This window comes from Meriones unguiculatus, chromosome 7 (genome assembly GCF_030254825.1).
Source record: "Meriones unguiculatus strain TT.TT164.6M chromosome 7, Bangor_MerUng_6.1, whole genome shotgun sequence".
Taxonomy (NCBI): Eukaryota; Metazoa; Chordata; class Mammalia; order Rodentia; family Muridae; genus Meriones; species Meriones unguiculatus.
The window spans coordinates 84,163,830-84,452,187 of NC_083355.1; the positions used below are offsets into that span (position 1 = coordinate 84,163,830).

Sequence of the window (288,358 nt, forward strand, 5' to 3'; positions counted from 1 at the left end):
AACATTATCATAAGAGAAATCTCTTCCCACTCAGCAAGAAATGAGCAGTTAACTTAAAACAAATTACAGGCCAAGCTTTAAGGTGCCGTTAATCAGCAATGGTACCTGTGAAGCCAGGTGATTAGGTGGCGGAAGTTGGGTAGAAGAGGCCTAAGTCTTTTATTCTTATCTCATCTGCCAACATCAGCAGGGACAACTTAATAGTAGCAACTTGGGAGGACTCTAACATGTTTCCTGACACATGGAAAACCCTATTCTTGGCCCGTTTGTTCCCCCTCCCCCACTACCATTTTTGTTCAGCTATCAACCACAACTTCCGCCTCTTTATGAGAATGACTTGAAATTCTCGGATTTCAACGTAAAGCTTGTCTTATACCCCTTTCTTGATCTCGAACGTTTCGCCTTATGTGCGCGTGAGGGATGTGTGTGCCGGCGTATCTATGGGGGCTCACGTGTCTCTGCGGGTGCATGCAGAGACCTGGGGTGAACGTTAAACTCCGCGTGGATGGCTTTCTACCTTATATCACGCGGCAGAGCCTCACGCTGAACCCAGAGCTTGCGGGTTTGATTAGTCTGGCTAGCCAGCTTGCCCCTGGGGTCCCCTCTCTCCGCTTCCGCAGTCCGGGATGCCATCTTTGTGCTGTCCGTTCAGTTCCCTTACCCAAAGTCAACGGACACCTTAAACTCAAAGTCACACAAAACATTCTTTTAACCCTCTACTTTTCCTAAGTTACTGTTTTTTTTTTTTTGTTTGTTTGTCTGTTTTGCTTTGTTTTGTTTTTCCCTCCCCAAAACAGTCTACATTCCTTCCCTCCACTTCCTTGTCTGCAAGGCAACCCCATCCCAACCTGGTCCAGCAGCCTGTTGACCAGTTCCGGTGGCCTCCCTGCACTCCTCTCCCATTGCCCCACGTGAATTGGTTGCCGCTCCCTGGACAACTGCATTCTCGCGTGGGTTTTACCGCTGCCTGCCACTCTATCCCCGGTGCTGCTCATAGTCTTCCCGGTTCATCACCTACGCGGGGGTCCTCCCGCGTCCACGCTGAGCTCTTTTGCTTTGCTCTAGATTAGTCCTCCCCTCGGGTGCATCTAAGAATCACCAGGGAGCTCTTTAAAAACCCAAACCCAGATTATATCCCATTAAATCTGATTAGATGTGCACCCTTCAAATCCGATTTCAGGCTTCACAGAGAAATCGGATTTAATTGATCTGGGGTTGGACTCTGGCATCTTTTTTTTTTTTTTTTTTTTTTTAAATCACCTCTCAGGTGATTCTCAAGTACCGATAGGATTCACAACTCTAGGTGTTTATTTCACTTATTTATTGACTGATGGGCACTGGGGAGTGAGCATTTGCATGCCAAGCAGGTTGCTCTGTTATTAAACTGTGTCTCTGCCCCCTACCCCCCCCCTCCTTCTTTCTTTTATCTTGAGGCGGCGTCTTGTTAAGTTACGCAGACTGTATCCCAAGACATTCCTACCTCACTTGTGCAGTGGCTGGGAATACAGGACTACTTCACCAAGCTCAGCCTTGTCTAGTTTTACTTTCAGTGTTAAAGCCTCATCCCGGATACACAGGACCACGTCTGTCTCTGTGGGAACATCTGAGCTGAAGTGGCAACACCTCACTTCTTCTGTGCGGTCTAAACCAAACATACCATCTTCTCAACGCAAGGACTCCCTAATGTCTTTGTACGCTACAGTTTTTTCATGCCGTCATGCTGGATACCAGGAAATATCCCTAAACATCCCTATCCTGGTTATTATGGCGCATGCCTGTAATCCCAGTACTCAGGAATTTGGGGCTGGGGACTGCAAGTTCAAGGCCAGCCTGGGATACCTGATGAGAGATGGGGGGGGGGGGGTGTCTTGGAATGTTATTGTTGACTCATTCCAAATTTATTATTCCGACCACAATCAATACCTCATTTTAGGACCCAATTAAATACCTTCTTTCCTGGCCACCCTGCCCCACGCCTCTTTCCTCTTTATTCTATTTTCCCTTTGCTGTTTTTTTTTTTTCTCAGAGCCCTTTTTGAAACATATTTGATGGCACCCTCCCAATATCTACATAGGTCTCTCTTACTTGAAAATACTATCCAAATTCCCTTTTGAGGCTCCCACAATTTCCCTCTAGTTCTTTGGTTAATTGTTAGTCTTCTGTACCCCAGACTCCTGTCTCTCTCCTGTTATATTTCCCCCCCAAATGCACATCTCTGCTCATGTTGTTCCTTGGTATTGTCTTCCTTTCTTTTTTCTTTTTCTTTTTTTTTCTTTTCTTTTTTTTTTTTTTTTTTTTGCTTGCACTATTCTCTGAGATAGAATTCAACTCATGTAGTTTAAATGAAAGATCTATTTACAGAAATATGGCCAAGATAAAGGGGAATCACAAGGGCGGTGGATGTACCCAGAGATCAACGCAGTGGGATGCACTTACTTTCCTCCACCCAGAGCAGCAAGGGGATGGAGTACCATCTTCATAGCTCACTGAGAGATGGAGCCATGGGAAAGGGGACCATTAGATGGAGTCTCTGAGACAGGGGTGCAGTCATTGCCAGAAGCGCTGTAGAGGTGTGGGTGAAGAGCCTCCAACTTCTTTCTTGGTGCCTGCTGATCTCCAGCCTGTTTCTTTATTTGGTCCAACTCAAGAAGAAGTCAGCCAAGCAGCATGGATGTCTATTGGCTACTAAGCAAGCCAGAGACAGACAGAGAAAAAATGGCAATGAGAGGCATGAAGAACTTACACTGATAATAGCCACGTTATCCTCTTTTACGGATGGTAAAATCCTGTTTTTTGTTTAGGGTACACCTTTTCTGTGAAACTTCCCCGTTTCCTTACCCCAGGATCCAGTTATTACTGCTTTCCTTCTTCCTCTTTTAGCTGAGGTGATGTCTTCATTATGGCAGCTGTTGGTCTGACTTATGAAACAATTATTTATGTATCAGCCTCCATCTCTTACATCGCACTTTTGCTTTCCAAGAAAGGGATAGTGCTTCATTTGGTGCAGCATTTTGCAGGTAACAGGCACTCAGTACCCACTGGATGAGTTTCATTGCATCCTCATGTTATCATTTCTCAGCCCTAACCAAGGAGATTCATGTGTTTTTATAAACCATAGTGTATAAACTAGTTTTCGTAAGTTTCCCTTTTGTCCTGCTTCCATTTCTTGCTTCATCATCCCCCCTACTCTTTACTCACATTTCTTGGGCTAGACTCCTAAGTGCAGCTCACCAACAAATTGTTGGGAATGTTGCTATAACCAGTCCTGGTAATGATTTAAAACTTGCTAGCTTTATTCCATAATCTGAGTGGTGCATATAAAAAATCTTGATTTAATTTATGCATGCACTAAGCTTAAAAATGAAGTCAAAGAACTCAATGTTTCATTCTCCATTGGACTTAAACTCGTCTTCAAATGGAAGTTATGCTTGGCTTAATATGCTTTGCATATAGAAAAGCCGGTGTGCTGCTGCTATCTTTTATAAATGCCAATAGCAATTGCAGCTCGCATATTTTTACCATGCATACACTGTTCTATATTGCTGGTTTGGATTCACAAATTTTATGTGGCTTTGGAGTTTTTATATTAAAAGGACTATTTTTAACCCCCCCCCCCCAGAATATCATTTTATATACTCATGGTGTTCATAATGACAGAAAAATGGGAAAATTATAATTCTCATAGCAGTTTTGAGTCTTCATATTAAACATTGTGGTCTATCATCTGAAGTTCAACCTGGGTCTTTTAAAGCATTCGCCCCCACCTCTACTCACTACACTTGCGCTTTCCTTATTTTCTCTCACATATATTGAGCACAGTTACAATTACTCAGTACCTTTGCCTAGTAGTTTCGTTATCAGAGGCTTTATCTGTGTCTGTTTACTTTGCTGTGTTTTCTTACTCACTATGGATGGCCGTTCCCTGCTTTTCACATACCAGGTAAAATTTTTTTATCTCATTTCATGTACAGTACATTTCATATTTTTGGAAGCTGTTTTTGTTTACTTTTTTTTTGTTTGCCTTTTGAAATTTCCTCTAGTCATTATTTATTTATTTATCATGTGGCTAGGTGTGTGTGTCATTGCACATATTATGGAGGTCAGAGGACAGCCCACAGGAATCTGTCCTCTTTTTCCACCATGTAGATCAGGCGATCATCGAACTCTTGCTGTTAGGCTTGGTGGCAGGCACCGTTTCCCTTGGGTCTTCTCCGCAGCCTCCCTTTAAATGTTTTTGAGTCATGTTCTAGGATAAAAGGAAAGGGTTGGATCATTTCAAGGCTTGCACTTGAACTCTGATAGAAGCAGAGCAATTAGTGCGGGACTAATTTGGTCTCATGAGGCAATAGCTTACTGAGCATGCAGTCCAAAGTTTTACTGTATCATGAGGTTTTTCCATGCAGGCTGTTGGGAATAAAAACTGCTTTGCTGTGGTACTGCCAGGGATTTCTCCTCTTGGGTGACTTTCTTCTGGGTCTCAGATAGTTTCCTAACACATGCGTGTGACTAGTAGGTAGCTGAAGGCCCTGCAAATATGTAGAACTCTCCTTTGCTTTCTCCAAATTCAACCTGCCTCAGCCTCTTTGTATTCTCAACCCCTTGTTTTAGGAGACAGTTATTCCTCCAGCTGTCATCTTTAAGAGAATGACTTTTAGACGTAGCCTGTGGTCCTGTGAATGTCTGACATACCTCAGTGAAACTGAGCCAAGTATTCTCTGAAAGACAGGAGAGAGAGAGGAGAGAGATTTCGAAGCATATGTGTGCGGCCAAAATTATAAAGCCATGGCTCATTATGCAAGTCAGAAAAAAGTGCTAGGATTTGCTATTATGCATGCCCAAGGCATTTTCTTCTGAAGCTTTTATCTGCTTTAAAATTTCTGGTGCTGTTGCTGATTTTGAATTCCTGAAATGTCAATGTAGCAAATGGGTAGTCAGTACATGAAAGATGCCTCCGAGACGCAGTCAGCCAGCGAAAGAATACGAAGAATAAGATCCCCGACTTCAAGAGGCTTATTTTGTCATATGAGAGGTTTACTGTGTAGAAACCACTATGACACATGAAAACAGGAAGGGAAACATTGCTGATGGGGGGGGGGCAGGGTGCTTTCTCAAATGGCGGTGTATGGGGCAGATTATCTGTGGGTCTCCCCTCTGCCCTAGTGTGAGCCATAAATACAAGACACAATAAGGAAGAGGCCACTTCTTGAGTGTTCAGACGCAGCAAACAAAAAGGCAGGACACCTAGTTATAGATGATTTTCCCAAAGCAACAAATAACTTTTTAGCTTAGGTTATATCCCACGAAATATTTGTGACATACAAAATCAACAAATAAAAACCAAGCAACCAAATAAACAGAAAAACAATTCACCGTTTCCTCGACAGTCAGGTTTAATTGGACGTATTTTACCTGGCAGTCCTGACCGCCACGCAGAGTAGAGGTGGACAGGTAATATGTGGTTGTCTTTCCCTCATCATTTGGTTCCTTCAAGCATCCAACATGGTGATGGGTGAGAACATCACTGAATTCTCTGTAATGCAGAGCCGGAATCAAGGTGTCTGCTGACGTGAACAAAGCAAGATTCCCCCATTCTTACATCGGATGGGAATTTGGCTTTTTAATTGGGATGTAAAAGAAAGGATTGCTCAGAAAAGGTGGGAGGGTTTGAGGAGAATCTGAGCTGTGGAAATTATAGAATAAACGACAAGCTAGGTCCAGATGCAGCAGAGAGCACAGGGGTGCGGGGACAGAGACTGATTGTGCTGCTGCCGAATGAGTTTCGTAGAGAGGCTGGGAGGCTTTTGTGCAGGCCTGAAGCCCTGAAGGCATTTCCTGGTGAGAGCTGTGCATTTCTGATACTAGCCTGTAGACCCTTTAGATGTTACAAAGGAGAAACAGAATGGAGACGGGGTGTTCAAATGAGAGGGCCGCCGCTGGCCTGCTGCTAGTTCACATGGATGTGTTTAGATAAGAAAACACATTCTCTGTGAGCGTGCAGATGGGGCACATGGCTTATTTGATTATTCCAGAGACTGAAATAATTTGCTCCCCGTTAATTCTTTGTCCCATCTTAGTAGGTATTAAACACTAGTGACTTAGTACCATATGCATTTATTTCTTGCCACTGTCACAGTTAGGCATATAGAGTGACTCTCTTTTTTTCTAGCAGACACTTAGAGATCCAGGCCACCTCTTTGTTCTGGCAGGACCATCTAGAATATGTCACTTTCAAGGTCATCAGATCAGGGCAAGGCAAGGTTGGAGGTTTTCGCAGTTGATCTCTGACCAGGCTAGGAAATAATTCACATCACATCTGCCCTCTATCCCTTTGGGCAGATTTTAGTTTCAACATGACTACCAGGGAACGTGCGGAATTATGAAGCACAGTGACTTGTACTGCGCTGTGGCAAGAAAGTACTAAATTGATGGTTCTCAACCTCCCTAATGCTGCAACCCTTTAGTGAGGTTCCTTATGTTGTGGTGACACCCAGTCATAAAATTATTTTCACTTCTACTTCATAACTGCAACTTTTGCTGCTATTGAGAATTTTAATGTAAATGTCTGACATGCAGAATACCTGATATATGACTCCTGTGAAAGCGTCTGTTGGCCCCCACAGGTTGAGAACCATTGTACCAGAAGCTGATTCTAGCAGTTGGAAAAGTATGCAGAAAACTTTGAAGAAATACTACACTAAATCCAATGTTTACTTTGACTGTAAGGAAAGCTCAGTGTCCATCCATTATCTCATATGAAGTTCTGTAGAGATTTAGTCAATACCTATTTCTAACAGTTTGGAAAATTATCTATCATAATAGGAGAGATTTCCGATCAACCAATTTCTCAGGCTTGTCTATCAAACCACAGTGACTCTGTAGAGAGCCACTTAAAAGTATGCAGATGTCCAAGGTAGCATTCTCCTATACAAATTATCCAAACGTATCATCAAGTGACATGTGATGATTATACAGTATATCCTAGGTCTTTTGCTGGGAAAAAGCAGTAAGTGGTGATTGGGAGACAGTGAAGAAAAAATAAAACAAAATCCACCCTACTACAAAATCATAAGCACTTGGGTGCAATCCTTTCTGCGAAGGTTCCATTAGCCACTCTGTTAATAGCCAGCTCTTCATTAATTACTTTCGTTACTGCTAAGACAAAATACCAGCATCAACATAAGGGACTCTTGATTTTGGCTCACAGGTTGAGGATACAGGCCCTGTGGAGGGGAAGTCAGAAGTATTAGGTCATTGTTGACAGTCAGGAGGAAGAGTAATGAAAGAAAGCTTGCTTTCTCCTTCAGGCCAGCCCAGGACCCGAGCCCATGTATGGTGCTGCCCACAAGCAGGGGCCTTCCCATCCCAGTTAACCCAACCTAGAAACTCTCTTACAGACATACCCAGAAGTTTGCCTCCTTTGTGATTCTGCATCCTGTCAGTTTGACAATGTTAACTATTAAATGATCACCAGACATGAAGGCATTCTTTGAATACTCAAAATAACACTGTATGAACTCAGGCAGCTGGCTGATGGGAATCTTGCCATATTGGTAGTTTGATATAAGGACAAGGACACTTTAAGTAGGATATAAGGTCATGAGGAACCATAACCACACAGACTTTAAATAAACATTCTAGAGTCATCTTTTAAGTGTTCATCTGTCCTAGGCTCTTCAGGAAAATTGATGTTATAAATATTATATTTGGTTGTTAGATCATCCCCCTTTGATGAAGAAAGGTCAATACAGCCACGTCTGCATGAAAGAGCTGGCAAATATATTCATTGCAAGTTATGGAGAAAATCTATCTAATCAAGCACTTTTTTCCTCCTTAGAGGCACATGAAATATTAAAAATGAAAGGACTGCACAGATTATTTTATTAGGTACTTATTCTTAAAATGAGGAATATTCTATAAAAGGAAAGACAGTTAATTGGCTTTCTTCTTTTATTTAGGAATGTGGGCATAAGTATATATAATGTTCTCTATGATGTTTAAAAATAACCATTAACAGCTATTAGGACTTCCTTGGAAACCACTTTCAGGATTTAGCATGTCAAGATTTCTTTTTCTTATTTAAATCATTTCTGTTGCAATAAAATCCACGTTGTTTATTCAGTCATTCAATAGCCTGTAAGTATCTCCCAAGGCCAACAGTATTCTAGACCCTAGGGATTCAATAGTGAAACTACCTGATCATGAGTGTTTGCTATGATACTTTTCTTTTTGGTAAATGAAATGTATTAGAAGATTCCTTATGTCCATGACCATAGCTGCTGCTGAAAGGGCAGCTGCCAGTGCCTTGAAGTAGTTTGGGCAGAGGCCAGGGGACCTACAATGTAGCTTAGCAGAAAGAAATGTGCAAGCCCAAGATTTCTTTCTATGGAGAATTTGAACCTAGAAACTATCCCAGTTTTCAAATTAACATGTGTCTGTTGTTAGGAGGAAGATAAAATTATAAAGAACCTGAAATAAGCAAAAAGGTTCTAAAAGGCAGAATAAAGAATACAAATGACTGGGCCGACAAAATGGCTCATGAGTAGAGAGAGCTTACAGTGTGAGCCTGAATATGTGAGTTCGGATCCCAGGACCCACACAAAATGTTGAGCATTCTTGTTTATGTCTGTAGTTTCAGTTCTGAGAGGCAGAGAGACAGGGGGATCCTGAGGGCTCATTGGTTAGACAGTCTAGCTCATTTGGTGACCTTTGGGTTCAGGCAACCCTGTCTCAAAGGTTGAAAAGAGAATTTGAGGAAGACAGCCACAGTTAACTCTGAGACACACACAAACACACACACACACACACACACACATGCACACACATGAGCCAGCCAAGCACACATGCTTACACTTGAAAAAAAAAAAAAAAAAAAAAAGGATGAGTCCTATCTTGGCACATATCTCTAAACATAGCAGTTGGGAAGCTAAGGTAGGAGGACCATGAGTCTCAGGTTATCCTGGGCTACATAGCAAAATACTGTCTCAAGAAAATAAAACACCATAATATAAACCAAAGCAGCATAGCGAATAAAAGGAATGGAAATGAGTCGGCATGGCGAGGAGAGGAAAAACAGAAATAACATGGATCACAGGAGAAACAGACGTATCTGAGGCAAGTCGTGGATTGCCTTAGTATCTGATTGAGTTTCAGTCTCAAGTAGATGGTGTTTTCGTTGTACTTTTAAGGTCCTCACACCCTACCCCTTTGAAATAAGCATCTCTTAGTTCCTTGCATTTAAAGAGATCAAGTTAACTGTATGCTTTTCTTAGCCATTTAACATGAGGTACAAGAGACAAAATACAAAATGTAGGGTTTAAATTTTTTTTTTTGTTTGTTTGATGTTGTTCTAGGAATTGAACATAAAGCTAGGGTCTGTATACTAAGCATGTATTCAGTCACTGAGCTATGTCCCCACCCGAGGAGTGGACTTTAAACTAAATGATCAGCTTTGAAATGAATAAAAGTTAGTCCCACTTGACCTCTATTTGTATGGATTTACAAGTTTGCCTGTAAGTCATACCAGCAGCTTACAGGCTGTTGTTTTGGGGACCTTTACTCCTTGTTTTAAATATCAACAATTGTGTTTGAACATTACCCCAGAACTGAAATGACATTCAGCCTTTGATCTAGGAAAGCTTGTCAGTCACTTATTTCTTTCGCTTTTTTAGATTGTTTTTGTGTTATCTTGATTTTGGAGTTTAGATCAGATAGCAACCATGTCCACAAAGGCTTGCCGTGGCTTAGTGTTTTGCAGAGCTATGAATGGTCAACATTTATCGTGCACCGCTTCTGTGAGTAAGAGCCTTGAATTAGTAGCTCTAATAGTCACAAAAACTCTTTGAGGTAGATAGTGTAATTACTCCCATTTTACAGAGATGGAAACACAAAATAGAGAGGGTAAAAAAAATTGTTTTAATAGAGTTATAGCTATTAAATGATGAAGCCAAGATCCAAATATAATCAGATCTACATTCTGAATTATGACTTTATACGGGCTTGTTTCCATGGAAACCATACAAGATCCTGACTAACCAGAGGTTATATTCTTGTTCCTGCTGGAAGTTATACTGCAATGGAAATGAACTCCTTCACTAAATATGCTATGTATGATCAAGACAAGCAGACAGCATCTTTGCCTTCAAGAGGGCCTTCTAGCTTTTCAGTCTTCCAGCAATTTGGTCAGAGTTAGAATTTTTCCTTAGAATCTAATATTCCTTCAGATGAGCTCAAAAGATTTCTGTTTTCAAATAGAAATTTACTTAGTGCCTTTTTTTATTTTTCAAAAGTCACAACTTTGTTACACATAAAGTGTTGGGTTTCATCACAGCATTTTCCTGTGTGTTTGTCATTATACTTCTCCTGATTCACTTTCCTCTCCCACCACCCTTGTCCAAGTGGCTTGATCGCCTCTTGCTTGAGAATTTGTAAGAGGTAAAGCTGAACAAACACTGGAATGTTGGTGACACCAGAGAGGTTTATTCCTGCTGGGGCAAGTATTGTGGTCAATTCTTAATTTTGGCTGGAACCTATTAATTTTTACCTTGAACCTATTCTATCCTTCTGAGTCCATGTCCTTATTTTTGGGTTTTTAATCCTTAAATGTAATAGAATGTGACGGTCTTCATTGCATTTCTTTCAAGACTTTTTCTGACTTGCTTTCATTTTTGTAATATGCTAATGATCCAGCTTAATATAATTTATCAAATCACAATGACACTGCACCAATTGTATCAGGATGAGGTTCATTGCAATGTAACAGTAAAACCTGTATGATAGGGGCTTAGGTAGAGTCACATTTATTTCTTTTTCACATTAAATAATAGGGTGAACAGTCCAAGATTGGCACAGAGGGTCCACAAAGTTGTTGGGGATCCTATTCCTCTTAACTCACTATTACTCTCTGTGTAGACAATGACTCTCTCCCACCTATACCACAGGCCGAAAAGGTTCCTGACACCATATCTTGGCCTAGGTAAGAGGATGAAGAAAAGGGACAGACTGGTTTCTCTCTTCCTTTTTAAGAAAATTTAAAAATATAGGTCCCATACATCATACCTGGCTAGATTTCAATAGACAGAATTTGATTTGATGGCCATTTTTTCTGCAAAGGAAACCGAGAAGTAAGATTTTAGTTGTTTTAACAGGAACATGTAGAAATGAAGGTTTGTAACGTGAGATGATAAATATAGAGAGATAATTTGAAGTCTCTGCTACAGGTACCTTACATGTGTTTCATGATCTATAAAAAATTCATCAGTGGTATTCATTGGATAGTGTCATTAATGAACATAAAACCAAATGAGGATTTTTTTCTGTTTTTTTTTTAAATTTCACTTTATAGTACTATATTGTTGTGCCTAAAATAAACATATGTGGAAACATCTTAGGCAAAAATGGAGAACATACTGGAGGGTGCAAAAACACTCTAGGAAGAGACAAATGTACACAGACATGCAGAAATTTAACCGGTGCTCACAAAGCCTGGAAATGAGGATTTGAGTGTAAAACCCTGCAAGTTAGCTGTCTCTTTTGCTTCTCTCTTTTCACTGACTTTATTCTGTTGGTGCAGAACAGTTTTATTCACTTGGTAAACAGCACATTCAGTAACATCTCTTAGCTTTGATATCTAGTGAGGCCCAAGACCTCTCTTCCAAGTCCAAAACTCCTGAAGGAAAAGCTTCATTGGGTCTCTTTGGATAGGTGCCCGCCTCTTGCCCAGTGAACTATGGCCAAGGACAATCAGCAGTAACTTGGATGCCTTGATGTTGCCATGAAGAAATATGGGGGGGGGGGAAGTCAGCTTTTTTTTTTTTTTTTTTTTTTGGTGGCTATTGGCTACAAATCACACATAATAATTAAAAAGTGACTACATATATGATGTAAGAATATAGGTTGGTGGTCCAAGTTAAATGGTTAATGAGGATGTAGACAAAATTAGTCACCAATAAACTTGTTTAACAAGGCTGTATTGTAAATAATGCTTACTGTTTGTTAGCTTGATGCTTGATGCTTTTTAATATATTGAGTCATTGCCTCTTCTGTAGCTCTATAAACTTGTTATTATCCTTTTTCACAGGTGGAAAATCTGAACTTAGGATTAAATTCAGGCTATGTATATTATTTATAGTTGGGCTTTGTGTGTGTGTGTGTGTGTGTGTGTGATGGGGTGATAGATCCATGTGCTTGTGCTCGTGTACAGTCATGCAGAATCTAGAGGAAGATGTTGGATGTCTTCCTCCATTCCTTTCTGTGCTTCCCTAGAGACAGGGTCTCCTCCCTGAATCTGAGTTTGATGTTTCATAAGGTGGGGGGCCATCTTGCTTGTCTTGGTTCTCTTTATTGGGGTTATAGACATGGGTTGCCATGTCTGACCCTCCGTTTTAAAATATAGGCCCTGGCGAATGAACTCTGGTTCTAATGCTTGCACAATATATTCTCTTAGCCACCAAGCCAGCTTTCCTGATCAAACTATACTTGTTTTAAGCCCAGCTGCTGCTGTTGTTGCTGGTGGCAGTAGTGGTGGTGGTGTGTGTTTGTGTGTAAGCCAGGAGTCAGAATTGGGTGTCTTCCTCAGTTGCTTCCCACTTTATTTTCTCTCAATAAATCTTGACCTATTTTCAGCTACCAAGTACCAGGGGTCTTCTAGTCTCTGCTTCCCAAGTGCGTGGATCACAAGTGCACGCAACCATGGGTATGGGAGATCTGAACTCACACTTGCATAGCCAGCGGTTTACCAAATGAGCGTCTCCACAGCCCAAGTTTTCAACTACCAGGACAGTATACTGCCTCCGAACAGTTCTCTATCTTGAGTTAGAAACTATGGTAATTTTTCTCTGTTTGCTTTTCTTTCTTCTTTCTTTCTTTCTTTCTTTCTTTCTTTCTTTCTTTCTTTCTTTCCTTTCTTTCTTTTTCCTTCCTTCCTTCCTTCCTTCCTTGTTTCTTTCTTTCTTTCTTTCTTTCTTTCTTTCTTTTCTCTCTTTCTTCTGTGGTATCAGGGTCTTTTATACAGGCCATTGAGTTGAAGTTGGCCTTGAGTGTGTGATCTTGACCAAGACTCAGCAGTGCTGCTGGAGATTCAACCCTGTCCCTTGCACATGCTAAAAAACCGCTTTGAGCAATATTCTAGTTACTTTTTCATTTAAAAGTTTTGAGAATATCTATCTATCGATCTATCTATATCTATCTATCTATCTATCTATCTATCTATCTATCTATCTATCTATCTATCTATATCTATTCCTAAATATAAGCCATTGAGTTTGTATAATGTTATTTGCATATACGTTTTCAGGACTAATTGTTTGGCACTGGACAACCAAGTGGTACGCTCTACTCTGGGGAATAAATCCACCTCTCTCACCCACAGATTTCCTCAGTTGCCTGTAGTTCTTTGTGTAAGGGCTGAAGTCTCACGGGCCTTTCCCCTGTCTACTTTGGCATGCCCTTTGTTGTCATCCTTGTTCAGTTCCCATTTGGTGTAGTTTCTGATGTTGTTAAAGACACAATCTCACAGCAACCCCCCTGATCCTTTGGCTCTTACAGTCTTTCCAGTCCCTTTTCCACAATGTTCCTTGAGCCTTAGATATGGGACTGTTGGATAGATGTATACATCGGGACTGGATTCGACAACTTTGCATAGTGATTGGTTGTGGTATTCTGTAGTAGTATCCATCTGTTTCGAACAGAAGTTTCCTTGGTGATAAGTGAAGGCTACAATTATCTGTGGGTACACAATCAAATGTTTATAGGGTGTGACTATGGATTATGCTAGCCTAGTAAATTAGTGGTTATAGACTCTCCTCCAATAACCATGACTTCATTAGCCTTGGGCAGTTGGCTAGGCTTCCACTAGCGGGCATGTTTTTCCTCTTGTTGAGTGGGTGGTAAAGTACAATTAGAGAGCTGTTGGTTACCACCAAATTATTCATGCCACTACTGCCCCCTTATTGTGCCATGCTGGTCACTGACCTGGTTTACAGGCATCAATAGTTGAGTATGACTGTTGCTTTCCTCCCTCCTTTGGAAGCTTGCATGCCTACTGGTAACTCAAAAGCTAATCCTCACAGAGGAGTCATTCAAGTCAGTTCCACCTCAGGGGCCTCTGGCCCATTTCTCAGGCATACGGTGTTTTAAGCAAGAGCAACCTACCTTCCACCTCTGCTCCCAGGCAACCAAGGACAACAGCAATAGGCTCTATGCTTGGGGAGTCTCACGGACAGCCCTTACCGACAACTCAAGAGGCCTTCTTATGTCCAGCATTGGGATTTTTGTTACGTGGTATTTGACTCTTAGAGAAAGCACCATTAGCTTAGACAGTCCTTTTTTTTTTTTTTTTTTCTCTTTTTTGTTCTGAGACAGGGTTTCTCTGTGTAGCCCTGGTTGTCCTGTAACATCTGGCCTTGAACTCAGAGACCCATCTGCTTCTGCCTCCTGAGTGCTGAGATTAAAGGTGTGTATCACCACCACCTGACCTGACAGTCCAATTTTCTAATGAAAGCTATCAGTTGTTCTTTTTCAACCCTCACATCTGCCATAATGAAGCTGGGTGAATTTGATACATCTTGTAATCTCCGGTCTTACTCTCTTCATCTAAAATGACTGGATTAAATTACTTTCTTCCATTTATCAATTGAGATATTTCAGAAGGCAGTAATGAAAGCTAATGTTTTAAAATTTTCCAGTGCATACTATATTTCTGAAAAGTACTTTTGAACTAATAATCCTTTGTTGAAAACAATGATGAAGTTAAATACATACAAAATGAAGTTTCTACCTGCAGAGTTATAGGGGAACAAATAAATGGCATTATCATTTTGCAGAATCAAGAGTTCAGAAACAACAGCCTTCCCAAGTGGTATGACCATCAGCTCAATTGTATTTTCCAGAGTTTTCCTGTCTCGCTGTCATCTTTATTGTGTTCATTTTACAGCCAGTTCATCTTGCACACTGATGTCTGCAGCACTTTGGTTTATAGGCTGACTTATTCACACCTAGGGGAAGGAGAATCCTCTCTCCGAAGCATAGACTGGAAGTCGACCTTTTGGTCGGATGGGGCTGGTTTACTCAAGTAGTGTAACGATATTGAGGAGATTAATTATAATACTTTGCGACCACCCTGATTCTAGTACAATCTACCTAACATAACTTAGATTCTAGGTCACACTGCAGTAAAACAAAACAAACAAACAAACAAGAAAAACAGCCAAATCTCAGTGGCTTTAACATCAAAGGTAGGTAGATCATTTGCTCAAATTGTGTGAAGGAGGTGGATGGGTTGCTTCCTGGGGTCGTTGTTCGCGAGCCTGAGGCAAATGCTTCACCCTCTTCAGTAATCCCAGTCTCACTGCATGAGGAGGTGCATGCCTCCCAGTGCTTGGCAAGGCTAATATGGGCAACTTGGCAAAGTCTTGTCTTAAGGTAGGATTTGCTGGCGGTACCTGAAACAAACAAACAACAACAACAACAAAACACCCCACTGGGCCAGTGAGATGGTTCAGTAGGTAAAGGCACCAGCCTGATGATCTGAGTTTGATCCCAGGGACCTACCTGATAAAAGGAAAGAGGAAAGAACTGATCTTCCATACACAGGAGTGCTGCTGTGACATGCTGCCACTCAGTACACCACACACACAGACACAGACACACACACACAGACATAGACAGACAGACAGACACACACACACACACAAACACAAATGTAATAATTTTAAAAACCACCAACTCAGAGACTAAATGATAGTAAATACATTAAGGACTAATACTGATAAATAGATATGCCCAGAAATGACATCATTTCTATTGACCAATAGTGATAGACCCTTGTCTCATGATTTGGCCTAGCGACAAACGGGAGGGATGCTGAGGGCAGGTGTAACATTTTTAATGTCTGAAAGGAGAAGGTAAACTGTGGTTCTCTGCTCTTTTGGGAATAGCAGAGTCAGGCTGAGGTATTCTTCTGCAGTGGTTATCTAAAAAGCTAGTGAATTAAAACAAAACCAAACCCACGAAACTCTGACTAATAAGAAGGAAACTGGAGTGGACGGTGAATGAATCTACAGTATGAAGTGTATGCGGTTGACACTTGAGGAAGACAGGAATTCAGCTGCAGAGGTGAGTCATAAGAAGAGAAAGTCGGCTTAGTTTCATCAGCCTTGAAATCAGTCACCTCATCTACCCTCCTGAGGTGGTGATTAGCTCTAGCTTTTTAATGAGGACTTGGCTCAAAAGTGAATTACGCCACTCACTGGATTTGAAGATACTGACTACTTTTTTCATATTTCATTTTTGTAGTACCTGTTAATGTATCAAATTCAGTTTTAGAACTAGTGATTAACAACCTTTCTAGTATCATTTTAAAAAAAAATTATTTACAGATGAGAAAACAGGAGGCATCCAATGAATAAATATCATTACTCAAGGGCCCACCTTCTTGTCCGTAGCAGTAACAGTATTATCCTTTGCGTGATTTCCCGAAAAATATGTAGGTGAAATGGCAGATGGCAACCACTGTAAAACAAAACAAAAAAAAAATTAAGTTATCAACAATGTTTCCAGAGCAATGTTAGCTGTTATACATTGGTAGAGATGCAAAAGTTTCTTTCCTTTTTTTTTTTGAGACCGGGTTTTTCTGTGTTGCCTTGGCTGTCCTGGACTTGCTTTTGTAGACTAGGCTGGCCTGGAACTCACAGAGATCCACCTGCCTCTGCCTCCTTGAGTGCTGGGCTTACAGGCGTGCACTCTGCACCCGGTGGCAAAAGTTTCTACATTACTTGATAAGCAGCTGTTTCTCTATCTCCCGAGAGCCTCATGTACTCCTGAGACCCTATTGACTTCCCCACTGCAGTCACAGAAGGAGGCACCTCAAAGGTTTGATTTGAGAATTAAATGATGGAAGAAAAGAGTTTAGCATGGGGCCTTGTTCTCGGCAATGTTACACCTTCACTGTTATTTTTATTGTAGGCATAATGAAATGGCAGTAAATTTCAAACTGGTTTCTACATGAATGTTCACAACTCAGGAAATGTGATAGCCTTCAAGTTCATTAACTTTGATCTAGCTAATCTCTCGATAAAATGGACACTCATGCACTTCACTTTCATTGTCATATTTCTCATTATCTAGGAGTTGACTCCTTTCTTGCCTCGCATCCTAGTCTCTGCAGTTCTAGCTGATGACTAAGAACCGACCCAGGCTGAACCACAGAAAAAAAATAATGAGCTGCCAGGGCCCCGAGAGTTCTTAGTACAACGGGTGAAGGAGAATGTTCTGAACATTTTTTTTTCTTTCTCTAATGTCTTTTCTGTGATTTTGAGGGTAGGTAAAGACAGGTTCACAACTTCATTTGGTAAGGGAGCGGTGGGGCTGAGGTGGCGCTAATGCAAATCGGAAACCAGGGATTAGAGTCAAAAGTGAGCAGCTGGAGTGAGAAGAGAGAGAGTGAGGAGTTTCAGCCGCAGAGTGGGAGGCCGTAGACTGTGGAGAAAATGCCCTCCGAAGGTGCTTTCTGTGAGTGACATGTAGAGCTGTTCAGGGACGCTCTCTCAGAAACTTAACATGGCGAGAGGAAGATCTGAGTCACGTAATTCAAATCTTTGGAGAGAATAGAAATGTAATAACAATTTTTTTTTTATAGTGTGGAAATGGAATCTAGGTCTTGTAGTGAGTTAGGCAAGCACTCTCTATAACTAAGCCTCCCTCTGCATTTTTATGTTTGAATCAATTAATCACTATTATTATTAGTGACAGGGTTTTGCTATGTATCCAAGGATGGCACTGGGCTCACGAGATACTCTAGGCTAGACCATAACTCACAATACTCCTCTTGCCTCAGACTTCCCTCCTCACTGCTGGGATTATAGGCATGTACCACAGTGATTGATTGGTTTAAGACTATATAGTTTTTAAAAGCTGAGACTGTTGTCTGCATTGAAAGAGGCCCGTAAGCATTCCTATTTGAAGTGCATTTTTCAGGAATTCATTACCGGTATGGAACTGAATGTACAGATTTGATTCTACATGTCAGTTGCTCAGCTTGAAACTTCCAGTTCTGGGATGGTAGCTACATCTGAGGCATAGCCTATGGAGGGCTTTGAGAACAGGATTCTGTCACACTGAGCAGAGCTCAGAATTGCTGAAGAACTATTTTCTGACTGTATTCCAGACTGTATTCAGTTTGGTGCTTTCTTACATACTACGCTATTCCTACAAAAATGTACCAAGTTCTTGACCAATATCTCTAGTTTTTTTTTTTTTTTTTTTTTGATAGGAAGTAGGTGAAGATAAATGCTTATTCCTAGATTTTTAATGTTTCTTAGGGGAAAATTAAAGGCCAGATGAAAGGACAAAAGAGTTTCAGGTGAACACAAAGCTTTGAATGTGGAGATTTTCAATCACTGTAAACCATGAAGTGTTAACTAGAAATGGTTCCTCTTTTTCCCTTCAAAGAACATTTAAGTCACACATAATTGTTAAGATATTTTTTAAATACTGTGTTTAAGCCTCAAAGTAAACATTCCACCTCTAACTCCTAAAAATGTTCTTGGCTGTGGGTGTAGCCCAGGGGAAAACACATCCTTACCGTACACAAAAAGGAAAATACTTCAGATTTTTGACCGTTGAAACGTTGGCCCTTAATCCATCTAAGTACAGTATAAGCCTAAATTTTGTTTATTTGCAACAACAAAAGAAGGTGACTCATACAGCAGAACTCCAAGTCTCACGGAAGATACTGAGCATCTAATAAATGACTACTGATTTGTCGAATGATGACACCCAAGCTCTCTGGCTAGACCATAATTCTTATTTCACCAGAGCGGTTTCGTGTGACCTTCGATAAATCAGTGTTTCTCCAAGATAATTCAGAGTGCTTTATTTTCTTATTTTATTTCGAAGACTGACATTAACCCAGTCACAGGTCGGGAAAAGCTTCTCTCGGGTGTGGAGCTGCTGAAGGCACAGGTTCGTCCCCTCCCCCCTCCTCCAGAAAGCAGTGTCCCTCTTTTTCATTTCAGAAACACAGTTCCCGGTCTAGACTAAATACTGGCAATTTATGAGCGCTATTAGGCAGATTGCATTCTTGGCAGGCAACGACCTCCTTAATGTCTTCTCTGTCTTCCGATACTTAAGCATCTAAAAGGCCTGTCCTGTTTACTCAGGGATGTGCACCCAAAGTATACACTAAAATATATCTGTTTGTAGGGCAGCTTTTCCATCCAGCCACCCCCGCCCGCGCCCTCAGGCTTGGGATCTGGGCCCCCAGGCTACAACAGGGAAGAGTTCGGCCCGCGAAGCTACCTTCCGGGCCTCTGATTGGCCAGTTCGCACTCCACTCACTGGGCTCCTGGCTCTGATTGGCCCCGGCGGCACCCCTCGGCCCGTGACTACTTTGTGTGCCCGGGCGGCGGGGCCGGGTCCTCCGTCTCAGCTTGCTCGCACCCTGAGCCGGGCTGGGTAGCCCTCCGGCCCGCGGCTCGGCCTCGCGGGCGCCAGGATCTCCCAGTGCGAGCGGGTAGGAAGCACCCCAGGGAAAAGCCTCTCCCCGTCTACTCCCCTACTCAATAAACTTCCGCCTCCGAGGGGCGGAGAGGCCGGGCTTCGAACTCCGGCCCCGCAGGGGGGTCTTTCCCTGCGCCCAGAGGTGGACACAGAACCCGCGGGCCGGCCCGATCGCCCGGGGCCGCGGAGGCAGCGGTCCCACGGCGTGCTCGCGCCGCAGCGGAAGAGCAGCAGCAGCACAGTACCCCGAAAGTAGCGCGGGGCCCGACCGAGCCCCAGGGCGCGGGAAGCGTCCTCCCGCCTCCGGCCCTCGGGTGGCGGAGGGAGGCCTGAGCCTGTGCAGACCGGAGTCCCGGCCGCGCCTGGAACCCGGGTGCCGCCGCGGCCCGGGGATGCTGCAGCTCCGCGGCGCGCCCGCACAGAGGAAGGGGACGGGGCGGAGCCTGTGCACATGCCGGGGTCGCCGGAGGAGGCCCCGGCCGGCGCATGCGCGCCCTCCCCCAGAAGGCCGGGACGCCGAGGGGCGCGCGCCCCTGGCCGCGCGCGTGCGCGCGCCCGCCCGCCCGCTCGCTCCCGCCGGCCCGAGGCTCCCCCCCCGCCCGCGCTCCGGGTCGGAGCCGCTCCGGCGCGTGCGCGCGTGGTCTCGGGCCGAGCCGAGTGGCCCGGTCCCCCCCCAGCCCCCCGGCTCCGGGCTCCCGCCGCCCCCTCCGGGCTCCCGGCCAACCCGTCCCTCCCTCTCCTCCCGGAATGGGGCCGGCGCGGCCCGGGGTCGCGCGCCCTGGCCCCGGCCCGCGCTCGGTCTCGCGCTGTCAGCCGCTGCTCGGCTCGCGCCGCCTTGCGCTTTCCCTCAGTCAGTGGCGCCGGAGGGAGCTCCGTTAAGCGGCGGCCGCGGTTCCTGTTTCCGTTTCTTCCTCTCCCTTCAGTCGGGAGTAGCATCCTCCACCCCTCCGCCCCTCCCGCTCTCCCCGGCGCGGCCAGCTGCAGCCGAAGGCAGCGGCCGTGGCGACGGGGGACGGCGCCGGCCGCCTCGGGTAAGGGGGCGTTAGGGAGCCGGGCCCCGCGCGCCGCGGGCTCCGGGACGGGGCGGGCGCGGGCTCCGCGGGAGCCTGGACTCGGGGCGCTCCTCCTTCCTCCCGCCGATCCCGGGCCTGTTGCTGCTGCAAACTGCTGCTGCTGCTGCTGCTGCTGCCGCCGCCGCTGCTGCTCTTCCAGCGGCCCCGGGAAAAGTGGGGAGGGAGCCTCCGGGACGCCCCGGCGGGGCCTCGCCGCGGGCAGGGGTGAGGGGCGCCGCCGCCGCGTTGCGCACCTTAGCCCGGGCCGGGGTCTGGAGCCGGGGACCCGGGGGATGGGGGCGGGGTGGGGGTGTCCCTCAGCGCATCTCTGCACCTACCGCTCCTTGTCCCCCGCAGCGGGGTCCGGTCCCCGTGGCCAGACCGTGGGAAGGCGGGTTCCTCTGCCTTGCGGGGTTTCTGTGTGGGTTTCTGGGGCTGGAAACCGGAGTGAACCCGCACGGAGATCCGTCCCGGAGAGCGGCGGAGGCTGGGCAGTGAATGGCCTGGGTGCCTCGGTCTCCCCCTCCCTTAGATCGGCGACTGACAAGCCGGCGGCTGTGGAGGGTCTCAACTTCTAGGGGAAGGTTAAATGAGTCACAGCGGTCCAGCGGAGGTCTGTCCTGCTGGAGTCGAGGGGGTATGTCGGTGGCGGCACCTGTTCTCTGGACGTGGGCTTTGCAATCCCCGGAGACGTATTTCTTAAGTTAAATGGCATTGTCATGGTTAGGGTTCAGCACCCTGGTGAGCTTTGAGCGTTTTGCCTTAAACGCTGAGGCCTTGGAGAACAGCAAGGGGAGTGGTGTTTTTCCTTCTTGTGTCTAATTTTGCACAGTTACTTTTAAGAAAACGCAAGGAGGTGAATTCAGGAAAGCCATACCCTCTCGTAGATCACTCCGAACTTAAATGGTTCAGGGAACAAATGCCACGCGAGTTTTATCAGCCTAAGAGTTAAATTTATCACAAGTCACTGACTTAACTTTGCATTTGCTCCGTGGAAACTCTGAAGTAGATTTTACTTTAGTTTTCTTGCTCCTCCTGGGGTTAAGTGCTTATTTAGTTTCTTGATTAAAGTTCTATGTTATATGCATACTTGTTTTAAAGGGTGAATCATGTAATTTTTTTTTTTTATTTTTTTGGAGAGAAATTATATACTGAAGCAAAAGTAAGATGCTTCTTTAAGGCAACATAGGAGTCAGGCAATAATACAGTCTTGTACATTGCTGTCCCTATGAAATAAGACGTCTTCATTGTAAACATGACAGTATTTTAACACATAAGCATTTGAAATGGGAGGCCGAGTACAAGTGTAGAGAAGGAGATGAATGGGCTATCAGGAACCTACGGCGCTGGTTTGGAGGTTTGGTCTTCTGTTTGCCGGTCTATACATGGAGAGTTGTGTTTGAGTGCAACTGGAGTGAGACCTGCGTGGATTGCAGGGACCTGCAGACATGCCCGTGATCAGATAATGAGGAAATACGAAGGGTGTCTTGTGATCCAGCCAGGAGAGTGAGTCAAAACTATCTAAATATGACACACTACAGATCGCAATTTAAGGATTTTAAAAATTTAAGTGATTTGAGGTTTTTTATTTTTTTTTTTTTGTTCTTACAAATCAGCTCTACTTAAGATGTATAGAACTGAGACCAAAACAGTCATCCTAAATGTATAACTTATCTTTAAAAATGAATTCTAACCAGGTTTTTTTAAAATTTTTTTTTTAAAGAAGTAACAATGTCCTCAAAAGTGATGAATTTTGAAATTTTCTAGTGGGTTATAAAAATTTGTGTTTCTTGTTTGTTTTTTTAAATGCAGTTATTTTAGGTTGGTCTGGAGGGGGAGCTAGTGCCAAAGCAAAATGTAGCTTAATAGCTGTTTGAACTTTTGAAACATTTAAAACCAGGAGAAGGGCACATTTTTAATTACAATACCAGGGGTACTGATATTTAATTACAATACCAGGGGTACTGGACATATTAATTGTACATAGTTATTTGTGGGGTGCATATAGTGGATGATAGAGATTAGTTTTAAAAATTAGTCATCATAAATGAGAAAAGCAGGTCTGTAAGATTCTTGAATTTCTCATGTAAACTTCTGAAAATGTATGCTAAAGCTTGAGTATGTTGTGGCATTTTCTTATTCCTCTCGTGGAGTGTATTAAAAGTGAAGGTGTTTTTATGATTCCTTTGCACAATGCATGTTTTTGCTTTATAAAATATGTTCTCCCAAAAAGGTAAAACAAAAAGCTATAGAATAAAAAGCTTCAAAAGTAGAATCCTGGAGCGGTAGGTGCAGCCAACATGTAGTTAGTTTACTCTGGCAAAAACAGATAAGTTTAGTAAAGAAATGAGCCTTTTGGATTGTTGGACAGCAGAATCTCAAGGCCGTCTTGTAATCTGTAATATGCTGAATTTGTTTGACTGCAGTTATTCTGTTATCTGTGGCATTTTGTTTAATTTCTAAACTATAATGTCTTTGATTTGTGTCTGATCACTCACATGCTCCTTAAATCCACACAAAGAAATTGATAATGATGTATTTAAAAAAATCATTAAAATATTTATTTTTTTGAGTATAGTGATTGAGCCTTTTATTATTCACGTTCTTCACTTAAGTAAATAGAACCTTGCTAGTGCTAATTAAAAAATAGATTTCTTTCCATTCAGTGGTTGTTATCGATTTACTTTATAAATTGCATTTAGTAAAAGCATATTGGCTTAACCAAAATGATAGACGCAGACATTTTATAGCATGCTTATAAATCTGAAAGTATTTCATTTTACAAACACAGGACTTTAGAAAAGTTACTACTTTTTTTTTTTCTTAAAAGGAAACAGAAGTAAGATTGCAAACAACTGAAGCCAAAGGTATATGCTCTCCATTAGTTCCAAACTTGGTGCTCTTCAGATGATTATATCAGAAGTAAGGATCAGTACAGGATTCCCTTTGGTTCTCTTATTCTCTGGCTCACATTTCTCTACCACAAAGTAGAATGGATTACTGTTTAACTTTTGCTCAGTGTAATGAGACAGTCAAAGGTGCTTAAAAGTAAACACATGCTTACAACTGATTTTTAAAAATTTCTTTATTTGTCTTTATTTTATGTGCACTGGTGTTTTGCCTGCATGTATGTCAGTGGTCAGAACCAGGAGTTATAGACAGGTGTGAGCTGCCCTGTGGGTGCTGGGAACTGAACCTGGGTCCTCTGGAAGAACAGCCAGTGCTCTTGAGCACTGAGCCAGCTCTCAGCCCCTACAGCTGATTTTTAAAGAGCCTTAAAAAAATCCCCAACAGACTATAGAATTTATATGATACTGTATATTTTCCTTTTAATAGAATATGGGCTAAATAGGCCTTGTTATGGATTTAGGCCATGCTTGTCAGTTTAAGAGTTATTCATGTACACTACAGAATGCATGGTGATAAAAGGCCACTTTCATTTAAGTTGTTTGTATGTTCTCTTTTGTGAGACAGGGTCTCACTGTAGCCATTGTTGGCCTGGAAGTTACTAGATGTAGCTCAGGCTGGATTTGAACTCAGCCTGCCAAGTTGTAGGATTATAGACATGTAGCATTACACTTCCCCGCCACCCCCAACAAGCCAACAAGACTTTATTTGCCAAAACTAGTACCTCACCCTTGCATTACTATTTAAAACAGTTCTTTATAATGGTTTTTGTCAGAATATGACATTGTGAGGAGGAAATATCATTTAAACAAGATGTCAAATCGTACTAATACTTAGAACTGTAATAAATTTGTCTAGGGTATAGATAGACAGCGCAAACTAATGGTCTTGGGGAATGTAGCCTAGTTGGTAGAGTGCTTGCCTAACATGCGTGACGTGTCAGGTTTGATCTTCATCCCTAGCACTGCACAGATGGGATGTGGAGGTAACGATGGTTAGAGTTACCCTTAGACTAGCTAAGGGTGGAGACATTGTCTTAAACCAGCACACAAATAAACCCTTCCCGCAAACCAAATACAAATCATCAGACTAAACGCATGCCAGTGTTTATGAATGACTTGTTTTTGTAATTAGTTTGTGTATTTTAAATGCAATTGGTAGTAAATTTAGCGTTGATAAAGATGGAGACTATAATTAATAGCTTCTCTATTACATCCAGTGTCTGGGGCTTGGGCACAGTCATTGAGGACAGGGAGGCTAGGAGAGGCAGAGGAGGTTTGATGAGCCTGTCTTTGTGTTTTCCTTTTCTTTTTTTTTTTTTTTTTTTCTTCTTTTTATCTTATGGTGTAGCCCAGCAGGCTGGCCTCAAATTTGCTGTGATCCTTACATCAGACTAGTGCTAGGATTTACAGTCATATGCCACAGGGTTCTGCTCTAGCCTTATGTTTGTTTGCTTTTGTTTTTTTTTCCTCTTAGGTTCATAGATTTCTCAAGTAAAACTTTGGTTGGTGTGTTGCATCTATTCATCCTGTCTTTGTCTCTCTCTCTTTTGGCAGCAAAGATAGAAGACCAAAATACTAGTCTTGTAGAGTTTAATGTTGTTAAGAAAATAACTGTAACTTCATTTATAAAGGGTTATGGGATAGTGAGTATCTCAGTGGTTGAACATGTGCCTAACACCAAAAGCGGCAGAGAAAGATAGTATGGTATTACAAAGGTTGTCAGTTGCATTATTGTTCTACTTAAGATAGTCTCCTAATTTCCTGGAATGCATTCTCTTGTCTCTTAACATTATTTCTGTCTTTGTCTGTAGAGTTCCTGATTACAAGATTACAAGGAGCTGTTTTTTTTTTTTTAAGAAAATGAATTATTTATCTTTGCATACTTTGCAATAATATACTGTAAAAAGCAAAACAGAACATGGAGATTCACTGAAGAGAATTCAGTCTAAAATGAACAACAGTGTTCTCTGCCCATGGGAGTTCACAAGGAGAAAGTTTTTGGATAACTAGAGCCTTAATCATTTCGGGACAGACTGGTTCAAAGTTTCTCTGTGTGTAATGGCAAGTGCCTACAGTTTTGGTGTCATATTTTCTTTGAGTATTTCATTCACAAATCAAATGTCAAAAATTTTGACATTTGATTTGAGAAAACATACTCAGAATCAAACCCATGGTAAACATTTATTTTTACTTCTTATTTTAAATTTTTTTTCGAGGCAGGGTTTTCCTGTGTAGCCTTGGCTGTCCTGGACTCCTGAGGGTTAGGATTAGAGGTGTTTGCCAACACTGCCTGGCATAACTATGTTTTTTTGTATTGTAAGAACATTTACAAGTTCTCTCAGCAGATCTCAGGTGTGGATGATAGTGATGATAACAATAGTTACCGCACACGCATTAAATATCCGTAGATTGTATTTGTCCTGCATAAAACATGCCACCGTGGGACTTTGTACCCATCAGCTGGCATTTCCATTTCTTCTTTGCCCCGAGTTCCTGGTAACCACTGGCTGTTCTCAGTTTCTGCGAGTTTGCCTTTCTAAAATCCCCACACACAAATGAGACCATCGTGCACAGTTTGTTTTCTATACTTTGCTTGTTTCACTTTGTACACTGTTCTCCACGGTCATCTTCACAGTGCTGTAGAGGAGACAGAAATTTAGTTTCCTGAGTGTTTCTTCCCCCTCAGTCTGGGCCTGGCCATGGATTAGTGGAAGAAATACATACACATTTATTCAATGCAAGGACTCTACGCCGAATCCTCGAAAGGAATTGAAGACAGAGAGACAGAGGGGAACACTTACGTGATCAGTTGGTAGTTGGGAAAAAGGAGCTCCATTGTATGGGGCAGCTTAATAAATAGGAGACCTTTTTAGCAAACTTTGTACGCGTTCTCTTGGTTTTAACTTTCCAACTTTGATAACTTTGATAAGTATGTTGGCTTGCTGTTTTAGTACAGGGAAGGCACTTTTTTTCACATGGTTATTTCGTCTCCTGCTTTTAAGAATGGCTTTCTTGCACCTGTTTTTCAAGTGCTTTTTAACTCAAAATTATCAATATACTACTAAAAACGACCTACTTATAGATAGGGTTTCCTTCTTAAAAGTTTTTTTTTAAATTTACTTTTCTTTATTTATGTTTGTGTGTAAGAGTGTCCATAGATGCCAGAAGAAGACATTGGGTTTCCTGGAGCTAGAGTCTCAGGCAGTTTGAGCTGTTCAGTGTGGGTGTTGGGGACTAAATGGTTGTTCTCAGGAAGAGCAGCAAGTGCTTTTAGTTGTTGAAGCACCTTTCCAGACTCATCTTTTGTAACTTTAAAAGTTTGAATAATGTTCCATTTTACACATGTATGCATGCACATATGTTTGACCTCCACATGCTGAAATGTACATAGAGAACTGGGTTATAGCTCAGGTTGACTACTTTTGTCTAGCATTTCTGAGGCTTTTAGTTCCGTCTTCAATATTGCAGAAGCAAAACAATAACATCCTTTCCAACAAACTGATAATTAAAAATGTTTGAAAAAATTGGAACATGAGTAGACTTTTTCACTAAACAATGTTAACTATAAACCATTTACATTGCATTTAATATTGTAAATAATCTAGAGGTAATTTAAAGCATATAGTAGCAAAATGTAAAATAGGGTTCTGTGCATCCTACTACAGGTTATATGCAAATACTTTGTGGTTTTATATGAGGCATTTGGGCATCTGGTTTTAGTTACCATTGAGAACTAAACCCCCACAGATACTGAGAGATTGCCATATTACCTTTTCCCACTTTATCTCTCTCCTCATCTCCTTCCTTCCTTCCTTTTTTTTTTTTTTTGTGACCTTGGCTGGCCTGGAAATCTATGTAGGCCAGACTGACCTCAAGCTCCCAGAGGTCAGTCTGCCTCTGCCTCTGTCTGCCTCTGCTTCCCGAGTGCTGGGATTAAAGGCATTGGCACCAAGTCGCATTCTGTGCAGGTGACTCTCTTGTCTGTTGGTGGTTACCAGTGGATAATTGTCTAGCTTGGTTCTGGGTTTTAGCTGTTAGAGGTAATGCTTCAGTGACCGAGGGACACAGAGATCTCTTTGACACACTGATTTTATTTCCTTTGTATGTTCGCTCGGAAGTGCATATTTTGATTCTATGTTTAAGTTTTGTGAGAACCTTCGTGCGGATTTCCATAATGGCTCTACCAATTCTCAGGACCACCAGCAGTGTAAGAAGGGCTTCCTTTTCTTTGTATTCTAGTCCAGTCTTGCTATCTTGTCTGGATGTAAGAGTTGTTATTCTTATTTATATGGAATTTGCTTACTTTAACATATAGGGAGTCACTCAAAAATTACTTTTTTTTTAAATTTTTTTATTAACAGTCTCTGGCTGTGTAGTCCAGACCAGCCATAAGCTTGATTCTGTTGACTCAGCCTCCCTCTTCTGGTATCAAGGTGTGTGTGTGCCACTAGGCCTCATTTGGTAGGCACTCTTTAACAGGTGTGAAGTTGTGGCTTTGATTTGCATTTCTTCATTATGTTCTTTTTGAAAATGCTTATTTAGGTCCTTCTGCCTACTTTTTAATTAGGTTATTTGTATTCCTGATGTTGAGTTGAGTTTCTTATCTACTGTGTTTCTTCTCAGTAATTTTATTATTCATGCATTTTTTTAAAATTACATTTATTTGGAGCTCATTAAGATGAGAATCTAGGAAGCTGGGCATGGCAGTATATGCCTATCAGTACTGATAGGAGCTGAGGCAGGAGAACCAGTCAGATCCTGCCTCTGAATGAATGAATGACTGAATGTACAAACTGGGAAAATGCAGATTTAAAGCAATTTGCTTCACTGTAGCTGTCCCTCTTTCTCTTTCCTGTTTTCATTTTCCCTTCGCACTCTCCCTTTCTCCTTCCTCCTTGCTCCTTCTTTTCTCTGCTTTGTAGTTCAGGCTGCTCTTGAACTTGCAATCCTTCTATCCTGCTTTGGCTTCCTGAGCCTCTTGAGTGCTGGCCCCATTCAGTATTTTGAATGCATAAAGCTTCAAAGAAATTCAAAATAGAATTTAGTCACGTTGGCTCTGTGACTAAATGGATGAACCTGGGCAAACCTTTATCCTCTTGGGTCTCTTGTTTTTTTCTTCATGAAATGAATCATTTTACTTTTTTATGTTATCATCTGGTTTTCAATGTGAGGTAATCTCTGACCTTTTCATTGACTGCATCTTAACTCTGTAACTGTCCTTAAATATGTACTGTCCTTAAATATGGCCATATTCTGAGTAATCTTAAAAAAAAAATGAGGCTGTGCCTGCTATAGTCTTAAAGTTTGTATCCCCCTAAAATCACAGGTTGACATGTTGAAACCTGTCCCCTACCTTCATGGTAATAGGAGGTGTGGGGACTTTGCAAAGTGGTTAGGTGATAAGGCCAGAGCTCTCTAGAATAGGATCAGTGCCAAGGGAACCTAGTCCTTCTTCCCCCTAGAGAATGTGATAGGCTGGCAAGATGGCTCAGAGGGTAAAACTCTCCTGCTTCTTAAGCCCAAGTTTAAGTTGGTGGAAGGGATGGATCAACTCCTGAAAATTATTCTCTGACCTCCATGGACATGACTTGGCACACCCCTGCTTGCACTCACACAACATATTACACATCATATATGCAACAATAATAAAATAATACAAAGAAAAGGAGGTGCCATCTGTGTAACAGAACAAGCCCTCACCAGACACCAGATCTGAGCCTTGATCTTGGATTTTGTATTGCTCTGAATTGGGATCCACACTTTTCTATTCTTCATAAATTACTCAGGGTCAAGTATTTTGTTATAGCATCCTGAACAGGTTAAGACATGTACAACAGGATTCAGCAGTGACTAAATTTGGGGCTGCTTGGGATAACCATGGGAGGCAAGTAACCGTTTTCATAGATATTGTATTAGTTCATGCACATAGTTCTGAGAGCAGTTAACATTCCCCCTTCTCTCTCTCTCTCTCTCTCTCTCTCTCTCTCTCTCCCTCCCCCCTCTCCCTCTTCCTTTTTGAGATAGGGGCTCTGGCCCAGTCTGGCCAGTCCTCCTGCCTCTGCCTGCTGCGCACTGCGATTGTAGGTGTTTCCCACCATGCCTGAGAAGGGGGTTGTCTTGTGAAGATGAAAAAGACTGTGCTGCTCTATTTTTTTGCTTTGGGGCAAAAGGCAGGATAGAAGAATTTTAGCTTAAAATTGTGCCAACCTGGACTCAGAATAGGTGGGATTGGACTGCTTTAAAAAAAAAAAAAAAATATATATATATATATATATATATATATATATATATGGCTATTGCTGGGGAAACAGACCTAGAGGAAGGGCTGAGAGTTAACAATCTGGAACAAAAATGCTTATATGGGTGATTGGAGAATAGGAGTATGTCTGCATGTTCATGTATATATGTAAGTGTGTGTAAGGAAAGTAAACAGCAGACTTGAGTAGACTGGTATCAGGTATATACCATAGAGCTAATGTGCATTTTTCTGTGCAGTATGAAAAAGAGAGGACATTGAATAACAACCAGTGAAATTTAGAGATAAGAGTGTCATAATTATTTTAAGATATTTCATAATTTGACTCAGAAACCTTTAGGACTTCTGTATTATCTATAATAGTTGGGGATATGTTTATGAAATTATTGAAATTTGTTTTAACCCAACATTGTAGAATACATGATTGGTAACCCACAGAGTAGACCTCTGTGGAGGAAGGGGATATAGTTATAAATATATTTTAATGATAGTGTTATTATAGCAGCATAAGAAAAATTGTTTCATGTTTTATAGTCACTTTTTACTCAGAAGTGTTATTTCTAAATTAAGTAAACCACTTTATGATAACCAGAAATATCCCCAAATCAAAACAATATTTAATGTATGAAGATTTGTCACTTCTGACGGTATTATAAAAACTGTGTTAAGATTCTTAAGCACTTGTAAAAGTTGGACCCGGATGCTTTTAGCAGTGACAGCATTCTCGGTATAAGCGCAGTACTTCTTAAGGGAACTGTGGGTGCTCTTTTTAGTATGTGGCATGCCGTACTTATTTTAAAATGACCTACTGAAATAAATACATAAAGAGTGTCTAAGTACTCACTATGCAGTCAGAGAAACTTAAATGTAAAATTAGAGGCCCCATTTCTATACTTCTCAGGCTTTCAGAATATCAAAGACCATTGCCATAATTCCAGGCCTGTAATCCCAGCAAGTAGGAGACTAGTTCAGGGCTAACCCAGCCCACGTGAGTGAGTCCCCATCCACCTTTTCCAGATAGTGAGAGCTAAGAGGTAGGAATATCACGTGATAGATTTGTGTGACATACAAAGCCATAACTGAGTTGAATCCCCAGCACAAAAGAGAAGGACCTATCATTTTTTCCCAGGGAATTTTTGCTTTCAGTGGTAATAAATGCACGACTGTTATATGTTACAGCCATTTCTAAATTTAGAATTCCTGTTCTTGATATATTTCTATCAAATACTCATTAAAATAGATGCTATAAATTAAAAATTTTGTTTTGAGTTGGCGTGGTGGTGAACACATGTAATCCCAGCACTCTGGGAGGCAGAGGCAGGTGGATTCTGTACTGTTTTTTTTTTTTTTTTCCAACTCTACTTTATTTGGGGTGTTTAGGCCTCAACCTCCCTTCCGTCCTCCCAACCATTATGTGGGAAAGAAAAGGTTAGTGGGGAGAGAGGGTCCAGACGTTTTTACTCCTGGCTGTTTAGGGTCAGGGGTTATTTTAGGGCTCTATACCAATCTCTGTCAACCACAGACTCAGCTCTCACCACCACCGAATACCACACCTTCTCTTTCTCAGCTCATGTTTATACTCTGAGTGCTAGACCACGCGCCTCTCTAGTCTGCACTTTGAAGGCTGTTGCCAGCTGGCAAAAGCCATGTCCTGCATGCGACAGTCAAAAGGTGTGGACAAACTATAGCCCAACTAAAATCTCACACTTGGGATTAAAACAAAAACATACTTACATAACTAACTGAGTTTACAAAGAAACCAAAACTTCCATAACAGGATCGCTGTGAGTTCAAGGCAAGCCTGGTCTACAGGACAGTCAGGCTACACAGAAAAACCCTGTTTGAAAAACAGAAAAAAATTTGTTGTTTTGTTTTTGAGCCAGTATTAATACTGTATTGGTTACATAACCAATATGGCCCTCGAAACCTTCATCTTCTTGCCTCAGATTCCCACCTGCTGGGATTATAGGCATGTGGCACCATATCCAGATCTGTCAAGTTCCTCTCCCTAGCTTGTTGTTTTTGTTTATTTTGACAGGGTCTCACTACTCTGTAGCCCAGGCTGGCTTGGAATTTTCTTTGTAATCCAAGCTTTGAACTCCCAAGATCTTTCTGTTTTTGCTTCCCTAGTGCATGTGCCATCATGCTGGCATTTTCCTTCTTCTCTTAGGCTGTCCTCAGACTCATGATGTAACAGAGGATAACTTTGAGCTTCCAATCCTCCTACCTCCACCTCTGAGTGTTGAGATTACTCTTATATGCCACCAAGCTCATTTTATGACACCAAGCACAGTTTTTGTGGTCCTGGGATGGAACCAAGGGCTTTGTTTTGTTAGACAAGCACTCTACTAACTGAGATCTAACTCCTGTTAAGTATTTTTTGAGAAATTAAATAATACTTTTATGTATATACAAAACACTAAAGCAAAACTAGAATCACAGTAAATAGTTTTATAACATAACAAAAATTAGCTGGGGCGATATACAATAGAAAAGAAACAATATCATTACCTTAGGTCATATATAGAAAACTGATCTTAAAAGTGTAACAATCAGATTAAATAAACGGAAGAATTTGTGATCATGAGCTGAACAACTAATTAGAGAATATGCTGTTAGTTAGCAAAGTGGTACACATCTGTAACTTCAACTACTTGGGAGGCTGAGGCAGGAGGTTCCTGAGTTTGAGGCCAGCCTAGGCAACATGTGGTGACCCAGACATGGTTGGAGAGAGAGAGAGAGAGAGAGAGAGAGAGAGAGAGAGAGAGAGAGAGACAGAGACTGATTGTAAAATTCTAACACTGGTCTTTCCTACTTTTTATAAAAGCCTTTTCAAACCCTTTCTAATAGCTGATGGTAGGCCTTTAATCCCAAGACTTGTGAAGCAGAGACAGGGACAGATAGATTTCCAAGTTTGGCCAGCAAGCAAGCAAGCGGGGGAAAAAAACAAACAAACAAACAAACAAAAAACCACAAATTCTTTATAGTAACTGATTCTGTCACACTGTTCTTAGACATTAAAGGTTGATCTAGTTACTTATTTTGTTTTTTGAATAAAGAGGTTAAGGCCATTCTAGTTGCCCGACCAGGATGTTCCCTTTTTACCTTATGGCTACTTTTTCCCTTCCTTCCTTCCTTCCTTCCTTCCTTCCTTCCTTCCTTCCTTCCTTCCTTCCTTCCTTCCTCCTCCTCTCTTCTCTTTTCTCTCCTCCTCTCCCTTCTCCTCCCCTCCTCTTCCCTTGGTTTATCTTCGGGTTTATATGTACCACATGCACCTGTGCAGGAGCTGTCAATGGCCAGAAGAGGGCAGAGGATCCCCTAGAACTGGAGTTGTAGGTAGTTATGAGCTGTCATGTTGGTGCTAGGAACTGAACCTGGGTTTCCTGGAAGAGCAGGTAAGTGTTCTTAACTACTAAGCCACCTCTCCAGGCCTCTGTTTCTCTAATTACCTTTCTTTTCAATTGCACCTTGCTCCTTCTGCGTTAGTGAGAACATTCCTTTTCAGATGCCTTCTATACTGTTAGGCTCCTAACTTCAGTTTCCAACCTGGACACTGCTATGTGATTGTCATTCCACCAAGCTCAGCATGACTGCATTTGAATTTTCTTTGTTCTGAAATGTATTATTTCTCTTAGCTTTCCTTTCTATTATTGATTTATTCTTCCCATTTCCCAAACTTGAATTCTGAGTCATCTTTGAGTGACTCGGATCTTTTCTGAATGAATAAGAATAATAGAGAAATCAGATCCATTCTGCCGTGAAACAACTGTGTATTCTATTATTACAATGTTTCTCTACTTCATCTGCTCTTTTCTGTTTCATATTTTACTATAATGACTCAGATTCTCATTACCACTAACATAAATAGTTATAGTCTGATAATTGCTATGCTAGAAGGAGAGAGGGCAGAGCATTTTCTTTTTTATGTAATTGTGTGTGGTATATGTACTTGGTATGTAGGTATGCTTGCCATCTGTATGTACAGAATTTTGTGTGTGTGTATGTGTGTTTAGAGTCCCAAGGATGATACTGGGAGTTTTTCCTCAATAGCTTTCCACTTTATATATTGAATGAGGGTCAGTTATTGAACCCAGAGCTCTCTATTTTGATGAACCTGGCAGTCAACTTGCTCCAGGATCCCCCTGGCTATACTTTCTGTGTTCTGGGATTATAGAGGGCTGCCATGCCCACCTGGCTTTTATGAGGTTTCTGGGGATCCAACACTGGCCCTCACACTTGTGAGGTAGGAACTTGACCAACTGAGACTTTCCGATGGCCAGCCTTCCCTCCCTCCTTCTTTCCCTCCCTCCCTCCCTCCTTCCCTTCCTCTCTCTCTCTCTCTTTCTCTTTTTCTGTCTGTCTCTCTCTTCTTGCTCTCTCTCACTCACTCAGCAGATTCTCTGTAGCCTGGGCTGGTCTGAAACTGGTATTTCCCCTGCTGCAGTCTGTGTTGAGATTGTAGGTATGTGCCACCATACCTTGTTCCAGAAGTACTTTTACTAAAGTGTGGCAAGTAGGAATTGTATTAAAGGAATAACTACTTAGAAGGCTACATATGTTGCTAACTCACTAGTTAACTCAGGACTCAGTCCTACTATAGCTGTATTTCTTTTCCTGATACTGTATGTCAAACTCTTCAGGTATTGGTTAAAATCTGAATGAGTATGTAAATGCAGAGCAATACAAAGTAACATGTATCTTATTATTTATGTGCAAGTAGAGTAGCCCAATATAAGGGAGAAATAAGTGCTGCCTGCTCTTATTTCTTTAAAATTGGACTAAAACTTACACTGAAAAGCTGTTTTGAAGGTTTGACTTACTTAGAGAGTAAGTCTTCAAATGATAACTATGTTCAGTCTGTTTATGTGTGGTTTTCCCTTTTACGTCTGTCCCATTGGACATTTTTGTGATTACAGGGTTGGATGCTATCTTTATATTAATAAACATTAATACTCAAATAAAATGAAGGTGATAGCAAGAAAATAGGCAGTTTACTATTTTTGCTTCCTTAGAAAAAGAAAACATTTGGTGCTTTTAAAATAGGAAACATTAAAAACACTTTAAAACAGCCTAAACAAAAAGATAATATATATGCTACATAAATACGAAGAATAGTATTGTATTAATTCAGGAACCCAGATGAAGACATTTAGATACCTTTAGGGTGCTCTTCATTTCCTGGCTTCGTTTCTTTCTAGTTTCATTTTTGTGCTTATGTCAGAAAGCTTTGGCCATGGAAGAGATGTATAGCTTCAGATAGCTGAGCACTTAAAAGGTTTGTCCCTGGGCTCACCATTGTAGGAAATTGTCACTGGTATTATAATTAGAGCCACATACATGAGCAAGGCCCTTTCTTCCAAAGGATGGATATATGTGAAGTAGCAAAAACAATCTATGGCATTACAAATCCACATGGAGAAAGGTAAGAAATAAAGGGAAAGATAGAGACAGAGAAAGGAAAATGCTTGCATGTAGGAGAGAAGGGGGAAATACCACTTAAGAATTTACTCTGGGTCTAGAGAGGGACTGAGTGCTTAAGACTGCTTGCTGCTCTTCCACAGGACCTGAGTTCAGTTCCCAACAACCACATCAAGAGGCCCATAACTTGCTGTAACTCTAGCTGCAGGGGCTCTGATACCCTCTTCTGACCTCTTTGGGCAACTGTGATCATGTGTGCGTACTTCCACGTAGACAAACACACAGGCTTATGTATGATGAATTGTTAAATAAATAAAACTAAATTATTTTGGTAAATTATTATCTTGTTTAAGCATTTTTTAAATAGTACAGGATCTAACCTTTATCTATTATTTTGTTTGTGTGTGTATATGTGTGGCATGGCAGAGAAGGAAGATCATGAGTTAGAGGCCAGTATGGATTACTTTGCAATTATGGATTACTCAGGCCAATCTGGGCTTCTTGAAAGACACTGTTTCAAATAAAACTATGAAAAAAAAAAAAAAAAACAAACACTAATAAAAAATAGACATTGCCTGTGTGATTGACTATTTGAACAGTTATTCTATTTTCTTTTCCATTATTTTTCCTTTTTATTTTTCAGTACTCTTGTCTCTTGTTTTCTTCTTTTAATGTCTGTTTCTGAATTTTGTAATTTTTCTTTTTCTCTCTTCTTTAAAAATTTTTCTTTTTTTGATTAAAAATTATTGGCTTATAATTAATAATAATAATGGGTTCCATTTTAATTTCATACATGTACATTATATATTTTGATGATATTCATATCCCTTTTATTCTTGAGTGTCTTCTTTCCGCTCTGGCTAATCCCTCTTCTCAACTAGTTCTCTTCTACTTTTATAGCTTTTGTATTTTTGACCCAGTGTGTTTTGTTAGGGTTGTTTACAGGAGCAGGAGTACTCTAGTATTGAACAAAATGTCTCCTACCCACATCAGCCTATCACTATTTCACTTCAAAGTGAGGGCCATTGTTGTTGTTTTCCAAGACAGTTTCTCTGTGTAGCCTTGGCTGCCCTGGACTCACTTTGCAGGCCAGGCTGGCCTTGAACTGAAAGAGTGCTCGGATTACAGCTGTGCGCCACCACGCCCTGCTCTCGAGGTACCTTGGTAAGGGCCTCTCCCCTTTCTACAAAAGGGTGTTGGTTGGTCCAGATCTTATGCAGGTAATCAACTGCTGTTGAGTTTGAGTACAATAGTCAACCTATGCTTGCAAGTCATTTATATCACTCTGCTCCCTTTCCCCTAGACCTTGCATTCTTTTTGCACCTGTCATGGTGTTACGTGAGTCTTGGAGGGATGATTTAGTGACATTTATATCACCCTTTGATATAGTAGCCGAATGTTCAGCAGTCATTTATTTTCAATACTTTGACTAGTGATGAGTTTTACAGTTACTGATTCCAACTGCAGAAAGAAACTTCATTGACCAAAGAGAATATCAGCCCCGTTGGGCTTTTTGTCTCATGCGCTTCTTCCCTGCTACTGGGAGGTCTTCTGGCTTTTTATTTTTTAAACTTTTAGTTTATTATGTGATTTGTTGTTGTTACTGTTGTGGTTATTATAGGACTTCGTTAGTTTTTGCTTTATTTTTATATCTGCTCGCTGTTTATTTTTATTTTCTCTTCGTGGTGCTGGAGATTGCACCCAGGGCTAGTGAAGTCTCCCACTGAACTACATTCCCAGTCCTTATGTTTGTTTTCCTCTTTCTGTGTAGTACTGGGGATTGAGCCTGACACATCAACCATGGTGGCTGTCCTCCCTCTGAGGTGTACTTCTAGTCCAGCTAAGAGAAATAACAACTCACGTTATCCATGACCTAGCCCAGCTTGAACTTCATTGTCAATTGAAGACTTGGGGAAAGAAAAGCTCCTAGCTGAGGACCTAGCCTCAAGGAAGCATAGCTAGGTGTCCTGAATACCTACCTACTCCTAGTCACTCAGCCTCACAGTAATAATATAGGGCTATGACACAAAGTTTGTAGACACTGCACCTACTGGGGTCCTCATCATAGGTTGTTTTCTTCTTAATCAGACGGCATATTGCTGACAGGACTGGAGGGATGACCACAGAGAGTGTATCCTATTTCACATTTATAGTGCACCTGCCTGAACTACTAGAGAGATTCCATGCTTGTGAGCTCTATAGAGAAAATGAGCTCTGACTCCAGGACAAGGTTTGCTGTGTCAAAACCCACTGACCAAACCAAAGAAGCTATGAGGAAACTACACTATAAAGTTCATTTAACTCAACACTACATTTTAGGGCATGTAATCAAGAGAAAGGTGTTTCCTGAGTGAGCTCTTACAGGAAAGTAGGAAAGATATCAATATAGAAGAATAAGAAATTTGAAAAAACAAGGCAACATGATTTCTCAGAAGTACTTCACTCTAATAACTAACTGTGGGTGAAATGCCACACAAAGAATTCAAAACAATTGTTTAAAAAACATAAATTCAAAGAAAATGCAAATAAATAAAATAAATTATAGAGACAATGGAAGCAGGAAGACTTGAGCTTGGATATCCAGTACCTGTATAAATTGCTGAGTGTGGTGGTGCCAGTTACAACAACGGCGAGCCCAGGCAAAGACAAACGGATCCCTAGGCAAGCTGGCCAGCTACTTAGCTGAGACTGTTGCTGTGAGGTTGAGGGACCGTGAGCAGGTATTCAGGACACCTAGCTATGCTTCCTTGAGGCTAGGTCATCAGCTAGGAGCTTTTATTTCCCCAAATCTTCAGTGAGAGACCTTGCCTCCCAAATCAGGTACAGCCTTTGAGGAGGACATCTCTGCATCAGCCTCTGGCCTCCATATGTGCCTCTGTGCATGTGAATAAGATAGAGATCGACATCTGTCCTTCAAATGCATGTGCGCGAATATGCATGGAGCACCCTCGTACACAAGTGCATATACCCACACAAACACGTATATCACACAAACACGTATGTATGTGTATATATACATATATATGTATACATATATGTACATACATACATGCACACACAAAAATAATGTGTAATATAAAGTCCTCCGGGTCAAGATCTTTTGGCTTGTTAATATTGGCATGCTTAAGGCTTAGTATAGTTCCTAACACAAAATGTACACTCAATAAGTGCTATTTACAATTAGGTCATTTTGTGAAAAAAGATTTTGAAAAGATGAAAAGGAAGTTGAAAAGACTATTTAATTTTTTTAATTTAAGAAAAATTTATAATTTCAATTTATATAAATTGAATTTGAGTACATTTTCTACCCAGTGAATTGAAAATCTTTGCATATTCATTGCTTATGAGGCCAATTTGAAATTTTGTGTGGTAAATGATTCTGAAAAGATATCAAGAGTAGTTTAGTTTATGAAAGAATTTCATCCCATTAACAGGCAAAATGCTATAATACTAAATGTGGTCCTCTGGCAAATAGAATTAACTGTCCTATACATTTAACAAACTGAGTCTATAAACATTAACCGGTAGAAAATGCAAATTAAAATAACAAACTGCTATTACCTAGCTATTTGAATACCAAAGGGGAAGAAACAGGTAAACAAATTCTGAGGGTGGCAAGCTAGAATGAGCATGTACTGCTGATGAGAATGCAAAAATTCACAGTGGTGTTGAGAGTTCCTTACATAGTCATCATGTGAATCAGCAGTCCCATCTTGAGAATCAAAGAGAAAAGGGAGCACATGTTCACAACTGTCAAAAACCAGAAAAGTGCCAGTGTCAGTTCATGAGTGGATAAACTGTGGTAGCTCATGCAATGGAATATTTCACAATGAAAATCAACTAACAATTTGTATGTTTAACACTTGGATGACTCTCAGAGACATTATGCTTTGTGAAAGAAGCCAGTCTCATTATTGCATTTATGACATTTACAAAAAGACAAAACTGTAGCAGTACCAACAGATCATTGGCACTATAGTTTGGTTGTTTTTGTCTCCTGCAAACATTAGTGTTGAGATTATTCCCAGTGCAGCAGTGTTGAAAGGTGGGATCTAATGGGTACTGCCCCAGTGTCTTTAAGAACATGTAGATTAATAGATCTGCTGAATAACTGCCCTTCTGCAAGACTGCCATGCTGTTAACAGCGCATCCCAGCTCTCATGAGACAGAAAACCTCCTGCAACCATAGCCTGGAGCTCCGAATATAGATAGCTACACATACATTCACAACTCTCATTTCTAGATCTTCTTCCCCCTCCCTGAGACAGGGTTTCTCTCTGTAGCCCTGGCTGTCCTGAACTTGCTTTGCAGACCAGGCCAGCTGGCCTTGAACTCGCAGAGATCCACCTGCCTCTGCTTCCTGAATGCTGGGATTACAGGTGTATATCACCATACCTGGGCCCTGTTTTTTGCATTTAAAAATGTTATTTATTTGAGAATTTAATACACTCATTTAATGCAATTTGATCAAATCCTTCCTTTCCCACTCTTGAAGTTCCTTACCTAGCCTTTCCCTTCACTTTTCCAACTGGCTTCTATGTGCTTTTATAAAAAAGGAAAAAAAACAAATGGACTCACTGAGTCCATTTAGTGCTGCTTGTATGTGCATGGGTGCAGGACCGTCAGCAGGAACATTGGTAGTCTCCCAGAGTTTGCATCTCTGAAGAAATCTTTGTTTCCTTCCCCTGTCAACTGCCAGTAGCTCTTATGAGCCCCTCCCCTGTCTGTGCTGGGATTCTGGCTGGCCTGATCTTTTGCAGGTCTTGTGCAAGCAGTGACAGCTGTGAGTTCATAGGTGCAATAGTGCTGCCATGTGTGGCAAATCCTGTCACTCACTCTTGCCCTTATAATCTTTTTGTTCCTCTCTTCCAATATGATTCCTGAACCTTGTGGAGAGAAGGTGTGGTAGAGCCTATCCAGAGAGATGAGCACTCTATAGTCTCTTATTCTTTGCTAGTTGACCAGTTGTGGGTCTTTGTAGTAATTGCTCTTTATTGTAGAAAGAAATGTCTCTGATGAGGCTTGGGAGATGTAATAATCTGTTGGTATAAAGATAATAACTTAGGGAGTTTGTTACTATATCCATTTAGCAGAATAATAGTATTAAGGCCCTCTTCTAGGACCTAAGCAGCTACAGGGTTTTGGCATAGTTTGTAGTACCAGGCATGTATTTCATCTTATAGCACAGGCTTTAAATCCAGTCAGAAGGTGGTTGATTACTCCTGTAACATCCATTGGAATACCCACAGAAGGTAGAATACTAGATAGGAACCATTGCAGGCCTTGGATTTTGAGGGAAGTGGCATAGGATGCAGGTGGTATGAAGGGGAAGAGGGAATAACGGAACAGGAAGGGTTCAGTGGGGTAGTGGATGACAAGGCAGGGTAAAGGAGACCGTATAAAGAGAGATAGCCAACACTATTGATCTTTGACAAAGCCATAAAGAAACCTACAACTGCAGAAGCTTCTTAAAATATGTACATTTATATATATACAGGAGTTTAAATGGAGTTACCCTATAATGGGAGGACAGTGCTTTCTCCAGATACTATAGGTTATCTAATAGAAAGCCCAGTGGCAGGTATGTGTTGCCTCTTTGAGTTGTTGGTCAGTTAGGATCCTGTTACTCCCACATTACAGGTTATCGCCATTGCTCTTAGTTATCCTCCAGAACTCAGTGGTAAGACCCTGTTGTGGAAGACAGCACATACTTGAGTCATAGGATATGGAGAAACCAAGCTGGTCCTGACCTAGAGGCTCCGTCACTTCCTGGGCAGCTTTGGTATTGCTGGAAGGTGCCACACATGCTGGTGGGGGAGAAAAATAGTCTGATCCATCTGTGAACCCTGTGAACTATAGCCATCTGGCCTGGCAGGATTTGTCTGCTTCTGTAGCGGTGGCATGGATATTTTTGTCTTTATGACCATTTATAGTGCTATAACAAAACCATAGTTTGATTTATCTATAAAGAACAGAAATTTATTTCTTAGAGTTCTGGATTAGAAGTCCATGATCAAGGCATTTGCTATCTGGTGAGGGCCTTCCTTCTACATCCTCGCATGGTAGAAGGGACAGAGGGTGAAGGAAGGACAATGCTGTGAGATGAGAAAGAATCCATTCCTTCAAACCCTGTCATAAGAACCTTGGCCATTTCTAGGAAAGATCCGCCCTTTATGACTTACTTTTGAGTCCCTATTGATGTTACATGGGTCATTAAATTTTGGCATGTGAATTTTAAGGATGTATCTGTACTATAGTAGATATATTTCTGATATTTTCTTAAATAATTTAGAGACTGTAAACTTCAATCTGTATAAAGCTACTGGAGTAGAAAAAAGTAGTTTTGGAGTCTGATCTGAGTACAGATTCTAGCCCCACCATTTCATTTACAAACTGAATAGTCTTCCTTAGCTGTAAAACAGTAATGAAAACTATATGGTTAATGAGGTTTTAAGCGATTTAACAGTAGTCCTTGTAAGGTGCATATTTAGCTTACAAACTTGGTGAGCTTTAGGTACTCAGTAGCATACCATTAGGCTTGAATTCCTTGTGGTTCTTTCATAACTTGGTGCATAAACATAGTTTGACTTATATGTAGCATTATGTTCTAAAAGACATAATACTAAATAGATGTGATATTATATGTGGGTATCTCATTGACATTTCAAATAATAGATGACTTGTTTTAAGCTTTTCCTTTAAAAATTTAAGTTCTTCTTGATGAAGAACTTAAGTTCTTCTTGATAAAGCTCAAATAGCAAGCTAAAACAGTGACTAAGATAATATCCTACTAACACTTCAAATTATGATTGTAAGTTTGCTTTGGCAGGACTTTTATGAGGTATTGTCTCTATATTTTTCTTTTTAAAACAGTAAACTTCTGAAATGTATATATTGTATACTTTTTCACGTCTTTTAAAATTAGTTTTAAATTAGTGTATAAAACAATGGGTTTCATTGTGGCGTTTTCATACATGTCATTAAATTTTGTTCTTATTCTTTACTGCTTTCCTTCAGTTTCCCTGACTTCTCTTGTTGCTTTTCCCAATGCTATCTTACCCCTTCTGCTCTTATATATTTCATGTAACATGTAGTATTCTAATTCTTACTCCCCTTAAGATCTTTTTTCCTCTCATGGTTCCCCTTTACTTTCATGACCTACACACACGTGCACAAACACAGATTGGGAGAGAAAACATGCAGTATTTGTCCTCCTGAGTCTGGTCTAAAACACTTTTGAAATACAGGTGTAGCACCTGGAAACTCATTGAAATCGAAACAGAAACCTTAGACTATAACTGATAGTGTAAGGTTGTTTTTATATGAACACAGAGATATGAATATAGTTTAATGTGTTTACAAACTAGTTTCAAGTTAACCTAAGTGCAATTAAACAGAAAGAATAATGCTCCTAGCCTTGAATAGTGAAACTGGTTTGTGGGAGTTTGTGTCTGCTAACAAATGCTTCATTTAATCAATGCTATTTGGTTAGGCAGTAATAAATAGGTGACACCTAGAGAGAATTTGTTGATGGCTAGGAAACATACTTAAAACATGTAGCTCCTTGTGTGGAACATAGAATGAGGAAGTTACTCTTACCATGTTTCCTATGGTTTCTCTCCTGTTTCCCTTCTTCTTGCCCCGTTTTGCTTCTTTCTCCCTTGTCTTCCTGTCTTTCTCTCTCTCATTTCTTCCCTGCATGCTTTCTTTTGTTAGTCTCTACTGAGATTTTTAAATCTATAAAACATTTCAGACATACCAAAACCAGAAACACAGTAGGCCATATTGCAGACTTTATTCACTGCTGAAATTAAACAAATAGTGACTTTTTGCAGGATGTCATTTAGTTCTCTTTCTTTTTTAAAGAGCTAGCCAACAAGTAGGGATGTTGGTTTGCTGTTCATCGTATTATCCTCAGGTCTTTGGATAACATTTGACTTATAATATGTGCCCAATAAATCTTTGTTAAAAAGATCAAAAGGAAAACCATCAGAACTAATGCACAGGACAATCAAAAACAGCAAGCGTCAGGGTAGGAATGTTTGAAGGAGAGGGATCCAGTGTTAGAGGTGAGTCCTAATGAAAATGTGACACAATCTTGGAGTCGTTGATAACCTGGGAGGTCCCTGGAAACAGTTTTCCCCTTAGCACACATCACTGGAGAGTTTATATAGCCCATGTTTTTTTGTTTTGTTTTAAATTAAAACTTTATTTTTATGTGTGTGGGTGTTTTGCCTGCATGAGTGTTTGTGTATCACTGCATACTTGGGTGCCTGGGAAGGCCAGAAGAGGGCATAGGATCCTCCGGAACTGTAATTATAGATGGTTTTGAGCTGCCATGTTGATGCTGAGACTCAAACTCTGTCATTTGGAAGAGCAGCCAGTGCTCTTAACCACTGAGCCGTCTCTCTAGCCCTGAGCCTGTGCTTTTTTATTTTTATTTTTGAGACAGACTCAACTGACTAGTCTTGATTATACTGAGTAGCCTAAGCTGGCCTTGAACTCCTGCTTTTCCTCTCTCTGCTTCCCAAGTGCTGGAATTACAGCAGATTCATTTCATATTTATATATACAATAAAAGGCAAGTGATTAAAAAAATAAGAAGTGGCAGCATTTTACATTTTGTTTTTTAATGTCATTCTTAACAGAAAATATCTGGATTCTTACATCTACTTCTGGGTTCAGTATATTGCAGTGCTGTATTGGTTGCAGTATGCAGAAATACCCCTTTTGATATATACGTAAAGCTGGAAGCGGGGAGTTATTTTAATGACTTTTAAAATGATTGTAGATACCTTTTAGATACTTTAAAATGATATCAAATTTTATCAGTGAATCTTTCCATCTTTCATTGTGCTAGATACTGTAGCAATGTTATACACTTGGAGTAGTTTAATCATGTGTATGTATATATAGGTAAGTGCAGGCGCTCATGGGGTCCAGAAGAGAGTGTTGGAGCCCCTAGGGTGTAGTTACAGTCAGTTAGAAGCCATCAGAAGTGGGTTCTGGAAACTGAACTCCAGTCCTCTGCAAGAGCAGTAGGTGTCCTTAACTGCCGAGCTATCTCACTAGACTACACTTTGAATAGTTTTATGAAAGTGAGCTTGGGTCATTTGGAAAATATTTGCTCACTGAATTGCGTAGATATTACAAGTACTTATACAGTATTAAAATTATACTTGTTAGTTGCACTAATCTCATTAACATTTCATTAGAAAGGAAAGCTGTTGTGCCGATGAAATGGCTCAGTGGGTAAGAGTGCTTGCTGCTAAGCCTGAGGACCTGAGTTCAATCCCCTCTTTTGGAAGGAGAAAACCAGCTCCCACAAGTTGTTTTCTGATCATCTGTGCATGCACGCGCGCACACACGTGTGCACACACACACACACACACACACACACTCACACAGATTTTGGTGCCAGTATCTTGGTTTGTATTAACAGTTCTGTGGATCTTTGCTTATGTGTTGATATAAATGTTAACTTTCTATAACAATAACTAGTTATTGTTAACTAGTAAACAATAGCCCAGCATTATTGTAGAATAGTTTTTTTTCCCTGTGGTTCCCCAAAAGGATTTTGGGAATCCTAGTGAATCCATAAACCATAGTGAATTTGTGGATATATCTTTTAGTTATTGAATACCATAGGGTTGAATGGCTCTTTGGATCTAAGTTTAGAAAATGAAGAATAATTACATATGTTTGAAGTTTCTATCCTTCAGTCCTAAGAATTAGGTATTGGGGTTTTGAAGCTGAAAGAAGAAAGGCGGAAGGATTCAAAATCTCTGTCTCATCTACACTAAAATAAGAGCAATTCTTGTAGTTTTATTTTTTCTTCACTGGGGACCAGGTAAGATCTTAGTTGAAATGAGGGTTTAGTTTAGGAACAGCTGTTGGTTTGCTTTCATCCTGTGGATGAATCATTTGCCCACGTTTGTTAGTCTCTTGTGTGTGGCAGGAACTCATGGGTCTGTGAGTGAGTCAGAGAGAGGCGGACACATACCGACATGATCCAGCTCCTATTGTGCCATGTGATTTTGGAACTTACAGTGTAGCATAGGTTTTCTGCCCTTCAGGTGGGTCTCATCTGTGTTTCTTGTTTCAGCCCTCAGATTTTCTGTAGTGACCTTTAAAGGTGAGGGATGCTGCGATAGGTAGGGCAGGAGGGTCATGAGAGCTTCTAACGTGATTCAGTTGAGCTCTAGAACGCAGGAATGGCGAACCTGTAGATGGATGCTGTGGAGCCACATTGAACTCAGGAGCATCCTAAGGGCCATTTGTTCTGCTCTGTTTCTAGAGCATGGCACTGTTTGCCAGCCAAGGTTAGAGTAATAATAATAACAGCGGGATAAAACCCACTCAATAGCTATAAAGCATTTTTATTTTATAGGAAATATTCTCACAGATAATTCTGCTATTTTATCTTTGCATTTGCCTAGTTTGATAGGTAAGAAGGATATTGGTGTGAAGAAATATTAAATTAACATGTTTTAAGATGTTGTGCTAGAATTCACTAACGGGCTAAGATAGTGGGCTCCTTATAGTGGAGTCTTGGGGTGATGTGGTGGGAAAGCAGCAGGTTACATGGTATGGCAAATTAAAAAAGACTTAGAAATTCAGGCTGTGCCCCATGGGGAAGTTAAAGGAGTGGTGGTGGTATAAATGATGGAAATTTTGGTATTTTGCCCTCTGATTTCAGATTAACTGAGAGGATAATCACTATAAAAGGATGTTAGTTTTGAGATAATTGGTGTAATTTTCATTGTTGGTTTTTCAGAATTTGTATTTGTATTTTAGGCTATTCTAAGATTTAAACAAGTGCATGACTTAGGGATGGCAGAAATCACTTAAATTACTTAGTTATGTCAGCATAGTTTGAGGAAGGAAAAATAGAGCTGTAATGTCCTATAGAACTTACACGTTTCAGACAGATTTACTTAGGTAACATGAGTAAGCATTTAAATGGGCTCCATTAATTAGGAATATAATAGACAGACTCTAACAGGTAAAGGTGATTTAGAAATTTTTTTTTTCTTATTTTTCTTTGCTGCTGGGGGTTGAATATGGGGTCTAATGAATGGTAGGCAAGTGCCCTACCAGTGAATCACATCGCCAGCCTTTGAATTCTTTACTTTTCATTGTTGATTCAGTCCTCCTAAGTTTTCCAGGCAGAAACTTGGAATCCTTCTCCACTTGAGCCACCTGAGTAGCTGGGTATAGTCTTGGGTCCCAAGGCCTGGCTTAGTACTGCATTATTTCAACAAAGTAAATGACTTCAGAAAAGGAGGGAGAATAACGAATAAGTTTCTGGCCTCTTATTTTACTTTAAAATAACTTTGTTAGGACACTTATAGGATACCATCTACTAAGAGACATTTGGCAATCTTATAATTATGACCTCACTTTTGTTAAAATAGTATTGAGATAGACTTTTCAGATTTTTTTTTTATTCCTAATACTTTATTGTATTATTTCTTTATTTTAAAAGTTAAGACAGTATCCCAGGCTGTCCTCAAATTTGCTGTATAGCTGAGAATGACCTTAAACTTCTGATCCTCCTGCCTCTACCTCTCAAGTACTGTAATGATAGGTAGATACAGCCATGCCTCGTCTGTTTGATCCTGGAAATTGAACTTGGCCTCATTTATGCTGAGCAAGGGCTCTATGTACTCAACCCACTGTGCTGTATCTATTGCTGTATTGCCATTAGCACAAAATACTTTCTTTCCCCTTGAATATCACCTCCCTTACCTATTTTTCTTTGCAAGAAGAATGCCACTTCCATTGATGCACCAGACACACTGGAATATTAATGTTATAAGAAAAGTAGGAAGTGGAGAGGTGTGCCATCACCATCACTGTGTTCTTTAACAAGGTAGTCCATGGCTAGAGAGCACTGATGTTCTGTTTACTGCGTATTGTGTTTAAGCCAGAGCAGTGTATCTCATGTTCTATTTAGGTTAACACAGTAGGGGAATTGCATATAGTAAGCAGCTTCTTGTGGGCTGCCTCCATCAATCTGAGTAGTCTCATCCTTATAATCTGTAGATACAGTCTGATCTAATCCTCTCTGAAGTCAGACTTCTATATGCCTTAAGTAGCCCAAGGACCATTAGTTTTATAAGATTCAGCTGTGACCGAGTCACAGCTTTTTATTTTAGACATGTTTACAGCCTTTACTCCCTTTTAGAGAACTGTTTTTTTTTTTCTTCTCAAAAATGGCCAATTTTACTTCAGACAGTTTCTTTCTGTCATCTGTTAGTATGTAATTTCCCCATAAATTTAGTTTTTCTTCATTTCATATGTGGTTTTTATGTTTTCTCTTCTAGAATAGGACTTATCATTTCTTTAAAGATGAGCATCGGTGGACCAGTTGCTGTTTTGCTCTTCCCATCTAGGATTTGCTCATTGTAATTCACAGTAGTTTTTCTTCCTAAGAATATGGGGAAATGACTGACAATTCAGCATCACAGACTGAATGTAAAACCTGTGATTTATAACTTCCTTTTTTTGGCACTTCATCAAAAAAGGAAATAGTTTGTGTTTTACCTATTACAAAGATAATTTATTTAGTTTTAAAGTTTATTTTTATTTCTATTTTTGTCTCTCTTTTTTAGTATTTTTTACCTTTGGCAAGATGATTGGCAAGTCTCATAATATTGGACATGGATTCTATGCTGGTTAGTTTTTTGTCAACGCAATACAAACTAGATGATCTGGGAAGAACCTTAATTGAAGAATTGGTGCTATGGGACTGGCCCAGTCAGCATGCCTGTGAGGCATCTTCTGGATTGCTGATTGATGTGGGAGGGCCCAATCCACTATTGACAGTAGACAGTACCATCTCTAGGCAGTTGAGCCTGGGCTTTATAAGAAAGGTAGCTGAGCCAGTGAGGGAAGCAAGCCAGTAAGTAGCATTCCTCCGCGATCCTGCCTCAGTTCTAGTCTCGGCTTTTGTTGTAAGGTGAAATAAACCTTTTCTTTCTTTCCCATGTTACTTTTGGTCATAGTGTTTATCTCAGCAACAGAAAACAAACTAGAACAGTTTCCAGTGCCACTAATGATAATCAAGTGTGGTGTTTTTGAACAAGTATGAGATCCTATGTTGTGACCTTGATCATAGGTACATTTTTTTTTCCTTCTTTAGAGAAACTATTCAGCTTATGTTTTGTCTAATATGAGTTTTTCTTTATATTGTCATTTTATTATTGTTTACTGTTGAGTATTTATTTCTTGCACAATGATGGTATTTGCCTATTTTTCAAATTATAATTTTCTTTTTAAAACTTTATTATTTTTTTTTTAAATTACAGTTTATGTACTTTGTATCCCAGCTGTAGCCCCCTCCCTCGGCCCCTCCCAATCTCACCCTCCCTCCCTCATCTCCTCCCATGCCCTTCCCCAAGTCCACTGATAGGGAAGGTCCTCCTCCTCTGTGTTCAGTGGAGGTTTTCTGTGATGCTCTCTGTTTGCTGTAAAGAAGAGCTTTGATGATGAGGGGTGGTAACTCCACTTACCTGCGGGTATAAAGATAAGGTTTAGAATGTAGTTAGAAATTTGCTGGTCTAGCAGAGTGGTGGTACTAACTTCTTAAATCAGATCCATGACTTTGCTAGCCTTGGGAAGTTAGGTAGCTTTCTAGTACCCAGCATGATTCCTGAAAGACAGGTAATGAATGAGGGGAGCCTATGATTGCTGTAGCTACTGTACTGTATGACACTTCATATGTCTGTGAAGAAGCTTCATGATGTCGAGGAATAACTACCCCAAAGGAATTTAGCCAACACTATAAAATCTTGAGGTCATATAGACTGAGAATAGGACCCAACCCACCAGACAAAATAGAAAACTGTAATTATCAAGTATCTGGTAGACCATCTCTGTCATTTTTGTGCATGCCTAGATGTTCATTTGGCTCTTTTCTTCTCTGTATCTTTGCTAATATGTCTCGTCTTTCTCTTGGCTTCTAGAAGATTCAAAATGCAAATATAGTAACTTTAGTGTCTTAGTTTCCTATTTTGATCAACTATCAAGTCTAGGTTGGTTTTGATTGATTTTTCTCTCATTTAGAGAGGAAATTAGGCTCTCATTAAGCTCTCAAAATTATAATTAAAAAAAAAATTTCTTAGTAATCAGTTGATGCTTACTAAGCATTAAAAAAGAGAGTATAAATTTTACTTTCTTAAATGTTAAGTAATTTCATATTCCTGTAAATGCTCCTGAGTTTTTCTAGAATGTATTCACACTATTTGGAATTTTCTTTCTTGGGCACTGCTTAGTCTTTGTTTAGAGGGTTATCTGTTCTAAGGTTTGCTTCCTGTGGAGCCACAGCGCTTCTGAATACCGTAGCACTTGCCCATGAAGTATGTATGAGGTTTTTCCTTTTTGGCTGGTTACGGGTATTAGATTGAGGATTAGATTATCCTTCAAGGCTTTTTATAAAGAATTCCTGGGGTTATTATAGAACAGGTTTTATTTGTGGGACAGTCAACATATAATGAAAGCCTCTGTGTTTGCTTGATAGAACATTCATTGACTAAAGCCAACCCTGAGTGGTTTTTTTTTTCTCCCTTGATTTATGGACACATGCCTGTGTGTTTGTGGGTTACTATGAAGTCTGAGATACAAGTGCACCGCAGTATAGATATGTCTTTTGTCTGTCTGCAAAACTCCTTTTTTTCCAATATCTATTCTAGGAGCTCTTGCCACTTTCACTATAGTGAACTAGAATCTTTGCTTCTTAAAAGGTAGCCCAGTTTCTGTGTTCTGTCTTCAGTGGTATGTAGAACGCATGTCTATTAATTGTAAAGACAAGCTACTTATAGAGACTGTCTGGTTGTTTCAATTTTTTAAGCAATACATATCGCACTGATTTTTGTTCAAGATCTGGAAAGTGACATATATATATACATACATATATGTGTATATATAAAACTCTATCTATCTATCTGTCTATCTATCTATCATCTATCTATCTATCTATATCTTTGCGGTTGTTTACCATCAGAAGGTAAATCACCAGTTATTTAACAATGGCAATAGACATAAGTCCTACATTCTTCAATTACTGTGGAAAGTTGGCAAAAAAACTTTTAGGTGAAGTTTTAAGAAAGAATTATAGTGAATTTAGGGATATTTTAGATTTCATATTTATGTATAAATTGCACATTTATGGTCTTTTGAGAATTATTGTTTGTCCTTTTCAAATTGTTCTACCAGACGAGATAATATAAATAACAGTACACTATACAAAAGGATTCTGTGTTTAGGGCAATTTCTTGACTGTTCTTATAGCCTATTATCTCTCAGAACTTTACATTTTACTCTTGGAAATTATAATAAAAGCAATTGGGATTGTGATTGTACAGTTCTACTAGCCAGAAAATTGGTTTCAGTGGGCTTTGGTGTCACTGGAGGAAAAACCCACTTCTTACAGATAATAATGTCAATACTTCTCACAATTAATGTCATTTTAAGAATAATCACATGTCATAGCACAATAGTAGGGCAACTGAGGGAAACATATTGCCACAAAGTGTAGTGTTATTGGTTTTTTTTAATTCAGTGACTTGTACATAAATATGCAGTGACTGTGCATATGTGATATGCACATTTGATATGTGAGTAGTTATTAAAACTATTTGGCTTGTCTATGAATCATACTGATTCCTTACCATATGTCAAATATATAGTAATAGATGTTGAAGAGCCACCAACAAAGAAGTAGGTTCCCTAATTAGAAGATTAAATAAGATTATATATATGCACATACATGCTATATATGTGAAATACACATCTATGAATATGGCAGCAAATAGTCTAGCAAAAATTAATGTGGAAGAGAATTCTTAAATTGAAACTTGAGAAAGCTGACTTATATAGTTTAATTGACAAAAAGTGAAAAGAAAGCAGGTGTTCAGAAGGGTCATGGCTCAGCAGTGGAGCAAACCTTAGATCATATGACCCCTCTAAAGAAAGACTAAAAGCAGCACCCCAAAAAGAAATTTCCAAATGATGTGAATACACCTCTGAAAAACAGTATTTATAGGAGTGTGAAGTTATTTAACACTCAACAAAGTAAATTTTACAGTGTCGTCTTTTATACTCCAAGAAGGCTTATTGAATGGTGACAGCTGAGAATAATAAAATTGCTCTGTGGAAAGCAAGCAGATTAGATTAGTCTGAGTGGAAATTTGTGTAGGAGGAAGAAACAAAGATGTAGAACTAGTTGGGTTGTTGGGGATGCAGATTTTGAATTACAGACTGAAAGGAGATGTTTGTGGCTGGGAAGGAATCATTGGGGGCTGACTTGTTGTGGGATAGAATATGAAGCAAATTAAGACAATGAGTGCAACTGAGTTTGGATGTAATTTGCAAAATGAAACTCTGTTCCTTCTTAGCATTTGGAAAATTAGGGCTGTGGAATGAGATAATGCAGAATACAAACATTTACGTGTTATGACTTCCACATGAAAAAATTAATAAGTATAATGATGTTACATGAAATTTGAGGAGGGTGAATTAATTTACTTTCTCTTGTTTCAGGTTGCTGGACTGACTGACGCTATCTATGGCCCTGGTGGTATTTTTATTCAAGATAAAATCCTTTCCATCTTTATTAATTAGCTGAGAAAATTCAGGTCAGTACATTTTTTGTGGGTAGAACTTTCCTGTTTCCATTTGAATATTTTCAGACATGGATGATTTTGTTTTTAAAGCTGCATGCATATACCAATGGAGTAGAAAGGCTGCTTTAGTTCAAAGCATTAGTTGAATTGTGCGTTATTTGGGAACTATTTTTTTGCCTGCCTCCTGAGTATAGTATGTTCTTCATAAACTTATAAGCATGTTACTTTTTTAATGGCTTTGATTTTCAAGTTTTGAACTTGATAAAACAAGTGGTACTTGCACTTTTTTTTTAATTGAACCTAGGTTGTTGTATGACATAGTTGGTAATGAGAATAAACTCTTAAGAAACTTCTGGTGTTTTATTAACTCTTTTAAAGCTTGTCTACACGTGAGCATACATTAGTATCTCTTCCTTTAATGTTAATTCTTAGAGTATTGGCATATATATTTATCAGTACAATTAAAACAGTTTCACAAGCTTTCAGCTTCATTCATGTTGTTCCTTTGTAGTTATCCCTCCTGCCCACATCCTTTCACCAATGTGGATCTGTTTTCTGTCCATGTAGATTACCTTTTCCACTATGCTTAAATGGAATTATCTAGTATTCGATTTTGAAGTCTGCTCCTTTTACTTAATATGGCACATTTGTGTGCTGTTCATGTACTTGCATACATCGGTAATTGCTTTTCAGTTGTGTAGTAGTTTTCTGCTGTGTGGATTCAGCACAATTTATCTATTCACTAGTTGATGGACATTTGGATTATTCCAAGTTTGGGTGATATGTAAAGCTTCTAGAGTCATGCATTAAAAAAAATGACTTCACATTCTGTAGTAAAATAACTTTTTGTTATTAAAAGAGACCACATTGATTTAACTGTCACCTTTTTTTTGGCCCGGGTTGCGTTTCTTTCACAGATCTCTCCTGACTCCCCAATGCTAAATGTTGAGGTTAGTAGCTTGTATATGCGAGGCAAGGGCTTTGCCTAGCCCCTTTTTGTTGTTGTTGTTTTGAGACAGGTATTTGCTGTATTGACCAGACCTGCCACCTTCTAATTGGTAGGATTAGGAGCATGTACAACCATACCTGGCACTAAAAGTCATTAAAAGGAAATCAGGAAAATTTAACAGATGTTGGGTAGGGGGCGAGACCTTCAGTTTATGGTCAGTCTGTGTGTTCTTTAAGAGAAGCCACATCCAGAGAAGCAGAAGTAGACTGTAGTGGGACTTGCAGTGTTTCTTTATTTTCTTGAGCACATCAGATATAGACAGGTAGAATAAGTCGAAAGTTAACAGTTTAAAAAAGTCAAATATATTACAAACATTTTTCTGATCTTAATATTTTATTTGGAGGACAGAAATTTACTATGGAAAAGTTAATTAGAATTTTCCTGAATGAACATTTGAAATGAAAGTGAATGAAACAGGCCTACTTGGGGACATTAGTGATCCCAAAAATAGCTTGAAAAGCTATTTGACTGTTTGTAAGGATTTTTTTTTTTTTTTATAGATATAAAAAGACTTTAAAAAAGACCTTGAGAAAATGTAATGCTCTGAATCAGAGAATGCTGATGTTGCTTGGTAGAGGTCCCTGCTGTTATTCCGGGCACTGTAAGTGCCACTGAACCTTTAAACTATTGTCATTCCTGAATATTTTTAGACGAGTTTTATAACTTTGATAGAGTCTGCATAGACACATGGTATTAGTTATATTGTATTATCATAGAATGTTTCTTCTTTTTCCTTGGAGATAGTGGGTGTATGCATGTATATGTTTGTGCCATTTGTGCCACAGTGGGAGTGCAGAGGTCAGAGGACACCTTGAGGAACTGATGCTCTCGTTTTACTGTGTGGGTCCTGCAGCTTGAACTCAGCCTGTCAGACTTCGCAGCAGACACCTTTGCCCACTCAGCCATCTCGCTGGCCCATCAAGGACCACGCTTTAAATATGCAGAGTGTTTTAGCTCAGAGCACTTTAGAGATTCTTTTGATGTAGAATACAGCTTGATCATCCCCAACATGAGAATCTAAGATTCAGTATTCCAAAATCTGAAACTGTCATGAGTGCATAAGTGAAAAATTCCACATCTCACTCCATGTGACAGGTCAAATAAAAACAGACATATTAAAAATATTAATATAATTAACTTTGGGCTATGTAAAGCTCTGTATAAGACATAAATGAATTCTGCGTTTAGACTCATTTTATTTCCAAGATAGCTCATTATGTTTATGAAAAAAAATTCCAAAAACTGAAAAATTCAAAAATCTGAAACCTGAAACACTTCTGGTCCCATGCATTGTGAATAAGGGATACTCATCATTATTTATTCAATAGACAAATGCAGTACAGGGTCAGCAATAGTTTTATATTGATGTGATTTCTTCAGTATTGGGTATATACTTTTGGTGAATGTTGTGGTAATCACTTACCTAGCATAATTTGTTGGGCGGAGAAGGGCGGTCTATGATGTGTATGTGAAGGCAGGGCAGAAGAAGCTTTGTGGAATTGGTTTTCCCTTCTATCTTTTGAGGGACTCAAACTCAGGTTGCCTGGCTTAAATGGAAAGTGTCATTGTTTGCTGAGCTATCTCATTGGTCCTCATAGCAAAGCTAATACTAGAAAGGCAGGAAAACTTGTGCGTGGGAATATAGATGTTATTTGCCAAAGACTATGATATAAGTATTTGGGACAAACACATATTCCCTGAAATGTATTTTGAAATTCTTATATATATGATTGCTTGTCTTGAACTTTATTTTGGATTTTCATATTTTGTAAAGGCAGATTTTAATCAAGTATTACTATTTGTCCCTCAACCACTGGCTTCCTTGGACCTTATTAAAGCACTTGTATTTGTAGACTCTTTAAGATGCTTAGGGCAAGAAGGAGAAATCAAGTTTTCAAAAGCATGTGGAAACAATATTAACCAAATGTAGAAGCTGGTTTCTCTCATAGCATTTTATATAAAGGGACCTTACTGCCTTTTGGGTAAGTGGAAGGCTGGAGATGTAGATAGGTGGGGTGCTGTGATTTTAATTGTGCAGCTGTCTTCAAACAATGCCGTTCTCATCACTGCCCCTTCTCCTCCAGAATCACTGTTCGACTTGGGGTGAGAGAAAGTGTTAATGTTTTTCAAACTCAGTTTTAATTTATTTTCTTTCCAGCTAATTTTAAGATAAAGTAGAGTACTTAAAAATAATTTGAGATGTGATCTTATTTTGTAAAGAGATTAAAAAAGGCTGATATTGGAATATGCAGCTAGAAAAATGTAACAATTATATTTTGCTTCATAATCACAAAACATTTTATGATATTTATTTAAAGTTTATAGAATTTAATTAAAATCCTCTTCACAAATATGTTAGAAACATACCTTTAAAAGTTTTTAAAAGTTCCTTAAGATGCTGTCATTTTGGTCTTCAGAATTTAATATATAAAAATATTGATAATGGTAGGATTTAGAATTAGCAGTTTATTCGATGAGTACTAGCAAGCTTAGACAAATCTTGTTTGAGATACTATTTAAGAAGTATAAAAATAAGATTCACTCAGAGAAGTTTTTACTTCTGAATGTTTGGTATATGGGAACATTATAAAATGGTGACTAAAGTGGTTTATGCAAAAGAGATGAAATTAAACATTTTTGCTTAAATTTTTTTCTATTGCTGGAAACACCTCATTGTATAATATTAACTTAATTTGATTATCTAGAGTTTTTTTAAGGTTTTTTTTTTTTTTAGCTTTTTAGGATAATAACTATTGGAAAACATTTCTCTTGTGTCTTATGCTCTTGATGTGTTTTTACGTATCTGTTTAGCAGAGTACTGACACTACTTAAGTGGTTATTTTCCAAGGAAATCGATATAACAACTGAGAAGAGTAGAAATTGTCCCTCTGTCAGGACAGAGGGCAGGCTGCTTTGCTGTATGGTATGAAATTAAGATAATTCTTCTGTAGGAAAGTTAGGCACATCCTTATGCTATTGATAGAACAAAGCTGTGTTTGTTGCTTATTGAAGCAGGGAAGGATAGGCTAGCTTGTCTTTGTTCTCTTGTTGCTGTTTCTAGAAAAAGCAACTCAAGGGAGAAAGGGTTTATTTGGTTCCTCATTCATCATGTTGGAAATCTAGGTGGCTAGAGTTTGAAGTAGCTGGTCATATAGCATTCAAGATCAGAAGGCAGAGAGTGATGAATATGCATTTGTGCTGCCGCTCAGACCCCTTTCTCTATTTATGCAGCCTAGAATCCAGTTTAGGACATGGTCACATCCATAGTGAGAAAGTATTCCCACCTCAGTTAAGCATTTACTGTCGTCCCTCACAGACATACTCAGAGGCCTGTGTTCCTGAAGATTCCAGGTTCTGTCAGGTTGACAACAGTGACTGTCACAGGCCTTGACAGAGAGTCACTAATGTTGGAAAGGAGCAAAGTCAGGGCCAAAGTTTGGGAATCTGAAATTTGGTTTAACTCAGTTCTTTCAGTGGTAGTGACAGGGCTTGTAGGAGTGAGTACTACTGTGAGAATGTAAACAGTGAAGTGAGGGTTGAGAACTGTTGAGTGTTTAAGTAGTTGATTGGATGTGGTTTGAGTGTAGCTTGCCCAAAGGGTTCCATTTAAAGAGGAGAACCTATATTTTGGCTTATTATTGCAGAGAATTTAGTCCATATGTTTCTGACCTTATGTGCTTTGGGCAGGACATCATGGTAGCAGGAATGAATAGCAGAGAATCTACTTCTTCTCATGGTAGACAGGAAGCAGAGAGACAGGAGGGGACAGGGACAAAGTATACTTGAGAACCTTCTCTGTTGATTTAGTTTTTCTAGTTAGGCCCTATGAGAGGCCAACATTTAAACCTTACCAGGTAGTCAGGATTGGGTCATGACCCAGAAGGCTTCCGCTGATGATAGCTATGTGCCGAGTACAACTAAAGCCTTCCTTCCTTCCTTCCTTCCTTCCGTTTTACTTTTATCAACATTTATTTTATACTGAATTATGCCGTAAGTTTTTGTTTCTTCAGTTTCTTCTGAGAAATCTTTTTCTTCTGTGCAACATCATCTTCTGGCTTTAGAACAATTTGTCCCTTTTCACTGAGGATCATCTCAGTGTACAGGGGAAGTTCATGCATGGGTTAATCTGGCCATGAGCATTTTAAGTTCATTGGCGCATCTTAGGTGCCTTGTTCACCAGTATATGGTCAATGAGCAGAGGATCTACATATAAACCCTTCAGCATTACTTTTTGCATTTTTAAACATGTGCAGCAAAAGTTCAGCACTCTTTTTTGGTCACCAACTCTGAGTCCAGCCCCACTGTTTGATCTGGGTACATTTTCTGACTACCATTTACTTCTGGAATGGCACACATTGCTTCTTTAAGGTGACGTTTTTCAGATACTTGGTGGCTTTTGGATATGCATACTCTTGATGGCCTGGGCAGTTTCTTGGGTAGGCTTAAAGTGAACACGAAGATTTGAACCTTTTGATTTACATGATTTTGTAGGGTTTTCGGGGTCAAGAGAATAGCAAACTATCTTCAAGGATCACCTCTGGCCTTTTCAGGGAAAGGCACATCTTGGTTTCTAAAAGAAACAAAGAAACAAACAAACAAAACAAAATTAAAAACAAAAACAGAGGCAACCAACAGTGTGCTCATGGATAGCTCATGGCTACTTCCCTGCAAGTTTTCCTTCCCTTGATGTAGTAGTAATAGTTGTTGTTGTAGTAGTATTTGTTGTAATAGTAGTTGTAGTAGTTGTTTTTCTTCTTCTCCTCTTCATCCTTTTCCTCCTTCTCTTTCTTCTCTTCTTCCTCTGTACCCCAACTACTCTTCTCTTTCTTCTTTTCAAGATGGATTTCTCTGTGTAGCCCTGGCTGACCTGGAACTTGCTTTGTAGATCAGGCTAGCTTTGACCTCAGAGGTCCATCTGCCTCTGCCTCCCAAGTACTGGTGTTGTTTTTTAACTCTTAAGTAAGAGCCAGCTAATAGCAACCCATTCTTGGGACTCTGCCTCTCTTGGGAAGGAACTCTGGTCAGCTTGATGTGAGTCAGGGTACCTTTACAGCTGCTGGTCAGTAACTACTTTTGCTTTTGCTCTTACCTATTTCTGAATTTCCTTCATTGGGCTCAAGAGACACAACTCTGCTGTTGGAAATTTTGTTGACCATTGATAATCAGACACCATTGCACCAATACCGAGTCCTCCTGCATCTTTTGACTAATTCTGTTCCACTCCAGGAGACTATCTGTGGCTTACTACCTCTTAAATTCCCCAGAACCTTCCAAATTAGCATAATCAGTCAGGGAATAAGTACACAACTTGTGGGAAATACTTGATCTGTAAACCTTAATAGTGGTACTGAGGTAGAGCCTTTAAGTGGTACAGCCTAGTATGAGGTATTGTGGGTTCTAATAAAATCTCTGAGAAAGGTCATCAGAGAGGGTTGTAAAAAACAGAGCAAGTCTGCCCTCCCTTTTTACCTGTCTGGCCATGTGTTTGCTCCCTTTCATGGCCACTATGCCCTGCTGATATCTTCTGGCATGGGGTCCTTGCCAGAGCTGCTTCTACGCACTAATTGGACCATCAGGATTCAAAACTGTAAGCTAAACATGCCTCCTTTCTTTATAAGTACCCAGCCTTACTTATTTCATTAGGATTTAAAAGATACAGCCTGGTGGTGGTGGCACACACTTTTAGTACTCAAGCATGCATTTGGGAGGCAGAGGCAGGCAGATTGCTCTGAGTTTGAGACCAGCCTCTTCTACAGAGTAAGCTCCAGTACAGCCAAAGCAACATGAAGAAAACCTGTTTTGAAAAACCACCACCAACAAAAAAGATATATTAATATCAGTGTAACATGATGTTAAAATGTACAAAAGTGGTGTGTGTGTTTGTTGGATGTCTAGGGCTGTTGTAACAAACTGCTATAACCTGGATGGCTTAAAAAAATAGAAATTTATTTTCTCACAGTTCTCTAAATTGGTCATCTGAAATCAGAATGTTGGGAGAGCCATTCTTTCTCTGAGGGCTCTAGGGAAGAATCCTCCTTCCCCTTTCTTTTAACTATTACAGATAGTTATTAGAAATTCTTGATATTCCTTAGCTTATTATTGTGTAATTCCAACTTCTGCTTCAGTGTTCACGTAACAGTGCATGCACGCGAGTCCAAATTTCCTTTTCACAATGGCAGCAGCCATTTATTTAAGATGTGCGCTAACATAATATGATGTTCTAGTAATTTGTTTGTGTCTGTAGAGTCTGTTTCCAAACAGGGTTCTTTGAACAAGTTCTAGTGAGTCTAAGCTTTTTTGTTTGCTTGTTCCTTTGTTTTGAGACAGGGCTTCTCTGTGTAATAGAGCCCTGGTTGTCCTTGATTTGTAACGCCAGTTACAGACTGGCCTTGAACTCACAGGGATTCTCCTGCTCTGCCTCAGGGTGCTGGGATTAAAGGTGTGTCTCACTACACCAGGCTTGATTCTAAACTTTCGTGGGGGCGCGCGCGCGCGCGCGCGCACACACACACACACACACACACACACACACACACACAATTACTTTAATACAGTACAGGTGGCATGTAATTTTAGATCTCATTATTTAAGTATTGTGTAGGGTAGGTGGTTTTGGTTTTCAGTATTCATGAAACTGTAGAAGGCTGGTTTTATTAGCTTCTATGTAGTGTAAAATCTCATGCTATTTAAAATTCCTGACAACAGCATGTTGTAATTAAAAAAAAAATACCAAGTTGGATGTCAAGTGGCCTTGATTCTAGTTTCCACCCTGAATTAACTATCTTGTATAACTTTTCCTGGCAAGATATGAATAAATGGCTGTTTACCCCAGATAGGCACTATCCACAGACCAAAGTAACAGTTCCATCCAGTGTAATTTGGTGAGTATTTGCGTTACTTTTAGGCAGCTGAACCGTCCACTGTAGCACGGGTGAAGATTAACCAAAGTTGCATCCCGAGAGCTAGCTCCCTGTACAACTTGCAGACAGCTCAACTGGTGAGAGGGTCTCTTCTCCCTGGCAGCTGCTATTCTGTAGCATTAGGGCTAGGGCCTTGGAGATCTTGGAAGTTGAAGGGACTTTCTGGAACTTGTAATTGCTTACTTCTTGAGTATTTTAAGTTTTGTTTATTTCCAGAGTTTTAGTGATCTTCTCTCTAGGATGAAATGTTTCAGGAAATTGCTAAATAAGGCCATGTCCAATTAATTACTTTCCTCATGGATAAAATGGGAGGCCTGGAGGAAGAGAGAATCGAAGAAATGATCTATAAAGACTTTTCTACCTCTCAGATTCTAAAGTTCTATAATTGTGCAATGTACCATATTTAGAGTTTTGTTGGCATCACAAAAGAAAAAGTAAAGAGAGTATGCCCCAAATACCCACTGGATGGGTTATGACTTGTGAATGTGGCATCTACAGATTATTTGCTTTACTGTAGTGAAGGCCACTTGCTGGTCTTCACTGCAGTAAAGCAGTGAAGACTGCTTTACTGGTCATTTTTAACTTTTTTCAATCTGAATAACATATCAGAAAGAGGAACACTCTGATAGCCAGTTAATTCACTTAAAGCTAAAAAGCGTGTCACTGCTCTACTTTCTTTCTGAGTTCATAAAACAAAATGAATGTAAGGAAGCGTAGTTTCTCTTCTCTGTTCTTAATTCTCTGTCACATCATTCTTGTTATCAAGGGATCTTAGGAAAATTCTTATTAGAGAATGCTAATTATCTTGGGAGGTGGAGCATTATGTGAAAATTACAGCTGTGATTTATTGACTGTTGGACTTTCCTTGTGTTTTTGAATAGGTCATTGATGTATTTAGTTTGAAATCAGTCTTTCAGTCATGTGGAGAGTCACGGGTAGTACTTCGTCGAGACCCTGTCAGCACTGTGACAGAACCGTTGGGTAATCCTGTAATTCTCATGATCACAGTAGGGAGTTATATGTACGTGTTCCCATTAGTGTCCATTGGTGGTGTCAGTGTAGTGCAGGTGTAATCAATTTAGATAAATTATGAGGAAAATCAGGTCTTTTTTGTTTTACTTCATACAATTAAAATCCAAAACTATATTCTGAGGGTAGAGATAATATTTGAGTGTAGAATTTACTGTAATCTTATAGCAAAACTTGGAATAAAGTGTTTAAAAGGACAGACTATAGAAACTAAATATATATTGTAGTTATGGTAGAGTCATATTTTCTATTTCTGTTTTTTATTTTTCCGTGAAAAGAGTATGAGGATCAGCGTTCAAAGGTGCCTGCCATGCTGCTCTACTGGAGATAAGTTTAACATGTTAGGGGTCTGGAGAAATGGCAGTAGTTAAGAGCACTGGCTGCTCTTCCGGAGGATCCAGGTCCAATGCCCAGTGCTTATTTGGTGGTTTACAGCTGTCCTTCACTTTGGTTCCAGGGGGTCTGATACCTTCTGGCTTCCCTGGGCATCAGGTGCACATGTGCCAAGTTTTTGACATAAAATTTTGCTTATCACTAAATAACTTTTAAAACCTTTCTTGTAAGATAAGCCTGTTAGCTTTCATCTCTCTCAACGGTTGCTTATTTGGGAAAGTCTTCGTTACTTCTTCACTTTTGAAGTGTAATACTGTAATTCTGATTCAGATGTGTTCTCTTTTTAATGGTTGGAATGCTTCATTCTGTTCTTTTCTTGCTATGTGGTTTCTGAAGGGTTGAGCTTGATATAATCGTGACTCTCTTTCCTCTATAGGTAAGGTGACCCCTTGGTTTTTAGTATTCTCTTGCTCTCTTTGGTTTTTGGCAGTCTTCATGTCACTCGCCCACATGTAAGTATTTTGGCCTTTGTCCTGCTTGGTGCTCTCTGGACCCTGAAACATCACTGCAACAATTCTTTTCTGTTGCAGCATGTGGATTTGTGGCATTTCTTTTGTACTTTCCACCTCCTGCTGTCCTTATTCACCTGCTTTTCCATGTCATTTGCTTCTCCCAATCAGCCTCCTTAGCATGTGTAGCTCACATTTCTGGTGGTATTGCTAAAACCTCTGTCATACCACGGTGTGTTTGGCAGTTAGGCTGATACCTTCCTGCCCATCCTTGCACCTTTCTTATTATTTCGTAGGTTTTGCCCTAACAATACCTTTTCTTATCTTGTTCATAAATAGACATAACATATCCTGTAAAGGAAGCTGAGGCAGTAAAGTATGGCATGAATTTTTATGTTTATCTGCCTAAGAGGTAGGCTGTATTTGTGTAGCTTTGGTGTCAGAGGCTAAGCATTGTATTTACGTTTTTTGCCTGAGAGAATCTTTAAATGAGGTCTGAGGTTTACAGTTATTTTAGTTGTAATCTTTGGCTGTTGCACAGGAGTCATGTTGATGTGGTAAGGGGTGAGGGATGGTGATGAAGGGAAGGAGTTCTCTGGTACTTTTCTTAGATCTGTCTTTTTTGAGTTTGACTTGGCTATCTTTTCCCTATGTCAGAAGATAAAAGGGGCCTGAGTGGGTATTTCCCTTCTGGATTGGCCAGGTCCTGTAGAAACCTAGACAGAGGCTCAGTAAAAAAACCCCAGTTGCTTAAGTTTTGATAAAATACTTTCATTTTTGGAGGGAAGGCCTTTAAAGAGAACAGAGGACTGGTCACGTTTCAGAAAGTTATGTTTCTTCGTTTTATTGTTGGAAGTATAAGGGTCTTTTCTCAGAGCTTTAACAATCTGATAGAGCTCTGGTAGATAAGACTCTAGACAGTGGGGAACTTTGATAGGCTTGGTTTCTGTAGCTATTTTAAAATTTTATTTATTAAATTATTTCTTTATTTTTGCGATTCTAAGACAATGATATCCTTTTCCTTTTTTTTTCTCCCTCCAAACCTTGCTATATACCCCTCCTCATTCTCTTTCAAATTCATGCCCTCTTTTTTCAGTAATTGTTGTTACACATGTATTCCTGAATACATAAATACAACCTGCTTGTTCTGTATAATGTTGCTGGTATGTATGTCTTCACGACTCATCATTTGGTATTGGAAAAGCAAATGGTGTGTTCTTCCTGGGGAAGACTATTTCTCCTAGTATCATGATTCCTTAGTTAACTATAGTTCTTTGTGTAGGGTTGAGGATTCCTGGGTTTCTCCCACAGGTTTAAACCGTCTCAGATATATATATATATATATATATATATATATATATACACACACATGTATATGTATATATAAAATATATATAAAAGATTTATTTATTTTATATGTATAGTGTGTTGTCTGCACATATGTATCTGTGAACTGCCTTAGAAAACAGAGGAAGGTGTCAGATCCCCCAGGACTTAAGTTACAGATGGTTATGAGCCCTCGTATGGGAGCTGGGAGCTGAACCCAGGTCCTCTGGAAAAGCAAGTGCTCTTAATCACTGAGCTATCCCTCCATGCCGGCTCCAGCAGCTTTTCAACAGTACTGAAGTGTCCTTCCTGATGCTGGCTCCAGGTGAGAGCCTCTGCTCTCCACACACGGCTTTTCTGCCTTGTCCAGGGGCTAGAGTAGCTGTCTCTCTTCTGACCTCAGTTTCGTAATAGATCTAAGAAAGTGTTGATTTTCAGCCTTTTGTTCTTGTTGTGAGGATGAAAGTAATGAATCTTAGGCTCTCTACATTTTCAATCCAATTCACGTTATTTTTACTATATTTTTTAGTTTCTAATGATAAAGACTTTGTATGTTAATGTCTTTTGATTTGGCAATACTAATTAGATTTTTATTTTCTAATATGCTTACACATTTTGGGCTAACATTCTGATTTGCAAGGACTGAGGAAGTTGATCCATAGTACTGATTTTTTTAAAAAAAGTTTTTATTTTATTTGTTTTCTTATTACTATTAAAATGAGTAAGTATATTTATTATTTAGCTTGCAAATATACTTTGGGGCAAAAGCAACCTTTGTTTCCTATGTTGCAAGATAAAGATTTGTTTTTATGCTCACGGTCTGAGTGTCAGTTTGTGGCAGGTTTCACTAATCGAACCGTGGGTATTTAATGATGATGTTGGGAATGTTGATAGTTTGGATTTGTGAAACCAGTTGATTATATGAAACATTCACATTGGTTTTTTACATTTAAATTTATTTTATTAGTGTTTTGACTGCATTTGTGTATGTATACTTTGTTTATTCTTGGTGCTGTCAGAGCTTAGAAGGGGTGACAGGCCCGCTGGAAATGGATTGTGAGCTGGGGACTGAACTCTGGTCCTTTATAAGAACAGTGGGTGCTTTTAACTGCTGGCCGTCTCTCCAGCCCAGCACTGGGTTTATTACTAGTAGACTTAATAGAGTACAGGCTAAGAGGTTAGTCCTTATATTTCTGTGGTTCCTTCAGAAAAAAAACTCATGTAAATATCTTGAAGAAAAATTTATGTAAATTAAAAATATAAAATATGGTTTAAAGATTTCATTTTGAAAACCTTCACATTGAAAAAAAACCAATGTATTTTAGATGATTAGTTTTTCAATCCTTAAAAGAAGGAGTTATTCTTAATTAGACAAATTTAACATGAGATAGTATCTTGTTGTATAACCCTGGGTATCCTTGAACTTCTGTGAATACTCCTGCCTCAGAGAGGTGGAATTATAGGCACAAGCCATCTTTTGGGACCTGTTTTGCTTATTTTTTAGATAGGTCTCACTATGTAGCCCAGGCTGACCTGAAATTCACAATGCTTTTTCTGCCTCAGCCTCTTGGGTGTTTGAATTATTAAGTGTGTGTTATCATAGCCAGGAGAGAACTATTTCATATGTAGAATTTTAAAATTTAAACTTATGATTATAGTTTTGTTTTATATTTAAGCATATTTTTGGTTACTAGATTATTCCTCATGGCTTATTAAAAACAATAATATGTTTTCACTGTGTGATATACTGTTAGGTTGGTCAGTGGGACAGTTTATTGTATGTGCTGCTGGCATAAATATATTTTGTATTTAATTTTTTCTGTCTTTTGGTTTTTCTTTTCCATGATTGTCCTATGCTCTTGATTATCATTTTAGAAGTCGTCCTTTATTTATATCTTTGTCTGTTTTGTCTTTCTCTCAGAAGCATTTTATATTCTCTACCACAAGGAAAGTAAACATTTTTATAGATCTTGAAAAAAAATGAACAAGTTCTCTTTGTTCTGCTTATATGATTAGAAATCAGTGTCAAATTGAATCAAATAATTTTGTTTAAAAAAAGTTAAATTTTGTTATTATCTGTTAGAGGGGATCTAGATGGTCAAAAAATGATGTTTTAGACCTGCATAGTTAGGTTGTATATTGATATTAGTAAAGGAAATCAGTATTTTATGTCTAACATTTATGCTATTTTGCTCATAAGCGGAGTCTCTTTTTACTGATTTAATGTTTGTGGGCCTAGTTTGATATTTCATACGGAGTCTGTATTTTTGTGACTTGTGTCCCCTCTTGCATAAGGTTTATATCAAATGGTTTAGCCATTTGAGTGGATGTCAGCAGGAACAGAGCCTAATAGAAACTTCTGATGTTCCTCAAAGGGCTGAATTTGATGATTCTTATCCACCTAGTTACCTTTAAAAACCATCAAAAGCTTATTTTAAGTGTTCCAAGGCTCTATGATCCCTTCTTGATTTCTAAGTTAGAGATTTTATACAGAACTACATTTAGCTTTCCATTTTTTTCAAGCTATTTTGCCAAGAATAAAGCAAACATATCTTTCTACAAAATCAGTTAGGCTTTGATGAGCCTAAGATAAGGAAAAAGAGATTGTAAATCATTGGGTTCATTTTATTGTAAAAGTAGCAAAATTCCTCAGTTGGTATTTCGTATTTTACTGTGTGTGTGTGTGTCTCCATTCAGAGAAGACAGGCTAAAAAGTATCACTTCCCTGCTGTATGGGAATCCAAAGTCTTGTCTACAGAGATGCTTACATATTTATTATTTCTGTTCGCTTTCCCTCCTGAGTCTTGTGTTACTAGATTTTCTTCAAAAAACCATTAATTTATAACTACTGTGAGTTTGGAATGTGAAATGAAAAAAAAAAAAAAGACTCTGGAAGAAGCAGATAAATTTACCAGATGAGTTAGGTATATGCTAATTATTACAAAATAGGATACTGTTTGCAAAATTATGTTTGAAAATAAACATAATTTTATTATGTTTATTAGAGGGGTAAAGAGTGTCTGAGTGTTTGTACGGAGAGTCGTTCTGCAGGGCTAAGCTTTGGTGAGTTCTGAGGACTCAAACGCACATCCTCATGCTTCCATGCAGACATTTTACCTCTTGAAACATTTCCCCAGCCCTTGAATAACACTCCAAGCAGATAAAGTTTATTACATCAGAGAATCATTTTCTAAAACAAATACCTAGGTTTTTAATATCTTAATTATCATTGTAACTTTATTATACTCCCTTTTAACATGGCTGTGTTTTCTTTTTTTTTCCTCTTTTTTTTCCTTTATTAATTACACTTTATTCACTTTGTATCCCCCCCTGTGGTTCTCTCCCTCCTCCCAACCCCTCCCTTCCTCCACCTTCTGCATGCATGCCTCTCCCCAAGTCCATTGATAGGGGAGGAATTCTTTTCCTTCCTTCTGATCTTAGTCAATGAGGTCTCATCAGGAGTGGCTGCATTATCTTCCTCTGTGGCCTGGTAATGCTGCTTCCCCATCAGGGGGAGGTAATTAAAGACCAGGCCAATCAGTTCATGTCAGAGACAGTCCCTGTTCCCATTACTGTGAACCCATTTGGATACTGAACTGCCATGGGCTGCATCTGTGCAGGGGTCTTAGGTTATCTCCATGCATAGTCCTTGGTTGGAGTATCAGTCTCAGGAAAGACCCCTGTGCTCAGTTTTTTTGGTTCTGTTGCTCTCCTTGTGGAGTTCCTGTCCTCTCCAGATCTTGCTGTTTCCCACTTCTTTCCTAAGATTCCCTGCCCTCTGCCCAAAGGTTGCCCATAAATTGCTGTGTTTTCATATGTGCTTATGTTTGTATTTGCTACTGTTTTCACAGTAGAATTCAAGTAAAGTACAAATATATTCCCATCTTTACACTATGAGGCACATAGTGGGCAGGCAGGCAGTAACATTTGATGAATGGAAGGTTTTGTTTTTCTTCTTTTTTGGAGCAGGAGAGGTTCAGGTTTAAGTGGCATTTAAACAGATTTGGTAATTTAATTTTGTAAAGACCATGTGAGAAGGCAACACTGTAATAAGAACTCATTAATTCTCAGGCTTGGCAGTTTTCATTATTGTGTTCTGCTAAATGTGCGTCATCATGAAATTGGGAATTTAAGTTAATTTTTAAATATAAATTATAAATAAATTCTGAAGTATTACAAGTTTTATTTCATTTCAATTTAGAAGTTCCAAGAGATACTCTGAAAGCACCAGAAGTTAAAAGACCTAGGAAAATGAAGTAGAACTTTTTTCAGAGTCTGTAGGAGAAGAAGAATGCACATTTTAAATGCTAGCAGTCTAAGTGCTGTAATCCTGGGACACGTGGGATGGCCGTGGGTAAAGTTGCTTGCTGCCAATCCTGAAGTCTCTCAGGATCTACAGCGTGGGGAAGAAAACTGATTCTCAGAAGATCCTCTGATCTCTAGAAGTCTCTCTCTCTTCCTTTCCCTCCCTCCCCCCCTTCTCTCTCTGTCTGTCTTTCATACACATACACACACCCACACACACAGGGGAAACACTAACTTTTTTTTTTTTTTTTAAAGGTGTTTTAAATCAGCTTTTTGGTGAGAACCCCAGAAGTCATACCTGGAACTTAACGTTGAATTAAACTGTACTAGATACAGTGTGAAGTCTCCCAGGTCTCCTTCCATATAATAGTGTCAAAAGGAAATTATTACAGATTTAGTTTAAAGATCAAATTGGCATTTATTAAGAATTAAGGTAAACTGACTGTGCCTTAAGTAGACTTAAAGGTAGCCTGGAAGGTGGTGAACTGTCACCCACCCCTTTTTTCTGTTCTGCCTCTCACTGCAGCCCTCTCTTTGGTGGTGAGTGCTCTGGCCACTCTTAAGTGCTGAATCTGTACCTACCAGTCAGGTTGTGGCTTTGGGGCTGAGATCACCGTGACCAGCTTAGCCATGATTTTCCCTAAGTGTACAAGAGAATGAAATAGAAGGAGGCAAAAGCAGTCCTTGTGAATTTTGGAAGCTAGTAATCTCTCCATGGTAATTGCCCATTTACTTCAACTGCTATCAGTCAGTTTTCAGATTGACCCTTGGCAGTGACTCAGTAGCTATCACAGTCTGCAGAAGGTTACCTGTACTCTCTTTGCACAAACTGACCCCTGATATAAAAGCCAGGAAGATCAGGAAATCAGTACAAATAGCCAGACCTGACAGGAATTTACTTAAAACCCTCAGGGCTCCTGGATGAACAAAGGAGGGGACCCCAAAAGGCATAAGTGGTCTCTCTCCTGCAGTTTCTCAAGTTGTCAGAAATTTCTTTAGGTCCCTTTATGGCTACCAGAAGCTCTCAAAGACAAAAATTACAGGAGATTTTAAACATCTCATGAGCTTTTTACTTGTGATTTTGGACTTGGTCACTTTGTTCTATGGAGTAGAAATATTGCTCTGGGATGAGCAGAGGAGGTCAGCTCTAAAGCAGGAAAGGGCTGAAAAAAAAAAAGCAGAAACAACAAAAAGCAATGACTGTTGCAGTTACTTTCTAGGATTAAAGTAGAGGGGATCTCTTTGAAATAGTGCTTCCATTGACTGGAACCTCCTGCTGTTTTTGGAAACTGGCCCATCAAAATTAGTTTGGTTATTTAGCACTTTTGACTTTATTCTGTTTTTCTCTCATCTGCTGGAGCCCAGTGCAGGAGTCTAGTCCAAAAAAACAGTGACATTTTAGGACCTTGTTTAATAGCAGTGACTTAAGTCTGTTTTGTTCTAACTCTGCTGGCACTTACTCTCTTTGTAGAATTTTTTTTTTCCCCTTGAAAATCAGAACCAAGGTTGGACATAGAGGCACACACCCTAAATCTTAGTACTCAGATGGTGGTGGCAGAGGGGTTAGTTCAAGGACAGCCTTGGCTACATAGTGGGTTTGAGGCCAGTCTGCTTTGAGATCTTGTTTCAAAACAGCAAACAAGAAAAGAAAAATGGAATCAAATTGCTTATTAGATATAGCAACATTTTGAGTGCTGATTTCATAACACATTTAGAGTATGTCTTTTTTCCAACTGCTCTAAGTTTTTGGCTATAGCTGCTTTAGTATAATTTTATGGATATCTTTGCATTTTGTTAAGGTTGAAGCATCCTATTTTTTGCACATGGTCATAGCTCTTAATTATTTTTTTTTGTGTGTGTTGATTTTATCTAATAGATCCTTAATTTTTTTTAGTTTTGTATCTGAAAGTTGAATCTCTAATTTCACCATAGTTGTGTGTGTGTGTGTGTGTATGGTGCTGGAGTTGTATCTAGGGCTTTGAACATGCTAGGCAAATAAATGTTCTACCATTGAGTTATAACCATGACCCCTTATATTTTCATATTTTTATTGGAAGCTTTAATTTTCTTATGAGGGATATCTATAAAGATTCTTTACATAAAATGATGGTAATTGTCTTGAGATCAATACTGAGTCATCAAAGGCAGTGATTTCAAATCTTTCTTGAATTAATAACAACAAAAACTCAATGAGTCATTGCTGTACATGAAGAAACTCCTGCCTAGAATTATCATTTTTTCTTGTATCTTTATGAAAAGGTGGAAAAGTACCATCTTTCTACTGTAATAAGAAAGGAACTAATTCTAGGATTATATATATATATATGTATATATATATATAAATTTTCTCCTTTCTAATAATATATACTTCAATGTTTTGAAATTTAATGAGTATAGTTAATGCTTTAGTGTGATTTTCAATCTTTACTTAATGCTCTAGTGTGTCCCCCAAAACTTTTAAATCAGTCATGGTTCTTTTAATCTAGAATGTGACACAATATTAATAGTATAATAACTTGGCAGTTAAAATATGTTCACCAGGGAGGTGAACTTAACCAAACATTATTTACTCTATTATAAATGTCCATGCTGGCTCAGTAGTTCAGAATATGCTCTGCTCTTCCAGAGGACCCAAATTTAGCTCTCAATACCAGGGTAGATAATTCATAACTGCTTGTAACTCCAGGTGCATGGGATCTGATGCTCTTTTGGCCTATGTAGGTACCACATACACAATACATCCACTCACACAGACATGGACACATAAAAATAAAAGTAAAATCTTAAAAAACATGCCATAAGTGCTATCTCAAAATCCAGCTATACCACTTTCTGGGCATATACCCTAAAGATGATCCACCACTCAATAAGGACATTTGCTCAACTATGTTCACAGCAGCATTATTTGTAATAGCCAGAATCTGGAAACAACCTAGATGTCCCTCAACCGAGGAATGATTACAGAAATTGTGCTATAGTTACACAGTGGAATACTATTCAGCTATTAAAAACAAGGGAATCATGAAATTTGCAGGCAAATGGAACTAGAAAAGACATTCCTGAATGAGGTGCTGTAGTAAATTTAGAAATGAATGTTGGGCTGTAAAATGTTTATTATTAGCCCTAAGATTATTGTGATGTTATTATCTAACCCACTATCTCAAATAATGAGACATAGACACCCGTTAGATTTATAATTGCCTTATTTACCTTGGGTCAGGCAGATATTTTACTTATACTGTCTCAATATCCTCACCACCCATCTCCATCTCCCAGCCCCCATCCAATGCCATCCACCTTAATCTTCCTCAATTGGACTACCTTTCATTCATAAACCCATGGTACTTGCTTAGATTCTTCATTTGGGCCTTTTCATGCCATTATTGGAGTCCTTCCTCTACCTGCGTGGCATTTTCTCCAGGCTAACCCATCCTGGTGTCCTCCTCTTTCCTCTCTTCCTGTCCATCAGTCTTTCCTGTGATTCCTCCTGGGATTCTCCAAAGTCTGGGAACCTTAGCCATGCCACCCCAACCTAACCTGCCAAGGTATAGGCTGTTTAATTAGCCAATCAGGTATAATGACTTGGGCAGGTTTACACAGAGGGCCATTAATTAGCATCAGACCAACCTCCAACAGTGAGGTAACCCAGAAGCAGAAAGACACACATGATATACACTCACTTATAAATGGATATTAGCCATATATATATATATATGATAAACATATTAAAATCTATACTCCTAAAGAAGCTAAACAACAAGGAAAACCCTAGGGAAGATGCATAATCCTCATTCAGAAGGGCGAACAGGATAGACATCGGAAGTAGGAGAAGACAGAGAACAGGTCAAGAGCCTTCTACAGAGGGCCTCTGAAAGACTGTACCCAGCAGAGTATTGAAGCAGATGCTGAGATTCATAACCAAACTTTGGGCAGAGTGCAGGGAACCTTATGGTAGAAGGGGGAGATAGAAAGATCCAGAGGGGCCAGGAGCTACACAAGGAGACCAACAGAGCCAAAACGACAAAACAAAACAAAACAAAACAAAAACAAGCAAACAAACAAAATCTGGGCCCAGGGGCCCCTGCAGAGACTGATGAATCAACCAAGGACTATGCTTGAGGAGGACCTAGACCCCCTGCTCAGATGTAGTGGATAGATAGCTCACTCTCCATGTGGGTGCCCGAGTAAGGGGAGCAGGGGCTGTCTTTGTCAAGAACTTGGGTTGCCTGCTCCTTGATCTCTTCCCCCTGGCAATGTGGCCTTATGAGGCCAGAGAGGAAGAGGATCCAGGCAGTCCTGATAAGACTTGATAAGCTAGGGTCAGTTGGCAGAGGAGAACTCCCCCTTTCAGTGGACTAGGGGAAGGTGATAGGGGCAAACAGGGAGGGAGGGTGGTAATGAGAAGATGAATAAATTGTAAAAAATAAAATAATAAAATGAACCTAAAAAAATGCCATAAGTGTGTGTGTGTGTGTGTGTGTGTGTTTGTGTTTTGCTGTAAATAACAGATGAAATCTCTTTAAAAGTGAAGATAAGCTAGAGGTAAAATGTTTTGGTGGAGGATTATTGGATGACTAGAGACTGAATTCTGTAAGGAAGATTTTTGTATTTTGCATAGTATGTGGCATATAGGAGGTACTCAGCAAGTAATGATTAAATAATTGTTAGTGTATTAGCTTGGGGGTTTCACAGAAGATGGGGAAATAGAGGAACAGTCAGTAGAGGTTTGCCTGAGCTATTAATAGTGGTTAAAGGACCAGAAATCATATGGACCAATGCTGTCTAAGATGGTAACAGCTAGCCATATCATGCTATTTAAATTAAAACTAAAATTTCAATACTTTGCTCTCAGTAAAGATATTCCAAGTGTTGAGCAGTTGTCTGTGGCTAGTAGCTACCCTATTTTTATTTGTTTGAGGAACAGTGGGGAGTTTAACATGACAAAAAGGATGCTGAAAACAACCAGCTGTTTGTGTAGATCCAGAAACCAGAATTACGTATAATGGGAAGCTCATTTCAACTCAGGCTCAAGGAAACAGGCCAGAATGTAATCCTCTGGGCTGTGGTAAACCCATTCGTGGAAGCCTGGTAGTCTCTGGCCACGAGATAAGCAGTGACAGAGGAAATTCTGTCCCTGGTTAGTAAGTCTGATAAAGTCCGAGGTCCATTCCTGCTTTTTGAATGAGCTGCAGAAAATAATGAAAATATTTTAACAGCACTTTTCTTTTTCTGGAACAGAATTGAAATGAAGTCATAGAAAAGTGGGTTAAGACATCAGAAAGGTGTGATATCTCTTTAGACTGTTTCCAGGCACCTCACATTCTCAGGGACCTTTAAAGATGTCTAAAGGGCACCCTTAACGCATTAGTTCTCTGACTTGTGCGGGTTGCTTGCTCTGAAAAAAGCTTCTAGATCATCCCCAGCATCTTTCCGACCAGCTCCTGCCCCAGAAGCTAGCTCTCCTGGAGCCTGGAGGGAGGTCAGGGTTGTGACTGACCTGTGTGTGTAAAGGGGTAAGGAGGCAGGGGGAGGGAGGTACAGGCCCTAGATACAGAGCAGGCCTCATGAGGGTGCCCTGGAACTTCTAGGGGAAAGTTCTGCTGGTGATGAAGCTGGGCTCTATAGTTGCCCTAGCTACAGAACACTTGATTAGCTTGCTGCCACACTATGGTGACCTCTGCTGCAAGATCAGTTGCTCCCATAGCTTCTGTATTGGATGGTGTGAATATAACGTCTGTTATAGATGGCCAGATACCTATTTTTTTTATAGATTTTAATGATCCAGATAATTTATAATTTTAAACCAACATTTTCAGTAAGGTGGTTGTACTTTGAAACTTAATTTGATTTTGTTATAAAATCCTCATTCAACTAATTTTAACTTGATATTCTGTATTTTAAAATAATGAATATTATCCAATTTTGGAGCCTGCTAACATTTTGTAAGATTAATAGGTAATTTTGAGTTGGTTACTAAAATTATCTTTATAGTAGTATTTTTTTTTCCTCTTAGGAGGCCATTAGACCAGAATGACTTGTTTCTTAGGTTCCTATGTAAGCAAACAACCTATATTAAACAAGGAAAGTAGCAATGTTACCAGTCACAAACTACCAGCTAATGTATTTATCCATATAGTGTCAGGTTCACAAAAGTTGCTCAGTAGATTTTAATTCCCTTAATACATGTTTTCATTCCTTGAAATCATAGTTCACAAATTGATGATCATAAAAGTCCCTTAAGGAGCTTTTAAAACCTGTAGGTACCCAGACATACATATTAAGTACACAGAATGTTGTCTGTTTTTATCATTGCATTTACACATTGAGATATAATTATTGTCTTAAAAGCTTTTGGTACTTTTAGATTCATAGAAGTAGGTCACTTTCAGAAAGAAGTGTTCACATTTTCTTGAACACTGGGTATTTTTGGGTTCTTAGTATCCTCATTGACAGAAAAATAGTTCTTTATATTTCTTTGGTGTGTTGTTGTTTTGTTGGTGGTGGTGTGGGTGTGTGTATGTGTGTGATAAAAATTAGATGGAACACCCAAGGGTACATTCTATTTTTTTTTTTTTTTTTGTATCATTTGTTGAAATGGATGCCCTCTTGATTTGTTGTTTAAAGTCTATTGATGCTGGGCGTGGTTGCTGTCTCTTGGTAAATCATTTGGGAGCTAGAGTCACCAGTAATCACAGCAATTCAGAGATGGAGGCAGGAGGATTACAAGTTCGAGGCTAGTCTGGTGAATATTGAGACCTTGCCCACAAGTCTCTTTGGGTCTGTTGCTGAGTTTCTGCCCCATTGGCCTTTTGCATATCTTGATGCTTCTAATACTGGTCACTGCGGCTTTGTAAGTTACAGAATCAGGTCATCTCAACCCATCCAACTTGTTCTTCTTTTTCGTTATTATTTTGGCTATTGTACTGGTTATTGGTATTTTGTTCCCAAATGAATCTTTTTCCTTTGCTTTGTGAAAACAGATGAGATCTTTTATATATGGTTCTTTTTGTCATAGCAGTCAATGCTTAGGAAGGCTAGAGAGAATACCGAAGAGACACTGCTGATAATTTTTCCCTCCTGTATCCTGTGTTCTTGCTTGGCTAACTCCAGCAACATACTCCCTTTCCCCAGCATTAATCCTCATGGCTTCCCCAACTTTTCTGCAGACTGCTTACAAGTACCAGACTCCTGCAGTGCTCAGAGGCAGGTGTACCAGAGTAGCCTGATACTGGCTGTTTGTCTTTGGTGTGACATCAGCTCCATAAAGAATGGATCTGTCTTTTTCTAATGGTGGGTTTCTAGGAAGTTGAGGTGAGAGTTCTAGAGCAGCTGAGCCATTCAGTAGATGGCACTGTGTTTTCTTCAGCAGGATCTAGATCTCAACCCTAGGGTCCTTAGTGGTTGGAGGAAGATCTTACTGCAGTGTTCTGGCTCAGGTGTAGTGGGTATATACAGCCCTTTTTGTTTCTCATTAGCTAATTGGCTGTTTCTCCAGCCCTATTATAGTTAATGATCTCTCATACTAAACTTTCCCTTTTCAAATTCCTGGGTGTCCTCTCTCTTGTAGTTGACTTTGCATTTCCATATGAATTTTAGAAGCAGTTTGTAAAATGCCTACTGAGATTTTAATTAGAGTTACGTTGCACTTAGGCAAATTTGGAGAAAATTGACACCATAGCAATATTGAGTAATATATTCATAACAATATTCTGACCCTTGGATAAGGTATTTCTATTTAGATAATTAGTTTCTGTCAGTAATGTTTTCTGTTTTTCCATATACTAATTTCTCCCTTGTTTTGTCAGATTAATCCTTAAGTATTTTGTTTTTAGTGATTTTATAAATAGTATTTAAAAGTAAATTTCTATTTGTTCATTGCTCATATGCAATTTTTATATATTGCCATAATGTTACTAAATATATTATTTTGGTAGATTTATAGATTGTTGGATCTTCAGCGTAGACATTTTAAACATGTGTTCTGTGAATAAAGAAAGTTGTATTTTTTCCTCTAATCTGGATGCCTTTCCCTCTCCTCAGGGACAGGGTTTCTCTGTGTAGCCATTGGCTGTCCTGAAACTAGCTCTGTAGACCAGGCTGGCCCCGAACTTAGAGGTCTGCCTGCCTCTGGCTGCTTTTTGTCTCATCTTGACTTCAGCGGCTAGTACTTTTAGTGCATGTGTAGTGCTGAGTAATTAGACATCTTGTTCTTGTTTCTAATGTTAAGGGGAAAGCACCTCTGACAATTAAGATGAAAACTGTGTAATTTTCAGATCTTTTGAGATACCCTTTGTTACACTGAGAAAATTTTTTACTATTCATAGTTTGTAGAAACTTTAAAAACATGGAAATGGGGGCTGGAGAGATGGTTTAGCGGTTAAGAGCACTGACTGTTTTTCCAGAGGACCCTGATTCAGTTCCCAGCACCCACGTGACAACTGTCTGTAACCCATTTCAGGGGATCTGACAGTCTCACATAGACATACATGTAGTCAAAACACCAATGTACATAAAATAAAAATAAATTATATAAAAAAAGGAAATGGATTCCAGTATTTTGCCACATGCTTTTTTTTTTTTCATGTTTATTGAGATAACTCATGTATTTTTCCCCCTCAAATTAGTGTGGTAGTTGCCTTACTTAAATGTTAAACCAGTATTGCACTCCTAACATAAACCACTTGTTTATGAAGTGTGTTTGGCTGCTTAATACTGTCCTATGTTCACTGATGTGGCTTTTTAATTTTTTTGGTATTATATTTGTTATCTTTTCTTTGTATATGTAGTTTGTGTGGCTTTCTCTTGCCTCCAGGTTCACTAATTTTTTTCTTTACTATCTTATGTGTTAATTAAGTGTTGCGTGTTTTTCATCTTTGACACTGTAGTTTTCATCTCTATAGTTTAGATTTTTTATTTTAATATCTGCCATGTTTCTACTTAAGGTTTTGAATATGTAAGATATATTTAAAATAGCTTTTAATATCCCTGTTCCTAGTTCTAGCATCTGTTTTAGTAACTTGTTTTCTTCATTATAACTCACAGTTTCAGCTTCTTTTTGTGCCTGGTAATTCCCCATACTGCTTTTTTCCTAGACAAGCCTTCATCTCCTAGGCTAACTGATTTTTCTGCCTCAGTCTCTTGAGTGCTAGGACTTACAGGGATGTGTCACTGTGCCCAGCTCTGGTAATATCTGATTGGATGATAAATACTGTAAATTTTACCTTTATATTTTATACTAGGGATTTTTTTTTAGTTGTTTGGATTGTAGTTGTCTAGAGACAGTTTGAGACTTGTGTTTACAGTTCATCAGATGACTTTGAGCACTGTTAGAGAGGGCTAATTATTTCTCACTACTGAGGCAAGACCCTTCTGAGTACTCTACTCACTCAGTGTCCCTTGGTACTTGGGCTGGCAGGAACAGCTGTGTTCCTGACTCCATGTGATTGTTAGACATAATCTGTAATTCTTCCAGTTGTTTCTTTCTTAGCTTTCAGTGGTTGTCTTATACAGTCATGACTGTGAAAACCACTGTGTTTTTTGTCTGTTTTGTTTTTAATTGCCTTGTTTCTTTTTTACTTTCTTTTCTACTAAATGCCTAGTCTACATGGACTTTTAGGCCTTCGTTTCACTACCTCAGCTGAGTTCATCAACTTATTTTGGTCAGTTTTGGGACTGTGAAGTGTCTAGAGGTAGAGAGCTGGGGCAATGGTATGATTGGTTTGCACTACTTCCTGTCCTTCTAGAACAGAGGTTGTCAACTTGTGGGTCATGACCTCTGTGGGTGTTGAATGATCTTTTCACAGGGGTTGCCTAAGATTATATGAAAACATTGATATTTCCGTTATGGTTCACAACAGTAACTAGGTTACAGTTATGAAGTAGCAACCATAAGGAACAGTATTGGCTTAGGACTCCCAAGACCGAGTTTAAGACCAGCACAAAGGAGTTTTATTTGCCCCAGAGGGACAGAGGGCAGGGAATAAGAGACAAATAGATTGAAGGACGAGAGGGAAGCCTATATTTCTCTAGCCTCAGATGGTACCACCAAACCTGGCCATTGAGTGACATCTTCCTCTCCTTGATCAACAACCCAGCTCCCTTGAACATTTTAAATGGACATATTCAGCAGTTCTCTTAGGAGTTTGAGGATCATGTATATATTAAGTATACCTGAATTTAGGTTGATGTTGAAAACACACACAGAGAAGGCTAAATAAAGCTTATTTCTGTAAACTGTAGTAAACTTTTGTCATTACAGAATATTACAATTCTTTTCCTTCCTTCCTTCCTTCCTTCCTTCCTTCCTTCCTTCCTTCCTTCCTTCCTTCCTTCCTTCCCTCCCTCCCTCCCTCCCTCCCTCCCTCCCTCCCTCTTTCCCTCCTTTCCTCCTTCCTCTTTCTTTCTTTCTTTCTTTCTTTCTTTCTTTCTTTCTTTCTTTCCTCTCTCTCTCTTCTCTCTCTCTCTCTCTCTCTCTCTCTCTCTCTCTCTCTCTCTCTCTCTCTCTGCTGAAGCTGCTGCTCAGGTGGGCTCCACAGCAGCATGGGGTGAATGGCAGGGCAGGGTCAGTGCAACAGCTGGCCCACACAGAGTGTCTGGCAGTCAGTATTCCTGCAGTTCATAGAGGGCTATATAGGATATGGAACAGCACAAAGGCTTAGAACAACATGTAGAAAAATTCAGAGAGTGTAAGAGTTACACAGAGGGTTTGGAGATAATACAGGAGACAGCAGAGACATATTCAGGAACCAAAGCTGTTGTTGGCTGCTAAAGTGTGCTTTTTTTTTTTTTTCCCCTGGTGGACCCACCACTAATGAAGCCTGGTGACTCAAAGTCAAGAGACAGAGTGTCCTTATTATGTTTTCCTAAAGGCTGAGAACAGAGATCTTTGGGAAGGAGAGGGTTGTCACCTAGACTTCATCACCAAGAGAGATACCCTAGTGGGTCTGAGGAAGAACCCGGGACCTGTCCAAAGAGTTTGCAGAGGGAGAAGGGCTCTGGATTTCAACAGTTCAGCCACCACAACAGTTTAGCCACCAAAACTGAAAGGAAAGCTTGCCACCTACACCAAATTGAACAGAGAATGCTTTTCAGAAGTGTACGAATGTAGGGAGTTTTAGGGGAAAAACTAACCAATCAGCTGCTGTCAGATGGAGAAGGCTGACGCCTGAAGGTCCAAATGTTTGAAAACTGGGCTGTGGGGGTGGTGTTCTTCTAGGCTGATATCCAAGTCAGGGAATCAATGTAAGGAATGGTAAGATTTAAGACCCCCAAGATCAAGTCCTCAGCACCAAGGGTATTTACTTGCCCCAGAGAGACAGAGGGCAGGGAGTAAGACACAAAGACAGGGGTAGAGGAAGAAGGAGAAGGGGAAGGGAACAAGGGAAAGAGGTAGGGATATTTGTCCTGGAGTGGGAGAAAGGACTGCCTCTAGATAGAGGGGACACTGATGTGGACCTTAGGAAAATGGTTGTTTATAAAGGTATAAAGGGAAACCCTATGTTAGGATGAGGTTTAATTTTAATTGGGCATGTTAACTAGGTGAGTCAAAGGGGGCTTTTGATTGCTGGACTTCAATACTTTGATAGCCGGACCTTGGTAGTCAGCCTCAGAAGAGGAAGTGGCCACATAAGGGAATAGACCTTGGTGGCTAGCTTTAGGAATGTAATGTTGTTTTTCCTCCTGCAAGGCAGAGGAAAATGGGGAGAAGGGCAAGGCCTGCCAGAGCTATGTTAAACCTGGGCCTGCTAGAACCCTTCAGCAACAAAAATAACTATGGGTGGTGTCACCACCACAGGGGAACTGTGAAAGAGTCGCAGCCTTGGGAAGGTAGGGAACCGCTGCTCTAGAGTCGTTGTTCTTTGTTGCTTGATGCTGAGTTTCTTGAGAACTGTTGTTTTCTATAATTTTTCTGGCTTTTTATGTTTGTTTCAAGTGAAACATCTGTTTCCTGTTTGTCCATCTTGACTTCTGTCCTTTCGTTTTAAAATCCTAGTAGTTTTGGTGGTTACCATAATTCTGATTTGAGAGTTACCATTTCTTTATGCTTCATCCCTAGCTGATTGAATATTTAAAAATACTGCATACAAATTCATAACGGCAACTTTTAAAAAAATAAAGTGAAACTTTCATGAAGCCATTATTCTGCTCATATACAATGAAAGTTTAGTCTTTTTATTTCATACCAAAGATATTTCCAATGCCATTTCTGAAGAGTAAAAAAAAAAAAGACATATTGCATACTAATGGAATATAATTATTAAACTATGATGCAAAGAATAATCTACTGGGAACTGTCTAGGGAACAGATTCTTAATATTGCAACAGCCTGTTGTTCAGTAGTTTAACTGTGACATTAGATTCATCATGACTACATGAGAGGTATCTATAGAATATTTAATTATCATTTGTGAGTATATAGGGAAAGGTAGATCAGAACAAATTATATGGAAAATATATAGCATGGTGACTGAATTTCATGTTTGTTTACTTGTTTATTTATTTATTTTTAGAAACAGGGTTACACTCTGTAGCCCATTCTGGCCTGGAACTTACTATGTTGCTTAGGGAATCCTTTTGTTACCTCCCAAGTGCTAGAATTAAAGGCATGAGCTAGCAGGCTTACAGAAAGAGTAAAAAAAAAAAGTACACTTAGGAAAATAGATGCTCTAAAGAATGCAGTTGTTTCTTATAGACCAGTTGTTGGACCTACAGTAATGGAGATTATCGTTTTTACTTCGTGTCAAAAATTAACCTGGGATAATTGAGTTTAAGTATTGTGTTTGCTACTTGCTAACTGGGTAAATTTTTTAAACTGAGTTTCTGCCTTCTCATGTTTATAATGAGCATCTCAACTGGGTAAATTTTTTAAACTGTGTTTCTTCATTCTCATGTTTATAATGAGCATGAGATATCTCAGAGGAAACAGTGAGAATGAAATAAAACTGATGCAATGTAGTTTGGAGCTTGAGAGATGTTTGTCTTCATTTTTTTCCCCTCTAGTGGCCAATGAATGCTTTGCTTTTCCTACTACATGTTTTCCTAGAGTTTATATGCACTCAGAAGCAATGCTTGGACCCTAACATGACTAGCATCACTGCAGTGTTGACCTGGAACTCTCTGGAAGGAAATCAATAGCAGCATATAGTATAGGAATGTATTAGGGAATGATGGAATGAGAAGGGTCTGAGGGCACGCTCTAAACTGGAGAAAGACGATCAGATTTGTTATAGTGTTCCTCAGAATGTTGAGGTCATGAACTAGCCTCACAGAAGGGTTTTCCTTTTTTTTTTTTTTTTTTGGTTTTGGTTAGTCTCACCTTAGTCCCTATGTCTTCAATGGAAGTGCTCTTTATCTTGGTCGTGATTTTAAACTCCTCCTAACCCTTGATTTGAGATTTTAGTGCCTTTGTAAAACTTTAAGGAATTACTAGTTTAAAAACTTTGAGTGACATCTAAGTTCTTTGTCTTTATGCTCTGCTTTCTTTGGTCTGATTGTTTAGCAGAAGTAACACTGTAATAATGACTGGAAGAGAGATCTGAAGAGGGTTTTGTAGCAGCAGTTTCAGTTCACATCTTCAGCTTAAAGTTCAATTGACTTTTAAAGACAGTCCTCATCCTTCTGTGAGAAGTGTAGTAGAGGTCAAGGAAAATCAGTGTTAATAGTTGGTATTCAAGGTTGGTATATACATCCAACTGTCCAAAACCTATTTCTAGGTGCTCAGCTTGTGATCGAAAAGGATTAGGTTTTTCCTTTTGTCTGTTTCTGTCTCTGTCTCATTATACAACTCAAACCTTGAACTTGCCGTCTTCCTGCCTCTAACCAGCCTAGTTTCTCTTATATATATTTTAATGCTCTATTAATTTTTTCTAACTGCTGCTTAACAGTATTCATTTCTTTTTCTCGTTCTCCCTCTCATCCCCCTCCTGCCTTTTCTCCATTTCTCCGTCCTAGTCTCTTCCTCCCCCTTTTGAAAAATTAAGTCTTGTCTTGTTATTTATTACAGGTTATCCTCAAACTTGTGATCTGCAATTGTATGAGTCCCAATGCTTGGTTACATTGTCCATCAGTCTCAGCCCCTCCTTTCTGTCTGTCTGTCTCTGTCTCTCTGGCTCTCTTTCTCGAAGACCTTACTGTAGCCTTGACTAGCCTATACAGCCTTGACTGGTCTATACTGACTGTATAGACCAGGCTCAAAGTCACAGAGATCCAATTAAAGTCATGTGCCACCACTTCTGCTGTTTGTAGTTTTGTAAATAACTATTTTATTACATTTATTTAGTTATTATTTGTGTGGGGGTGGGTAGGTGTAGGTCAGAGGACAGCTTGAGGGAGTAAATGCTTTCTTTCCATCATTGTGGGTTCTGGAGATTGAGCTCAGGTTGTCTCAGGCTTGGTGGTAAGTATCTTTATCGACTGAGTCATCTTGCTGGCTCTGTTCTGTTCATTCTGAGCTTGGTGAATTCTTTGTTGCCATGTGAATTTTTCCTCCCATATGAGATATTTCTTGATTATAGGTGAGTCAGTCTTTTGTAAGTATAATCTACGTTTTGAAATTGAAGTATCTTTATCCCATTTGATATATATACAGCCTCTTGTTACTTACTAGTTTGCCTCTTGCTTTATGACTTCCTATGTTCCTCTTAAATTTTAGTGTTAGGCTCTGCTGTTTAGCGTTTATGGAAGACATTGACTTATTCAGATGCTATCAAAATATGAGTATTTGTTTACCATATTTAGGATTATTGGGATATTCTTCTACCTTTTCAAAATATAGGAAAAGAAGTGTGTTTCTTATTCTTTTCCAACCAAGCTAATGACAAATCTTGTACTTTTAAAATAAATTTGAACAGGAAAAAATGCAGCGAATACTATATCTACTATTTCTGCATATTTCTGGTAATAAAAAGTTGGTTTACTGTGTCTCTCAGTAAAGTGTTAGAAGTAATAAATATTTAATATTGTTGTGAATTATTTTTCTACTAAGGACAGCCTTATAATTTTTCATTGACAAAATTCATAAAAATTTTAATAATGTTGCTTTCTCCTTTTGTATTTATATATTTTTCTTTTTTGCACGTGTGTGTGTATATGTGTGTATGTATATACACTCACCATGACACACACACAGAGGTCAGAGGACACTTTACAAGCTATTCTGTACTTTCATTGTGTGGCTTCCAGGTATCAAACTCCGGTTGCTGGCTTGTCAGCAAGTGCCTTTATCCGCTGAGCCATGCTGCTGGCCTGTTTTGGATTGCCAGAGGAAGTTAAACAACAGATTTAGTTAAGACAGAATAAGTCATTGAAGAGAATCTTTGCTTTGTAAAATACTATTTTGTCTCTTAAACTTTATTCTCTTTATTCGTAATTTTTGTAACCATTTAATCAGGATGTTTGCTATCTTAGCTTTATTGTTTTATTTTTTATTTTTTGGGGGGGAGGACTTTTTATTTATACTTTATATATATATCTTAAGTCTTGAAGAACTTCAATAGGTTTTAGCCCTCTATTTCTTTTTTTCCCCCCTCTTCTCCTTTTCTTCTTCTTTTTGTGTTGTTTTGAGACAAGGTCTCACCATGTAGCCTTGGGTCACCTGGAACTTGCTATGCAACCAGGCTGGACTCAGACTTACGGAGATCCACCTGCTTCCACCTCTTGGGATTAACAGTATGTGCCACCACACCTCGCCTTTTAGTATTTTTTCCTAAGCAAATAGGTCTGTTTTTATTACACGTGCTTAAACAGAAATAGAAGCACACAGTTGAAAAGTCTTATGCCATTACAGGAGTTCTTAAGATTAACAGGAACAGCAGAGAGTGGTGGTTGCATGATGTCAGCACAGGGAAGGTGAAGGTAGGAAGATCACAAGTCAGAAGTCAGCCTGAGCTATGTGCTGAGACCATGTTTAACTAATAACAAAGTTAATAGACAGCCACTTTCAAAATTCCATAGATATATGATTTTTCCAAAAATTTATATATCCATCTTTTGTATAACTAGGAATTAGTTGAACTATTGATTACATTTAAAATATAATGCAAAATATGTTGAAAATGTATGTGAATTCTCTTGTGTTATATACTGCATTTTATAAGCAATTAGAATATATTAGGAAATATATTTGGGATGAATTAAAAGGATTCTGTGTTTATTGGTATCATACATATGTTATTCAGGTCATAGACTAGTTTTATATTTGTCTAAAATGTCTTGCATAGTAAAGGAAAAAAATGTAAGTGTCTGCATCTTTTTCTTTAAAAAACATGGAAGCTCAAGGCAGCCAAACAAGCTTCTTGCATTTAACATAACAATTTAAACTCAGTTGACGGAGCCTCCCTAAATATTAATCACATAGTAGAAAATAGCTTTTAACAATTTAAAAGTTTCATCTTATTCTTTAGTTCTTTAAGGCTCCCACTAGTTATTATTATCACTTTAAGAAAGTACTTAAGTGGTTCCAAGAAAAGCTTCAGGAACAGCTGTAATGACAGCTGCAGATGTAGTCAAAATAGGTGTTTTAAAAGGCTATTTATGCCCTTTCGCATCTCTTTCTCTTACCCCGAAGAACCCAAATAAATGTATTTGTAAAAGTTTTGGTGATGTTGGGATTCCCGAGACCTGGTTTACCATGTGCTTAGCTATGTGTAGATGTGGCGACTGCCTGTGACTTTTTGTTAACATTCTTCTAGTTACATGTGTCTCATCGTCTTTATAGATACACACCGGCTTTGATCAGGACTCAGTCACCTGCTGAAACTATTCACCGGACTAATAGTTTCAGCTTAACTTTAAGCTAATGTTGGTAGTAATTATGTTTTGATTAGAAGTAAAGGTGAAAACTCATGTGTTTTTAAAAGTATTTCTTGAAATTTAAAATTTTTCTTTAATAAGAAATTGCCTTTAATCTCATTTAAAAACAAATTTGGCAGATCTGAGTTTTTGAGTGAAATCTATTACAGTGAATCGAAAGCTAAGTCCTTACCTTTGTTGGCCATCGTCCCCTCCTTGCAGCTTTATGATCTGGTAACCAGATGCCATTCTAGGCAGTTTCTAAGTTCATCAGTCAGGAATTGGTTATTAAGGGTTATGGGAGGACCTTGGCTAAAACAGTGTTTGGTATTAATTTTCATTTCCCAATTATAGTCTCTGTAGATGCAAATTATACTGACCGTTGATCATGAGATATGATAATATAACCCCTTTCCTTACTTTGTACAGAATTATCTGCTTAGAATCTGATTCAAAATTGTAGTAACTTAATGCTGAATCATAGTTGGGGGAAGTTTGAAGTTTTCTGTTAAAGTTAACAGTTGTACGCCTTCTGTGGCAGCATGTGTAACATGCCTGTGTGCTTGTAACTCTGTGGTCAAAGTGGTAAGGGCACAGTGCTGTAGAGGACTCGGTTCTTACCTTCAAGTACAAGTAAATAAACAAAGTATACACACATATTAAAGTAATACCCACCTATGGAAGGGTAAACGTTTAAATTGTTACACTCAGGAACTCTAGATATTAATTCCAAAGATGTAGATAAACTTTATTCTTACACCCGACACCCGAAGAAACAGAGAAGGGTAGTGAATTTAAACAGGGATTTATAGTGCTTTCTAAATACAAACTCTGGAGTGACAGTGGACAGCAAGTTAACTTTCCCTATTATCTTAGATACTACAAGAATTAAACGTTAAGAATTTAAAAAGATAGAAAAATGATATGATCTTAGATTTAGCTTATTATCAAAAATTCTTTTTGACCATCTTTTCCTTCCTTTCCTGTTCACTGGAGACTATTTTTGATGTGGTATGGTGCAGTATTGTGAAATTTTTTTTTTCATCTATAAACTAGGAAGATAGTCTTCGACTAATAGATTTTTTATTAACATTTTTATTAAAAATTTTTATTAAAAGTGAAAAAAAGGGAGTTATATAGTTAGACTTCTGAGCCTCACCTACTTAGTAAAATATAAAATTATATGATTATTGTGACTATGGAATCATTTTAAGAACTGAAGAAACAGAGGGAAATATTTTTTTTATTAAAACAATAGATTCAGTCCAGCACAAATTTTTGAGCATTCAATATGTTATATGTAGCATAGATTTTATAATTCAGGAAGATACCGTTTTTGCTTTTAAGAGAAAGAAAATAATATATAATGTATATGTCTGCATCATATGGCACAATATGAAAAGTGATGAGAAGTTTAGATTTCCTGTATTTTGGTTCTAGTTAACAAGCTACCACTTGAAATCTTGAATCTGCTCTAAGACCGTCAGACTTGATTTGCCACAAGTGACAAGGTAAGCATCTGTAGCTTTCAACAAAGATGCTTTCTATACTTTGGGCTAATAAGTAATGTGCTCCTGTTTTTACTTGAGATTGCCATATGGTCAAAGTGCGTGAACTCATGTTTTCCAGGAGCTAATAGTTGGGAGCTTGTTAAAGTTTTATGTGTGCAGGCAGCAGTTAATAGCCAGGCCAGATGTCATAAAGAGTGTACCATCTTAGACCTGATGAGTACTCCTTATGGGACAGGTTTCAGAGTTTACTGTCTGAGTTGAATACTTTGGACAGGCACAGAAGATTAGAAGTGACTTCAGAAATACAGCTGTATGGGATTCCAGATGTGGATTGACTGCTTCATATAGTAAAGAACCTTTTGAATTATGTGATGTGAACCATTTTTTATGATCTCTCTGGTGGTTGGAGTTTTTTGTTGTAGCAACCCCAAATGATCTCCTTTGTTACCTGTGGTTTTGTATTCTTGACGTATTACCAGATGTGCTACAGGCTTGTCTAAGGAGGTAACGCTGATGGGACAAGCTGGAATAGAAAGGGGAATGGTAGATTCGGGAAGCAAGACAGAAAGGGAGGTGATGATGGTAATGGCAGTCTCAGATACTCTTTTGATGCTTCTGTGATCTTGTAATAACACAGAACTGATTTTAAGAGTGATCTGTACAAATTAGGAAACGGCTTTGACAGAGGCAGGGTCCATGCTTGACTCTTTGAATCTGTAGACAAAAGCCTTAACATTGCCAGAGTTTTGCCTTTCAAGATAACCTGAAGTCCTCTTTGGACTTTTTTTTTTTCTTTTTCTTTTTCCAAATATAATATTTGTTAGAGAGCAATTAGTATTTCTAGGTCAGTTATTTGAGTAGGATATGGGAGGGAATGGAGGAAGTCAAATGTTAGAGTTTATTCAAGATTTGAAGGCTAGGTGAAGATAATAGAATGGAAGGAATTTGGAAACAGGTAAGTGATTATACTTTACATTTTAGGAAATAAGGAGTTTGTGTCTGACTGTTGTCATTGCTAGATTTCATGATGCTGTTTGACCATGAAAGCATGATAGTTGGCACTGTCCAATAGAATCTGAGTATAAGCCATACATTTTAACTTTAATATGACACATTAAAAGAAATACAAACTAGTAACTAATCAATATCCTATCAGTGAGATATTGTACACCTTTAAATCCACACCAAAGTTTTGAAATCTATATGTATTTCATATTTACAGCATAATTCAATTCAGACTAGCTACAAATCATATGCTTATTGACTGTATTTGGCTTTTTTTATTAGACGGTGCATTCATATACTAGCAAAAGGGAAAAAGTTTGATTGCAGTTGTTATGCTCTTAAAAAGTTGCATTAAAAACTTCCAAAAATGCATGAAATTTTAATTCTGGATAGATACCTTATTTTCTCTCTGTATACTGGAGGGGCATTTGGTGCTGAAGTCACTATGATGAAGTTGTGTCCACTTTGTGCTGGAAAGGGGCATACTTTATCCTCGGTAAGAAGAAATAGAGCAAGATTTACCAAATATTTAGGCTTTCTGCCAGTTGAGGGTCTGTGGGTGTTAATTTAGTTAGGAGGATCTCTAAGGAGTCCAGGTATTGGTTGCTATTAGAGACATTCTGGGTCTCTCTCTCCTCCTTCCTCCTAGTGGTAGGGATGGAATCCATCACTTCCTTTTTAACTCTACCCATGACTTTGGGCAAGTTTTTGTTTTTCCGTTTAGGAAACTGAAGTAGGAAATAACTGCTTCTTAGGACTATAAGACTTAGGATTTAGATTGGATAATGGCATCTACTTTTATTAAGCATGTATTTTCGTCACTGTTACATACCATATGAATGATATAAGTGACACCCACCTTCTTATCCTGCTTCCTTCTCTCCTTCGTCTCTCCTTCTCCGTCTCTCTCTCTTTCTCTCTTTAAGACAGGACTTCTTATAGCCAGGCCTGGCTGAATTTCCTATGTATTTAAGGAGGCTCTTGAACTCTTGATTCTCCTGTTTCTTTCAAGTTCTGGGAGTGCAGGTATGTATCTTCACGCCCAGTATGCAAGCAAAAGTAATTAAATACAGTTTAATAGAGTGCGTAAAAGTTCCTGACTGTTAGTAACGCATGTATAATTGTTTTTTGTTGTTGTTAGTTTTTAATTTTAGCTCCAACCATGTAGCTTAATCAGAATTTGAGGCTAACAAGAAATGGAAGTGAGTATTCAGGTAGAACTATAGAACTACTTTGGAAATGGACAGTACTTTGCAGGTGCAGTTTTTTTTTTTTTTTTTTTTTTAAAGTGTATTCAATACTAATTTGCATAACAGTCACCATGAAGTCTTGCTAAAATCTAGTTTGGGGTTTGTCTTCAGGAACTCAGATTAGTGTCTCTGGCCATAGAGTCTAATACCAGGTTGTCTTAGTCAGTGGTCTATTGCTGTTAAGAGACATGATCATGGCAACTCTTACAAAAGAAAAAAAAACTTAGTTGTTGCTTGTTTACTGATTCAGAAGTTTAGCCTATCATCATCATGGCAAGAAGTATGGCAGCACACGGGCTGGAGAAGTAGCTGAGAGTTTTATCCAGATCTGTAGGAAGAGAGAGCCACTGGGCCTGGCTTAGGCTTTTGAAAATCTCAGAGCTCACCCCCAGTGACACACTTCCTCTAACAAGGCCACACCTCCTAATCTTTTCAAATAGTGCCACTTCCTGGTGACCAAGCGTTCAAGTCTATGAGCTTATGGGGGGCTTTCTTAATCAAACTACTGTATAGGTTTATGCAGTCTGTGGCCTACAGGCCAGTCGCAGCCAAAAATGACCGTGAATGCAGCCCAGGCATGTTTTAGCATATGACTTTATAGGTGAAAACACCATGTTATAATGTCAAAAGGCTGGACATGCCTGCTAGCCTCTATAGTATTGCAAGTTCAGTCATTCCATTCACTGTGAAACTTGAGAATCATCGTTCTAGTCTTTCTGGGGTTAAAAATGGTTCCAGACCGTGAATGTATCTCAGTCTTAGTGTGCTTGCTTACCACATGCGAGGCCCAGCATTATACACAGGCAAGCAGAAAGAAAACGATCTAGGGATGTTTAAGTTGTTATTTTTCTCTACTGCCTTACGTTTTACATTTTGTTCATAATGGAAGTGAGACTTCTTTTATTTTCCATTTAAACATTTATATATCATGGAGTCTAAAGAGATGGCTCAGCATTCCAGAGCATGTATTGTTCTTGCAGAGGACCCAAGTTCAGTGCCTAGCACCCACAGCAGGTAGCTCAAAATGATCTGACACCCTTGGCCAGCCTGGCCACGTGTGCACACATGCACACACACACACGTAAGTAAAAATAAAAATAAAAGTTCAACTTTTACATTCACGTGATAAACATGATTTTTTATGTTAAGGATAGGGATGATTCTGACTTTATCCATTCAGCTAGTATTTATCACATATCAGTCACTAAATATTAATATTTACTAAATGATTAGCAATTTTTGCTATTTAGAGTATATTTTTATGTTTTTATAAATATATTTTAGTCATTTATTCAAGTAACATAGTCTGAAATTGTAGTGGGAAAGGAAGGCAGATTGAAAAGACACTAGAAGTGTCACTGGGGTTAGAAGGTATTCTCTGGTGCCAACAGCGGGACGAAACAAGTGCTAATTTACATAACTAGTACGAATAAGAAGGGATGGAAATTTTCAGGTGTTTTGGTCAGGGTCATTTTATTAGTTGTGTTCAGAAGTGAAAGAGTCAGAGGAGGCTTGCTTTACTTCTGTGTTTTTTGACTTGCTTTGGCTGCTGAGAGCGTGCCTCCTTTGAGGTTTTCGGTGGTGCTGGTGGTGGTGGTGTCCAGAGCAGTCTTACTATGTTTTTAGAAAATAAAGTTTCATCTGTTTGGTGCCTTGCATAGACCTTACATGTTCTGGATTTTTAAAGTAAATTTTTACTCAAATTGCTTTAAATCATAACTTTAAAATTCCGTGTTTAGAAGAATACATTTTATTCTTAGCATTGGTATTGTTAGCCCCTAAATCTTTTTGACTCCAGCATCTTTAATTATTCCTATGGGTTAAGCAACTCTATTTTTAGTACTTGTAGTTCTGTTCATTCTCAAACTAGGTCACCAAAGTTTTGTCATTGTTAATGAAAAAAATCTTTGTTCACGTCTCTTCTTTTTAGGAGCATGCTCAGACTGAATGTAGCTAAAATTTCTTAGTAATAATCTGCCTTATATACAAGTTATAATTTTGCATATTTTAAATTCAACCTATTTGCTAGTACACTGTTGTTATTTATATCTCAGAACTTCAACTATTCTATCACGTTCGAGTTCACATATATTATTAAAACTTTTAGAAGGCTCTTTTTTTCTTTTTTAAATCATGAAACTCCATTTTACTTCTTTAATCTTCCTCAGTATTTTCTGAAGGACCGTTGGGTCAGATCAGAATTGAAGCTTTACCTTTCATAATTACAAATGAAAAAGAACATTTTTAGAAGTTCGGAGCGATGCAAGCGCACTCATTTATGTTACCCCTTTTATTGAGAAAAATCTTAGCTTAACTTACTTTACTTTTCCCAGGGGTTGGTGGCATAATTGTTGGTTGATAATTGTTGTGTTGTAGAAGTAATTGTAGGAATTGATTTAAGAGATAATCAGTTTTTTAATTATTTGATTATGGAGATACTCTTAAAGATAGATTTTGAAGTGGTATAAGTATAATTTATACCAAGTGGTATATTATAAGCATAAAGTATAAACACAGCAAGGGCTATATTTTATAATGTAAGCGTATAATGTACCACTTGGTGTATTTTATAAAGCACATCTTGTATCAGGCACTCATCCATAACGCTGTTAGAAACAAAAGCAGAGTGCTAACGGGGGAGAGCGTGTCCTGTGACATGGGATTTCAGTTAGTTCCCAAATACAGTTAATAATACGGTTGTTATCAGCAGTTTTCTCTGTAAGATAGTGCCATGTTCAGTAGTGGTGTGTGTATATATCAAACATTTAAAAAAATACTGGCAGTGCTGAACTCAGATTTACCCTCTGGTCTCCTTTCCTGTCTGTACTGTTTCTCTGTTGAGTGTGTGCTACAGATATAAGAGTGCTGATGTCATTCTGTCACTAGTATGACTCTTGAATTATTTTAAACTGGAGAAAAGCACATTATTTTTTCCTAAGCCAAAATTTTCTTTCCCCTTCCTGGCTTGAAAATCACTGGTTTGGCTCTGGACTTCAGTTGCATGTGGGGTTTGTATGGTTGGATATGATGTAAGAAGTTCTTACAGGTTTTTCTAACTAGGAGTGTTTTGAGCAATTTGCCACAGGGGTATAAGTGAATTTTCATTAATAGTTTGATGTTGTCCTGGAGCAGAGACATGCCTATAATGTACCGTTTTCCTGGAAGGTCTTAAAGCTTTTCAGTAATTCTGTTTAAGGGAAACTAACTAAGTATAGGGTCATATTGAAATGAATGCACCAGATAACTTTTTCTTTTTTAATTAAGGCCTCTAGTATTCTTAACTACTGACTGCTTTTGATGATAGGGCTGTCTATAGATTTCAAACACGTATATTTGGTTTGAACTTCACACTTACAGCATTTTCCTATCATTAACAGTTGCAAGTATTAAAGTTTTGAGAACATAAAGTCTTCACCCAAATAAATACAGTTTTGACTTTAGGGAGTGGGGGAGATGCTCAGCTGATAAATTGTTTGATAATAGTGCTAGAGATGTGGAGACCAGAGAATCCCTTGAGCTGATGGGTCGCTTAGCCTAGCTGAATCGATGAGTTTTATGTTCAGTGTGAGACTACGTCTCAGAAAATGAGGTAGAAAATAATTGAGGAAGATATCTCATTCCATCCTTCGATCTCCCCACTAGTGTAACTTTAAGCACAAGCACACACATATAAAAAAGAAAACTCCACATTTATGAAGTTCTTTATTGCCTTTTAATTTTACTTGTTAACAGAGTAGTGCCAAAAGCATGCCCAACTGACCATCTGAACGAAAGGTTTCTCTCCTTTCATTGCCGGCCTTCAAGGCTCTGGTGTTTCTCCTGCAGCTTTCCTTGTGCCTTTATAAACCAAAGGTTTTAGCTATTTTCCTTTTGCTGTTGATGTGTATGTGTGAGCATGACCTTAAAATTTTTAATTTGCACTATAGAGCGGTAATTTAACTGAGGGGAGTGTTACATAGGGAGTTAAGGATTCAAGGGGATTCCTACAGGAGGATAAAAAAGTGAGTTCAATTTTAGGATCCCAAGCAAAACATTTTGATTGGCTTGTAGAGACCCTTATGTTCACATAAGCATCTATATTTGAATATTTATAGAAGATAATATGTCAAAATTACTGTTATTTTAATTTGCTTAGCTTGGCTGATATTGCTGCAGTTTGTGTTAGTTGAATTCTAGACGAAGAGCTGTAAATACATTCTAGAGTGTAATTTGTTTTGTCCTTGAAACTACATGGGTCCCCCTCCCACCTCTAAACTGTGTGGCCTTTTTGCCTTTGACAACCCTTCATGCTCCTTTTAGGAAAAAATAATGAAGGATAAAAACTTTAAAGATTTGATTTTTTTTTCTCAATTTGCTCACTTTTAGTGATCAGGAATTGTATGAGTGTTTTTAACTATTTCTGTAGACTTTGCTTTCAAAAAAGCCGTCTTTTACACTCCATACTTCAAAATAAATACCTAAATTGACTGCTATAACATGAGATATGCTTCGTGTTAAGAAGCATGTTAAGATGTGCTTCGTGTTAAGAACAAAAGTATGTTTCTAGATAATTAGTATTTCTTTTTTAAATCTCATTTGAACAGCTAATCATTTTCAAGACACCGATTCAAACAATAATACCCTTCTGTGCAATATGGTGTGGTTTTCTTGAACATTTAAATTCTAAGGGAAGGAAGGTAAGTGCCATGTTCAGTTAGTATTGAAGTAACTTTGTAACTATATATATATGTATAGATATATATAATTTTAAATCAGAAACTTTCACTCAGAAAACACCATTATTTGTTGATGGGGTGCCACTGTTACTAAGGGGAGTCCACTAAGACTATGTTAGTTCAGCTGTGTAGAGGACACAGAAACTGGTCATGCACTTTTAGGAGCGGAGACTGTATTCTGTGTTCTGTTTGCTAGGCTGCCTTGTCTCTTACCTACCCACTGTTATCTAAAAGGCCGACTTTAATGCATATAACCAGTAGACATTAGAAGGTCGCTTACTTTGTCTTCGTGTGCTTTATTTCGTTATCTTATGTAAATGGACATAATTGAATCTGTTTGTGGGCCGTAGTATTTAGTCTCAGTGTTACTTAGATATTGACCTTCTTTGGGCTTTGGGGAATGTTGGGCCTCAGAAATATGTTTTATATTTTGCAAATAAAAAGTGGCATTTTTTTTTTTGAAGACAGACTTTGTTAAGAATAGAATTCTTTGGGATATTTCAAAAACGATTACTTTTTTTTTCTTAGGCTGTAAGAATCTGAATTTCCCCCTATGCTGTTATTCACTGTAAGGAACTAGTTCAGCCTCTGGAGGAAAAGACCCAGAAGTATGGGGGCAGGGGTGCTTGGAGACTGAGCTACCATGGACTACATCTGAGAAGAGGTTCTAGGTCATCTCCATGCATGGCCCTTGGTTGGACTATCGGTCTCTGCAAAAAATTACTGGAAGGCTGTAGTGGACCTGTCAGAGAGGTAAAAACTTCTGAGAGTTCCCTCCCCAACTCCCTATCCTCCTGGGTCTTTTCCTCCAGGGGTTCAGCCAGTTCTTTGGAGTGAATATTATCATAGGGGAAAAGTCAGATTCTTATAGCTTAAGAAAAAGAAGTAATCGTTTTTGAAATATCCCAGAGAATTCTGTTCTTAACAAAGTCTGTCTTCAAAAAAAAAAGAAAAAGAGCAAAACAAAAACCCCCCAAAACCACAGCCTCATTGACCTTGGGGAAGGGAAGCTCCCAGTTGTGTTCCAGCCACTGTTTTCTGTAGGAGGCAGAGGGAAGCTGAGAAGCTCCTGTGGAGCTCATTGTTGGGCACTGGTGCAGTGGGAGACTAAAGCCTGATCATAGGCTCTGCTCCCTCCTTCCACGCGCTGACAAGATACTAAAGGCCTCTTGGTTTCTTTTACTCAGTACGTCCCAAAGGACTTTGGCTAAAAATCACACAGTGCTAATAAAATGTATGTCGCTCTCCTCTACCCATCATTTAATAAAAAACAAGGATCAGAACCACACTCTCAGGGCAGTGGAACATGCTGTGAATTTAAAACGACTATGGTTAATATGCCAAAGGCTGTAATAGGAAAAATAAACATATAAGAACAGGTGGATAATGCTTTGGAGAGAGACAGGCAGCCTTGCAAAGAACAAAAAAGAAATTCTAGAGATTAAAAATCTTGTAAGCAGCTGAGCATTGGGCTCCATTCTGTAACTAGCCAGGGAGAGTGAGGATGGAGTATGGCGAGTACAAGGTCATTGGCTATGTAACCATGCTGCCACTCAGCTGCGTGAGGCTTCCCTTGCTTTACCTGAGTAGGAACTGTGGGTAGGCAGAGACTCCTTATAGACTGGTCTCAAGCAGCAGCAGCTCTTGATCCCATCAGTGTTAGGCAACCAACCATCCAACCAAACCACTCTTCTACTTCTCTTCTTTGCACCCATTTATTTGTTGTTATTCAAGATTATTTATTAGGTGGTTGCTATATTCTAGACTGAATAATAATCAGCAAACAAAAGCAGAAATTATTTGTCTGATGGAGTTTATATTCTATGTGTAGATAGAGACTTAGTATGTCAGATGGCAATAAGAGTTCCAGAGCAAAGCAGGCACACCAGGAAAGGTGTTGAAGTGTTGGAGTGTAGACTACTCTCAAGCTTACAGAAATCCATCAGCCTCTGCCTCCTGAGTGCTGAATTAAAGACATATGCCACCATCCCTGGCTAGAAAGGAATTCTTGACCATTCTTATTTCCTTAAGGGTAAAAGTAAAGGTCTCCTAACAATTTTAAAGTGGAGAACGATATTCTCAGCAAGCAATGGATCTGGCCTATTGCAAATTGAGTGCAAAATGTCATGTGAAAAAATTAATTTTAAAATGTTGCCTAAATTAAATGTATTTTAGTAACAATATTTCTGCTATTCTACATGTAGCTGTAAAGATTGTCTTAGCTGCTTTTGATCTAATATTAATTACCATTCAGTGGTTGTAATAACTTAAGGTCGGTACAATAATGGCTGATCTTGTTTTGCTTTTTCTGTGTCTCACTGACGATCACTGCCTGTGAATTGGTTTGGATCATTCTTTCTTCTTCTCTTTCTCTCTTCTCTTCTTGAATTTAATATAACAAAAACTATAACTCTTAACTTATTATGGGACCTTTTCTTTATGAAAATTGTTGAACTTTTATCATAAAACAATTTAACATTGTATTCGAAATAATTTTAAATATCTGATTAGACACAATTGTGGGAATACGCTGCATGAAATTTTTCCTATCTCTTGAGATGCTGTGAAATAGTATATATTTATTATTACTCATTATTTATTTCTATTCTCCATTAGTCATAAAGCACTGGCAGCATAAATTGAGGTGAAATAATTAACAATGTATTACTAAGCATGAGAGAAAAGGGGATGTGTTTTGGCTAAGCTGGGCAGCAGTGGTCTTTAGTCCTGGCAAGATGTGTGTTTGTATTTAAGTGTAAATAAGCCAGATTGGTGTTTGCCAATAAGAGAGAAAATTGACTGAAAAGAGAAAATAAACATATACAAAGGTACAGATTAGGAAAAAGAAATCACTTAAAAAATCACTTACCTGTGTACTTTATAAGGACCTTTTATAGCAGTAAATCATACTTAAAGTAGAAACAATTTAAGAGAGAGTTTAAAATGTCCCTGCTGTGTGAATATAATTGAAAATGCGTTTGTTGAAAATTGAGAAATTTATTAAATGCCTGAATTTTGTGATTTTATTATATTTTTATTAGCTTATAGAGAATTAGATTTCATTATTTCATTTTTCAGCCAAAATTTGTTTTTGCTATTTCTCAATTGCATTTTGTGTTTAAAGGACAGATTTTTTTTCTAATCAGTTATCTCAGTTTCCTCTTTTCCTCTTCATTTCCTCTCTATCTCCATCCTTCTCTCCATGGAATTGATTTATTTGTTTTGAGATGCTCTTGTATTACTGGCCGGCTTTATAGCCACCATATAGTTGAGCATGATCTAGATGCAGCTCTAGCTCTTTCTAGCTGCATCTCCCTCCCTATGCTAGGACAATGGGAAGACAGGATCTGACCATGTAACTAGGGTGGCCTGGAGTTTGTGGTGCTTCTGCTCCAGCCTCCCTAGTGTTGGAATTTGAAGCATGTGCATCCTATCATTCTCTTAGTGAAAAGAATTTATTCTGCAATCAATTTAAATTTAATCATTAATGTAAAATTGTATTTTTCACACATTTCAGAGACAGTTGAGTCAACTCAAATAACTAGTGCTTTAATTAGCAAATAACTGTGCCTAACTTTGCTACTATCCTAACCTTTTTCCAGAACAGATGGAATGACTGTAAACATTCATATCGTAATTCTTTGAATTAAACAAACTAGAAAGTCATTATTTCAGAATGCTTCTTTAGTTAATTCCCTGTGATGAGATGGATTGAAATTTTCAAGTGAAAAAAAAAAAAGAAATCATTAATTCAATAGTTTAGTGAAGGTTAAGTTTCCAAGGGTAACAGAGGTTCAGCTGTCATATTGCAATGGTGCTTTCCCGGTTCAGCTGACTGTTACATTGTAATGGTGTGCTTTCCCGGTTAAGAAACACTGGGAAGCATAAGTGCCTCAGTTTGGAAAAAGAAATTATAAATAAAATATTAGAGAAAAGTCGAGCATGGTTTATAAAGTACTGTTATTTAAAGAGTCCTATAGATATTAAGTCAGTTCAATTTTAGAATAACATATCCACAAATCTGTATCTCTTAAGCACATCCTCTTGAGTTCAACTATCTCTAAAATTAAGTAGTGCTACAGAATTTATGGGAATCTTCATTTCTGCTTGGTGCTTCTAAGTGAAAGGAATAGTTTAGTATTTATTAAAATAAGAAAAACAGGATGAAGCAAGCAAAAGTAGTACCATGAATTAAGATATCCCTTTAATTCTAGCTGAAACTCACTGCTTTCCATACTACGGTGAAACCAACTGGATGAAAATATGGAAGGAAGGATAGAAGAAGAGAGAGATGTTTTTGAAGTTCAGTTCTCATTGACTGCTTAGATAGTCATCACATTTTCACATTTCTTCTTTGTATTTACCCCACATAGTTACATGTGCATATTAAATTTACTAGTTATCCTTAATACATGAGTACAGAACATTTTCTTAATTCATCAAAACTTGCTAATATCTTAGAAATTATTTGGCCTAGTTATGAAGTACAAACTCATAATTATATCAATAAGATTTCTATCAGGAGTGTCTTACTTTCATAGTTATATGCAATAATATAACAGGTTGTGTTTACTGATGCAGTTAATTTATAATATTCAAATAAGTGAGAAATCTGCACTGGTCATGTGTGCCTTTGGCCTCAAATGAATGAAAACAGTTTAAAGTGGTGCTCTTATGGTTGAAGAGGTGGCTCATTGGGTCAGGTACTTGTTATGTAAGCATTAGGACCTGAGTTCAGAACCTTAGCATCCATGTAAAAACTGAGGTGTTTCTTTGGGTGGCTGGAACCCCAGCACTAGGACGTAGAGACTGGCAGTTCGCAGGGACTCTATAGTCTATAGTCTATCAAAAAATGTCAAATTCAAGGTTAGATTAGAATCCTGTCTCAAAAATTAAGACAGAGGATTGGTAGAGATTGAGGAAGATATTCTGGTCAGCCTCTGACATCCACACATAGGCAAGTGCACACATGCACATGTACACATACACATATATGTACACAAACACATACATACATACGAACATACGTAGACACACATGCACACACAGCACACTTTCACATACACAAAAAATAAGGTGGCGAGTGACTGAGGAAGACCCACATTATCAGTTGTTGGCCTCTTCACACGTGAACACAAAAACATGTAAAGTGATACAATTAATAAACTGAAGTGAGATGTGTTATATATTCACAGTTTCTCTAACTGAGGTTTATGTATACATAGACACTTGCACGCAGATATATTTGATTGGCAACATAAATGTAGTGTGAAGACCAAGCTTCTCAAATCAGTCTTGGGTTATAAAAGGCATGGGACAGCTTACCCAACTATAAAATTGGAGTGGTAGTCTGTAGACTCAGATAATTGTGAACATTATGTGATAATATGAATAAAAGTTTTTCAATACTGTAAAACATTTATAAACCCTAGTTAATATTATCTTTCCTTTGCCATTAAAAACCAAATAAATATGTTAGCCCACTGCCACTTAGACTTTGTCAAGGTTTTGCTCGTTACAGGGCTTAGCTTAGTTATGTCTCTATTGCTATGAAGAGATGCAATGACAAAAGCCACTTACAGGAGAGTTCATTAGGGCTCACTGCTTCAGAGGGTTGGTCCATGGCCATCATTGTGGGGTGCTTGGCAACAGGTGGGCATACACGGTACTGGAGCAGTAGCTGAGAATGTACATCTGATCTGCAAGCAGGAGGCAGAGAAGAGGGAGGGAGGCAGAGAGAGACACGTGGGGAGGTAACTGGGTGGCACAGGTCTTTTTGAAACCGCAAAGCCTACTCCAGTGATACATCTTCTCCAGGGCCACACTTCTTGATCCTTGTCAAAATTATTGAGTACCTCCTCTTTGCCAAGCAATATAGATAGTGCTTTACATATGATTAACCTCATTTAGGCCTTGTAACAGTTCTGCTCAAATTCCTGGTGTTATTGATACTACACTCTAGCGCTTAGTTTTAGAAAAATACTTTAGTGAAAAATTACTTTTGTTTTTATTGATCAAGAAATAAAAGTAAAAGTGACCTGGTTTTCTAAGTAGCAGAAAAAAGAAATAATTTAAATACCTCTATTCCTTTAGAAATCAGTGTTATTAATCAAATACATTGGCAGAAGGAGGCCTGTCATATTTTGATTTATTTAATAATCCATAGAAGAAGAGTATTATGAGATTCTGAATAGGAGTAAATCACAAATGTTTGGAAATGAAATAGTCCACTTTGAGAAAATTTCAGCATATTGAAACATAATGTGTTGACAACAGTAAATCCTAAAGTTTACAAATGATTTTATTTTTGATCCCTTTTGATTATAATAGTGCTCTCTGCTTTCAGATTTGCTGTCTAAAGACTGACACAAATGTAGCTGTAGCTGATGTGCTCAGTCTCTTTGTAGTCATGTAAGAGCCTTCATACATTCACTTGTTCAAAAGTTTTCTTTAGAGATTACTAAATGCCAAATACTGCTTAAAGGGCTTGGGAGACAGCAGCAAACAAAATGCCCCAAATTATGGAGTTTATATTTTGGTAGTTATGGTTCAAACATGACAAAGAAAACAACTAGACTTTCACTGTAGTTAGCAGATGGGGGAAAGTTCAGTACATACTCTTTTAAACAATGATGAGAAAAACTACATAGATAACTACTCATTTTTCAATGTGGTTTGCTTTTGTTGATTCTATTTAAAAGTATTTAAGAACTCTAAAATTCTGAAAAACTATATCTCAAAATTAGAGTTAAGATAATATTAATAATTAAGAATATGTTCATGTTTTAGGGAAGGGAAACATAGTATTGCAATTTTTTATTTATGTATTTGCATATTTGTCTAAATATCTGTGATATATAATAGCTTCAGCATGTGGTATGAAGGAAAAATTCAGTGTTATATAAGTTGTCATAGCAAAATATTATTACCTCAGATATCCATACTTCAGTTTTTAGTGACTTATTGAAATGAATCCATTGCTTAAGTTGCCAGACTTAGAATTTTATTTTAATCAGGAAGTCCTGAATGCCTGCATTATTTCTTTATATGTGGAAAAGTAGACCTCACTAACTGATCATTTACCTGTGTCAGAACACTGTCCAAGAAATGGGTCATGCAAGAGGAATTCTGAGCACTTGTGGGAAAGTGCCAAGAAAACAAGATAAGACTCTTGTGACCTAAGTTTCTTCAAAACAAAACAAAATTGGAATGTGTTTTTGTGTCCCTCCCAGGTCTAGTGGACAGGAGTGCGTTTTCTCCAGATATTCATTATAACTGGCTAGTTATTTGTTTATATTCCCTCATGGAAAACATTTTTGCCATATGCGGCTTTCTTATGCTTTTGTACACTTTCCTCATGTGACTTTTAAACTCTCAGAGTGTAAATTGACTGATGCTCTGAATAAAGTTGGCTATTGCATGAGACTTTAGTTCACTTCATTTATCAGCCCCACCACCTCTAGAGTGGTAAACAACCTGAACAATTAAACAGACTTCAATGTTTGTTTCAGTGATAGATGAGGATATCTGAGATTTAAGAGGCACAGGGTTTTGAGAAAGGGAGTAGATAAACAGTAGACTTCAACAGCAGAAAAAGTATCCTTGGTAAACTTAAAATTATTTATTAAAGTAGTAACAAAGACATTAAAATAGTTATTGGGATTAGTGCTTTTGAACTTTGCTTTCAAATAATACTGAGTATACCTTCCTCTCCCATTCTATATTTTAGCAGAAACTAGATGGCATTTCTACGACATTCTTTTTTTTCTTTCCACTTTTTATTAACTTTTATTAATTACACTTTATTCACTTTGTACTCCCCCCTAAACCCTTCCCTCCTCCCCTCCTAATCCCACCTTCTCTCCCCCTTCCTCACGCATGCCCTTTCCCAAGTCCACTGATAGGGGAGGTCCTCCTCTCCTTCCTTCTGATCTTAGTCTATCAGATCTCATCAGGAGTGGCTGCATTGTCATCTTCTGTGGCCTGGTAAGGCTGCTCCCCTCTCAGGGGGAGGTGATCAAAGAGCAGGCCAATCAGTTTATGTCAGAGGCAGTCCCTCTTCCCATTACTATGGAACCCACTTGGACACTGAACTGCCATGGGCTACATTTGTGCAGGGGTTCTAGGTTATCTCCATGCATGGTACTTGGTTGGAGTATGAGACTCTGGAAAGACTTCTGTGTTCAAATTTTCTGGTTCTGTTGTTCTCCTTGTGGAGTTCCTGTCCTCTCCAGATATTACTATTTCCCTCTTCTTTCATAAGATTCCATGCACTCTGCCCAAAAGTTGGCCATAAATCTCAGCATCTGCTTTGATAGTCTGCAGGGCAGAGCCTTTCAGAGGCTCTGTGTGGCAGGTTCCTAACTTGTTTTCTGTTTTCTTCTTCTTCTGATGTCCATCCTCTTTGCCTTTCGGGATTGGGATTGAGCATTTTAGTCAGGGTCCTCCCTCTTTATTAGTTTCTTTAGATGTACAGATTTTAGTAGGTTTATCCTATATTATATGTCTATATGAGTGAGTATATACCATGTGTGTCTTTCTGCTTACTCAAGATGATCCTTTCCAGTTCCCACCATTTACCTGAAAATTTAATGATTTCCTTGTTTTTCATTGCTGAGTAATATTTCATTGTGTAGATGTACCACAATTTCTGTATCCATTCTTCAGTTGATGGGCATCTGGGTTGTTTCCAGCTTCTGGCTATTAACAAATAAAGCTGCTACAAACATGGTTGAGCGAATGTCCTTATTGTGTACTTGAGCCTCTTTTGAATATATGCCTTGGATCTTGAGGAAGCACTATTCATAGTTGTCTGAGAAAGCGCCAGATTGATTTCCAGAGTGGTTGTACAAGTTTACATTCCCACCAGCAATGGAGGAGGGTTCCCCTTTCTCTACAACCTCTCCAGCATGTGTTGTCACTTGAGTTTTTGATCTTGGCCATTCTGATGGGTGTAAAGTAAAGTCTCAGGGTCGTTTTGATTTGCATTTCCCTGATGGCTAATGAGGCTGAGCATTTCTTTTAAGTGTTTCTCTGCCATTCGATATTCCTCTATCGAGAATTCTCTGTTTAGCTCTGTTCCCTATTTTTAAATTGGATTACTTGGTTTGTTGCTTTCAGCTTCTTTAGTTCTTTTTATATACTGGATATTAGTCCTCTGTCAGATAAAGGGTTGGTGAAGATTTTTTTCCAATCTGTAGGCATTCATTTTGTTTTGATGACGGTGTCCTTTGCTTTACAGAAGCTTTTCAGTTTCATGAGATCCCATTTATTGATTGTTGCTCTTAGAGCCTGTGCTGTTGGTGTTTTGTTCAGGAAGTTGTCTCCTGTACCAATTAGTTCTAGGGTCTTCCCAACTCTTTCTTCTCACTGATTTAATGTGTCTGGTTTTATGTTGAGGTCTTTGATCCACTTGGACTTTAGTTTTGTGCAGGGTGATAAGTATGGATCTATTTTCATTTTTCTACATGTAGACACCCAGTTAGACCAGCACCATTTGTTGCAGATGTTATCTTTTTTCCATTGTAGGGTTTTGGCATCTTTGTCAAAGATCAGGTGTCCATAATTGTGTGGGTTTATTTCTGGGTCTTCTGTTCCATTGATCCACCATTCTGTTTCTATGTCAGTACCATGCAGTTTTTATTACTGTTGCTCTATAGTACAGCTTGAGATCAGGGATGGAGATACCTCCAGAAGATCTTTTATTGTAGAGGATTGTTTTAGCAATTCTGGATTTCTTGTTATTCCATATGAAGTAGAAAATTTTTCTTTCCAGGTCTGTAAAGAATTGTGTTGGTAATTTGATGGGAATTGCATTGAATCTGTAGATTGCTTTTGGTAAGATGGCCATTTTTACTATGTTAATACTGCCAACCCATGGGCATTGGAGGTCTTTCCATCTTCTGATATCTTCTAATAATTCCACCTTCAGAGACTTGAATTTTCTTTCATACAAGTCTTTGACTTGCTTGGTTAGGGTTACACCAAGGTACTTTATGTCATTTGTGGCTATTGTGAAGGGTGTTGTTTCCCTAATTTCTTTCTCAGCACTTTTGTCTTTTGTATACAGGAGGGCTACTGATTTTTTTGAGTTAATTTTTTATCCGGTCACTTTGCTAAAGGTGTTTATTAGCTGTAGGATTTCCCTGGTAGAATTTTTGGGGTCACTCACATATACTATCATATCATCTGCAAATAGTGATAATTTGACTTCTTCCTTTCCAATTTGTATCCCCTTGATCTCCTTCAACTATCTTATTGCTCTAGCAAGGACTTCCGGCACTATGTTGAAGAGGCATGGAGAGAGTGGGCAGCCTTGCCTTGTCCCTGATTTCAGTGGGATTGCTTTAAGTTTCTCTCTGTTTAGTTTGATGTTGGCTATAGGCTTGCTGTATATCGCCTTTACTATGTTTAGATATGTGCCTTGTATCCCTGATCTCTCCAATTCTTTAAACATGAATGGATGGTGGATTTTGTCAAATGCTTTTTCAGCATCTAAGGAGATTATTATGTGGTTTTGTTCATTCAATTTGTTAATATGGTGGATCACATTGATGGATTTTCGTATATTGAACCACCCCTGCATACCTGGGATGAAGCCTGCTTGGTCATAGTGGATGATATCTTTGATGTGTTCTTGTATTTGGTTTGCAAGTATTTTGTTGAGTATTTTTGCATCAATGTTCATAAGGGAGATTGGCCTGAAATTCTCTTTCTGTGTTGGGTCTTTGTGAGGTTTAGGTACTAAGGTGACTGTGGCTTCATAGAATGAGTTTGGTAGTTCTGTTTCTATTTTGTGGAATAGTTTGAAGAGAAGTGTAGTTAGCTCTTCTTTGAATGTCTGGTAGAATTCTGTACTGAAACCATCTGGTCCTGGGCTTTTTTTGAATGGGAGACTTTCGATGACCGCTTTTATTTCCTTAGGGGAGACAGGACTATTTAATTGATTTCGGGTCTTGATTCAGCTTTGGTTAGTAGAATCGATCAGGAAAATTGTCCATTTCATTTAGATTTTCAAATTTTGTGGCATATAGAGTTTTGAAGTAAGTCCTAATTATTGTTTGAATTTCCTCAGTGTCTGTCGTTATGTCCCCCTTTTCATTTCTGATTTTGTTGATTTGGATGGTGTCTCTCTGCCTTTTAGTTAGCTTGGCTAAGGGTTTGTCTATCTTGTTGATTTTCTCAAAGAACCAGCTCTTGGTTTCATTGATTCTTTGAATTGTTTTGTTTCTAAATTATTGATTTCAGCCCTGAGTTTGATTATTTCCAGCCGCCTACTCCTTTTTGGTGTGTCAGCTTCTTCTTTTTCTAGGGTTTTTAGGTGAGCCATTAAGTTGCTTGAATGAGCTGTCTCGAATTTCTTCTTGAAGGTACTTAGTGCTATGAACTTTCCTCTTAGCACTGCTTTCACTGTGTCCCACAAGTTTGGGTATGTTGTTCCTTCATTTTCATTGAATTCTAGGAAGACGTTAATTTCTTTATTTCTTCCCTGACCCAGCTGTCATTTAGTAGCAAGTTGTTTAGTTTCCATGTGTGTGTAGGCTTTTTGCTATTTCTGTTGTTGAGGTCCAGCTTTATTCCATGGTGATCAGATAGGATACAAAGAATTATTTCAATCTTCTTGTATCTGTTGAGGCTTGCTTTGTGACCAACCATATGGTCTATTTTGGAGAAGGTTCCATGAGGTGCTGAGAAGAAGGTAAATTCTTTTGTGTTTGGGTGTAAGGTTCTGTAAATGTCTGTTAGGTCCATTTGATTCATGACCTCTGTTCGAGACATTGTTTCTTTGTTTAATTTCTGTTTTGTTGACCTGTCCTTTGTTGAGAGTGGGGTGTTGAAGTCTCCCACTATTAATGTGTGTGGATCTATGTGTGGTTTAAGTTTTATCAATGTTTCTTTTACAAATGTGGGTGCCCCTGTATTTGGGGCATAGATGTTCAGGATTGTGATGTCTTCCTGGTGGAATTTCCCCTTGATGAGTATGAAGTGTGCTTCCCCATCTCTTTTGATTAATTTTGGTCGAAAGTGTATTTTATCAGATATTAGAATGGCTACTCCTGCTTGCTTCTTGGGTCCATTTGCTTGGAAAGCCGTCTTCCAACTTTTACCCTCAGGTAATGTCGATCTTTGTGACTTAGGTGTGTTTCTTCTATGCAACAGATTGCTGGGTTTTGTTTATGCATCCATTCTGTTAGTCTGCGTCTTTTTATTGGAGAATTGAGTCCATTGATGTTGAGAGAGATTAATGACCAGTGGCTGTTAGATTCTTTGATTTTGATGTTGGCTATTGTCATAAGTTTGTGTGCTTGGTTGCTTTTTGTTTTACTGTAGTGAGATTAATTGTTTCCTATGTTTTCTTGAAAGTAGCTAGTTTTCTTGGGTTGTATTTTTCCTTCTAGTGTCTTCTGTAACACTGAATTTGTGTGTAGGTATTGTTGAAATTTGTTCTTGTCATTGAATATCTTGTTTTCTCTGTATATGAGGACTTGAGAGTTTTGCTGGGTATAGTAGCCTGGGCTGTTCTCTTAGGGCCTGTATGATATCTGTCCAGGCCCTTCTGGATTTCATAGTCTCTGTTGAGAAGTCAGGTGTGATTCTAATGGGTTTGCCAGTATATGTTACTTGGCGTTTTTCCCTTGCAGCTTTTAATATTTTTTTCTTTGTTCTGTATACTTACTGTTGTGATTATTATGTGGCAGGAGGATTTTCTTTTCTGGTCTTATTTATTGGGTGTTCTGTAGGCCTCTTGTATTCTTATTGGCCTGTCCTTTAAGTTGGGAAAATTTTCTTCAATGATTTTGTTGAAAATATTTTTTGGGCCTTGGAGGAGGGAATCTTCTTTTTCCTCTATTCCTATTATTCTTAGGTTTTGTCTTTTTACGTTGTCTTGAATTTCTTGGATGGTCTGTGTCAGGAATTTTTTAGATTTAACATTTTCTTTGACAGATACATCGATTTCTTCCATTGTATCTTCCACACCTGAGATTCTTACTTCCATCTCTTGTAGTCTATTGGTTATGCTTACCTCTGTAGTTCCTGTTTTCTTCCCTAAGTTCTTTCACTCCACAATTTCCTCCATTTGTGTTTTTTTTTTCTTTTAATTTTTCCAATTCTATCTTCAGATCTTGAGCTGTTTTGTTGATTTCCTTCACCTGTCTGACTGTATTTTCCTGTTTTTCCTTCAATTCCTTCAGCTGTTTGTTTAACAATCCTCTGTTTCTTTTATTTCTTTCAGTGATGTAAGTATGTCCTCTCTAAACGCCACAAACTCTTTGTCTGCAACTTCCTATATTCCTTTACGGATGGCCATAATCTGCTTGTTTTTATCTTCCTCTATGTCCTTACACATTTTATTTGTTTCCTCTGTTATCCTCTTCATGAGCATAGATGTTAGGTCATCTTCTTGAATTTCAGTTATGCTGGGGTGTCCAGGGCTACTTGCCCCTGTATAACTGGATTCTGGAGATGTAATTGCTGTCTTTTGTTGGTTAAGCTTTTACGCTGGCCTCTACCCATTGGGCTATCTTAGGTGTTGGGTGTTAGTTTCTGGTGGTTCCTGGAATCCTGTGGTGGAGAGATTCCCTTTGGCAGGAAGATGGTTTTTCCTGAAGGACGCCTCCTCAGCTTTTTGGGTATGGTCACTGAATGGCCGGTGTTTTTCAGGAGTTGCCACAGCTCACCTCAAGCATACAGACCTGAGTGGTAACTGTGGTCCTTGGTAGTCGAGAGGGCTCTCTTCTCACCTGGTGAAGTCTGGAGACAGCTGCCCAGCTTCTGGGTTTCTTGTTGTAAATTTAGTGAGCTCCTGCTCTAACCTGGGTGTCCCGTGGTTTGGTCAGTTTTGTTAGGGATAACTGGTTGCCCCTTGGAGCAGTATCTGGGGGTTGATCTCGCAGATCCCAGGCTTCTGTAGGTCTGAGGTTGTAGCTCTGTGCCCTAGTACCCAAGCGGTAATCTGTGGCAGGTGAGTACTGCTCTCCTAGTAGCAGCAGGCTAGCAGGTCCCTGGGTTGGGCTGGTCTGCCGGACCTTTTCCAGGGATATACTGGGTGGCCTAAGTTCATCCCCGTTTTCTTTGTTCACTGTGGGGATTTCTCCTGACCGGGACTCCAAGTCTCTGGTGCCCTGGGGCGCAGAGCTCTGTCTGTGGTGGAGAGCTGGGCACACAGCAAATCTCTGTGCTCGCAGCTGGAGCTCAGTCAAGTGCTGGTGGCTCGCACCCACCTTTCTGCAAGACCTTTTCCAGGGAAAGACTGGGTGACCCTAGGTCAGTCCCATTTCCTTCCTTCCCTGTGGGGTTTTCTCCCGACAGAGACTCCCAGTTTCTGATGCTCTGTGGCGTACAGCTCTGTGTGTGACGCAGAGGAGAGTTGGGTGGACGCTCATCAAGTCTCTGTGCTCGCAGCTGGAGCCCAATTCAGCGATGGCGGCTCTCACCCTCCTTTCTGCGAGACCTTTTCCAGGGACAGACTGGGTGACCCATGGCCAGTCCCGGTTCCTTCCTTCCCTGTGGGTTTTTCTCGCGACTGGGACTCCCAGTCTCTGGTGTGTTTGTGCCCACTGTTCAGCCTGGGAAGGTGATCAGGACACGCAGGCATGTGGCTCTGGTCCGGCGACCTAGTGCCTGCGCGACCCGGGATCTCTTCCAGGTTCTGGTTGGGTGACCTGAGAGTGGACCCGACTGATTCCCACACGTGGGGGTTTCCTCTCACCTGGGAAACACGATCACTGTTGTTTTAGGGCCCAGAGTTCAGGCTCTTGGTCACTGAACGAAAATGTTGTCCTGCTCCTTAGACACAGTGTTCTCTTGGCGCCACCTTCTTGTCCATCCCTATAAGACATTCGTTTGAGAGAATTTCTTTTCTTTGAATTTTTGGTCATTTAAACTCGTTTTAAAAAATTTGAGGTTCAGAAGTAGATAAATAAATAGACTTGTTCTTTGAGTTTTTTGGACTCTCTTCAGCTTTTCTATTTAATCTCTTGATGATTTAATCATGGTCATGTTCTTTATATACATAATCTTGTATATATAAACTTTTTTTTAAAATCACTACCCTCCCTTTATAGGAAGTATATAATTTTGTTCCTGGATATATGATTTTTCTCCCATAGCTTTAGAGTTGCCCAGTCACTTTGTTATATTTTTCATGTTCTTTGGCTGAAAATAATTTTATAAGACAATTCTAAGCACAGTGATGGAGAAATGACAAACAAAACACATAATTAAAACTGATAAAGGATGAACACTTGGAGTTTATAATTCATAATCAACTAAGGGTCTAACTGGTATTATCCTTCTTTTGTAATTTTGGAATTTTTTATTAGTTCATATTAATACAAAAATGTGTCTCATTGTGAGATATGTATTCATGTATATAATATACTTATGTCACATCCCCCAGTAATTATTAATATTTTTGAATATATTTGAAAAAATAGTGGTCTGGCTTGATCTATTTGAAACTTTGCTTTTGATGTTTGGTGTGATTGCTAACTGGTTGACAGCTATGATGTTGTTTCTCTAATGTTCAAGTCCATTTGAGAATTTATCCTAAAAGTGACAATTTGCAAGTTAAATAGTGAAATGCCGGCAAAGTATTGAGATGGAGAGATATGAGGATTTGTAGCAATGAATTTACTCATACCAAGAACTTGTTTGTTTAGATTTTTTATTTAGATAATGAACACATTAGCCTGAAATACATAGTTGAATTGATTTTTTTTATTATTCAAAGATAGAGTCTTTTAATTTCTATGTAAGACTTACTATAGAACAGTCCAATAAAGAATAGTTTTAATGGCTTTTAGACTTCCACTTGTAGTGAACTCATTTGCCTTCTTGTAGAATCATAATGTGTGTGGTTGACTTCATGTACAAATTTAAAGTTTTTATTTTACCTGTTACTGGGTAGCTAAATTGTCTTTCAGTCTCTTTGGTAAAGAATACCATGGGGTTTTTTGGACCTCCGTGAGTGTCAATTGACGTTATTCTACCTATCTTAAACAACTTAAATACTTCTCTTATTCTTTCCACAGCATGTAGAATCCATGAAGCACAGAACAGTAAAGCCTTCTACTTTCATCACCAGGAAGATCTCTTTGCAAGAGTCACCATAGGATTACCAGAGAGACTAGTTTGTCTGAAGCATCATGTGCTGAAACAACAGAAACCCATTTTCCTTTGTGGCTAACTAGAAGACAGGGTACGATGTTTCCAATTCTTTGAGCTCCAGGAAGACCGGACGGACGGAGTTGAAACTCTGAAAATGCGGCCATGGACTGGTTCCTGGCGTTGGATTATGCTCATTCTTTTTGCCTGGGGGACCTTGTTGTTTTATATAGGTGGTCATTTGGTTCGAGATAATGACCACCCTGATCACTCTAGCAGAGAACTCTCCAAGATTCTTGCAAAGCTGGAACGCTTGAAACAACAAAATGAAGACTTGAGGAGAATGGCTGAATCTCTCCGGTAGGTTTGAAATACTGAAGGCTTTGATGAAATACTGTGCTTGGCTTGTAGGTATAGGGCCTCATTCCAGGGTGGAAAAATAGCATTTCTATGAACTGTATTGCAAAAATTTAAGTATTTTAGCAGGCTTTTTAAAAGTATCATGCTACATCTATATAGTCAATGTAGATAAGGTCTCCATAGTTGCAAGTCTTATTTTGCATATGAATTAACACATAAAAGTTGTGGTATTTCTATGCTTATGTTTCATTTACAACTTAGATTTACAACTATATTTACAACTATATTGAACACAAAAAAACTTTATGTGATTTGAATTAGTTACATTAATTTTTTTATTTTATGGACTACAACAAAATAATTTTTGAAAGACTTAGTCAAAATTCTTAAGGTGAAAAGCAAAAATTTATTGTTAAATAAAACAGTGCATCTGGAATGTGGGTAATATCATTACTTCTAGTCTACTAAAAATTGTGACAGCTGTTCAAAGATATCAGTTGTTTGGAAATCCAAAGTCTCCTATTTACATGGAAAACATAAACAGTGATATCTACTTACAGATAACTGTAACTCACAAATACTGAGTTTACAGGTTGACTGACAGATTCTCTTACTTCACACCCGAGAATGACCATGTGCACAGTGCTTGTTGTCCCTTTAAAAAGCTGTGGGGCTAGAAATGAAAAGATGAAAACTTTTGTGTTAGAGGTTGTAACTAGTGCTATAAGCAAGTGGGTAATGAGAAAAAGAGCAGAAGATACTTTACTTTTTGAAGAACATAATTTATGACTGGGGAGAAGAGCATTGGAGAGGACACCTCCTGGTTTTCCCATCCTGCCATTTGCACCCAATTGCATTTCACGCTGCTTTTAGAACTCAGATGTTTCACATAGTGTATTTGGGAAAGTTTTAACTTTGTTTTCTTCATGTCCTATTGGATGTTAGCATTTTCATAAAAACAAATATAGCCACATCCTTGTCATGAGTTGTAATGGTGGTATTTGTCATGGTAATATTGTTCAGGAGGGAACTAAGTGGTCAGGGGCAAGAAATAGGATGAGGTTCGTCAGAGAAGGTTATGGAAGCAGTGATCTTTGAACAGAAGTTTATATGTAATTCATTATTCTTGATGAGATACAAAGATTGATAATTTGGACATTGCTGATAATAACTTAGGCATAGCAATCATTTATTGGGAATTTGTTGTATCCCAGGTATTGTGCCAAAAATAGATTATTTCACTGAATTTCAAGATATCTTTATGAGATTCCAGTAGTGTTTTCAATCATTTTACAGATGCAGAATCATAAGGTTGTTAAGTAATTTAATTTGTCCAAGATTATACTTTTAACAAATGGTAGAACTCTTTTTGAATTCTGTCAGTATAACCCTGCGGCCTGAACTCTTATTTTCCTAAGCTGAAAACAGAAAAAGCAGTGACCCAGAAAATCTCAATTAGAAGTCTGAGGAGAGACTTCGCTTCCAGAGAAGATTTTCTTCCTTTTACAATTTAGACTCCTGACTAATCACAGAATTTTCTTCTTCTTCTTCCATCTTTTTTTTAAATTTTATTTTTTTATATTAATTACAGTTTATTCACTTTATATCCCAGCTGTAGCCCCCTTCCCAAACCCTCCCAATCCCACCCTCCTTCCCTCTTCTTCTCCTATGCCCCTCCCCCTGTCTAATGATAGCAGAGGTCCTCCTCCCCTTCTATCTGACCCTAGTCTATCAGGTTTCATCATTATCTTCCTCTGTGGACTGGCAAGGATGCTCCCCCCTCAGGGGGAGGTGATCAAAGAGCTAGTCCATGAGTTCATGTCAGAGACAGCCCCTGTTCCCCTTACTAGGGAACCGTCTTAGACACTGAGCTGCCATGGGCTACATCTGTGCAGGGGTTCTAGGTTACTTCCATGCTTGGTCCTTTTTTGGAGTATCAGTCTCAGAAAAGACCCCTGTGCCCAGATTTTTTGGTTCTGTTATTTTCCTTGTGGAACTCCTGTCCCCTCCAGGTCTTTCTATCTTCCCCTGATTTTCCTCCTTCCATCTTTAGTACTGATATTTCTATTTTCTTTTTTCTTACTGCATAGTCTTGCTTTTGTTGTATGAAGGAAAACTTTTTATTAATACAGGTTGCTCTTCAGAAAAATAATCAGATTCCCTTTCAATATTAATTTTTATTATTTTAAAATTGTGTGCATATGTGTGTATCTCTGTTGTGGATTTGTGCTTGTGAGGACCATTACCAGAAGAGAGCATCTGATTTCCTGAGCTGGAGGTGCAGGCAGTTGTGAGCAGTCTGATGTCTTTGCTGGGAACTGAACTCAAAGGCTATATCAGTAGCTGCCCTTAAGTGCTGAGCCATCTCTTCAGCGCCTCACAGGGTCTCATAAGCCACTTTATCTTTATCTGAAATTAAACTCCTAACAACTGCATTCAAATGAGAAACAACTTTTAAGAGCTGACACATTTAATAAATGTAAATGTAATCTAGAAACAGACTAAAACAGATGAGTACATCATTTTTATAAATAGGCACATGAACTCAGTAAAATAAATATGTGGTTGTTTCCCCTCATTAGGAAGCAAGTCTCCCGGGCTCTTCTGTTGACCCTGCTGGTAGGCCTATTTGTACACAATCCATGACGATTTCATTGTAAGCTAGGTCACAAATGATAGAGGCATCTGTTAGCATGGAGACTTTTTTCCTTATTATAATTCAGTGACCATTTTGTACTTAGTTTGATGTCAATTTTTTATAATAAGACATATATTCATAAGCTAGAATATTAGCTAGAGTATTAACTCAGATAAATGTAAAAGTAGATAATATTTTTTAGATAATGGCATATAAATTGGAGTTGGAAAATAAATCAAAAGCCTGAAATGACAGTTTTAAAGATTCAGGACAATAATTTTAAAAGCAGTTAGCTAACCTTTCAACTACAGTTTCAACTACAATTTGCAGGGTTTTTTTTTTTTTTTATATTGACAAATTCAGAGGAAAATTGTGAACTGAAGGATATAAATGTACAAGCACAATGTATAGGAGTGGTGCTGTTGGGGGATAGATGTATGGCTTATTGATCAATAATTTTCTTACAGTAAAATTCATTACTTTTAGTGTACAGGTTTTGGTAAGTGGTCACAATTATGCAGTCATCACCACCAAGCTATAGCAGAGCCTGACCTCTTCCCAGAATTCTGTTGCTTCTTTTAGTTAAGTTGTTCTTTCCTCCCAACTGTGGCTCCTGTTTATCTGTTGGCTGTCCAGTATGTTTTTCGTTTCTTGAGTGCCATAAATGAAATCATGCGGTATGCAGTCTTATTTCCCCTGCTTTGCCATTGTTGGCATTTATTTATTTATTTAAATTTACTTTACCTTGGGATCAGATCTTAATCTCCTGCTGGTCCCAGCCTTCCTCCCTCTTCCCTTTTCTCCCCCTCTCCTAGTCCTCAGAAGGGGGAGCCCTCTTCCCCTAACATTTCATCAGGACTGCCTGCATCCTCATCCTTCGTGTCCTGAGAAGGCCTCCTCACCTAGGGGAAATGATTTAGAGCATGCAACAGGGTCCATGTCGGAAGACAGCGCCTGCTCCGTTTACCAGGGTACCCGCACGGAGACTGAGCTGCCCATTGGCTACATTTGGGCAGAGGTCCTAGGTCCTCTCAGAGCAAGGTACTTACTTGGTTGGTGTATCAGTTTCTGCAAGTCCCCCTGGGCCCAGAGTTGTTGGCTCTGTTGGTCTTCTTGTGGAGCTCCTGTCCCCTCTGGTCTTTTTATCCCCCCACTTTTCTAAAAGACTCCCTGTACTTTGCCCAAAGTTTGGCTGTGAGTCTGCAGTTGCTTTGATCCCCTGCTGTGTAGAGTCTTTCAGAGGACAGCATGCAGCCTTTTGGTCTGACGTCTTCTATTTGGCATAATATATTTGAGATTCATCAGTGTTTTGTGCATATTTTTATTGCCAAGTAAATGTTTTTATTTTATTTTTATTTTTTTAGTGGTGAGTTGTTAAATGTATCACAGTTTGGGGTTTTAGTTTTTGAAAAAAAAATTTTTTTTTGATCTATTGAAGGTCATTGAATAGTTACTGCCTTTTACTAATTGCAAATAAAATCAATATTAATCTTTGCCCTGTAAATTTCTGTGTGGACATCGTTTTAGGTTTTTTGTTTTGTTTTTTGTTGTTGTTTTGTTTAAATACTTGGGCATGGGATTGCTTGGTTAAGTGTGTATTTATCTTCCTAAGAAGCTGCTGCTGGTGGGGCTGGGGAGATGGTTCACTTAGGAAAGTTACGGCCTCACAGGCATGTGGACTTGAGTTTAGGCCCCCATGTAAAAGGTGGGTATAGCAGTATGAACCCAGCACTGGGGATGGAGCATAGAATCAGGTGGCTCTCTGGAGCTTATTGGCCAGCCAGCCTAGTAGAATTTAGGAGCTCTAGGTTCACTATGGTTAGAGTGATGGAAGAAGGCATCTGATACTGCCCTCTGGCCTCTACAGACACGTACACACATGAACATGTGTATTTACCATCCCTCTGACTTATTAAACAGTACTTTTCTAATTCCTCACATCCTAGGTAGTACTTGCTACTGGCAGTAATTTTTGTGTCAACATAACTGGTATGTAGAATCATCTCATTGAAGTTTCAATGTTTACTTCTGTAATGAAGGGTATTGAACATTGTTTTCTTATTTTTTTGGGGAAAGTGTGTATTTGAATCTTGCCAGTTTCCTTTTGGTGTATGTGTGTTTGAGGGGTGGGGTGGGTGCGTAGAGGGAGGTGTATGTGTGCATATGTTTGCTGTTTGAAGGGCATGTGGCTGTGGAGATGTGTCGGAGCCAGGGGAGGATCTCTTGCTCTGGGACAGGGTCCCTCATTGACTATGGAGGCCAGGCTAGAGAGTAACAGGCCCAGGGGATGTTTCTGTCTCTACCACTGGAGTTACAGGCTCCTGAGGGCCCATACCTGGCATGGCTTTTTATATGTGTGTTAGGACTTGAGCTCAGCTTTTACTGAGCCATCTATCCAGCCTTACTGCATTTTTTAAAAAAAGGTATTTATTATTGTGTTTTAAACATTGGGGTTTTAAATATACAAATATGTATAAACAAAGTTTATATATATGTATATTTCGTATAATACATGGCAACGCAATATAGTTTAACGAAGTAATATCACAGCTTAAAACAACCACTTACTCTTGATTTGTTAAAAATTAGGCTGGCCTCAGGCTATTTCTCTAATTGTGAGGTTATGGCTGCAAGCATCTCTGACTCTGGCTATGAGTCCGAAGTGATTTACATGTTTGGCCAGAATCTGCCCGTTCTGGTCCTCTCTCTCCAGGTTCAGATGCAGTTATAGAAGACTCTCAGTTGTGCATTTTTATGTTCTGTATTTTTTCTCTGTTATATAATTGCTTTCCGTTTTATTGATTTCTACTCTTATTTTGATAATTTTCTTTTTTATGTTTTCTTTGGAATTTATTTTGCTGTTCTTGGCTTTCTTAGCAAGTTTTATCAATGATTTTTAAAAGGTTATTCTTTTCTAATATAGATTGAACATCCCTTATTTGTAATGCCTGGGACCAGAATGTGTTTCAGATCTTGGACTGTATTTTTTTTTTTTTTAATTTTGGAATATTTTCATCAACTTTACCAGTTGAATCTTGATCCAAGAATATGAAACCTGAAATGCTTTGAAACCTGAAACTTTGAGAGCTCTGATAAAGCTTTAAAAAGTGTTAGCTTCTGGTGTAATTTGGATTTCACATTTTGGGTTAGAGGTGTTCAACCTGTATGTACCTAGAGAGCCTCACTTTAAATTAGTGTCCCACAATTTCTGACAATGTCGTCTTTTCACCATCATCCAACAAAAATATTTTCAAGTCTTCATTGTGCTCTGCTAGCACCGTGTCATATTTATATAGTATTTTTCTTAATTTGTACATTGGGCTGTGTTATTTATCTTTCTGAGTTTGTTTTCATTTTTGCTTATTTTCCAACCAATAAACTTATATTCTGTATTGTAGTTTGAATGTTATTTTGTGGCTTAGTAGGTGACTTTTGTTGGTGAGTGCTTAGGAAAAAGTGTGGTCTGCTGTTAATGGGCCCTCATCGTCTATAGTATGTTGCATGTTAGGTTAGTTGATTATGCTCATTAGATTTTCGGGGTTTATGCAGATGTAAAATATTTAAATGCTTGTTTTGCTGTCTTAAAAAAGGTATAGTTAACTATCTTCTTTCAGTTCTAATTTTTTCTTTCATCTGCTGTTTAATTTGTTGAGAATACTAAACCCAGGACTATCTTGTTTTCTGTGATTTAACCTCTTATCACAGGTTTCTTATTTTTAGCAAAACCTTGTCAGCTAATTTATTTAATATTAATATTTCTTATATCAGATTTCTTTTGGTTAGTGTGTGCATGTGTTTGGTTAGTGTTTTAAACCTTTACTGGTATGCCCTTATATTTAGACACAAATTTAAATATTCAAAATGTTTCTTTTAAATAGGATAGTGTTGCATCATCCCCTCCCAGATACAACCTCTATCTTACTGAACTGTTTTTAGCCATTTATATATTTAATACACTTACCAGGTTTATGTCTTCTTTTACCTTGCTAAATTTCTTCCCTGTTCATCTCATTTCCTCTTTTTGTCTTTTGGATTATATAGACTTTTATTATTCTGTTCTTTCACCATTAGTTATATCAACTTTTAAAAAGATAATTTTATGCATATGTGTGTTTTGACTACATGTATGTCTGTATACCACATGTGAGCCTGGCCTTGGCCGGAAGAAGGTGACATTATGGGTGGTTGTGAGTTGCCATAGGCTGCCAGGAATCAAACCCTAGATCCTCTGGAGAAGCAGCCACCTCCCTGAACCACTGAGCCATCTTCCCAGCCCCATTATACCAACTTTTAATGGTTATCTTAGACTTTACAAAATACATTCTTTTGAAGCTGGAGAGATGGCTTAGGTTCTTTTTGAAGAGTGTTTGCTGCGAAGCATAAGGACCTGAGTTAGAATCTCCTGCACCCGTAAATTTTTTCAAGGCTGTATGAGGTGTGTTACTTCAGAATTGTGTGACAGACAGGAGGATCACAGAAGCTCCCCGAGGAACCAGCCTAGCCAAAATAGAATGGTTTAGTGGGAGAATCTGTCTCAAGGGAATAGACACCTGGTGTCTACCCCATATATGCACCTGCTGTATCAGCTTCACACATATGTACGTCACACATATACTACAACTATGTTCTTCATTATCACTTAGCTTTAGAATTTTCGTATTGCTCTGAAGTCCTAAAAAAATAATCTTGTAATTCTCAAACTGTTTACCAGGGAGTGGTTTCTGGGTATGTTCCTCAAAGAACTGGAAACAGGAATTCCATTACATACATGGTCATAGCAGCCTATTCTAAGTAGTAAAAAGTCACTGTCCATTAATGGATGAGCAGTGCATACAATGATATTAGATTTTTAAATTTCCTATTTATTTAGTTGGTTAGGTTTTTTTTGAGACAGGGTACAGGGTTTCTCTATGTAGCCTTGGCTCTTCTGGAGCTTGCTTTGTAGACCAGGCTGGCCTTGAACTCATAGAGATCCACCTGCCTCTGCTTCCCAACTGCTGGGATTAAAGGCGTGCATCACCACTGCCCAGTTCAGAATTTTTCATTTCTTAAAGTTTTAATTTGGAAGATATTTTTTAAAAAGTATAGAAATTTGATTGGCAGTAATTTTTAATAACATTCTATATATGTGATACTTATGCAATATTGTTTTATTATTCCTTGTACAACTAGAATGTCTTATTTTCCTAAGGGCAGAGACTTCCCTGCCTGAGAACATTTTTGTGGGTTTATTTCAGTCAAGATTTCTAACATCATTACCCTCTATTGAGAATTCTTCAGTCACTACAGTGAATCTTTTCTTTGGTGGCATTTACATTTTTCTTGTTGTTTTTGATGATAATCAGTTTAGTGTGATGTGCCTACGCACACCTCGATTTGCTTTAAGTTTGCTGAACTTCTTAAATATGGGAGTTGATGTCCTTAAAGATCAATTTTAGAAATTCAAATATGGCTCCTGAGCTATTCTTTCTCATTTCTTCTTCTAGAACTGAAAGTGCATGTATTGTTAAACTTCTTTTTACAATGTTACATGCCTTTTATGCATCTTTCCTAATCTAATTTCACTTTACTGTTTTATTTTGTATATTTTCTACTGAACTGTCTTCCAGCTTGCCTTTGAATCCTGCTGTTAAAATTCTGATATAGTTGATTGATATTTTGATTCTTACAATATCAAGTTTATTTCTTTGAAAATTTCAAATATTTTTGTAGATTTTTATTTGTAAAAGTTTGTCTTTGGGGCTGGAGAGATGGGTTAGTGGGTAAGATATTGTCTCTTCTTCCAGAGGGTCAAGATTCAACATCAAGCCCCTACATGGTGGCTCGCAGACTTCTGTAACGCTAGTTTCAGGGAATCCTATGCCCTCTCATAGCCTCTCTGGACACCAGGCATACATATAGGTGGAACACTCATACACAAAATAATAACTAACAAAAATGTCCACAATTTTATAATTTCTTTCAGTAATTATCCTAGTATAATTGTGACTTTTGCTCATTTCAGTTGTTAGATCACTTTTTAATTTACTTCTGTTGACTTTTTTTTTTTTAATTAGTGAGTACCTTTTTGCACATGTCATATGTCAGACATTGCTAATAAAAATGCTGTGAAGTCTACAGACTTTCTGTTGTTGGAAGTGTGTCATTTCTGGGCTGTTTTTCCTTTGCTTTTAAAAAATAGTAATTTACTGTTTTTTTCTTCTTTTTTTTTTTTTTTTTTTTTTTTTACAATTTTGAACGTGTATGCCATACATAGTGACCCTGCACCCATATTCCTACCACTCTTGTCCACCTATCTGCATCCCCACAAATGCCACTCTCATGTTTCCGTCCATTCATAAGACTAGCCAGGGCCATCTGTGTGACCATGAGGTTTAGAATTGCCTGTTGGAGCATGTTGGGTACACAACTAAAGACAGGGATTCCCCCTTTCCAGACTCTATCAGTAAGCAATAGTTCAGAAGTAAAGGCAGGGCCCTGTGAACACTTTCCCTTTCCTGAACTGATTGTTGATATGGCCATTTTGAGGGGACCCAGTTCAGGTAACTGCAGTTGTTGTGAGTTAATGATTGCATTGGTTATGTTGAGTCTAGAGAATGCATTTTAAAGCCCTTCAGACCTCTTCTTGATCCTATTCTGCAATGTTATCTGAGCCTCACAGAGTGCTATGTAAGTGGCATGTTTAAGGCCCAGCATACAACCTTTGCTTATTCTCTGCATTCTCATGAATGCTGAATCTCTACATTCATCATCATTTACTAGGAGAGACTTCTCTGATTAAGGCTGGGAGCCGCTTTTGTCTCTGGGTATATGCATAAGTATTTAGAAGGCAGTTTGCTGCTATCAGAAATACACTTCCCAGATTTTAACAGAAATACCCTCCATGGGTCAATTGCCTCTGCAAACCAGGAATGTCAGGCAGGTTACAGTCCATTCCCTGTTGCCACCTCCCATGAGACTTACATCCTGTTAGAGGGCAGTTGATTAACTCTCTTATACTCAAGTTCCTATAGGATGTGTGAGTGTATCTTTCTTTCCATATGGTCATTTTATACTTCTTTTATCCTGATTAATCCTGTGCTAATACCCAGCTCTGCTCACTTCCCTCTTCATTGTAACCCTTTCTCCCACTGAATTCTTTCACTTTCTGTTTTCATGTTTTACTACCCCTTCAGTCCTTTTTTGTTTCCTGGATTTATAAAAATTTTATTTTATTTTTTGTACACACACACACATATATATACATATACATACATATGTATATGTATATGTATATATATATATATGTGGGGGGGCATGGATATGCCAGTGCTTTCATGTTGGTTTAAAAAAGTTTAAAAAACCTAATGCTGGGTTTAAAAAAGTGCACCACCACTGCCTGGCTCGAGCTTTTTTTTTGTTTTTTCATATCAGACTTAACTCCCAATTAATCAATAAACAAATTTAACTGAGGTGAAAGAACATTGCAAAATGTAAAGAAGTAATTATATTAAGACATACAGAGCCTTAACATGTCTGTACCTGAAAACAGTATCTGATACATGATGCAAAATATTTGAAGTAGAAGAAGTAGATGAATCTGCTGTGATAGCTGAAAACTTCATTACTCCTCTTATAGTAATAGATTAAGCAGACAGAAAATCAGTAAGATACATTTGACACGGGCAACACTACCAGTGAACTTGACCGACTTGACACTTAAGAGGATTGTATCTCACAGTAGCAAATAAGCGTTTGCCATGAGCACACTCTCACTCTAATGTATACCCCCTGTTCTTTGGATTAGCGTATATCTTAGAGGCTCCTTTAGATGGTCTTGCTATAGTAAGTCGGGAAATCTGTATTTGGAGTTATACATTGTGAAGTATGGGCTCCAGCAATTTCTATTTATTTATAGAATCAGCTGGAAGTCTCTACAGCAAAGAAAAATTCCCTTTCCTCTTTATTTCCACATTCTGTTCACTTCTTACCCCCAACAAAGATGCTTCAATAGAAATCAGCTAGGTGATTTCTATGACTGTGTTCAAGGCCGCCAACTTATTAGGAGGAAAGAGGTTGACTGTTTAAAAACCTGTTATGCTTGTTGTGTTGTGGACTGTGTGCTTCATTTGTCCATGTGGATATGATAGTTCAAGAGCAGTTTGATAAAACTTTAAATTTCAGGGAGTATTTTGAACTTGCCTTTAGTTTTATTTATTTTATATTGCATTGTTTTTGTTTTTTGTTTTTTTACACATAATCTTGTCCATCTGCCTGCCTGTGTGCCTGTCTGTCTATTTATCTAGCTTTAGTTTTTGTATGTGGGTGTTTAATAAAGACTAGTACAGAAAGCCTGGGTATAAATAGTCTTTTTTTTATGTAGTCACAAGTGGATTTTCAGTATTTGAAGCATGTATTTTGATGAATGCGTAATAATTTTGTTCAACTATAGATAAATACACAATTCCTAAACACAAATAAATGTAGCCTTTGTGTGAGTAATTAATTTTGGTTTCCTTCTCTCTAGTAATTCTTATAGTAACTGCCTTGCTAAGATAGCTTTTTTGGGATTATTTTTATTTTTTATTTTAAACTTGCTTGGTTTTAATAGGAGATGGCAAACTGGCCAGTGAGACAAATCCAGGTCCTCTATCCATTTTTGTTTTTGATGACTTCCAGGCTGAGAATGTTTTTGTTGTTGTTGTTTTATTTTGTCTTTCAGTTGTTTGAGAATTGGGAATAAAAACAAATGCATAGGATAATATTAGGTTATATAGCAATGGAACCCTAAACTATTTATGATCTGGACATTTACAGAAAAATTTGCTATCTGGAAGTTTGGGAGAATCAGATGTTCTCATTATTAGCTCTTGTCTCTTCCAGTCTTTGAATTATTATGTGTATCACATGTGGGGAGAGGCAGGCTCTGAAATGAAAAATCCAGCTGCCAATATTATTCTCGGGTCCTTGCTGACTTTGTCTCTCTCTAAGTCTTTATTAACTTACTCCATCTCTCAGATTTCTTTTGCTTTTTAATTTGTTCAAGCATTCATTGTGTTCTCTCTTCCACCCTTCTTTAGACAGCTCTTGTCCTTAGAGCTGAAATGGTGCTTAGGGGAAGCAGATCTGGTGTGTTTATAAAGAAGCCATCAGATACACAACTTTAGAGATAGTGGATCCAGGTAGATAGTTGCATTTAATAACTATAGCTATAGATATGCAGTAATTAAATATAAGTACGTGGGCTTTTTCCCCTCATAATTTGATTCTTTGAACTGAACTCTGTGACTTTAAGCTTTCGTTAAGCTGCTGTTACCTATGGGAATTGCAGTTGCTCACCCCTGAGCGTTATTTGGAGTACAGTGACTTTAGTTATTGTCACAATATATCGTGATCGCATTCACCCCAACCCTACCCCATCCCCTTCTCGCCTCCGTTTTCTTTTGTTTTGAAAACTCATTGAGTCTAATTAGTGCTGCATGCAGACTGATTATGAGGCCGTCCACGGGCAACCTACGAATGACTACACCCGCTGAAGAAAGGTGATTCCCGCTTGCTTAAAAGAGATGAACTCCAGTGGCTTCTCAGCTGTGAGTGGCATCTGGGAAGAGCACATCAGCTCCACTCTACACATACTGCAATGCTGAGTCACTTGATTTTGTGTTGGTAGCCACAGCCTCACTGAGTTCATGCTGCCACAGAAGATAGCATTTCACAGCCCTTCTCCTCCTCTAGTTCTTCCTTTCTCCCCCCCCCCCCCGCCCCTCTCTATGATGTACCCTAAGCATTGGGGTTGGGGGTTAATACATATGCAAACCCATATTTTAGGAAGCTGTCAATATAGAGCTGATGCATACGAATAGTTTGAAATCATTTTTCTAAAGCATAGTATTTTGATATTCATTCATTTTTTTTAAAGATTTAATATGTATACATTGTTCTGCCTGCATGTACAGCTTTATGCCAGAAGAGGGCCAGATCTCATTATAGATGGTTGTGAGCCACCATGTGGTTGCTGGGAATTGAACCCAGAACCTTTGGAAGAGCAGTTAGTGCTCTTAACCTCTGAGCTATCTCTCCAGCTCCCATATTAATTTATTAATTGTTGATCTTAGAGCCTGAGCTCTTGGTGTTTTGTTCAGGAAGTTGTCTCCTGTGCCAATGAGTACAAGACTCTTCCCCAATTTTCTTCTAGTAGCTTTATTGTGCCTAGCTTTATGAAGAGGTCTTTGATTTACTTGGACTTGAGTTTAGTGCAGGGTGATAAGTATGGATCTATGTGCATTTTTCTACATGCAGATATCCAGTTAGACCAGTACCATTTGTTGAAGATGCTTTCTTTTTTCCATTGCATGGTTTTGGCTCCTTCATCAAAAATCAAGTGTCCGTTGGTGTGTGGGTTTATTTCTGGGTCTTCAGTTTGATTCCATTGATCCATCAGACTGTTTCTTTGCCAGCATCATGCAGTTTTTATTACTGTTGCTCTGTAGTACAGCTTGAGATCAGGGATGGAAATCCTCCAGAAGATCTTTTATTGTACAGGATTGTTTTAGCTATTCTGGGTTTTTTTTTTTTTTTTTTTTTCCATATGAAGCTGAGGAATTTTCTATCAAGGTCTGTAAAGAATTGTGTTGCTATTTTTTATGGGGATATTCATATTACTGTGACCAAAAATTACAAACAAAAAACTGTTACCAATAATATAAGTATTTATAAATCATCACCTGCTTACACACAGGGCATCATCTGTTATGGGGAAGTGAGGTTCAGTTTGCTCAGAAGAGTTTATGCGGGTCCAAGAATGAAATGCTGTGAATAGAGTCCATGCCTAGCGTGGACAAGACTTTGGGCCAGAAGAAAACAAGTTATAAATCCAAAGTAGTTATTTGGCACTTTGAATTTTACTCATTTTGGGAGATTTCTGGTTTTATGACCTTTACCCTAACTATGCAGCCATACTTTTTCATAGCAAGAGCTATGAAAGAAAAGTATAAAATGTTGCTGTTGATGTTTGTATCAAAGAATACAAGCTGACTTTTGTAATTTTAAAATGTAATTTTAGTTTTCTTGTGCCAGCCTTGCTTTTGTTCTCTATCTATATCTCTCTCTCTCTCCTCCCTCCCTCCCTCGCTCCCTCCCTTCCTCCCTCCCTTCCTCCCTCCCCCCTTCCTTCCTTCCTTCCTCCCCCCTTCCTTCCTTCCTTCCTTCCTTCCTTCCTTCCTTCCTTCCTTCCTCCCTCCCTCCCTTCCTCCCTCCCCCCTTCCTTCCTTCCTTCCTCCCCCCTTCCTTCCTTCCTTCCTTCCTTCCTTCCTTCCTTCCTTCCTTCCTTCCTTCCTTCCTTTCTCTCTTCCTACTTTCCTACCTCTTTCCCTCCTTCCCTCTTCCCCTTCTCTCTTTTGGTTTTTCAAGACAGGGTTTCACTGTATAGTCCTGGCTGTCCTGGATCTCACTATGTAGACTTGGCTGGCCTTGAACTCAGAGATCCACCTGCCTTTTTCTGCTTTTCTAGTGCTGGGATTAAAGGTGTGCCTGCCTGGCTTTTTTAGCCTTGCTTTCTAATTAATAATTTCATTGAATCTGCTTTCATAGATCTTTAGTATATAATATGTGATATTTGGTTATTTCTAGAGATCAATTGCTTTTTCCCTTTTTATTCTATTAATGGTTTCCTTCTTTGGGTGATGCCACTGTTAGGAAATCAGCAAGAAGATATTTGTGACTTTCTCAACAGTATTTTTGTGTATAGATAAATATTCATAGCTTAACAGATTTTTATTGTCTTAGTTTGGGTAGGATACAACTTATATTGTCTACTACTAATCTGCCTGAAACTATTATCATATTGTTGCCTTAAATGTAAGACATGGTTTTGCATTTTTATTGAGGATATAGAAATAGGAGAGTATGCTTGACTATACTGTTGCATAAAGATTCACCTGGAAAAGAGCCTAAGTGTTAGCATGGTGAATTAGGCCAACATCTCTTTTTCCACTCAACTATAACTATTCATAAGGACTTAAATTTCCAGTTGTAGTTGTACATTTGTTTTATTTATGGTAATCATATACGGCTTCTTTTTTTTTTTTAAATTTATGTGGCTCTGGGAATGGAGTTGTGTTGGTACAATACTTACCTAATATGTGGAAGCCCTTGATTCAACCTCCAGCACTGAATAAACATATGATGGCACATAACTGCAATATTAACATGTTGTTGGTGGAAACAGGAAGATCAGGAGTGCAAAGCCAATCTAGTTATATAAGACCATTTTAAAAAGTCATCTGATTTTCAACTAGAAACCGTATGCTATTCTGAAACACTATGATAAAAATATCTCATTATTTTAGGTAGTTCAGTAGTATTTGCGTTTTATGTTGTTTGTTTACCTCATTGACATGTACTTTCAGTATTTCTTAGTTTGCCTTCTAAACGTCAGCCTTTAGGTTGAACAACCTGTAGTTCTCCAAAAGCAGTCTGCGCTATGTCTCTGTATCCTTGTGTATTTTTGTTGTTGTTATACTGATTATCCTTGCGCTCAGATTTTTAAAGGTATTTTCAGAATGTGTCTATGTATGTGGACGTTCACCTGTGTGTGTTCAGTAGAGATGCAAGGTTGACGTTGAGAATCTTCTTGATTTCTCTCCACCTTATTCTTTGAGGCAGGGTCTCTCACTTGATCCAGAACTCACAGGTGCCAAGTAGACTAGCTAACCAGCTAGCTCTAGGAATCTTCTGTCTCTCTGCTTTTTGATCTCTGGAACTATGTGCGGGCCATCATGCTTTACGTGATATTGACTCCCATCCTTGCACTTATTCAGCAAGCACTTGATCCACTGAGCAATCTCCCTAGCCCCTCCTCAAGTATTTTTCATAAAATACTCTAACTTTTTCCGAGAATTCTTTCTTGGTCCTATTCATCTAGATAAGGTACCACTTTCATGTATTTTCTCAGCACTTATCATTTATTCTTGCTATTATACACACTTAGACAACATGCTTGTTTTATTTATGCATTTATCTATTGAATTGAATCATAAGCCAGTGTGCTGTAGGACTGAACCATCTTACTAATTATATTGTAGAGTTCAGAACCTGAAATCTTTAATAAAATCCATGAAATGAATGAAACATGAGTAAATTAGCCCAGTTTATTAGGGGATTCTTTGTTTCTGCTTATAAATTATTCACACATTTTTAACTGATGACTATCATTTTAAGACATGCAGCTCTGTGCCTTTTATGTCTTAGTTCTTACACATTACTTAGCTCAATGGTTTGATTGTTGCATGAATAAATTAGAATTTGGGACTGTATTTTACGGTGATCTTAGTAAGCATTTGCACCTCTAGATTATTAACTGTATTATTAAGATTTAACATCCTTAGACCCCATCTTTTTGTTTGCTTTAAATTTAAGGATTTGTTAGTCTGTCTTTTCTCCATTTAGTCAAAGTACCACTAAAAGATTTCAAAGAGTAATTTTAGGATGTAAAAGAAAAGAATCCATATGCTGTGAGATATTAAGAAATGAACAAGTGGTGATGTTTCTTTTTTTATAATTTTTATTTTTTTATATTAATCACAGGTTATTTAGTTTGTATCCCAGCCATAGCCCCCTCCCTCATTCCCTCCCAGTGCCACTCTCCGTCCCTCATCTCCTCCCTGCCCCTTTCCAAGTCCACTGATAGGGGAGGTCCTCCTTCCTTGGTTGGAGATACAGTCTCATAAAATACCCCTGTGCCCAGATATATTTGGTCCTTGTGGAGCTCCTGTCCTCTCCAGGTCACACTAACTCCCCCTTCTTTCATAAGATTCTCTGCACTCTGCCAAAGGTTTGGTTGTGAGTCTCAGCATCTGCTTTGATACACTGCTAGGTAGAGTCTTTCACAGGCCCTCTGTGGTAGGCTCCTGTCCTGTTACTTGTTTTCTTCTACTTCCAATGTCCATCCCAATTGTCTTTCTAAGTGAGGATTGACCATGTTACCCTGGGTCATCTTTCTTGTTTATTTTCCTTAGGTGTACAGATTTTAGTATGTTTATGCTATCTTATAGGTCTAGTGCCCACTTATAAGTGAGTATATACTGTGTGTGTCTTTCTGCTTCTGGGATACCTCACTCAGGATGATCTTTTCTAGATCTCACCATTTGCCTTCAAATTTCATGATTTCCTTGTTTTTAATTGCTGAGTAGTATTCCATTGTGTAAAAGTACCACAATTTCTGTATCCATTCCTCCGTTGATGGACATCTGGGTTGTTTCCAGGTTCTGGCTATTATGAATAAAACTGCTACAAACATGGATTAGAAACAAATAAAACTATTCAAAGAATCAGTGAAACCAAGAGCTTGTTCTTTGAGAAAAGTCAACAAGATAGACAAACGCTTAGCCAAACTAACTAAAAGGTCGAGAGAAGCTATCCAAACCAGCAAAATCAGAAATGCAAAGGGGGACATAACTACAGACACTGAGGAAATCCGAACAATCATTAGGTCGTACTACAAAAGCCTATATGCCACAAAATTTGAAAATCTAAAAGAAATGGGCAATTTTCTTGATAGATTCCATCTACCAAAATTAAGTCAAGATCAGGTAGAAAGATTGAATAGCCCTATCCCCCAAGGAAATTGAAGCAGTCATCAACAGTCTCCCTTCCAAAAAAGGCCCTGGGCCAAATGGTTTCAGCACAGAATTCTATCAGACTTTCAAAAGAAGTGCTAACTCCAATTCTCTTCAAACTATTCCACAAAATAGAAACAGAAGGAACATTACCGAACTTATTCTATGAAGCCACAGTCACCTTCATACCTAAACCACACAAAGACACAACAACAAAAAAAGAGAACTTCAGACCTATCTCTCTTATGAACATTGATGCAAAAATACTCAATAAAATACTTGCAAATCGAATCCAAGAACACATCAAAGATATCATCCACCATGACCAAGTAGGCTTCATCCCAGACATGCAAGTGTGGTTCAATATACGGAAATCCATCAATGTGATCCACCATATTAACAAACTGGTAATCATGATAATCTCTGTAGATATGAAAAAGCATTTGACAAAGTCCAACACCCATTCATGGTTAAAGTCTTGGAGAGATCAGGGATACAAGTTATATACCTAAACATAGTAAAGGCACTATACAGCAAGCCTATAGCCAACATCAAACTCAATGGAGAGAAACTTAAATCAATCCCACGGAAATCAGGGACAAGGCAAGGCTGCCCACTGTCTCCATATTTCTTCAACATAGTACTTGAAGTCCTAGCTAGAGCAATAAGAGAAGTAAAGGAGGTCAAAGGGATACAAATCGGAAAGGAAGAGGTCAAAGTTTCACTATTCGCAGATCATATGGTTGTATACATGAATGACCCAAGAAATTCAACCAGGGAACTCCTTCAGCTGATTAAACACCTTCAGCAAAGTGGCTGGATACAAAATTAACTCAAAAAAATCAGAAGCCCTCCTGTATAACCTAGATAAAAGGGCCAAGAAAGAAATCAGGGAAACAACACCCTTTACAATAGCCACTAATACCATAAAGTACCTTGGTGTGACTCTAACCAAGAAGGTGAAAGAACTGTTTGAAAAGAACTTCAAGTTTCTGAAGAAAGAAATTGAAGATGTCAGAAGATGGAAAGCTCTCCTGTGCACATGGATCAGTAGGATTAACATAGCAAAAATAGCTATTCTGCCAAAAGCAGTCTACAGATTCAATGCAATTCCCATCAAAATACTAACACAATTCTTTACAGACCTTGAAAGAAAAATTTTCAACTTCATATAGAGACCCAGAATTCCCAAAATGATCCTGTACAACAACAGATCATCTGGAGGTTTCTCCATCCCTGATCTCAAGCTGTATTACAGAGCAATAGTAAAAAAAAAAAAAAAAAAAAAAAAAAATGCATGATATTGGCATGGAAGCAGAAAGGTGGATGAATGGAACCGAATAGAAGATCCAGATGTAAACCCACACACCTATGAATACTTGATTTTTGACAACGAAGCCAAAAGCATTCAAAGGAAAAAAGACAGCATCTTCAGCAAATGGTGCTGGTCCAACTGGATGTCTACATGCAGAAAAAGTGATTTTTCTAGTAGGATGGCAAATTGAAAAGAGGTTTGTTTGCATTCATGAAAATGATACATCATTGTTAAGAATGATAAAGTGTTTTTTTTTTAAATTATCTTATAGCATGTCTGTAAGTGATAAGGCTATGGAATATAGAACAAAGGGGAAATTATTCCATTAGCTTGTATATTGTTGCTGATTATATGTGCAATGACTGTAAGGGAAATTTGTAGAAAGAAATGTGGCTGTAGTTCTTGGAAGAAATAAAATCTGACTTTGAGACAGGCTTTCCATGGAAGAACTATATTATTTTATACAAGACTTGAAGAGAGCTAAAGGTCAATGTAAAGAAAAAAAAAAAATCCAAGTTTTAAGTGTGATTAGTAAGAATGTTTTAAATAAGTGAAAGAAATTCTGGTTCATTATCCTTTGTTTACTTTTAAAGACTAAGGAAATTTATTCTTTTATTTGTTTTGTTCTTTTCAGGGCAGGGTTTCTCTGTATAGCCTTGGCTGTCCTGGACTTGCTTTGTAGATTGGGCTATCCTTGAACTCACAGAGATCCCTCTTCCCCTGCATCTGCTGGGATTACAGACACGCAACACCACGCCCACCTGGAAATTGTTTTTTAAAATAGATTATTAGGCAAAGATGTGTTAGAGTTTTTGTTTGTTTGGGTTGCTTTGAATAGCATGTATCTTTAAAATAACTCAGACTTATATATAAATTATGGCTTTACTAAAGTTTATTAAGAAAATTAACATCAGTTGTCAAAACTGGATATTTTACAAGCAAATATTATGAAATGAATTTTTATTGATTAAGGAACATGTCATGCCTGTTTTTTTTTTTTTTTTTTTTAAATGAGGCCAGAAATATGACCTAGGACAAATATTTATTTTGTATCCATGTCACTAACCTTGAGTATTGTGAGTCTTTACTTACTGTTATTTTACTTGCTGATACAAGTAATAATTGACAGACATATGTTCACGCATAAGTATTTGTACCCGTTCAAACTGCTTTTTTTTCTGTTTTGTTCCTCTTTCATTTGAAATGTTTTTCTTTTCCTTCATCAACAAACTCTTCATCATTTTTAAGGTTGGCTCATGCAAGGCTGGCCTTCTTGAGTACTTTAGTGTCAAGGACATTATTATGTATTATGTATTTTTGGTATAGTCTACTAAACCCTCATACCAAAAATGTAATTGTTATTAATTCATAATATGTATCTGAGTTGCTGTAAACTTCTTGAAGATAGTGATTATTCCTGTGTCATATTTCTGTGATTAAGTAGATGACCTGTAATATAACTTGAGGGTTTTGTTGTTTGCTTTGTTTTGTTTTTTATAAATGAATTATAATTCTTGTCATATTGCAGTATCGATTTTACTCACTTTCCCTTCTCTGTGTTCTTAACCTTGTTGCATCTTTCATCTTCCTGTATCAATTTCTTCTTCTTTTTCTTAGGTGTTACACTTAAAATAGGCATTTTCTGAAGCGTTTTTAGGGGGAAAAAGTTATAAAATCCACTTGTGAGTACTACTTCTTTGTATAGATGGATTGATTTGTGATGTAATAGCATCTAGACAAATCATCCTAATTTCATTATAAACTTCCTGCTTATAAGTATACTAGTAGTATATTCACCTAAATGTATGTAAAAGAAATACATAGGGGCAGGAGAGATGGCTCAGAGGTTAAAAACACTAGCTGCTCTTCCAGAGGTCCCAAGTTCAATTCCCGGTAACCACATGGTGGCTCACAGCCATCTATAATGAGATCTAGTGTCTTCTTCTGGTGTGCAGGTGTACCTACAGACAGAACATTGTAAATAAATAAATAAATGGATAAAAAGAAAGAAATAGGTGATATAAATTTGAACAGAACACTCCCAATTCTGCACTTTCTAGATCTTTGCTTTGATAATTTCTTCTTTGCCAGATAGGTGTCTTGGCTAAAATGACGTAAAGTAGTTCACTTCACTCATTCAGTATGAAGCTCAGTCTTGTTTCTTTCTCTTCCTTTTAGAGTAATGAGGTTACTGTATTAATTTTTAGCATAATAAGCTATTGTAGTTTTTAAGAAGATGATACACTGTAGGATGGGATTGGGAAGGAATGAGGGAGCGGGATACAGCTGGGATACAGAGTTAATAAAATGTAACTAATAATAAAAATAAAAAATAAGAAAAGATGATACACAAAATCAAACATAGTACTCAATAATTCTTTATATATATTTATATTTATATGGTAGACAGCAAATGAGGAAAATACCCAGTGTTCACCTCTAGCCTTCACAAATGCACACATATGCATACACACAGAGTATGAAAAATGTTACTTGATAGACTTTTGAATTGGACATGTCTTTGCAAATAGTATAGTTTTAGCTTTAACACACCCAGCTCATTTGTAACAGGATAAAAACAAAGCCACAGGAAATAAGAAGAGTTTAGGCATTTGCTGAAGTCTAAGCTTCTTGATTTAACCTACAAAATTGTTTTTATCTGTGCATCTAAAAGATGAGGACCAGTGGAAAGATTCCTTGTCTGTCTCCTGCTTCAAAGTTTACCCAGCAGTGGAGAATGTTACTAATAGACAAGGTTCCTCTTCTGGGTGGCAGCAGATTGGAGCCACAGTGCCATTTGTGTGTTTTCTAAATGTGGAATAATGGGAAAATATCAGGGGGTGGAGAGCTACAGTTCTTTTGTAAAGTGCGAACACAATGAAAAGCCTGAGACTGTATAATTTTGTTTTAAATCTCCACAAATGAAATTAAAATTCTCCGTATAACTTTAGAGCTTATTATCCCAGTTCAAAATCCCACTAAGCCCTTGTTGTTGTCATCGTCTGGTGTTTGTTAGAAGTAGATTTCAGACTTTGGCTTGATATTTTCTGCCTGGGGGCAAAGGATAGTGACTCCATCTGCCTGAATAAAAATTCCCATTGGAAGGAGAGGTGTCATTATTGCTGTATTTGGGGAAATTTACATTTTTGTCATCTCAAAATATTTATTTATTAACTTTAAGAAAATATTGTGTCATTCAGCTTAGGTTCTAGCAACACTTTGCGTAAAGCACACATAAAATGTATTTGACAGGAATGGAAAGCACTTTGGAAATGAAGCCTCAGAGTTTTTGTACAAGATGTCACTATTTTCTTATTAGAGTGATTGTATGAATATTTAATGAGTACAAAGTCATTTTAATTATTTTCAATATTTTAATTTGAAAAATTGAAAATTTACTATATTCTTGAAATGATGTTATTGGGTGATAAAGTTTTCTTTGACCCATCATTACTCATCTTCCTTCTTTCTTTTCTTTTTATTCTTCTTGCATGTATTACATACATACTGCAGTTTTCCCTCATCCAGTCGCACCTTCTTCTCCCCTCTCCCTCAGATCCACGCCCTCTATGCCTCTCCTCAGAAAAGAGCAGGCCTCCCAGGGACATCAACCAAACATGGGATAAGAAGTTATACTAAGACCAGGCAAACACCATCACCTCAAGGCTGGAGTAGGCAACCCAGTAAGAGGAAAAGGGTCCCACAAGTAGGGAGAAGAGTCAGAGGCACTCCCGGACCTCAGTCCCACTGTTAGGAATCCACAAGGACACGAAGCTACTCAGCCATAACACACAGAGAGAGGATCTAGGTCAGATCCCTACAGGCTCCCTGATCTCTGAGAGTCCCCATGATTCCCGGTTGATTCTGTGAGCTGTGTTCTTATGGTGTCCCTGACCCCTCTGGTTTCCCCATCCTTCATCCACCTCCTCAGTAGGACTCCCCATTTTTGGCTGTAGGATTTTGCCTCTTCTCCCATCAGTTTCTGGATGAAGTCTCTCTGGTCTCTTTGATGATGATTCTGCTGTGCTCTGATCCCAAAGCACTCTACAGGCAAGACAAACTGTAGGTTAAATGTTTTGTGACTGGGTTGGTGTTTCAATCCCTCCACTTGAGGCCTTGCCTGGTTACAGAAGATGTCCGGTTCAGGCTCTTTACTGGGGTTAGTCTTGTAGATTCCATAGAGTTTCCATAGCATTACGTTTCTACATCATCACAAAATGCTCGCCAGTTTTAATTGTTTCTTCCCATAGTTTTTTCCCTTGCCCCAACCTGATCCCTTTACATATTTTCAATGAAAGGAATATGTTAATACTTAGATTTATTGATTCATTGCTGTTTGAGATAAGGTCTTTTTTATTTTTTACAATTTATTAATTTCATATCCCAATTGTCGCCCCCTCCCTCATCTCCTCCTGGGCCCACCCTCCCTCTCTCTAACTCCCTATGCCGTTCCACTTGTCCACTGAGAAGAGGAGACCTCCTCCCCTGCCATCTGACCCTAGCTTATCAAGCCTCATCAGGACTGCCTGGGTCTTCTGTGTTCTAGCAAGGCTACACCACCAGGGGGAAGTGACCAAAGAACAGGCAACCGAGATCATATCAGAGAAAGCCCCCTGTTCCCCTTACTCAGACCCACATAGAGACTGATCTGCCTATGGGCTACATCTGAGCAAGGGGTCTAGGTCCTCTCCATGCATGGTCCTTGGTTGGTACATCAGTCTCAGCAGGACCCCTGGGCTCAGATTTTTTGCCTTTGTTGGTCTCTTTGTGGAGCTCCTGTTCCTTCTTGGTCCTTCTATTCCTTCCTTCCATATGGTTCCCTGCACTCTGCCCAAAGTTTGGCTGTGAGTCTCTGCATCTGCTTTGATCCCCAGTTGGGTGGAGCCTTTCAGAGGGCATCTATGGTAGGCTTTGTCCTGTTCCCTCTCTTCCACTGCTTCTGGTGTCCATCCTATTTGCCATTCCAAATGAGAATGAAGCATTCTCCCTAGGGTCCCTCCTTGTTCTTCAGCTTCTTTAGGTCTGTAGATTTTAGTATGGTTATTCTATCCTATATGTATGGCTAATGAGTATGATTTTCCTTTTTTTTTTTTTAATAGCTGAGTATTCCATTGTGTAAATTGTGCCACAATTTCTGTATCCATTCTTCCAATGGTGGAGATCTAGGTTGTTTCCAGATTCTGGCTATTGTGAATAAAGCTGCTATGAACATAGTTGAGCAAATGTCCTTGCTGAATGGTGGAGCATCTTTCAGGTATATGCCCAGGAGTGGTATAGCTGGATTTTGAGGTAGCACTATTCCCAATTTTTTGAGAAAGCGCCAGATTGATTTCCAAAGTGGTTGTACAAGTTTATATTCCCACCAGCAATGAAGATGAGTTCCCCTTTCTCCACATCCTCTCCAGCATGTGTTGTCATTTGAATTTTTGATCTTAGCCATTTTGACTGGTATAAGATGGAATATCAGAGTCATTTTGATTTTCATTTCCCTGTGACTAAGGATGTTGAGCATTTCTTTTCTCTGACATTTGAGATTCCTCTGTGTAGCGCTGTAACCCATTTTTTAATTGGATTATTTGGTTTATTGGTGTTTAATTTCTTGAGTTCTTTATATATTCTGGATATTAGCCATCTGTCAGATGTAGGGTTGGGTGAAGATCTTTTCCCAGTCAGTAGGCTGTCGTTTTGTTCTGTGGACAGTGTCCTTTGCATTACAGAATCTTTTCAGTTTCATGAGTTACCATTTATTGATTGTTGATCTTAGAGCCTGTGCTGTTGGTATTCTGTTCAGGAAGTTGTCTCCTGTGCCAGTGAGTTCAAGGGTGTTCCCCATTTTTGTCTGGTTTTATGTTGAGATAAATGGCCATCCTACCAGAAGCAATCTACAGATTCAGTGCAGTTCCCATCAAAATACCAACACAATTCTTTACAGACCTTGAAAGAAAAATTCTCAGCTTCATATGGAAAAACAAACAAACAAAAAACCCAGAATAGCTAAAACAATCCTGTACAATAAAAGATCTTCTGGAGGTATCTCCATCCCTGATCTCAAGCTGTTGAGCAACAGTAACAAAAACTGAATGATACTGCCATAGAAACAGACTGATGGATCAATGGAATCAAATCAAAGACCCAGAAATAAACTCATGCACCTGCAGACACCTGATTTTTGACAAAGAAGCCAAAACCATACAATGGAAAAAAGAAAGCATCTTCAGCAAATGGTGCTGGTCTCACAGTCCACATGTAGAAAAATGCAAATAGCCTGATATCTATCTCCCTGCACAAAATTAAGGTCCAAGTGAGCTGAGGCTGGTGTCAACTTGTGATCCACTTGCCACAGCCTTGCAAGTGCTGAGTCCTTCAGGCTTAGGTGAGAGTATTTAAGAACGTGAAAGGGGTATGGCATTCTTGTGAGGGCTTAGAATAGTTATGTATTTTCTTTGGCTTCTTCTAAACATGTGTGTTATCCCACAGCCTCACAGCAGGAACACGTAAGGAAAACTCAACGTTTTTGGTAAGGGTTATTAGCTTTTTACTGAAAAATGCTCACCTCACAGGTGTTTTGTGTAACTTAATATTGGCAAATAACTTAAACTTGCTTGATGAAAAGTGCTTGATCAAAGGAAATTAGGCTATAAGGTTAAATGGTGGTGTTAAGATTTTGTAAGGTGGCAATAGGAGAAGAATATCTTTATCGTGGTTTTGATCTCTGAGGTAGTATAGCTTGGAGCTGGACTGCTTTATGAAGCAAGCCTCGTCTTTAATGTTTTAGCTAGGAAGTAGTTGTTTTGTGTCTCCTAATATGTTCTGCAAACAAAACTAGAGAAATATATGCATTAAAGCATGTTTGTATTTTACATAATCCAGCAGCCTCAGGTTTTACTGATAGGATTAGTGGTTCAGCTAGTCACAGATTATTTGTTTTGTTTGCATGAGCTAGTTGTAACTACAAAGGTATACTTTTTTTGCTTGATAACAGTTTTTAAAGCTAATAATAAATGAATGGTCATTGATTCCTTCTTGAGCTTACAGTCTTCCTCTTTGGGAAGTATCTACTTGCTTATTAACTAAGGGATTAATTGCAATGGCACTTCTGTTTGTTTGTTTGTTTGTTTGTTTTTTAAATCTGTGTATGTGTTTGCCAGCTTCATTTTAAAAACAAGTGCAAATCCCTTTGGATATCTATCAGTATTTGTCTCTCTCTCTGTCTGTCTGTCTACCCGTGAGGGTTTTCACTTTGGTTGTGAGCTGTAGTTGCTCCTTTTCTGGAAGGTAGTTTGGGAAAACATTGCTGTTTGGCTATGGAATATATAACTTCTGGATTACAGAATGACCCACAGCTGGGCATGGATAAGCACATCTTCAATCCCAGCACGTGGGAGGCAGAAGGAGGAAGATCTCTGTGAGTTTGAGGCCAGCCTTGTCTGCAAAGTAAGTCTAAAACAGCCAGGGCTGTTACAGAGAGAAACCCTGTGTCAAATAACCAAAAACAAAACTAAATCAAAGAGCAAAAACAAAAAACAAACAAACAAAAAAAATCTTTTCTGGGAAAATAAATAATATGCTAACTTGTGAAGTTTTCTTTCATTATTAAGGGCTTTTTGAAATTCCAACTTTAGGTGTAAAGCAAAAAACAAAAGCAACTCTAGTGAAGGATCTAGTAGTGGGTTTGTGTTTGAGGACTGCCATTCTTTCCGGTAAATAGACTGGTTTTGTCTGATACTTACACAGGAACTCATTTCATCTTGGAATATGATAGTTTATGCTCTATAATGTAACCTCAAGTTTGAGGCATATTCATCCATTTTTTTTTTTTTTTACTTAAAATAACCCTATAAGGAATATTTAATCACTAATCACTAGTAAACTTTTTCTCTAGTCCTCCTCCATGCCTTGCTCATTCTCTCCCTCTTTCCTTTTCTGCCCTCTCCCTAGCCTCCTTTATTTCTCTAGTTCAACTTTTTCATTGTTGATTGTGGAGAAAATAATGTTTTGTTTCCATAGGCAAATACTGAAGGCATATTTTATTTAGAAGTTAGGCAATAATGTACAAATATCTTAGTGGTCTAGAGGGAAAAATTTAAAATAAGCCTTTGAATGTAAGACTTACTTTGCCTGAGTCCAGTTTTTAACCTTACAAACAAGTAAGCAAATAATAATAATAATAATAATAATAATAATAATAATAATTCAGTCATCAGTGTTAAGGTAGTAGAAATAGGATGTGGTGTCCACTCTAGGAACAGATGTGTTGACAATACTCTGGAGGAGGTGAGCAGAGGAAAGCATCCCACACTCACTGACAATTACAATTTCCTAATGTCTTACCCCTATCTGCATTCATGGCTCTTTACCTTTATCTTAAGGCATGTCTGAAAAATCAGTAATGTTCTTTAAGGAAACAAAAGTTCCTTTTTTTAGGAATGTGTGTCTTGATTTGGTTATGAGTATTTTTGAAGATACTCTAAATCCTTACTCATACTGAGAGCCCCAGTCATGAAGAGGATTTAAGGCTTGCGCTGAAGGAAGCCTATATTTGGAAGTTCAGGGATTATTTTTGGCCACACATCCAAAGATGCTCTCTGTCTTTCAAGATTTCCCAGTCTCCTTTCAGAATTTGGTTCCGAATATTCACTTAGTGAAACACAGTTCATCATATTGTTGTCATTATTCATTACCTGTGGATGTTCGGAACATTTGCAGTGGTATGAAATGGCTGATGAGCAAGGCCATTGTGTTTTGTGAGAAAGCCATTTACTGCCTTCATTACCTGTAAGAGCTTTCTGCTAATAGTTTATCTGGCTTCCGAGTTATGTGAGTTCTGGCAAGATTCAGAATCTACTTTAAAAGCCAAGATTGCCTTTAGAGTACGTGGCAAAAACAAGGCATTATCGTCAAAGGTTATGATACAGAGAATTTCTTTAAAAACAAAAACAAACTAGATTTTTAAAGAAGGGTGATTTAATAGCAGAAACAGTATTGGATACTTTTTTAAAAATACATACTTATTTTTATTATTTTTTAAAATTATGATTTAATCACTTTGTATCCCAGCTGTAGCCCCCTCCCTTAGCCCCTCCCAATCCCAACCTCCCTCCCTTTTCTCCCATGCCCCTCTCCCAGTCCACTGATGGGGAGGTCCTCCTCCCCTTCCATCTGACCCTAGCCGATAAGGTTTCCTCAAAACTGGCTGCATTGTCTTCTTCTGTGGCCTGGTAAGGCTGCACCCCTGTCAGGGGAAAGTGATCAAAGAGCAGGCCACTGAATTCATGTCAGAGACAGTCCCTGTTCCTCTTACTAGGAAACCCACTTGGAGACTGAGTTGCCATGGGCTATGTCTGTGCAGGGGTTCTAGGTTATCTTCATGCGTGGTTGGATACGTATTTTAACCAAGTCAGCCTAGAAATAGTTGTCTGTATTCCTCACAATGACCTATATCCTTGGCTTCTCTTTTCTTTTTTTCCCCTTAAAAGTTTCATTGCTTTTCAAGAAGTTAAAAAGAAACAAATCAAGTAATCCAATTAAAAAATGGGGTACAGAGCTAAATAGAGAACTCTTAATAGAGGAATATCGAATGTCAAAGAAACACTTAAAGAAATGCTCAGCATCCTTAGTCATCAGGGAAATGCAAATCAAAACGACCCTGAGACTTTACCTTATATCCATCAGAATGGCTAAGATCAAAAGCTCAAGTGACAGCACATGCTCCAGAAGATGTGGAGAGAGGGGAATCCTCCTCTACTGCTAGTGGGAAGTAAACTTGTACAACCACTTTGGAAATAAATCTGGCTCTTTTTCAGAAAATTAGGAATAGTGCTACCTCAAGATCCATCTATACCACTCCTAGGCATATATCCACAATATGCTCAAGTACACAATAAGGACATTTGATCAGCGATGTTCGTAGCAGCATTGTTCATAATAGCCAGAATCTGGAAACAATCTAGATGTCCCTCAACTGAGGAATGGATGCAGAAATTGTGGTACATTTACACAATGGACTACTACTCAGCATTTAAAAACAAGGAAATAATGAAATTTGCCGGCAAATGGTGGGATCTAGAAAAGATCATCTTGAATGAGGCATCCCAGAAGCACAAAGACACAGATGACTCACACAAAGACTCTCTTATAAGTGGATATTAGACACATAATATAGGATAAACATACTAAAATCTGTACACCTAAAGAAGCTAAGCAAGAAGGAGGACCATGTGTAATATGATCAATCTTCATTCAGAAAGGCAAATGGAATGGGCATCGGAAGAGGGAGAAAACAGGGAACAGGACAGGAGCCTACCACAGAGGGCCTCTGAAAGACTCTACCCAGCAGGGTATCAAATCAGATGCTGAGACTCATAGCCAAACTTTGGACAGAGTGCAGGGAATCTTATGAAAGAAGGGGGAGAAAGTAAGACCTGGAGGGAAAAGGAGCTCCACAAGGAGATCAACAGAACCAAAAAATCTGGGCATTTCTGAGACTGATATTCCAACCAAGGACCGTGCATGGAGATAAGCTAGAACCTCTGCACAGATACAGCCCATTGCAGCTTAGTGTCCAAGTATGTACCCTAGTAAGGCCAACAGGGGCTGTCTCTGACATGAACTCAGTGGCCAGCTCTTTGATCACCTCCCGCTGAGGGGGGAGGGCAGCCTTACCAGGCCACAGAGAAAGACAAAGCAGCCAGTTCCAATGAAACCAGATAGTCTAGGGTCAGATGAATGGGGAGGAGGACTGCCCTTATCAGTGGACTGGGGAAGGGGCATTGGAGAAGAGAGAGGGAGAGAACAAGGGAGGGGGCTACAGCTGGGATACAAAGTGAATAAATTGTAATTAATAAAAAAATAAATTAATTTTAAAAAGAAAAAAATAGTTTCATTTCTTAATGAAAAGCCTGGGCTTGTAAATATATATGTCATTTAGAGTTTTAAAGTAGTGCTTGGATTTTTGAGTATTCGTATTTCAATTTTACAAAAGCTATATTTTTATCTCAGAGATGCTTATGTGATGCTCACATGACAGAGCTTTTTATTTTTCACATCCTTTCTTCCCAATAGCTCTGATCAATAGCCAGTTATTTGTTACAATAATTACTCAAGGAATATTCATGCAGAAACTGTTACGCATTAGAGAGCTTCTCACTGCCAGGTATAGAAAAGTGCCCTGACAGAATTTGGTATAGCTAGGAGGAAAGACAGATGGATAGCACTTAACATTGGATAAGTGCTTGTGGAAAAAATTCAACAGTCACCAGTAGGATGTAAGATTAGGATATTTCCACATCTTGTGACTATTAAAATATGTAGAACATTGTAGAAGAACTGCTTTTCCTGAGAGCTCATGAAAACTGACTTGTTAATTGTGATCTTTGACCGTGTATGTTTTTAAACAACAACTGGAGGTGTAGCTCAGTAGAGTGCTTGTCTAACATGCAAGGTGGTAGGTTTAATCTCTTAACACCACAAAAATAATAAAACAACACTGCTCGTATACTATGTTTTCAGTTAAATTCTAAATAAGAAATTAGCAGTTTGTAAAAATTAGCAGTTTGCTGACACAAGCAAAATAAAGCCCTTTCCTTTTTGTAGAAAAAACTGGAGACAAAACCTAAATTTAATTGATTTATTACTTTGATTTGTAAGTTTTCTCCAGATGTCTTCACTTAACTCCTTTGAACTGACAGTGGATAGCTATTTACATTATTTTGTTTATGGCTACTAGATGACAAAAGAGTGCTCTAGTTCATACTTGAAAAAATAAATCCAGACCAGAGATTTCCCTGGAAGTTGAATTGAGATCCATCTAATGTTGGTGTCATAGTATCTTATAGCTGAATCCAGATCCAAGTCTACTATGGGACCCCATGGTATGATAGGACTTGGCTAGACATTTTTACCTATTCTTTGTTGGAATCTGAAAACTGTATAAAAATTTGGGAATTATAAATTTAAAAGTTCAATTTTTTTCACATTAGGTGAAATAGGTAAATATAAGAAACAACTTATTTGAATAAAAAGTTATTTTTTTCTTCATAGAGTATCTGATACCTTCATGTATCACGTATGTGTGTGAGAGTGAGTGAGCGAGTGTAGGCACAAGTATCTGCAAGTAGAGGTCAAAACACAACTTTGTGGAATAAATCTTTTCCCCCCATCTCTCTTTTGAAGCAGTGTCTTTCTTGCTTCTGCCTTAACTGTGCCATGCTTCATGCTAGCTAGCCCACAAGGTTCCAGGCCATTCTCTAGTCTTTAATCTTCCAAGAAGTTTCTTCTATCTGCTTCTCACTTTAGGAGTATGGGGTTACAGAGGCAAGCCACTGTGTTCACTTTCTTTTCATGGGTTTAGGGATCTAACTCAGTTTATCAGGAGAAATTGCTTTTTCCAGCTGAACCATCTTGGTAGCACTCTGCCTTATTTTTTGACACAGCTATCTGAACCTGGAACTTGCTGATAGACTGACTGGCTATCTACTCACTAGCCTGTCTCCCTCTCCTAGTGCTGGTGATGGCTGCCACACTGTGCCCTTAGGTGGGTGCTGAAGATCCCAACTTGGCCATCTCCATCCCTTTAGTTTGTCTATGTATTTATTTTTAAATGACAAACTGGCTGTCTTAGATCTGTTGATTTTTCACTATTGCTTTTTTACAATTTCCATTTTGTTGAGTTTTTCTCTGATTTCTGTTAATTCTCTTCTTCTACTAATTAGGATTTCATTTGCCCTATTTTTCTTTGTTACTTAAGCTGTACGAGAGAGGGACGGGGAGGGAATGAGGGATCGGGACACGGCTGGGATACAGAGTTAATAAAATGTAACTGCTAAGAAAGAAATAAAATAAAAAAAATAGTATATAATTCCTCAATAAATTCCATTCATTATATTTTTCATTTTGAGCTTTTTTATCCCTGTAAATTCAACTATGGTGTGTGTGTGTGTGTGTGTGTGTGTGTGTGTGTGTGTGTGTAGTGTTTGAAATTTTATTTTACATGTGAATATTTTGTCTGCATGTATGTCTGTGCATCATGTATGTGCCTGGTGCCCTGGGAGGTGAGAAGAGGGTGTTAGATCCTCTGGACCTGGAGTTATGTACTGTTGTGAGCTGCCACATGAGAGCTGGGAACTAAACCAGTAACCTCCAAGAGCAGTGAGGCTCTTAACTGCCGAGCCATCACTCTGGTCCTTTTATTGTCCGTTTTGTAATCTTTTTTATAAGTTTCAGTCATGGGGCTCAAACGTGAGCCCCACTGACATATACTTACAACCTCAAGTCTATCTTTAGAACTATAAAATAGTCGTTAGTCATAATGACTGCTTTTTATATGTTAAGTATGTTATGTTAAGTATGTTTTGATTAATTAGCTTTTCTCATTTTCTCATTATGGGTTGTCTTGCAAATATTTTTTTTCAGTCTCCCCTACCCCTTTTTGTGGGACTGAACTGAGGACCTTGTATGTGTTAACCAATGCTTTACCACTTATATAAACTCAGCTCTCTTTTTGTCTGTCTGTCTATCTATCTGTCTGACAAAGAGTTACTCTGAGTAGACCAGGCTGTCTTTAATTTGAAGTCTCTTGTCTCAACCTCTCTCTCTCTCTCTCTCCAGTTTATTAACTTTGTATCTCAGCTGTAGCCTGCTCCCTCATTCCCTCCCAATGCCACCTCCCTTCCTCATCTCCTCCCTGCCCCTTTCCAAGTCCACTGATAGGGGAGGTACTCCTTCCCTTCCATCTGACCCTAGCTAATCAGGTATCTTCAGGACTGGCTGCAATGTCCTCCTCTGTGGCCTAGCAAGGCTGCTCCTCCCTCGGGGGTGGGGAGGGGAAGGTCAAAGAGCCATCCATTGATTTCATGTCAGAAATAGTCCCTGTTCCCCTTACTAGGGAACCCACTTGGATACTGAGCTACCATGGGCTACATCTGAGCAGGGATTCTAGGTTATATCCATACATGGCCCTTGGTTGGAGAATTAGTCTCATAAAAAAACCCTATGCCCAGATATATTTGGTCCTTGTGGAGCTCCTGTCCTCTCCAGGTCATACTAACTCCCCCTTCTTTCATAAGATTCCTTGCACTCTGCCAAAGGTTTGGTTGTGAGTCTCAGCATCTGCTTTGTTACACTGCTAGGTAGAGTCTTTCAGAGGCCCTCTGTGGTAGGCTCCTGTCCTGTTACTTACTTTCTTCTACTTCCAATGTCCATCCCATTTGTCTTTCTAAGTGAGGATTGACCATGTTACCCTGGGTCATCTTTCTTGTTTATCTTCTTTAGGTGTACAGATTTTAGTATGTTTATGCTATCTTATAGGTCTAGTACCCACTTATAAGTGAGTATATACCATCTACTTCTGGGATACCTCACTCAGGATGATCTTTTCTAGATCTCACCATTTGCCTTCAAATTTCATGATTTCCTTGTTTTTAATTGCTGAGTAGTATTCCATTGTGTAAAAGTACCACAATTTCTGTATCCATTTCTCCGTTGATGGACATCTGGGTTGTTTCCAGGTTCTGGCTATTACAAATAAAGCTGTTACAAACATGGTTGAGCAAATGTCCTTGTTGTGTACTTAAGCATCTTTTGTATATATGCCTAGGAGTAGTATAGCTGGATCTTGAGTAGCACTATTCCTAATTGTCTGAGAAAGCGCCAGATTGATTTCCAAAGTGGTTGTACAAGTTTACATTCCCACCAGCAATGGAGGAGGGTTCCCCTTTCTCCACAACCTCTCCATCATGTGTTGTCACTTGAATTTTTTATCTTAGCCATTCTCATAGCTGTAAGGTGAAATCTCAGGGTCGTTTTGATTTGCATCTCTCTGATGGCAAAGGACATTGAGCATCTCTGTGTTTCTCTGCCGTTCTATATTCTTTTACAGAGAATTCTCTATTTAGCTCCATACCCCATCTTTCAATTGGATTGCTTGATTTATTGCTTTTTAACTTCTTTGGTTCTTTATATATTCTGGATATCAGCCCTCTGTCAGATATTGGGATGGTGAGGATCCTTTCCTCTCTTGTAGTTGGGATTATGGGCTCACGCCACCAGGATCAGGTCATGTATTCTTGAGCTTTCTCTTTGGCTTTAGTTATTTGAAAATAGTTTTGGTGTCACTTATAAAAATGACTGTGTTTAGAGTACTATCCCCATGGCTGATCCCAAACCCTTCAGAGTTTTATCCCAAGCCCTATACAACCCTATATGACTGTCAGGTACTTCCATTAATGTTTTTGGAGAGTTCCCTTCGCAAGTCTTGAGTAGTTTCCTTTTTCAACACCTTCTTCCATGGGTTATTGGTACTGTGCTGAATCTCAAGTATTACTTCTGCAGGTTCTTGGGTTTTGATTAATTTCAGATAGGATAGTAAATTTGTTTTCTTTTAATATTATCATGGTAGGAAGTAGCAGTCCATGTATCTTTTGCATAGTGAAGGTGATAGGAGAACATTCCATTCCCAGGCTTAAATAAAAGAGACTGTTCATGCTGAGAGACATTTACAGATTTTTTTTTTCTCCAAAGAACAGACCATTTGCTTTCCTTTTTTTTCTTTCTTTATCTACAGTGTATTCACAGTTGGGTTATATAATTATATATAATAAGGTAATGTAAATCACTACTTCTATTCCATTTTAATTAAAATTAGATTGGCTTTAGTACTTGATAAAAATCTGCTGAGAAAAGCACATGTTATGTGTATGTATGTGTGTGTGTCTTTGTCCCTGGTATTATCCAGCAATATAGGAAGAATTGAAATAAGGAGAGCCTGGAGATAATCTTTCTGTTGTTTGAAATTTTCTATCTCTAAGTTATGTTCTGATCAAGAACATCACTGTCCATGGCATAGTGCCTCCATATAAATCTCAAGAGGCACATGTGTTTTTGTTTGTTTTGTTTCTTAAACATGATTTTCAAGAAAAGAACCATATAAATTTGAAAGAAATTAAGGGTCAGATATTAAAAACTATATATGAGTACATGCCTTGTTTATGTATTTCCATATTTAAGTGCTTATAAATTAGTCAGTTAAATATTTTCATTTTATCATTGTTCACTTTGTGAATATACAAATAAATGCTTTTTTGCTGATATTCTATAACTTCAGAAACATGTTTGGAAGATGGTTATTTTAGTGCTTCTGGTTGTTAATGCATACAATTTCATGCAGAATTCTAATTACCGTACTATATGTAAAACAATAACTTCAACACTAAACGCATCTGAAGTGTAGTGGAGGTAATTAATGTTAATTTAGCCTTATCAGTTTTATAAAATGTTTAAAAAACTGTAAAATACCTGTTTGACATTTGTATCAAAGGATTAAATTACTGTCTCAGTTTAGGTTCCACAATGTATAACTTAGAAATTAAGTTCCTACAAAGGACAATGGTGGTAAGAATAGATAAATTCTCTTGTTTATAACTAGACTTTTGAAGAATAATCAACCCATTATTTAATATTCACAATTTTTCAAAAGAATATGTGTTTGTATGTTTCTTTTGGGAGTTGAAATAAATACCAGAAAGCTGCTATCTTTAAGCAACAAGCTTCTCTCCTACTCCCACTGTGATTATTTTAGAAGTCAGAAGTGATTTCCCTTGAGTTGGAACCAAGGTGTCTAGAAGCAATTTTTCATAGGGAAGCTGCAAGAGCAAAATCTGTTTCCTTTTCCAGTTTCTAAAAAGATGCAATTTTCACTCCTAGATCCTTCCTACATCTTAAAAACAAAGCCACGTGCCCTTCTCTATTCTGGAGCAAAGTATCCCATTTCTCTCTCTTCTGTGGATACTCATGGTTTCATTCACCACTACCTACATCACACTGGCAGCCTCCCAGGCTCAGGATCCCTCATATATTCCAAGTTTCCTTTTGCCCTACAAAGTACTATTCATAAGATGCAAATATCTTTGGAAGATCACTGTTTAGTTTTATTTATATGTTTATGCCAAAATGGAGCGGAGAGTACTGATAAAAGTACATAAAAGCAAGCATGTTCAAAATAAGCCAAGTTTGGAAAGAAGTAGAGCAGATAGGTTGATGATATAAGCAAAAGATTCTAGAGTTCCTGTGTTATTTTTCAACAATTTTTATTATTGAATGGTTTTGTTTGTTTTAGACAAAAATAAAGGCAATCTTCTTTTCGTAATGTATTTCTTTTCTGCTATTATTTTCCCCTTCCCTATAAAACAGTTGCTAGTTATGGATTCACAAATTGAAGCAGTCATATAACCTGATGCTGAGATTAATACAGAATTGCTTTGGCTTTGATATTTGATGACTCTGTAGAGACCCTTTCAGATACATACTTACTCTAAGTCATTTCACCTTCTACATTTTTGTTACTTTAGCACCACTATGAAATTGACCATTTTGCCACCAGAGGTGACACCCCAAATAAGGAGAAAGTTTTTAGGGAACAACTCTAAAGATTTCTTAGTTCTCAGGAGATCATTATCTCTCCTACATAATTCATTTCTGGTCTTGTTCATTTTCATGCCAGTCCTTATGACTAATCCTGTACAGTTGAAAAGATTCAGTTTGTAATTTTTTTTTGGTATGCTCAATGACCTATAGAGATACCAATAACTATGGTTTAGCAAAGTCTATATGCATTGCATTGTACAGTATAAATGTTCACATTTTCCTCTCTGAACCACAGAATACCAGAAGGTCCCATTGACCAGGGGACAGCTGCAGGAAGAGTTCGTGTTTTAGAAGAACAGCTTGTTAAGGCCAAAGAACAGATTGAAAATTACAAGAAACAAGCCAGAAATGGTATGTGACTCTGCATGTTCTTCTCCATCTTAATATATGGACTTTAGTACAAATAACTGAAAATTCCTCTTACCAAAATGCTAGAAATACTCATACTTTTTATTATTTTTCAGGTCTGGGGAAGGATCATGAAATCTTAAGGAGGAGGATTGAAAATGGAGCTAAAGAACTCTGGTTTTTTTTACAAAGCGAGCTGAAGAAATTAAAGCATTTAGAAGGAAACGAACTCCAAAGACATGCAGATGAAATTCTTTTGGATATAGGACATCATGAAAGGTACTGTGTCCCTACATGCTTCATTTGGCCTCTCATAAAGATATAATTTGTGAACGAGACATTGAGACTTTTTCTAATTTCTGTGCAGATTAGTAAGTGGTACTGTGTTTAAGAGTGGTAGATTATCTGATATCCCAAAAGATAATTAATTGCCAAATGCAGTTAATCAGCCAAGCTATATGATATTAAAATATTATTCAAAGTGTATATCTAGGAATCATTCCTCCACATACACTGTGGCAGTTAAACAATACATGAAAGTGTCTTCCTGTCAGAGTTCTTTGTAACAACTGGTACTTGAAGTAGAGCACGTACAATCATGGTCACAATGCCCTGAAATTCACACTGATTTCCAGATACTACATATTTAAAGATAGCACCTTTAAAGGGTTTCTAATGAAAGGTTAATAGGTTTTGGATAAGGGGGCTATTATATTAATTTTTTTATTTTCTAGAGAGGTGTACCTAGGGTCTGCCTTCCTAAATTTGTTTCTCCTATTTATACATTTCTAGTGATAAACAGTTTATCATCCATAGGAAAGAACTTAGGTGCTGGTGTTCTTGCAGATAAAATATACATGAGAGTCATTCTAAATAAAGTAAAAGATCCTTTGGCTTATCATATTTAAAAGCCTATATTCTCAGTAAGATTCTCATGGGAATCACTGTCTTATTAGTAAACAATGAAAGAAAAATGATTGTGTTAGTACAGCCTACTGCTGTGAGAAGAAATGAATTACCCCATACAAACGAGAGTCACATGTATTAACATCATCAACAATATTGCAGTGATTTTGAAAGATTGCTCTCCTGTTTTAAGTAAAATTACATACAAAGTCTCAGTGTATTAGGATGATCTTTGCAGTGTTGGTTTATAGAAATATGATAGTATAGTTTTAAAAGGTTGTTGAATTACTAGGCTCCAAACTAGGCAGTCCATTTGAAGTTTTTACCCTAGCTAGCAGTAAGCTCATACTTAAGAACGTTAGGCCAAATGTTGACTAATTCTATCCTTAAAAGGCTTCTACCCTAAAGCTGATTCTGTGCTCCAAGTTTCTGTTAAATACAGGCCTTTGTGTTTGCGTGGTTTGCTTATAGCAGTTTTATAGGGGAAAAATGCAGATTTAAACAAGATTTGATACAAGTAGATTATATAGTATAAAAACAAAATTTCAGTATTGACTTCTGATGAAATGTTTATTCAAATAAATTAGTAAAATTACTTGATGAGAATTTAATTCCCAATTTTTTTCTAAATAATAATTTTAAATTGTAAATATAATTTGTGCATATGCTTTTCTAATTATATGCATAAAGAAAAAATGAGTACAGTAAGTAAGCCCATGGTAAGTTGTCTGTAAATCACCATTACATTTTTTGCTAGTTGAACTTTAAAAAAAAATAAGTTCTGGCATTGCCATTTAGTGTATATTAAATAATATAGTTCATTGAAAACATAATGCAAAGTACAAGTATACAAGTCTATTTCTTATGTTGTCTTAAATAGAGAAAATAATGACTTTAGGAGAAAACACAGGATAGTAATTTAGTTCCTGGAAGACAGATTAGAATGTAGTAATACAAATAATGAGCAAACACAGCAACACATTAGAGAAATAAACCTTTAAAGTAGTGAATATACAAAAGCAATCACTGTTTTTATTTTTCTTAGATTTAAAAAAAAATAGCATTAGATTCACAGAATATTAGAGAAAATACCACCAGTTCTTATATATACTAAAGCTGGTTTCCTCTTTTATTTACATCTTAATTTATAGTATAGGAATTACCTGCTTTATTTTTGCAGTAACCCAAATTATGGTCTAGAAGTTGTTTCTGAACTAGCAGACTTGTCTTTTCTGAAAAATCTATTAGAGTACCAACATATCAATTTCTTGTGTACCTGTTCTCTATGAAACTCTCTTACCTTTTTGTTAATAGCCAACAATAGAGGGAAAAACACTTAGGGTCTTTACTGAGGTAGAATGCTGATAAATGATGGGTTTTAGCCGTAGCTCATTGGTAGAGTGCCTCCGTAGAACTGCCAGGCCTTGGATCTGACTGCCAAAACCCAAAGTGTGAGTCTACAAGTTGTACGCTTTAAAACATGTTTAATATGCATACACAGTGTGTAATGATTACCACAGTTAAATGAGTGAACATATCCTTTACCACACTTTAATGCGTGTGTGTTGATAACATGTTCTGCCTTACAAGTGTCAAGCAAACAATCAATCATTACTTCATCATGCCAAACATCCAGAACTTAATTTCATTATTTCATAACTGAAGGTTTGCACCAATTGACAATACCTCCATATTTCTCCTACTTTCTGACCCTAGGCACACTATGCTTATATGAGGTTGACGTTTTTAGAGTCTATCTCTTAAGTAAGTACATTACAGTATTTCCTTTTCTTACTGGTTCATTTCACATAGCATAATAACCTACAGATTTATCCATGATAAAATTTTTTAACTGATTTTCTGCTGGGCACTGGTGGTGCACACCTTTAATTCCAGCACTCCAGAGGCAGAGGCAGGTAGATCTCTGAGTTTGAGGCCAGCCTGTTCTACAGAGTGAGTTCCAGGACAGCCAGGAACTCAAAGAGAAACCCTGTCTCAACAACCGAACACAGCAAAAAAATATTTTCTTTTTAAAATATTTTTTCTTTAAAAAATCATTGACAATTTCATACATCATCTATATAATGAAACATGATCGTATCTATCCCCCATTTCTCCTCTAAGTCCCCCTTACCCCTTGAATTCTCCTAACATCCTCCTCCCAACTTCATGTCTTCCTTTCCTTTCCTTTTTATGGGTTTTTATGCTGTGGTGTGTGTGTGTGTGTGTGTGTGTGTAGTCATCAGTAAACTCTTAGATTGTTGCTGAATAATTGTTGAGTGATTCAAGATACTGATTTCATGTCATTTGGATATTTACTAACAAGTGAAATTGGTTATGTGTTTTGTAGTTGTGGTTTTAAATATTTTCACCAATTTACATTCCCACAGATATTATAAGGGTTCCCTTTTCTTTATAATCTCTCCTGTACTTGTTTTTTTCTTCTTTTCTATCCCTCCCCTCCCTTCCTGCCCCCTTTCTTTTTCTCCCCCTACCCTATATCTTGTTTGTTTGTGTGCTTGCTTTTTGTTCTGTTTGCAACAGTACTTCTCTGTGTCCCTCAGATTGACCTCAAACACGTGATTCTCCTGCATTAGTTGCCCAGTCCTGGGATTATAGACATATACTACTGTCTTTATTCTCTTATCTTTTTTATAAAAACTATCCTAACAAGTGTGAGATAATACATCATAATTTTAATTTGCATTTCTCTCATAGGCAGTGATTTAAGCTCCTTTCCATGTATCTGTTGGCTGTTTATATGTTTTATTTGTAAAACTGTCTATTTTAGTTCTTTTTCTGTTTTTAGTCAGGTCACTTATTTTGCTGTGAGTACCATATATATTTTAGTTATTATCCTTTATTGGATATTTAAGTAGAAAACTATTAGAATTAGAAAATAATTATACTTATAAGAAAGTATCATACTGTTACATTTATTATCGATCCATAGTTTGGGGTCAGGAAATGTGATATCTTAGGTTTGTTCTTCTTTCCCAAGATGATATCACATGATAGGAGTTTTTCAGTTACGAAAATGATTTTGAGTGCTTTATCTGGTTCTGTGAAAAATGACATAGAAAGTTTTATAGGGATGACATTGAATCTGTGGCTTACTTTGTATAGTATGGACTTTATAGGAGTATTAATTCTTCCACTCCATGAACATAGGCTATCTTTTTCATTTTTCATCATGAAAAATGAAATTTTTTCATCGATGACTTTTATAGATCACTGCACAAGCCTACATCTTTTGAGTTATTTCGATACTATTGTAAATGGGGTTGTTTAATTTTTGCAAGGAATGGTTTGCTATTATGTACATGTGTAAATTTTTATATGTTAATTTTGTGCCCTTCAGTTTTATCACATATTTTTATTAGTACTACAAAATTTTAGTCTGCATGTATGATCATGTCGAATCTGAACACAAGCAGTCTAACTTCTGGTTTAGATTTGTTATTTCATTTTCTTGCCTGATTTTTCTGGCTGTGGTTACCAAAATGTGGAAGTGTAAAGACTGAGAGTCTTTATCTTATTTCTGATTTGCCTCTACTGACTCGCTTGATTCTTTTAATGTGAATTTGTTTTGCTCCTATTTGTTAAAGACTATTGTGTCTAAGTGCATCAGGGATGCTCTCTTATAATCTTTCCTTGTAGTGTCCTTAATAGGCTTTGGTATGGCAGTAATACCATTTCAAATGAGTTTGGAAAATCCTCACTTCTTTAATTTTATGAGAGAATTTTATAAAGATTGTCATTGATATATTTTAAAGTGCATATAAAATTCACCTATGGATATACTTGGTTTGGAGCTTTTATTTACTATGATTACTAATTACTATATGTAATTATAATCTTTGCCTGTTATTGGTTTCCTGAGAATTTTTTCACAATTCACTGTTGGGTTCCTCGCTGATCTCAGTGGTTAGCTAGGTCGCCTTGAGAAGCGGTGAGCATCAGTGTTCCTGCAGTGCTAGTGAAGCTCTGTGCTGCCCCAGCTCCACACAACACAACAGACAGGCCAGATTTGCCGCCTTCAGGTTCCTGCGCCATCCAACTAGCTGTCTGAAATGGGTAGAAAATCTTAGGAGATTTAGAAAATAAATCATTTGGTCAATGAAGTAAACACTGACACTGTATGCAGATACTGTAAGACCTCTTTGTCCTGTAGAACTGGGCTTTATAGGCAGGTCTTCAGGATACTGCAGTATTAAGAGTGTTTGAACCAGGCACTGGTGGCACTGATCTCTGTGAGGAAGGCAGATCTCTATGAGCTTGAGGCTAGCCTGGTCTACAGAGTGCGTTCCAGGACAGCCAGATCTATACAGAGAAACCCTGTCTTCAAAAAAACAAAACACAGTATTTGATCTTATTAGTCATTGGAATAAGCCATGTAGTACACACAAAAAGTGAAAAAGGGCCGGCGATGGCAAGATGACTCATCTAGTAAAATACTCTCTCTCAAGCCTGACAACCTGAGTTCAATACCTTGGACTCACATAGTGGAAGGGAATAACCAATTCCTACAAGCTATCTTCTGACTTCCACATGTGCATTGTTTTATACCACCCCAAATAAATAGGTGTAACAAAAAGAAAATTAATAAAAGGATTAAGTGAATTTGAAGTCAGGGTAATGAAACAGAAAACACTTGACAAAATTTCTGAACAAGATCAAAATGTAAACCACAATGCTCAGAGCCACATTGCAAAAGAAGGGCATGTCCATCAGAGTAAAGACATCCAACTTGGAAGAGGAGGAGAACAGACTTAATATCTTCATCTGAAAATTTGATTCTTATGTGGAAGGGCATGAACCTGACAATCCCAGAAGATCTCTTTGGTAATCTTCAAGCACTGCTGGAGTGGATGGATTCTGAAGAGGTCTTGGAAGGTGCCTTGAGAGCACATTTATCTCATTGTTCCATTCCAAAACACACAAACCTCCTAGAGAACTGTGAGAGCCTCATTCTGAAGCAAGCCCCAGGGAGGCAAGGCTCATTCCCATTTTCTTTTTTATTATCATGAATAGTATAGTGGACTTAGCAGGGAAAGAGCACCCACAAGTGCTGTGGAGGCTGGCCATTGCATCTTATAATCTGACAGAGGAATTTGTAGACTTCCTGTTTTATGAAGCCAGTGTAAAATTCTGGCTGTGAAATTTTGCACTATGATAACTGAGAAGTGGGAACTAAATATGGAGTGTTGTTATGACCAGGCTTAAAATAGGCCCAGCGAATTTTTCTCCCTAAATGAAATGTGTGGCTCTGAGATTTTAAGAGAAATATCCCTAAGCTACCAACACTCTCTCCTCTCCTTATACCCTAAGCCTATGGTTGACAAAGCAGAGTCTATTGTGTGTGTGTGTGGGGGGGTTATTTGTTACACTAAAAACAATTGGTAGAGTTGTTCCTTTTTGCATTGATTGCTTCAGTTGCTTTCAAAACTTGACAATATAACTTGTTTGTTTGTTTGTTTCCAGAACATTGAAGAAAGGGGTAAAGAACTGAAGGGTTTTTGCCATTCTCAGTGGACAGGCAAGAATGGTGCTTTTGAAATGTTAGTGGACCTACAGGCTCTTGTTTTTGTTTAGATGATAGATATGTTAGATGGAATAACTCTACTCTGGTAAAGCATTTTTACACTATAGGGCAGAGACAAATTTCAGTTTCATTGTTACTACTGCTGTTCCTTAAAAAATGTATTGACTTATATAGAGCCCTTTGGAAAAAAATCCCTAGCGGCAAACCTCTGTTATCTTTGTAGCTGGTCATGTGAATGGGTTACTACATTAGCTCTGTGAAATGGTAAATAATATTGAATCTTATATCATGAGTGCTTAGTTTGAGGAAGCCAAAAATTTGATAAATAAACTTGACTTTCTTTTTTTTTCCCTCTACCTCCATACCTTGCTCTTCCCACACCTGATTCCTATACCCTCTACATCCCCTCTCCCACTGACTTCTCTTCTGCCATCTACTTCAGATGTCTATTTTATTTCCTCTTCTGATTGCTTTTTAGGCATTCTGTCTTGGGTCCTCCTTGGCTTCTATGGGTCTGTGGATTCTAGCATGGTTATCAAGGACTTTGTGGCTATACATAAAGACCGTGTGTCTTTCTGGCTATGGGTTACCTCATTCAGGGTGATTTTTTTTTTTCTAGTTGGATTCATTTGCCTGCAAAGTGCATGAGGTCTTTGGTTTTAATGGCTAAGTAATATTTCATTGTGTAAATGTACATTTTCTTTATCCATTCTTCTGTTGAGGAACATCTAGGTTGATTCCAGTTTCTGGCAATTACAAATAAAGATTCTATGAACAAATCTGAGCACATATTGTTTTGGTATGGTTTATGGGTATATGCCCAGGAGTGATATAGCTGAGTCTTGAGGTAGAACTATTCCTAATTTTCTGAGAAAAATTTTCCAAGACAGAGCCAGATTGATTTCCACAAGTTTGCACTCCCTAAACTTGACTTTCAAGTGAAACTACTTGAGAGATTCCCTGGTGTTTAGAAGGATAACCTGGAGTCTCCATCACCTCCTAGTGTAACCACAATGACTAAACCCTAAGTGTAAACAGTAGAACACAATTCAGGAACCTAGAGTTCCTGAGTTCCTAGAGTTCTCAAAACAGCACCTCAGAGTTGACATCTGGTACCCTCAGTGATGCAAATGCTCAAACTCAGTTCTCAGAGATACAGTTGGCCAACATGAACAGAAGCCAATCCACTGAGCTTCATTGTCAGAGAACTAAATGGAAACACTGAGGGGATTATATAAGACTTCTATTCTTCACTTCTCAAGCTTTCCATCTGTCTGACATCAAGGATTTTCATTGTATCGTTTATCTCCTGCTGGAGGGTCCTGTGCAAGATAACAAGATAAATGTTGAGAACAAGTGCTGGGTGCTGGGGAGCATTGCATTACAGTTTTGTTTTGTTTTGTTTTGTTTTGTTTTAAGATAGGATCTTATTGTGTAGTTCTGGCTCCTGACTAGGAACTGGTTACGTAGACCATGTTGGTCTCAAACTCACAGAGATATACCTAAATTATAAGGTGTGACTTAAATGTAGTGGTAGAGACATCAAACTCTAGGTGCCTAAGTTACAGTGTTCCACCAATGATTCAGGAACTGTTGGAAATACCCAAAGCATAGGAGATGTTTGAGGTATTTTCTTTGTAAATGGAGGTGTTTATAACTGCCCATATATTAGCACCCCTTCTGCATCCATGCATGAGCTTGCTGTGTTTACATTTTGTTTGTCCTGAGATATGTCTTAATTTCCCTTTTATTTCTTTGACCCTTGGATTATTCAGGAAAACTTTTCTGTTTTTTATAGAGTAATGGTACCCAGTATGAGGCTGCGGGGGTATAGGCCAGTAGTAAAGCATTTGTCTAGCATAGGCAAGGCTAGACAAAAAGGTTGGAACCCCATTTCAGAAAGAAAGAGGTGGAAAGGAAAGGAAAATATGATTTTAATTTTATAATTGTTAAGCCTTATTCAAAGCATAACATATGTCCATGAGAGCACAGACCCAGTTTAGACAGGACTGCTCTAAGACCATATCTGAGAAGAACTGGGGCCTACTTATAAGTCTGCTCCTGTTTCATACTATGGAGATCAAGGTTTACGGGTTTCATCAAGGTTCTGGTGGTTAGAAAGATAGGGAATAATTTCCTTTCTCCCTACTTGATACTATTCTGTATGGTGTAGGCACCGTAGCTCTCTCTTCTAGAAAATGACTACCAGTTTATTACTCTAAATACCAGGCATTAAGCATAGCCTAGAAATCAATTCCATGTTTATGTCTGGGTTTCAGTTCACCTGAGAATTTTAGCAAAACAGTATTTATTTGATTAATCTGCTACGTATGACCTGATAACTGGTAGGATCCTGTCTGCTACCAAAATGGGTAATCACCTGATAGTAATTAGTAATAGTTTTGACTTTTAGAAGGTTTCTAAGGAAGTTAGAGGGATATAGAATAGGCTCAGTGGTTAAGGACACTAGTTGCTCTCACAGAGAGCAAACCTGGGTTTGATTCCTAGTACCCAAATGGCAGCTCACAACCAACAAAAAGGATTCAATGCCCTCTTCTGACCTTTTTGGGCACTAGGTACACATACCATGCACCTCTATATATACAGGAAAAACACTCACACATTTCAAGTAATAAAATTTAAAAATCTTAAATATAAATGAAGAACTTCGAGGAATATGCTGCCAAGTAATATATTTGCTGCTTTATGGATCTCAAGCCATAGCACCGCTGGGTCTCCAGCGGGTTCATTCTAGTCTTCTTGACACTGGGTTTCATAATAATGCAGCCAAGTAGTTTTGCCAAGTAGAGAGAGAGAGAAAGAGAGAGAGAGAGAGAGAGAGAGAGAACACGGCTTTAACTCCTTTCTTTGTAAGAGTGAAATGAAGTAAATATTTAGGAATGGTGGTTTTTGCCATTGTGGTTTTATTATCTGTATGATGCTATGAATTGAGTGTTTATATTTATACTTCAACCTTTGAGTCTGTTGTGGATTTTTGTATTATCATCCTTTAGGTTGCTGCAGAGACATATTCGGCTTAATTACTACTACTTTGATTCTTTGCTTTCTTCATCCTGCCAGATACAGTTTATGAAATAATTGCTGGAGTTTCTTCTCTCTGCTTTTAAAAGATAGGGAGGCTCACAGAGCCAAATAGACAATGATCTATTTATCAAGTTGACTAAAGCTCTTGGGCAGAGGGTGGGGGTGGGAATCTATCTGTGAAGCAGAACACTCATCTCTCTTGCTGAGTCTGTATCATCTCATTATCAGTAATATGTAATGACAGCATTGTTAATAGCAAATAATAAGTGATACTTATGGCTGAGTATCCTGATTAGAAATTGACTGATACGCAAAAGATCATTGTGGAGGCTGGGAAAGGACTTTGGAGATAACAGATACAGTTATCTGTCTAATAATGGGAAAGATTGATAGGTTAATGGCTTGCACAGTGTAAGATTAAGTTTTGATCGTAAGTGTTGTAGCCTGCTAACTTTGTTTTATCTTGTTTTCCACTATCTTTGGAAGACTCAAGAATTGATGTTTCTACTTCTGAAATGTTAAGTTTTACAGTTCTTTAGATCAGATCTTTGTGTTTTATGTCTCACACACACACACACACACACACACACACAGGATGAAGGAGCTTAATTTCTTTGAGATATGAGTTGTTTAAGATTCTTATTAGCCTACAATGTGTATAATCTTTCTCAGCTTTTGAGTCTTTTGGACAAAATGTTTTTCGGTGGACATCCAGTTGTGAAGTGATAGTGGAACATCCTGTATAGTACTTAAAAGCACAGGGAAATGTTTTCATGGCAAGTTGTTCTCCTTCTGTTTATCACCTAAAGTTTGTATCTACTAGATATTAATTTTGCATCTTCTTCAAGGAACACTCCTCCTGCTCTTAAAATAAAGTTTACATTAAGGATTTAGGTGGAAGAGTATGTTGCACCTAGTAGCCATTGTTCTGTTTTGCCTGCCTCCATTGTTATTGGGGTTAGAGGGTGTTCCCAACTGAAGAATTATTTGCATATTAAAACTAATGATATACTGTCTGTATGCCAGTCTATAATGGTAGTGTCTTTATTCATTATTAACCACATTAAACAACATTATATAACCACATTATTAGTGCAGTAGTCTGCTGAAGTAAGCAGAATTACAGTAGTCCCCTCTTATCTGTAGTTTGCTTTCTAGTCTGTTAGCAATTGTTAACCACAGTTCAAAAGTACTAAATCAGAAATTCCAGAAATAAATAATTTGCAGGTTTCAAATTCCACATCATTCCAAGTGGTACAGTGAGAGCTCATACCATCTTGCCAGGATGAGAATTATCTCTTTTTATATGTTATCCATACTGGGTATGCTAACTGCCAGTCACTTAATAGCTATCTGTGTTACCAGGTGGACTGTCACAGAGTGGTAGTGCCTGTTATCATATGGCCCTTGCTTTACTTAGTAGCAACACAAAGTGAAGAGGTAGCTGTGTTAATTTTTTACTATGTATAATCTATGTTAAACATTACCGTAGGTTTGTGTGTGTAGGAAGAAATGATACTATATATGGTTTAAAGCTTCCACTTGGTGGGGGTTCTCTAAATGTATCACCGATGGATAAGGAGGAGTTACTCTAAATCTGTGTATAGCTATTCTTAGACCTGGAGAAATGAGGTAACTGTATTAGTTACTTTCCTTGTTACTGTGATCAGCTACCTGACAAGAAACAGCTTATAGACAGAACTTTTTTTTTGATTCTCAGTTTGAAAGTACAGGAAATTCATGGCAGGAAAAACAGGGTGGTAAGAGCTTTAGGCAGCTGGTCACATTGTTTGCATTCAGGAAGCAAAGAGATGAATGCAGGTACTCCGCTTGCTTTTTCCTTTTTATTCGGTGCAGGACCCCAGCACAGAGAATGGTGCTGCCTACATCCAGCTTGAGGCTGTCGTCAAGCCTTTTCAAAAATACCCAAATTATCCGGGCATGGTGGCGCACGCCTGTAATCCCAGTACTTGGGGAGGCAGAGGCAGGTGGATCTATATGAGTTCGAGGCCAATCTAGTCTACAAAGTGAGTCCAGGGCCAAGGATATACAGAAAAAAACCCTGTCTCGAAAAACAAAACAAAAAACAAAACAAAAAAAAAAAAGAAAAAAAAAAAAGAAAAAAGAAAATACTTGAATTGACTCAATGCTTCTAAATCTAATGAAACTGACAATGGGAGTAACCATCACCAGAACTTCAGACAAATCTCAGATAATTTTTCTTGTCTATGAACCAGATTCACCCAGAGATTGGACTTTGCAGCAACCTCCCTTAGGTTTATCTTAGTCAGTGTTGAATCTGTATCATATTCCTGTATGAATTATAACTGTACTGGCCCTTGAGGGAAAATTTTATGTTTGAATCAGAAATAAATAAAAACCTTTCTTATTATAGTTTCCTTAGTGGCAAAATTGAGACAGGCTAGGCACTCTCCCTTTTCACATAAAAATTTATGACTATGAAAATAGGAAAGTGACTCTGGAAAATGCACAGACAGCTTTTGAAATGAAACTTTGACAGCCCTCTTAGCTGGCTGACTCTAAAGTCACACAATCTATTCTCATCTGTACCCTCATTTCGCTGATACCTGAGCTTGCCTTGATGTGGCCTCATATGAAGCCATCATACTCACTGCCCAACTATGAGATTTCATGATACTTTCATGATAAAAGCGAAGAAAGCAAAATTTCCAGCTTTGGCAATCTTATATAGAGTATGGCTCAGGGTGTAGAATCCCTGAAAAACCAAGGATTTCCGCAAAAAGATTTTTCAGTCACCATAATCCTCAGTAATGGGCCACAACTTTCTGATTGGATTGTATTTAGGTCTTTAACACAGAAAACTACATTTTGCAGGACTGTAACTTCCAGACATGGCTGAGTTAATGATATGAAGTTAGCTTTGTTTCCTGACTCATTTCTGTGGCCTCTGATTGGGAAAAGGGTTTGGGGATTTAAAGCTCAAACTTAGTCTTGGTGAACAAAAAGTACTGTGATGTGTTGGTGTTCTGACTGATTGTTTATATGCTTTGTTTACTTTTACAGTAGCATGTTAGTTGTGGGTATTAATGAAACTCATGTGTTGCCTCAGTATGTGTATACATTGCATAGTGATTAAATCTAGTCCTCCTGTGTATACCCTACTCCCACATTTCAGCCGCTAGCTAGGATTATTTTATATTAAAGTTGACTTTAAAAAACATCACATATGAAAGAGAAATGTGGTGCTTACCTTTCTGAAGCCTTTATATTTCACTTAACATAGTATTCCATCTTGATGAGATAGACAGACTTTCAGTCTTCCTTATGCCTCCAATTTCCTGCCCATTTTGTCTCCCTTCAAGGGACTTTGACTTGGATTCTGTTCGCCAAATAAACCCTTTCCTGTCCCAAGTTGCTTTGGTCATGGTATTTCATCACAGCAGCAGAAACCACCACTAAGACACTTGTTTATTCTCTTATTGATTCTATTTCTTAGTTATTGTAAGTAATGCAGCAGTTAACATGGACATGCAGGTATTTCATTGATGCACTGATTATATTTCCTACAGATACCAGATACATACATGGAAATGAGATAGCTGTATTATATAATTGAACTAATCTACATCCCTACCAAGTGTCTGAGAGTTACTTTTTCTTTAAATCCTTGAGAGTGACAGTGAGAGAGAGAGAGAGAGAGAGTATGAGAGAGTGTGTGAGAGTCGTATTAATTGGAGTTGTAATGGTTGCCACATTGTAGTTTTTGTTTGCATTTTCCTATGTCAGATGGTATTGAAAATAAGCAGTTTATGTTTAGTCATCTAGCCGCTAGATCATTCTGATTTCCATACAGGCTAGGATGGAATGAATTGCCAAGACTTAGTACTTATGTAAATAGATTTAAAAATAAGCAGCTTTTAAAATTTACTAATATATAAATTGGTAAATTTGTTTTCATTTTTGGTGGTACAGGACTTGCTTGATTTTCAAGGTCTGAATCCAGATCACATAGCTAGGCGTAGAGACTTGTATCCATAAGCTCAGAATTCTGGAGACTGATATAAGAAAGTCACAAGTTTGAAGACAGACTGGACCACATTGCAGGACCCTGTGTTAAGAAAAAAAAAAAGAGGCATCTAAGCCACAGCAATTTTTATAGACTTTCTTACAAATTAGGCTTAGTAGGTCCCCCCCAGTTGAAGTTATAACTGTCAATAAAACATACAGCTTTTTACATATGTCCCTGTGCATGTACATATGTGCATGTGTAGGCACATGTTTATTTTAATTTTATTTTAAAAGCTGAACATAGCATATTGAGTTTTCTTCTTTTCTCCAGTAGGCATTTGCTAATTGATTGGGTTTTTACTCCACTGTGCTTTATCTTCAGCAGTAATACTGCTATTGAACACTGAGATTTGCAGTAGGTTTTGTGACTATTACTACTTGATGAGTAGGAGGAAAGAGTTGATATTGTAAAGCCTATGAAATATAAAGAACTATGAATGTGTTGTGATAGAGGTTTATAACATGAGAAAATATTGTAAATTTCCAACTGAGCTTTACAGCACAATTATAGTTAAAGACTTCTGTGCTTCTCAGATCAAATCACAATTCCGTGTGGTCAGCATGTTAAGCGGGTTTGCATAACCACAGGGAAATAACTGGAAACAGCCAGTTTTATAGTTCCAGCAGAAGCCCTCCCAGCATCATGATAGAAATGTGTGAAAGCGCCAAACAGGTAGTCTTGAAAGAGAGGGAGAGAAGCAGGCAGACAGAGAGAGGAGAAAGAGAATGAGAATATGAATATAAATGATGTCACATAGCTTCGTTTGAGGGTACTCCTCAAGAACTTTAAGACCTCCTTCAAGACAAGGCCTTTCCAGTCTACCACCTTCCAGTGCTGCTACCCTGAAGATTAAGACGTTAATCACGATGGGCCCTTGTGGAAACTCAGAGAACATTCAAGCCATAGAGGGTGGTAACTTTAACTCAGTAGCAAAAAAGAATATTGTAGGCCACACAGTATTCCAGAAGGAGCTCAGTTTGATTATATGAAAAAAAATTACATTTGAAACTGTTCTCAGTGTATAACCTGGCAGGTTGATTTGTTAAAGGGGCCGTGAAAATTTTATTCTGTGTAATAAAAAGAAATTAATTTTTAATCTTAAATAAGAATAACAAATATAAAAGCTAATGAAACACTACAATGTTCAAAAATGCTGAAACTAGAAGTAGATAAGCTTCAGAGTGCCCTGTGAGTAAGTACTATTGATACCAATAAACATCTAAAATATTTGATTGTGACCTGTTGTTCCAAAGCATGTTCAAAGCCATTCTTCTACTAACCTAGGCGGAATATTCTGAGCTGTATCATAAGATTTTAACTGTTATATATCAATAACTTTTTCTTTTTTCAAATGTGTTGTTTTTACTGTGTAATCATTCATAGTCCAAATGTTTTTCTGTAGGTTCCAGTGTTTACTTACTAAATGTTGTAACCTTTAGTTAAGAGCCAGAAAAAAAGAGTTGCCAAGATCATTTCAACATTTGCTAAATAAGTCCTTCTGATTGATTAATTTTCTTCTTCCAGGTCTTACAGGGGACTGGATACGATAGTTTTTATGGCTAGCCTTCCTTTCCATATATTACTGTCATCCCCAATCAGTAACTTCTTCTTCCCCTAGCTGTGTAATTATTAGCGTGTGACTTTCATATTCAAGGTAAATGCTGTAGAACAACTATCTGTGAGTTTCTGTAGTTGGGATCCATGAATGGAACGAGAGAAAGGAGAAGGAGTCGGGGGGAGGGGCAGATTGGGGGAGGATGGGAGGATGCTGACTCTTTACAAGTAGATCAATCTAGGAAAGCCTTGTGAAGAGAGTGACATTTCAGCAAGTACTTGAAAGACATTTGATTGGTTTTATGGCTGAATTAAAATAAAATCAAATGATGGGCCATGGTGTATGGGGACATATAAGTCAAAAATAGTGACTTTGACTCTTGAGTGATTTGAAGGGTCAGCTCAATGTTAAGTACAAAGCAGAAGTGTTATTTGATTATTACGATGATCTGGCCACTATGAATAAAATCTAAACATAAGCAAAGCTAGAGGCCAGGAGAATTATCAGAAACCTGTTATAATAATCCTGGTGAGAGAAGATGGTAGCCTAGTTGATAGCCTTATTGGTAAAGATTCATAGTTAGAAACTGGTTGTATATTTATTTGCTGACATAGTATTATTTGGGGCTTGTTAGAGAAAGAGGGATTTTTTTCTTTTACTTTCTTAATACTAAGTGCAAACCATTGCTTTTATTTAATGTAATATACATAAAACCATCTGTACCAGTTCTAAGGTATCTCTTCATAGTTTACAGGGCATTTTAGTTTATTGCCAAGAAATCTAACTTGTTATGATTGAAATTACTGATGGCTACAAAGTGAGAAAGTATCTTAATCATTACATTAGTTTTGATGAGAGAACAGCAAATTATGGCCCAAGGGCAAAATCTGGCTCTTTTCCTACTTTTGTTAATAAAGTTTTATTGGAACACAGCCATGCTTATTCAGTTCCTTATTGCTTATGGCAACTTTCCTGCTACAAAGGTAACAGAGAATGCTCCCTTTGGCAGTAGGCATACTAAAACTGGAATGATACAGAAATTAACATGGCCTCTGCACAAGGGTGACATGAGAACTTGTGAAACATTACTACTTTCAAATATAAAAAAAAGCAACAGGTTTACACAACCTAACATCTTAATACCTGTTCCTTTAAAGAAAGAAATGGTTAGGGCTTGATTACTTAGGACATTGTTTAAGACTTATGTCGAGTTTTTTTTTTTTTTTTTTTCTCTAATCTTTTCCCAGAAAAAGGATTGTGAAACAGTGAGGACACAGTGACATTATTCAAATACCACTACCATAGCTACTGAACTGCATTCTTTATACCTTGTTCTTTGGGAAAACAGTAGCTGGTTGGTCTGTGGGGAAAGGTTGTGTATCTTTTCAGCAAAATAGATTTCTATACAAGTGAATCATGGATGGTAGAGAGTTAATTTTAAAATTTCATAGTCTTAATGGAAAATGAAAGACTAGTACCATCATCTACCTGAACACCAATCTTTCTGAACAATTTGGCTCCTTTATGGTTTTGTGTAATCCAGTGAAACAGTACAAATAAGTGGACCTCCAATGTTGCTTGCTTTCACAGGTCTATCATGACAGATCTATACTACCTCAGTCAAACAGATGGAGCAGGTGATTGGCGTGAAAAAGAAGCCAAAGATCTGACAGAGCTGGTCCAGAGGAGAATAACATATCTCCAGGTAAGAAGGTTAGGTTAAAAAATAAATCCTGAGTGGGGAAAAGTCATAATAAAATAAGAAGTGAAAATAAGTTTTGCTTTTTAAGAATACAGCAGTGGCCCCGAGTATCTGAAACTGCCCTAAAAGAAGCTACTTGTTCGTATACACACAAGCTGTACAATTATAAACATGCTATATTTTGTAGGAAAAACTTATTGATCGGCATGTTGACAAAGGAGACATTAGGGATAGTTTATGGAGAATGTATTATCTGAACTTAACTGTGAAGTTAAGTTCAACTCAACTCTGATTTCTACATCAAGAAACGAAGGCAAAGTATATGCTGGCTGAAGAATATGATGTGAGCAGTAGCCCATATCAGGGAAAAAGTAATATAGGATCCTAAATGTGAGCGAAACTCTTTAGTTTGTCTGGAGTTTTAGATTGTATGAAAAAGAGGGATGGAAGACTGCAAAGAGTTGAGAGATAGATTATAGAGCGTAAACTTTATGGTATACAGATATTAAATGATTAATGTGAAAGATATGTATTTTATAGATGTCATTTTGATAAGTAATAGATACTGATCAACCTGTTAAGGGCCTTTTACATCTTCTTTTTTTGTGTGTGTTCTTTTTAAGTTCTTACTGATATACATGTATAGACTTAGCTATTCATAAGGAAAACCTTTTAAATTTTATTTTATTGTTAGTATTCTCTATACACTTTCTGGTTTTGGTTTCACAACGTCCTGGTTTTCTTTGTCCCCAGTGCTAGGGATTGAACACAGGGCCTGAGCATGGGAAGCTGGCCACAAGCCAGTTTTGAAAGAGTTTTATTCATGAAAGGTGCAACGAGTGATAGAATCTAGAAGTTGTGCTTTGGCTGAATGTAGTGTTTGAAGGGACTGAAGCAGTGAGCGCATTGAGGACAATGAAGATTGTAGTACAGGCAGGAAAACTTGAGCTGTGTTGAGAATTTTTATTGAAAGTGGAGACAGACTTGCAGAGATGGGAAAAATAGGATCAGTGGACCTTTCTAAATAATGGAGAGAACTGGAATGCTGGGAGTGGAAGCATCTTTAACTTGACAGTAAGTTGAGAGAAAATTGTTTTCAGGCAAAAACGGTGTAGTAGAGACATTTAAAACTGAGTAAGAAATGCGTGTAGTCTTCCACTCAATCCTTTTCTAATTCTACGATAGCATAGTTGCCATGCACAAGAGCTGGTTCCTTTAAGATTAGAGGCGGAGGGCCAGTCCTTGACATGCTGGATATTTTAAGGCATCTGCTTTCATACAGGTAAATGGGGGTGATCAAATGTTTAGAGGTCATTAAAAACCAGCTTGCTGTTGGCATGTTTTCTTGGTCTCATACTCCCATGACCATTCATTAGAGGAGTCTGCAGAATGAGAGCCGCTTTCCCTCCTACAGGGAAGAGGTAATTATCTCCTATCAGCTAGATCTTCATTCAGTGAACTGTGAACAGCTGGTGGTAATGTCATCATCTCCTTTATGAATAAAATGGAAGAAACAATGGTTTGTGAACTTCTACAAACTCATTAAACTTCCGGCCACTGTATTTAAAGTATGATCTGGTCACTGTCAGCTCTGAACACTGTAACAAGTACCTGCAGCCGGCTTTATTTTCTTTCTCTTCTTTAAAAATCTACTCTTTGGGTTGAAATGTATGTATTTCGTTATTTTTGACTGTGAGTCATACTACATTTGTGGACGCACCGCTGTTTGTTTATTTGCCTTTTGAAAGACATTGAGTTACTTCCAGTTTGAGGTTACTGTGAACAAACTTTTAAACAGCCACATATAGACGTTTACATGGGCTTATGCTTTCATGCTTTTCAAAATATCTAAGGATAGAATATATGTTGATTTTTTTTCAGGTGGAGAAAACTTTGAGGTTTTTCACTCATTCTTCCCTTTGCCATGCATCCCAAAGTGACAGTTATAGAAGCGGACACACTCATAATACTTTTGCTTTCCATAATAATTCAGAGCTCAGGAATTTAATATTTCCAAAATTAATAGATAAAATATCAGATAGTCATAATTTTAGCTTCATCATCCTTATTGAAAATCTAATTTATTAGCCTGATGTGGTGGTGCATGCCTATAATCTTGGCACTCTAGGAGGTAGAGGGAGAAGGATTACTGTGAGTTAGAGGCCAGCCTGGTCTACAAAGTGAGTCCAGGACAGCAAAGGCCCTGTTACACAGAGAAACCTGTCTGGAAAAACAAAACAAAACAAAACAAAACAAAAAAAAACCCAACTAATTTATTATAAATATAATAAACCGTGGTTCTCAGTAGAAATGATGTGATACAGGAAACAGATATCTACCCAGCACAATTCTCAGAATTCTAATCTTTTCTACTGGTGTTTCTGGAAATTCTAGAACAGTTATTCCAGTACTTAAGATATTGTGTGTAGTGTGGTTTTCTTCTTCTCTTTTAAATTGAATTTTTTTCATAAATTATATCCTGATTATGGTTTCTTCTCCCTCTGCTTCTCCCAGTTCCTTCACACCTCTCCTCCAGTCCAGGTCCATCTCCTTTCTGTCTCTCATTAGAAAACAGGCCTCTGAAGGACTGTAATAAGATAAGATAAAACAAAACCAAACACATTAGAATAGGACAAAACAAACAGGAAAAGAGCCCTCACAAAAAGCATGAGAAACAGGGATAGATGCAGATACCCACTTATCAGCACACTCAGGAACCCCATAAAAACCTGAAACCTGAAGCCATAATATATATGCAGAAGAAAAAATTAAAAATGAATAAATAAAGGAAAGGGAAAGTCACGACATGATATTACGCAACAAGGAACCTCCAAAGATGCCTTTGAGTTTGTTTTCTGTTGGCCATCTACTACTAGACATGCAGCCTACCTCTAGGGCTCTTTGTTTCCCCGTGAGACTGTCTTGGAGAAAACGAAATTTTCATTTGAAAATAGTTATCAGTTGGAAGTTGCTTCTGGCTTAGGAAGGGGGCATGTGTGGACTTCTTTTGGCTCTCGGACCACATCTGATGCTGATTTCAGAAATAGGTATACTGTTTACATTTACATTCGTTTTTCTTGTATTTATTCATTTACTTGTGTATGTGAGCATGCGCCTACATGTAAGGTAGGCATAAATGTGAGGTTGAGTGGCAACTTGCTAAAACTGGTTCTCTCCTTCCACCATATGGGTTCTGTGGACTGACCTCAGGCACCTTTACCCCAGTGATCTATTTTGGTGTCCCTGTTTACACTCTTAACCAGTTCTCCCACATCCTCATTAATACTTGGTATAGTCGGTCTTCATAGTTCAGCCATGTTTAGGATGTTTTTAATAGTAAGCCATGGGTTTAGTTTGTATTTTCTTTTGACTGTAGTTGGATGGTACCTGTTTATTTGCTTACTTACCATCTTTTTATACTATCCTGTGTGTGTGCATGTGCATGTTTGTGCGAGTTCAAGCATGTAGCAGTGCACGTACGCTTGGGTCAGGCAGGAGACAAAACCAGGTGTCACTCCTCAGGTGCTTATCGCTTGTTTTGTTTTGTTCTGTTTGAAACACGTCACCATGCCCAGCTTTTTTCACATGGGTTCTGGTGATCAACTCAACTCCGCATGCTATGAGGCAAGCCAGCTAAGCTGTCTTCCCAACCCCCTTAGACCTGCTTCACTGAAGTACCTGTTCAAATCTTTTGGTCAACATTTAGTTGGGATATTTGTTTTCTTGTGACTGAGTTATTAAGGCTCTTTATTCTAGATATGGGTCTTTTGTTATTAATATAAAAATTTTTTCTTCCAGTTTGTAGCTTAATTATTTTCTCTTTTTTAAAGAATTTTTTAAAATTATGTGTATGGGTATTTGCCTGCATTGTATGCATATGCACCATGCACATGCCTGGCGCCATACATTTATTCATTTATTTATTTATTTACTTATTTACTTATTTATTTTCTCTTACAAGGAATAGAATTCAGGGCTTTGTACAAGCCTCTCCACTTCCAGTTTTACGACTGAACTGTTAACATTTAGGTCCATGATTCGTTTGGAGTTTTGATATGAACCAATTATTCAGGTTCATTTTCTTGCTTACTTAAGCCATGTATTCAAAGACTTGCCTTTCTCTGTTACTTTAATGCTTTTGTTGAAAACCAGGTAGTATAGTCATGTCTGTTCTGTCAATACCATACCATCTTTGTTACTATAGCTTTATAGTATGAATTAAAATTAGATAGTATGATTTCTCCAACCCCATTTTTTTTCAAAATATTGTCATAAATCATTTGTATTTTATTTATAGTGTACAATACGTGTATCTTACTATTACATATATGTAAAAATACAGTTGACTTTTGTATATTGATCTTATATTTTGTAATTTTCCCAAAACTACTTATTAGGTCAAGTAAATATTTTTGCAGATTGCATCAAATTTTCTACATAGATTACTGTGTCATTTGCTTTATTTCTTTTAATAATTTTTGTGACATTTGGCAATGGTCTTTATAATTTTTAATTTTCAGTAGTATTTTTTCTTTAGGCATTGTTTACAGTATACTAAATTTAGCTCTTCCATTCAAAATTCTTGCCAAATTGGTTACACAGTTTAGGCATTTTTGGCAAGAGTGTAAATATTTCTTGACATGCTTAATGGGACTTTTATGAATTTGTGACACTGTGCTCTCTACAGCTCACTACATGTTGTCATTCTAAGTTTATTTCCTATATGATCACATCATCTTAGTTATCAGTAATAAAAAGGCTCTATGTAATGTTCTATTAAGTTGCAGAATTGCATAGGAGGCTCTTAGCATCTGTGATCCTAGAAGGGAATAGCTCGTAATACTGCAGTTATTTCTTCCTACCCACGTTATCTCGGGGTGCAGCAACACGTCTCGCAACTACTATCTTTTGCTTTTCACTTGAATGTATGCTGAGCTCTATTAGAATTTTTCAGTTTTTGATATATTTATTCAACTTCTTATTGTAAAAGTTTCCCAGAAGTTAGAAGTGGTGCTGCAATTCTAAAGCTTAATACATCATAAATATGGTTTAGTGACAAATCTTAATCATACTCCTACATGCCCTGTGATCAGTTCAAGCCGAGTGATCTCACTGCAATGCCAAAAACATTTTATCCATTAACTTGACATTTGAACTAAGTCCCTTAAAGAGATGGCAAAAACATTTATTGTGAATCCAAACAATGTGACTGCTTACTAAAATAGAAAATGCAAATAGTCTCATCATATCAAGTACCAGGAAAATCTCAATTTAAATGATGAATGATAATCAGCAGACAGCACAGGTGTTAGGATCATCTGACAAAGGTTTTACAAAAACTGTAATTCTACAGGCTCCCCCACACAAGAAAAGAAAAAAGAAAAGAAAAAAAGAAAGCCTCTGCAAAGAAATAAGTGATAAAAGAAATAACTACATGGAAATTTTAGTGGTGAAAAGCACATTGGCTTCCAGTGGGTTTAGTATTGTAGAAGTGGCAGAGAAAGGAACTGGTGCACTGGAGGCTAAAGCAGTAGAGCTGGGCCACTTGAACAGCAGAGGATGAAGACTGAAGAGGAGTTAGCAGAGTCTGCGGACTTTGCAACAGGAACAAAACATCTTTATATTTCCATCCTTGAAAGCCCAGAGGAGGAATTGCAATGAAAGATTAAAGAAAATATTTAAAGAAATACTAGTTTTTCACCACTCCTATTCAATATCAATATTAACATTTTTTGATCAACAAATTGCTACCCTGTTAAAGAGAATGCAAAGTCACAGAGAAGAAGAGAATCTTCATGAATCACACATCACACAAAGGTTGTATGCAGCACGTATTGCAACCTCTCGTTCCAAAAGGAAGAAATGTTGAGTGGCTGCTAAGAGAATGCAACTTATAGACCCAAAGAGATAACAACTGTCAGGAAGGATGAAGGGGAAACAAAACAAAAGCAAAATGCCAGGTATGCGAAGTAAGCAGCACGCATACATTACTTTGGGAATGTAAAGATAAAGGAAACAGTCCGTCAGTTTCCTATACTAGTCATATATGCCCCTCCCGTATGACTCAACAACCACATTCTTGTTTTGTTTTTTCTGTCATAGAAAAATTAATATCCATATCTACACAGAAACCTATATACTCATGCTCGTAGTAACTTAATTTTTAATAGCTTCAAACAAAACAACCAAAATGTCACTCATTCAATAAGCAAATAAGCTATGGTTCAGTGGAAGCAACACAATAGAATACTACTCATTAGCAATATGAAATGAATCAGTTCAACTTGAATGGATCTCAAGCACATAACAGTGACTGATGAAAACATCTTCAAAGGTTAAAACTATGGTTACTGTTACCACCATTTCAGAATGGTGAGAGTATAGAGAATAGGTCAGTGCTTTCCAGGGACCCATGTTTGGGAATATAACTGAAGGGTGAACAGGGTCTGCAGAGATGGCTCATCAGTTGGGATTACTCACTAAGCTTACAAAGGAGCAAGGCTTAGTGCCCAGCACCCACATGGCAGCGCACAACTATCTGTAGCTTTAGTTGCAATATACACGGTGCACATACACACATAGCATACATGTATACAGGCAAGCATTCATAAAATAAAAATAAAATAAATCTTTTTTGAAGTAAAATAATTCTTTAAAACTTTATTTGAAAACTGTATAATACAACATAATATACCGTTTAATCTATCACCTCTTTGAAAATGTCAGAGAAGTAATGTCTGGGTTTCCACTCAAGTTCATTCTTGATGCTGGGTCCCCTTACATAAAACAGATCTTCCATGTCATTGTCCAGATAACATGAAAAGATGAAAATTCTTACAACCTCCAGAAACTACTTAAGGGGTAGCACAAGGATTTTGTATTGTTTTGTTTTTAATGGAATAGCAAGTATCATGATTATGATAATGGTTGCACAAGTCAGTACAGGTTAGAATATCTGAGTCATATCAAAACCGTTAAAAAGGAGACTAGTGAGATGGCTCCGTCGGTAAAAAGAGGCTGCAGTCATGCCTGATGACCTGAGTTCAATACCTTGGGCCCACGTACTGGAAAGAAATCCTAACAGTTGCCTTCTGACCTCCACATGTACATTGTGGCAATGCTCTTCCCAACCTTTGTAATAATGAATGAATGAATGAATGAATGAATGAATGAATGAAATTTTTAAAAGGTTTTTAAAAAGTTAAAATATACACAAAGCTTAGGATTTAGTTAATAGTATTATTATATATTTTTTCTGGTTTTGAAAATGAACTGTAGTTGAATAATAGGTATTCCTTGGGAAAAACTTTATAGAAGGTACACAGTAACTTATTGTAACTTATTGCGTGTTAAATTGGTAAATATTTTGAATAGTAAAGGATGAATTTGAGCACTGTTAATTATGTGAAGGTAGTTTGAGAAAAAGAAATGTTCTTAAGTGTTTCTCCCCTTTAAAAACACATACTTCGGTGATTCGAGAGAGATTTGTTCTCAGGTAGCAGTGGATTCTCAGTATGTGTTAAGCTGCATGAAGAAATGATGTGAAACCTCAATACTAAAGTAGAGGTAGTCAGATTTGATTTTCAAAGTAGTGGGTAAGTAAGTGGTATAATGTCAGTACTGCCCAGAAGAATGGTATATCATGGGGCAGAAACATCAGAAAAATAGTGTCTGCTCTGCACGCATGAAGTCATGAGTTCGATCTCTAGAATTCACCTTAAAGAGCCTTAGGCATGATGGCGCATGCAGAAATACCTGGGCCTCAATGGTCAGTCTAGCCTATGTTGGTAAGCTCCACGCCAATGAGAAACCCTGTGTCCTTCTGGCTTCTATATGCACCAACACACACAAGCATGTATACACCCAAATATGCAAGCATGTACACATGAGCTTGTGTGCATACATGTCCAGAGGGAGAGAGAAAAAGAGGAGAGAGTGGGGTGAGAGGGGAGAAAGAAAGAAAGAAAGAAAGAAAGAAAGAAAGAAAGAAAGAAAGAAAGAAAGAAAGAAAGAAAGAAAGAATGAGAGAATAAAATTGTAGCAGTTGTTGCACAGGAACAAAGTATGCAGTTTCCTAGTGCTATTACTTCATCTTTTCATCCTGCCTATGGTAGGGCTAATAGGCTTGTTTTCACTTCTAACCCCTCCCCCCCACACACACACTCTTTTTCTTTCTTCTTTTCCTGCCTCCCTCATCCACATGCCCCCGGTACCTACCAAGTCTTTTTTTTTTTTTTTTGTAGTCTTTCTTTTGAAAGGTAAGAAAGCCTAATGAAACAACTTAAGTAAGATGATAGAGGACTTTCCTGAAGTTCTATCTTAATTTTCAAAGAATGCTGTTTTTATCTCTTGCCACTTCAGCTGGGAATAAGGTTGTAATCTTAGAGAGAAGGATGAGCAGGAGTTTATGAAAGATGAGCAGGAGTTGACGTAGTATTTCGTCTCTGTCTTTGGAAGGAGTTTTGTTTGCATCATACACTAGAGTGGGGCATTGGGCTGCACATGTCTTACTAATTCTCTGCCATGTCTGTGGGAGCAGATGTTACCTAGACTGTCGGGGTGTACAGGACTGCTGAGTCAAAAGCAGTGCTCTCATAGAAGCTACCTGCAATAGCTGGAGACGGCAGATCTCTCTCCCAGATCCATAGCAAAAGGCATCTTTCTCGTTTGTTTGTTACTTTGTATTACAGCTATAGAATTTCATTTTTCAGAAATGAGTTTAAATTGTTTAATAGAGAGATGTAGGCAGAGAGCCAAAGTCTTTAAAAATATGTGTAAAAGAAGCCAATTGCTGCTTTACCTAACACAGTAAACTCTTCTCCTGTACTGAACAATAACTGTCTGCAGTGTGCCAGTCTAACCATCTGTAAACTGTGTATCTTGATATCTTTTCTCCATTAAGCTTCCACAGTTAAATTTTACAGAATACCCACAGGGAAATTGATTTCTTGAAGCACTTGGTAGCCTGCTTGGGTCTGAGCTATCGCCCTGCACTTACCACTTGCAATGAATTGCTCTTTGCTGCAAGGGTGGACCATCTTAACTCTGCTAGGGAAATATTCTTGTTTAATGTGTCGACAGCCAGTAATTTCCAGTCTTGGCTTTTAAAAATGAGAATGTTTTTAACTTTCACTTTCACGGCTATTAACTAGGCTCAGAGTCTTCATTTTAATTACCAACATGCAGTATTTCAGTTTTCTTAGTTACTTCATTACCGTTTCTTCATTAGTTTTGAAAATAATTTTAGAGAAGTGAAATGAGATTGTTGCCAATACAATGAAATGCTTTTACCACAGTATTAATGACTCTTTTCTTCATTACCTACACAAAGCTGCATATTGCAAATCTTTACAGTCAAACAAAAAACTGTTTATAGTGTTGTGATTAGAGAATACAAAGAGCACAATAAAATTTAACTTACCTGTTTTGTGGTTGTTGTTGTTTTACCAAGCTTTCTTCATTAGAAAAGGGAGCTATCTGTGACTTAATGCCTCCCAATGGAAGGAACGTTCTTAAGAAAGGGGTGGAAGGTTCCCCTGGGATTCTGAATCTTAATTAGTAGACTATAAAAGAAGCCAGCTAGGTGCTCTGAACTTAACATTTCTTGCTGCCTCTTGTATTGAAGACATCTTAGGGAAGATAGAGCGAGAAACCAAAATTCATAAATCAGCCTTGCCACTTAGGAATTTAGTTTTGTGAGTGTGAACATCTGTGAACATTTGACTTCAGGCAGATTCAGTTGAGCCAATAGCTACTGAGTGTTTCTTCTTTAAGTCATGAATGGGGATGTTGTGTCCTGTTTATATTGACTACATGTTTTTATTTGTTGCTTATTTAGCCGTTCTTCATAATGTTTTTAGTCACTTGTGAAAAAAAATAAGTGAGAAATTACATTGTGAGTGGAATTTGTACTTCAAAGATGCTTTTATTTATTTGCATACAGGGAATATCTTAAATAGCAAAAAATCAGTGATTCGGGTGAAAATGTAGCTCAGTGATAAAGAACATGCTTGGCATGCACAGGGCTCTGGGCTCAGTCCAGCATTTCTACAGAGGCCAGTAGTGTCTCTCAGATTATCTGAACAGCATAGTTAAAGTAATTTTGAGTGTATACTATCTCATTAGCCCCATAGTGTCTCTGTAGTGAAAGAGGGATTGAAAGGGAGAGGTTAAGAATTGAGATCATTCTTATCTCATTTTTAAATTAACGAGTTGAAGCAAAATCATGCATTTGAGTTCAAGGCAAAGCCTTCACTAGAACAAAAATATCTCTGAAGCCTCTTCTTCCAAAGCTCTTTCATTAGGATAATTGTCTCACATTTTTATTTAAGTTAATCTTGTCATTCTAAAGTTTGGTCAGTTATCTTTATTGTAAAGAACTGTACCTTACATGCCTATTGATGAATCTTTAAGAAAACCCCATGCAGTCACCCTTGGTGGTGAAGGCCTAGAATCCCAGAATCCTAGCTAATGGAAAACTGAAGCAGGACTACTTGGAAGGCGTCCTAAGCAATTTAGTGAGACTTTGTCTCAAACTAAAAAGAAAATAGGAGGCAGTGACAGGAAGATTGTCACAAGTTTGAAGAAATCCAGGTCTACAGAGTAAATTCCAAACCAACCAGGGCTACATTGTGAGATTCTGTCTTCAAAACAAAAACAAAAACAAAAACAAAATCAAACAAAAAAAACCAACAACCCCAAAATTAGAAAAAACAAAACCACAAACTACTATCCAGTTAGATGAAAAATTAAAAAAGAAGGCTGAGAGTTGTAGAGTGCTTTCATAGCATTCAAGAGACACTAGCCTCATTCCTCAATACCTCACACACATGCACACACACACATGCACACATACACACAAGCAAGCAGAAGAAAATGATGTGAATATGTTTGTGTGAAAATGCCATGATTTATAGCTTATATTTAATTTTGTTTTTACAGTAATTCTCCAGCATTAGATAATTTTAAGTGTATTTTCTATAAATTTTTTTCTATCATGATAAATTCCTGCCAATCTGATTTGTAACTTGTTCTTAAAAGAAAAAAAAATTCCTTTCCATCTATCTTTACATTTCATAAGCTATATCTTTAAAGCATTCACATATTAATAGCTGCAATTTTTTTCATTATTCTTTCAGCCCAGCTGAAAGTGAGTTTTCATCTTCCATTCCTTTCTTTGTTTATCACAATATCAGGATATTTAAATTGTCGATTACTAAATTTTATGTTTGTTTTCTTATTCTGTCAGGTACCTTGTCCAGGGTTACTAAATATATTAAAAGCTTAGTGTTTGTATGAAATACCTAAGATTTGATTGGTCAGTTGGTGACACTGAAGATGGAAGGATGCTGAAGTGAAGGAAACTTTCTCCTTTGGGACTCACTGGGACATTTTCAATATGTATTCCCTCATCTTTTACTCCCACATAAAAAGAATTTTTTAGTGATCTTTCTTCTGTTGGAATATATCATAATCTCCTATATGAGTTGTAGTGGGTGAAGGAAATTCTTTTCTATAAAAGGAAAGGAATGATTGATAAGAATCACAACATAAAGCAAGTACTTACATGCAGTCTTACATAACTGGTAGAGATTCATATAGACGAGACACTTTTAAGTATATAAAAAACGATTGTAGAACAGATTTTATCATCAGACAGAACCACCCTGAAAAAAGGGTTAGCATGATTGGAGCAAAGCTTCTTTAGTAACACAGCCATTCTGTCTTCTTGTCCTCAGAAAGACACACCTTCAGGACTTTGGCAGCCAGATATTAGAAAACCAGCATCAGTTGTAATTGATAAAGGCTACTGGGTAATTAATTTGAAGGTTATGGAACTATGAATTTTTCTCCTTTTGTAGATATCTATAAATCTATAAACAACAGTACTTGTTATTCTAACAGCACTGGATGATAAAGACAGTTCTGATTAGGGTGTTCCTGTGAAGTTCCTTTCCATCCCTGTAATCTTTATCAATCTCTGATTTGTCCCTTGTTTTCAAAAGAAAGAATCCCTCTTTTTTACCTGAAAAATACCAACTCGCTTTGTCCTAGATCTTTATTCTGGTACACCTAATCTTGTGCTATAAACTCAAATACCTTTTTTCCCCCGTCTTCTGCATTTTGTGGATCTTTTATGAACAGCATCCTTTAAATTTTTCATATTTTTAAGTATTGCTATTTTGGCAAAACCAAAGGTTGTACCATGGCTTTCCTTTGTTTTTCTCATAGCCATTGTTCCAGCTCCCCAATTTTGCTTGTCATTCTCTGTCTTGGGGTACTCCATTGAGTGTCTTCTATACATAGACCCTTCTCAGAATCAAGCATAATAAATGTTTTTTTCTTCTTTCTGTTACCTATGACATATATGAAAAATTTAGAGCATTTATTCCAGGAAAGCCTAGCACATAGTTTCTGTTACATGTAGATGGCAGTCTTCTTTTAAGTAAAAGTTCTAGGGTCTACACTAAAGGCCAAATAATTGTCTGATTTTGTTCTCACACATTGGTTCCTTAAGATGAAAAGACAGCTTATGTAAAACATAGAGATAGAAGAAAGAGTGTAGTATCTAAGAATATTCTGTATTACCTTTGTAATACTCACTATGTTTAAAATGCCTTAAAGAGTTGCTTATCAAACATATATGGGGGACTTTTTGATATGACTTTTAGAGATATTCAAGTTCTATATTTGTTACTAGTCATAAAAATCAGCAAGTAATATTTATCTACGCCCATGAAAAGTTGCTGAGTCAGTAATAATGCTTCAAAACACTTTGAAAGTATCATTCCAAGGGTGCTTGTATGCTAAGATACAGGCTGTGACAGTACCCTTGCTACTGCCCCGCCCACTTCCCCTTGCAGTGTACTTAATAAGCCTACTTTCTTCCCCCACTGTGTGTGTGTGTATGTGTGTGTGTACATTTCTTTCATTCCCATACAACATCTCATTTTTTTTTTTTTTTTGGATCTCTCAAGGCTTTTGTGGCTGTAGCAACTGGGATAAATTAATTTCCTCATGATTCTGTTATAAGTTCATAGTCAAGTAAAAGAATCTATAATTCTTATGCTTGAATATGGAAACAACATTGACCAAATCTAGCAGATTTTTTTCCAGGGCTTCTCAGATTCATTAATGCTTTAACTCAAGGTTCTTGGTGATGTCAGTTCAGCTTTGATGTAAAGATGACCAGCTGCTGTAACATATGAGTGTAAAAGGTGCTTTTGATGGTACTGCATTTCCTTTTCTCAGTTTTCCTTCAGAATTGTTCTACAGCCTCACTATCTTAGCTTTTCTAAGTAGAGCTCTTGTTAGCAGAAGCTTGCTGGCTGTATTAGTCAAGGTTCATAGAAAAAAATTTTTGATATATGGTGGGGCTGGGGATTCTATTTCAGAAAGTGGTCATTTTTCTCTTCCCTTTCAGGGGGAAAAATAGCCTGGAAACTCAAACTAAAGAGTCTTAACCAAGACAAGCTGTTATGAGAAACCAAGATGGCTAGGGATATTTATTAACTGCTCATCTACATTAGAGCAGAATTGAAATTTTCATACTAGTTAAACATTTGCTATATTTTGCTAAGAAATATAGAAAAATAAAAATGAGCCTCCTAGTTAAAACAAACAAACAAAAAAGGCACATCACAATTTAAGGAAAGCTATACTACAAGTATTCTACATTCACTTGTGAAAATTGCTGGTAGCTGTCATCAAGTTTGTTATAAAGAAGTTCTTAGCCAGTCCTGAAGAGACCTGATAAGCTAAGGTCAGATGGAAGGGGGGAGGTCCTCCCCTATCAGAGGACTTAGAAAGGGGCAGGGAAGAGATAAGGGAAAGAGGATGGGATTGGGAGGGAATAAGGGAGGGGGCTACAGCTGGGATACAAAATAAATAACCTGTGATTAATACAAAAAAATTTAAAAAAAAGAAATTATAAAAAAAAAAAGAGTTCACACATTTCACGTGCGAACTTCAAGGCCTGAGTTCTCAGTTTCCTGCTCCTGCTGCCACGCCTTCTCACTATAATTGAGTCTTGACCCTCTGTAACTGCCCAAATAAACTTGTTTTTCAATAAAAAAATAAAAAAGTTCAATGACTGGTATTTTGTAAGTGTTAAATGTTGAGCTCCCTTTACTCAATATCTTAAGAAAGTGTGCGTGTGTTTGTGTTTGTGTGTGTGTAGTTGCTGCATGACAATGCACAGGATTCAGTTCTCTTCTGCCATGTGATTCCTGTCATCAGGCTTAGTGACAAGTGCCCTCCCTCACTGACCCATCGTACCTGTTCCTCTGTACCCTTAGTTTCTTCATGGAAACATGGGTTTTATTTGTTGCATTCAATTTCTGGGACTAAATTAATGGTTGAATTGCAGCTTTTCCTTTAAGTTTATTTGGATTTTGTCATAGATTGTAAATTCTGAGTGCTGAAGTGCTGCTGGAGCGTGGAACCTGCCTTCCATCACCATTTCAGGGTTTGCAACTTTTATTCAAGACTGCTCACACTTGTATGTTCTGAGTGATAGAAAAGTAAGAGACTATTTTTAATGTAACTGCTTAATTTCACATTTATTTAGGGATATTTCAAAAGCAGTTCTTTTTCTCTGTCATCTCTAAAATATGCATATCAAATTTGTATTGAATTTTGTTATTGGATAACATCCATAAGGCATGATTCTTTATTTAAATAAGAAATATGCTGCACCACTTCTGGCTTACTATGTAGATTTTAATACCTTGTGGCCAAAATGCGAAGTTATCCTCTTCTCTCTTTTCCTTCACTGCTGACTGGCAGAATCCCAAGGACTGCAGCAAAGCCAGGAAGCTGGTGTGTAACATCAACAAGGGCTGTGGCTATGGCTGTCAGCTCCACCACGTGGTCTACTGCTTCATGATTGCCTACGGCACCAGGCGGACACTCATCTTGGAGTCTCAGAATTGGCGCTATGCTACTGGTGGATGGGAGACTGTGTTTAGACCTGTCAGTGAGACGTGCACGGACAGATCTGGCCTCTCCACGGGACACTGGTCAGGTAAGGAGCTTGTGCAACATGGCGGATATCTGAAAAGGTCAGATTAGCAGATTTCAAGGTACAGTTTTACAGACTATAATCACCTTTTCTTCTTGACTCATAAATGCTACACCTTAGGCTAATAAAATATAGAACAGTATTTTATTGTTACAATATACAATAATATAAAGTAATGTATACCCAGGTGTACATACCTGTAATTCCAGTGCTTGGGGGTCTGAGATGGAAGGATTATGAGTTCAAGCTCAGTCTAGGTTACATGGCAAAAATCTGTTTCTAAAATAAATAAATAAAATTTATTTAATAATTTATTTTACTTTAATAAATATTTTAATTTTTTTCAATTTTTTTATTTTTTAAATATTAGTTCCAGTTTGTTAACTTTGTATCCATGCTGTATCCCGCTCCCTCTTTCCCTCCCAACCCTACTCTCCCTCCCTTATCTCCTCCCTGCCCCTTTCCAAGTCCACTGATAGGGGAGGATCTCCTCCCCTTTCATCTGATACTGGTTTATCAGGTATCTTCAGGCCTGGCTGCAAAGTCCTCCTATGTGGCGTAGCAAGGCTGCTCCTCCCTCGGGGTGGGGGGAGGTCAAAGAGCCTGCCATTGAGTTCATGTCAGAAATAGTTCCTGTTCCCCTTATTAGGATACCCATTTGGATACTGAGCTATCAAGGTCTACATCTGAGCAGAGGTTCTAGGTTACATCCATACATGGTAATATTTTATCTTGATTTAGCGAATTCACTTTTTTTTAAGGGGTACCATTTAATATTTTAATAAGGATGATGTAAGTTTAAGTTTCACTTTTAAGGTAATATTACTGAATTCATTTACTATTTATAATTATTACAGAAAGTCAACCCAAGAGTCTGAAACCTAAGAGTTTCAAACATTAACATGCATGCATGGAACACTTGTTAAAATGGAGGATTCTGATACAGGCTGTCAGGAGTGAACCCAAGAATTTGTATTTCTGAGAAAATTTCTATATCTTGGGACCAAAGTTTTAGTACCATTGAGATAGACTGTGCTGACAACTTTGTCTCCATTTTACAGTTGAGGACAGTAAAACCTTGTTTGTTTATATAACTTTATATAATCATGGAACTGTAGGCAGTTAGAACAAAGGCCTGTTTTCCCAAGCTCTGGAAATTTCTTCCGTGGTAGTCAGATCACAGAAGGAAAAACGTAGACTGACTGCATTTATGAGTGTGTAGTCTGGCCCTGCATGTTTGCTACAAATAGTTACTTGATTTTCAGACCTTTTAGTGTGAAGGTGAATTTCAAACATTCAGTTTCTGAATGTTGCAGGTAGACCGGATGCAGAAATCAGCTTTCCTTCACTCATGTGGAGTCTACTTGAGGCTGAGGGACGTGTCCAAGATCACGTAGCTTCTGATGACAGAGGTCTACTTGCCTTTAGTCCAACTCTTCCCAGTAATTCATGCAAAACAATTTATTTAGCCAGAACAACCTATAAGACTCTAGTGTTATAACTAGATTGAAGTGGCCCCAAATGTCTAGGAATTAAGTAAAATTCACACCTATATACTTATTCCTTCCCCTGTGCTGTAACTAGCATAGTATTATCTAAAATCGTCTATTTTCCCTGGTGCTAATGAACTGACCTTTGCCATTTGGAAATCTTTAATTCATTAAAATGGTGGATATTTTAAATTGCTTATAAAATTATAAATAACTTAGACATTAATCTTATATCCAAAATAATGAATTTATGTTTATGATCAGAATGTTTTTGTTTTTATAAAATGTAAAGATGCCATCCATTATATTGTTTATATAAATTATTAATAGTATATAAGATACATAAGTATATTAGGGAAACTAAAACATTTCAAAATAGAGGAGACAGCTCCTTGATATTATCAATTCTTTGGTTACAAAGATATCTGTTGTTGTGACTTATACAAAGAATCCTGGGTTTTTCTTCCCCACCTTTGGCTCCACTTCCATGAAGTTGTTATTGTTCTGAGACATTTTACACGATGTGCCCGTGGCTGGAATTTAATGATTCCTATTTATATGCATCACTAGTGCAGGAATTTGTGTGTATATCAGATCATTTCAAGCTACATCTTGCCTTGTAGGCTGACTTCTGTTGTTCCTGCATTATTTTATAGTTGTAAGACCATATCCTGGACTGGAAAGATGGTTTTGCGTGTCAGAGCACTTGCTTTGCAAGCATGAGACCTGCGTCCAGATTCTGGAACCCATGTATAAAGCTTGGCATGGCTGTACACATCTGTAATCCTGGTGCTACAGGGCGGGGGGCGGGGGTGGCAGTGGAGACCAGAGCAACACTGGCCACTAGCCTAGCCCTGTGATCAGTGAAAGACCCTCTCTTAAAGGGATAAGGTGGAATGCGTTAGAGCAGGACACTTAACATTTCCTTCTGGCCTTCATGCACATGAGCACTTGCACCCATTCGTATACATTGCATGTATGTGTGTGTGCACACACATACAGTATGCATCTAATTAAAAATAACCAAACCCCTTGCATCGCCTGCACACATCGTGTATATTCTTAATAGTTGTGTGCAGTATAGAGAATAGAATAAAGTCAAGGCATTTCTCTCTCTTTTTTCTTTATTAATTACACTTTATTCACTTTGTATTCCCGCCCCCCGTGGTTCCCTCCTTCCTCCCCTCCCACTACCTCTCTTCCTCCACCCTCTGCATGCATGCCCCTCCCCAAGTCCACTGATAGGGACTTTTCCTTCCTTCTGGTCCTAGTAAATTAGGTCTCATCAGGAGTGGCTGCATTGTCTTCTTCTGTGGCCTTGCAATGCTGCTCCCCACTCAGGGGGAGGTAATTAAAGAGCAGGCCAATCAGTTCATGTCAGAGACAGTCCCTGTTCCTATTACTATGGAACCCACTTGGACACTGAACCGCCATGGGCTACAACTGTGTAGGGTTCTTAGGTTATCTCCATGCATAATCCTTGGTTGGAGTATCAGTCTCAGGAAAGACCCCTGTGCTCAGTTTTTTTGGTTCTGTTGCTCTCCTTGTGGAGTTCCTGTCGTCTCCAGATCTTACTGTTTCCCACTTCTTTCCTAAGATTCCCTGCACTCTGCCCAAAGGTTGCCCATAAGTCTCAGCATCTACATTGATAGTCTGCAGGGCAGAGCTTTTCAGAGGTCCTCTGTGTCAGGCTCCTGACTTGTTCCCTCTTGTCTCCTTCTTCTGATGTCCAGCCTCTTTGCCTTTCTGGATAGGAATTCAGCATTTTAGAAAGAGTCCTCACTCTTGATTAGTTTCTTTAGGTATATAGGTTTTAGTAGGTTTATCCTATATTATATGTCTATGTGAGTGAGTATATACCGTGTGTATCTTTCTGCTTCTGGGATAGCTCACTCAGGATGATCTTTTCCAGATCACACCATTTACCTGTAAATTTCATGATTTCCTTGTTTTTTATTGCTGAGTAATATTCCATTGTGTAGATATACCACAATTTGTGCATCCATTCCTCCACTGAGGGGCATCTGGGCTATTTCCAGGCTTCTGGCTATTAAAAATAAGGCTGCTACAAACATGGTTGAGCAAATGTCCTTATTGTGTACTTGAGAATCTTTTGGATATATGCCTAGGAGTGGTATAGCTGGATCTTGAGGAAGCGCTATTCCCAGTTGTCTGAGAAAGCACCAGATTGCTTTCCAGAGTGTTTGTACAAGTTTATATTCCCACCAGCAGTGGAGGAGGGTTCCCCTTTTCCACAACCTCTCCAGCATGTGTTGTCTCTTGAGTTTTTTATCTTAGCCATCCCTAAACCGCTTAGAAGAAAAAGTGGGGAATACCCTTGAACTCATTGGCACAGGAGACAACTTCCTGAACAGAACACCAACAGCACAGGCTCTAAGAGCAACAATCAATAAATGGGACCTCATGAAACTGAAAAGCTTCTGTAAAGCAAAGGACACTCTCCTCAGAACAAAATGATAGCCTACAGATTGGGAAAAGATCTTTACCAACCCATATCTGACAGAGGGCTAATATCCAGTATATATAAAGAACTAAAGAAGTTAAACAACCAAAAATCAAGTAATCCAATTAAAAAATGGAGCTAAACAGAAAATTCTCTGCAGAGGAATATCGAATGGCAGAGAAACACTTAAAGAAATGCTCAACCTCATTAGCCATCAGGGAAATGCAAATCAAAACGACCCTAAGATTTCACCTTACACCCATCAGAATGGCTAAGATCAAAAACTCAAGAGGCGTTTTTCTTACTAGGAGGTAGCTCCTCAATTTACGACATTTAGTAGGCCTTCAGCTTCTCCCACATAGATCTCTCTATGCAGCTGTAATAGGGATCTTTCCTTTTTATTTAATTCTTTGAAGTATCTTTGAACAATTAATGATTTGTATTGGAAATATAGTATTCTGTTTTAAGCTAAAAGTGGTAACTAACTTCTAAAATCATTTTTGTATTTGGCATACATCCCCTTGAATGTAATGATGTAGTGATATGAGTTCCAGTGATTTAAACACTCTGTGGGATTTCTTTTTCCTTTAAAATTTGTATTATTTAAAAGAATATACTGAGATTATCATTTAAATTATTTTGGCACTTTGTTTTTTTTCCCATTGCTGTAATGAATTGAACTTAGGTATTAATTTAATAAATTGAATTGGAAACAATTTGTAAGTGAAATGAGAATCAAGTAAGAGTTTGCAATGTACGTATGCATTGTCTGTAAATGGCCATTTTCTATATTTGTTCATATAAACTGTATGGATACATTTTTCTCTGTGGCTCATTACAAAAGAGTTTTACCATCCTTTGCTCGTACCTGGCACCCATGCTAGAGTAGTCCTTACATGAAGAAGACAGTCTCTCCCTTGTGGTGGGCAGGCGAGGGGCTCAGGCAGGGGCTGGATGAGGACATGAAGTGTACTGTGCACTGCTGTAGTAGGAGTAAATTTGGACTACTGTACACCACAAAGTTAAAATAGGTACTTCTGGAAGAGTGAATACGGTGCCACCAGGCAGGAAACACCTGCGACTTTTAGCTGTTTATTTTCTCTTGAAGGCTTAAAATGTGGCAGCAGGATATGCATATTCCTGAGTTATTTGTCAAGGACTTGACCGGAGCACTTCAGATTTATTTTTATTTTTTGTGTGTGAGGTTTTAGTATGTGTGTGTACCCTGCGCATCCCTGTTGCCTGTAGAAGTCAAAAGAGGGCATTTGATACCTCGGAACCGGAGCTGGGATAGTTGTGAGCCATTACATCAGTGCTGGGAGCTAACCCTGGGACCTCTGCAAGAACAGTAAGTGCAGTTGACCACTGAGCCATCTCCAGGCCCACGGGAGCGTTTGAAATGCAATGACAAATAAATACAAACAAGTAGCATTAAACTACCTCCCCGTGTTTTCCAGATAGTCTCATCAAGCTGTGCCAAACACTTACAAAATTCTAATTTTTGAAAGTGAAAACTGTTGTTAAGAATGAATCTTAGCAGTATATTTCTCCTTGAAAGTTTTTGGCAGGATGAGTCCAGGGGTTTAGGAAGGGTTACATAATTACCATCAAAGTCACTGCGGACTGAAAGCACTTTCATTATTGAGGTTTCTGAAAAATCTCTTCAAGTCTCTTTTGGACCTGCCAAAGGCTGCTAAGAAAGTATAGGTGTTCTAACTTCCTGTAAAATGTTAGGTAACTTTTTCAGAGATATGAGTGTTTCTGTAAATACCTACCACACTTTTTATGGTAATAGGTGTGTTCCTTAAAACATTATGTAAGTTAAATTTTATAAATCAAGTCATGTTTTAAATATGCAGGTATAGCTGTGTAAATATATTGATATTAGAATTATAGTTGTCTTCCACCTCTTCCTAAAAAGATGTTCCTTGTAATCCAATTAAAGTGTAAATACCTTTAAACTTAATGCAGTTTGTATTTTCCACAGAAATTGCAGGTAGCATATTATCAGTCAAATTGGTTTTTCTCATAAATTAACTCTGTTGTCATCGTTATTGTTCAAAATTTTGATGTACAACTTTATTTTTAAATACATTCATCAAAAATACTATATAGATGTCAATAATGAGCATATTTATGTTTGTGGTTTTTAATAAAAATATATTACTGCTGTAAACAAGGAAGTCCAGTATTATCCAGTTTTTTAAAAAATGAAATGTTTGGAGGCACTATAGGATATGTAACATAACAAAACCTAGTCCCTGCTTTTCAGGAACTTGCCTTTGACTGTATAAGCCAGATATCTGTAAATGTTTTTTTCTTTATTTGCAACTTTTTTTTATTAATTACACTTTATTCACTTTGTATCCCCCCATAAGCCCCTCCCTCCTCCCCTCCCAACCTACCTTTCTTCCTCCTTCTCCATGCATGCCCCTCCCCAAGTCCACTGATAGGGGAGGTCCTCCTCTCCTTCCTCCTGATCTTAGTCTATCAGATCACATCAGGAGTGGCTGCATTGTCTTCCTCTGTGGCCTGGTAAGGCTGCTCCCCCCTCAGCGGGAGGTGATCAAAGAGCAGGCCAATCAGTTCATATCAGAGGCAGTCCCTCTTCCCATTACTATGGAACCCACTTGGACACTGAACTGCCATGGGCTACATCTGTGCAGGGTTCAAGGTTATCTCCACTCATGGTACTTGGTTGGAATATGAATCTCAGGAAAGACCCCTGTGCTCAAATTTTTTGGTTCTGTTGCTCTCCTTGTGGAGCTCCTGTCCTCTCCAGATCTTACTATTTCCCACTTCTTTCGTAAGATTCTATGCACTCTGCCCAACAGTTGGCCGATAGGATATGTTTAGTGTACAAAGAGAAATGCAAAATTGTATAGTATAAGTCATCAGAGTAACTTTCTGGTTTAAGAAATAAGAGACTTCACTGGAAGCACAGACTAAGTCTACATTATCATCTACAAGGACAATTCATTGATTTTAAGCCAAAAGTTAGTTGTGGCTTTGGTTAGTGTGGTGATTTGAATGAATGACTCTCATAGGCTCATATGTTTGAATGTTTATTTCCCAATTGGTAGAATTGTTGGGAAGGATTATGAGGTGTGGCCTTGTTGGAGAAGGTCATTTGGGGTTTCCAAAGCCCACTACAGGCCCAGTCTCTGCCTGCTTGGGACCATGCATGCTTCCTGCCATGTGACCATGTCCTAATCCTCTAAAACTGTACACAAGCCCTCAATTACATGTCCTCAGTCTCCTCACAGCAATAAATCGGTAAGATAGGTACTATTTGTACCCTCCTTGTTCTGTATTTTAATAAGGTTGTTATAGATATTTACCATAAAAACTTAATTTGGCAATTCTTCCTATGTTCTAAATCACTCATATGCTGTGATTACCCCTTTAGTTTTTAGGAACAAAATAACAATAATTGTGTAATTGAATGTTAGGATTCTAGCAAGGCTTCTTTTGAAAAAGATTAGCAAACATTAACAAAATTTAATAGTGTTTGATAGATTTTTTTTTTAAAACTCACTTAGAAATAAAACGAGGAAATTATATACTTACCTGACAAGGGAGATACCCTGATTACAAAGTAGCTTTCACAGGGTGAGACTCGGCCATTGCAATCTGGATGAGCTGATCCCTGTGATTTCTCCAAGTTTGGGAAACTCAACTGAATAATTTGTGGTAGGTGAGGGACTGTGCTCCCACTCTCCCTTAGAGCAGAGAGCTGAGGAAAATTATGAGAGAAGAACAAAGTGAAAATGAAGATAAGCATTCACTTACTTATCCCCAAGGAAAACAAGTTTTGGCTCTTCAGGTTAATTCTTCCCACATGAGAATTAGTCTCCACTGCTTCATAGAGTGATCCATTTATATCCCTTGGAAATGTCTAGCAGTTAACACCTAGATTGGATTACGAACCTGATGTATACACTTAAACTAACATTTTAATTTCAGAGAAATATTACTATTTATAGCCTACCACGAATCTTAGAGGCACTTGTTATGAATGAATTAAAATTAAATTTAGTTCATTCTACTATTCTACTGTACAAGCATTAGCTTGTGTATTGCCACTGTAATGGACGCTTACATTATCTGAAGCTTTTGCTAGTATAAACAATGATTGATTAATAGTTATCTTCAGGCATGACTCCTTGTGCCTATATAATTATCATATTAGTTTTCCTAGGCTAGTGCTTATTAAACTTGTTCACACTGTGTAAAATATATTTTATTGCCCATATATTCACTTGAGTAGAGTGCCATATGGTAAAGTCACAGATCATGACAGGATCACACAGAACTAGAAGGTCTTTGGATGTGAGCAGAGCAATCATATTGCTGGATTAAAATTCTTCTACACATTGCCCACTTGTTAACACTACCTATGGTTGCTTTCACACTAATGTGACGGAATAGTTGTTAGAGACCTATGGATAGAAAAGGTGTATGTATGTGCTTAAAAAGATTTATCAGAAGGAATGGACTTGTATGATCATAAGAAATCCCGTTATCTGGCATTTGCAGATAACTCAATGCCTCACAGATTCTCTTGTTTTCTTCCGGAAGTGTTATATTTTTAGTTGTCATATATTTATCATTAATTTTTATATTTAGCAAAAACAAGATAAAGATTGAAATGATGGTTTTACGTGTTTCTCTTTAGTTTTTCCACGCTGTCTGCTAAATATTTGTAAAAATTAGTCAACAGTATAGTAAAGGATCCTTTTCTGTTTTCTCCATTCTGTCGGTCTGCTCTGTTTTTGTATATGTTGCGCCTTGAAATTTTACTAGTCTTCAAATACTCCAACATGTTAAGCATAAAGGTCATCTCCCTGGCAGTACTAGGTCATAGCAAGCTATACATTTTGTTAGCTTGGCAGATGCTCCAGTGGCACGATCAGTTAGTGTGCGGTACTTAGAGAACATTTTGTTAGCTTGTCTACATATGTTTGATCCCTTTATGAGAATTATTTTAATGTCTTTTACGTTTTATGTTTCTTTTAACGGATTTTTTTTATGCTTCCATTAAAATACTGCCAAAAGTAAATGGGGCTTTTTTTAAGTCTTCCATGTTATCTCGGTATAATAAATTAGCTCCTTTACATATACTGCCCATTTCTCAAAATATATTGTACTCCTTATCTTACTAGTCTACCTACAAATGTATTTTTTAGAAGCAGCTAGTGCTTACTCCCTGCTTTCCCTTCCTTCTCCCTCTTTCCCCTTCCCTTTCTTTTCTCTCCCCACTCTCACTCTAGGAACTATACACACTAAGCAAGCACTGTACCACAAAGCTACATTCCTAGCCCTTTAAATCAATTCCACATCTATCTAATAAAGAAAATAAAACCAGACTGCATGGTTCCTGGATTTCTTACAAGAAGCAAATAAGGTAACATTCGTGAGAATATCTGAAAATATTTTAAAATATGCCCTTATTTATGATAGCATTCCACTAGCACTAATTTGCTTGGCATTTTATGATGAGTTTTAATTTATTCTGGGATTTCGTATTCACATATGTGTAATTGTTTAAATAGACCAAATATTAAAAACCTGTTTTAAGATTCTTATTTCTAATCTTTCCAGCAAAACTGCAAAAAATTAAGCTGAAAATATTAATTTAGAAGATTTTTATCAACTAAATAAGGTTTTTTTTCTTACAAAGTTCGGTTATATGAGTCTCTTTGAGAGTCTTCAATTTATTTTTGGTTTGTTTCCAAATAACTTTAATGCACCCAACAACAAAGTTCATGAGCATTTATAGGACTACAAATTACTTACTCAGTGATAACAGGTGAAATTCACAGTGTCTGTCACAACTGAAAATTACCAAGCCTTGCTCAAAAAGAAATAGATCATCTTCACTAAAGAAAAGTGATTTTAGGCCTAGATCTGTAGCTACGTGCTTTGTATACACAGTCCCCAGGGTCCATCCCCAGCGTTTAAAGGAACACCAAACAATTCTACAACAGAAATGACAAGTATGGCACTGGGATGAACAAGGCAGAAGGATATAGGACCATATGTTCTAAGCTGGCCTATGCAACATGTATAGACCCTGGGGAAAGGCAAGAAGAAAGGGAAATAAATTTATAGTTTTAAACCCTTCCATAAAGAAAATATCAGGTCTGGATGTCTTCACCAGTGAACTGAACATTTAGGAAGGACTCAGTACCAGTGCAGAAAGTAAAATATGTGGCAGGATTTTAATCCAGAAACATAACTACTCTGGCCAGAATATAGACACACCCTTAGCACACACCTTTAACTCCAGACAATGAAGGTAAAGTCAGTTTGTAGAAGGAAACACCCCTGTTTGAAAATGACATCTAATTGTGAGGCAGACAAAGTGATGAATCAGATGAAGATTTGACAGAATGAGTCAGGACAGGCACTTCCAACTCTCACCAGAAGAGACAAGAAAACAAGGACTTAGGAGAGCCGTTCAGAGAGAGAGAAAGAAAGAGGAGAGGGGGAGAGAGGGAGGCAGTTTTACTGGGATAGTTTTACAGTGAGCGTAAGGAGAGAATAAGCTAGACACAGGTGAAGACAGAATGAGCCAAAGAATAAGAAGCCAGAAGATTAGAACAGATTTCTAGCATTAGTTTGTGGTCAAGCAGAGCAATTCAGTGAGAAACTGAGAGGAGCCAGATTGAATCATTCAGCTTGGAGAGGAGTTTGAGACAGAACAGCTGAGTTGAACCAGCTATCCAGAGCTCAGAAAGAACTAGAAAGGGTGAGTTTATTCAGCAATAAGTCTCAGGGGCTGAAAGCATTCTAGGCCTAGATTAGATTGTATGGAGTCTAGAAGCTTCCAGGACTAGGCCTAGGTTACCAGATGGAGGCTGTAAGCCTCCGAGGGGACAATTACATGAGGATAATAAAAGATACTTTAACAAGAATACTTACTTTCCACATTATTGTATAAGGCAGGGTCACCTCTAAAACCAGGTTGGGCTTCCTACAGCAGAGAGATCCCCAGATGAACAGATTGATGACAGGTTCATTTGGGTGCATGAAATATGGGGCACAGCAGATCACACATCCAAGAAGAAGACTCAGTTGGTTCTATGAGACAGCAGACATGTTGCATCTAAGGTCACTGATCATTTAATTCTCCCTTATTCTAACCTCTAACCTCTTTAAGCATTCTGGCTTTTCCTTCCATCTGGCTGTTTTGAGAAGTTGAGGCAGGAGAACTATGAACTCAAAGCCTGCTTGGGTTCATAGTTCTGCTGGCAAACTCCATCCAAAAACAATGTGAGTATCTTTGACTTTGAAGACACTGAATGTTTAGATGCTCTTCACTTTGTGTGCTATGGAGATCTGTAGAGCAGTAACTAGATCTCATGAACCTTGCTAACTAGACTGCCATGAACTCTGTATATTACATTCCGTTTAGTGCCCACAATAACCTGTATGCTCACATTTCATATAAATATGTGACTTGCCAGAGGTGCTGCAGGTATTAAGATACAGAAGCCCAGTCTACCATCCAAAACTGAGCTTTTTTAAAACTTTGTATATATTATTAACTGATTAATTAATTTACATCCCAACCACAGTTTTCCTTCCCTCCTCTCCTCCCAGTCCTTCCCCTGACTTCCCTTCCATCCTCTTCATCCATTCCTCCCTTTCTCTTCAGAAAAGAGAAGGCCTCCCATAGGTATCCACCAGCCTTAGCCTATCAAGTTGCAGTTAAAACTTGGCATATTTTCTCCTATTGAGGCTAAAAAGAGGCAGCCCATTAGGGAGAAAGGATCCCAAAGGCAGGCAACAGAATCAGAGAAGGCCCCTGTTCCTGCTGTTAGGAGTCCTATGTGAAGACCAAACTGCACAACTGTTATATATGTGCAGAGGTCCTATGCCAGTCCCATGCTCCCTAGTTGGTGATTCAATCTCTGTAGGCCCCTATGAAACCAGGATAGTTGATTCTGTAGGTTTTCTTGTGATGTCCTTTGAATCCTGATCTTAAATTAGCAAGTGATCATTTTCAGAAATCTCCATCCGGCTACATTTTTAAAGGGTTGTTTTAAAGAGCAGCAGCCACAGGGACATATATAGTCTATAGGCATCAAATATTTCCTACTTGTCCCTTTGCAGAAAAAAACAGTTAATGATTGAACTTCTTATACTCAGAAAACTCAGTCTAAGCAAGAATAAGCTCAAACATTTAAAAAGTCTTTCTCTTGAGGTCAGATGTGGTCAATAGTATTGTAAAGTCATAAACAAGACTCCAGAGGATGGGGGAAGAGTATGCCCATTCTAGCCAGATAGGTCAAAAAGAAATGGCATTTTAAAATTGTTTTTGGCATAGTTGTTAAAATAGCCAGAAATCTTAGGGATGGAATCCTACACACTGGAGTGCCTGACAGATAATGATAAAATGTCCAGGTGCCTGTCACATCTTGCTTAGAGAGGGTTCCAAAATATCAGAACTGGGAATTATTTTTCTTCAGCCTCTAATTTGCTGAATTGCATAGAAGAGAGACTTAAGCCATCTGTTTCTCAGTTTAGCCTTTAGTCAGATGTGACTTAAAAACTCAGTTTTGATGGCTAATTATATTTCATTTTCAAGTAAAACTAAAAACTGATAGAAGATACTTGGAATTAAATGATTTTTAATTTAAAAAATGTCTCATATGATATATTTTTACTTCAGTCATTTCCCTCTCCCAGTTCCTCCCAGATCCTTCCCACCTTTCTACCCAGCCAAATCCATGTTCTTGCTCTCTTCAAAAAAAGAAAAGAAAAAAAATCCAAACAAACTTAAAAAAATCAGTAAGATTGAAAACAAACAAAACTAAAACAGAACCAAAGTATGCACACAAAACATCATGGAATTCTTTTGTGTTGGCCAGCTCTTTCTGGGCACAGGGCCTCCTGGAATATGTGTGATATATGCAGTGAATACTCCATCGAAGAAAAACTAATTTTTCCTTTCCCAGCAGGTATCAATTTCAGATAGCTTCTTTGTTAGGAATAGGACTTTGTGTCCCATCTCCCCTTCTCAGTGTGGGGGTTTTATCTCATTTGAACCTCTGTAGGTCTTACATGTGCTGTCATAGACTCTGTGAGCTCATGTGTTTCAGTCTTATTTTTGTCTACTTCTGGTTCTTTATATCTTTCCACCTCCTCTTCTATAGGTGCCTGAGCCTTGAGGAAAGGAGTTTGATAAAGACTCCCCATGTAGGGCTAAGTCCTCCAAAGTCTCTGACTCTCTGCACATTATTCAGTACCCATGTTAATTTCCATCTACTTCAAGAAGAAGCTTTGCTGATAACAGTTGAGCCATGCACCAATCTTTGGGTGTAGCAGTGTGCTGTTAGGAGACATTTTATTGCAGTGCTTCTTTAGTAAAATAATAGTAGTAGGTATTCTCCTCGGATCACAACCTATCCTCAGATGCTGGGCCACTTTTAGCAATGTCATGCTTAGTTTCTATTTCATGGAAAGAAGCTTAAATCCAATCAAAAAGTGGTTGGTCACTCCTGTAACATTTGTGCCACTGCTGCCCCAATCCGGATGCAAGTATTTTTAAAGTATACTCGTGTGAAAATGTGGTGCTTTCATTAAAGGAACCTTGAATTTTGTATCCATTCTTAACTATCATTTGCACTATTTTGTGATTTTGTGTTAAGTTCATATTTATAGTTATTCAGCATGTAGTTTTATAATACAGGTGCAGTAATGCTTACAAAACAGTGCAGTCTTGCTTGTGAAAGATTGGCAAAAGTAGTCAAGTTAATACAACACTGCTTGTTGTGGATTTAAAAAAAAACTGAATTGAGGAAATGATGCAGGATTGACACTTTTATTAATCAAGCCCTGATTATAAACATTGCCTAAGATATAATGAATGTCAATTCAATAACTTTCTGTTTCCTAAAATTAGCACATAGGTCAAGTATTATAGTACATTAAGAAGGGATTGGAGGTATAGGTCTATGGCAGAGTGTATGGCTGTTTGACATGTAAAAGGCCTAATTCAGTCCCTAGGATACACACCAACTAGTTACATTACTAGACATCTTTCTATGCAGTTTAAAATATGATAGTGAATAGTTAATCAAGTGTTTGTATTGTGAAATATTATTTTATTCTATAAGATAAATTATTCTATATTGATTTGAAAATATTCCAGTCATCAAAAGTAAAAGTAAACAGGGCATAAAGATATTCTAATCTTGTAATTTGTTCAGATTGGCATCTATTGTATGACTCATAAATGTTATGTCTATGTTTATAACTTTTTAAAAGCCCGCTAATAGCTGTAGGCTATTTCACTTTCTGAATATCATTAATATTAATACATAATCATTGAACTAATTAATGTATATGTGAGCAGATCACTGTTTCTTGTTCTCCTGAGGATATATATTTTTAATTAAATATTTCTCATTAAGTGAAATCTATTCTTTGAACATTTTTTTCTTAGCCTGAATAGAATATGCATTAGTGATAAACTGCATCTTTAATTTCTGTGTTTTATGTTGGGACAAATATTTTGTTTAGCATTTATTGTATATTTAAATGTATATTTGATACCATTTTCAGTTGTGTTTCACAAAATATGAATATGTTTTACTACAGAGATTGTAATGTGTCCGTAACTACTTATCAGCATTTATTCCTCTGCTTTAGTAGCCAAATTATATGTGCACAGGTGTAAAAACAGCAGTAGCCACAGATCCATATAAAAAATCCATAAACTAATGCATTTGCTGTAGCATTTTTTAATAACTCTGTTGCTTTTCCGTGTTGTTGAAATGATTTTCTTCTGGGTCTTAAGGACATGTTGAGATGATTAAAGAAATAAATGAAAAGAATCATTCTAGGAATATTTGAATGCAGCCTTTTTGAGTCGTGACTAAAATCCAGCCTGCAACCTCCATCTAGTCATGTCATTTCTCAAACAAACTAGACAAAGAAATGGTTTCACGGAGCTGCATTTTCATAAAAATTATCTGCTTTTGAGAGCGTATTATCATTTTAAAGATGGTAGGTCATTTCATTTTGTTTTATTACTAAAATATAGCATATTATTACCAAGTTTTATTTTTAATTAGTTCAACTTAAGATAATCATTATTTTGTATCAAGGTTCATGAATAAGAGACACAGAAAGACTGTTTAAGTCTTTCTACAAACCATCATTTTGTACCTGTCATTGCTCCTTTCTATAGTTCATCTTCTGCAGAAAGAAGTAGAAGGAACAGCTCAGGCAGTTTTTCTTAACTTGTCATTTTTCAGTCTCTTGTCAGTACAATTGTGAGACAGCATATTTTCACCATCTGCCACTGAGCATCCCAATTTAATTAAGAGCTTTGGACAGTTTTCTCTGTTAACACCAAGAGGGAAATTTTGTTTTTTCTCTTAGTCTTTACATAGAACACTAAGAACAACATAGTCAGATCTTTCCTGAATTAATTAAAAATGGCATAATCCTGTATAATTTAAGTGTATAAATATTCAAAAAGTTAGTTTTCTAAAATAAAATAAAAAATTAGTTTTCTTTGTTTTGGTTGGTTCATTTCTATGCTATCATTGCTTAACCCCAGGATACCACACTGATGAGCAGAGGCCACAGCCTACCATGTGGACAAAAGCACCTGGGAAATAGAGCCTTTAAGGTTTTGTTAAAGGATGCTCAACAGCTGTAAAAAACAGTAAGCATGCCCCCTTTTGGCAAATGCTTTATTTAACATCTCAAGCAGTTATATGCTCTTTGCCCTTAGTGAATGAAAATGAGGACATGACCCCTTTTAGGTATGATTGAGAAGGGTTTTATTGTAGATATGAGGGAGAGTGTGTCCAGAGGCATCTTGTAGGGTCCAGACTAGACCAGGCCATGAGAGGAGGAGGTGAGGGGGGAAGAGCAGTGTGGGGATAGTGACCAAGAGAAGCTCCGAAGAAATGGCAAGCTTATAGGGGAAAGAAAAGCTGTGGGGAAGGAAGGGGAAGCCTATACCCTTGCTGGAGAGAGGCTTAGGGAAGGGAGCTGGACGGGGTGAGAAGGACTAGGAAGAGGCTGCTGTGCTAAGTGAGCTTCTTCCCAGGTTTCTTTGGGACCTGACACTTGGTGCCTGGTTTCTTCAGTTACAATTTCAAATGCATTCTTGTTATCGTCTAACATAAAACTCACTTGTAAAATTTCAGCTCTAGCCTGTGGTACCTATTCTTGATCTATCTTTTAAAAATAATGATTTTAATATTGGAATAACCACAACAACAAAACACATAATGGAACTGGATTGGGCCTACTAATAGTTGAGTTATTTTTATGTCAAATCAATTATTGTAAATAGAAAAGTTAATTTTAATAGTTGATTTTATTTTTGTTTTGTTGAAGACAATGTGAATAATGCTTGATTTTTGCTGACTGAAAACATAATCAAATATAAATACAGGGGGTTGATTATCAGTGTTACTTGTTTTGAATCTTAAAAGTTAGCAAAGAAAAAATACTGTTACACAAGGACAGTTTTATATATTAGTTATGAAAGAGAAGACTTTGGCAAAGCTGTATTTCCACTTACATGACATTATACAGTCTTTATTTCAGTGGTGACTAGAAAATTTTTGCTTACAAAGTTAAAAAACATCTACTTTGAAGGAGAAATTAAATTCATTCAAACAGAACAAATTTTGTCCCAGGTTGAGACCTCTCTGGTAACCTTTGTGTTTCTAATTTGAGATAAATGTGGCTTTTATTAGTTGGCTAGAATCCTTTCTCTCCCTAGTCTCATCTTAATCAAAGGAAAAAACTCTTATCTTTGATAAATATTTAACAACTAATAGGAAGTCTTTAAAGACTTCTTTTCTTCCAAAAATACCCCTAAGGGGAAGTGACATTGTTTTTAATTATTAGAGAACAATAAAAGGGAGATTAGAGACTATCTTGACAGAACAACAGAGTTGTTTGATCTTAGAGGCTGTCCTTGTAGGGGATCACTTCCTGTTTTGTAACTTTACTAATATGCTAAACTCAGGGACAACTTTCTCTCAACTCATACGCTCCTTCCCTCCCCTTGAAGGCCTAGCATCTCTCCCCTCTAAATCCATAAAAGTAAGAAGCTTCTTTTGTTCTGGGGGTCATTGTTGAATCTTCTCTCCCTGTTTCCCTTGCCTGTGAGCTGCTCATGTAAAATCACACATTTTACCTGAAATCTGGCTCAGTACGTCTCTTCAAACTAGAATGAATATTATTTGAAACAAGTCTGAGAGACCAAGATTTCCTGGATTTTATTTCTTCTGGATTATGTTGTAGCTCTCTCTGGACATACAAAATTTATTTATTCTATTTGACTATGCCACTCTTAAGTAAAAGTGTAAAATTAAAAACAATGAATGTGTATTGCAAAAACCCCAGAAAATACCAAAAATATAAATGAAAAAATAAAAATGCTAAATACATAAATACATATTACTCTAAGTCATTTTAATGTCTTTTAAATTAGTAGGCATTATTTCTTAGAGTAACTACCTATGAAAACTGAGGAGAAAGTAGATAGTATATGCACGCACACTCCAGACCCTGGGTATCTTGCAGAGCCAACTTTTTCCTACTCTAAGTATTTGCATTGCTGTAGTACATGTGTTAAGATCAGAGAACTGGCCAGGCATGGTAGCATACTGTCTTTAATACCAGCACTCAGGAGGCAGAGGCAGGTGGACATCTGAGTTCAAGACCAGCCTGGTCTACAGAGTTCCAGGACAGTCGGGGCTACCCAGAAAAACCCAATCTCAAAAATAAAAACCAAACAACAACAACAAAAAAAACCCAGAGAACTGAAAACTATTTATATTAGGATTCATGGTTTCTGTGTATAGTTCTCTTTTGTCAACTGCATAATCACATGCTTCCATATATGTAATTTTGCATAGTCTACTTATTGCCTAAAAAATGCTGTACCTTCTCCTTAGCCATCTTTCCCTTCCTTTCCTCAAGTCTTGTCAACTACTGTCCTAGTTAGCTTTGGCTGTCAACTTGACCCAACTTAGAGTCACTTGAGGAGAGAAGTTTGAGTGAGTAATTTCTAAGTCAGCTTGGCCTGTGGCCATGTCTGTGAGGGTTTGCTTGATTTTTGATGGTGTGGGATGGCTCAGCTCACTGTGGGTAGCAATATCCCTATGCAGCTATTTAAATAAATAAATAAATAAATATATGATTTTATATATTATATGTTATATATAAATATTATATGTTATATATGTAAATATATAAATATATATACTTATATATACAAGGCTCTATAAATAAAAGCTAGCCAAGCATGAGCCTGTGAACAAGCCAGAAATAGAGGTAGTAAGCAGCACTGCCCTATGGTTCCTGCCTTAAGCTCTTCTCCTGACTATTGTGGACCTGTATTAATGATGGTTCTGTAGAAGAATAAAACCAACAGTGAGTGAGTGAGTGAGAAAACAGAATTTATTGGTTTGCCTTCTGTAATAGTTCCTGGGTAATCTAGTGATGTTAGCCTGTACTTTGAAGAGGCAGAGAACTTGGTAACTGCTTAGTTCAGGAAGCTGGATGTTTCAGTAGCCCTCTTCCAAGGTTGAAGGCCTGGGAGCTCTCTGGAAAATCATTGAAAGGCCCCAAAAGCTGGAATTTGGAGGCAGCAGGTTGTGCACACTGATCTAACCAGCCAGCCTGTTGGAAGGTTCGGCCCACATTCAGGGCAGATCTTTACTTTCATCCCTGCAGTTGCTGTCCATCATGTCATTCCTCTCAGCGAATACCCCTTCTTATGCAGAGATGTCATTCACCAATATTAGAAGTCTCTTAATCAGATTGACGCCCAGAACCAGCCATCACACCACATACCACCCTTTGTGAGGTTGATTCCCAGTGCTATCTCTTTGTGAAATGCTTAACTTCTCAGTAAAAACAAGAATAAAGTCATAATTCCATCGTATATGACATAACTATCCTTCATACAGCCAGAAATGCTCTAATTCTTTCGCCATGAGTAAATGGCAAGATCCTTTGAGAAAATCTTTTAAAAATGGTATTATAGATTTAACAGCATTTAATATTGATATTAATCAGTGTTATATGGTGAACGAATTGAAAAGGGATCAAAGATATGTTCTCTTGATAGATTGGATAGAGACATTGTGCATACGGAATTCTAAATGAGTAGTTTTTTTTCTTTCAAAATTCAGTCTCTTGATTGAATAGTTTTGAAATAAAGGCCAATGTAATTTTATCCTTGTTCATCTATAAGTAAGGTTTTCCCATGTCCAGGATTGTATTAAACCTTTTCTTTGATTTTCTTTCATTTTGGTGTGATATTCTGGGGAGTATTGTTTAGCGTTAATGTTCCTGGAGAGGGCAGGTTTGGCTTGTTTGGAGTTTGTTGTTACCTGTAGATAAGGCTGGCCTGCTGTGTAACCCAGATGGTCCCTGACTTTGAGTTCCTTCAGAATGCTAGGAGTGACAGGATATGGTGGCACACACCTTTAATGCAAGCACTAGAGACAGGAGCAGGAGGATCTCTGAGTTCTGAGCCAGCCTGATCTACATAGAAGGTTTGAGCTACTTAGGGAAACTCTGTATATAAGGAAAGAAAGAATTAAAGCATTTATCATCAGGCCTCCCTAGATTATTTTTATTTTTTTAAATGTATGTTACATGGTGTTTTCAGATCATTATGGGCTTATAGTTTGGTATCAGTCATTAATTTTAGAAAATCTTCAGGATTATAATTTCAAATATTCTCTTCCTTTCCCTCCTTTTGTATTTCCATTACGTGTAATTCACTTTTTGTACTTGTACTGCAGTTCTTGAACGGGTTATATATATTCACGGTTCTTCTATGATGCTCCCAAATGCTGGGTAACAGGCATATATCACCGTACCTAGATTATTTCTTGAAATCCTACTGCATCCTTTTCACTCAGTTTTATAAGTATGTTGTCATGTCTTTAAGCTCACTGATTTTTAAAAACTGGGTCAGATCTAATTCTGTCTGATCTGATGAGGCCATTCAGGGTTTCTGCCATTTCAGTTACAATGGTTTTGTTTGCTAACCTTTCATTTTCATTTTTTTCAGTTTCTATCTCCATCTCTACTACTCATCTGCTCTTGCATATTGTCCACTTTCTTCATTAAAGTTCTTAAGATATTAATCATAACTATGTTTAAATTTATAAACTGATTATTCTAAAAACATCTGTTAGATTCTGATGGTTTCTTTGTCCCTCAGACTCTATTGTTTTCATAAATTTTAGCATGGAATTTTGCTGAAAGCCAGGTATCATATAGCTGGAACTGAAATAAATGGGCTTTTAGCATAAGGCTTTTTTATGCTTGTTTGACTGGAAGTCAAGCTACGCTAAATATTTAGTCTAGCTGTGGACTGAGATGCATTGGTTTCCTTTAAATCTGTTGTCCTAGACTTTCCTTGAGACGCCTTAAAGGGGCAGTTCTTTCAGCTTGAGTTCTTTGATATCCCTCAGTCCTGTTGATGTAGTAGTCTGGGAGGAAGGGAATTCTAAGACACTATGCTTATTTCTCAGACTTTAATGAGCCTTAATTGTATCTTTCATTTCACCCATGTAGGTGAGCCTTGGTGAGACCTCAGTAAGCAGACATTGTTAACGAGTACAGAGAACTCTTAAGTACAAATTGAGTTATTACAATACATTAAATTTTCTGGAACTGAACAAAATACATTATGTTTTATTATAATGATATAATGATCACAAATAGTAATAGAAATATGAAAATAAGTTTTAGATGAAATGCTTCATTTATTTTTATGTTTTATGTTATGATACATAGAAATATTCAAAGTAAGATTCTTTTAAGTGAATTTCATTATAGACTTCAAGTTAAAACTCAGTGTGAAACTCACAATATTCTGAATGATGGGCAGATAATGTTCTAGCATTAACACATGAGTAGAGTAATTTCTTCTGGCTCTGCTTCATGTAAAAATTAATCATAGTGTCTTATACTATTTAATAATTAAACTATTTTCTACAGTGCTTACTGCTCTCAAAGATGATTCCCCCGCCCCAAGAAAAATGTATCCAGCTCCCTAGAAAGTATACAGTAACATAACAAAATTGACAAAATAAAAAATAACCTCTTTTCCTGTCATGTGCTATGTAGGTAGCGTGTATAAATGAAACGATTGATGGATCTGAGGCAGGGTTCCTGTTTTCTATAGTATCTGAGTGCTGAGACATCTAGGTAGCTTTCTAATTACCTATATACTAGCTAGTCAAGGCGTTAAACTGTTATCTAACAAGCTGGCACAGGTATAAAAGCAGAACCTGAGTAGTATTGACTGTTTGCATCTTCAAAGTTGGTAAAGCTGGTAGTGTTCATAAAGTCAGCATTTATGTGTAGCACGGACTGTGCTGCTGATGGCAGGCTCACTATAAGTATTGATCATTCCCTACATCGGACCGTGGGTTCCTTGTTAAGTGCACTAGCAATATATGATTTAAATCATTCATTCCTTCACCTAAGCATCTGTGTTGCGCTTGTTATGTGCCTGGGGCAGTGGTAGTTGCTGATACAACAAGGAAGAAATCATTCTGAGAAGGAACAAAGTGTTTGGAAAAAGCTGGCTCATTCCTGCTGTTATCTTTACACTTGAGGTGAAGCTAGAAGTATGGTTGCATGGTCGTGAGATAAGCCAGCTAAGACTTGGTAGCCTGTTGATAGACAAGTGCCTCCAAGTTGAGCAGTGTGCTGTAAAGAGCGAAAAGTAGTAGAAGGGAAGAAGCTTCTTGCCCAGGTTTTAAAGCAAGTTGTGCTGACAGGGCACCATTTTTTTTTCAGCCTAAATAGAGATTTCATGAGAAATATAATTATCAAGTTATATAATTGCAATTGTCCTATAAATTTTAAAGCATTGGCAAACCAAAACCTGCTTCTCAAAGTACTAGACACGTCCCACTTGCCCTATTTGCTACATGTGTCTTCTTTCTTCCCCTTTCTAATCTCAGGTAAGGTTTTGCGTGTTTTGGTTGATAGCTCCTTTTATTCTTGTCTGGGTATTTCCTGCTCTTCCCCTGCTAGACAGGAAAAGCACTCATTTCTTGAGTAACATCTTTACAGAACTTTCCCCCGATGGCACTGTACATGTTAGCTCTCTGTCTAGAGATGTTACTTAACTCAGGGAGAGTACCGTGATTTATACCATGTCAGTAACAGTAGTAGCAGGAACCATTGTGGTTGGCACATGAGGCCATGCCCAACATCTCAACCTGTTTTCACCGTGGAAGCTGAGGCAGCTGAGCATGGAAAGCAGCTGTTTCTACAGTCTAAGGTGACACAATAGTCTAAGATGATAGTGATGGCTGGAATTACTGGTATTCTGCATGCTGCAGCGACTTATGTTGAATCATATTGTTGAATTCAGCCCTAATGATAGGGTAAGAATGTATAGAATATAATATATATATTATAGAATATAGACTATATTCTGTAAAAAAATCTATATATTTAAAATATATAATATATGTGTTTAGCATATATATAAATATTTGTAATACAGCATGACTATTTTATCAGCACTTTGTACAGCACAGTGCTGTGCTGTTATCTTCCGGTCTGTGCCACAGAATTCTTGCCTGAATTTTATTATTTTCTTCCTTAACATAAATTTGTATTTTCTTCCTTTATAGTATACCTTGAATTTCTAGTTAAAATTCTGTGTGTGTGTGTGTGTGTGTGTGTGTGTGTGTGTGTGTACCCACACCTGTGCATGCGGAAGTTCGAACACAGCCGACCTCGGATGTTCCTCAGGTGCCATCGTCTTTTGGGGGTGGTATGGGGAAGAGAGTCTGTGACTAGACTGGTACTCGCCTAGTAGATTAGGCTGGAAGGCCAGCAAACCCCAGGAGTCTGCCAGTCCTCTCTCCGTAGCACTAGGATTACAAGATTAAACTCAGATCTTCATGCTTGCAAGACAAACACTTAGCAGTGGAGTTATCGAGAGCCACTCCAGTTATGATTCTTGAATCTTCAGGTATTACAACTGGCCTTTACCCTCATCGTAAGGGCTGAAATTCAACAATATGATTCAACAGAATCAGGAGACAGTTCATCACAAAAAAAGTATTTATTTATATATATATATGGTTTAAATCCATCATGACACATCTCGTTGCTAATTCTCCAAGTGTCTTAATCATGGAAGCAGCCATAAAATTTCCACAAGACAGAAGGAATTTAGCTTTCCAAACAACAGTGCGACACTGAAATTCTGATGGTGTGCCTGCTTAACATCTTTTCCAGTGATTTTCAAAGAATAAGTCAGTTACCTTTGGGCCCTTTCCTGTGGCCACTGACTGCAAGGAGATATGACAAACAGTGAAGTAATAAATTGTGACTTTCAATGAGGAAAGGAAAGGAAAGTCAGAATTTGACTCTAGTACATTTAATGAAAAAAAAAAAAAAAGCACCCTTGCCTTCCCAGGTACCTGTTTCTCTGTTTTTTTGTTTGTTTGTTTGTTTGTTGTTGTTTTGTTTGTTTGTTTGTTTTTGTCTTGTCGTGAAGAGACACTGCTCTAGGGTCTTTGGTATCCTTGAGACTGGAAAGAGCAAACTAGGATAAAGTACTAACTTACTAAAAAGGACAACCAATCAAAAACCTTCTCTAAATTTGTTTACAAACTAAAAACTGTTGGCAGCATCTTTTTAAATTTTTATTGTGTTTGTTTATTTATTTTGTTATTTGTGTGTCTGGTGTATGCACAACACACTATCATCATGCATGTGTGCCATGGCATGAGTGTGGAGGTAGGACGACAACTTGCAGCAGTCAGTTCTCCCCTCCACCATGAGTCCTGGAGAAAAAACTCAAGCTATCAGGCTTGGTGGCACATGCCTTTATCCACTGAGTCATGTCATCAGCCTGACAGTATCCATTTCATAAGTAGCCCATAGACTGGCAACCTCGAGACAGTGATATATAGAGATACAATCTGTATCTTTTTAGGCATCTATAGAATTAGCAGGCTTATTTCAGAAATGCAGGGTGACCACAGGGATCCTTCTGCTTAGTGTCATGGTCAGATAAACCACCTTGGAATTGTCCTGATTCTGAACTCCCTAAGACAGAACATGTTTTCTGTCGGCTAATCTTTCAGTCTGCAGAATAATGCTGAGGTCTGGAGTCCAGTTGCCCCTGTTTCCATTACTAGTAAAAGCATCAAGTGCCCAATCAGAATGGGACTCAGTCATTCCCTGGGTGTGATATGCTGTCTTTAGAGTGTCACCAACATTGCACTGTGTTTTATGTGACTGAATTTAGAACTTTTCTCTGACTTGGTTGAAGCCTTTGTACTGGTATTGATAACAGTCTTTTGAGTTGCTGCCTAAGAAAAGCAGAGATAGAATTCAAATGGCTGGTGACAGTATCTTTTTGTTCAAAAAGTGATCTCTATCCTGAAGTGGGTGGAAAACAAAGGAAAGTAGTCCAGGTGTTGACTTGCTAATAGCTTATCTTCTGTATTTTAAATGAGAATGCATCTCTGTCATTAAACAGGGATATAAATATTTATGTTGTCATTGTTATAATGCCAAAAAGTAGACCTCATACTTTTTGAGTTTTACTTATTATTGTAAATGGCCATATTTGTATTCAAGTCAAAAAAAAATTTAAATTCCTCATACAATTAGAGGTCTCATTATAGATAGTTGGTGTTCAGACTTGATCTCCTTTTATTCTTGGCTTCTCTGTCAAGTCTCAGTTCAGTAAGAATTTAATTTAATCTGTTGTATATAGACATACACTCTGGAAGAAAATGTAAATCCCAGAAACCTAGATAGTCTGTGTAAATAAGTTAAAAAAACAAAATTCCCTTACTGAAATGTGAAAAGTATATTAGAGGCTTAGACAATGAGCTGCCTGTGAACAGGACAGAGTTTTGGTCCAGTTGGGTAGTAACATCAAATTTCCTAATATTTAAATAGCCTCAAGTCCCTACTCTTTAGTTGGACCATTTATTGAAATCTTTGGAAAAGACAAAAGCTGCATATGTCTTACTGACTGTGGTAAACAGCATGAATAAGGCATGCCTTGGGTGTAAAGCAGTCACTGAAATGAGAGCACTGCCATGCGTTTTTCAGAGGATATATCTTAGCAGGTCGTATCTTCTGGACCAAACGGCAGTTGCTTCTTGAGAATTCTTCAGCAGAATTGACTCCAAAATAAAGATTGTTTTAAAGATGACTCTGCATTTGGTATTGTGCTTAGCTTTCTTGTGTGTGTATGTGAGGGGAATTCATGGGCATGTGTGTATACCTGCTGTGCCAATAGAGGTAAATATCAGATGTCTTCCTTGGTTGCTCTCATCGTTTTCCTTCCTTCCTTCCTTCCTTCCTTCCTTCCTTCCTTCCTTCCTTCCTTTCTTTCTTTCTTTTTCTTTTCTTTCTTTCCTTTTTTCTTTAAATTATTGTTGCTGCTGCTGAGGCAGTCTTTCATTGAACCTAGAGCTAGCCGATTCATCTAGAGTAGCTGGCCAACAAGCTTCAGAGACCCTTCTGTTTTTGCCTCCCCAGTACTACATGCATGTTTTCTACACAGCTTTTTATCTGGGTGCTGGGAATCCAAACTTAGGCTCTCACATTTGCATAGCAAGCAATTACTTACTAAGCCATCTCTCCAGCCCCTCGTGTTTGCCTTACTGTGTGCAGCATCTCATTTCATTCTTAAAACAACTTGATAATCTATAATTGATAATAATAACTTACTGTCCCAATTACAGATGAATGGGATATTATTACTAATGTCATTTTCCAGATCAAGAAACTAGAATGAAGTTAAGTATGTATCATTTGAGGCCACACAACTGTTAAGTGCGATAGGATTAAACATCAGTGTTTATGACTGCAAAGTCCCTACTCTTGATCACTGTGTTCGTTAGAGTCAAACTACCATGTAAATCGACATTTGCCTCAATATGTTTTTGTATTTTCCTCTCCCTGTTCAAGACACCAAAATGCAGGAAGTCTGTGATAGCATCTAGCAGCGATACCATTCAAAGTAACTCCTACAAATGAGTCAGGAAAGAAACTGAGGGAACATTAATGCAGCATGAAAAGGAAAAGACGTCCCTCACCCCCAGGATCCGTTGTATGTTTCGAACTAAGAATCAACCTTTTACACAGCTGGGTGGGTGTGGGGAGAATCGCCGAGAAGAGTGTCATAAAGACTCATTTTTTCTAAGATATTTCAAGAGTGCTAACACAGAAAATAAGCCATGGCTTGCCTAAGGCCAAACTGTATGGGACTTTTGAGTTTGGCCTTAGCAGCACACCTCTCTCATCTGATTTAAGCCGAATAATATGCCCCCTTATAGTTTCGTTACAGAAGGAAGTCTCTAAGATCATAAAATAAAGTAAATAGGCTTATATGTTTTTACTTAATCTTTAAACTGTTCTTAATCTTTGAGTGTAGCTGTAAATTAATATAACTTCAAAAGCCATATATATTCCTTTTAGGATCTCTCTCTCTCCCTCCGCCCACACTTAGAAATGTGTACTCTCACTTACCTTTACTTATAACCCTGACTTTGCTTCACACTGACTCATCTTGAAATGTTTTTCTGCTGTGTAAGTCACGATCTGGGCAAGACCTGAGTGGAGATCCTTCAGGGAGAACTTGGGAATTATAGCCAGCAGCATTAGGCTGAATCTTCCACTGCTAGTAGTAGAAAGAGAATATGAAAACCTCACACTGCCTGTTTGCCTACAGAGGTAGTGAAAGAAACCTCTTTTAGAGGCTTGAATCTAGAAAGCAGACAGCTATTCTAATCACTAAAAAGATGCTGATAATCTCTTCCCCTCAAGCAAAATGTATATTCCATGGTTTTCTCAAGCCTTTTGAACACTTGTCTTGGCCATTCTCCATTTTATGAGTCATGATTTAAGAAAGACTCTGCTCCTGAGGAGTGTGTGTGGGGGATTAATATTAAGTTAATTGAAAAAGCCACGAAGAAACTTATTTTATACGTTTACTACATAATTATATACAGAAAAAGATTGTAAGAGCCAGAGGTCTCGGAGGATTGGACATAAACTGGCTTTTGGACATGACAGAACCCTTGTACTCAGAAACTCACAGCAACTGTGCTTGTACAAGATCGAGACAGACAACATTCCTGGACCAATGATGTCAACACTCTTCCCCACTTTTTCTTCTAACAGATTTAGTGTGTCTGGTTTTATATTGAGGCTTTGATCCACTTGGACTTTAGTTTTGTGCAGGGTGATACATATGGATCTACTTGTATTTTCCTGCATGTAGACATCCAGTTAGACCAGCACCGTTTGTTATAGATGCTGTCTTTTTTTCATTGTATGGTTTTGGCTTCTTTGTCAAAAATCAAGTATCTGTAGGTGTGTGGGTTTATTTCTAAGTCTTCTATTTGATTCCATTGATCTACCATTCTGTATTTGTGCCAGTACCATCCAGTTTTTGTTACTATTGCTCTGTAGTACAGTTTGAGATCAGGGATGGAGATACCTCCAGACAATCATGAAATTTGCAGGCAGATGGTAGGATCTAGGAAAGATCATCGTGAGTGAGGTATCCCAGAAGCAGAAAGACACACATGGTATGTACTCACTTATGAGTGAATATTAGACATATAATATAAAATAAACAAACTAAAATCTGTACATCTGAAGAAGCTAAGCAAGAAGGAGGATCCTGGGTAAGATGATCAATCCTCACTCAGAAAGGCAAACAGGATGGACATCTGAAGAGGGAGAAAACAGGGATTAGGCCAGGAGCCTACCACAGAGGGTTGCTGAAAGACTCTACTAGCAGCTATCAAAGCAGATGCTGAGACTCATAGCCAAACTTTGGGCAGAGTGCAGCGAATCTTATGAAAGAAGGGGGAGATAGAAAGACCTGGAGGGGATAGGAGTTCTACAAGGAGAACAACAGAACCAAAAAACCCATGGATCTTTTCTAAGACTGATACTCCAACCAAGGGCCATGCATGGAGATAATCTAGAACCCCTGCACAGATGTAGCCCATGGCAGCTCAATATCCAAGTGTACTCTAGTAAGGGGAACAGGGACTGTCTCTGACATGAACTCAGTGACTGGCTCTTTGATCACCTCCCCTAATGGGGAGCAGCCTTACCAGGCCACAGAGGAAGACAATGCAGCCAGTCCTGATGAACCCTGATAGGCTAGGGTCAGATGGAAGGGGAGGAAGACCTCCCCTATCAGTGGACTGGGAGAGGGGCATGAGAGGAGAAGAGGGAGGAAGGGAGGAAGGGGTTGGGATTGGGCTACAGCTAGGATACAAAGTGAATAAATTGTAATAAATTTTTTAAAAGGGGGGGAACTCACTGATTTTCGTCCCATTGAGCACAAATGTTTCTTTTCTACCACAAGCTTGACAATGTTTATTAATCATCCTTTTTTTTCATCAGTGTTTTTGCCATCCTAACATGATTTGGACTTTATGTTGATTAGAGATGTTGAACATTTTTCTTTTTTTTTTAAATTTTTTATTTAACTTTTATTAATTACACTTTATTCCTTTTGTGTCCCCCCATAAGCCCCTCCTTCCTCCCCTCCTGGTCTCACCCTCCCCCCCTTTCTGCTTGTATGCCTCTCCCCAAGTCCACTGATAGGGGAGGTCCTCCTCTTCTTCTTTCTGACCTTTTTTTTTTTTTCTCAATGCAGTTTATTCAGGAACCTTGAACAATCTTCTGACCCTGGGGAAAGCCAGCCCACAGCTTAAAATAGCCTCTGGGTAGCCAACCCCAGTGTGCCTCGTGGGCAATGCAGATAGGTCCACGGAAGCAAGCCAGATCCTCAGCCTTAGCCAAATATGGAGTTGTTTGTGACAGAGAGCACTCACCATCGGGAAGGTGGAAGGCAGAAACCAGCTCCATCTTTAAGGCGCGGCATTACGCAGCTCTCTACAATTCCCCTTTTTTGTTTTAGACGCATCAGGCAAGAGTAGAGGTCTGATCTCTGATATTAGAAATAAATTGGGACTTTGTATCAATGTTCATTTAGGTGTCATCAGAGGTCTGATGCTCTTTGGGTGGAACATTTTTTCTTATACTTATCCACTTATACTTCTTTTGAGAAATCTTTTATGTATTTTTTAAAATCAGATTATTTGTTTTCATACTTTTCAGTGTTTGAATTCTGTGTGTTTTAGAGATTATTCCCTTATCAGATAAATGTTTTGCAAACATTTTTCTTAATATTCAGGTTTGTCTTTGCTGCTTTGCAGAAGCATTTCAGTTTGATACCATCTCATTTGTGTGTTTTTGTTTTTGTTGCCTGTGGTTTGGGAGTCTCAGTCATGAAATCATTGCTTGGGCCAATGTTGTGGAGCTTTTCCTGTTTTTGTTTGTTTCTGTTTCTTGTTTTGTTTTCTTACAGCTTTGTTGTTTTCGATCTTATGTTTGTCTATACATTTTTAGTCCATTTGTGTATATGGTATGTGAGTCCGTTTTCACTTTTCTACATGTTAATATCTCTTTCTGAAAACCATTTATAGAAGAGAGACGTGTGTGTATATACTTGGTACGCTGGCTGAGATCAACTGTTTCCTAGCCCTGGAGTTTGTTTGGTCACTATGTTTGTTTTTATGCTAGCGCCATTCTGCTTTGATTACAGAAAGCTTTGTAATACACTAGGACACCCAAGTGTAATGCCCTCAGCAACCACCCCTTCTTTTTGGAGATTGCATTGGCTGCTTAGAGTATTTGTATAGTTGCATACAAATTGTGTTTTTCTATTTCGTTCAAAAATGACTTTAGGATTGAGATGTGGAATACATTGCTGTAAATCACTTTAGGGAACTATCAATATTTTAACACTAATTTTTCTAGCCTTTGTACATTGGCCATATTTCCATTTATTTGTATCTTCAGTTTTTTTATTATTATTTCTTCATTTTCAATATTTAGATGTTTCATCACATTTTTAAATTTGCCTAAGTTTCTGTGCTTTTGCAAATAAGATTGTTTTCTTAATTTATTTTTAGGTAATTTGTTACTAATTTGTACTTTATTGAATTTATTAATTCTTACACTGAAATAATCCAGAAACAGAAAGATACTGTGTGATCTCCCATATGTGTAGGATCTACAAGAAACTGATCTCGTAGAGAAACAAAAGGTGATTTCTAGGAGCTGAGGAAAGAAGGAAGGGCAGCTGTTGATGAAAGAGGACAAAGTTTCACTGACATTGGAAGAAGCTTTAGTGATGTATTGCGAGGTGAGCATAGTTAGTAATGATGCAGACCCCCTAGGGGATCCATCGGCTGCAGGGGATGGCAAAACCCTCACATCTGTGCATGCTTGAGACCCTTATATTCAATCACATAACACTCGATGCAACCTATACCTAGCCAGATTACATACAGTGCAGAGAGATGCAAGGTGGGGAAGCAATTCTCATGATTCATAAATTAATAAACCCTTTCTAATAATCTCCCTGTAACAGAAACCTGGCCAGCTGGGGCTCAGAACTGCCAGTCAACAACAGCACCGCATGAAATTCAGTACATGGCTTGAATTTCAGTTGATCCATCATTATGTCTAACATCTATAAAATGCATTCATTTAAAATGTGTGAGTGTGCACACAATTACTGAGGAAACTAGAGTTTAATTCTTGCTAGTTGCAGAAAGAAATACCTTTTTTGATTTTTTGCTAGACAGTCTTTTTGAAAGCACACTTGCTAATGGTAATGTTTTATTTTTCTTACACTGTAAATCTTATGGGTTTTGTTGGTGATGACATTTTATATTGTGACTACTACAGTGTTTGGCTTATAGTGTTCCTCAAACATTTGAATATAGTTCCACAAATATTTAAACAAGCTAATGAATTAATAAAGGTAATAACAAAGAATCAACAAGACTATACTTCTCTAGCTTGAAGATATAGACACAGTTTTCATTGCATTCTGAAGATTGTCAGTATTGTTGGTTATCAGAAATTGAGGACTCAGTGCTATCAGAGAATAATATGTTTTTATTAGTGAAAATTGCGCTACTTAGGCTGAACATTTAGAATAACCTTGTTAGGAAAAAGTAACAAAGGACAGCCCTACTGATTCTGCCTTTTTGTAGGTGTGTATATATTTATAGGTATCTATGAAACTGGGTGCTGCTGCTTTCTTCATTTTCTTTTCATTTTCTGTTTTTCTTCTTTCACTAATCCCAGAGTCGATGCCTTTTAAAGACACCTTACTATGTAGCTTATGCTGGCTTTGAACTCAGTATCCCCCTGTCCCAACTTCCTAGATGCCTCCCAAAACCAGGACTTCCCTTCTTTCTGTTTTGTTTTGTTTTGTTTTGTTTTTTAATTTAAAAAAAACCACCTTTCCCTTCCTCTTTCATTCTTTATTTTTCTCTTTTACCTCTGATCATTCCATATCAGGGAAACCACCACTTATTTTCTTTTTTTAAGGGAGACTGATACAACTTAATTTAAAATGTGTCTCATTTCCCCCCTCACATTCTTAATTGTAATGTGCCTAGTTCTTTCTTAGTTGGCATACTAGATGAACTGCCATGCTAATGTTAAATTTTTTATTACTATTCATTCATACTATGGATGTTATATTTTAGGGACTTTATTCTCAAAATCTTGAAATGATTTTACATAGCAGAGAAATAGAATATTACCAAGATTTTAAATCTTAGCTTTACTGAACTGATTTCAAAATACCTATGTAGTTAGCTTTATTAGCTATATTCCAGATAATTTATTTTAAAACATTTTAATTTATTTAAATATATATGGGAACACACACATACAGAAACAAACTATGTTTCATCCTGGTGAATATACCTTCAACATATTTTAGGCTTATTTTTTTACAAGTATATTCTTTCCTTAATTGTCCTGTGATCATGACAACATCTTAAGTAGAATTATTTTCTATATTTATGCTAATATTTTGTTATTGAAGTTGTAACTCAGAAAATTTTTTTCTGTGTAGTATTTTGGTTTTACTTATTACTAGGTAATCCTTAATGTGTAAAATATGAGGTACTGTCAATTGTGGTTTTTTTAAATCACTACATTGTAAATTTAGTAGAGCACAAGTAGCAATGGTGAATTCAAAATGAATTCTGAAAGCAGTCATTGTTTGTAAAAATGATTATCTAATCTCTGAATTTTACTATCGAGATAAATAAGGAACAAGTTTTTATTATCATAATTGAATATATAGTAAATCTAAGTTAGCCAAGAAAAATATATTTAGTTTTCTATTGTTTTCTACAAAACAATACAGATGGCTTGATTTATAATTGTAATCTTTTCTTATTTCCAGTGTCTGTTACAAAAAGAAATGCAAGGGTCGTTTGCTATAATAAGAAGCTAGAAGTTTGAATATACTTATTGTATAACTCCAAAACAGTAATAACAAAACAAACAAACAGAAAACGTGAACTCAGTAGCTGCTTGTGTCTGTGAGCCACATGGCTGTTACATGCTTTGGATGCCAGTTATCATCCTAACTGTGACAGCATAGCAGGAAGTTTTAGAAAGGCCATAGCCTTGAAAGGCTTGCTCAGCTCTGTCACTTTTGCTCTTATACCATAGGCAAATTTCTTGACTTCCTCTATAAAGTGAAAGCCATAATACTTGTGCAGAGTTGCTCTGAAGGGGAAAGTACTCGGAGTGAGTTCTGCTGCATGGTAGGTATGTGAGAAGCGTAGCATAGTGATGCTATGTTTTGATGTTCCGTTAGGTGAAGTGAATGACAAAAATGTTCAAGTGGTCGAGCTCCCCATTGTAGACAGCCTCCATCCTCGTCCTCCTTACTTACCCCTGGCTGTTCCAGAAGACCTTGCAGATCGACTTGTAAGAGTCCATGGTGACCCTGCAGTGTGGTGGGTATCCCAGTTTGTCAAATATTTGATCCGTCCACAACCTTGGCTGGAAAAGGAAATAGAAGAAGCCACCAAGAAGCTTGGCTTCAAACATCCAGTTATTGGGTAAGAATCTATTCCCCCCTCAAACAGTAATATATAGAAGTAGTTGTATATGTTTACCTTTAACTGTAAATTTTATATAACTTAATAGTTCTACTTCCACCAAGGAAAGAAGATTCCAGAACTTAGAGACTGTTCTCCCTTCGTGCACTTCGGGCAACAGGGCAAATGGCTCTGTGTGCTTTTCTGCTCTCTCCAGTGTTCTTCTTCCATTGTCTCTCCCTCTCAGTTTTTTATGAAGCTTTTTGTTTTATTTTTATATTTCCTACTCCACATTTTTCTTCATCTCTTCCCCTATTTTAAGTGTTAAGGAAGTACATAGTAAAATCAGAATATTAAATAGGGCTCATTCCCTGAAACTTAGTTGAAATTCAGTGTGCCGAATTCTCCCTGTCCCACTTCATATGATAGAGCACAAGAAACAAGTCCAATTTCCTGAGAGAGAACAGTCATTAAGAAGAATATAGGAAAGAAAAAAAAATGACAGAAATAGGTATTCCTGTGATGAAATCCACATCTGGACTATGGTCCATATAGTCCAGTTTCCTTAGATACAAGGGAAGAAATAACATGAAGATGACACCGTTACTCCAGTATACTCCAGCATACTCCAGCACTCACTCCAGAGTCAAGACACAACCATGGCCTTTGGCAACACTAAAGAGCAGGGTGAATGCTGGGAAATCAATGGCTTAGCCATTGTAGGACAGTGTAAGTCTGTCCTTATATAACATTGTGGTTTTTTTTTTCTTCAGTACAACAAATGAGAACTGTTTCTGTTTGCATTTGATAGACAAAAAAAAAAAAAAAAAGAAAACAAAAAAAAAAAAAAACAACACATACACACAAAAAAAGGCTATAATGGTTTCGTGAACATAAAATAGCCAATATCTTTAAAAGGCTTCCCTGTTGTAATTTAGGAAAAGTTCGTATGGGTCTGTGTTTCCTTGGATGACTTTAAATTCGGTGAGCTAAAACTGTAGTCACTCTACAAGGTAAAATGAAAGAAAACGTTAATAAACAAGCCTTGGTGTCAGAACTTTACAAACAGCATCTTTAAGCTTTGGATCCTGTTACAATTTTGATTTCAAAAACCTTGAAACCAGGAGCAGTGGCACACGCCTTTAATCTCAGCACTTGAGAGAGGAAGATCTCTGTGAGTTTCAGGCCAGCCTGGTCTACAAAAAGAATCTAGGATAGCCAAAGTTACATAGAGAAACCCTGTCTCAAAAACCAAAACCAAACAAACAAAAACCTTAAAACTTAAATCCATTTTTTTTGTTTCATGGAAAGTTGGTGAGTATTTTGCTGCCAGTCTCCCAGATATTCTTGATAAGCCAATTACTTTTTCTGTGACACGGTATTTCTCAGAACTTTTACTTGCCTTTTGTATTACTCTGTACTATTCAACATGCAACTATATTAAAGTATTTGTATTTGTGAAATGTTTTGAAATGATCTTATATTTTCTATTTGGTGAGAATAAATGACGAATTGGTTTAATTTGCCCCAGTGCCACCATGACTGGGGATGCTAACTGAGTGCCAGTACATTATCAGCACGCTCTCCGCCTTTCCCCAGAGTCCATGTGAGACGCACTGACAAAGTGGGAACAGAAGCAGCCTTCCATCCCATCGAGGAGTACATGGTACACGTTGAAGAACATTTCCAGCTTCTCTCACGCAGAATGAAAGTGGATAAAAAAAGAGTATATCTGGCCACTGATGACCCTTCTTTGTTAAAGGAGGCAAAGACAAAGTAAGTGGCTCTGTAGTGGGATTATCTCTTTTAGTTGAAAAAAAAAATCCTTAATTGTGGGAACTTGGAATTCTTGTTGTTGCTAACTAATGGGTTCCAAAATTCAAAGACTTGTGCAAATGTTAATCTAATCAAGCTATACCTTATTAGCCACATCTGATGTACTTTAATGAGAAATCTAAAGTGAACTTGACTATTGATTTGTGTAGCATCACAAGCAGTCATCATCGAACACATATAACGATGCTTCTTGATACCAGGATCTGTTTTAACATATTAGAGTTGCCTGAAACGAAACCTCATAGACTGGGGCTGAAATAACAAAAGTTCATGTCTCACAGTTCTAAAGACTGAGGTGTTCCCAGATCAAGGTACTAGTGAGGTCCATTTCACTCTGAAGCTTCTTTCCTTAGTATGTAGATAGTCACCATCAAGCCATGGTACACTGTTACGGAAAGCCCTATTCTAGGGATGGGAGAGACAGTGAGAATATGGTGCTAGTAGAGCTACTGTAGAATTAGCAGAGTATTAAGAAGCACATAGACAAAGCCTTGATCCAAACTGGAAATTGGTCAGTACAGTGAGTAAAAGGTACATGAAGTACATATGAAAGTAGAAAAAGAGAAAAATGCAGTCTTAGCTTTGCTCAGATACCGTCACAGAAATCATCCCTAAGCTTTGCGTAGAGTATATCTCTCCTCTGCATGCGCTTGTTGTGTGGCTGAATATTGGTGCACTTCTGTCTCATCCAGTGCATTATTGATGCACTACCTAGCTCTGTATAGGCCCAGTAAATACTGAATTTATTTCAGTATCATCCATTTGAAAACATTTTGTTAACAATTAATTGTTTAAACTGTTGTTCTGTTTAGTATACTGCTTAATCTCTTTTTTCTATTTGTTGGGCATAGGAAAAAGAAACATTTAAAAAAAGACCTAAAATGCAGCTATCATTTCCGCAAGTCATTGAGTATTCATAGCCAGAAACCTCATCAGCCAAATATAAGACTAAGTTAATATAAGTGACCATAATTGAGCAAAAATTCTAAAACATTCAGTTTTCAATTTAGTATTCAGATATACCAGAGACACAAGTAGGAATAGTTCACCATGCTCATCCATTTAAAAACGCTAGATACAATTTGTAACTTCATTGAAGAAAGGTTATTAATTTTGTCTATTTTTGACTTGTTACTAAATGCATCACAAGCCTTTTATTCTCTTGATTGGCAAAATAATTCGTGTCCATTAGAAAACATGGATATTCATGAATAGGAAAACTACTACCCACAATGCCATTACCCTGTGACATCTGTTGTTTAAGTAATGGCATTTTCCAGTCAGAACTTTGTATAGTCACATTTTTTGTTCTGTTTTTTGAGATAGGGCCTCATGTGGCCCAGGCTGGCCTCCAACTCACTATGTAACTGAAAATGACCTTGAACTTCTGGTTCTTCTGCTTCCACCTTTCATCTCCGGGTACTAAAATCACAAGCCTGTGCCACCACATCCAGTTTCTGTGTTGCTGGGGATCACATCCTGGGATTATTGCATGCTAGACAAGCATTGTACCAACAGATTATATCCAGCCCTAGTCAGTTAGGATCCAGCATAATTTGAACTTTTTTCATTTAATGTAACATTAAATCTATCTTCTTAGGTCATTTAAAAGGTCTGTTTGTTTGTTTGTTTATTTATTTATTTATTTGTAACAATTCTCTATATTTGTGGGGTGCAGTGTGATGTTTGAACTATGTATACATTATAGAAAGTCAAGTTAATTAACACCCATCACATCAGTAACGTGTGTGTGTGTGTGTGTGTGTGTGTGTGTGTGTGTGATAAAAATGGGAAAAACCTGTCTAACAATAGTATACATTGTTATTAACTGGTTGCCGTGTGTGTGTGTGTGTGTGTGTGTGTGTGTGTGTGTGTGATAAAAATGGGAAAAACCTGTCTAACAATAGTATACATTGTTATTAACTGGTTGCCATGAGGTGCATAGATCATTAAAACTCACTACTGCGGTCTGAAAATTTGGTCAACAGCTCACCCTTTCCCATCTTTCTCCCTTCTCCTGTGTTCCCTCTGACTTTCAGTAGCCACCTTTTTACTCTCATAAAACTGACATTCTGGAGTCAATTTAAGATTGAAAATACATAATACTTGTCTTTATTAGTATAATGCCCTTGGATTTTATCAACTTTGTCAAAAAATGACAATTCCTTTCTTAAGGATATATATGTAGTGTGTATGAGAGAGAGGGGAGCGAGAAAGATTGATTGAGATTGGGAGATTGAGAGAGATTGATTTTCTTTATTTGTCCCTGGTGGCCTTATAAGGTGCTTCCATATCTTGGCTCCTGAAATAAAGATGGAAATAGAGAGATTTTTTTTTTACTTGCTGATTTCAGTTTTATATAAGTCCTCTAATGGGAATGCTGGATTATATGGTAATTCTATTTTTTTTTTAGCATTGAGAGAGTTCTGTCCTTTAAGGTCAATGCTTGTTTATGCTCTCCCTACAGTGTACTAGGATTCCTTTGGACCACAGCCTGAGTGACACTTGTTACCCTCTGTCTTTTTGTTAAAAGCCAGTCTGAAGGATTTATTCATAAACCATAAAATTATGGTTTTAATTTGTATTTTTGTGGTGCTCAAAAATGATGAGCACTTTTCATATCCTTTTCCACATACAGTTTAAAAATTGAACCCCTTATCAAATATGTGATGTGTGTACATTCCCCAGGTTGCCTCTACGGTGTGTTGGTGTGTTTGCTTCTCAGGAACACTTTAGTTTGAAGAAATTCTACTTGCTGTTTTTGTTTTTGTTGCCTGAGGTTTTAGAGTCTTGTCTATGACATCATTGCCTAAACCAGTTTCATGGAGCTTTTTCCTGGTGTCATTGAAATAGTTTGCAGTCTCCAGTCTCCACTGAAGTCTTTTATCCTTTTTTTTTTTTCTTTTATCCTTTTTGAGTTAGTATTTTGTTTGATTTTAACTTGATATAAGACAAGGGTTTATTTTCATTTTTCTATCTGTGGATATCCAATTTTCCTAATACTGTATTTATTAGACAAACTGTCTTTTCTCTTTTGGAAAATCAGACAATAAATACTCTGGTTTATTTTGGAGCTTTCCATTTCACTGGTCATTGTGTCTATTTTTATGCCAACACTACACTATTCTGATTACAACAGCTGTGTAAGATACTTTGAAATCAGGGAGAGTGAAACCTCCAGGTTGTGGAATTTTGCCCAAGATAGCTTTAGAGATTTAGATCTTTTCTGGTTCTATAGATTGTAGGCTGCTTTTCTACTATGGAAATGAATTAGAATTTTGATAGGAATTGCATTGAATCTGCTGGTCACTTTGAGTAAAGAATTGTTTTTCTTATTAACAACTTTTTATTGATAACATATAAAATGTTAATATTTTGCATATCTTCGATTAGGTAATACACATTAATGTTACTTTATATGGTTTAAAAATTTTATTACTAGAGCTTTCACCTACTTGGTTAAATTAACTCTTTAACTATTTTATTTGATGCTATTATAGATAGGATTAGCTTCTTAGTTTCATTTTGGATTAGTTTGTTAACATATAGTAATGTTACTGGTTTGTTTGGGGGTTTTTTTATTATATGTTTCTTTTATAACCTATAACCTGACTGGATCTATCAGTCAGTTTTAAGACTTTTTGTGGACTCCTAGAGTTTTCTAATTAGAAGACCATACCATCAGCAAACAAATATTTCACATATTTCTTTCCTGTTTGAATACCTTGTTTGTTTGTTTGTTTATTTGTTTGTTTGTTTGTGACAGGAGAAATATCTGCCAGTATTAACGCAGGCTGGCATGAAATTGTAATGCTCCTGCCTTAGCCTATTTTATTATTTTTTATCTTAGAAGAAAAATGGCCAACTTTCCATTATTCAGTATGATGTTGTTTGTGGGCTTGTCATACATGGCCTGTATTATGTTGACATATTTCTTCTAGTAGTTTTTGAGAGCTTTACATGAACAGATGTTGAATCTTGTCAAATGCTTTGTCTGTATCATTTGAGATAGTCATGTGGGATTTTTATTGTTCTTCCCTCTGTTATTGTAATGGATCGTATTTACTGACTGTTGTTTGGTAGGCCACCCTTGCATTTTTAGGACAAATCTCATTTGTTCATGTTTTTCAGATGTGCTGTTGAGTTTAATTTGCTAGTATTTTATAGAAGTTGTTGTATCTCTGTTCATTGGGAATATTGCTGTGTAATTTTCTTGTAATGACTTAAGTGGCTTTTCTGTTAGGGCATTGCTAACCTCATTAAATGTTTAGAAAACTGCTATCTATGGCACTCAAGCTAAGTGTGTTCCAGGCCATTCTGGGCTATGTAACAATTCTCTGTCTCAAAACAAATAAACAAAAGATCTCAAAAGTTGATATTTAATAACAAACATTAAATATCTGGTAGAACTTAGCAATGAAACTTTGATGGCAGACCTTTTATTACTGATGCAATATCTTTACTTGGTATTGTTTTGTGTAGATTCTCTGTTTTTCCTTATTTAGTCTCGGTGAGCTGATTTTTTTTTTAAAATCATCCATCTCTTCTAGGTTACCCAATTTGTAGTTTCATGGTTAGTTGTTTTTTTTTTTTGTATTTCCACAGTATTACTATTAGTTGTGTCAGATTATTAGTATTAGTAGCAGCAGCAGCAGTATATGATGTGTGTGTTGGAGCACTCCTGTGAAAGAGCTTTCATTTGGAGGTCAGAGGACAACTTCCACCTTTATGTCACTTCCTGAAATCTAACTCAGGCTTAAGCGCCATTACTCACTGAGAAGCCTCACTGGCCAGTTTTATGTTTCCTCATCCTTTTTGAATTTGCTTGAATTTCCTTTTGTTTCTTCATAATTCTGAAAGGTTTGTTGATTTTATCTTCTCAAAGACTCAAACTTTAACATAATCTTTCACTCGTTTTTCTAAATATCTGTTTTATTTATGTCTTAGTCCTAGTTGTTTCCTCTGTCTTAGTTTTTCTTGGTTTGTTCTGATTTTCATTTCTTGAACCACAAAACAAGCTTGTCTTTTTGAGAGCTTTCCTCTTTGTTGTTGATGTGGTTTATTGCTGTGAACTTCCCTCTCAGGACTGCTTTGGCTCCGTCTGGTCATTTTGCCTTAATGGATTCCCATGTTTGCTTCAAGATATTTTGGCTTCTTCTTTTACCCATTATTTCAATAGTATTATGTTTAATTTTTACATACCTGTGAGTTTTCTAAGACTGCTTCTGTGACTCATTTCTATGAAATACCATTGTGAACAGAAAAAAAAAATCTTAAATTTTTTTACTTGTTTTATGTCCTACATAGACTCTGTTCAAAATAATGTTTTGTGTGCATTTGAGAATACTTATTCTGTTGCTTTTGAACATATGACATTAAACATATTAGGTCAATTTGGACTGAAATATAGTCCAAGTCCAAGTTTTGTTGTTTTGTTATGTTTTATGTTAAGATTTTTCGTGTGTGTGTGTGTGTGTGTGTGTGTGTGTGTGTGTGTGTATAAAATGTGTATGTTCCCACAGAGTCTCAAAGAATGTGTTAGATTCTGGAGTTACAGGCAGTTTTGAGTCAAGCCATTGTGGGTGTAGGAACTATACGGTCCTAAGGAAGAGCAGCAAGTGCTTTTAACAGCGGAGTAATCTCTCTAGCCCTCCTATTTCTTCTTTTCTAACTTGATTTGTCTGGAACTTGCCAAGGTTGAATGAGGGTCATGACATCTCCTGTTATTATTGTATTGTGGCTATCTCTCCCTCTAATCTTTGATGCTTTGTTTATTTCTTTGATCTAATATTTATAATTGATAATTATTTGGTTTGGTTTTGTTGAGACAATAATTTACTATGTAGCCCATACTAGTCTTGAATTCACGTTATAGGTACATGGCAGCTTTACAGTTCTTATAACCTCTTGAGAATTAACATCATTTTATGTTTAACTATTTCTCTTGCAGTCTAAGCTGCTAGAAGTATAGGTGCCTTTGCTTTGTTTAGGTCTCCTTTTGCTTAGAACATCTTTCCCCATGTCTTTATTTCAGTCTTTTGATGGTGATGTATAAGCATGGCTATGATTGTATACCCACTGTGTGAACCTTCTGTGATGACCTGAGCAAGTATTTTCTTAATACTGAATAGTTAGGATATTTTCAATGCTCTACTCTTATAAATAACAACATGAAGGATGTCTAAATTACCTACATTATTTTCTCAAGCTAGGTTTCCAGACTTTGAACTATTTAGATAAAAGGATATAAACATTTCACAGCATTGATCCTGTCTCACACATGACATTTTATGCTGAGCAACCATTATAGTACAGTTGGCAATATCTCCTTTACTGCGGAAATAGTAAAACCTGAATTTCCCCTATAGTCCTTCCTGTAGTGGTCTAGGAAACAATTTTCTACTATAAATTTACTGGTAACACTTTATGCATATTTTTCCTCTTTGGAAATCTGTTCATTTTTATTCCCCAAGTCATTTCTAATATATCAATCAGGAATTTTATCTGTCATCTCTCTTCATTCTTTTATTTAAACATTTTCCACTCTAGATTAACCCTCTTTAGACCTTTTGTGATAGATTTGGCTACCTAAGCAAATTATAAAACCTCTGCTGTTCTTTATAAGCAACCAGAAGCATTCATTTATCCTGCAATAGGTATTATCATGTCCAAGTTAATGTCGCAAGAATGTAATGTAAGAAGGGCTAGATGAAAAATTAAATTTAAATGATTCATAGGCTTCACACAGCGGAAGAAAAGACATTTTCTAAGTAGTTTATCTGAAAAGGGCATCAAGATAAACATCCATCTAGTTCTATGTGCAAGCATGCAGTTGATCCATTGTCACTTGTCTTTACACTTAGGGTTTCTTTTGGCCGGTTGGAGCTCATCCAAGCGCTGGCTCTCCAGTAACTGCAGCAGCCATTGCTGAGGTACCATCAGTATCTCTCTTAAGAAATTTACAGTGAGAATTTAAAACCACAGAATCACTGGCAGTCAGAGCTAAGAACTGCCATATTTGTCAGTCAAAATATTGTTTTCTAAGGTAGAGAAGATTCAGGGTAAGGGTGAAATTGGAAGATAAAGCTCCCAAATGGGATATTAGAGCACTGAAACAAAGGGTAAACTACATAGTTCAAAGCAAACCTGATGAGACAATTCTTTATTACATATTTAGTTTATTCTTATCAAACATACTAAGTGGCATTAACATGAGGTTCCTTGAAATTAATAGAGGGAAAAAATGTTTGGACATAGCATAGCTGTTCTGTGGGATGAAGAATCAGCAACGAGTGATTTTTTTTTTTCCAACTCCTGTAAGATACAAGTTATGGCACAGAGCACTTAGAATTCAAAGGCAAATAAAAGAGAATAGGTGGCTCCTTATCTCAGAGAATATTCAACTGGTAGACAGTGTATACATAGGATAAATAACTACAGCATAAAGAAGTGTCCTGAAGGAGTTGTGTACCATACACAGTGAACTCACAAAGACAAGTATCTCCTTCCTTCTGCAAACTGAAGTTCAGTATTAGTTTACAACTGCAATCCAGTTAGTCTTTTGTGGGTTGTATAAAGATAAGTTTTTATAAGATAGTAAAAGAAAAATATTATCAGTCTCTGAAACTTCAATGTAAAAGAAGCCCTCTGCTTACACAGCTCAGGGCAAAACACAAGACGCTTCCATTCTTGTCCCATTGTTTGCTTCAGTTTTTGTTTTTCCTTCCTCACAGTCTCCTTCATGAAACTGTCTTTCACATATGGAGAAAGGCGTGAGGATCATCATTCTTGTCTAGTTCTGTACCAGGGCCTTTTTGCTAGGAGAGCTTTGAGTGCTGGTGTCAGTTCTTAGTAAACAGATCACTCCTTTATTAGTTTCACTGAATTCCCAGAGTATGCTAACAAGATTAGCTTTATTCGAGGGTAAAGCCAAACAGTTGTGCTGGTTCCTATTCTCTGCCACACTTACACATTTGCAGATACATTTGTTACTGTGTTTGCCTCATTCCTGGATATGTAGCTTCATGGACAGCATACTAAAAATATTTCAGGTTTTCTTTTTAGAACAGTGAGATATTTTCTTCATCTTGCTGATGTCGATCTGAAAAAGGCAAATGTTAAAAGCAATGAATCAATAATTAATCAGTCAATCAATCACAAGGCCTACTAGGTTGCAAACACTGCATGCCAGTGTGAAGGGTGCAGGTACTTGCCTTCACTGCCATTTTATCAGAGACAATGAAGGAAGCTTCTTAGTGGCCATGGAATGATACGACATCTGAAGCATCTGGTCAGGGATTAGGAAGTTGTAGACAAAGGTAGCACTCACTTGGGCATGTCTTTAGTCACAGCACTGTGTGGGTGCTAGGTCCTGTCATGTGAGGAAAACTAAGACATGAGCCTGCCTTGAGGAGTACAGAATATAAATTGATTCCTAATGTTTTCAGAATTTATAAGTAAGAAGCATTATTATCTCAGGCTAATACTCATTTATCCTTGTATTGTGTTCCTGATTCCCTTGTAGGTATTGAGAGTGCCAAAGTGAACACCGCAGATGATCACTTGGATTTAATAGAGCTTAGATTTTAGTTAGGGATGATGGAAACAGAATAGGGATAAAGCATTAAACAAGAGAGTAAATATGTATCACATAACAAGATGAACCATGACCAAAAACAATGCAGGTAGAAAGAGTAGGAATTTAAAATCCTCACTGAAAAGGTGATTCTGAGTGGCAATTTAGAGGACTATAAAGATTAAAATTAGACAGATGCTTATTACAGCTGTTTGTTGAACATTTGCTACATGTGAGGTATGTTTGTAAACATTCTGGCTATATGTTAATTCTAATGAAATTATATAAAAGAAGTATGTATGTTACTCCCTTCTCAGTAAGGTGCCCAAGATGTTTTTCAATCTCAGTCTAAAAACCTATTCACACACCATTACAGTGATTTTTAATTCAGAGCAAAATCATTTGGACAAGTGGTAGACTTTTCCAAGACAACAAGTTTTGATAATTTAAAGCACATATCTTAGGTAAAACTATTAGTTGGCAGACATACATCCACAAGGAGCTTGCTTTCCTGAGTCCAGTAGAGTGTCTTTTCTATTTCTGTATGGCCAAGAGTGGATAGATGGGTCCTCAAAAAGGATGAGAATTGAAGATTTAGTTGTCACAAAGGTTAACTATTAATTTTTAAATTTATTTATATTATTTGTAAAATTAAGACATTTATACTTTTGCTCCAATCTGATCTGTCACAATTATAAACTAAATCTTTAAATGAAAGTCTGTAGTGGTGTATTTTTAAAACAGCTCCAGTCAAAGATGGAAAAAACTTGGATAAACTCTTAGAAGGGTGCTCATTACAAAGAGAATAAGAAGCTTTAAGTTTTATGCTCTGTCATGATTTACTAAAGGTCAGGATGATGTATGTGTGTATTTAAGATAATATACCCATTATATATATATATATATATATATATATATATATATATATATATGATTCTGCTGTGTAGCCCAGGCCAGCCTTGAACTCACAGACCTCCTGTCTCAGCCAGCTGAATATTTGTGTTACGAAAACACACACACCTGGCTTCAATAACATTTAATATGGCAGATATTCTGAACTAGCTTCTTTACCATTGTTCACGTGATAGATGCTTCAGCTACTGTATTAAATACTATCAAGTTCTCACTGTTAAAAAGGGAGCTTTTGATTAAAGAAGTGATCTCTCCTGTAAAATACTGTAAATGTAGTCCTCAAATCTCTTTCCTTTTACAGGTACTCCAATTATGAATTTATTAGTGATAACTCTATTTCTTGGTCAGCTGGACTACACAATCGATACACAGAAAATTCACTTCGGGGTGTGATCCTGGACATACACTTTCTCTCCCAGGCTGACTTCCTAGTGTGTACTTTCTCATCCCAGGTATGTGGTAGCATGTTTTAATGGCCAGTACTCGCTGTCCTGCTGAGCAGGACAATTATTTGTGTGCTTTTAGTGTTAGCATGATTCTGGTATAATTTTTTTATACTTAGAAGTGATGTCTTTTCTAAAACAGTGAAGAGAGCTCATAGAAAAGCTGTTTGAGTACATTGAATTTTGTTTGCAGCAATGGTTGAATACATCTCCACTGAAGCTAGTTAGTGAAGTCCTTTAAAGTACTTGGTTGTTCATAGCATCTAACAGAAACAGCAAGTTATTAAATTTGCTTCATACTTTTTCTGATTCTGCAAACAGCTAATATGTAACAAGAATCCATCCATTTCAGTTCATCAGTGATACTGTGTGAAACTTAAGATCCCGCCTTTTACCTCGCTTGCTTTATAGTAAAGAAGTAAATGCAAGTCTTTTCTAAGTCCTTTTACATTCCTGTGAAGCAGGAAGGCATATATTAAATTTAAATAATTCAATTAAAAAATTTAAATACTTCAATATCGCAATAACTCCTTGACTTTGATTTTTGCATGTAGCATATGAGTTTGGTGTGTATTTACGTTTTTTAGGTATATAATATCTAGTGTGAATTTTATTCTTCCCCCATTTGTCCTCTTATTACTGGTTAGCTTATTTATATAGCTATTGGGTGACTATGCTGAGAGTAACACAGTGTATAAGAGGACTTAAAAAGAGTTTAAAATATGGGATTTTCCCTCATTCAGAATCAAAATATAACTAGAGGACAATTATCAAAAATTACAAATAGGTGTAAAATAAGTATGCTTAAATACGGAGAACATCATGGTAAAGAAAATACGTAAGAGAAATCACAGTTTCTATAGGAGTACATTTCAGAAAGAATAAAGAAATGGACCATAGTTTTTACACTATGACAATCAACAACAGTAGGTTGTTGATAAGATTTTCAGAAGATGCTTATCCATGCAAAGGCTATAGTTTCTTCATCATAAAATAAGAATATAACTCGTTATATTAAAACAGCTATACAAACAGGAATCGCACAGCAGGAATCCTAATCTCAACACAAAATCTCCTTAGCCTTCAAATCACCGTGAAGGGATCTAACAATGATATTTAACGGGATGAGGGTCTTACCTTCAAGAAGCATGTTTTCCTTTATTGTAGAAGGAGGTCAGGTTTATGTCTACTTGACTCCATTTCTATTTCTGAGAATCTAGCTACCAGATAATACAGACTCTTGGGAATATATATGTATGTACATATTCATACATGCATGTGATAAAAACTAACCAAAAAGGAGGCCATGAATTTGAAAGAGAGCAAGGAGGAAGAGTATGTGGGAGAACTAGGAGGAGGAAAGGGAAGGGAGAAAGGATGTAATTATAATCTCAAAAATAAAAGGAAAGAGTTAAGAAGCATCATTTTAGACCAGTGAGATGGCTCACTAGGTAAATATACTTGCTGCCAACTTTGGTAACTTAACTTCAAAATTCAATCTCAGGGCATGCATGCATGAATTCATTCATAAATGAAATATAAAATTTATTTTTTTAAAGGAGTCATTTTTCCTGAGCCACTGCCTTCCCTGTAGGCCTAAATTTTAGACCTATCCAAAGTCTATTCCTCTAGTCCGCTGTTTCTAAACCTAGGCACTGCTGGCATTTGGAGCAGATAATATTTTGTTATGAGGAACTATACTATGTATTTAGGATGTTTAGCAGCATACTTGGCCAGTAGTTCCCTCAACACAAGTTGTGAAAATCAAAAATGTTCCTGAATTTTGCCAAATGCCCCTAGCAAAGCTTCCTTGGTTGAAAACCACTGTTCCAATTATAAGTTCTAAAATTAAATAAAAACATGTATGTCTCATTTACATGGATGTACTCAGTGTGCTTGCTTTCTTCTAGCTCTTCTTAAGAATCTTTTTATGCCATTCTGGGATGAAAGTAATCCTTTTCTTTTTCCTTTTAAATGTGTCCTAAATTCTAGGCTCTGGGTGACATGACAGACATGGAGTAGCCAGTCATTGCTTGAATATCTACTGTGTTGAGATGGAGGGCTGCCAGCTATAGCATAGGCTGTGATTGCCTTCCTCAGCTTGTGTTAGTAATGCTAATTTATTTGTGCAAGTGTTGGGCAAATACTCAGCTTTTGAAGTAAACAAAAATAAGGCTGTAGAGATAGCTCAGCAGTTAAGAACATTTACTGCTGTTGCAGAGGACCCAAGTTTGTTTCCAGCACTGACACGGTGGTTCACAACCTTCTGTAATTACAGCTCCAGGGATCCAACACCCTCTTCTGGCAGGCACCAGGCATATACATGGTGCAAACAAAGCAATCATAAACATCGAGTAAAATAATAAATATTACTAATTTAAAGTTTACTGCATTTTCTAATGAGAAATTTATACTCTTAAAAATAAAAAGAAATTTTGGTCTTATAACTCTAATTTTGACCTAGAAATCAATGCCACTACCACTTCGTGATAACAGAATTTTGCCTAGGACAGAGGAGAATGACACAGTGCCTTGATGTTGTTTTATGTGTAATATTAATCACTGAAGTGAATTCAGACCCTGGATCCAAAGAAGCAGAAAGATTGGTTGTAAATGGATTTTTAAAAATTATTTATTTATTTGTTTGTTTATTTATTTGTTTATTTTTCTCCAAATATTTCTAAACACTATTGACAAAAACTCACCCATAGTAAATTGTTTTGTTTACTTGTTTTCAAGTCAGGGTTTCTCTGTGTAGCCCTAGCCGTGCAGAATTTACTCTGTAGACCAGACTGACCTTGTACGCAGAGGTCTACCTGCCTCTGAATGCTGGGATTAAAGGCCTGTTCCACCACCACTGGGCTCACACAAAGTAATTTATACCAAATAAATCTAAAACAATATTTTATAACCCAAAGTAGACTTGAATAACTCAAATATTTTGTTAGGGTTCAGAATAGACGTTTTAACAATGAAAATGCATTATGATAATGTATATAGAGTAGCAGCTTGTCAAATGTGATCACTTCCATTAACTCATGTCTTATTTGACAGTTAACAGCTATAGTATTCAAGAATTAATTATACATTTGGTTATAAATATGCACTCCCACTTATACCTTAGGACTTTTTTGACAAATATTTTCTAATAAATCTTAGAAAATGTTTTCTAATTATAGCTTAATGAAGTTGGCTACTGGGATTGTTAAGGTTTCCTTGTCAAAAGCCAAAACTGGAATTGCCTGAAAAGTACTCCAGAAATGTTGTACCATCACAAAAAGAGCAAATGAAAAGGCTGCTCACGAGTTCAGAATGCCAAGCCATTAACTTCACAGAGAACAACAATGAAGAAACATGAGCTCTGCAGACGGACTATCTAGACCAGCTCTGACCATTTGGCTGTTTGGCTTGAACAGATCACGTACTCAGCTATTTGTTCTGTGTTTCCTTTTACATTTAAAAATAGTAATGATGATGATGTTGCCTAGTGCATAGTTTTTGTGAGAACTAAAGACTTGCTTCATGAGGAGCAACAATAGTGCTCAGCAGTGTGTTAAACACATTAGTTAAAATATAGAATAAGCATGTGAAGAGTTATATGAATGTCATTGCTTATTGTAGACAGTTTTCAATATACAATTTTTAGTATTAGTTTTGGCAGCTGTTTTTCACACGACTACATTTCAAACTGTATGACCTCAGATTTTAAAAGGAACATGAAACAAGTGATTCAAGAACTCCATTGCCTCTGCTTGTAGTCATGAGAAATGCTTAGGGCCCGCACAGTCACTGTGGGGACAGGCACAACAGTTCTTCACAATGAAACATAATTGGTAACATTCAATGTATTAATTTCCCTGTACCACATGGGTTCTATTTTATTTAGCTTATTGAAAGAGAACATTGCCATATGATGTGATTGTCTTAGAGTTTCTGTTGCTGTGATCATTTGTGGTATATCTACACAATGGAATATTACTCAGCAGTAAAAAACAAGGAAATCATGAACTTTGCAGTTAAATGGTGGGAACTGGAAAAGACCAGCCTGAGTGAGTTATCCCAGAAGCAAAAAGACACATAGGTTATATACTCGCTCATAAGTGGATATTAAACATGTAATATAGGATACACCTACTAAAGTCTGCACACCTAAAGAAACTAATCAGCAAGGAGGACTCTGGCTAAATGCTCAAACCCCATACAGAAAGGCAAAGAGAATGGACATCAGAAGAAGGGAACAGTACAGGAGCATGCCACAAAGGGCCTCTAAAAGGCTCTATCCTACAGGGTATCAAAGCAGATGCTAAGACTTATGGCCAACTATTGGGCAGAGTGTAGGAAATTTCATGAGAGAAGTGGGAGATAGTAAGACGTGGAGACTAGGAGCTCCACAAGGAGACCAACAGAATCAAAAAAATCTGGACACAGGGGTCTTTTCTAAGACTGATACTCCAACCAAAGACCATTGATGGAGATAACCTAGAACCCCTGAACAGATGTTGCCCATGGTAGTTCAGTGTCCAAGTGGGTTCCATAGAAATGGGAATAGGAACTGTCTCTGACATGAACTGATTGGCCTACTCTTTGATCACCTCCCCCTGAGGGGGAGCAGCCTTACCAGGCCACAGAGGAAGACAATGCAGCCAGTCCTGATGAGACCTGATAGACTAGGATCAGAAGGAAGGAAAGAAAGACCTCCCCTATAAGTGGACTTGGGGAGGGGTATGTGTGGAGAAAGGGGAGGGAGGGTGGGGTTGGGAGGGGAGGAGGGAGGGAGCCACAGGGGGATACAAAGTGAATAAAGTATAATTAATAAAAATTAAAATTAAAAAAATCCAAAAAAAAGAAGTTAATAAAATTGTTCACAAAAGGTCAGATAGCAACTATTTCCTTTTTTATAGGTTATATGTCTTCTTGAAATTCACAAGTCATATTTTAATACAAGAGCAGCCATTGAATAAATAAAGCAACAAATCTGGTACATTCCACCATGACACTATTAACTAAAACAGGTAGCTAACTGGATTTTGACCACAGTTGTAGTTTTTCTGATCCTTACAATGGTTAAAATTATAGAGATTGCTTATCACTTATAGAGCCCATCTATTTTGCCTAGCTTTAACATCAGAATTTCTTTTCATTCTATAAATTGATCAGAAATTAATACACAATTAAGTAAATTAATTTTTCTATAAGATTAAAATTAAGTTAAGACTGACATTTGTAACTACTGAATTTTACAGTTAACTTTTAATAAAATTTAAAATTCTATGGAACTTTTAAAAAGAACACCATGGCAAAACAAACAAACAAACAAAAAACTTGGAAGAAAAGATTTCTTACATTTCTAAGTCACACACCATCCCTGAGATATTTCATGGCGGGAACTCGGGTTAGGAACCTGGAAGCAGAAACCGAAGGAGAGGCCATGGGAAAGTGCTGTTCGCTTCCATGCTCCCCTTGGTTTGCTCTACCTGCTTTCGCATGCCATTTAGGACCACCCGGCTAGGGGGAGCAATGCCCCTGGCAGACTGGAAATGCCCTGCAGACCTGCCTACAGGCCAATCTTAAGGGACAGTTAATCTCGGTTATGTCTAGGTGTATGTCAGGTTGACAGAACCAGCCAGGATGGTGACGTTTCAGACCCAAGTTCCTCGTTATTGAAGAATGAGTGATAAGTAGTATTACTGTGGTTAGTGCAAGTAAATTCTAGACATACTGACTCATGAGTGCTGTGGCATCTTTTGTGTCATTTTTGTTCTGGTTTGAAGTGCTAGGGCTTGAACCCAGGACCTCATGCATGGAAAGCAAGCCTGTACCTCTAAGCTGTCCTACCAGCCTGTGACATGACACCTTAACCCATATTCTTCCTAAGGTTTTAGAAATACCCCTCTGTTTCTAGGGTTTATATTAATTCTTTTAAAAGATCTGGGGGATTATCCCTTTTTTAAATAAAAAGATTTAGAAGCCAGAAATACAGATTGACTCCCTGCTTTCCTCACCATGTGCACTTACCTTTTCATACGCTTTCTTCAGCACTGTTGAGCATAGCCAAGTTTGTCCTAAAACTTTCCAATAGAAAAGAACAGTACTCAATAGTTAGTTATTAGGAAAGAGTCAGTATTAGCATTTTCCAAGATTACCAGCTGAGTTAGCAAAACTACCAATCACATAGTAGACAGGTCTACTGAACAGTCATCCTATTGTTTGTTAGTGGAAAACACCATGCACAAACCGTCTACTTCATCGCTTGCATTTATATTTGCTGAGGCAAGTAAATTATAATTGAAGAAATGAGGGTAGCTGGCAGCTCGTTGGTAGACAAATGAAATATCAAAAAGATTTTTTAAAACTCATATCCCGTCAAGTTGTAGAACCAGTTTTTACTATTCTAGACTCTGATTTACCAAAGCAATTGTAGGTGCATGAAGACCTTAATTGGGGCTGGAAGACCTTAAATGGCTCAGCAGATAAGAGCACTTGCTGCCCTTCCAGAGGACCCAAGTTTAATTCCCAGCACCCACATAGTGGCTCACAAACATCTGTACCTCCAATTCCAAGGGATCCAATGACTTCTTCTGGCCTCCATGGCACCAAGCATACAGTGCACAAATATACATGCAGGCAAACACCCAAACCCATAAAATGTAATGCTCTTTTGTAAGAAATTCGTTATGACTTTGAAAATAAACTTAGTGAATCTTAAAAATAAAAGGACCTTAATGCTGTTGAAGTTTACTTTGTTTAATGAGCAGCATTTCGCTCAGTAATTTGAGTAGTTTTTCCCATGATACCTCCCTTTATAACTTACTAAAAACAGTCTCATGGCATTCTTTAATTCCAAATCTACACAAAACATGAAAAGCCCAGAGGACAAGTTTGAGAATAGCATTCACTTTTGGGGTAGGGATTTCCATTGAGGTGTAGTTTGTGAAGCAGCAGTGAATACCTTCCTGGAGTAGCAAAGGGGGAAAACATGGGATAAAAGATGTGACCCCTGTGCCTGCTTCCCAGCATAGAGGACATGAAATCTGCTTGAGTGAGCCTAGCTACTGCTCACCTTTGGTGCTGGGTGCTGTCTGTGCAGCTTGTATTTGGACATTCATACAGTGCAGCAAAAACTGGTTTTATTCTCTCATGGTATAGCGAAACTCAGTAATCTAAAGGAAAGGTGCACAGATTTCCCAGTATCCCCCACTAAACTAAAAACAACTTTCAAATTCTCCTACTAGGAAAGCCTCTGTCTGTGTAATTCAACAAAGACAAGGTCCCATCTGCCGTGAGGAAGCTTGGAAGCCCATCTACTCTAAGGGTTGTATTCAGACTAATGGATACTTACCTTTTAAATATTTTTTTAAAGTGCCATAACTGTGTTATATCCTTTAACAGGAATTTTTGCTGTTAATCATCACTGTGTGCTTAATGCTTAATAATGTGCTAGAAAGTGATGAAGTGATGGCACAGAAGGAAGTAAAATAGGCTGTATACAGCTGTGTTGTTTGCAAACCATCGCCCCTCTCAGTCAGTACCAACTCTGAGTTCAATATTGCCATCAGCTGCAAGCTTTCATTACCTACCACATGATTTGAATTTTTAAAGTCCAGAGGAATCCTAATGTAATTGAATGCAAACATCAACATTAATGATCCTCCTAGCCCTTAGCAGTAAATTGCCCAGGATTGAGATTTAAAAAAAAAAAACCAAAACAAAACAAACAAAAAAAAAACATTATTTATTCAGAATGTTGTATATGGACCTTAATCTTTAAATATCACTCGTGGGCTTGAACATCCATTACTGGAGCACCACTTATTCAACAAATAATTACTGAACACCTACTATGTGCCATCTATAGTTCCAATTTCTTATGCAAAAGCAGTTTCATATGTGCTTGAGAGCACATACTCTAGAACCATAAAGAATTCTAATTGTTGCTGTGGTATTTACTATCTGCTTTTGTATTTTTTAAATAAAGTCAGAAACGCTTTCTGTGGCTTAGTTTCTTCATCTGATATATGAGTGAAAACAGTACTTAGAGGTTTGATGTGACAGAGAAAGGAGTTTGTATGTGGAGGTCACTATGAGACTGTGCTGGACCACAGTTAGTGCTCAGTAAGCTCAGCTGCTACCATTCTGGCCATTATTATAAGATAAAGGACCACACCTACAGCATCATGGTGATTGAAGTTACCCAAATTCACATTTGTCCAGAAATCTCTCAATATTGGCCCAACTTGGTATCTGAAATTTATTCCTTTGGTTTAGGAAAATTCAGATGTACTCACAAAGGCTAACAAATAATAACTATTTGTACCAAAACATAAACTAATTATTAAAAATTTCAAAAAAAAAAGAAAGCAAAACAGTAGAAAACAGAGAAGTGTTATTCTTATGAGAGCAATGCATTAAAAATTGAAGAGGGAGAATCGTATGTGGGTAACTGCTAAGGTAGAGATTGGAGTTGTCTTGAAAATAACACAAGTCTTGCATTTCTGGCTAAGAAAGAGTGGGAGGAAGGACCCTGAAAAGAAGACTCAGGTTTCCCCAGAACTGTCTTAGCTCTTAGGTTGTGTCTTTCTGATGCAACAGAATGAATATAAAGTGTAAGATTTATAAGACATGCTATGTTAAAAAAATATATGTATGACAGTTACCAGTATATGCAGGCTGTCTGGGTTCAAACTTGAACAGTGTACCAGGGGCATATGCTTTTAGTTGCCTTTGCCCTCTGTAAGATGAACACTAGAATCTTATGGGGATAGTGAGAGGATTATATCAAATACTGCCTCACATCAGTATTTGGCAACAAACGCTTAACAAACATTAGCTTCTTCCATGTTATTTTGCTATTGGTGGAGCTTTGTTATTTTAATTACAGTTATGTGTCTCAACAGTGAGAGTATATTCTGAGAAATGTGTCATTAGGCATTTTTGTCATTGTCAAAATATGACAGACAATGAACTAAGATGGCTACAGAGTTTTGAGGATGTAATCTTATGAGACCACCATTCTGTATTTAGTCTGTCATTGACGATACTGGTTTCTTTACAGAGTTCCAACTTAGTTTTGATTTCTCCTCATAGAACTTTGGCTGCATCTGAAGTTTAAAAGTTCCAGATTGGTTTTATTCTCATTTATTATAGTTTTTCTTTCTACCATTGATCCTAAGTGAATCGTGGTGGTCCCAAGATTCACTTAGTTTCTTGACAATGTTAATTTGAATCTTGAAATGATAATTTGAAGCCGAGATGCCTGAATCCTGGCATGAGAAATAAGAAATGGGGCCTGGTGGTGTGGTGGCAGTGGTGGCGGCAGCAGCAGTGGAGCACACTTTTAATCCCAGCTCTTGGGAGGCAGAAGCAGGAAGCTCTCTGGGAGTTCAAAGCCAGCCTGGTCTAACCAACCAAATTCTAGGACAGCCAGATCTAAATAGAGAAGCCCTGTCTTGAAAAACCGAACTAAACCAAACAAACAAAGAAGAAAGAAAGATAGGAAGACTCAAAGTCTAAGGTCACCCTTAGCTACATAAAGAGTCTGAGGTAGCCCTTATCTCAAAAAGAAACAAAAGGTGTTGTCTTGATTCTTTTTGTCAATAGTTGAGATTACAGCACCGAAACTTAGGTCAGTTTCATTTAATCACTTTGTACTTTAATTCCTGGGTTGGGGGCAGGGGTGTCTAGCTTTAGTTTCATTTGCCAGTTGCATCTAGCATTTGAGAACTGCTCAAGTTCCTAAAAATTAAGATTCTCTAGGAAGTTGAGGTGAGGGTTAAGCTAGTCATCTCATTTGGTCATAAATGTTAGAAGGTGAGCATCTCAGAATAAGATATAGCTCAGGTTAGAGTGCTTGCCTTTGCACAAGGCCCTGGGTTCAATGCCCAGCATCACTGAGATAAAGAGAACATCATCATTCAGTTCTTGATCTCCACGAATGCCTTGGTTTGGAAACATCTGCTGAACCATTCTAAAGTGCCATTAGCAGATTAACAGCTATGAATAGTAGTTTCATTTTTAAGTAGTTGCAAAATGTTGGCATAAGGACAATGAAAATTCATTATCTGAGATAACCAAACTAGGGCTGTGGAGAAATTTGACCTGAATTGAGTTCTCAGCCAGAATGTAAAAACAAAAAGTGTTCTAGGCAAAATGATAATTCTCTGCTGTCATCACCTAGCTTGGGAAGAGTTCTGAAACCCATTTTACTTTCTAGTGACTCTGTTAATTGCCAGAGTGTTACCCTTCTGTGAAGGTGGCTTAGCTTTATCACCAAGCATATTAAATCAGGAAATGAAATTCAGGGTATAGGATTTTACCTGCTAGAGAGGGTATTCTTTAACAGAAAAAAAAAAAAAATAAGTCACTTTAAAACAACACTAATTGGGTAGATACATCTTCTTTAAAGACCAGCCCAGCTCATATCAGTGTAAGCTTGTTGTGTGTACACAGCACATTTTAGAGCTCTTTAGGAATAGCTGATATGTTTAAACATACTTGCTTATTGATCATCAGTAAATACATAAATCTCTATTGAGAAGAGTTCTGAGAAAACATTATGGTTAAAAGTGGATACAGGGAGCTGGAGAGATGGCTTAGCTGTTAAGAATGTTCCCTGTGCTTCTAGAGTTCATTGAACCAGAGTTCAATGCCATGTGGGGCAGTTCACAGCCTCCTATAATTCCAGCTCAAGGGATCTGATAGCCTTCTGGGCTCCATAAGCATTTGCACATGCATACACATGCACACAGCGAAAAATATGCACACATATATAAGTAGAAACGAAAATAAAGTCTTAACAGTTTAACTTTTAAAAAGGAGAGGATAAAAGGATGAGAGCAGCAGCATTTTTGTTATTTGAGGTGCTAATCCCAAACCTTAAATTCTCCAGATAGAAACTATCTTGCTCATTTGTGTATCACTAGTTCCCAACTTGGAAGACCTCATAGCTCTTCATAATTTTTATTAAAAATTAATTGATTTAGATGCTAGTGCTAGACAGCACAAAAAGGAGCTAAGAGAACTCAAACATAAGCTCCATTTGTGAGGGTAGCTGCAGGATTTACTACAGACATACCTATCTTTTTCTATATTAATCCAGCATCAGATTTATAGGGGATGCCATGAGAAGGTATAACTTCTGGTAACATAAAACTCAGAAAATGAAAATGTTAAGTAATACAGGGGGCCACCTATGTTTCAATAATGCATCTTATAACTTATAAAATCATCCTTACATCTATGTCTCATAGCATAAAATATAACACCTTGAGTATGCATCATTGCACAAAATATAACAGATTAAGTCCACATACACTTATGCTGTTATCAAAATCATCCTATAATATATAGTCTATAGTCGAATTCATGGGTCAAACACCTGTGTGTGTCACAAGCCTCTGATAACATTTTTTTAATTTAGGATATTTTTCTTGTCAGCTCATTTCCCATTTTCTTTTTTTTTTTTTTTTTTTCAATGCAGTTTATTCAGGAACCTTGAACAATCATCTGACCCTGGGGAAAGCCAGCCCACATCTATCTATCTATCTATCTATCTATCTATCTATCTATCTATCTATCATCTATCATCTATCTTTTTCTTTGTCTATCATAATCTATGATACACACATATATTTCTTGGTTTTTGTATTCTATGAATAATCCCTCTGATGAATTGCAATATTTTCGTGGGTTCTGCGAAGAGAGATAATCAGATTAACTCCAAAGAGGAACCCCTGAACGTGGCTGCCATGATTATTGCACACTGTTTCAGAGTTTCTACTTGACATCTAGCTAAATGAGAAAACTATACCTAACACTTCTTAGAATATTTTTAGTCCCACCCAAAGCATTTTCTTTGTAATTTCCTCCCCCCAAATTTCACAGAATTGAATTTTCAAGATGATCGCAGTTTCGCTGCATTGCTGAAGATGCGCTGAATATGCAGCTGGCACATCTGCACCTCCTGTTTCCATGAACACAATTTCAGTATCTTGTCTAAAAAAAAGGAAGAGATTTTTCTTCCACTTAACATCAGTCATGTTCTACTTCCTGCATTAAGAGTAGTTCAGTGCACCACCGAATGTGTATCTCATTTTTTTCCCCCACTTAACTATGCGAGATGCTAGCATCATGGATGTTAACCCAAACATCAGACAACGAGCCAACTCTAAGTACTAGACGCTCAGCACTGAACTCCTCCTGCCTTGCATTTCAGCTGCTCTGCTGGTATCTCCATGGCTCACGCTTAAAAACAGAATCACTGCCAACCATTCTTTCTTCCTCATTTTTTTGAGATAATTTTTAAAGAGGCACTTTTAGGTTCCCAGAAAAAAAAAAAATTGAGAAGGAGCAAAACTGATGTTTACCCCTAACCTTTGCATTCTTAAACACAGCATTTTCTCCACTATTAACATACAGACTGGACATATTTCATGTATGTTTTTTTAAGAATATATATGCCCCTTTCCAAGTCCACTGATAGGGGGGCAGGGTGGAAATGAGGGAGGGAGGGTGGGATTGGGAGGAAATGAGGGAATGGGATACAGCTGGGAAACAGAGTTAATAAAATGTAACAGATAAGAAAAAAAATAAAATTAAAAAAAAAAACTAAACTGATTTCACAGTGTAAGAAAAAAAGAATATGTGTGTATATATATTATTTGTGTATGTAGCAACAATTGATTTAAAAAGTCATAGATTAAAAATTGAGCAAGGAGAAAAAAAATTAATTGATTTATATTCTTAAACAACATTGCATAGTATATTTATAGGCCCTGCTGTGTCTGTCTGTCTGTTTCTGAAAGTATGAAGAATAACTCTCTTTTCAGCCCTGGAGCCCTTCTTTGGCTCAGGATTGCTTTGTAGTAGTGTTTTTACATTGTGGACTAACGTACCCATTTTTTTCCTCTTTTCCAAGGTCTGTCGGGTTGCTTATGAAATCATGCAGACCCTGCATCCTGATGCCTCTGCAAACTTCCACTCTTTAGATGACATCTACTATTTTGGAGGCCAAAATGCTCACAACCAGATTGCCATTTATCCCCACCAACCTCGAACTGAAGAGGAAATCCCAATGGAACCTGGAGATATCATTGGTGTGGCTGGAAACCACTGGGATGGTTATTCTAAAGGAATCAACAGAAAACTTGGGAAAACAGGCCTGTACCCCTCCTACAAAGTCCGAGAGAAGATAGAAACAGTCAGGTACCCCACATATCCTGAAGCTGACAACTAGAGATCAAGTGTAAGAGATTAACAACAGAACTCAGTTCAGACCATCTCGGCCAAGCAGAAGACCCAGACTAACACGTGGTTCAATAACAGACACGCTCCACACTAAGAACGAGTGGGAACCCTCAGATGCTGCACTGGCGGAAGTCTTTATGAAGGGCTGCGGTGCCCTCATGCCCATGCACAGTACAATAAAACACTCACACATAACATGCAAATGGATCATTTTCTACTTTGCCCCTCTAAATATTATGTCCCCATAAAACAAACACTGCCGCGTTGTGTAATTTAAGTGACACAGACATTTTGTGTGAGACTTCAAACATGGTGCCTATATCTGAGAAAGCTTCATGACTTACTGAGAAGATGTGAAGAGCCCCGCTCTGCCGGGAAATTGGTTCTTAGCCAGTGGTGGTGGTGTGGCCACTGAATTCACTCCAGTCAACAGGCTCAGAATGAGAATGGATGTTTTTCCTTTATATGGTTGTCTGGATTTTTTTTTTACGTAATTTCATCAGTTCAGTTTATCCACCTCACCATTAATAAATGAAGGATACATCAATAAAGTAAAATGAAATATTCACTCTCCATTAGAAAATTTTGTAAAACAATGCCATGAACAAATTCTTTAGTACTCAATGTTTCTGGACATTCTCTTTGATAACAAAAATAAATAAGTTTCAAAAAGGAATTTTGTAAAGTTTCTGGAATTTTGATCTCTGGATGATACAGTTATAGGCCTTATAGTAGTAATATGGTAAAAATGAGTTTATAGCTTCTAAGATTTTTTTGTACTTTTGTCCTACTTTTTTCTATTTCTGATAGAGTAATCACATTTTAACTAAAGGAAGCATTGGTCCCCTCTAATACTAGTAACTGGCTTTAGTTGGTGCATATTATGAAGTTGCTAAGCACATGCTTTGGGGGTCTTCATTCTCTTATTTTGTGTATTGTTGATTTGCTTTGATCAAATGAAACAGTCATTCTCTTGCTTCCAGGAGAACTAATGCTTACATCTGTAAAACTAACCATGGCAGGTTTGTTTGATAATCTCTCTTGCTATGGCATCTGTCACTTTTTGTCACTTGTATTGTTTCATCCAGGTACATGCCCTTCCTGCCATGTCCTACTTTCGAGGACACAAGGAATCTGAGGGGTTAGAAGCTGATGGTGTTTCTGAAGTATATATCTCATACTACATAGAACCTTGTGAACAAAGTGGAGGGGACCAGGATGAGATCCAAAATAAACCTAGAATTACCCCTTCTAAATTTCTTTCTAGGGATCACTGCAGATGAGTCTCTCTAAACTTTCACAGCAGACAACTGAACTGGATTGGAAGTGGTACTAGGAATAGATCAGGATTGTGATTTGTACAAAAAAACAACAAGTGAATGTAGTCAAAGAATAGGTCCTCAAGCGTGGGGTAGCACTGGTGACAGCTGAAGACAAGAGAAGTTTTAAAGTCTATTTCCTTTCTGCCTTGGAAGAGCTCCTGCATGTTGCTTTAAGAGAAAATGCTGCCAGGAACTAATAAGTATAAATTTTCCTTTAAAAATCCCCTAGAGCTTGTATCCAGCATAAATTAAGGTGCAATAGCCAGGTTTGCAAATTCACCAATCTCTAAGCCTCACATCTCTTCTGTAAAAATCTACTGAATCTATTGTATACTCTCCTGGCAGCAGAAAGGATGTATCAGGTAGTGGACTATGGCCAAAGGGAACAGATGTATTTTTCCTTGAGTAAGAGAGTTCTGCTCTCAACAGAGAAGAGGGTCCTCTATTTTTCCTATGCACTGACTCTATACAGAGATTGTATTCTCTAAACAATGATGCAATAACTCTAGGAGAGTTATAGATAAGGTAATTTGTGGATCTTAGACATAGTAAAGCTGGACACTCTGTATTCATGTCCATTTAAACTCAACTTTCCCAAGAGTTTTACAAATCAGTATCACTACACTTGATGATCATGTAAAACTATGGCAGTCTAGACAGACCTTGTAGCCTTTAAAAAGCAATCATTTGACGACTCTGGCCATGGGCTACTTGATGTTTTAGGAAGAGTTCAGACCTCCTGTTGACCTCCTACCATGAAGAACTTTGTCATCAGTAACTGTTCTCAGCAACCTCTCCTCCCTAATCACTGTCCTTTAGAGGCTATTGTTTCCTAACTGCCTGTGTGGGTAGAGAAAGGCCATTTACAAAAGCATGTTGATTCATAACCCAGCTGGATATGAGAGCATCTATGGAGGCGGGAATGTGTATCACTCTGTACCCAAAGCACAAATATTTTAGGCTGTGGGTGTGGTCAGCAACTTGAAAAATGGTGAGCAGGCTTTGTGTCCCTGGTATTTCCCTAGAGGATGACAGCCACTAAGAATTTCTGGCAAAGTTAAGGAAGTGGGGCAAAGGCAAAGGATCAGTGTGTGTGTTTCCCATCTAGAGCACCTGTGAGTACAGACCATATCCTTGAATCTCTAAGAGTCTCTAAGATCTCTAAGAGAAAGCCTACAGTTCTCACTTAAATGGGGCTTCTGGTTTTAAATGGTGAGTGTACAAAAGTTCTTTAGAATTTTATTTTCTTCATTTATAGAATAAATTATTCAGGGTTTGCAAATTGTCCAGTTGGATTCCACATGTCTAAATGAAGCAGTAATGGTTTGGCATCAGTTGATTGTTGTTCCAAAGGTTATAATGTGACCACATCTTTGTCTTCCTAGGCAAACAAGATCTGCTTGCTTACTGTGTACAATCTTCAGGTTTTTAAATTGCAACAGATAAATATTTAAAACCATGAAATACATAAAATAGTGAAATGACTGAGTAAAATGTGACTGGACAGTTAATAACCTCTGGACTAGACTGAGAAAGTTCTTTTCTAGCTGAGTCCCTTTTCACTGTTTCCTCAGTTATAGCCACAAACATTGGAAATTATTCACAAATCTGCTTCATAAAGTGATGGTAGCAGATTACAAGGCCAATAATGAGAGTGTGTGTCTTTTGTTAAGGGTAATGAACAAGTGGTTCAAAATATCACTCTGGTTTTAGGCTTGGTTTCGTATCCATTCCATCAGCAGGTCTAATTTGAGGCTATTCTCTTTTAAGAGATTCTTGTGTCAGATAATCAGAACTCTAAGTCAGTAATTGGCATGTTGTGCCCACCTCTTGTTTTTATAAGTAAAGTTGTGCTGGGACACAGCACGCACATTCAGTCAGGCAGTGTCCGCATGCTGTCTCCTTTCATGCAGTCTCCTTTCCAGCTGCAACAGCACAGTTGAGTAGTTGTGATAAAGACTCACTGTGCAGGCCACGAAACCTAAACTATTTACTGTCGAGCTTTTTAAAGGAAGAGCTCACTGACCCCTGCTGTAACTCATCTTATTATTTAGATTAGAATCCATAATTCAAAGAGGTTCATAATCCCAAAATACTGAGTCATCAAGGAAAAAAAAATCAGTAGTAGTTTATGGAGGCCTCTGCTGTGCAATGGGATGCCTTTGGTAAAGGTGCCTCTCAGCACAAATGCTGTAATAGACAAAAAGCCTTGCTACCATCTATTAGAACATTGCTTACTAAGCACAGAGCTACCATGTCTGCATCGTCTATCGCACTCCCACATACACAAGAGCTCCAGGGTAGTATGTCTGGTGAAACGAGGCTGGACTTGAAATCTGTACAACTGATACCTTGGCAAGCCTCACACTCTGTCTGGGTCTTAGTTTTCTTGCTTTTATAATGAAGGGAACTCAGAGGGTTATTTGTGGGTTTTGTTTGTTTGTTTACTGTAGTTTTTGTTTTGAGACTATCTTGGATGTCCTAGGCTGGCCTTGAACTTGCTGTGTAGCTGAAACTGACCTTTACTTGATCCTCCTGCTTCCATCTTCCTAAAGCTGGGATTACAGGTGTGCACCACCATACCTGGTAGGGGCTGGGGACCGACCCAAGGGCTTCATGCACACTAACCAAGCACTCCACCGATTGAGCTGCACCCCAAAGTGCAAGTTGTTTTGAGAAATTATACATAAAATTGCTTTGTAAAGGGTAACAGCTCTGCAAAATGAGTTCCCACTCAGCTTTTGGACAATTTCTGTAGCTCTGGAACTACAGTAGCCTTGAAGAGAAGAAAACAATGTAAGCAGCTTTCAGAAGGATTCTTACTGCGAAGATGTGCACATATGAACTACCCTGGAAAGGTAAGATCAACTGCACAAGCTATGCATATTGTGATGCCCTGGAGCGCTGATGACTCCCCTTGACCTCCTGCTGCGTGCCAGGCATGCTTAGCGTGCATGCCCTCACTTGCCTCGTCTTCAGTCAGCTCTAGCAGTAGGAGTTACTATCCCCATCCCGTGTATAAGAAAAAAGGAACTGGTCTTTATTATTTATCCGCTATGTTCCAATGATTTACATATTTGCTACATAATACCATATGAGTACTTTCATTCTATAAGTACATTTTCTATAAGTACATTTTCAGGTGACATTTACTCACAGAAATTAAGTATTTTTCACATGACAAAATATTCTAATATCATTGTGGGACACATGGGAGGACTTGGAGAACATATGTGGAGCACTGATATTTTATGTTAGTTTGATTGGGTTAATTAATACTATCAATATGATTAGAGTGATCAGGAAAAGAAAATGTAATAGGTCACCTCAAGACTGTCCCCACAATGGATTCTAGGTATAAATAAGTATTATGCAAAAAAAAAAAAATAGCAAACACTATATTCAAGAAATCTCCATGGGAGTCATATGCTGTTCAAATGTATTTCAGTCTAATGGAATACTGAATTATTATAACATTGCTTTAAATATCATAAAATTTACATCCAATAGCATTTTATGGCATACCCTCAATCTATTCATGACTAGAAAGCTCTGGGCTAAATTATATGCAAAGCTAATGCTTAATAAGTGGCCAAGTGAAATCAAGGCTTGCACCAAACCTGCCTGAGTCTCAAGTCTGTGTTCTTGCAGCTTTGAAACAGCCTGTCTTCCTCATCCAGGAAAATAGCTAAACTGTTGTGGCCAGATTTCATTTCTTTGAGGTATTTGATCATTTGAAGTTTGATCGCCCAGGCTCACTTTATGGGTGAACATCTTTTTTAACCATGTTTTTAAATCATTTCACCTCCTACTCATTCTCTCAAAAATTGGAACAGCATTTTATGCTTCTTTCAATTCAGTTTAACTATTGTCCTAACAGAAACCAGAAAGGTGGGGAAAAAAGCCGAAGATTCAGAGTTGATAGGCTCAGGAGACTTGTGCCTGGCCTCACCCCTCATTTGTCTCTGGTCTCTGCCTGCCTGTATCACCGCCTACATCCACTGGAAGCTGTGTCTCAGCGTCCACTCCCAGCTCAGCCTGTCCTCCACATAGAGGTGCTTGATTATCAGGGCTACAGCAGCTGTTTCTAACCCAGTTCATAAATGCAGAAAGGAACCTGAATGGTGAATGGTGATCCCATTCTCCTTAACAAGATAGACACAGGAGCAGAAATGGTTTCCCTATATGTGCTTCAGAGAGTGGAACTGTTCTGTAACTGAGCTTGGTGCAGGAACAATATGTACATGGGTCAAGCTGTTCCCACATGAGGTTTCAGTTTCACCTAGCCGTGAGTTTGTGGCCTTGTCTCATGCCTAAGCCTAACACTCTAAACTGTAGGGTGAAGAGACTGAAGGGCTAGAAGATGAAGACAGTGATTTATCCTGGCTTTGTCTGGCTAGCTGTGATGGCAGTGATATATAACATTGCATCTTGGGGCAAGTTCAGTGACCCATTAAATTGTCCAGAGCTCCATTTAGAGAAAACTTTGAGCCAGCAGAGCTGTCAACACTTTTTTCTTTCTTTTTTTATTAAGATTCTGCCTCTTAACCCTTAGAGACCACTTATCATTCACACCTCCAGGAAAAGACAGAGTTAAGCCTGAGGTCATTGCTTAGAGGACACCCTTAGGGCTATCTGATCCAGGGAGGGCCTCTTGGCCTCTCTCAGCATCCATTCCATTAGCACATTTCTCTGCTGACAGATGATGCACAGAGCTCTCGAGCTAGCACGGGCCTCTCAAACAGCTGTGCGAAGAAGAGTAAAGAAGCTCAAATGTCTTATAAGATAGGGAGGTCATGAAAGATGAGACTATCAGTTATTATCACCAGCTTTTTTTTTGGGGGGGTGACATTTTTTTATTAAATTTTGTTTATTTGGGGAGGATGAACGTGCCACATTAAGTAGAGGTAAGTGGCAACCTTCATGGGCTGGTTCTCCCCACCACATGGATAACAGAGATTAAACTCAGCACCTTTACCCCACTGAGGGATCTCTTTGCTCTAAGGATGCTTTATCATCCAACCAAATAAGAAAAGAATACTGCTTTCTATTCTCACCATGATTTGGTCTCAGTAAACCTTGCTTTGTCAGCCACTCACTTGGCTGCAACTTAAAGACAAAAATCGTGTTCCTGTATAGAGATTGGCACAACTAGAAATGCATCATGCTGAAATAACTAAAATTTTAATGATTCCGTGTCTTGGATTTGCTTTAACGCAATATGGAAGGAGGACAGAACTGGATGGAAGTGTAGATGAAACAAAGACTGGCCATGAGCTGAAAACAGCTAAGCGAGCTGGTGTGGAAGTTTGTCAATTATTTTTCTCTAGGTTTGTATGTGTTCACTATTTCAAAACAAAGTATTTATATTGGTGTCTTGAGCAAGGCAAAATACTGAAAGAGTGGCCCAAATCCAGCGAAGCAGCATCCTTTCCCTGAGCACAGAGCTGCTGTTGTGTTTTGTGGCCAGACCATGTGACTTAACTTTAACTACTGGGAGTCATAGACGCCTGCAGCATGCCTGAACGTAGACGATCCTCTCCGCTTTCCCTCCTCACTGCCTCCAGGCTGGCCGGACAAAATGTAGTGAAGAACTCCAAGCTCTTAATCCGCCGAGGCCTAAGTGAAAGAGCTGGGACCTCAGAACTCCTTCAAGGCGCAGAACCACCTCCTCCCTGACGGACATGTGGCAGACAATGGCATAGCTGAGCAGATTTTAATGTTATTGCTGATAGAAAATACAGTGTTTGATTGTCCGTGATCTGAAAACCAGATTGTAAGCATATGTGCTTCAGAACCAGGAGACCCTGGGTGGTGGTTTGACTTCTTAGGGACTGCAAAGCTTTAATTAACCACCTCTGAGGATGGTAATAGAAGCAGCGTCTCTTGAGTGGCCATTATATGTGCGGTGCTGTTCTAAGTGCTTTGCCTGCATTAGTGTTTTCTAATCGCACAGATTGGTGAGGGAGAAACTCCTCTTGTTCCAGTGTTGGAAAAGAGGAAACCGAGAAAAGGAGTGACTTGCCTAAACAGTTACAAGCAACAGAGCCCAAATCCAGATCCAAGCCTCCTGTCTCCTAAGCTGTCTCTTCTCCGGCCGCCAATTACTGGCTGAGCACTGCAAGGCTCAGGATGTATCACCAGCAGGAGTGCTGGACCCCCACTCTGTGGAGGAGTGCACTGGACAGGAAAAGCTCCAAAGTCTGTGTGGCCGCTGCCCACATAAAGCATTCTCCGGAGAGCAGAGTTAATGGTGGTGCCCTTGATCATCAGGGCTTCATCGGCTGAATGATTTTTTTTTGTCCATATTTTCTTGCTACTCAACCTTGGTCTGTCCTGCACTTGGCACAGTAGGAAGTATTTGTCATATGCTCCTCCTGCACCTCCCATCCCTACACCTCTAGTCGGCTTATTCTTTCTAGTCCCTCTCCATGAAACCACCTCAAAGCCAGAACATATGAGGTCAAGGAGTCACATAAATGAGTACTCATTCTTCAGATGTTTTCTAGCTTTCTGACCCTATTTGCCTGCTGTAGATACAGCCTGCTCTTAACAGACAGGGGCACTGAGGGGAGATTTTTTTCTCTACCTAGGTCATGGCTTTCAACTGTATTAATAGAGATGTTGTAAGAGCTATCTGAGAAGATAGATGGGTGAGGAATATAGAGAACATTGGTTGTGCGGGGCTTTAAACTCCTAACACCACTTCTATGATGTAAATGTTTTTATTTCCTCAGATGTGGGGATGAGATGAGAGCCATTCCCAAGCAACAAAGACATGGCTTGGGCTGAGCCCAGTACATTTCTATCTACTATCCCTACACCTACACCTGGAAGCTTTTAACTGTAGTACAATCTTCTGCAAGCCCAGACCTTAAAGGCTTCAGCTTCCAGCCTCTATCTGCTAACTTAGGCCTAGACTTTCAACCTCCAAGACTTACTGCTGAATAAACTCATCCTTTCTAGTTCTTTCTGAGCTCTCACTGGCTGGTTCAATTTAGCTGTTCTGGCCTAAACTTCTCTCTAAGATGATTGATTCAAACTGGTTTCTCTTGGCTTCTGACTAAATTATTTTGCCTGGAAAAACTGCTTCTGAGCTCCACAAACTGAACTGAATTGCACTGCACGAACTGAACTGCACTCAACTGTACTGTATCCTGAACTCTACTGTACTGTCGCCAACAACTCCTCTGTGCTGTCTCCACCAGCTCTCTTGTGCCATAAGAAGTGTCTCTTTCCTGTCTGTCCTGGTGAGGGTTAGGTGTACCCTATCTCTGACTCATTCTGTCAGATCTTTCTCTGATTTGTCGCTTTGTCTGCCCCTCAATTAGATGTCATTGTTTGGGATTAAAAATGTGCACTAAATTCCAGCCAGAGGGATTACACTGTATTGTGTCTACATTCCAGCCAGAAGGATTAAAGGTGTGTTTTCCAGCCAGAGGGACTAAAGGTGTGTACTAAGGCTGTGTCTGTATTCCAGCCAGAGCACCCAGATGTGATCCTTTGCCAGAGCAGCCATGTTGATGGATTAAAATTCCTCTACACTCTGAAACCAAGCCCACTTTTTCTTCTCTATATAAGATGGCATGTTGAGAATTCTCCTAATACTGAGAAAAAAGGAGCCTTTGGAGCTACTTTATTTCACGAACTTCCCAGCCCCCACCATTTTTATCTATGAGGACCAGAAATCATAAAGGACCTCAGCTGGCTCTCCTAGCTCCCACCACTAAATCTCTATGCTTCAAAGCCAAAGACAGTTTTAGCAAAATGGCTTGTGTGGAGTAAGGGGCTGTGGTGGTTGCTCCCTGTACAGGTCCTGTGGTTCTGACTCTTACAGAGTCTTACACAAAGTGGTCAATGAAGGAAAGTGGGTTGGCTGGGTGGCATAATGTCTATTAGTCTGAGGGGAGGAGGCTGTCCACAATACTTATTCCTTAATATTCAGAGAGCCATTAGGAATTAAGAACAAAGAGTCTGGACCCAGACTCTAGCTCTGCCACTTCAAACCACATGACCTCATTCTTAAATCTGAGTATCCTGTACCAAGAACAATACTATTTACTCTCAGGATTCCTCTGAGGATTGGGTGAGTTAATACTTGCAAAATCCTCAGAACCCAACATTCAGTGCTCAGTAAATGTGACTTTACATTAGGTCCTTTTGTCATTGGTACTCTGGCCAGGCACCTCCCCCTGATACCTCTAAGCACAATTCTTTTTTATTCTCTGTACTTTGCCAAGTATTTTTCTCAGACCTCTGGCAAAACTGTAATGACATCCTTCCCATAACACTCCCCAATCAGGTTAGTTACTAGAAAATAGTAAAGTAATCTTTGAAATCAGCATAGATTTCCTGCTTTAAGCTGGTTTGCACTGTGGCAATGGTAGTTGCAGCTGTCTCTCCCTCTCACCTTCTGGATCCTTTGGGTCCCACATCTCATTCATCTTTGTTTTCCATGAGTCTGGTCCACATCAGGTGTTTCCTGCAGGATCAGCATCGTCCTCTCATTTTCCTAAGTTGAGGATGAGGGAGACTAGGCTAGTTTCAGAGGATCTCTGATAGTCATGACTGTGAGGCTCTGGGAACTCAGGGCATGAAAAGGAAAATGGAATAGAGGCAGCTCTTCACAGCAGTTCAATGGTGGTGTATTCTTGTTTGTCATTTCCATTTTCACCACATGAAAACCAGATGTGAACACCTTTCATATGGCTGAAGCAGAATTTGAACCTGGGAGTGCCTCCTAATCTTGTGCTCTTCCACTCTTCAAGGTAGTGAGGGAAGCCAAGATGCAAACACGCCCTATCCCCCAACCCTTTTGCACACTGCCTCTCTTGTCTGTCTTGCTATCTGTTCTTCCATCAGCCTCTCTAGTCCTATCTTCCTCCTGAGTTGACTTACTTATCACCTGGCCATTTCTCTTTATTAGTATAATAACATGACCCGGTGCCATTTCCACTACTGTAATAAAATTCCCTAGCAAGAGTAACTTATCAGAGGAAGGGTTTATCTTGGCTCACAGTTCCAGGACACTGTCCATGGCTATAAGGAAAGCACAGTGGCGGGAGCTTGTGCACTGAATCGTATCTATAGTCAGGGACAGAGAGGGATGAATACATGTATACATGTGTGCTCATTTTGCTGTCTTTACTCTTACACAGTTCAGGATCCCCTACCTAGAGAATAATGTCACCTACAGTGGGCAGGTCTTTCAATCTCAATTAATGTAATCAAGATAGTTATCCATAGACAGTGCCCACAAGTCAATCTGATATAGACAATCACTCATTAAGACTCTGTGTTGTAACCTGCTTGACCTGCTTAAACTCTGTAGCCCCTCCATTGAGACCTGCTTAGTTCTTAGCATAACTGTAGATGTGTTAACACCTGCTGTCACCTTTAGCATATCAGAAGCCATTTTGCCTCCAAGTCTCCATTTTGATTATAAGGTGAAATAGAGTTCAGCTTCTCAGGCCTTAACTACCTGAGACCAGAATACAATTCAATCGTTCAATACTTGCTGCTTAGAGTAAAACAATAGATGATAAATACATGTTCTTCTTGAGCTAAAGATAAATGTAAGTTCTATTAGGGTTAAGACTATAACATCCTATGTTTCTTTCTCCTGGAATGTTGGGGAACTGGAGAGTCCCCAAGCCAATATCCTAGCCAATCAACTTAAAATTCTTTGTCTAGCTACCTAGAGACAATACATTGGAACAAAATGGACTATGTTCAGCTAGTCAAAATGCCGTACTGCTGCCTCCCCCACCTTGCTTTCCTATACCTGGTTACCTGGGTTACAGTTTTTCATATAAAAAGTCTGACTTAGAAACAGACCAGAGTGACCGTCTGGTTCCCCGAACCCAGGCTGTGTCCCTGATCAGTCCGGTTTTGTCCAGCGTTCAATAAACTTCCATCAATCTGAGTCTGATGTTTGAGTGGTCAGTGTGCGACTATCTCTGAACCCATAACACCTGTATTGGCCAGTTTTATGTCAACTTTAGAGTCATCATTGAAGAGGGAACCCTAGTTGAAAAAATGCGTCTATAAGACCCAACTATAAGGCATTTTTTAAGTTCAGGATTGATGGGGGAAGGCCCAGCCCATGATGGGTGGTGCCATCCCTGGTCTGATGATTCTATATTCTATAAGAAAGAGTAAGCAAGCCATGAGGAGCAAGCCAGTAAGCAGCACCCCTCCATGGCCTCTGCATCAGCTTCTGGCTCCTGCTTCCAGGTTTCTGCCCTACTTGAATTCTTGTCCTGGCTTCCTTTATGATAAACTGTGGCATGGAAGCATAAGTTGAATAAACCCTTTCCTCCCCAAGTTGTTTTGGTCATGATCTTTCATCACAGCAATAGTAACCCTAACTAAAACAAGACTCCTTTCCCAGGTGATTATAGACTGTGTCAAGTTGACAATTAAAACTAATCACACTACACTTGAGCATTCATATATCCCCACCGTCTTGTTTGCCAGCACGGGGCTGGAAGCTTCTGAGGTTGGGAGTTTGACTGAGCTCAAAGGGGCCGTCACATCTGCATCGTCAGCTGCTTTCATAGAAACATGGGGTTTAGAGCAAAGGATGTGAGATGGAGCAGTGGAGAGCAGTATGTCAGATATTGTGATGAAAAGGGCTGGATGAAAAGGCCATCAGTCATCTCTCCTGGCATTTAGTCTTAACAAACAGCAGGTCATTTTGAGTTAAGGCGAAGTCCTCCCTTACAAAATGATGTGTGAGCAAAAGCCACAAGAGTCTGCACGGAGAAGACACCGCATCCCATACAGAATAATAGCAGAAGCATAGGATCTGAGGCCAAGGCATGGCTGGGCCATTGAAGAACAAGGATGCTATTCTGGCTGCAAAGGAGAGCAGCCAGTGAAGAGAAGAAAGAGCTTGTGGAGGTTTGGATAGTGCATGATCTTCCACACCAGCACTAGCATGGAGGCCTAACCTAAAGGGAATGGGATAGTTTAAGGTGTTGTGAGCAGTTAAATGAATACTCTGACTCACATAGTAAAAGTACTTATGTAGGGATGGTTCCTGGGGAGATAATTCAGGGGGTAAAGAGCTTCCCTTGCAGACACAAAGACCTGATTTTGAACCCCTAACACCCATGTAAAAGCTGAGGCAAGTGACAGGTGAATCCTGGGGTTGGCTGGCTAGCCATCTTAGCCAGAACACGATAATCCAGGTTCAGTGGGAGATTCCATCTAGATGGGGATCACACACACACACACAGCTTACACTATGGACAGAGGTAGAAACGAGAACACTGCACTTAAAGAACACTGCACTCTTCTGGGCAAGGGCATAGAGCTCAAGAATTAAGGTCATAGTTTAAGCCTCAAACTAGGAAATAGATCTTAATTATGCCCCTTACTGGTTGTACGGACAGTGAGCAAATGACGTGATTTCTTTGAGTCTCGGTTTCCTCATTTGTGTACACATCTCGTTAAGTTTTTATCATGATCTACTAAATAAATAAATAAATAAATAAATAAATAAATAAATAAACACAATGTAACGGGTGCCAGGCCTGGGTTTGAGGTTATTGAAATTGCCATGCATGTAATCTGCTGTCTGAGCAAGAGGTGATGGTTTGTGAGCACAGAGTGATGATGGATCCTATTTGGTGAAATTTTTTGTAGGTAAATCCAGACTTGCCAACAGTATACGTGTGGGATGAAAAGAGAGAAAAGTTTAACCTCATATCACAGATGAGGAAACAAAGAAATGCTACTACCAAAGTTTCAAACAACTTTTAAAACAATAATTATGGCTAAAACAGTTTAACATTTACAAAAGTAAGAAGAATAAGGTTACTTATGACCAAACATATAAAAAAAATACCTATGTAATTAACATTTTGTTTTATCTGTCTTCTTTAATCCTTATCTTTATGCATATACTTGCATTATATATGTATATACATATATATGTTAAAATCTGCCTACATTTTGTAGTCTTACTGGGGATATAAATAATTAATACAATTTGAGTACATGACCTTAGGTAAATGACATAATCTCTCTGTGCCACTGTTTCCTCCTCTATGTGGAAGGGACGATAACCATACTCAACTGCTTAGGTTTTATTAATGACTAAACTAAATACACTCATACCTTAGTATGAGTGTATTTAACTTAGACAGCATGGCGCCTCGATATGCAGACACACTGTGAAATAATCACTGCAATCTAGTAATAGTTCAGTTATCTTCTCAAGACTTACCTCACTAGGTGCCGAAACATGTAAGATTTACTCCCTTAGCAGACTGCAGTTATTATTAGCTGTAGTCACCACGCTACACCTTAGCGATCCTAAACTTTTCATCTTATCTTTTCTTCCACTAAAATCCCCTTTATTCAGCCCTTCAGCACCTTCCAAAAATTCTCTTCTCTGTTCCTATGAGTTTTGCCTTTTGAAGTTCTACCTATAAGTGAGATTATGTAGGGTCTGTCTCTCTTTGGCTTATTTCACTTGGCATGATGGCATAGGTTCATCCATGCTGTCAAAATGGCAGGATTCCATATCTTGGCTGTTAGAAAGATTCTGCAAAGATTTTTTTTTTGTACAGCAAAAAAACAAAAACAAAACCAAGAAAAAACAGTTGGCAAATTGAAAAGGAGTCTACAGAAGGAAAGAAATTATTTGCAAACTACGTATATGATGGAGGCATGAAATGTTTAAATATATCATAGAAAATTCATATACCTCAATAGAAAAACAGAAATAAAAAGGGGCAAATGACATTTTACAAAGAAGACATAGAAAGGGTCAACAAATATGTAAACATACTTCCAACACCACTAAGTGTTAGAGAAATTTACATGAGGATCATAATGAGATGTTAACCCATACCCTTTAAGATATCTACCATTAAAAACTCAAAAGACTAGTGCTGAAGGGAATCTTTGTGCACTGTAGGTGAGCTTACAAAATTATAGAAAACTATGAAGAATCTCCTCCACCCCTTAAAAATTAAAAGCAGAATTACTCTATGTTCCAGAAATTCTAATTCTGAGCATATTTCCAAAAGATATGAAATTAGTATCTCATAGAAATATATGCATTCTTGTGATCATTGCAGCATTATTCACAATAGCAGGTGTGATCCTTAAATAATTATAATTGCTTCTGTACAATTTTACATTCTATAAAAGAGAAGTATGCGACACTTCATGACCCTAGCCAGGGCTCATTGGCTAAATGTTAAGGAAATTAATGTGCTCAATACAATTTACCCTCCAGGATATAAACCAAACTTAGGATTCCCATTTTAAGTTGGGGGAAAAAAAATACAATCCTGAAATCAGCCACTACAAACAAGAGCCTTGGGGGAGTATAAAGTCATTCATTTCATTTTACTCACTAGCAAACTTCTATTAAGTGAAACCCATATATAAGCATCTCCATAAGTAGACTGGTAAGTAGGTCCCACCTTACTTTGAGAAGATCACAGTGTTGCAGGGTAGCTCAAGTTGCTGTAATTGGTTTTTATAACTGAGGGCTGTAGAGTAATAAGTGCACATGTTACCATGGAAGCACATGGATGGATAACTCAGAGAGCTAGGGAGATGTCCACAGAGGGGGAATGATCTTCTTTGCCCAACACTTTAGATGAGGCACAGAAGAGACTTAGCTCTATTGGCTCTTAGCGCACTGGGGACTTGTGTTGTTTGTTCTGGCTGCTTTTCTGAAAGGGACAGAAATATGTTTAGGACAGAAGTATGAAAGGACAGTGTATGTTTAGATAGCATGACACTGATACAGATATCCAGTATGGTCCAAGATAGCTAAGACTGAACAGGGGCTCTGAGTCAGGAAAAAAAAAAAAAAAAGGCTGACAATGAATGTTCAGGGAACCCAAAATTCAATAGTGACTTAACCAGTTATATAACTATTCCTGGCAAACTGCCACTTTTGTGTGATTCTGAGGTCAGAGGTGAAAGCCTTCACCAGCCTGCCTGCTTGAATTTGCCTGTGGGCTTATGTGCCTACTTCCATTGGCCTGTGTGTACCCACCTGTGTGTGGCCTATGTAAACGGTCATATGCCTGGATGCCTCCTGGCATCACCTGCCTAGCAGTCTGTGTGTTAGTAAATGAAATATGTCTTATCTGCCTTTGCCTCCTCATGTTCTCTTCAACCTCCAAACTCCTGTACCCCTCCTCCACTCCTGGCTTTGGGGCTTAGATCTCCTACTTTCTGACTGCAGTACGTTATCTGTGATTCTTGGCACCATCCAGGAACCTGCTTCAGAGCCTACTGGATGAGTGTATTGTAAATTTTTTTTAAAAATGACTCGAACAGAGGCAGGTGAAGATGTTGAACCGGTGTCCTGAGCATGTAATTCTTTTTGTTAGGGAAGTGGAGATTATAGATACTTTTCCTGATACTTGACAAGATCCTCATCTAAAGTCCTGGGGTGGTCAGGGCATGGAAGATGTTCTTGGTATTCCAGTGAGAAATATTTCACAATAGAGAATTAGAGACTAGGATAAGCATTGGCTAAGCTGGTGGAGTGAAGGCCTAACAAGTTACTGCTTAGAGGTTGCAAAATGCAAACATGCTAGGATCCCAACTGTCTTGGTTTCTTTTCCCCTTACTGTGATAAAATACTCTGACAAAATCTACTTAAGAGAGAAGGGGTTTATACTGGCTAACGGGTACAGCCCATCAGGCAGGGAAGTCAGGGTGGCCAGAGCCATATTGCATCCACAGTCAGGAAAAACAGCCATGAAGGCAGCTTTACCTCATTTGTTTTATTTTATACAGTCCAGGAGCCCCTGTCCAGGGAGGAACCTGTCCCCAATTAAGATGAGTCTCTCTACTTCAATTAGCATAATCAAGATACTCCTCTATGAGCGCTTGAAGACCTAGCTCCCAGGGGATTCTAGATTCTGTCAAGCTGAGAGTTAGTACTAACCATCACACACCAAGGGAGCTTCTTCCAGGCTTAGCGTTTGCACAGCCAAAGCAGTTGATTTACAGACTCTCATCTAGAAACCAGTAAAAAAAAAAAAAAAAAAAAAAAAAAAAACAAAACAAAACAAAAAAAAAAACGCCTCAGTTGCTATCTGCCTGTATTCCATTATCACCATCCGAAGGTGGGGGGGTTTCTGCTTCCAGTCTTAAACAAATGCTTTTCATTGACATAACAGAACTCTGCACCACACACACACACACACACACACACACACACACACACACACGAGTGCCTCAGACATGTGATCCCACCTTCTTTCCTTCCTTGGAGAGGGAATTTCAGGGAGGTGGAGAGTTAGTGCTGTAGAACTGACCACAGCTTCTTCAGGTCATCTCTGAGATGGGGACTTGCACGCTCTACTGACACTAACACTTTTCTACTTCCACCTCTAGGACACTGTTGTGTTTGGCCTGACATCTTCATGCCTGAGCAGCTCAAAACACCGATGCCATCTATTCAGCCACACTGTGAGAGCATGCTTTATAGTGAGCTGCCCCAGGAGGGTGGGAAGAGGAGATGGACTCCGATTTCAGAGGCAGACATACTGAGAGTTAACAGTTATTTTGTGTGTTATCCATGTGAGATTTAATCCTCCTGGGGAAAGACAGAAATTATAAAGTAATCATATACATACGTACATGCACACATACATATGTATCTTCAAAAACACAGGTATAAACATTATAGATAGATAGATAGATAGATAGATAGATAGATAGATAGATAGATAGATAGATATCAGAGTTTATACAGACTTGGTATACCTTCACTGTACCAGCTTAGCCAGTGCTTGTCCAAGTCTCTAATTCTTTATTTTGAAATCTTTTCCTTAGAATACCAAAAACATTTTCCATCTCTTGACCATCCATTCCCCCAACTTTAGATGAGGAACTTGGTGTCAGGAAAAAAAAAAAAAAATATATATATATATATATATATATAGAGAGAGAGAGAGAGAGAGAGATTATGGTTACTATATTTTTGCACATTTGTGTTTCTCAGACTTTTTATATTATGTTTTTTTTAAGTTTAAAAAGTATGTAAAAGTAAATATATACTTAAAATAGCAACTTCACTTAAAAGTTGTGGTGTATAAAACAGTACGACGAAACCACTTAAAATTGTTTCTTAGATGAACAGTGTGGGCATGCAAAAACATTCACGGTACGACGAGAAGTGAGAAAAACAAGTCAGGAAGCAGCAGGGACAATGCAGGACTATTTTTGTAAAAACAGCTATCTAAATGAAAGACTGCACACCAAAGTTTCCAACCGTCGCTTTCTTTGAAAGTCGTTGAGATTATAGGTGACAATTTTATTTTGCACATTTGTGTTTTTCAGACTTTTTAATATTATGTTTTAAAAAATTATGTAAAAGTAAAAATAACATGTAAAGTGCCTGATACCATTTCAAAAAAATGATAGCTTCCTCCCACATTCACTTGAAGAGATTTGACTTCCTGATTTGAATAGAGAAGTTACATTCACTATCTTACAAATATTAAAGGGGAAATTCTCCCTCCGACCTCGGTCTTCCATCCGTCTTCCCATCTCTCACAGGCAGCCAGAGTTAACCATTTCTTACAGGTCCTTCAGGGAAACGTGAGTACATGTGCCAGCACACACACAAAGCTGTGCCCATTCACTGCTTCCTATGTAGACACCGCCTTTCACGCCCCTTTGTGTTTTTCTCTCACACTCCATGTCACTTTTGCTCTTGATTGGACCCTAAGTGCCCTCCAAAAGAACACATGGTAAAGGCTGGGTCCTTAGTCCAGGGTTTGGTGGAAGCATAGTGGAAACACCGGGTGTAAGTCCCACTGGGAGGCCTCTAAGTCCTTAGTGTGCATCCTGGAATCACGGGCGGGGCTCCTCCCTCTTCCTCTCTCACTCCCTGAGCCTGCAGTAAGCTGTTTGTTGTGCCATGTGTTTCGCTATGGAGTGCTGCCTCACCACAAAGACAAGGCCAAGCAGCCATGAACTAGAATTTCTGAAACTGTGAACCAAAATAAGTTATAAGTCGTCTTGTGCGTTTGCTATAGTAATGAGAAAGCGGCTGCATGAATATAGAGAGATGCTAGAAAATTGTTTGTCTGCTCTTTGATCATCTCTCCCTGGTAGGGTGGCCTTACTAGGCCACAGAGAAAGAGGATCCAGACAGTCCTGATGAGACCTGATAGGCTAGGGTCAGATAGTAGGATAGGGGGTCCTCCCCTATCAGTGGACTAGGAGAGGGGCATGGAGAGGGGGAAGAGGGAAAGACCGTGGGACCTGGAGGAGATGAGGGAGGGGGCTACAGCTGGGAAACAAAGTGAATAAATTGTAATAAATAATAATAATGATAAAAAAAGAAAGTGTTTAACTTACCAGGATTGACTAAACCAGTCTCCTATTGGTAGAGAGTTAGAAGGAAGTCAGCTACAGATACAAGGAGCATCTTGGTCTCCTCTGAGCCTAAAATGACCACCCTCTTCACAGGCACTGGGCAGATGTCTCAGCATCTGAGGTCGAGAAATCACACCTACATTGATTAACATCTTTTTAATCTGGTTGGGTTTTTTTGTTTGTTTGTTTGTTTTTTGTTTTCCCAGTGCCAGGGTCAGCTTCGTTCTGGAGATAGTCTTGTCTAGACCCTAAGACTCTAAAGGTATGTTTTTAACGATCTGCTCCTCTGAGGTCCTCTGTCCATTTTGGTGTGTATCTTATCTCTGTCTCCCATCCTAAGTCTTCTCTGGAAAAAATTCATGCCTCCTACATTCTATAGTTCATTCTCTCGCCTTAATTTTTCTGCATCCCTTTTTCCATCCTGGAGGACCTGAGACTGTGAGGACTATAATATTGTTTCTCAGTCTCACACTTGGGTGACAAGTAAGTTTCAGTGGGCAACAAGGGACCAGGTCAGAGGTCTTTTTGGTAGTTAGTTTTTGTCAACTTGACACCGACTACAGTCTCCTGGGAAGAGGAAACCTCAGTTGAGAGATCGCGGCCATCATATTGGCCTGTGGGTGTGTCAGTGGGGTGTTTGCTCAGTCACTGATTGATGTGGGAGGGCCTAGTCCATGTGGGCAGTGCTATCCCTGGGCGTGTGGTCCTGGCTTGTATAAGAATGCGAGATAAGCAAGTCATAGAAGCAACCAATCAGCAAGCATCATTCTGCCACAGTCTCTGCTCCAGTTCCTGCCTCCAGGTTCCTGCCTTGAGTTCCAGCACTGCTACCTGTTAGTGACAACTCCCTTCCCCCCCCCCCCGCCCAAGTTAATCTTGGTCATGGTGTTTATTATATTAACAGAAATCTGCTGGGCACAGTCTTAGAACCAAGGAAGGTAGGTGGGAACACGGCTGTGAGGGGCTGGATGAGGAGAGCTTACCTGACAGCTGGTCTTTGCGATGGAAAGTCTTTGCTGGTAGCTCAGGGAGGTACTTGAAACCTAAGCCAATAAGAATGGTTTAATCTTGATCTCATGTGGGAAAGAGAGATTCCTTGGGGTAGAGGGTGAACTTCTTCAATGAAAGTGATGTAGAGTGCATATTTACTAACATGAAGCGGTCAACTGGGTTCCACAGTCTCTTCATATTGGGGTCTTGCCACTGTTGCTAAGGTCACTATGTCACGCTGAACTTTTCATCTTTACCACCACGGATTTCTGTAGTATTATCCAATCCTGTGAGGTTTTTGGTCCTCCCCCCCCCCCCCAGGACCTCTCCCTGCCCCCACCATACTTAGCCTATAAAGCCAGAGGGCAAGTCCTTGAAAGTAACAGTTTAAACTGGGGTAGTCACAGATGCAGGCAATCTGGTTAGAGTGACACACAAGAGATGTTTAATCAATGTCGTCTGAACTAACTGATCAGGGTCAATGAAAGCCCTCTGCAGAAGCACAAGGGGAGCCATGGACCCTCACTCACTGGAGATAATGGCCTCAGGAACAATTATCAGCCTAATTTCTTTTTACATCAATGCAGATTTGATGCCTGGTAATATATGTGTTGTACCTTTAATGGCCTTTTAATGATGAAGAGGATCAAAAGCATTTTAGATCTGAACCTGCACCATTAGTCTCCATTCCAGAAATTCACTGTAATTACTGCAGCTGCTTCTCTGAGCCCCGCAAGAATGAGGAGTTTCTGTGACTGTATCTGCTCAGTTAATCACAGTCATCTCAGAGCCCGGGTTGATGCTGGTTCCAGGAGGTGGTTGCTGAAGGTGGAGGAGGACAGAAGAGAGTGATGGCAGGACTGACGTGATAAAGGGCTGAGTCATTCTGGGCTAAGAGTGTCAGGATCCCTCAGCTGTGGTCCTCTCTTCTGTTTTCATAAAGCATTCCCAACTTTGAGTGACACCTGGGTTGCTGCAGAACCTTTTGGGTTCTCTGTTGGCGATAGAGAGGATTTGTGATAAATTTGCACTCCATCCCATTGCATTATGAGTGTTCATCAGAAGCCGGTGAGGTTAAGAGGCGTGTGACTGACACTGTGTGCTTCTTAGGACCAATAGATGAGTGTAGACAGGCAGAGCTCAGTGTGAAGCTCTCACAAAAAAGCCCAGGGAGAATGGTATTTCCTGGGAGTAAAGGTTGGTTGGTTCCTGTGCAGCTTTCCTTTGGACCCTTACTTCCAGGATCCACTGCCTGCTTTCCTGTACCCAGGAGGCTGATCACAGTATCTATCACCCAGGCTCTTCTGTTCTGGCTTCCAGTTGGCTTTAGTCATAGGGAGGATAGGCAGCAGATTCAATGCATAGAGGGAGATGAGGGTATTTCTTCCCCAATCCTCTTCCCCTCTGGTGTGGGGGCTCTGCTGGCAGATGGATCTCCTGCCACAATAGGTCCTATCAAGAGGTACTGTCCTATCTCCAGCTCTCCCTGGACTCTGGTAACATGGTTTCTTCTCTTTGTTCCAGAAGTAGAGGTAGTGTGAGATTCTGTTATTGCTGACCCCTGGATTCCTCAATATCCTAATTGAGGAATAAAAATATTCTGATGTAATCCTTGTTAAAAAGTAAAACCCCAGCTGGATTGCCTCTGCTGGAAACCCTGATTAATACAATGAGTGTATAAGAGACTGATGAATGTAATCCATCCAGCTTCTCTTTCCTATACACAAGAAGACATCACTTGAACAACAAACATCTCCCCACCACCTCAAACCCCCACCCCTCAGTGGGGACTGAGGTGTTGAACACTCTAGCTCATGTGTTGAAGGTTCTGGTTCCAGCTCCTGGAGCTGTTCCAGAAGGTGACAGGAATATACAGGATAAGAACAAGAGGAGGCAGCCCAGCAGGGGCTTGCCTTTGACATACCTGTCCTGTCCGTGTCTCCTTCCTGTGTTGCTCTGCTTTTAGATTGCCATAAGGTTAGCAGCGGCTCTGTGGTGTTCTGTTCACCCAGATCAAAGCAATGGATCCCACCAACTAGGAGTTGAACCTTCTGAAATAGTGAGTCAACATAAACTCATCCTCTCCTTCAGCTGTTTTTCTTGGGTTTTCATGATGAAAGGTTTGACTAACCCAATTACCTGTTTCATTGTCCTTTACAGACAGGTTGAGGCTCTGCCGCTCAGTTCTGACCAGTGGGGTCGTATAGGATGTGTTTACACCTGACTATGAAACTCCCATAGCTTCTTCCAGCTGTGCTTAAAATTACAAGTCCTGGATCCCCGAGTCACTGACTGAAGGAGAATTGCTCAATTGGATTTAACGGTGATGCCAGCCAAAAGCACACCTTTACCGTGTTCTGTCACTGAGATTCTGAGGGTGGTATGGCAAGGCAGCTATGATTAGTTACCCTGACTCATGTAGTAAAGGTTTGGAATGAAAGACTACCTAAGCCAGTGGTTCTCACTCTTCCTAATGCTGTGACCCTTTAACACAGTTCCTGTTGGGGTGACCCCAACCATAAAATTATTCCATTGCTGCTTCATAACTATAATTTTGCTTTTGTTATGAATCAGACTGTATCTATCTGATATGCCGGATATCTGATATAGGACTCCTTTGGGGTCACAACCCACAGGTTTCAAACCATTGACCTAGAGTGACAAAGTTCTCAAGAAGTAAATACAAGGAAGCATGTGATCTCCAGCAGTGAGAGTTCACTGAGAGCGTAGCATTACTGCACTGTGAACAGAACAAGGATCTAAAATCAGAGCTCTAGAGTTTAAATTCCCACTTCTTGCTCTGTGATCTTGGACAAATTACCTTATCTTTCTAAGTGCTAATTTGTAAATCAGGGAGGGTCTTCAGTGGGCAGATGTTTTGCATAAGAGAAGGTTCCTTTATCTACCCCCCCAGCTCTGAGTTCTAATCTTGACTCCTCTAGCAAAGCTGGTAGATAATTTCAGTTGTAGGAAGGTTTCAACTTTCTAGTGGCCTTCCCTAAACTCACACCGCAGAACTGGCTGGCTGGGAAGAGTTTGTCTTTGGGGCTCGGCCTTTACTCTTTCACTTCTCTGCCAGCACAGCTGGCTTAGAGACAGAAATGCCTGACCAAGGCTTTTACATCAAGGCACAGAAAGGCCTCAACATTTTCCAGGCACCAGTGTTATATCCTGGAAAGCTTTAGCCAGGAATCCTCCAGCATGAGTCAGAAGCATCAGAAGACGATGAAGAGGAGGACTGTGGGAAAACCTGCAACCATCCAGGTGTTGAACCTTACTGTGGGACTCAACCAAGCCAGAGGCTCTGGGGTGTGAGCAGCGCCGAGGAGACGCAACCAACAGGCACGCACCATCTGTTTGCTCTGTTCTTCAGCATTTCATTGTAGGGGATGAAAACTCATGAGCAGCACACTTGTTTCCTGGGTGCTTGGATGTGACTCCGGGGCTGAATAGTCAGGAAAAGTTGGTCCCTCCTCTTGTGGGGCATTATAGACACGAGCTGGTTTAGCTCTTCCCCACCCACGCTCCCCCTCAGCAGCACAGACGCTCAGCGTCAAAGTCTAAGGTGTCTGCCATCCTACCCCGGAGCACATTGCCGCACTTTCATCTCAGTGCACTATTTGAAGCTTTGCAAGTGCTGTGTCTTTTTTTCCCCCCACATAGCTACATGCCTGGGCTGTAAGGCCATAAAAGAAGAAGTCTTGGAGACTGACTCCCCGCAGCACTGGTCATACCCCGTAGCTACTGGCCCGGTTGAATGTGGGGGTTTCACCACCCCTCCCCCCCCGCCCCCGGCTCCATTAAGTTGTGGGAAAGAGTGTGTGAAATGATTTGCAAGCTCTGAAGGGTAAGCTTTGGCATCTCAATGAAAAACAATTCTTCTCGTACCTGAATTTACTGAATTTCCAGTACTCAGGAGACTGAGGCAGGAGGATCACTGAGGACAGAGTGAGTTCCAGGATAGACTGAGCTAACAAGTGAGAGCCTTTCTCAAACAACAACAACAACAACAACAACAAGCTACCACTGCCACCACAAATCTTCTTGGAATCTAGATTTCATCGGCTCTAGGGTTTAACACACTACAACAGCTTTGTGGAGGGGAGGAAATGCGCCCTCCCGCAGGCCCACGAATTTGAATATGGGATCCCCAGCTGCTGGTGGTGTTTTAGGAATTATGCAACCTCCCTCCGGTGAAGAAGGCATGGCTGGGGGGTCTCACCGGTGGAGGACCCTGAAATCTATTGTTCAGCTTGCTCCCTGCCTGAGCTCTTTGCTCCCTACAGTGAAAAACTCTTCTCCCCACCGACAAGATGCTTTCTCTCCCATCTTCGTCTTGTCAGGATGGACTTAGTATGGATTTTCTTATTACATTTTTAGGTTTACTTAGCATGTGTGTGAGCATACATGTGCTACAGACATGTGCCACTGCGCACATGTAGAAGTTTCGGGACTGCTGGAGTCAGTTCTCTCCTTCCACCGTGTGGGCTCCAGGGATAGAACTTGGGTCTTCAGGCTTGGCAGCAGGTGTGTTTATCCACTGCATCATCTCGATGGCTCTGGACTGAACTCTTGAAACTGTGAGCCAAAATAAACCTGTTCTCCCTTAAGCTTCTTCTTTCAGGCATTCTGGTATAGTGATGAGAACCGTAACACTCTTGGGCGTGTTACTCTTCCTGAGCGTTGTGTACTACCAAATCATGTTTAAACTGAGGACTCTCGAACCAGAGCATCTAAGTTTAAATCTTAGCTCTGCCTTAATAGTACTTGGCATTCAGTGTACAATAATAACTCAATAATTCAATAGTATAGGCGTTCAGTGAAGGTTAACTGTCAGTATTATTGCCTCTTTTTGGCTATCACTAATAAATTCATTTTATTCTACAAAGAAAAGATAGGTAGATTTCCTGTCTTTAATGGGGAAAAATAACTCATAAATCCTGGAAGGTTCACTAGACCTCGAGGGTGGAAATTTTCTTTATCTCCTCAGTACTTGTGGGAGAGAACCCCACAGATTCTGACACTACAGACCTTGAATGTGAGCCTAACACCACGACTGTACTAACCACGAGTTAGTGCAGCCAAACTAAGACATGGCCACAAAAAGGCAAGCACCCCTTCCTGAGGCTGTTGGACCTCTGTGTGAAAGGCCACTAAACCCTTATCTTCTGTAGAAACAGCAGGGAGGCTGAGCTTGGCTTTGCCTTTCTTCCTCACTCAGATTGCACAGCATCCTCCAGAAGCCCTTCAGCTCTAGGCAAGAGGAGAAGAAGATGCTGGTAACACATGGCAGTATGTGTCATATGACCAAGAGGGATCGAGGGGCTGGGATCTCTGTCACTGGCAAGGCATGCGTTAGGTAAGGAACCTCACCTAGCTGGACCCTGGCTTGCTCATCTGGGCATGACTCCTTGCCCTGGTGCTTGCTGCATTAGATTATTCTACACCTTCTGCCAGCTCAGTGATGCCAGCATTTTTGGGGACATTAGTTCCACTAGAGGTCCCAATCAGGGACAGATCAATGGGGAACAGTCAGGAAGGAAGAGGTGAACCTGGGAGAATCTGGGAGGCAGAAGGAAGAAACAATGTGCGTGTTTCCGTGGCCCTTAAACCCTCCTCACAGCTGGTAACCGTTCATTAAGCCAGAAGAACTTCTCTACAGAGAGCCTGTCTCATGTAAGATGCCACACATCCATACCAGCATAGCCACAAGACCATACGTGACTAAAATGTCACCTGCCTGGAGACCCAGTCCCCTTTTTCTTCTAAGGCTACCTTCTAACTGTCTTTATCAGTTGAGCAATTGTCTAGCTCAGTGGGAACAGACACCCCACTCCCCTCCCCCATTAAAATTGTCTTAAAAAACAGACTGAGGCTCTCTGAAGAATAAGACTCATTCATGAGGAGGGTTATGGGCAGAGACCGGATGTTACCTGAAGGAGTTATCTTTCTCTTTACTTTCATCACCACAAAGGCCCAGCAAGGACACTGTCCATGCAGCCATGCCCTTAGGAATAAAATCTATCCCTTTCTGTCCTATCCTCTCTCCCCTACCCCCACCAAATGTCTCCATGCTGAACACCTCCAGCCTCCCTGCCAAATCCACCTTAGTGTCTTTCTAAGCCACTCTGGGAATGGTTACAGGGAACAGAGAGAAATCAGATCCCCAGAAACGGGCCTTGCAAAAGTGCCCCACCCTGGCTAGCCTGTGGGAATTAAACTCTACGCCATGTGCCTTTGCTCTGACCTCAATTTTTCAGACCCAGCCCTGCCTGGGGCCTTTCTCCACCTCCTGGGGAAGCTGCACAGTGAGGTCATCTTTCATTGCACAGGCTATCTTCCCATCATCCGTGTTAGGAAGGTGACATATTTCCCTCTCCTCCTAAAGGTCAAACCAATTTACTCCATGTGAGGGAGTCCAATGTGCTTGTCAGGAGTGGCAGTTGGGCTCTGATCAATGTCAGGCATCGCAGTCCCTTCCAGGCAGAGGCCCGCCTCTCTCAGGTAAGCAGCCAGGGTGCTCTGTGGCTTCAGGCTGCAACGTGAGTCAGAGAGGAGGTTCAGAGGTCTGTGGTAATAACTGGACTCCGTAAACCTTCCTGATAATGGGTATGTGGCAACCCCGTCCATCAGCCCTCAGTTTCCCCTATAACTCCCAATCACCTGGCAGAAACCCAGCTTTGTTAGCAGCGCTTCTTGGGCATCTGGCACCGACACTGCCCTCGAAGTTTTCTGGCGGGTGATAGCAAGGGCCATCATTTCCATTGTCACAAGCAGGGGGCTCATTAGCATCTTTCATTCCACTGCCACCAGAGCAGACTGCAAAGGGGAACGCAGGTCTCCGTTTTGGTGGTTTTTGCTTATTTTTTTTAAAAAATTGTATCTTACAAGATCTTATCTCTCCCTAAGTCACATTATTCTCTAAAAACCATGCTGATGTTAAAGTAACAGTACTCTTCTATGATGAGAAGGATTGTTCTCCATTTCTTCACTCCTCCTTAAGGAAAAGGCCCATAGTCATAGAATGGTGATCCCAGAAGGCCTCAGGGGTAGTTTTTTGGTTGGATACCAGAAAACATGGTCTTGCATGAATCTGGTCCTTCCCTGTAGCCAAGAGAGTTTGATGATTATTACCATCCTGTTTTGGAGATCTGCCTCCCTCATCAGAACCAACAAGTGATCTGGGTGGGTACGGTGGTATAGGCCTGCAGTCTCAGCACTCAGGATGCTGAGGCAGGAGGATTGTGAGCTTGAGGTCAGTCTGACTCTTATACACCACCACCAGCACCATTTCTTTCTCCTCCTCCTCCACCACTTTCTCCTCCATCATTACCACTACCACCACCACGAACCAAACAACTATCATTTCCAGTATAGAATTTCATAAGAAGGCTTCTTGTCTGCTCCTATGTGCCACATACTCTTCCCCTTCACTCAACTTTTCAGGCATCCATCTTTGTATGTCCTTGATCTCACTGTCTGTGTGAAGCACAGATGATATTGCTTCACTCCACAGAGACCCCAGTCACGGAGCTGAAAGGAGACAACTGACCCTCAGACACCAGCTAAGAGCCTGGCCATCACATTGGTATGGCCTGGTCCCAAACACTGAACTGAAGGAGACAGAAGTTGTGCTGTCCCTGAAAGGCCACACAAATTTAGGGACTTTGGTGTCTGTGTTGGGTTGGGCCTTATGGAAGAGGAGCAAGCAGAACAGGACAGTGGACTCAAGCAGAGAGACCTGCTCATATGCACTTGTGTTCCCAAAAGGATAGAAGGGCTTCTGTCCTTTGCAGATTCTGGTACCAGAAGCTTTGCCTGGTCTCCCTTCACCCCTGAGCAGCTCACAACAACTTCCTGTTCAGAACTTTATCTAGAACGTTCTGTTCCACATGCCTGAGCCTTGTTTTCAAAGCACAAGCTCTCAAAGGCCAGAGATTAATGACAGAGTCCTTTGGAAAATTGTTCCAGGTAACTTGTGCAGATGACAGCCATTGAAATGTCACATTCAAAGGCTGAGTGTTAACCTTTTTAAGTATCAGTTGGCCCTGAAGAAACCCTTTTTGAGCCTTCCAACATGAAGCTTTTCAGCATTAATGGTCATTGTGATTTGCATGTTAATTAATTCCCAGACCTCTTCAGCTGGCAGGTGGAGAGGGGATCACAGGAATCCCATCACAGGGATTGCAACAACACCAGTGTCACTGGCCCATGCCTGACTTTGGTCAGCCTGACTTCGGTCCACCCAGGAGTTTGGCTCTCTGTCTCTGCAGTTCACCTTTCTTAGTGATGCCTTGAGGTGTTCCCAGAACTGTGACTGTTCATTTTGTCCAGCTGGAATCCAGGGTAGCCATTAACACTGCTATTCCTTCCACAACTTCCTGATGGCTTTCGGAAGTTCAGAGAAGTGGGAGAGCTGCCAGGTATCAGCAGTAACCAATGAAAGCAGGATGCCAGCAACAGAAACGCTGAGCTTATGGTCAGCTGTTGCCATGATACAGGCAGGAGCCTAAAGCCAGAGGAAGTGCCAACTGCTTGGCTCTGCTTTTCCCACACACAGCACAGGGGCCCTGGGCCCTGGTAGTCAGCACAGATATGAGATGAGACATCTCGCTGAAGAGCAGCCCTGGATGAAGGCTCTAGAAGCTTCATGGACCTCAAAGGTAAGGGAGAGAGCTAGAAGGAAAGTAGCTGGAGCACAGCTTGCTCCCAAGTTGTGTATGTGTATGTTTGTTGTGTGTGTGTGTGGGCGGGTGTTTCCTCCCCTTCCTCTACCACAGACCCTGATGATCAAAGCCTTTGTAATTGTCCATTGTCAGGCCTGACACATGGGTTTTGAAGGAAACCAAAACATGCCATCCCAAATAGCTCTCCTTAACACAAGAATCATTTTGTGCTCAAGGCAATTAAGGAAAAGTAAACAGTCAAAGCTTTTGCCTGCCCCCAATTTGCCCAAAATACAGAACATAATTTACACAACTGTCCCAGCTTCCCTCTCTGTGGGGATGGACAGGAGTTATCACCAGAGACAGAACTGTCATTAACCCAGAGGTGGGACCATGGAAACCGCATACCTGGCTTTTCTCACCAGCCCTGCTCTTCTGTTAGTGTCTTGAGTATTTGCCTCGCCCAGCTTATCACCCTTGGAAGCTAAAGCCACGTTCCAGTATCTATCCATTTCTCTCCAGACTTAGTGTTCTTTGAGAAAGCTGTGTTCAGTTCTAAGCCATCTCTTTGAGTCCCTCTTCTCTTCCTACTCCCTACACCTATGTGATACATGCACAAAACATGTGTCTATAAATGTGTTTAGTTTTCTTAATCCATCTTTTATCCAGCCAAGAGCTTATGGTGGGTGAGGAAGGAAGTATCTCTTTTATCCTTTCTATTTTTTGCCTCACACTCTCATCCCCTTTAAGCCTACCTATCCTTCTCAGCTCTGCTCATCACTTAGGTTGCCTAGCAAACAACCCCCAAACTTAGCGTGATAAACATTTATTCCCTGATGGTTTCTGGGGGTCAGGAATGAAGGAGCAGAGTCACCAAGTACCTTTGACTAAGGTCTGTCAGACATTGGGAAGGTGCCAGGCAGGACTGTGGCCTCAGGTCCATCAGCAGGCATGCTTCTGAGCTCACTCTGGCTGGTAGTAATCAGTGTTCACCTTCCTTCTGGCTGCGATCAAGGGGCCTCGCCAATGTGGGAACCGCAACACAGAGTGCCACCCAACACGGAAACCGGCTCCCTCAGGGCAGTGAAGGAAAAAGAGAAGACATGCAAGATCGAACATCCCCAAGGGAAGACATCCTCATTCCTTATCCTATGAAGGAAGTGACCTCCTGTGACTTCCTATGATTCTGTTTATTAGAAAGAAAAAAAAAAAAGGTCAGTAAATCTAGGCTGCATGGAAAAGGCAAGGGTGAGGATAGCAGAGAGTGGGGTCACCGGGCACCAGCTAAGGGGACACACGCTAGATAAGCTGAGCCAACATTTAATCCAATTCCTTACTGTAAGTTTAGCATGCAGTAGAATCCGTCTCCCACCGAACGATTCATTCAGCCCCGCTCTGTTCAGTTGTCTTAGTGCCCTGATTTTTTTTTTTAAACACATCTCTACTACTAGCATCCAGCCTCCTATACACAAAACCTATCAGGCTTAGCTTCCACATCTGTCTCCACCGCTGCCACCCCAAACTTGAGTCCCACTGAGCATCTGCCAATTGTAATCAACTTGAGCTTATTTCAATCATTTCCCTCTCCAGCCCAGCCTCTGGGGCTCTGGGGTTTCGGTGGGAACCTTCCTGCTGAGAAACAGTCCTTGCTAGAGGTTGAGGAGGTCACCATTACTGCCTAGCTGTCATCTACTGCCTTCAGCACTGATGTTGAGCATTGGGAGGAGCAGGAGGGCTCTGAAGCCCTTCCTTAAGAGGTGAGAGGAGGATGGCATTTTACATAGCGTGCCTCATGTAATGCCCCACAAGAGTTGATCCCACGTCACAGATGCAAAGTTTGGGACCTAAAATTAGCAAGCAAATGAGCCAGAGCCTGAGCCCAGACCTCAGTGTCTCTCTCTGGCCCTGCTGTGTGTACCTAGGGGAGGCTCTTTTGACTTAACCATCTTAGTAAGCACTCTCAGCCATGCCACAGCTAAGGTGCTTGCACCCTCAAGCCTTCCTTACTACGATAGATTACAGCCTCGAACATTGTGAGCGAACATAAATCCTTCCTCCTGTACGTTGAACAAAGTAACTAACACAGGGCTGCAAACCCCTGCGGAAGTTGCTGGCAGGAAGTTTCAGGGCACACTGAACAGACCCCAGTGAGCAGAAAGTGGGGATGCTGTCCGTGGAAAGAGCTGTTTTTAAGGCTGGCCACTGGCTGGCATCCAGGGACTTGGGTATTAGGAAGGCTTCCATCACCCTGACTGTGATCAAGCTAGTCAAAAGTCTGATATGGGAGAACGAGTTGAGGGCGTATTAATGTGAAGAAATCATATGGTCACCGACTATGAAGTAAGATGCTAATAAAGCACAGCCACCCCACTTAGAGTTCCCATTTTCTTCACACTATCTGAAGTACTGTCCTTCTTCTCGGAGACCGTCCGCAGGCGCTCAGTTCATGATTTCCAGATTGACCTGGTGAGGGAGCACACTGTGGGAGGAATGTCACTTGGCAGGCTGTAGTCATGCCACTGATGTGATTAATGTCAGGAGGGTTTGAGCCTCGAGCCCCAGCAGCTCACTGCTATGTCTCCAGAAAGAGCTCTTTTAGATGTTGAGAATGTGGATGATGCAAGATTTTCGATGAAAATCTGGAAGGGGACAAATGGGGGCCCAGGGCCCAGATCCTTTAGCAGTGAAAACCTTCTAAATACTTTGAATTTCGACTTAGGGGGCAGAGAGCCGGGAGTCCATGGAGGGCATTTCATCCAGGACTGAGATCTTAAAACTGTAGGTAGCACCAAAATGTCTCCAACCATCCCTGGAGAGTTAGGGGCCACTCTGGAGAAACTGGTGCCGAGATTTCACAGAACACGGTGCCCTCATCAATGACTGCCTGGCGCTGTATATCAATGACCCTGCCTGGCTTCCACATGCTTCTTGCTTCCTTTTCCTCCTTCCTCTAAGAAATACAGCTCCAGTCTGTGATGAAAAATAAGAGTTTTCTTTTCCTCTCTGCAATGTTACCAAACAAATCAACCCACTTAATGAATGGGCCTATGATTCTCTTTTAGGAATAAAAAAAACTCTCTTCCTTGACTGTCTTTGACATGGGGCATTGGTCTCCATCTTTAGACTGAGACTTGGATGAACCTCTGTCATCTCTCCTGGTCTTCAGGCCTGTGCATGTGACTGGATCTCCACAGTGGTCTTCTGGGTCACGTGCCTGATGCTGATCACGGATATTGGGACTTCTCAGTTTCCATAATGGCTTGAATTACTTCTCTCTGGGGACTCTCTTCTCTCTCTCCTTCCCTTCCCCTCCTCCCCCTCTTCTGACTGGGTAGCCTGAGACTGACTGATACAAATATAGCACCGTACAGTCATTGTCTTTGTCCATTCTAGTCCTTTCCGTGACTCACCCCCAAATCTAGCTTTAAAAAAAAATCCCTTTTCTCTTACTAAACTAAAACATAATCAAGGAGCAAGAGACCGAAAGCATGAAGGAGTAGAAAATTTTAAGAAGAAACAAACCCTGAGCTTTGATTAAACCCAAGTAAAATTGAGCATCTGAGCAGGCAACTCTCCCTTGGAAGTGCAGCCCGAGGCACTTCCTGAGTTTGGATGTATGCGTTCCCTGTCATGAGATCACTGATCGCTGACTCAGAAAGATCACCTCTAACAGACTGTGACCTCAGACTTCTGGAACCCTCTGCTTACTCCCAGAGCAATAGTTACTTCTGGCAGTTAGCATCATGTGAACCTACATCCTGGTTCGCCCAGGATGGGTGTAGGGTCTTCCTCCTGCCTCTCCAGGGGCTATTTGAGAAGTGGGGTGCCCTGCCGCGGACCCAGAGGACGGGGCAATGATGCTAAACACGGGCTGGAATTCCTAAGTTAACTTCATGAAGTTAAACGGAGTGTCTCTACACAGTTGCTGTGAATCTGAATGCTCAGTATGTAAAAGCCGTGATATTCAACGGGCAAATAAAATGCGTGAGCTAAAAACATCAGGAAGGTCGAGAGCTGAAGCCACCCTCCCCAGGCTCTGCAGCCTCCCTGCCGTTACACAAGCACGGCTTTCCTAGTCTATCGTCTCCATGAGCGTAACTGAACTGCTCCAAAGTCTCATGTTCAGGGAGATAAAACCACGGAAAACTTCACTGAGCAAGTGATGGCTGATTTTCTGTGTCGGTGTGACCAGGTTACAGTACCCAGCTATACACTTTGGATGTATAGGGCACAGCACCACTGTGAGCGCAGATTCAATGAAGATAGTTTGGCAAGCTCAGTGTCCCGGATCTCTCTCCCATTGTCGTGTCTGAGGTGGGCTTATTCTTGTGCTGTCTTCAATTTTCCCCCCTGGGGGAGATGCCTCAAAACGACAGCAGACTGGGTTGTTAGGACGGAGGCTTGCCGTTTGAAAGGGGAGGAAGAAATTAGGGTGCCATTTCTCTCTTCATTATCGTGCTTCCATTTGAGCCATTTAGAAATTTTGCTTATTAAAGAGGCCTTTCATCTCTGTCTTCAGAAAATTATAGGGCTAAGTAGTTTTACCTTTCTGTGATGCCGATTTCTTCACTCTCTTTCCTTTCAAAATGGTTTAGTAAAAAGGAATTGGAAATCTTGTTTCTACTCATCGGGGCTTCCAGCAGAATTTCTGAAGCTCTTAGGAAACTATGACTGAGTTAGACAAGGTGGTAATCCTGTAATCCTAGGATAGGAGGCAGAGGCAAGACGATTCTAAATCCCCCCTAGCCTAGGTAACATAATGAGTTTCAGGTCATCTTCTGCTCCTGGGGGGAGAGAGAGAGAGAAAGGAAGAGAGAGATCCTTCTTATACAATAACAGCAACAATAACCCCAAACCCAAGCAAAATAAAAAAAAAAAAAAAAGAAAACCCTGATCAACTGATACAGCAAACAAAAATGATGTGTGAAAGACTACCGAACCCTGAAAAAAATTATTTGAACTAGGTAATTAGAGTCACTAGTTCGGGTGTCTGCTCCCGTTCAGATGTCCACATCTTGAGAGAATATGCACGAGGTCCTAAACGAGCGATGAAGGCTGCATCAGCTTGAGCGGAGTATGTGCTGCATAGGACTGGCCACCAGTCTGTGACACTTTTAGAACTTTGGGAGGTTCAGTGTCATTCAGTGAGATATTGAGAACCCTATCTCCTCTTTCTCATTTCTCTCTTTTCTTTTCAGCTACCATGAGAACAGTCTCTTCTGCCATGACTCCTCCTCATATGATGTCACCATCTAGGCCCAAAGCAGCAAGGTTAAGTAACCATGGACCTACATCTTTCAAGCCAGGAGCAAAAAAACAAAACAAAACAAAAAAACAAACAAAAAAAACCCAAACAAAACAAAACAAACAAAGCCTTTCTCCAAGTCAATTATCTTAAGTATTTGTGGCAGTGATGTGAAGCTTACCAATACAAATGCAGTGTGTTTCCGGTAAGAGAAACTTTGAATCACAATAATTTAAATAAGTGAGATTGTTTTTCCCTAAATGAGAGGTCTCAAGTTGGACCATTGATAATGTCCATTCAGAGGTTCAGTTGGTGCCAGGGTAGAGGTTCAAGCAAGCTCTAGGCGTCTTTCTCATGGCTGTCCTATGGTTGCAGTGGCAGGTCTTACTGTACAGCCCAGGCTAGCCATGAGCTCATGGTTTACTTGCTCAGCCTCCCGAATGCTGGGATTACAGGCATGAGCCACATGCCTTGCTTACAGTAAACATAATTTCAAGGATAGGTGTAGACAGAAAGAACACGATTTCTTGTCTTTTAAATTAAGGGGACCCAAAAGTTTTAGGAGGGCCTGGAGACAGTTTGCTGGAGACACCATTGGCTAGGATGGCATTTCCTGGCTGCTTCTACAAACAAGGGCATTTAGTAGACAGGAATTTAGGCTTTCCATCTTTATAAGAGGACCTGCCAGGGGGATGGAGCTGGGAATGGGTCCTGGTCCCACAGGTCTTCAGTTCTGTACCCGGCTCCACAGCCCGAGATTGGGGACATTCTTTGCGTCTTCCATTGGTGACATACTCTTTTTGTCTCTTAGTTGAATTAGCACAACTGGTTAGTTTTTACATCCCGTGAATTTTCTCTAATGGACCTAGCAAGCCTCTTATAAAACGAGAAAAGCATATAATTGTGTGTTGGGGACAGAGGTGTTCAAGGAAGGCTGGGCCAGAACAGGCTTTAGACGGGACACCATAGAGTGCATTTAGACTTTGAACTACATCAGCCTAAAAGGCCTGATTGTCACTCTCCAAATAGCTGAAAGCCAGTCCTGGAGTGAAGCAGGCTCAGAAGCTTCTGGCTTTGGGGGCACAGTAGGAAAAACAGTCCCCCCAGGAATCCATCAGAGGAGAAATTGGGCTCCACTCAGAATCAGCAGAGCTCAGAGCTCTCCGAGTGAATGGCTCACTCCTTCAGAGCGCTCTTGTGCGACCCATTAGAGTATAATGGAAAAGAACTGCCCCCAGGGCATGCTGGGGGTTGCCGAGGAGGGCCAGAGTGTTCCCTTGGAGTTCGGAGTGGCTGACTTCCCATCAGAAGGCTTTTGCGGGGCGTGCGGAGTACCTGCTGAACATTCAGGGCAGTCATTTTCTCAGGCCGGGAGGCCCTCGGGGGCTCTCTCTGCACCCATCTGTCCTCAACTTTGTAACTCAGTGACTCTGCAGCACAGTGGCTCCCTGCACCCTGATGGTCAGGATTGTCTATCACCATAGCAACCCCAAGAATGGCTCCAAATGAGATAGTTTTGATCCTGGAGGAGGCAGGTGTGATGTTTTCTTTTCTCTCTTTCTACTTTCACCCCATGAAGCGGGGCAGAGCAGGGGTGAAGGGAGAGATGATAAAAGATAGGGCTGAAATTAGCTGTTGAAGCTGCCACTCCACCAAAAGTGGCGCATGCCCAGAGGCAGAAGGCGGACAGATGGTGCGCAACCTGCACCGTCAGCCTCTTGGAGCATCTGCCCTCGGACCTTCAGGTCTTCTGACAAAGAAAAGGGCATTTGAATCATGGCAACAGGAAATGAGAGAAACGGGATTGTTCTCCAAGGTAGAATTTCCACACAGAAATGTGGAAAGCAGGAGGATTCCTTCTGTTACTCCCTTTCTTATGATCACTCCGGTTTTTTTTGTTTGTTTGTTTGTTTTTGTTTTGTTTTGTGTTGTTTAGAAGCTCTGTGGGTTATGTGAAAAAAATTGGGCAATTCAATAAATTCAGCAAAATTTCATGGAGTGTCTTGTTTTTATTTTTACTTTATTGTTCATATCTCACCTCTTTGAACAGGAATTCCAGGCAGCTTACAAGTAAGGACATAAAAGAGAAGAGCAATAACCCACAGAGTCAAGACCAGGGGAAGAAGAAGCAAAAATATCCTAGCACATGCATCAACACTCCAGGAACCAAGGATTAAAATTTAACTTTGCAAATCCTGGATACAGGGACAAAAACTCGTTTTTATCAGGTTCTCTTGAAGAAAATGTTGTTTCTTCTATTACATTTGTTAAAGATTTTTTTTTTAATTATTACGTTTGTTCCCTTGTCTGTGTGTGAAGGTGCGTTGGTATCATGGCTGGCATGTGGAGGTCAGAGGACAGCTCCCTCTGACCTTCTGAGGGTTCTCTCCTTCCACGGTGTAGATCCTGGGGATCAAACTCGGCTCATCAGGCTCGGTGGCAAGTGCCTTTACTCTCTCAACCATTTTGTTAGTCCTATTACACGCTAAAACATGCCTCTGTTGAGGGGTTTGGGTTTCGTTCCATTGAGAGACATCCCTTCCTTCCTCTTTGCCATCATACTCCATGACACTGAGTGCTATTTGTGTAGAAGAGAGATTTATATCACATATAAGAAGGTTTCTCAGTCCTGGAGGTCGCATGAGGAATGGCTTCCAGGTTCCTCTGTGGGTAGTTAGGGAAACTGAGGCACGGGTGGAGCTTTGGGCATGATAGCTTGGTTTCTTGGCTTCTGTTGTCACTTGGCTGCTGTGCTGAACACTAATGGTGGCCTGGAAGACTAGGAACAACGTGTAACTGGCGTCTTTTAGGCTATCACATGCCCTAGGAAGCCACACGCTTCCAAACCAGGGGGTTTTTGCATCACTGAGATGACCTGAGTCTGGCTTGACTGCCAAATAGACCATCAGCTTATTTAGCTGGTTCTTGATTTCCTGGAACAGATCATCTGTCTTCACCAATCTGGGCCTCGTAGACAGGGAGTGAGGAAAAATGCTGTACCTTACCACTCTTTCCTCCTCTCAAGCCCCTCCCATACACGCCCGCTTGCTTTTTTAAATCTGTGACCTCTTTTTACACTGTTATCACCTGCATATATGTGTGCATACACACATGTATGCGTACACCTATTCCTAACTATAGCCTGCTCAGTCTGTATAATGTCCTTTCATGTATGTTTTTGGGCTGACCACTTGGTATCAGATAACTGAGTAGCGTGATCTTCCCTGAGGAAAACTGTTTCTCCTGCTGCTCCGTGCATTCTTCAGTTGCCTCTAGTTCTTTGTGTGGGGTCGACATTTTGTGGGCTTTTCCCTTTCCAGTTTGGCATGCCCGTGGGCGCCATCTTAGTTTAGCTTACGTCTGGGCATCGATGCTGGTGATCTTGTTTGGCTGTAGCTCCTTGTGATAGGACATCACCACAGTGAGCGTTCTGATCCTCTGGCCCTTGCGATCCTCTGCCCCATCTTCTACAATGTTTCTTAGTGCTAGGTGAAGGAGTGTTTGAGGATGTTTTCATTGGGACTGGGCTCCATAACTCTGCATTTTGATTGGGTTATGGTTTTCTGTCTGTTGCAAAGAGACGTTTCCTTGATGAGGGGTGAGGACTACACTTATCTGTGGGTGTAAGGACACATGTTTAGAGTGTAGTTAGGGATTGTGCTGCTTTAGGAAAGTAGTGGTCTCCTCCAAGACCCATGACTCCACTAGCACTGAGCATTTAGCTGGGTTTCTAGTACCAGGCAGGATTTCCTCTTGTTGAGTAAAAGATGAACTTTTGAAGCCAAATGGTGAGATCATGGAGTAAGATCTGTCCGGATCTTAGGAGTCAAGGACACTCTTATAACTCTGTAGTACTTGGGCTTAAACTCAGTATAAGCAAGGATGCACAAGCAGTTTGGGGCTCCATCACCCACTATCAATGATCTTCAATAAAAAGTATCCATCAATGCTCAACCTGGAAGACTAACTTGGTGGAAGGAAGGTTGTTGTTAGCATCTGATTCTTAAATGTCTCCCTAGGGCCCATGTTCTAAGGTTTGCACAGTAGCCTCTGGTGCTGTTGTCCGGGGTGGGGGCTGGAGGTGCCTGCAAGCTTTAGTAGGTGAGGGCTAGTAGAAGGAAATGAGGTCAGCGAGGGTGTGTTCCTGGGGGATAGTAGACCCCAGTTTCTTCCTCCTCCTCTTCCTCTTTGCCTACCTACCCCCAGGTGGTTTCTCCCATCTGTGCCCTCGCTGTGGTGCTCTGCTTCACCGCAGGCCCAGAGGCAAAGAGGCCAGGCACATGGGCTGATCTCTCGGTACAATGAGGCAAAATGAACCTGCCATCCTTTGAGTTGTCCATCTCTGAGTCCCTACAACACTGGAAATCAGACTGATCCTCGGGGTAGAACTGTTGTTGACAGGGTCTCTCTGTGTGGCCCTGGCTGGCCTGGAACTCGCTCTGTAGACCAGGCTGGCCTGGAACTCACAGAGGCCTGCCTGCCTCTATCTCCTAAGTGCTGGGATTAAGGTCGTGCACCACCAAATCAGGCCAAGAACTGTTGTTCTCAATACATTCAGAATACATAACCTGCGCCACTAAAGAATTGGAGTCTTGGCTCCTTTTAGTAGGAGAAACTAATTTTTTTAAAAAAAATTGTGGATTATCATGAAAATCCATTTTCTTTCCACTTTTGTAGATTTATAATCTGACTTAAAGGTTTTAGCTTTCTTTTCCCATTCTAACTCATTCTTTGTAGGTCTTTCTGGCTGTAGTCCTTCCGGCAGCTTCCCTTCTCATCCTGTCTCAAAATCTATCTCTATATCACCAGAAAGCTGGGATGGTGTGTGTGTGTTTGGAGAGAGAGAGAGAGAATGAATTTGGAACTGCAATACCTATTTCTTCAGACTATGAAAATAAGGGAAATTAAGTTTCTACTGGGAGTTAATTTTCAATGAACGCATAAACGGGATATCATGAGATATACAAAAAGTCCATTAGCTCTCAGGTCCAGAACACCCAATGACAATGGGACTGAAAACATTAACTTAGGGAGATGACGAGGGATGCTGAGTTCCTGGTGCACGGAGAAGAAGAGGCGCGTGTGGGGAGAGTCAACAGCAGCAGCAGCCCAGGGGAGATAGTGATGAACTATCTTCTCATGCTCTGCCCCCACTGTTTAACTGGTCCCTGGGTGGGAAAAGTACGGGAGGTTGATTCTGGCCAAGGCCAGTTGTCTCCATACTGGAGCTTTGGTGTATACGGCCCCACCGCGTAGAGACAGCACTCGGGACCTGTTCACACCAGTGGGGTCGCCTTCTTTGAGCACTTCTGTTTCTCTGCAGTGCATCGCCTTGATCGTGGACTAGGAGGGACGCACCCCAGAAGATCCTCTGCATGAAGACTTGGCAGACCCTCGGCTCTAGCTGCAGCCTCTAGCAGGCAGGGAACGTTCTGGAAGACAAATACTCAGGCACCATTGTTGGCTGGGGTGATCTGACACACGCCCACGTTTTCTTTCCTCCTCCCACTTTCACACAATTACAACCCTCCTCGGAGATCTAGCTGTGCCGCCCAAGAGTTTGCCCCCCTGTCTCTCTCTCCCCGCTGAATGGCTCTTTCTGCTGCGTCAATGCTTAACATCCACCATTCCCCTCTATTAGCCAACCTCCCAGGTAAAATGTGCCTCCTCCAACAGTAGTGGCCGTGGATGGCTACTGACCTTTCACTTTTGACCCCCAGCTACTCCTGTGCCCACTCTCCGCCCCGTGGACATATCTGAAATTTGTCCCATTCCTCTTCACAATAACAGTGTTGTTTCTCCCGTGCTTATTATGTAACACCCGTGGGGCTAAGAGGTTCACATAAGTGGACGCATTTAAACCCCCTCCTTATAGAGAAGAGGGGAAATTATTGCTGCATTAATTATGGGGGAAAAAAAAAAACAAGGTTCAGAGAAGTTCTATTGCTGCCTAGGGCCCCATTACTAATAAGTGGCAGGCTTGGGATTTGATCCCAGAAGGCTGATTCTGGAGGCTGGATTCACACCACTGCACGGAGCCACCTTTACCTCCCATCATGCATTACGTGACTGCAATGGCAAGTTGCAACACACGGAGCACAGAAGCCGTTTCCCACATCCGGCTTCACACCGCTTGCATGCACCAAAAGGACAATTAAAAAAAAGTCAACATTGTACTCCACTTTAATTATAAATGTTAGGGTGTATTTACATATGCTGCCTTTTAACTGTTTGTGAATGGATAGCTACTTCAAAAAAAAAATAAATTTCTTAGGATTCAGCATGAAAAAAAAATCCTTGTTAAATATTTTATTAAAAATCATTTGGTGTTGCTGCCAAAGTAACAGAATGTAATTGAATTCCTTTTCATTTTATGATGTAATTTACATAAACAGCCATGTTCTGTCTTTCTGTAGATGTCAAGGGTCCTCCTGTGGGCTCCCTGTAGTGGTGTACGTCACTGTTAGTATGTGTGGTGCTGTGAGCTGGATGGCTCAGCCCTGTAAAGGGGTCTGCAGCTAAGTCTAGGAACTGGCAGTATAGATCTGGACCCAGAAAAGGTCGTGTTAGCCCTTAGTGCCCAGAGCAAGTGCAAAGCCTAGAAGATTCCGAGGCTGGCTCTCACTGGCTGTCCATCCCTGCATACCCAACAATGGCCACTCATTACATAACTGTCATTGCTCTCAACAGGAAAATTTGGGGAAGGTCAAAGTCCGTTTCTCTTCCTCTTGGTCATTCGCCAGCCTGACCTTAGGTTGTCTGAGCTTCTATGAGTAATTTGCCTTTTCCAGGTTATTTCCCATTCATCTCCCCCGATATTAAGACAGGGCAGTGTTCCAGGAGACTCTGAAGTCGCTAGACTTAGGGCAGGCCCCAAATGAATACCACTGCAGCCAGATCTGTCTTTCTCTTGGCTGTTGGACGGTGGAATGCTGGTGGCCCCAACACCTTTCATTCTCCGTGTTCCTATGGAGTACATGGGGCGGTGAAGGGGTTGGAGGGAGCCACCTTCACATGGCACAAGGAAAGGAAGAATAGGACTCTCCCGTTTCTTTTGTGTGTGTGTGTGTGTGCTTTTAATGAAGCAAACGGGTTTGTCTTTGGGTTAAGAGGACCCTGGGTCGGCCATGCAGATCTGCAGATGGCTGTGGCCTTCATCAACACTGTCAAAGTTGGTTATATCAGTCACACTACCTTACAGACATGTGGTGGTAGCTAGATATTAAAAAGAAAAAAAAGTTCCAAGAATTTTGCCCATCAGCCAGTGGTGGCTTCGATGCTGTGGTCACGGGTCGCCACCAGCACAGAATCTGATAGCAGATTGCCTGGTTTAACTAGAGCTCTCTGCTGGGAGACAAGGACAGTGTCTGGGAGATTCTTAAATCACATGAAAGAAAATTTTATGGTTTGGAAAAAAAAGGCAACACAACCACTGTAAACCTGCTGCTTTCTATTAGGAGGAAGCCAACGGGAGCTCAGGAGCTACGGGGACCCTCCAGGACCAATGACCATGGACAGGGGGGTTCAGCAGGAGAAGAAACGATTTCAGCAGCCCCAGCCCCAGGAGGGACGGAGAAAAAGGAGACTAAAGGAAACCCAAAAAGCAGGAGGAAAATTGGAAACAGAAAGCTCCTTGGGCAATTCATTAGAGAGGAGAATTAATTTCAGGTCAGCCCTGAGCAGCTGCAGTCTTCTCTGATGAAATGAGGTGGATGTACGGGGCACCTATCCATTTCCGGCCGCGATTCAGGGACGTGACTCCGTTCTGATGAGGTCACGGGGATGCCACGCTGCCTGGGCTCTGAGCTTCATTGCCATGCCCTCAGCTACAGAGACCGGCAGGGGCTGCAGAGGCGCTCCCAGGAAAAGGATGGCTTCTGACTGCAGACCCTGGGAGCCCGAGGGGGACCCCGCCGCTTCCAGGACGCGCCAGGGAGCCAGAGGCAGCTTCGGACAGTTTGTGATCCAGGCTCAGCCCGTTTCTGACTTTGCAGCTGGACTCTCAGAACTCCTGGGCTCTGAAAACACAGCCAATAACAAGCCCCATGATCTCCAAGATCAGCTAAGAAGACCGTAACCCAGTGTGACCATAACTCACTCTGCTGGCCTTTCCGTTCTCTGTCGAGTGTGTGGGGTGGGGTGATGATAGGAGGGGATAGAACATACTTTCTGCAATTCCTTACGTTGCTTGCTCTTTCTGCATCTCATGAGGACCAGAGACTAAATCGTGTCTGGATCACTAGATTTAGTAAAATCCTGTTTGAGGTCTTTTTTTTTGGAACCTGGAAATTTCAGGCTACCATGCTTCTTGGAAGCTATTCACGAGTGGAGGGCTATCAGATTTCTCTTTTCTTTCTCTTGAAGGGTTCTGGGATGAGCTTACCATGCAGCAATAATCAGAACCAGGGTACTTCAAAGCCTGGGTGACGTGCCAGGCTATGGGGAAGATACACTTGGTTTTAGTTTTTCTCCCCAGGAGAGCAGTCTGTGGCACTTTCTTAGTATGTAGACAAATTGGATGAGTTTAAGTGGATTATAGTATTCAAGCATAAAGATGCTTAAAAACACATCAGTGTATCTCAGTATATCCTAAGGCCATATGGCACAAAACACAACCAAAATGTCTAATAAGATACAGTTAAAGGCAATTGAAAAAGAATGGCCATTACGGAAAGGATGAAGGAATAGTTGAATAATTGGAGCCTATGTAAACAAATGAATCAGCTTGCATCTTTGGATGACAATAAACCAGACAATACGCTGGAGGGTTGGAGAATTTCTGTGGCAGCGCAGGACAGGGAGAGGGGAGAGCCAACTTGGCTTTGATCTTCAGTAAACATTATTGGTGAGGATCAAGACTGTGACTGAGGAATGTCACTGCAGAGGGTTACGGGGGAACAAGGGACAGCCAATGACAGCTGCTACGACGAAGTGAGAACAAGAGATTGGATGGAGCAGGATTTTGGGGGTAGCGGGAGGCAGCTGATGAGGAAGTCAGGGAAGTGTATCATTTGAGCTGAGATCCAACGGCCGCTCGCAAAGCTTGAGGATGCCCGAGGCAGAAGGAATGGCGCATAGTGGTAAAGTACCAAGCAGGCTTAGGAAAGGCCGATGTCGCTGCCAAGGCTGAGGCTTCTGGGAACAGTGTAAGAAGGTGGCTGGGGTTAGATGCTTGTACCCAGGACTGACAGAAACAGAGCTCATTCTAGCTGAGGTGGGCCGGTGACAGGTGGAGTATGTGATCTGGCTGAGGTGGAGGGCCTGAGCACGGGCCTCCTCCTGGGACCGTGGTTGGGAGAGAAGGACCCATATATGGAGGAGTGTGAACAGGATGAAGTTCATGGGTCACGAGCTCCTCTTCCTCCTCTGGAGGGCCTCATGGGAAGGTTAGACCCAGGCTTGCCAAAGAGATGTCTCTGGCCACCGCAAGCTGCCGAGAAGAGATCCATCCACAGACCGAACTTGCATGGACGCTTTGGGCACACTGTGGACTGTACAGCTGTGTTCCCGGATGATGGGCGGCACAGCCGGAGCCAAGCGGAGAATGAGCCTAACTGCTGACACTCCGTGGCCCGGTGTTCTTCCCTGTCCTCCTAAACACTTCATAGATGTGAACTCAGCTACCTTCCCACAGACATCATCTCATCTCAACTCACAGGCAGGGCATGGAGGTGCTGAGAGGTAAAGTAACCCCAGATCACACAGGCACTATAGGGAGAGAGAGGGGATGCAGATGCACAGAGACAGGACAGAGCAGGCCTTCCTGGGTCACCTACCATTGTGACTATGCTTTTCCAGCCTTTCTGGAATTCTTGCTCCTGTCTCAGGAGACACCCTCCGTTCTTGGCCTGGCTACCTTAGTGTTCCCAGGATGCTGAGGCAGAACACTACAAACTCTGGATTAGAAGCAGAATTTCATTGCTCACAGTTCTAGAGGCGAACAGGTCCAAGACTCAGGCGGAGACCCATGGCGTCTGCTGAGAGCCTGTGTTCTGGGTCACGGGGAGCTGGCTTCTCACGGTGTCAGGCCCTCACCAGGGGAGAGGGAAGCAAGCTTCCTCTAGAACCCCTTACTCATTTAGTTGTTTGTTCGTTTTTGAGATAATATCTTGCTAGGTAGCCCAGGCTAGTCTTGAACTTGTGATCCTTTCCCCTCAGTCTAATCAGAGGTGTTTGCCACCACACCCCAGCCTTCTGGGATCCCTTTGATAGGGCCACTAATCCCATTCCTGAAGGCTTCACTTCAGGACTTAATAATTATCCCCTATGGCTCATCTCCACATGCCATCACTTTGGAAGTGAGAGTTCAACACGTGAATTTTCAGGGAACATCAATATTTGGTCTATGGCTCTGGCTGTCTTTTTTTTGCCAGTGTTGGCTCAAGTATATTTCTCTTCCATGCAACCAAAGAGACTATCTACTCAATATTTAAACATCCAATCACATTGCTTCTGTAGGAAACAGAGACTATTCAGTAGCTCCTCAGAAACACACAGTGTGATAGTCTGCAAGCCATGCAGCCCAGGAGAAGCCTGGGACAGACTCATCCTGGGAACACATTGGTTTCATGCCTCCCCCTGACTATGAGGGGGACTTCTGTCATTTGTGCTGCTTTCTAAGGGTGTAGATATGTTAGGCAGTTTGGCCACGATAATATGGCAGTTAGTGGCAGAGAGATGTCCCGGAAGGGCTGTCTTCAGCTTCCTCACTGCCGAGCTTGCCGTCCTGCTCCTCTCTACCTCTGCTCTTCACAAGAGGAGGCTGAGGCTCCACAGCCAATGCATGTGGAACAACCAGGACAGACAGCTCTGCTGAAGCCCTTCTGCACACTGAGGAAGGAGTGCCTGCTGCCCCAGTGTCACGGACAGATGGCCACCCAGCGCCTGCCTCTGTCCCTGCCAGGAACAGCGCTATTCCTGGTGTGGACAAGCGCCTGAGAGCTGGACTTGAAATCCTGACTTTGCTTCTTACAGCCGAGTGACCTTGGTCAGGGAACCAAATTTCCCCATGTCTCAGTTTCCTTGGAGATAAAATGAATACAAATCCGACTTTCTAATGGTGTCATTATGGCAAATGAGACCACAGCTAGGATGAAGGAGGACCTCACAGACAAGAGAGGACTGGCTGTCCACCTTCGCTCTATCGGCCCCCCCGTAACAAGGGTCCCAGGTGAGAGCCACAGACTCTTCCTCCTTCCCTTCTTCCCCATGGCTCTGTCTGAGCCCAGCTGACTGTGACATCTCCAGCTTGGCTCTTAGTATGCACAGCCCTTCCCTGAGCTTCCAAGTGGGAAAATCAACATGAAAAATTAATCTTGCGTTTTTTTTCCCTACTTTTTTTTTTTCAAGTGGAGAAATTATTTAGGGATTTGGGGAAGTGGGCCAGCTACTTGCTATGCGGCGGCTCATCGTCTTACCACCACCCCTGCCATGTTCAGCAAATGATTCTTCTATTCTCTTCCTGGCAGGTGGTCTTACAGCTACATGTGTTTCTGCATCCAACTGGGTGCTGGGAGGGGGGGTGCAGTGTGGCGATGACTGCTGTTTCTAATTAGTGCCGTATCAGGAGGCAAAGGGACAGGCTGCCACCGGCCTGTGGGCCACTGTGGAAACCCGGAGGATTCCCGGTTGTCAGGCTCCTGTGCCCGGTGTCACCTGGTTGCCCTGCTGGTCACCGGGGAGTGAACGCTCACCTTTCCCCGAACAAACTCTGCACCTGTCATGCTGACAGGGACCTAGCAAGCCATTAAGTCTTTGTTCATAAGTGAGGAGCCGAGGGCAGGAGGTGCAGGGAGCAGCAGAACACAGCAGCCTCCTTCTGGAAAAGAAAAGGGAGGTCTACTCATCCGTGCAGGGAAGGTGATTGAGACTCCACCCGGGTGGAGTGTATGGCCTAATGGGAAAGACAGATATTAATCAAATCCTGTCACACATGTGTAGTTACAAACCGTGGCCAATGCTCTACAAGAAAATACAGGAGTCAGTGGAACAAACGTGGGGACCTGGCTCGCTCTGGGGTCAGGATACTCTTGATGAAAGTACATCCTGTAAATGGAAAAAAAAAAAAAAAAAAAAGAAGAAGAAGTTTGACTCCAGGAAGCGTTTGGGAAGAACTAACAAGCTGTGCGCACAGATGGAGGGTGGTGGAGATGGATGCTGCTTCCAACTTCTCTGTTTCTAACCAGAGTAACTGGAAATTGAAGGTACCGCTGTCAATCAGAACAGTTGGGATGGGGAGGCAGTTGAGCAGGACAATCAATTCGGGGCTTGCCAACTTCACGGCACAGAGGAATGACTGGAAATGCCACACAAAACCTCAAGCGCGCTTATGGCTACTGTGTACTGGTTTTGTGCGATGTGTATGTATGTGTGGTGCGTCTACGAGTGTGTGTACGTTGTGGTGTGTGTGGTGTATGTGTGAGGTACGTCGTGTGTGCTATGCATATGCGTGTGTCTGATGTACATGCATGCCTGGCGTGTGTGTATAGTGTCTGTGGTATGTATAGGTATGTGTGCGTGTGAGGTCTGTGTGCTTGTGTGGTATGTGGTGTGGTGTGTGTTGTCTCTGTTGTGTGATGTATTGTTATGCACCAAGGCAGGAAGTATATGGTCTACTTGGGACCTGACTGCGGCACTCAAGAATGGGGGTCGTTCCTTCTCGGCTCGCAGACTCGTGGCCCCTCATCTCCACCCCTCTGTGTCTGTGGCACCCTCCTGCCTTTCCCTGCTGCATGCTGGTGCTTTCCTTGGTTTCCCACAGCCTCACGAGCTGTTTTAAATTCAAGACTTCAACACTGCCCACCCAAAGAGTCATCCAACATAAATGTGTCGGAGACCTGCTGGGTATTGGGGCTATTCCTATGCACTGGAGGTGAAGAGAGTGTCCTCACTCCTGTAAGGCTGATGTCCTTATTAGGGAGACGATGGGTAGCAAAGAGCTAACATTTGAGGTGACAGATGCAGAACAGAGCTAGTGGGGCAGGCTGTCTTGGTGACAGCTGGCCAAGAGACCTTTCTCTGCCCAGGAGCCTCATAGTAGAACTGAAAGTGAGTGAGCAGTAGCCTGCGAAGGTCCTGAGAATTGGGGGGGAGTAAGTTTTATGTGCCCTCAGCCATCGGGTGACTGGTGGGGCATGGTGAGGGAGCTGTGGAGGTAGGTGACCAGCTCATGGAAGGTGAAACCGGAGCAGAGGAAATGCCCCTGTGGTGTCGCAGGTGTGTCTGGCAGCAGAGGAGGACAGCGCTGGAGGGTGGTGGTATCCACGGGAGCAGTCAGAAAGTGATCAGTGACCTCCATGAGAGATGATGAATACGAGTCAAGCCAGAACCTGGGGAGCTGAGGAACAAAGGCTGGAATCTGGGAAGATTTGAAGGTTGAGCTAAGACAACCAACAGCGGACCCATCCAAGTGGGCCTTTTTAGTTCTGCTAACAGGGCCCAGCACAGCCTCTGGATGGACTGATGAGGACAAGGGAAGATCAAGTGGTACAAAGCAGCCCCTCAGGCAAGTGATGCAGAACAGATTCTTCAAGAAGCGGCCTGGACACTGGTGTGGCCCACATGTTCCCGCCGCTCACGTAGTGACGCTCTGGATGTCTTATGTGGGACCTGCTTTAAGTCCACTCCTCTATTTCAGACTGCGCGGCCTCCATGAGGACGAGGAACCTGCCTAAGGCCACACACCTGGGAAAAGAAGAAATGTAGATTTGACCTTGTGAGTCCATCTGATTCTAAAGTCTGTTCTGCCAGATGTCAGGGATGAAGAAAGGGAGCCAGGGGAGGAGCCAAGCAGAGAGCAAGGGCGCAGATTCCCAGCGTGCATCTGCAGGGTGAGGGAGAGGCCAATGGTCTCCCCCCAGCTAAGGACAAGCCACGAAAGTGGGACCTGGGAGGTTGTTTTGTCCTCAGCTAAGGTGAAGTGCCATAGTTGGGTAAGATGCAAGGATAGCAAGGGAGGAAAGGAGGGAGGGAGGAAGAGGGAGAAAGGGATCCAGGGAGACAGGGAGGGAGGGAGACAGTACCAGTGGAACCTTTAGCCTCCCCCATTGGAAGACACTGCCATCTGCTGGCAACATAGCCTTGGGCAACTGCCCTCTCAGAAACTCCGAATACCTTCAAACTTGGAGAATGACCTTGAGCTTCTTGTTTTCTTTTATGTATGCTGGATAGTCTCATGTCAACTTGATACAAGCTGGCATTATCTGAAAGGAAGGGATCTCAATAGAGAACATGTTCCCATAAGATCCAGCTGTAGGTCATTTTCTTAATAAGGGATTGATGGGGGAGGGCCCAGCCCATTGTGGGTGGTACCATCCTGGGCTGGTGCTCATGGGTTCTATAAGAAAGCAGGCTGATCAAGCCATGGGAGCAAGCCAGTAAGCAGCACCCCTCCATGGTCTCTGCATCAGCTTCTGCCTCCAGGTTCCTGCCCTGTTTGATTTCCTGTCCTGCCTTCCTTCGGTGATGAACAGCAATGTGGAAGTGTAAGCCAATAAACCCTTTCCTCCCCAACTTGCTTTTGGGTTATGTGTTTCGTCGCAGCTATAGAAACTATAACTAAGACGCTCAGCCTCCCAAGTGCTGGGACTGCAAACATGAGCTATTTCACCCAGTTTGTGCAGTAGCAGGGATAGAACTCAGGACTTTGCACATTCTAGACAGGCCCTCTAGCTATAAGCTGCAGCCTCGGCCCCATAAGTTTATTACTCATGTTCTGCATTTTCCACAGATCCGCTGCATTTCTGCTGTGCTGTGTCATCTGCATGCTAGCCCTGGAGGACAGGGTGGTCCTTGTCTGGTCCTTGGCTGTTTAGAACTAAGGGTTGGGGATCACTGACGACTGGGGGAAGGACCATTTATGTTAAATTAACAAAGAAGTTTCCTTAGACCTTCCTCCAAGAGATTAGGAATATTCATCTTGGCCACAAAAGCTCAAGTGGACAATACAAGTGCTGAAGAAACAGCTCAGCAGTTAAGAGCACTGGTTGCTCTCTCGGAGGACCTGGGTTCAGTCCTCCGCACCCACATGGTGGCTCACAACCATCTGTAACTCCAGTTCCCAGGTATCCAACCTTTGCTTCTAGCCTGTGTGGGCACTAGACACACATGGTACACAGACATGCATGCAGGTGAAAGGCTCATCTACATACAATAAAAAATGAATAAATCTTGAAAAATGACAATAGACAGAACTGTTAACAGGCTTCAGCTCCGTGGCCCGGTTTAACAGTTGCACCTGTGCCAGGCTGCTGATCTGAGGCAGAAAAAGCAAAGACTTTCAGGTCTATGTTTTCCTTACTCTGAGCCCCCAGGCTGTATTGAGCATGGATTCTCCTGTTTTCTTTCCTGCCGGGTGATTCCTGGCTTTCAGCATCTGCTTCTTCACCTTGAGGGTCACATCTTTCTATTTCAGCATCTTCACGTTCTACACCTTCCTTCTCTTTCTTCTTCTCCTCCTCTTCCTCCTACTTCTCCTCCTCCTCCTTTTCCTTCTCCTCTTTCTGCAAAGCTGAGTTGTTTCTACTTGAATACAAAACATGGTACATTCTACACTTGAATGCAAACCATGGTAATTCCAACTTGGGTGGAGGCCTCCAACTTCCCCTGAATCTGAAGATGATAAGATGTCATCTTTCCTCTGTTCAGAAATTCATGAAAGAAGCACCATAACTTTGGGGCATAAAGAACAAAAATGCATGAATGTGAAGATGCTTATGGGTGGTTATGACAGCTTATGTTTATTGCACAACTTAAGGTGGTCTACATGAAAAACACTCATGACTTCCCCTGTTAAATATTTCTATACTTAACACAAATAAAATGAGGGCATAATAGAGAGTAGTCAGGCAAGGGTCCATGTCAGGTTTGTGTCTGGAGGCCAGGGATGAAGATATGATGTTAGAAGATATAAAATAGGGATAGAAAATAGCAGAGCTAAGGGAAGTTGACTGTAAGGCATACAAATGGGGAAGAGCATTGCTTTTGGCCATAGAACCTAAGAGAAATTGCCTGGTGGAGTTGGTGTTTCAAGTGGGCTTTGGAGAATGGGAGAATTTAGTTGGCAGGAATGAGGGCAGGAGGCAGAGAGAGCAGTGTGTATCAAGGTGGGACTGTGTGGTAAACCAGACGCTCTGGTTTGCTTCATGAAGCTGTCTTGGATGCAGCTGAGCGTCAGCCACTAAAGGGGGCTTTCCACTTTGGGGTTTTGGTATTCACTCTGACAGTCTTTGGAAGGGAGGTTGGCTCTCCGGCCTGGGCATCTAGGCTTACAAACACTCTGGGTAAGCATGATCCTTGAACAGGCGTTTCAGAAGCATGACTGTGGGCAGAACAGTGTGACTGTGTATGACCAAACAGACAAGCAGTGGCCACACTGGGCCTGGCCTCGGACCTGCTGCCAAGTGGTTTGGTGTTTGAAGTGGGAGATGGCTGAGAAGTGATAAAAATCTGAGCCAGGCCCTGCAAGGTCAGACTGCTCCCTAGCGATAACCTCTCTGTGACTAACAACTGAAGGCATGGCGACCAATCACTGCCTGGCTGGTTGTCCACACGAGGGGACAGTGCTATTGGGTGAACCTGAATATGCCACTGGTGCAAAGTTAGCAGGACCTGGTACACGAGCGAGCAGGATGACCTAGGCAGTGCCATCTCAGGGCACTACCTGAAGCTGGGCCAGCCAGACACAGTGCTCTCAGAGGAAGTTAAGTTGCTGCTTTGAAAGGGGAGGTGAGAGAAAGATTGATGCCTGAAGCCTGGCTTCTTCAAGGGACCGTGCCTGGTATGAATCTTCCCTCCATGGAAGGTACTTTCTAAGTGTCTTAGACGCTCAAACAACAGTCCACAAATCTGGCAAGAGAGAGGGTTGTTTGGTCGACAGAATAAGCAAGGAAGGAGGACGAAGGAATATTGATATCAAGACCAAGACTGAAGACAGGCCTGCTTGCAAAGTGCTTTGCTTTGGCTCAAAAACAGGAGTTTCACTTCCTCTAACAAGGCCACACCTACTCCAGCAAGGCCACACTTTCTAATAGTGCTACTCCCTATGGGACAAACATTCAAACATATGAGTCTATTGGGGGGAGGGGCATACCTATCCAAACCACCACAGTGTTCTTCCACAGACCGAGGAACCGTAAAGCTGTCGCTTGTTCATTTTAAGGACAAAGCCTGCACAGAATGGCCTTTGCCTGCCTGTCATCTTTGGAACACATAAGGTTGGATGCTTGCTTGTCCTCCGTATTGTTACCTGCATTGTGATACTTACAGCAGTGTTGGCAGTGTGAGTGCTGCCTGTCACTCATTTGCCCAGCATCTAGTGGGCTCATTGCTTAAGCCGTACACTATTCTAGAAGCTACCCCCGTGAGAATACTTAAAAGCCAAAGGGAAGATGGATGGGAAGATGACCAGACAAACTCTGAGAGCCAGCTTAGTGTCTGAGGGCATCACAAGGTTGTGGGTGATTGGGCCTCATCTGGAGACAAAGCAAATGTGTTTAAAATGTGACTGCCAAAGCTGGCTTCTGCCCTGCAGTGAAATAACAAGAGCAACAAACAATACGATGGCGGTGTCCTCTCCCACAAACTCGAGACCCGGAGACGGCTGGGTCAATACACTGTCATTTTGAAAACAACCAAAGGACAGGAATGCCATGATAATCAGCAGGGCATATGGATTCACCAGAGACAAATCATATGAAATGGAAACATTTTCTTTTCATCAGAGGGTGCTGGCTTTGACTTGGGGCCATAAAAGTATATTTGGAAGAATATTGTGAGTCAATGGGAAACGATTCTTACTTTAGCATTTTTTCCCCCTGAATTCTAACTTAGGAAATTGGCAAGATGCAATTTAGCTCTTCCTAAACTAGAGAGGGAGGAGGAAATGCTACTCTGCTGGAGTTTGTTGATCTCCAGAGAATGGTCGAGTCGCCTCCAATGGTGAAACTCTGGCATTTAAGGCAAGCTTGTCCTGGGGCTCTGAAGCTGTGGAGGGAGCATGTTTATTGATTGCGTTCATGCATTTTACAAGGGGAGAAATGGATTGTCCTAAGCCTGTTTTATGGTGTGACTGTTTGTGACGGCAGCGAACACTGTTTTGAAGCTCCAGCTTCAGGCAGCCCGCGGATCATCAGTCACTTCAGGTGAACAGCAAGCACTCTGTTTCTCTAACCTCAACACCACAAAAATTTAGGGCAGATGTGCAAACCCTCATCCTTTGTAGATTCCCGCTTCCAGCCCATCCCCTGATTCAGGGCAAGATCCAGAGGACCAGGCCATTTCCGGAGGGGAGGAGCTTTCTTGCCTGACCTTGGGGGCTGTTGCTGGTGTCTGCCAGGCTGAGCAATTAATCTTGCATTATTTGCTGGTATATAATCAGGAAGTTCTATCAGATGAAGTTCTTCTGTCCTCACCAATAACTACCATAAAACCGCTGGGTGCCTTGAAGACGGCAAAGCCACCATAGACATCTATGCATTTTGGAACATATATGACCATTTACAGTTTGTGTGTGAGTCCTGTAACTCACTTGCCCATCCCACACCTACTGAGCCAGGCACTGTGTTGGAAACTGCTGATAGGAAAATAGTTGAAACAATGCTCCAGTCTTAAAGCCCAACAAGGAGAGGAAGACAGAGCCACAAACACAGTTCAGTGTGAAAAATGCAGAAGGAGGAGAGGGGTATGGTAGAAGCCAGTCAAATACTGTTCAGTCTCAGAGGGCAGACTCAAAAAGGAATGGCCATCCACTGGGTCTCACGGGACCCTATGGGTGCTCTTTAGTTGTTAAGCCTTTATCACAGGGACTCACCAGTGACTTTTCTTGGGGGGGGATTTTCTGATATTTGTCCCAGACAGAGAGGCCAACAGTGTATCAGAGAGGCTGCACTGCCTAAGTCCAGCTTGATGAACCAATGGGCTAATTGGGGTTCCTTACAGGAATAGGGACAAGGGGTTTACTTGTAGGAACATGGGTGACTGGGGCTCCCAGAGTGGGTGATTATTTACAAAAGCTGTATTCTTGGAATTCTCGGCCCAACTTGCAGGTGGCTATACCACTGAGCAGTCCTCTCTTCCCCTCTCCCCACCTTTTTGAGGCAGGGTTTCCCTGTGCAGCCTTGGCTATCCTGGACTCGCTTCATAGACCAGGCTGGCCTTAGAACTCAGAGATCCACCTGCCTCTGCCGCCCTGACAACTGGGATTACAGGCGTGCGGCACCTGGGCCCAGCCTCTCCCCCAGTCTTAACCAATTATACAACATAAAAGAAGGGCCTCCGTGGCCCTTTTTTGTTCCGTCAGCTGAGTCTAGCAAATTTCTTGAGTCTTCTGAATGCTCACAGCCCCTCCATAAAGGAACAATCCAATCCCAGTGGCTAGGAAGGGCCAGCCCAAGGAAGGTTCTGGATGCAACCAGAAGGTATGAACAAATGCTAGCAAGGCCTCTGTGCCTTCAGTTCCCAGGCACGTCTGAGTTTCTTGAGCTGGAAACCTGGACCATGGAGTTCTATTGATTCCTCATAGGAACTGATATGCCACAATAAAATTCCATCCATTCAAATGCAGCTGTCAACAGACTTAGCCTGCAAAGTGGCCAAGGAGTTCTGTCAAGTCTGGCCAACTTTTTCCCCTCTCTAGTTCCTCCTTTATACTTTGGACATCAAGTACTTTCCATCTGTAGGTGTCCTTCCTGTGTGTCTGTGTGTGTGTGTGGGTGCCTCTCCCTGGAGGCCTTACTGGGGTCTACAGCCTTGATAAGTTCTGGATCCTCCTTGGCTG

General features: G+C 39.3%; 2 protein-coding genes, 1 non-coding gene and 2 pseudogenes across 13 annotated transcripts; 3 read left to right on the forward strand and 2 right to left on the reverse strand.

Annotated features, from left to right (window-relative positions):
- Window positions 1-15,150: 15,150 nt before the first annotated feature.
- LOC110547765 (uncharacterized) lies at window positions 15,151-30,494 on the reverse strand. Its single transcript, XM_060388345.1, has 5 exons — window positions 30,358-30,494; window positions 21,424-21,487; window positions 20,885-21,244; window positions 16,426-16,506; window positions 15,151-15,437 (listed from the first exon to the last, which is right to left on the reverse strand). Exons 1-5 carry the CDS (start codon window positions 30,492-30,494, stop codon window positions 15,240-15,242), a joined length of 840 nt encoding a protein of 279 aa, XP_060244328.1. The 3' UTR covers window positions 15,151-15,239.
- Fut8 (fucosyltransferase 8) lies at window positions 19,396-235,661 on the forward strand. Of its 11 annotated transcripts, XM_060387705.1 has the most exons (15): window positions 20,184-20,525; window positions 51,674-51,768; window positions 85,416-85,486; window positions 87,418-87,517; window positions 92,325-92,417; window positions 92,985-93,209; window positions 108,491-108,923; window positions 145,124-145,239; window positions 145,353-145,515; window positions 161,929-162,043; window positions 176,828-177,065; window positions 209,752-209,998; window positions 211,577-211,753; window positions 221,602-221,752; window positions 234,657-235,661. In XM_060387705.1, exons 7-15 carry the CDS (start codon window positions 108,721-108,723, stop codon window positions 234,972-234,974), a joined length of 1,728 nt encoding a protein of 575 aa, XP_060243688.1. In that variant the 5' UTR covers window positions 20,184-20,525; window positions 51,674-51,768; window positions 85,416-85,486; window positions 87,418-87,517; window positions 92,325-92,417; window positions 92,985-93,209; window positions 108,491-108,720; the 3' UTR covers window positions 234,975-235,661. The 11 variants fall into 11 exon arrangements, with proteins under 11 accessions (XP_060243692.1, XP_060243694.1, XP_060243693.1 ...); XM_060387709.1 differs by lacking the exons at window positions 20,184-20,525; window positions 92,985-93,209 and adding an exon at window positions 19,396-19,507; XM_060387701.1 differs by lacking the exon at window positions 92,985-93,209.
- LOC110547776 (large ribosomal subunit protein uL22-like) lies at window positions 56,749-84,224 on the reverse strand (annotated as a pseudogene).
- Window positions 161,335-161,435, forward strand: LOC132655511 (U6 spliceosomal RNA; annotated as a pseudogene).
- Window positions 184,579-184,742, forward strand: LOC132655685 (U1 spliceosomal RNA). The gene has a single exon (XR_009593469.1). It is a non-coding gene; the product is annotated as a U1 spliceosomal RNA (small nuclear RNA).
- Window positions 235,662-288,358: the final 52,697 nt, after the last annotated feature.

Excerpts from the sequence above, each read along its gene's own strand:
- LOC110547765 (XM_060388345.1), bottom strand. The coding sequence starts at position 30,494 with ATGCCACATACTAAAAAGAGCACCCACAGTTCCCTTAAGAAGTACTGC. Across the intron at positions 21,488-30,357 it reads AACACAGTTTTTATAATACC|GCTGATAAAACTCGCGTGGC; the intron begins GTCAGAAGTGAC and ends TTTAACTCTTAG. Across the intron at positions 16,507-20,884 it reads GCTGCGGGGGACAAGGAGCG|TGGTTGCCATCTGCCATTTC; the intron begins GTAGGTGCAGAG and ends TTTGTTTTACAG.
- Fut8 (XM_060387709.1), top strand. The coding sequence starts at position 108,721 with ATGCGGCCATGGACTGGTTCCTGGCGTTGGATTATGCTCATTCTTTTT. Across the intron at positions 145,240-145,352 it reads CAAGAAACAAGCCAGAAATG|GTCTGGGGAAGGATCATGAA; the intron begins GTATGTGACTCT and ends ATTATTTTTCAG. Across the intron at positions 145,516-161,928 it reads GATATAGGACATCATGAAAG|GTCTATCATGACAGATCTAT; the intron begins GTACTGTGTCCC and ends TTGCTTTCACAG.